The sequence below is a fragment of the Delphinapterus leucas genome, chromosome 2 (assembly GCF_059928025.1).
Source record: "Delphinapterus leucas isolate spDelLeu-1000000601 "Yukka" chromosome 2, BTC_Dleu_Yukka2, whole genome shotgun sequence".
NCBI lineage: Eukaryota > Metazoa > Chordata > Mammalia > Artiodactyla > Monodontidae > Delphinapterus > Delphinapterus leucas.
The window spans coordinates 143,671,071-143,943,137 of NC_143130.1; the positions used below are offsets into that span (position 1 = coordinate 143,671,071).

The 272,067-nt window shown below is 38.9% G+C and overlaps 2 protein-coding genes across 8 annotated transcripts; both read right to left on the reverse strand.

The window, feature by feature from the left end:
- Positions 1 to 27,670: 27,670 nt before the first annotated feature.
- PPP2R5E (protein phosphatase 2 regulatory subunit B'epsilon) lies at positions 27,671 to 180,719 on the reverse strand. Of its 4 annotated transcripts, none has more exons than XM_089907791.1 (14): positions 180,381 to 180,719; positions 177,804 to 177,964; positions 103,928 to 104,124; positions 70,801 to 70,902; positions 64,419 to 64,511; positions 49,089 to 49,219; positions 48,868 to 48,927; positions 47,778 to 47,886; positions 46,089 to 46,142; positions 45,936 to 45,986; positions 44,087 to 44,206; positions 39,497 to 39,624; positions 37,282 to 37,383; positions 27,671 to 32,382 (listed from the first exon to the last, which is right to left on the reverse strand). In XM_089907791.1, exons 2-14 carry the CDS (start codon positions 177,958 to 177,960, stop codon positions 32,283 to 32,285), a joined length of 1,404 nt encoding a protein of 467 aa, XP_089763917.1. In that variant the 5' UTR covers positions 177,961 to 177,964; positions 180,381 to 180,719; the 3' UTR covers positions 27,671 to 32,282. The 4 variants fall into 4 exon arrangements, with proteins under 4 accessions (XP_089763917.1, XP_089763918.1, XP_022426127.1 ...); XM_089907792.1 differs by having other exon boundaries at positions 37,297 to 37,383; positions 177,804 to 177,967; XM_022570419.3 differs by having other exon boundaries at positions 177,804 to 177,967.
- A 23,295-nt stretch (positions 180,720 to 204,014) lies between these two features.
- On the reverse strand, positions 204,015 to 243,696 carry WDR89 (WD repeat domain 89). Of its 4 annotated transcripts, none has more exons than XM_022570412.2 (3): positions 242,879 to 243,696; positions 231,179 to 231,241; positions 204,015 to 209,912 (listed from the first exon to the last, which is right to left on the reverse strand). In XM_022570412.2, exon 3 carries the CDS (start codon positions 209,880 to 209,882, stop codon positions 208,722 to 208,724), a length of 1,161 nt encoding a protein of 386 aa, XP_022426120.1. In that variant the 5' UTR covers positions 209,883 to 209,912; positions 231,179 to 231,241; positions 242,879 to 243,696; the 3' UTR covers positions 204,015 to 208,721. The 4 variants fall into 4 exon arrangements, with proteins under 4 accessions (XP_022426120.1, XP_022426117.1, XP_022426121.1 ...); XM_022570409.2 differs by having other exon boundaries at positions 231,113 to 231,241; XM_022570413.3 differs by having other exon boundaries at positions 241,014 to 243,696.
- Positions 243,697 to 272,067: the final 28,371 nt, after the last annotated feature.

The window sequence follows — 272,067 nt, forward strand, 5'->3', positions numbered from 1 at the left end:
ACGGGACCTGCACCAGTGGGAGGGAGCTGTGAAGGAGGAAAGGTTTGCACACACTAGGAAGCCCCTTCGCGGGCGGAGACTGCGGGTGGCGGAGGGGGGAAGCTTCGGGGTCACGGAGGAGAGCGCCGCAACGGGTGCGGAGGGCAAAGCGGAGAGATTCCCGCACAGAGGATCAGTGCCGACCAGTACTCACCAGCCCGAGAGGCTTGTCTGCTCACCCACCGGGGCGGGTGGGGCTGCGAGCTGAGGCTCGGGCTTCGGTCTGAGGAAGGGAGAGGACTGGGTTTGGCGGCGTGAACACAGCCTGCAGGGGGTTAGTGCGCCACAGCCAGCCGTGAGGGAGTCCGGGAAAAGTCTGGAGCTGCCGAAGAGGCAAGAGACTTTTTCTTGCCTCTTTGTTTCCTGGTGCGCGAGGTGAGAGGATTCAGAGTGCTGCTTAAAGGAGCTCCAGAGACAGGCGCGAGCCGCGGCTAAAAGCGCGGACCCCAGAGACGGGCATGAGACTCTAAGGCTGCTGCTGCTGCCACCAAGAAGCCTGTGTGCGAGCACAGGTCACTCTCCACACCTCCCTTCCGGGGAGCCTGTGCAGCCCGCCACTGCCAGGGTCCCGTGATCCACGGACAACTTACCCGGGAGAACACACAGTGCACCTCAGACTATTGCAACGTCACGCCGTTCTCTGCCGCCGCAGGCTCGCCCAGCATCCGTACCCCTCCCTCCCCCCAGCCTGAGTGAGCCAGAGCCCCCGAAGCAGCGGCTCCTTTAACCCCGTCCTGTCTGAGTTAAGAACAGACGCCATCAGGCAACCTACACGCAGAGGTGGGGCCAAATCAAAAGCTGAACGCCGGGAGCTGTGCGAACAAAGAAGAGAAAGGGAAATCTCTCCCAGCAGCCTCAGGAGCAGCGGATTAAATCTCCACAATCAACTTGATATACCCTGCATCTGTGGAATACCTGAATAGACAACGAATCATCCCAAATTGAGGAGGTGGACTTTGGGAGCAAGGATATATTTTTTTCCCCCCTTTTTCTCTTTTCTTGAGTGTGTATGTGTATGCTTCTGTGTGTGATTTTGTCTGTAGAGCTTTGCTTTTACCATTTGTCCTAGGGGTCTGTCTGTCTGCTTTTTTTTTTTTTACTTAAAAATTTTTTTTCTTAATAATTATTTTTTATTTTAATAACTTTATTTTATTTTATCTTCTTCTTTCTTTCTTTCTTTCTTTTTCTCAGTTTTATTCTGAGCCGTGTGGAGGACAGGCTCTTGGTGCTCCAGCCGGGTGTTAGGGCTGTGCCACTGAGGTGGGAGGGCCAAGTTCAGGACACTCGTCCACAAGAGACCTCTCAGCTCCACGTAATATCAAACGGCGAAAATCTCCAAGAGATCTCCACCTCAACACCAAGACCCAGCTTCACTCAACGACCAGCAAGCTACAGTGCAGGACACCCTATGCCAAACAACTAGCAAGACAGGAACACAACTCCATCCATTAGCAGAGAGGCTGCCTAAAATCATAATAAAGCCACAGACACCCCAACACACACCACCAGACTTGGACCTGCCCACCAGAAAGACAAGATCCAGCCTCATCCACCAGAACACAGGCACTACTCCCCTCCACCAGGAAGTCTACACACCCCACTGAACAAACCTTAGCCACTATGGACAGACACCAAAAACAACAGAAACTATGAACCTGCAGCCTGTGAAAACGAGACCCCAAACACAGTAAGTTAAGCAAAATGAGAAGACTGAGAAACACACAGCAGCTGAAGGAGCAAGGCAAAAACCCACCACACCTAACAAATGAAGAGGAAATAGGCAGTCTACCTGAAAATAATTCAGAATAATGATAGTAAAGGTGACACAAAATCTTGAAAATAGAATGGAGAAAATAGAAGAAATTTTAATAAGGACCTAGAAGAACTAAAGAGCAAACAAACAATGATGAACAACACACTAAATGAAATTTAAAATTCTCTAGAAGGGATCAATAGCAGAATAACTGAGGCAGAAGAATGGATAAGTGACCGGGAAGATAAAATAGTGGAAATAACTACTGCAGAGCAGAATAAAGAAAAAAGAATGAAAAGAATTGAGGACAGTCTCAGAGACCTCTGGGACAACATTACATGCACCAACATTCAAATTATAGGGGTTCCAGAAGAAGAAGAGAAAAAGAAAGGGACTGAGAAAATATTTGAAGAGATTATAGTGGAAAACTTCCCTAATATGGGAAAGGAAATAGTTAATCAAGTCCAGGAAGCACAGAGAGTCCCATACAGGATAAATCCAAGGAGAAACATGCCAAGACACATATTAATCAAACTATCAAAAATTAAATACAAAGAACACATATTAAAAGCAGCAAGGGGAAAAACAACAAATAACACATAAGGGAATCCCCATAAGGTTAACAGCTGAACTTTCAGCAGAAACTCTGTAAGCCACAAGGAAGTGGCAGGACATATTTAAAGTGACAAAGGAGAAAAAACTACAACCAAGATTACTCTACCCAGCAAGGATCTCATTCAGATTTGATGGAGAAATTAAAAGCATAACAGACAAGCAAAAGCTAAGAGAATTCAGCACCACCAAACCAGCTTTACAACAAATGCTAAAGGAACTTCTCTAGGCAGGAAACACAAGAGGAGGAAAAAACCTACAATAATAAACCCAAAACAATTAAGAAAATCATAATAGGTATATACATATCGATAATCACCTTAAATGTAAATGGATTAATTGCTCCCACAAAAAGACACAGACTGGCTGAATGGGTACAAAAACAAGACCCATATATATGCTGTCTACAAGAGAACCACTTCAGTCCTAGGGACACATACAGACTGAAAGTGAGGGGATGGAAAAAGATATTCCATGCAAATGGAAATCAAAAGAAAGCTGGAGTAGTAATTCTCATATCAGACAAAATAGACTTTAAAACAAAGACTATTACAAGAGACAAAGAAGGACACTACATAATGGTCAAGGGGTCAATCCAAGAAGAAGATATAACAATTGTAAATATTTATGCACCCAACATAGGAGCACCTCAATACATAAGGAAAATACTAACAGTCATAAAAGGGGAAATCGACAGTGACACAATCAGAGTAGGGGACTTTAACCCCCCACTTTCACCAATGGACAGATCATCCAAAATGAAAATAAATAAGGAAACACAAGCTTTAAATGATACATTAAACAAGATGGACTTAATTGATATTTATAGGACATTCCATCCAAAAACAACAGAGTACACATTCTTCTCAAGTGCTCATGGAACATTCTCCAGGATAGATCATATCTTGGGTCACAAATCAGCCATCGTAAATTTAAGAAAATTGAAATTGTATCAAGGATCTTTTCCGACCACAATGCTATGAGACTAGATATCAATTACAGGAAAAAATCTGTAAGAAATACAAACACATGGAGTCTAAACAACACACTACTTAATAACCAAGAGATCACTGAAGAAATCAAAGAGGAAATCAAAAAATACCTAGAAACAAATGACAATGAAAACACAATGACCCAAAACCTATGGGATGCAGCAAAAGCAGTTCTAAGAGGGAAGTTTATAGCAATACAATCCTACCTTAAGAAACAGGACACATCTCAAATAAACAACCTAACTTTATACCTAAAGCAATTAGAAAAAGAAGAACAAAAAAACCCCAAAGTTAGCAGAAGGAAAGAAATCATAAAGATCAGATCAGAAATAAATGAAAAAGAAATGAAGGAAATGATAGCAAAGATCAATAAAACTAAAACCTGGTTCTTTGAGAAGACAAACAAAATTGATAAACCATTAGCCAGATGCATCGAGAAAAAAGGGAGAAGACTCAAATCACAGAATTAGAAATGAAAAAGGAGAAGTAACAACTGACACTGCAAAATACAAAGGATCATGAGAGATTACTACAAGCAACTATATGCCAGTAAAATGGACAACCTGGAAGAAATGGAAAAATTCTTAGAAATGCACAACCTTCCGAGACTGAACCAGGAAAAAATAGAAAATATGAACAGACCAATCACAAGCACTGAAATTGACACTGTGATTTAAATCTCCCAACAAACAAAACTCCAGGACCAGATGGCTTCACAGGCAAATTCTAACAAACATTTAGAGAAGAGCTAACACCTATCCTTCTCAAACTCTTCTAAAATAGAGCAGAGGGAGGAACACTCCCAAACTCATTCTACGAGGCCACCATCACCCTGATACCAAAACCAGACAAAGATGTCATAAAAAAAGAAAACTACAGGCCAATATCTCTGATGAACATAGACGCAAAAATCCTCAACAAAATACTAGGAAATAAAATTCAACAGCACATTAAAAGGATCATACACCATGATCAAGTGGGGTTTATCCCAGCAATGCAAGGATTCTTCAATATATGCAAATTAATCGATGTGATACATGTATTAGCAAATTGAAGGACAAAAACCATATGATCATCTCAAAAGATGCAGAGAAAGCTTTTGACAAAATTCAACACCCATTTATGTTAAAAACCCTCCAGAAAGTAGGCATAGAGGGAACTTTCCTCAACATAATAAAGGCCATATATGACAAACCCACAGCCAACATCATCCTCAATGGTGAGAAACTGAAAGCATTTTCACTAAGACCAGGAACAAGACAAGCTTGTCCTCTCTCACCACTACTATTCAACATAGTTTTCAAAGTTTTAGCCACAGCGATTAGAGAAGAAAAAGAAATAAAAGGAATCCAAATCAGAAAAGAAGAAGTAAAGCTGTCACTGTTTGCAGATGACATGATACTATACATAGAGAATCCTAAAGATGCTACCAGAAAACTACTAGAGCTAATCAATGAATTTGGTAAAGTAGCAGGATACAAAATTAATGCACAGAAATCTCTTGCATTCCTATACACCAATGATGAAAAATCTGAAAGTGAAATTAAGAAAACACTCCCATTCACCATTGCAACAAAAAGAATAAAGTATCTAGGAATAAACCTACCTAAGGAGACAAAAGACCTGAATGCAGAAAATTGTAAGACACTGATGAAAGAAATTAAAGATGATACAAATAGATGAAGAGATATACCATGTTCTTGGATTAGAAGAATCAACATTGTGAAAATGACTCTACTACCCAAAGCAATCTACAGATTCAATGCAATCCCTATCAAACTACCACTGGCATTTTTCACAAAACTAGAACAAATAATTTCACAAGTTGTGTGGAAATACAAAAGACCCCGAATAGCCGAAGCAATCTTGAGAAAGAAAAAATGGAGCTCGAGGAATCAGGTTCCTGGACTTCAGACTATACTACAAAGCTACAGTAATCAAGACAGTATGGTACTGGCACAAAAACAGAAATATAGATCAATGGAACAGGATAGAAAGCCCAGCGATAAACCTACGAACATATGGACAACTCATCTTTGCTAAAGGAGGCAAGAATATACAGTGGAGAAAAGACAGCCTCTTCAATAAGTGGTGCTGGGAAAACTGGAAAGCTACATGTAAAAGAATGAAATTAGAATGCTCTCTAACAGCGTACACAACAATAAATTCAAAATGGTTTAAAGACCTAAATGTAAGGCCAGACACCATCAAACTCTTAGAAGAAAACATAGGCAGAACACTCTATGAAATAAATAACAGCAAGATCGTTTTTGACCCACCTCCTAGAGAAATGGAAATAAAAACAAAAATAAGCAAATGGGACCTAATGAAACTTAAAAGCTTTTGCACAGCATAGGAAACCATAAACAGGACGAAAAGACAACCCTCAGAATGGAAGAAAATATTTGCAAATGAAGCAACTGACAAAGGATTAATCTCTAAAACATACAAACAACTCATGAAGCTCAATATCAAAAGAACAAACAACCCAATCCAAAAATGGGCAGAAGACCTAAATAGACATTTCTCCAAAGAAGGTATACAGATTGCCAACAAACACGTGAAAGAATGCTCAACATCATTAATCATTAGAGAAATGCAAATCAAAACTACAGTGTGATATCATCTCATACTGATCAGAATGGCCATCATCAAAAAATCTAGGGCTTACCGTATGGCGCAATGGTTGAGAGTCCGCCTGCTGATGCAGGGGAGACGGGTTCATGCCCTGGTCTGGGAAGATCCCACTTGCTGCGGAGCGGCTAGGCCCATGAGCCATGGCCGCTGAGCCTGCGCGTCCGGAGCCTGTGCTCCACAATGCGAGAGGCCACAACAGTGAGAGGCCCGCGTACTGCAAAAAAAAAGAAAAAAATATCTACAAACAATAAATGGTGGAGGGGGTGTGGAGAAAAGAGAACCCTCTTGCACTGTTGGTGGGAATGTAAATTGATACAGCCACTATGGAGAACAGTATGGAGGTTCCTCAAAAAACTAAAAATAGAACTACCATATGACCCAGCAATCCCACTACTGGGCATATACCCTGAGAAAACCATAATTCAAAGACAGTCATGTACTGCAATGTTCATTGAAGCTCTATTTACAATAGCCAGGACATGGAAGCAACCTAAGTGTCCATCAACAGATGAATGGATAAAGAAGATGTGGCACGTATATACAATGGAATATTACTCAGCCATAAAAAGGAACGAAACTGAGTTATTTGTAGTGAGGTGGATGGACCTAGAGACTGTCATACAGAGTGAAGTAAGTCAGAAAGTGAAAAACAAATACTGTATGCTAACAGATATATATATGGAATGTAAAAAGAAAAAAAAATTGTCAGAAATACCAGGGTTAAGACGGGAATAAAGATGCAGACCTACAAGAGAATGGACTTGAGGATATGGGGAGGGGGAAGGGTAAGCTGTGACAAAGTGAGAGAGTGGCATGGACATATATACACTACCAAACGTAAAATAGATAGCTAGTGGGAAGCAGCCGCATAGCACAGGGAGATCAGCTCGGTGCTTTGTGACCGCCTGGAGGGGTGGGATATGGAGGGTGGGAGGGAGAGAGATGCAAGAGGAAAGAGATATGGGAACATATGTATATGTATAACTGATTCACTTTGTTATAAAGCAGAAACTAACACACTATTGTAAAGCAATTATACTCTAATAAATATGTTAAATAAATAAATAACCACAGTTTGTCTGTCATTCTTTCAAGTACAAATTGTGCCCCATGAAAAACAATCAGCTAATTCAGCTCCCATCCCAGCCACACAAGTGCTTTTCCTCAGAATAACCATCATATTTTAATATACAGCAGAAGTGCTTTATGCACACTTTCCATATCATCATCACAGAAACATTAAAATCATTCAAGGACTGAGATTTAGTAAAATTAATAACTTTTACTGCTTTATTAAGGACATTCTTAATTGAAACTAGCATTTTTTTAAGTGAGAATGTGTGGTAATGAAATTTTCAATTACTATTATTATGGTTTGGTGTCCAGTACCTTAATTCAGCACTTTTATCTTTCATTGATTTTACACTGCCAGTGGAAATGTCTACACAGTGAAAAGAGCAAATGACATCTTAATATTATTCTGAAAATAGTTTTTACCTTGCAGATTCCTAAAAGGGTCTCAGTGTCCAAAGGCCACACTTTGAGACGCACCACACTACGTAAAGATAGACTAAACTTAGACTAGAAAGCTGGGGTGAGGGAGAAAGAGAGAGAGAAACTTGATTTTTGGTTAATTCTTTCTAGAAATCACTTTCATTTTTTACCTAAACTTATTCATAGTAGAACTAAAATAAATCTCAATACATTTTCAATGAGGTGATCACCAACTTTCGTTAATGTTTATGAAATCAGTAACATACTGACTGGCGCCAATTACCAAGATTTCTTCCTGAATCTCAAAATCAAATTCCTATAGTTTTTAAGCAAAGCTGTTTTAACTGAAAGAATTGTCTCTATGTTCGATGGTTAATCTGTTAATGGCACTGGATTTTATTTAAGTTTCAAAAGTCTTTTTCCTGCAATATGGTGAATTCACAATGATTTGTGAGATGGTATTGGGAGTTGCAAAGAACTTCAATTTACTCTATCAGTGAAATGGCCAAAAAATTGAGCAGCCAAGGTGATACATAGAAATTGTATTCAGCACTACCAAATGTAAAATAGATACCTAGTGGGAAGCAGCTGCATAGCACAGGGAGATCAGCTCGGTGCTTTGTGACCACCTAGAGGGGTGGGATAGGGAGGGTGGGAGGGAGACGCAAGAGGGAGAGGATATGGGGATATATATATACGTATAGCCGATTCACTTTGTGATACAGCAGAAACTAACACACCATTGTAAAGCAATTATACTCCAATAAAGATGTTTAAAAAAAAGAGAAATTGTATTCAGTCCTTCCCTGTCTTAAACCCCTTCAGTAGCTTTGGATAGCTTTGGGGATAAAATTCGAATGCTTTAATACAACTTGCAAAGCTGTGTGTGATCTAGCCCTCACCTCCCTCACCAGCCTTGCTCCTTGCTCTCTCTTCACTCTGGACACCCATCTTCTCAAGGCCTTTACTCTAAGTAAAAGACTAAATTGTCAGGATGAATTTTAAAATTCTGGATGGATAAATGATAGGCTATATATATGTGTATATATATACATTTATATAGTTTTATATATAATATATTATCATATGTTATTATATATCATAGATTTTATATGTTATATTTGAAGAAAGAGAACCTAAATCTTATTAATCCTTTCCTTTTCTTGAGAAGGTAACATATTTACATTATTTTAAAAGCAAATCAATATTAGAAGTCTAACTCCCACCCTGTCCCCATCCACCCAGTTCTGCCCTCACCCCCTATAGGTAATCATTTATATTAATGTCTTATTTATCCTCCTATTTCATTAGGCAAATACAGAGAAATAACCCCGAAATATTATTCCCGCCCCCCATTTTTTTTAAGGATACAAGTTGTTCTTTTTTTTTTATTTTTAATAAATTTATTTATTTATTTATTTTTGGCTGCGTTAGGATTTCGTTGCTGCACGCAGGCTTTCTCTAGTTGCAGCGAACGGGGGCTACTCTTTGTTGCCGTGCACGGATTTCTCATTGCGGTGGCTTCTCTTGTTGCCAAGCATGGGCTCTAGGCACGCAGGCTTCAGTAGTTGTGGCTCACGAGTTCTAGAGCACAGGCTCAGTAGTTGTGGCTCACGGGCTTAGTTGCTCCATGGCATGTGGGATCTTCCTGGACCAGGGCTTGAACTTGTGTCCCCTGAATTAGCAGGCGGATTCTTAACCACTGCGCCACCAGGGAATCCCTCCCCTCTTTTTTAAAACGTGTAAGCATACTGTATAAACTCTTCTCAATACTGCTTTTTTCACCCAATGGTATATCCTGGAGATCTCACCTTATCAGTTCATAGAGATCTCCCTCATCCTTTATTACTAGCTGCATGGTATGCCATAGTATAGTCCTTCAGTCCCCTATTGCTTCATTGTCTCCAATCTTCTGCTACCACAAACCATGCTCTAATGAATAACTGAGCACATATATGACTGCTTTTTTTTTTAAGGTTTTCACGTGTGGTTTATTTCACTTGTATTTCAACAGTGTGGTTAGCGTTTAAATTTTGCTTTTAGTACTTATTTACATTCACGTGCACTGAACCTAAGAATACCATCTTTTTGTGTTATGTGTGATTTCTTTTTTTTTTAATTAATTTTCATTGGAGTATAGTTGCTTTACAATGTTATGTTAGTTTCTGCTGTACAGCAAAGTGAATCAGCCATACATATACATATATTCCCTTTTTTTGGATTTCCTTCCCATTTAGGTCACCACAGATCACTGAGTAGAGTTTCCCATGCTATACGGTATGTTCTCATTAGTTATCTATTTTATACATAGTAGGGCATATATGTCAATCCCAATCTCCCAGTTCGCCCCCCATTTCCCCCCTTGGTAACCATAAATTTATTCTCTACATCTGTGACTCTATTTCTGCTTTGCAAATAAGTTCATCTGTACCATTTTTTCTAGATTCCACATATAAGTGATATTATATGATATTTGTTTTTCTTCTTCTGACTTACTTCACTCTGTGTGACAATCTCTAGGTCCATCCACATCTCTGCAAATGGCACTATTTCTTTCCATTTTATGGCTGAGTAATATTCCATCGTATATATGTACCACATCTTCTTTACCCATTCCTCTCTTGATGGACAATAGTTTCCATGTCCTGGCTATTGTAAATAGTGCTGCAATAAACATCGTGGTGCATGCATCCGTTCGAATTATGGTTTTCTCCAGATATATGCCTAGGAGTGGGATCGCTGGGTCATATGGTAGCTCTATTTTTAGTTTTTTAAGGAACCTCCATACTGTTCTCTATAGTGGTTGCTTCTTAAACCTAGCTTTTCACCTCCTGATCAGGAGGAAAGCATAAGCATACTTGTATTCTAACCCCATGGCCAACAACCTGATCCCTTTAGCTTCCAATCTTTCATCCTAGAACTCCAAGGAGGTTAATTTCTGTCTCTATCTCCCTTTGCCTTTCTCTTCTAAGGGCACCTGACATTTGTTTCAGAACCCACCCTAAATCCAGGATGGTCTCACTCAAGATCCTTAACTTAATTACCTCTGCGAAGATCCATTCCATGTAGTCACATTCACAGGTTCTGGTTGGACATATCTTTGAGTGGGGGCATAATACAACTCACTACATGCTAGGAAAAGAGAAGCGAGAAGAGCTAACTTCTCTTGAAGGGAGGCGGGCAGGGATGAAGAAATGGTACACTTTCCTCTGCTTAAAACAGCTTATCCTTTGCCTCTGGACAAGTGACACTCCAGGCTTGATGATCAAAAATAATGTGATATAACTTGACCTGAATAGGAACTTACTCCAACAGAGCTAATAAAACAAAAAGTACCTTTGTCTTTTTTTTTTTTTAAAGAATTGGCATTTTCTACTTAGCAAGAGACTCTAAGACTGCCTGTTTCCCACATCAGCTGAAACTATTGTTAACAAACAACCCTGTCCCTGGGAACCCTGCCTCCCATCCACCCAGAAAAGTAAAACAGACAATGAGTTTTAATTAGAGTTTATCAGAAAGTTTGACAAAGGCTCTTAGGAATAATTACAAGGCAGGGCCACCCATGATTGGGGGCACTTTCCTAATAGAGAAGGAGTAAAAATGAATCTTTCAAAAGAGAAAGAATATATTTACACGACAGCAGAGAATAGGATCCTGGCTGGAACTGAGGAATATGTTGACCTAGATGAAATGGAAACATGTGTAAGGATGGATGCTGCACATGCAGTAGCAATTTTCCATGCAAAAGAATGAGTCACTCAGTCAACTGAAATCTTAAGACACTATGATATAAGGCATGCCCATGGCATTCATGAGATCATGCTGAATTAAGCTCATGTGATACGTAACAAGTTAGACAGGCATGATCCTTAAGGCACTCAAATTTCTATATATTTGTCATCCTGGTATTTGCTATAGAGAAACATTCCAGATTAGTAGGGACCAAGCATGAATGCCAAGCAACACTCTTGAGCTGTGGGAGACCTCCAGCTGGGATCCCAAGGCTCATCTTCAGGGTGTATCCCCAGAAGTGGACAAAGTCATGGAGTCCCACTGCCAGCTTGGCTTGTTGGCAGCAGAACAGGGTTGCCAGTAGGGTCTTCTAGCCTGAAGCATCTTTATCATGTGTCAGGATGCTTGGGTACCCTGGCTGCCACCCCTGAGGACAGCCATTATAAGAAGTGTTCATCCTCTCAAAGGTCAGACTGCTGGAGGAAACATGCAGGCAGGGGCCCAATAGCCTGCTGGGGAATCCATGTTTTCAAATGGGTTGAAGATCACAAAGCACAAACCCATCACCAAATGGTCCATCCCTAATACCCCTCTAAGCCACTCTCACCTAGTTGTGTCCTCCTTGCTGCTAATATTTCCTGGAAACCCCAAGCCCATATCTACACCCAGTGGTTTGGCTTCAATTTGCTCTACTCACTCAGCAGAGAGACAGACTGAACCCCACAGGCATATAAACGTGCAGAGAAAAGAAATCTATCCACGATGATGGAATAACAGAGTCAGGACAACAGGATCAACCTTGCCCAAAAAGGTAACTGCCACCAAGTAGTTTTTCTTGCACCTAACATGCTGCTGGGAGTATGGTAGGTTTTACTCAGCTCTTGGGGAATCAAAGTGAGTCAACTGTCATCTTCCCTTAACTCAGGTTGGTGAGAGTCATACACAAAATTTATTAATATAGATTTTGGTCTTTGGAAATGGGGTGCTGCTGTGACAAATACCTGAGAATATGAGCATGGCTTTGGAGCTGTGTGGAGCCTGGAAGAATTCTGAGGCACGTGAGAGAGAAAACCTAAATTGACTTGGCTTTTATTCCATACCACGTTTTCCTGATAGTGCAAGGAAAACATTTCTTAATTTTAGCATCTTTTGACATATAAGAAGTCTAATAATCTTCAAAATCATTAAGTCTTGTTTCTTGGTTTAACAGTTTCCACCCAATTCACCTGTCTCCTCATACATTTTACTATAGTAGTAAAAAAAAGAAGGATCATTCCGAGGATAAAAGCAAGAACCCAAAGGACAGAACCAATGACGATTATTCCTAGCACTACTTTCTACCTCCCGTTTCCCTTTTTTGAACAGGAATATCTGTAGCTATTATTCTATGCCTATATTCCACCGTTGTAGGGTGTAGGGGCAAGAGGTGGATAAAGTTATCTCTCTCGTTTTCTTAATTAATTTGTATTGGGTATAGTTGATTTACAATGTTGCGTTAGTTTCTGCTGTACAGCAAAGTGAATCAGTTACATGTATACATGTATCCACTCTTTTTTAGATTCTATTCCCATATTGTCTCTTAGTTTTAAAAATTGATAAATGTAGAGGAATTTTACCCAGAGTGCAGTTTCTGATTTGGATAATGAGATGCTGGACTTTGAACAGATGCTGTAATGGGTGAGACTCGTGGCTCTTCTTGGAAGGAGGTGAATGTATTTTGTGTGGGGGAGGGATGCGCGGGAGGGTGTGAACCGTTGGGAGCCAGAAGTTGGACAGTGACAAGCAGATTCTAAGATGGCCCAGGGATCCCTGCTTCCTGGCATTCACATTCTGGGTCATCTCCTCCCCTAGCATGCAGCCTGGACCTGTGACTTGCTTTAGACTAGAATATGGCAACAGAAGCGAGCTGTCATTTCTGCAATTACATGAGGTAAGATCGTAATGTCCATCTCGTAGCAGACTCTCTCCCTCACTGTCTTCGCTGTAGCGAGCAGCCAGGTTGGGGAGGCCCTCATAACAAGGAACCGAGGAGAGTCTCTGGCCAACAACCAACTAGAAACTGAGGACAGCACCAGCCGATGGCCAGCCAGAAACTGAGGTCCTCAGCCTTACAATTGCAAGGAACTGAATTCTGCCAACAGCCACGTGAGCCTGGAAGCAGTTCCTTTCCCAGTCAGTCCTTGAGAACACAACACAACCCAGGCCCACACCCTGATTGCAGCCTGATGAGAAATCCCGAGCAGCAGACCCAGTTAAGCCATGCCCAGACCCCTAATCCAAAGGAATTATAGGAGCTAATAAATGTGATTCAAGTTTCTAAAGTTTCTAAGTTTGTGGTAAATTGTTACACAGCAATAGATAACTAATACAGAGTTTAGTAACCTAGCCTGGGCTTTCCAGAATTCTACATGTAGGGCACAGCACTCAGACCTCTATGCTCAGCACCCCAGGGGGGGCTTCCAAAGATAAGAAGAGCATTGGCTCATTCCTTGCAAATACCTTAGCCTAATAGATATGTTTATTATGCATATTGTTCACTATTCATTTACTCATTCACTCAATACAGGCTTAGCACCAGCTATGTGCCAGGCACTGTTATTCTAGGGGCTACTTTATAGCCGTTGGTGAAGCAGATAAACAAATAAATAAAAGGTAGTTTCAAGCTGTGGTAAGCTATTCATTAAATAAAGAGGATGATGAGATAGGAGTGATTCGGAAGAAGGGACTCTTTCATTTATGTAGATCAGTCAGGGGAGTCCACTGATGAGGTAACATCTAAGCAAGAACTAAAAAGTGAGAAGCAGCCAACAACACAAAGTTCCTAGGGCAGAGGAAACAGCAAGTACAAAGGCCCTGAGGCAGAACCAAGGAAAAGGGTGGCAACCAGTGGAGTTAGGATCAGTGAGTAAAGATGGGGAGTAGCAGGTGAGAAGGTCAGAGAGTTGGGTAGTGTCAGATAACTTGGCACCTTGTAGACCACTCTTGGGAGTCTAGATTTTATTCCTAATGTATCAAGCAGTCATGGAAAGGCTTTTTGGAAGGGGATCGACATGATCTGATATTCAGAGCAACCCTCACTGCCTTTTCTTCCACTGCCTTTTCTTTCACTTACCTGAATCAGTGATGTGTCACGGGATGGAAACAAACCATGAGGCTCCTGGAAAAACCATAGCAGGGACTTTGTATTTATTCCCTTAATCGCTCATAGTCCTATTTCTTTTATAGCCTATACATGAAGACTTACTGTCTTCCCAGGTGTTGCTGGGTGCAGCCATGAAGCTGGCAGGACTACCGTTGCTGTGGGCATCCTCACAGGGGGTCATGCCTGAGGCAATCCTGATTGGTCCTTAGAGGAGTGGAGACAATTCCAGGGAGATGCAGCCACACCTGGCCATCAGGTATACATCAGAGCATCAAGCCACTTGTCCCTAGATGGGGACAGCAGAATATAGTCTCTCCCAACCTGTCTTCTACTTCTCACTTTGGTTTCTTGTTTTTATCTCTAAAAAGAAATCAGTAAAAATGCAGTGAGTCGTTCATGTGTGACATGTACACTTTTCTGCAAGGATAGTATACCTCAATAAATAGTAAAAATGAAAGGGTACATATAATTTCATAATGAAAATAAAGCCTGCAAAATTGATATGCTTTTCATTTGTGAGCTTTTAAAATGATTCTCCCCAGCACTTCCCTTCCCTCTCCCACTGCTGTAATTTAGCTAAACTGTTCATGTGGTGTTTTATGGATTTTCAGATGTTTCTCCCTGTGATGATTCCCCATCAAATTACCAATAAGAAGAGTACAGGATTCCACTCCCACAAGGATGCCTCATGACCTTTGCACCCTCAGATTTTCAGAGTCTGCAGAAGCAATAATGAAAGTTCTTCTCCCTCTCCTGACTGCCCCCTCACAGGCCCCTCCAGGTGTCCCCCTCCTGGATTGCTGGAGCTTCTGGAACCAGAAATAGGCTTTCTAAAGTGACAGTGTTCTAACAAGGAAATGAACCTGCCTTTGAGATTCCACAAGCCCAATTTTTTCAATCATAATCACTTACCATTTCAGATTGCTTGTTATGTGAATTCACTATTGTCTGAGACAATCCAGGTGCTGAAGTGCAAGGAGGAATAGCGATAATATCCTTTTTGTGTCAGTGAAATAGCCTGTAAACGCCTAACTAATTAACACCATCTGATGTTCACATTTCCTCATTCAAGCAAACTAGAAGTCTATCTGTGCCAGTTTTTTTTCTAATCTGGGATAGAGTAAACAGTGGCAGAGGTCAATTCCTGACCCCTGCATTCTCAAAAGCTCAGAAAAATAATTATGTGTCTTGGGGGATATCAGCTCGGCCTGTTACTTCTTAATGCTTGACCTGGACCTGCTTTATCTATACATATGTAATTACCCTGGCCTGAAGAAAGCCCTTTTATACCAACAGGCATGTCTCAATCTGCTGGGGAGGTTTTCTAAGGTCTGCTCCTCTAAGCTTTTGAAAGAAGAATGCACACTATTTATTTGACCTATTTCTCAGGCATTGAGACTCTGGTAAAAGACAGTTATGCCTCTTCTTCATGATGTCTCTTCTTTCTCTCCCCTTGACTACTTTTAGCCAGTTTTACCTCTGTAAGCTATCAGTAAAATAGGTTCCACATTTCCAACTGCTTATGCTGCTATTTCTTGATTTGGAAATTCTATAGACATTGTCAAGGATTTAGCTCAGTGCACAACCTGTGTCTCCCCTCTCCCATCCTCCCAATATATCACTATTTTAATCAATAAACAATAATTAATCAATCAATAATCAGGGACTGCATTAATATGAGTATGTAAATATTCCCTATAGTCTAATAATAAACAGTGACATCATGTACTCCCTGATATCATGCACTGAGGGAGAAGCATCATCTCTGAATCATCCTATCAATATCCTGAAATAATGCATATAACTTCAACCTTGCCATAAGAAAACATCAGAAAACCCAAATTGAGGGACATTCTAAGAAACAACTGACCAGTGCTGTTCAAAACTGTCAGTAATGAGAGATCAGGAAAGACTGGGGAAGTGTCACAGAGTCGAAGAGACTAAGGAGACGTAACAACTAAATATAATATGGAGTCCTGGATTGGATGCTAGAAAAGGGACATTAATGGGAAAACTGGTGAAATCTGAATAAATTCTGTATTTTAGTTGATAGTGTTATACCTAGGATACTTGTACCAAGGATAAATGTTCTATGGTTATAGAAGATGTTAACATAAGGGGAAGCTGCGAGAAGGGTATTCAGGAATTCACGGTAATATTTTTCAACTCTTGTATACAAGTCTACAGTTATCTCAAAAATAAAAAGTTTAAAAAGCAAGTAAATAAATAAAATTGAATGAAAATATGATTCATTTAAAAATAGCTAACAAATCACAAGGGTAGGGAGTTCCCTGGTGGCCTAGTGGTTAGGATGCCAGGCTTTCACTGCCATGGCCCAGGTTCAATCCCTGGTCAGGGAGCTGAGATCCCACAAGCCACACAGCGTGGTAAAAAAAAAAAAAAAGATTGCAAGTGTAATGTTACAAGTGGCAAAATTCATGACAGTGATATATAAATCACTGACGTGTGAGAAATGTTAATCTTGACTTAGTACAATGCCTGATATGCAGAATATGTTGGGGTGGGGGAGGAAGGGAATCATGTGTCCCCATATGATAGCCCTTGAGTGAAGATCTGCTTTAAGAATATATGATTAAAATTCTGCTAGACCTCCTCATGCAGATTAAAATGGGAAAATGTAGCCAAAGTACAGAGAGAGTGAGAGCAAGAGGAAAACAATTTGAAAGCACTAAATGTCATATTCTGGAGGAAAGTCAACACTTGGGGAAAAAAGATGACACTGGGTAAATCTTCCTTTTAATGTGTTTTAGCCTGAGAGTCAATACTAGGTGAAGCAGGAGAACACAAATAAAAAAAACTGCTTTTCTTCCCTGAAGAACCAGAGGACAGAGTTCAGGGCAACCACAGCCATTGGAAAGTGAGGGTAATATCACAGAAAGGAGAGCACTAGACAGTAGGAGCCCAAATCTTGTGTATAACTCAACCTAAATCTATGACTAATGCCTGACCATCATATGCATGGGACAAACTCCAGAGAAGGAAAAAAGAATTGAACTAAGATTTGAGCTACTGCCCAAGAGTTGGAGTTTGTAGTTTGAGTCCTTTCAAATTAGTCTTTGCTAAAACAAAATAATTAATACTCTTCAGAGAAATATTACATAATCCAGAGTTCCCATAACATAATATTCAAAATATCCAGGACAAAAATTCAAATTTACTCAATATATGAGGAATCAGAAAAAAGTGACAGATTCTCAAGAAAAAGACCATTAAAAGAGACAGGTCCTGAGATGGCCCAGATATTAGAATTTGCAAACAAGAATTTTATGATGGCTACTATAATTATGCTCAATGATATTAAGAAAAACATACTCATTGGGACTTCCCTGGTGGCTCAGTGGTTAAGAATCCATCTGCTAATGCAGGGGACATGGGTTTGATCCCTGGTTCAGAAAGATCCCACATGCCACTAAGCAACAAAGCCCATGAGCCACAACTACTGAGCCCACATGCCACAACTACTGAAGCCTGTGCACCTAGAGCCTGTGCTCCACAACAAGAGAAGCCACCACAATGAGAAGCCTGTGCACTGCAATGAAGAGTAGCCCCTGCTCACCACAACTAGAGAAAGCCTGTGCACAGCAATGAAGACCCAACACAGCCATAAATAAATAAATAAATAAATTTTTTAAAAAAAGAAAAACATATTCACAATGAATGAAAAGATAGAAATCTCAACAGAGGAATAGAATCTAATAGAAAAATGAACTAAGAGAAAATTCTAAAACTAAAAAAATACAGTATCTAAAAGAAAAATATTTGTTATAGGAGCATAACATTTAATAGAGATGACAAAGGAAAAAGCCAGTGAACATGAAGTAGATCAATAAGTTATTCAATTTAAAGAAAATTGAAAAAAGATATTTTTAAGAGATGAACAGACCATCCACTAGGGTCACTATAATAAAGAATAATAACAGAAAATAACTAGCATTAGCAAGGATGTGGAGAAATCAGAACCCCCCCATACATTGCTGGCAGGAATGTAAAACAGTGCAGCTGCTGTGGAAAACAGCTTGACCGTTCCTCAAAAAGTTAAACATAGTATTACCATATGACCCAGCAATTCCACTCCTACCTACTTACCAAAAGAATTGAAAACACATATTTAAACAAAACTCATAATGTTCATCACAGCACTATACCCAATAGCCATAAGGTGGAAACAACCTAAATGTCCATCAACTGATGATGGATAAACAAAATGTGGTATATCATACAATGAAACACTATTCAGCAATAAAAAGGAATGAAGTACTGATACATGTAACAACATGAACTTCAAAAAGAATATGCTAAGTGAAAGAAGCCAGACACAAAGTTTACATATTATATAATTCCATTTATATGAAATATCTAGAATAGGTAAATACATAAATACAGAAAGCTAATTTGTGGTTGTGGGATTGGGAGGGAGGAATGGGAAAGTGGTTGCTTAATGAGTACAGAGTTTCCTTTTGGGGTGGTGAAACAATTTGGAACGAAATAGAAATGAAGGTTGTACAGTATTTTTAATGTACAAAATGTCAGTAAAATGTATACTTTAAAATGGTTAATTTTATGTGAATTCTATCTTAATAAAATATAATTTAAAAACTGAACAGTAGTGCCACTGTGACTTATAATAACAAAGATTTAAGTACATATTAATTAGCGTCACAGAGGAAAAAAAATAGAGAGGATGGGACAGAAAACATATCTGGAAAATAACGACCAAAATAGTTACCAAATCTGGTGACAGATATAAATGTAGAGATTTAAGCAACTCAGTGATCTCCAAGCATGATAATTATGAAGTAAACCATTAGGCACATCAGAAGCAAATAGAAAACAAAAGATAAAGGAAATCCTGAAAATATCTAGAAGAAATGACACATTATATTTAGAGAAATATCAAGTTGAATAAACACTGCATTGTCATCAGAATTAACATGTATACATATAACTACAGTCATCCCTCAGTATCTGCAGGGGATTGGTTCCAGGACCCACCATGGATAACCAAATCCACTAGTCCTGTAGTCAGCCCTCCATATCTGCAGATCATATAGTATTGTATTTTTTACTGAAAAAAAGATCTGTTTATAAGTGGACCTGTGCAGTTCAAACCCAGGTTGTTCAAGGGTCAACTATATAGATGTATAAACTATATATATCTTTAATCCCAGAAATGCAACGCAATTCACCATGTTAATAGAATAAAGGAAAAAATTATAGGATCATTTCAATAGATGCAGGAAAATCATACAACAAATTTCAGCACTCATTCATGATAAAAACTCTCAGTAATGTAGAAATAGAAGAGAACTTTCTCAATCTGATAAAGGGCATCTACAAAAAACCTACAGTGAACATTATATTTAATGGAGAAATAATGAACACTTTCCCTCTAAGATCAGGCAAGGATGCTCAGTCTCAATGCTTCTATTCAATATTATACTAGAAGTCTGAACCATTGCAACAAGGCAAGAAAAAGGAAATAAAACAAATAGAAATTTAGTGACCATTAATAAAGAAGTAAAACTTGCTATTTGCAGATAACATGATTGCTTACATAGAGATTCTAAACAATCTATAAAAACTAATTGAACTAATAACTGCTTTTAGCAAAGTTTAATGATAGCAGTTAATCTAAAAAAACCAACTGTGTTTTTATATACCAACAGCAAACAATTGAAAAATGAAATTTAAAAAACAATTCAATTCATAACAGCTTCAAAAAACATAAAATACTTAGTAATAAATTTAACAAAAGATGTACAGGATATCTATGCTGAAAATAATTTAAAAAGTGCTGAGAGAAATTAAAGATTAAATAAATGAAGAATAATACCATGTTCCTGGATTATAATACTCAATATTATGAAGATGTCAATTCTTCCCAAAATTATCTAGAGATACAATGCAACTTTAATCATAATCCCACAAGGTATTTTTTTTTTTGTAGAAATTGACATGTTTCTTCTAAATTTTATGTTAAAATACAAAGGATCTATAATAAGCAATCTTGAAAAAGAAATAAAAAATTGAAATGCTTAGACAACTTGATTCAAGACTATTTTAAAGCTACAGTAATCATGACTGTGGTACTGGTGTAAAAATCAATGTCAACCATTGAAATAGAATAGAGAACCTAAATTTAGATCCACACTTTTATGGTAGCCTTTTTTTTTTTTTTTTACAAAGGCACCAAAGCAATTATTTGGGGAGAATTTTCAATAATTGATGCTGCAATAATATGCTATCCATGCAGAAAAAAAGAATCTAGATTTTTATATTAAAACCTATGCACAAAAAAACTTCAAGGTGAATCATGAACCTACACATAAAAGTAAAAACTATAAAGCTCTTAAAAGGAATACATAAGAGAGTATAATTTGGTCTGGCAGGTAGGGAGGAAAGGAAGCAGGGGAAGAGAAAGATTTCATACGTCACAAAAAACAATAATCATAAAAAGAAAAAAATGTTAAGTTAGGTCTCATAAAATTTAAACCTTTTGCTCATCAGGTAGGGAGAAAATTTCACAAAACATTGTGATATATTCACAAAACATCTATCTGAAAATAACTATTATCCAGGCTATATAAAGATCCCCTACAATTCAATAATAAAAAGATGAACAACACAATAAAGCAAAATGAGCAAGATTTGAGCAGACACTTCACAAAAGAAGATACACAAATTGCCAGAAAACACATGAAAAAAAAGTGTTCAATATAATTAGTCATTAGAATACAAATTAGAACCACAGTAAGGCATCTCTATATGCATACACCAGAATGTCTAAAATAATAAAAAGTGACACCACCAAATGTTGGCAAGAACGTGAAGCAACTGGAATTCACATACATTGTTGGTGACGGTGTGAAATATCATGTCCACTGTAGAAAATGGTTTGGTAGTATTTTTTTAATTATTGAAGTAAAGCACACATAAAATTAAGTTACCATTTTGACCATTTTTAAGTGTACAGGTCATTTGTATTAAATACATTCACATTGTTGGGCAACCATCACCACCATCTATCCTCATAACTCTTTTCATCTTATAATACTGAAACTCTATACCTATTAAAATATAACTCCCCATTCTCTCTGACTCTCAGCCCCTGGCAACCACCATTACACTTTCTGTAATTTTTGACTTAAGTACCTCATGTAAGTGGAATCAAACAGTATTTGTTCTTTTAAGACTGGCTTATTTCATTTAGCATAAAGTCCTCAAGGTCCATCCATGTTGTAGCATATCTCAGAATTTCCTTCCTTTTTGAGGCTGAATAATATTCCATTTTATGTGTATACCACATTTTGCTCATCCATTCATCTGTTGATGGACACTTGGGTTTCTTCCACATTTTCACTATTGTGAATAATGATGCTATGAACATGAGTGTACAAATATCTCATTGAGACCCTGATTTCTCTTCTTTTGGGTGTATACTCAGAAGTGCAATTGCCCGATCATATGGTATTTCTATTTTTAATCTTTTGAGGAACTGCCATACTGTTTTCCACAGCAGCTGCATCATTTTACATTCCTACCAACAGTGCATAAAAGTTCCAATTTCTCCACATCCTTGCCAACTCTTGTTGTTTTCTGATTTTTGATAGTAGCCATCCTAATGGGTGTGAGGAGTTTTCTCACTGAAGTTTTGATTTGCATTTTCCTAATGATTAGTGATGTTGAGCATTTTTTCATGTGCTTGTTGGTCATTCATTTATCTTCTTTGGAGGAATATCTATTTAAATCCTTCTCCATTTTTGAATTGGGTTGTTTGGTATTTATATCGTTGAGTTTTTGAAAATTCTCTATATATTCTCGATATTAACACTTTATCAGATATATAATGTACAAATATTGTCTGCCTTTCTGTGTGTTGCTTTTTTACTGTGGATAGTGTCCTAGGATGCACTTTTTTTTTAAAATTTTCATGAAGTCTAATTTGTCTATTTTGTTTCTTCTGTTACCTGTGTTTTTGATGTTATATCCAAGAAGTCATTGCCAAATACAATGTTGTGAAGCTTTTGTCCTATGTTTCTAAGAGTTTTATTGTTTTAGGTCATACATTTAGGTCCTTTATTATTTGGTGTTAATTTTTGTATATGGTGTTAGATAAGGGTCCAACATCATTCTTTGGCATGTGGATATCCAGTTTCCACAGCACTATTTTTTGAAAATGCTATCCTTTTCAAAATATCTTGGAAACTTATTAAAAATCTTTTGACCATATATATGAGTTTCTTTCTGGACTCTCTATTTTATTCCGTTGGTCTATATATCTATCTTTATGCCAAAACCATCACACTGTTTTGATTAATGTAGCTTTATAGTAAATTTTGAAATCAAGAAGTGTGTATCCTCCAGTTTTGTTCTTTTTCAAGATTGTTTTGGCTATTCAGGCTCCCTTGAGATTCCATATGAATTTTAGAATGGATTTTTTTAAATTCCTGCAAAAAAAACTTCATGGGGATTTTGATAGTAATTGCATTCTATCTGTAGATCATGTTGGGTAGTACTGACATTTTAACAATAATAAGTATTCCAGTCCATAAACATGGAATATATTCCCATTTATTTATGTCTTAATTTCTTTCAGCAATGTTTTATAGTTTTCATTGTACAAGTCTTTTACCTCTTTGGTTAATTCCTAAGGAGTTTATTCTTTTTGATGCTACTGGTATGTGAAATTGTTTTTGTAATTTCCTTTTCAAATTATTCATTGTGTATAGAGATGAAACTGATTTTTTTCTTTAAATATTGCTGAATTTTATTTGCAAATATTTTATTAAGCATTTTTGTATTAACATTTATGAGAGTTAACGGTTTGTAGTATTCTGTACTATTAGTGTTCTAATACATTTGACTAGTTTTAGTATCAGGGTAATGCTACCTTCATCAAATAAGTTGGGAATAAATTTTTTTTAATCTATTTTCTGAAAAAAGCTTGGTTAAGATTCCAAACATTTTTTTGAGATGAAACTGATTCTTGTGTGTTGACTACTTTGCTGAATTCATTTATTCTACTACTTTGCTGAATTCATTTATTAGTTCTAACTACTTTTTGTGGAGTCTTTAGGATTTTCTATACCATCATACCATCTGCAAACAAATAATTTTACTTCTTCCTTTCCAATCTGGATGATTTTTATTTCTTTTCCTTGTCTAATTGCTCAGGATAGAACTTCCAGCACTATGTCGAATACAAGTAGTTAAAGTGGGCATCCTCACCTTCTTCCTGATCTTAGAGGAAAAGCTTTCAGTCTTTCACCATTGAATATGATGTTTGTTGTGGATTTTTCACACATGGCTTTTATTGGGTGGGCCAAAAATTGCCTTCAGTTTTTTAAGTAAAAATAAAAGACACATTTTTCATTTTCACCAAGAATTTTATTGAACAACATATTCACCCTTTTGTTCCACTACCTTCTGCCATTTTTCAGGCAACTTCATAATTCCATCTTCCCAAAACCTTTTATCTTTTTGAGCAAAGAACTGTTCCAGGTGCCTTTTACAGTCTTCCAGGGAGTTAAGATTTTTTCCATTAAGAAAATTTTGTAAAGACCTAAATAAATGGAAATCCTAAGGTGCAATGTCTGGTGAATACAGCGGATGAATCAGAACTTCCCAGCCAAGCTGTAACAGTTTTTGTCTGGTCATCAAAGAAATATGTGGTCTTGTGTTACCCTGATGGAAGATTATGTTTTCTGTTGACAAACCCTGTATGCTTTTCGTCGAGTGCCACTTTCAGTTGGTCTAATTGAGAGCAGTACTTGTTGGAATTAATAATTTGGTTTTCAGAAGGAGCTCACAATAGAGGACTCCCTTCCAATTCCACCATATACACAACATCACCTTCTTTGGATGAAGACCAGCCTTTGGTGTGGTTGGTGGTGGTTCATTTCGCTTGCCCCACAATCTCTTCCATTCCACATTGTTGTACAGTATCCACTTTTCATCTCCCATCACAATTTGTTTTAAAAACGCAACGCTTTCCTTTCGTTTCAGTAGAGAACCGCATGTGGAAATATGGTCAAGAAGGTTTTTTTCGCTTAATGTGAAACACAAACATCAAAGTGATTCACATAACCAAGATGGTGCAAATGATTTTCAACACTTGATTTGGATATTTTGAGTATGTCAGCTATCTCCCACATGGTATAAAGCTGATTGTTGTCAGTTAATGTCTCAATTTGATCGCTATCAACTTCAAGGGGTCTACCTAGCCACGGAGCATCGTCCAGCGAGAAAACTCCAGCACGAAATTTCACAAACCACTTTTGACATGTTTGATCAATCACAGCACCTTCTCTGTACACTGCACAAATCTTTTTGTATGTTTCAGTTGCATTTTTACCTTTCTTGAAATAATAAAGCATAATATGTCGAAAATGTTTTCTTCCATCTTCAATATTAAGATGGCTACACAAAAACTCACCAATATTTATGTCTTTTTTAAAATGCACACGGATATTATAGCTGTCACACACAATCTAACAAATTGTTTTGAATGAAGCTAAAGACCACTAAGTGCTACTGGAGCCATCTTACGGGAAAAAAAACACAGAACGAACCTTTTGGCCCACTCAATATTATGTTGAGGTAGTTTCCTTCTATTCCTATTTTGTGGAGTGTTTTTATCATGAAAAGGTGTTGAATTTTCTCAAATGCTTTTGCTGCATAAATTGAGATGGTTGTGTGGTGTTTTTTTCCCCCTTCGTTTTGTTGATGTGGTGTATTACATTAATTGATTTTTGTATGTTGAACCACCCTTGCATTCCAGGAATAAATCCCAGTTGGTCATGGTGTATAATCCTTTTAAATATGCTGCTGAATTCTGTTTGCTAGTAATTTGCTGAAGGTTTTTGCATCGATGTTTATAAGGTATATTGGCATTTAGTTTTCTTGTAGTATCTTTGTCTATTTTTGGTGTCAGGGTTATGCTTATCTGACAGAATGAGTTAGGAAGTGTCCTCCTGTTCAATTTTTTGGAAACATTTGAGAGGGATTGGTATTAATTCTTTTTTAAATGTTTGGTAGAATTTACCAGTGAAGCTGTCAGGACCAGGACTTTTCTTTATTGGGAGATTTTTTATTACTGACTCAATCCCCTTACTACCTACATGTCTATTCAGATTTTCTATTTCACTGTGATTTAATCATTTCATCTAGGCTATCCAATTTTTTTTTGCATACAATCATTCATAGTACTCTCCTATACTCTTTTTTATTTCTGTAGAATCAGCAGTGATACCTCCACTTTCATTTCTGAGTTTAGTAACTTGAGTCATCTTTTACTTAGTCCATCTAACTAAAGGCTTGTTCATTTTGCTGATCTTTTCAAAGTACCAACTTTTGGTTTCATTGATTTCTATTCTCTATTCTGTTTATCTCTGCTCTAATCTTTATTACTTCTATCCTTTTGTTAACTTTGGGTTTAACTTTTGGGTTTAATAAAATAAGCATTTATTAAAGGTAATAATATTTTTTCAGGTTACCATGTGCCAAGCTTTATGCTAACTACTTTACATATATTACCTAATGGAATATAACAACACTATAAGCACCATTCTACCTGCATTTTACAAAGGAAACTGAGGCTTAGATCAAGCGATTTCCCCAAAGTCACACAGCTGATAAATGTCAGAAGCCAAATGATTCCAAGAGTCTCTGATTTCCAAGTCCACGGCCGTCACCTTGGGTGACTCTAGACAGAGACATCTCGCCTGAAGAGCTTTGGGGAGGACAAAGGGAGCCGTGGCTGATATCCATCCTGGTTCTGAGGCCTCATATCATCTGGTAGCAGCAAAATGTGACTCAAATTGTACAATTAATTCAGACTTTGATTGCAAGAGGTGAAATAAATTAAATGAGACATGAAAGAGGCAGGAAATCTGCACATCAGAGAATGGGCAAGACTATGGACAGAGGTAATCAATAAACACTGCTCCAATCAATCAATGAATGCACATGACTTGCAGTGGACTTTTAGGTATGGGGCACAGCATGTAGTTATTAAACTTGTTCTTTAAAATCTTCCTTTTCAAGAATAAATTATACATTGAACATGTATCATAATCAGAAAAAAATCTAATTTTAATTCCCCTTATCCTATAGATAGTCTTGGTTAACTATCCCATAGTTAGTCTCTGTTAAAAAAAAAAAAATCGAATGTGAATTTGATCTAAGAGAAACCACCAGGACACAATATTATATAAAACTCCAGGAAATAGGAATTGGACTGTACATTAACTTTGCCTCCATTATAATATAGTGTTTACAGGCAGGAGGCAATGTTATAGAAAGGATTAGATATTTCATGAAAATCAGCTCTTAAATTTCTTTGAACCCTGAATTTCTTTTAACCCTTCTTTGTTACAAGTTTCTTGTTAAATAACTTACGACCTTCAGATGTTAAAATGGTCATGCTTTGAAATACAAAACTGCTAAATTTACAAAGATTTTTCCCTCCCCAAGTCAGAGTTTAACTGAACATGAAACAGTAATTGGTTAACTCTACATGGTTCCAAATCTGATATGATTTAATTAGCCAAGAGAGGAAAGCACACCTAAATCAAATGCTTTACAAAGAAAGCATATCCCATGGTTGGCTACAGATGACACTCATCTCAACACATCATGATGAGGCCTATGTCCCCTCCACTTGTATCTGAGCAGACCTTGTCATTGTTTGACCAAGAAAATATTACAGAAGTGATGCCATGACAGTTTCTGGGCCCAGGCCTTAAAGTATTGGCAGTGTCCACTTCCTGTCTCTTAAAACACTCATTCCTAGTTGTCATGCTGTGAGGAAGCCCAAGAAGGCATCCCCATAAGGAGGCCCATGTCAAGAAGAACTGAGGCCTCTGGCTGAACCCCAAGCCAACAGCCAGCACCAACTTGCCAACAGCCATATGAGTGAGCCATGTTGGAAAGGAATTCTCCTATCCCACTTGATAAACCCAAGTTGATACTTGAATAGCAGAGACAAGACATTATTGCCAAGTCCTGCCCACACCATACATTTGTGAACAAATGTTCTGTCACCAAGTTTTGGGGTAGTTTGTTATCCAGCAATAGACATTGGACCGCTCCCTAATCACAAACTGATTTTCTCAAGTTGAAAGCCTGAACATACCAACCCCACTGCCTCACAGCTACATTGATCACATCTACCATGAGTATGGTTCAAAAAGGCCATGGACATCAGAAACAGACAAACAAACAAATACACACAGCCAGGCACCTGAAAACTCTTCACTGCTTCTTTATTAGGATGCACCCACAGTACAGAACCTCTCACACACCTGTGAAAGGGGAAGGTTACATTTCCCTTTGGGAGCACCTTCATTTTTGTTTCTGTTACCACTTTGAAGAAAGTAAATCATTTTCAAAGAAAGACATTTTAAAACTCCAAATGTTTTAAGACTCGGCTTGCATTTTGTTGTGTTTGAAAAGGAAGTAGCATATTTTAGCCAGCGCTGGAAGATTGCTTTGTGGCATTTTAACTTTAATGTGGATCAGAAGTCTTCACTGTCTGGTTGAACCAGTCTATAACTTTCATATGCAACTTTTCATATCAAAAATGTTTCATTTTTACCTCTACCCACAAACAGATGCTGTTTAAAAAAAACACACACACAACTAAATTTAAAACCAATCATGAACCACAGCATTTCTAACAGGGAAAATGAACTTTTGCTGCCCTCTCCTGCTAAAACAATGAAATACTAAAATACCAAAAGATTTATGAAGCTAAAGCGAAATCCTCAAACCAAAAGCAATGGACATGTCATTCTCATTATACCTCAATCAAAAATCAGACAACAACCAGAAAATGTATTGGTAATATTTATATTTGAAAGTTCCCCATTGATACATGAGGTCTGGATTACAACTTATATACAATAAGTGATTTCCAAAAAAGTAAAGAAAGAGAAGGGAAGGAAGGAAGGAAAGAAAGGAGGGAGGGAGGGAGGGAGGGAAGGAAGGAGGGAGGAAGGGAGGGTAGAAAAGGAAACCTATATTCATAGACATCATAATATGGGATGTTTATTTCCAAGAGAGATACTACTGCTGCTATCGTGCACAAGAAGCAGCACAAATTAACACTAGATTAAAATTTGCCCAACTTTCTCTCAAGATGCACAATCCTTTTAGAGTTTCAAAATTAAATACTGAGAAATATAAAATGCATTGCCAATATAGCTACTACAAAAATCCTTTGTGGCTCATTCCTTAACTCCACTCAGAGAAGCAGCTGAGCCAGAATATAAAAATAAAAATATTGATGTGCAAATAAAATATCACTGATCATGTCTGGTGCCACCTTTTTGCTACAGGTGACTGTCACTTTGTTGTAACATTGGTAATAGCATCAAAAGAGAGAATCTCTTCATTTCTTGGGCCAGGTCAGTGCATCCAATTAAAGGGAAGAAAAAACAAAACAGAAGAAACAAAACAAAACAAAACAAAAACCTCTGAACATTTAAAAATGCCAATAACATCCATACATCTTCCCTTTCCCACCCCCCGATCCCCACAAAAAAATAAAAAAGCTTTTAAAGCTCTAAATATACTTTTTTTTTTCTTTCCATAGTGTGATTGAGCCTAGGGCTATACATTTAAGTATAGCAGGTGCAATTATAAGCAATTCCTAGCTCTGCACCCTGGACTGTCCCACGCATAGAAGGAGGTACAAAATAAATTAAACCCTTCCATTTAGGCAAGCAAGCCCAAGATGAAGGAGCATAACCCTGCTTGTGAGTATCCAGAGGCATTGAGGGTATTATCTATGTCTTACTTTTTTTATTTTTTATTTTATAAAAAACAGATGTCAGGGAGAGCAAAATATAATAAAATTTAAAAGGACGAAAACACTGAAGGAAAACAACTAGAGACACCTGCACAATGAGAAAAGGAATGCATGCTTGATTCAAAGTATGAGATGGGTCAATTCACTCACATGGTTGTTCTAGGCCCACAGCCTAAGGCCTCAGCATCCTTCTAAACCACAGGGTTCTGTTTTTGTTTTTTGTTTTTTCTTCCAAAGACACTCTTAATCCTACCCCTGAAACCAATATGGTAGGGATACGGTTGGAGTGATCATCACTCACTAACTACAATATTTGCTATTTAAAAAATATATTTATATATAGTTCTGGAAATTAGGAAGCAAACAAAATATAACACAAAGATGCATTTGTCACAATTAACTCAAGTTGCAGCAACAGCAGAAATGTGGGAAAGGACAAAGAGAGGGCTGCTGCAAATGCAGCAAGTACGTCCTTAAATATGTCACATAGTGCAACAGTCAGATTACCTCAGTTACTGTGCATCACTGGACACAACATGACAAATGCCACATTGTCACTTTCAGTTAAAAAAGAAAAGACAGTGTTTCTTCTCAGAAGTTGCCCTATGAATTTTAGACATATATCTATAATAACTTTAAATATGTCTAAAATTTGGCTTTATTCGTCTCAGTTTGGAATGATCAACATATGAAATTGACGTCAAGGATATCGGTGTAGCTCTCACCTTAACTCTGAGGACAGGGTAAGGTGCAAAAAAAGGATCCTGGTCTTTCTCATCTCAAATGACTGCATTTCATTCTAATGGGCAGAGATATTTCATAAACCTGTGATTGTAATGTCCTCAATCTAAAACGATGAATTAATGGCAAACAAAAGTTTATATTATCAAAATTAAATGTAAAGCAGAGTTAAAACTAACAGGCTAAAATCAAAGGGCTAAAGGAGATGATTTGTTACAAATTTATTTTTATCTTTAGCATTTGAACTTGCACCTTTGCTCCAGTACTTTTAAAGTAAGTTGTTTTCATCTTTGGCAGCCTCTGCCAGCTTTACATTGAATTCCCATTAATGTTCCTTAAAAAAAAAAAAAAAAATCTATTAATTCCATTAAACCATGTTGTGTTTGGTATTGCATATGACTCTTTTACTGCTGTTTCTTTTTCAGAATTAACAATGCCAAATTTTGTTTTTGTTTTACAAAGTTATTGAGATGACAATATCCATAATCAGCTGACTTTTACGCACAAACTGTGACCTGATAATCCTGAAACGCTTAGTAGGGGAGAAAGGTCAGTGGCTTCTTTTTTTCCTTTTTTCTTGTAAAGAATAAAACTGCATATTCTACCTTATATTTTAAATGGAAGGAAGAAAATATACAAGCCCATATTGATACCATATTTCTATTAAGAGCAACAACAGTTCATATGTTCCTGTTTGCTACTATCACAATTCAACACATGAACGCAGAATCAGCTCTATACCACGAATACTGCTGGAAGGGATTGTTTAGGATTATCAACTCACTGCTGCCAAGTCCATAACAAGCAAAAGCATCCTGGAAATAAATCCCAAAACACATATCTTTCAGTACATAATAATGCAACTGCTTTAGGTAAGTACATAATGTACACAAGTTTTATCAGCATTTTAACTCCCCAAGATGTAAGCTTCCTCTTTTAAATACAAAGCAGAGAGCCAATAAGATAGATCTATAATACAGCCTTAGATTTTTTTTGTTTTTCTTAAACAATTTGGTCACAATGCACCTTTGATATAAAAGCATTTTTAAACTTTATTATTAATACTCAGGACATTAGGAATTTCCAGATTTTTTCAGTAGCATTTGTAGAACCACTTTTGGTAACAAATACAGTAGTTAGGAATACGCATTCAATTCAGAATGCATAATAATGTTTATCCTGAATCCTTTCTGGCTAAAAACAGGGCTGGCGCTGTGATGGGATATAGAATGAGAATCTACAAAAAACACTGTAATATGTTTCTTTTTTTCCCAGAGGCTTCATCCTCTTTTGCTGGAATACTTTATAAATACATATTAAAAAGTAAGGCAACAACTCCAAACAGTCCAAGCTGTTTGCTCAACTCTATTCCCAATTAGATTCGCAATCCTGGTGATCAATTTCATGGTTGTACTGTTTAGTGTTTGTCTTTCTTATTTCAAAATGGTCCAAAAGGATGTCTTCTGACATTTCTAAAACATCTCTGGTTTGTGTGTTCAATGACGTACATAACTAATACTGGTCAGGTACTGAACCCTATGATGTCCCAGTGCCTGTTTTCAAAGGATTCAAGACATTGATTTGGAGTCACCATAAACTGATGCGTGAATCCAAAATTCCCTTCCCTACTATGTTTATCACCTGCTCTCTTTTACTCCTAATTTTAAAACTAAAGGAGTACCAGGACTACCTGCTTACTGGAAAGATGTTCACTCCAGTGAACAAAACTTTTATCAGGGACCTTTATAATTCACGGCCCCATTCCACGTGGACATTCAACTCATGAAGATGTGCAAAAGGAAAAGATGTCAAATTACAGTCAAGTTACCCAGAGGAGGATGTTATACAAACTTATAAGGAAATGACAGTCTTTTTTTTTCCCCTTCCTTTACTATAAATACACTTAACAGCTTAGCAGAAAGACAAGCTAAATTTAAGATTGTTCACATTTGAAAATTGTTTCATACTCTCTGCTAATGATAAATAAGGAACTCCCAATAATGGAATTTTAATATACAAATTTCATTGACAGATCTTTGAAGACTGCTTTTTTTTTCTTTTAAAAGAGGGTTAGAACAATGATTATGTTTGCCAAGTTCTGAGAAGTCCATCTACTGTCCAAACTTTGGACTGAAGTCCTTATTTTTTTTTCCTTTACTTAGAGACAGGTATATACAGTGCTGTTGTAATAATGAAACAAATGTGAAATCTACTGTAAAGTTGCACAATACAGAAAACTGCTGTTCCATCTTCTACTACATAAATGTGTGACTCCACAGGTTAGTAAGGTTGTTGTCATTATTTTTGTTAAGTTGGAATTATCCCATCACGTCTAAGACCTCTCTTTAACTCCAGATCCTCCAGTTTTTTCCACAATTCTTCACGCTCCTTTTCTTTCTTTTTCTCACTGGGGAAAAAATAGAATACAAGGTAAATAACTGAGAAAGTTTAAAGAGATTATCCAACAATAACTGCCCCTTTGACATACTTTTCCCCACACTTTTTAAAAGGTCTCTGAAAAGTTTGGCATTTTTGGTTTTTCTCTCTCTCGCTTTTTATTTTTTCTTGACACTTATATAGACATAAACTAGAGTAGGAGATGACAAGAATATTTTAATATTTTACATTAATATTCCTTTATATTTAGCTTAATAAAGAAAATGAACTTCAAAATTACCAAGAAAGAAAAATGATGATCATTTTTATGTATCTGTTATCCTAAAACCAATGGTACATTATTCATTTTTACTTTGGGTCTAGTTCAAATCTGATTTTCTTTTTGTCTCCAAATAGTTTCTCAAAAGGGTTGATAGAGATGACACTGATACAAAGAATGTAGCAGGTCAAGAAAATATACTTCCTCTTTATTATTACTCATTTTTCTTACATTATGTATATGTAAACTCTTTAGCAGAATCTTGTTCTTACAAGTATTAAACCACAAAATCCACATTACTAACTTATTTTATACCTATATATATGGACAAATTAAACATTCTTCTGTGATTTCAGTTTTAATTCTGGACAGAACTTTGTTGATATTATTGGGTATTAAATCTGTAACGTTCCAAGCCTTCAAATTTGGCTCAATATCAATTTGACTAATGACTTCCAGAATTTTCAGATTTCACTGTTTGGTAAAATTTACCAAAAAACTAGATGTTCAAAATAGGGTAGGGACTCCCCTGGTGGAGGAGTGGTTAAGAATCCGCCTGCCAGTGCAGGGGACACAGGTTCGAGCCCTGGTCTGGGAAGATCCCACATGCTGTGGAGCAACTAAGCCCGAGCGCCACAACTACTGAGCCTGCTAGATCTAGAGCCTGCGAGCCACAACTGCTGAAGTCCGTGTGCCTAGAGCCCGTGCTCTGCAACAAGAGAAGTCACCACAATGAGAAGCCTGCGCACCTCAACGAAGAGTAGCTCCCACTCACCGCAACTAGAGAAAGCTGTGCACAGCAACGAAGACCCAACACAGCCAAAAATAAACAGATAGATAGATAGACAGACAGATAGATAGATAAACAAATTTTATTTTGCCAAGGACATTTTTAGATTACCATATTTTTATAAAATAAAGAACTTTAACATCAATGAAGTAGTAAGTACACAAATCAGGAACACATGGCTATACTATACATTAAATAATTTCATATTTATTAAAAATAATTCACTACACTGTCCCTAGTTTCTTCATGTTGTGATGAACCAGTAAACAGCAGACCCAGATAACATTTGTGAATCCATAAATTCAGATAAATCCTGAAAACAGGGGCTCTGCCACCCCAGGCATGGCAGATTATGGTCCTTATGCAACTTCGCTTGGTAAGAATTTAACTTCACTTAGTAAGAATTTCGTACTTCACTACAGTACAATATGTACTCAGGGAAGGAAATCCACATAGGTTAAGTGAAATGTGTATATAATTCCATTGCCTCATATTTTTTATTGTCACCAATTTTTTAAAAGTTATATTGATATCTAGAGCAACAGAAATTAATCTTCATCCCCCCACCAAAATGTCTCTAGAAATATCTAAGGAATTTTATAACCTCATTCCACTAGAGTATTGAGGGAACATTTAATTATATAATATGGTAATTAATATTATCATTTTATAATTATTATTTCAGTGATTTAAGCCTTGTTTACTACAACTAGTTCCAACCAGCTCAAATGCAATCTGCACAATATGAATTTCAGTGAGTGTAATAGTTTTTCAAACAGTTACCTATTTGGTAATTTTGATCCTGAAAATTTTTATTTATAGGGTAACAAGGGCAAGATTAGATGACTCTCCAACCATTATGGATATTAGATTCTTAACTGTAAAGCAAGCTGTTTGGTAAATTATCACTTTTGGTTTCTCAGTACAGTCTGGGGATAAGATTGGGTCTAAATAAATGTTATCACAGAACACTGATCTAAAAGTAAATTCTACAGATCCTGCTGAGTTTCAATGCATATTGATCTTCCTATCTGGAGGAGGAAGAAGATGGTAAGCAAGGGCTTAGAGACCTTATCCAACTAAAAAACAGCTTAAACATATGTTAGGTTCTTACTGCCCTAATCTGCAGTTTAAATTAAGTGCTGACATGATTAAAACACTCATCTTGTTACTGAAGCATTTCACGAGTCTTTGATCAAGAGTTGCATGGCAATCATCGCGGTCTATCCTGTGGGGCTTTTCTTCCAGATGAACTTCTTGCTGAGTTATCATACATCCTTTACACTGATAACTTTATCTTCAAAAATCCTAAATATTTCTGAGATAGCTTCTGTCACCCCCATACTTTCCCACTTTTCTCTCTCCCTGTAGGTGGCAATTTAAAACTCCACCAAGTTGTCATACTAGAGATAATGTCAAACTCTCTTCCAATTTCAATTTCACAGAGCACTAATGTTGGCATATGTATCAATATCTATGAGTGTTACTTACTACACCCACCTGTTTTCAGATTTGTAATACTTAAAAAATTTTGATCTGAACTGAAACAGTTAGTTACTTCTTGCCTTCCGGAAGTGAAATCCTCCTTTCATTTCTTGTCTAACAATACCAAATAAATCTCTTTAGTCTCTTTTTCTCTTCCCACATCCATGGAAAAACCAGTATTTCCAACTATTCAGTACAACTTTCTATTGCTCACTTGACAAAATATTATCCTGGCTTTAAAAAAACCCTTCTGTTATTAAGAAAGTCCACTCACTATAAGTCGCTTTAATATACCAGATTATCAGAATCAGCTTCATAGTGTCTATTCCTGGTCCCCTTGGTTCATTCTTATCTTTTTCAAGAGTTTGGCCTATTTAGTTTAAATGATAAATGATCAGAAAACAGTTCTGAAATTCAACAGAAATGAATGAATTTAATTCAATCGATTTGAATATTTTAGAAATAAGGTCTTTAATAGTCTTAATGGAATTCTACAGATTTAATCCTTATTCAACTAGGATAATAAAAATGGGTTTTTACTTACCATAAAAGAAAGGATATTATGTACAATGCACTCCTTAATTGTATGTCACAGTATAAAAATGTGTCCTGTATCTCCTTTACTTAAATAACATTTTTTGTTTGGAACATGGAGGGTTACTATAAATTTAATGATTTGCAGCAACTATAAATACTGTATAGTAAATTAAAAGTTCTTTAGGTATGGTACAACATATCCAATAACTGGTATTTATTTCAATGTGGCATAAAAAATCTCAATCTCCTCTCTCTACCATTAAACACTTGCCATATTCCATAATTAAGTCACTTTTCTATACTGCATCCTGGTAATTAAAAAAAAAAATTGGTTTCCCTGGTGGCGCAGTGGCTGAGAGTCCACCTGCCGATGCAGGGGACATGGGTTTGTGCCCCGGTCCGGGAAGATCCCACATGCCGCGGAGCGGCTGGGCCCGTGAGCCATGGCCGCTGAGCCAGCGCATCTGGAGCCTGTGCTCTGCAACAGGAGAGGCCCCAACAGTGAGAGGCCCGCGTACCGCAAAAAAAAAAAAAAAAAAAAAAAAAAAAAATCACTGTGAAGGTCCTTTGTCCCTGCCACCAAACCTTTCCTTTCATTGTTCTTTTTATCTAAAATCCAAGTAACACATTAAAAATTGGGCAAAGATGCAAGGGAACCACAGATAGTTTTGCTCAGGAGGTTCCGCCAGGTCTTGAGTATGAAAACTCTGGGATCCTTGAAGGTCTGTGGTTTTATGATATACACAAAGCTGACATTTCCTTCTGGATGAGAAAAGCCAACCCGGAGGCTCAACTACTAACAAGCTCTCCTCAATCTCTCCAAGTGTATCAAGCCAGGGTCTGAATATCTGTGTGCCCCCAAAATTCATATGCTGAAATCCTAGCCCACAGAGGTGACGGTATTAGTAGGTGGGGCTTTGGGGAAGTGATTAGGTCATGAGGGTGGAGCCCTCATGGATGGGATTAGTGCTCTTATAAAAGAGACCCCACAGAGATCCCTTGTCCCTTCCACCATGTGAAGACATAGTGAGACCAGATATGAACCAGAAAGAGGTCCCTCATCCAACCATGCCGGTGCCTCGCTCTTGGACTTCTAGACTCCACAACTGTGAGCAATACATTTTTGTTCTTTATAAGCTACCCATAAAATACCCATGTGGTCTTTTGTCATAGCAGCCCAAACGGAGTAAGACAACATCTTTTGGAAAGTGAACACATTGAACAAGAAATATCAAAATTGAAGAATCATGTAAATGAACTCAAGAAAGGCCTACTAAACCAGAGCATTTACGATAAAGAGTTCAACTGGTTTCGGCTCTCCTTTGATCTTAAACATTTCAAGATCTGTATAATACACTTTACCTCCTTGTTCTTTTCACTGCTCTCTGAATCATAAGGAATTTGTTGGGTTTTAGTATAGAAAGTAAGTTCTGGGCCAAAGTGCTAAACAAAAACGGTGCCTCATCTCTCCTGCTGCTGGAGTGAAGTACAAATCAGTTCAGAAATCTAGTTCAGAATGGGAGTGACTCCAGATGGCAAACTACCTGATGGTCCCCTTAAGTGGACCTGAAATACCAGTTATGTGCCAGGCTCTTAACCCTGAGGCAGAAGAGAAACACTATGGAAGGGAAGAAGGAAAGCAGCCTTTTTCAAAATGACACTTTGTTACCCAGTGGCAGACTAATAAAGTCACAGCTAATGATCATGTGAAAACGAATATGGAAATAAATAAAATTTGCTGCTTAGGATTTCAGGTACAATTAGGCAACTTCAGCAAAGAGCAAAAAAAGAACTCAATAGTATTATGCACAGCTGACAAAAAAGCTTTAAAAAGTTACCGCTGACGATCTGACTTGTATGTGGCTGTCAGCTCATCAAACATGGTGCTGTTCATTTCCATAAACGCCTTCAACACGTTGTACACTAATGCCACGATAGCCCTGGAAGCACAGAGAGAAGGGAACGTATTGGTTAGTCCTACATAATGGGATGCTGAATGAAGAGAGTGGATGTACAGCCTTTATCTGAATGAGCTCCTCATACTGCACAGTCTCCCTCCCTTTTTAGTTGGAACAACTAGAAATGACCTACAATTCACTTCCACATCAAGAGAGCTACATTCTTTAGGTAAGATATCTTTCTGAGGGGTTGGCAGGATTAGAAAAACAAAATCTAATTTTGCCCTCCTAATTATGGGTACCCAGAATAGACTTGCCTGTGGGCACTTGTTAATTTAATTTAATAAAAAGGCAAGTATAAAAATAAAGCAACTTCACCCTAAGAATGAGCACCTGTGGTAGGACCAAGCTTCGAGACCTGAATTTGCATAGAATTTTATTTTTAAAGTGATAATATACATAATTCATCAAAATCAAAGGCTGTTCCCATGGTAACAAATTTTATATATCTATAGTTCATATTCAAAGATGATACCAAGCCTCTGTAAGCTGGGCAGTTTAATACGAGTTACGTCTCTAGTTGGGAGTTGCATCAGTCCATCCACTCCTCAGTCCCCTTGCTGACCCAATACACAGGCTGGTAAGGTAGCTGGCAAGCTGGTGATGGCTGCTACTAGCTGTGGAATACTAAACAGCTAAAGAGCCAAACGGCTGCCTATGCTTATCAAGTGGAAGAATAAGCTCTTGGCAATGTGAGGACTCAGCCGTGACGGGCTTGGTATATTCAGACTAGAGTCTAAATAACACTGCCCTTTGCAAAACTACATGACATTACTTCCCTTTAGTGTGTTTTGAATACCATTGAAAAAGGCATTGGTAAAAGTTAGGCCATATAATAAACCCTGGGTTTGATGTTTCTAAAACATTTATAAGAACGTGGACTTGCTGTGTTGCTTCTGCACTGTGTCCATTAAAAGGGAAACTTATGGGGAACGACCTTCTCAAATAGGATGGGCAGTGATGGAGAAGAGCCAAATACAAGCTACTGAGCAGTTACAGACACTTGCTAGAACTACTCTCTAGGTTCTCAAGAGGCTATCTACATAATGAGATTTGTTTGCTAGCTCTTTATTCTTATAAGTTTTAGTCATAAAATTTGACAAATGTGAAAAGTAAGAAATATGGTATTTTATAGTTGTATGTAAAACTTTTAGACAAACATACTACGAATATACTAAATTATCTCTAATTTTTAATGCCACATTAAATTTTCTTTCTATTCCACAGAGAAATATGTAAAGCTCTTCAAATACAGAATGCTTTAACTTTCATAAGACTAGATGATAAACTCCTCCTTGAACATTTTAAAATGTTTTTCCCCCTAGAGAACCCATATAGTGACTGAACTGGTTTTTAAGAAATGGATCTTGTTAAAATGCAAATCAGTTCAGAGCACTTCCCTTCTTACAACTCTTTAGTGTTTCCTTATCATCCACTGGGTGAAGTCTCACGTGGGCACCACTCCACTTTCTAACCCTACCTTCCAGCAACCTCCCCAAATGACCTTGTGCTTCAGCCCTCCCAAATTCACAGGTCTCAGAACATGACAGGTGCTTCTTACCTTTTTGTGCCTTTTTTATGTGATGGGTAGACCGACTATCTGAATGGACTTCTCCATCCCATCCACCTGCCAAATTCTTTTAAGATTCAGTTTGAGCATCACCACCCTAGCAATATCCACAAACTTCTCCTCTTGATCCAGAGCATCCCCAAAATACCTCAGCTACATTCACAGACAGGTCAAGAAGCCCTCAAGTAAACAGATATCTGAATATAACAGCACTTAAAACACTGTTTTATAAAATGTCTGTTTATTTGTGGGTCTCCCCAACCAGTCAGTGAATTTCTAAAATGTAGGGATTTTATCTTTTCACATATCTATCTTCAGCATCAAGCACAACATCTGACGCATAGCATACATGCGAGACATTTTATTAAGCAAAAGAGAAGGAGGGAGGAAGAGAGGCCAAAGGAGCGGGGAGAGAGAGAAGGAGGGAAGGAGGGATGGAGGGAGGGGGGAGGGAAGAAGGAAGGAAGCAAGGAAGGAAGGAAGGGGAGGAGGGAGGGACGGAGGGGGAAAACTGTGAAAACCTACGGATTCCAATGTTCTTTTGAAATCCTATAAAGACTGGAAAACATGATGGGAAGGATGACATTAGAGTTTTCTTCTATCAAACTCATGATGTATTCATTATTCCAATAATAGAGTGCCCTTTCTGCCACCTTTGAGAAAAGAAAAATAAAATGTTAAGAGAGAAAGATAAAACAAAATTATAATCTCTTCAAACAAAAGTATTTTAAGATGATCTTAATATCATTCAATCAGGTATAAAATTAAATATTAATCACACTTTACATTTTTGTGGGTTTAAAATCTTTCAGAAAGTTCCTAAGTGGTTCATCAATTCGGGGATGAAAAAGAAGTTTTCCTACCTACTTATTTATATTCTCCTTTAACAATGCCCATTTCATCTGATTCCACATTTTCCCTACACAGCTCGCAAACTCCAGACACCCTCACCCTACTTCTATACGCTACACTGTTTTCCCCATCACTTTAATCCCCTTCCTGGCTCACCTCTTTCATCCCGCACACTGTAGATCAACCACAAGGTGCAGTGCGTGGCTGGCCTTTAGTTAGTAGCTGCTGAAGAAAACCCAGCTGCCCATCCCTGCAGAGTAGGCGCATTTGCTAAGCACCTCCTATGGCCAGGCACTGTGCCCACCCTGCAGGCAGAATGTGTCATCCTTACCACCATCCAAGGAGTGGCAATCACTGTACAGAAGAGGGCACTGAGGTTCAGAGAGATTGGGAACCTGGCCACAGTCACACTGCTAGTCAATGATAAACTGGGATGTGAGTCTAGTGCCCAGACTCTTTCCAGAGTTCATTTCTGGTCCCTTCCTTTGAACTGGGTAAGCCAGGAGGAAGTCACTCAGTTTAGGACTCAGGGATACTGGCTGTACGTACATTCGCTTGCTATCTCAGACCCCTTTTTTCTGACTGCCACATTTATCAACTGACTCTCTGAATTCAGAGGAAGCCCTCAAAAAAAAAATCCAAAAAGTAATCTAAAATAACAATAATAATTCCAATAAACCAAAGTCTCAAAAAAATAAAAAATCTAAAAACCTCTAAAAAGAGTAGTTATATGGGGAAAGGGAAAAAAGAGCAGCTTCTTTTATTCATACAGATTAAGAAATTATGTTTTAATTAAATAAATTTAAATTTAACTTAAATGTAATCGTTTAATTTAATAAAATGGTACAACCTGTGCCCACCAATAGACTCTGGGAAATTAGAACCTTTCCATTTACATTATTCAATTTGGTTCACAAAAAAATCCTGGGTCTCATAAGGCACTAGACACTCAAGAGTACAAAGAAAATAATTCACTATTATTGAATGTTTACTATATGCCAGGCACTGTGGTAAGTGTTTCACTTACATATTTTCTCATTTAATCCTCACAACCAACACACAGAGTAGGTACCATTATTTCTATTTTGCAAATGAGGAAACTGAGGCTCAGAGGAGATAAGCCATAGCCTCAAGGTCACATGGCTAGCAAGTGACAGACTCCTAAGTCCCTGCTTAACCTCTTCACTCTATTATCTCTATGGAGCTCATGTGCTGGTAGGGAAAGGGGGTTCCACGATCCCCAATCCAACATGAACTGTGATAGATGCTGTATCAGATCTAGAAATAAAGAGCCAGAGGAAAGAGCAGAAAGAACAATCCAGATGACTCGGGGGAGAGGAAGAGTGGCAGAAATGTACCACAGGCCATAGCATCTAAGCTGGGCTTTGAAGGATGAAGGAAAGAAGCCAAAGGAATTACAGGAAAGGGGGGCAGAGGCACCAACATGGACCATGTGTCTGGAAACATGAAGCATACATGTGGCTGAGGCAGGTAGAGCACAAGGCAAGGAAAGGGCAGGGTGAAGAGGAGGAATAGGCATGAGGCTGTTCTGAAAACAACCCATAGGAGACATTTTTAAAGAGACCACAAGAGGATGCTAGTAAAGGCAGAGAGACCTAGGCTTTTCCTATATCCAACTATGAGCCTGATATTTACCTGCTACTTAATGCTAATAAGTATCCTAAGCTCTATGTATCTATTTATCAATATGTAAAATCACTTACAGAAAGAAAGTCAGTATCCAGCAAAGCCCTTTAAAGAGGAAAGGCACTGCTTATGCAAAGTGAAAACTAGCATGTCTGACAGCAGGACAGAACCACTACTTTCCTGGGACCCACTGTCTTCCCGCACACACACAGTGCAGTGTCTCTAGCTCAGAGCCTTCTAACCCCAATGCCTCACCTGGGCAAGTAGTGAGCGGCATCTGACTACACAGAGTGACACTCGATAAATGTTTGTTGGATGAACCAATGAACACTCAATTAATGAACAAAGAACTTCTTTACTCTCCTTCTTTCTTTTGTTCTCAGTTTTACTTCTGTCAAGGAATTTAAAATTTTTTTCCTTCTGCTATGGACTGAATTGTGTCCCCGCTCCCCCACCTCCATCCCCGTCTCCCCCTCCTGCAGGAAATCCAAATGCTGAAGCCCTAACCCCTAGCGTGAGTGCATTTGGAGATAGGAGTTAATTAAGGTTAAATGAGGTCATATGGGTGGGGCCCATATGGTGGGGCTTGGTGGCCTTATACGGAGAGGAAGAGAGAGATTTCCTTCTCTTTCCTCAAGCATGCAGGAGGGAAAGGCCATGTGAGGACACAGTGAGATGTGCCAGCCAGAAAGAGCCCTCAGAGAAGCATACCACGCTGGCACTCGGATCTCAGACTTCCAGTCTACAGAACTATGAGAAATCAATTCCTGTTGTTTAAGCCACACAATGTGGGGTGTTTTGTTATGGAAGCCTGCTGCAGTCTAAATGTTTGTGTCCCCCCAAAACTCCTACGTTGAGATCCTAACCTCCAAAGACGATGGGATTGGTGCCTTTTAAGAGACGGCTCCCAAGAGCTCCCTAGCCCCTTCCACCATGTGAGGATACAGCAAGAAGTCTGCGACCCAGAAGAGAGCCCTCACCCAATGGTGCTGCCACTCTGATCTCAGACTGCCAGCCTCCAGGACTGTGAGAAAAAATTTCTGTTGTTTATAAGCCACCAGAGTCTGTGGTATTTTGTTAGAGTAGCCCTAAGACACAGCCCTAGCTAATTATGACAGTCTGTCTCCTTTCTAAGCTTCTGAGCTTCATTTAAGGCTCCCTGGTGGTACTCATTTGAAAAGAGAGTCCCACTCTTTGCCCTCCATTACCACAAACACATGATAAAAACTGAAAAATAAGGTAAACAATCCAGATATTTGAGCACCACAGGCCATGTGTAATATGTAAAACATGTACATAGTGTCCCGCATTAAAAAAAAAAATCTAGACATGTCATATTATCTGAAGGTAATGGTTCATGTAATGGTTTCTACTCTTTTTTTGTTTTTTTGGCTTTGTGGTACAATTGCAAAGTTGTCATAAGATCACTGACTTGACATACTAAGATGTCTTTAGGTCAAAAATTAAAACAACAACTACAGCCAGTGTCTCTAACTATGCAGGATAATGACAGCTCAGAGAAAAGTCCACCATCAAGTCCCCCATGTTAGCAATGGGGTTCTGTGCTGCCAAATACAATCTGAACAGTCTCTTCAAATCAACAGGCAGTATATAAAGAATCAATTCTCTAGGTCTGTGACTTGGACCTTTGGTGAGACAGCCAAAGTATAAAACCTAACGTGTTTCACCCAAGATCACCTTCTCTCCAGTGTGGGTCCCACAGCACTGCTAAAATGTCCCCAGTTGAGAAAAGGGTTGCCCAGGCTCACCCTCCCTGTGTTCTCCCAGAGCGGCCACAAGGAGGCAGAGTGGTGCCACAGGAAGGGCACGGGCTTTCACCAGAAGCGACGCCTATGTGACTCCCCACTCCCTATTAACTGGGGAACTTGAGCAAATCATTCTCTGAGCCTCATTTTTCTCATCTAGAAAGTGGGGGTGAAGCCTCAGAGGATAATTTGAAGTTTAGGAGTAATGTATGTAAAACATCTAGCACAGTATAGAATATCAGCATTCTCTTTTTCTTTTAAGCTTTATTCAGCATTCTCTCTTACACACTATAGGAGCCCTACCAGTCCACCTCTTATTCAGCCCTTTTACTTGAGACATGTTATTTTACCACTTTGAGAGTCAGTGTTTACGTCTGTAAAAGTCATAATGCCCTCCTTGCAGAGTGGTCATGAGAATTCAAGTTACTGGACAGAAAGCACCCATCACAGCGGCTGTCATGTAACAAGTGTTCAAGATGAAGGTGGTGATTACCAAAAGTATTGTTATCGTGTGAAAAATCAGCCAGTAAAAACAACAGGTAGGGCTTCCCTGGTGGCGCAGTGGTTGAGAGTCCGCCTGCCGATGCAGGGGACACGGGTTCGTGCCCCGGTCCGGGAAGGTCCCACATGCCGTGGAGCGGCTGGGCCCGTGAGCCATGGCCGCTGAGCCTGCGCGTCCGGAGCCTGTGCTCCGCAACGGGAGAGGCCACAACAGTGAAAGGCCCGCGTACCACAAAAAAAAACAACAACAACAACAGGCAGTTAGTGTCCATTACATTTCTTTCAATACCGATGAAACTTTACCAAAAGTTGTATAAGCCACTCTGGCTCATGCCCTCTTATTACTAACCTGAAAATGGGGGCTAGAGACACACTTGGCAATTTGTTTAAACAAAGGTTCTTGGATTTTAACAAACTGTGAAGGTTCAATCACATCCAATATTTCTTCCAGCTCCCCAAGGAACATAACCTGGAAGTACAGGCAAAACACAAAGTGTTAGGCGCTTGATTAAAAAATCCATATGGACAAAGAGGAATAATGAGGGTTTTGCACAGTTTTAATATAATGAAAATTTATACATAAAACCAAACATGAACAAAACAAATCAGGGTTTAACTTATGTTAGATGTTCATTTCACAAGGAATTCATCAGAGAGTACTTGTTAAGAACAAATTCCCTACGGCATTGAAAATGTGATTCTATTTACTCTGGAAAAAATACTCTGTGCTACATCTATTATACAGAATGAGGAGTACTTACACACTGCAGCAGGGCCCTGGGAAACGGGACTATCCCTTTGGGGCTCTCCTCCCCTCCTCCATATTTTTAAAACAGTGGGCGAGTGGCCCTCCGGCAGGATGGACAAAGCTCACGGCGGCCGCACATGCAGGTATTTGCCAAACATTTACAGCCCCTGCTATGTGCTAGGCGCTCCTCTAAGAGACACCAGTTCGCAGAACACACGAAGTCAGAGAGACAAATGAGGAGGTTCAGCCACACACACACGCCACTTTAAACCCCTCAGCACACACGGACACAATCTCCACACTTACACACATATACATATGAACACACTCACTCGCTACAGAGCACAATGAATCTTGTGACCTCAGTACCATGTGCCTCCAGAACCAGAGCTTTTAGATCACAAAATGGAATCAAATCAATAGTAGGGTCACTCGTTTCCAATATAATGGAAAACTGACAGAGAAGTTAAAACCACTTTCCTATTTAGGCATGAAGAAATTACTGCCTAGAAAAAAAATTAAGCCTGCAATTAAAGTACAAAACATGATGTTTTCATATCTTGAGATGCATCTGGGTAGCAATGCATAGTTTAATCTTACCTAACAGGTATTAAGAAATTAGATGATTTTCTGAAAATGTGTAAAGTAGGGTTTTGGAGAATTGTAGCTGATTTGAGAAGGAGGGTGTTTCTGTTAAAAGCGAAATATAGTCGAGCCTTGCCATTTGTTGAGAAACATTCTGAAGTTCTTCCAAAATACTCTCCAAATGAAAAACTAACAGCTGACCTTTGTTTGTGGGCCATTTTCCATATGGTTTCTAACCTTTCAGAAAAGTGGGTGCAGATCTGGTGCCCAGCTAGGCTCACCGCGAGGCTAAGAGCTTCACTTCCTCCACGGAAACCTCACACAGCACATGCTCACTTAGGTCTTGGCAAAAGTACAAATGATTGTAGATCAGAGATTTCCAGGGCCACCTGTGAATAGCTGAAACTAAAGGTCTGTAATATAGTTTAAGATTGTGCATAGTAAGATCCCACCTACATGAGGCTTTAAAGTAGGTATTGGGGCAGCTTGCTGTAGCATCTATCAACAGTGACAGCAAAACCTTCATATTTTGTAGGTGGTCACTAGGAAGGGGACATCAGTAGAGCTAGGCAGTTGGACACATGACTGGGGTCTGCCTTGGGCTTACCCAGGGCTGAGCAGCCCAGGGTAAAAGCCCAGGGTTCAGGAATCAGGGAGGCAGGTTGTGGCCTAATCACCTGTACTTAGCATACCCAGGTAGGCTACTTAACCTCTAAATAGCAGTTTCATAACTAGTAAAATGAGAATATTTACAGTCCTGCCTTGCTGAGTTACAATAAGGATTAGAGGAGATAATGCATTTTTACACATGCTTATTATCTCAGTGCTCTAGTAAGCTATTAACACACTGACATTGAGCACTTACCTCTTTTTGACTACATGTTTTGGGCCAAAATTTCATTAATCCCCTAATAACCTAAAATGAAAAGGAGAAAAACAAATTGCAGTTAATTTTCTTCTATACACCATGAAAAGTGGTCTTTCTGAAGTTTTTTGAAATTATGGAAAAAATACTTACTGGTTCTGTGAGTGAAGGATCTTTCTCCAGAAACTGTACTATGCAATATGCCAGCTGGAGAAACAAACAGACAAAAGACAAAATTGGAAATTCTATATACTCAGGGCTCAAAGATGTATTATTAAAAAGCCCTAAAAAGTTTCCAGAGTCTGGTTTTAATAACTGCACATTCAATTCATTTTTAAAATAAAATATATATAAAGCAAAATACGAAGCTACTTTTTCAAGCCAAAGATTGACACTAACAAGGCTCCAGGGAAATTTTTTTAAAAAGAATATTGGGACATGAAATATTCAGCTAATGAAAAGCAGAGGTGAAACAGCACATCCAGTATATTCTGAAAGTATCTCATCTACATATAGTTTGAGCTACATCTCATGGGCTTCTTTTCTCTTTGCTGGAACATCAACAGTACTGGGGTTTACTGTGGTTCCAGAAGAGTCCTATATGAGAAGCAGGCACTTATTAAAAACATTGCTGGTGGGAGACGCAAGAGGGAAGACATATGGGAACATATGTATATGTATAACTGATTCACTTTGTTATAAAGCAGAAACTAACACACCATTGTAAAGCAATTACACCCCAATAAAGATGTTTAAAAAAAATAAAAAATAAAAAAAAATAAATAAATAAAAAATAAAAATAAAAACAAAAAACATTGCTGGTGGCATGAAATGGCACGCGCAAACTGAAGCAGCTTCATGGAAAGATAAAAGGTTGTACCTGCCACAGGTAGAGCCCTGGACAAACACGAAGAGTTCTACATCTGATGCTAACTCATCGAGGTAAGAATTTGTAAATGATCATGAAGTGTGATATCCTATTTCAAAAACTAGAGACAAGATCTGCAAAAGGGCTCGTAAAGATTCTTGGACAAGAAATCCACCCTTGCGAAACAACATTTTGATGGTGTTCTAAATTAGAAGCATATGGACTAATTTTTCCTCGAAACACAGCATTTCACATTTAAAGAGGAACACCACTCTGAAAAATGTGTTACATTTTTATGCAAACTCAAAACATTCCCATTGCAAGGAGGAGGGCGTCAGAGGTTTGAACTGGTAAAATTAAAATGCCACTAGATCATTTATCTACCTCCTAGTGACATGCTTACCATGCAAGGCAGTTTTAGCAGGGAAATTAGAATGGGGACTAGACAGGGTGTGCTTTTTAAAGTAATGGAGGCTAAAAATAAAAGTAAGTGAAAATACTGATTGATTTGTTTACTTGTGAGAGTGTTATTTGTATATAGAAAGTGAGAAAGAAATGGTGGATGAACTAGAAGAGGGGGCAAAGGGCAAGGATAGACTAATGCAAAATAAGGATGAGCTAAAAGATTCAAGAACATCCCAAAATGATTACACATGTCCAAAGGTACAAATCTGAAAAGCCCATTACATTTTATTATATGCAACCTGTTCAGTATATAATTGTGTGAACTTGGGCAAGTATCTAAGTTCTCTCTGTAAAATGATATGATTAAACAAATGCTTCTCCCACTTGAAAAATATCCCCATGACACTCCTATACATAGGAAAATATATACACATTTTTATTTGCCTTGGGGAATATTTTAAACTTTAACAAGCGTTTTGTTTGTGTAAATTAAGTAAATAACAATATCAATGAAACACTGGGTTTACAAACTTTATTTTGCTTCCAAAAGTAGTTGTACAAAATTCTACCTGGGCATGGAAGAGTGATAAGCTCCTCACAGTGTGTAAAGGGATCAACACTTTCACCAGAAACTGTTTGTGTTCTGCCTTAAGAGGTAAAGCAAAGCCATTGATAATACTAGGAAAAAGAAAAGAGACATGAATTAGCAATGTTACCACAACAAGCTAAATTGAGACACTGTTCTTGTGAGATTAGGTTAAATCTTAATCAGTTTATGTTTAGTCCAGAACAACCCAAAACCCACCCCAGTGGCATTCAAGACTTCTTAGTTGCTTTAAAGAATATCTTTAAGTAGGAAGGAAATTTAGAAGAAGGAAATTTGCTTCTGATCTCCCAGCAAAGGCTCCTGAGAGCTCACACCTAGTTGGATAGTTCCCAAAAGCTTTTGTATCAACAACTCTTTATTTTTCCTTCCCTCTTTTCCTTCCCCAAATAATCGCCTGCCTTGCTCACTCATGACCCTTTCCATTTCCAGACATCATTCCTTCCCGTTCCTGAAATTGGCCCAGGCCAAGATTACCCCTGGGTAAAGAGCCCAACTATGGGAAGTCCCAGAGAGAACCGTGTGACTCCACCTTCCCTCTCTCCTCATATTAGGAGGAGAGACTAAGTAATCACATCGCCCAGTTACATTAGCTCTCTTGTGTGTAGAAACCCACACAACAGCTGTCTCTTTCCAATTCATTCCACTACTCCAGGCAGCAGCTGTTCAAGAACTTGACTTGGGTACACGGGCTCTTTGAAAATGTCAATCTTTCTAACTTATTATAAACTTACTTTCAAAAATTATGGCAGAGGAGAGGTAGCCTAGAAACGAAACTGACAAGAATAAGATGTAACTGGCCTGACTGCAATTAGATGAATAATGAATAAACTGTTAGCTCTTTCAGTCATTCCAAAAAAATAGCAATTCATAATTATAGAACAAGGGAAACACAAAACTGTGTCTTGTAGAGTCAGCTGGGAAACATGCTATAAGCACAGATGAGACCCGATGTACATACAAGCAAGGGATTTGGGGTAGCATTTCCCTGTGTCACCTGAACCTGTCACAACGACATTCACCTGAGATTAGCAATGAGATAAAAATGTGCTTACCTTCCTAATATTTCCAGCAGTTCAGCTACACCATTGAAGTGTTCTGTTTCATAAACAAACCTAAAAAGAGACAGAAAAGAAGAGGGGAGGGGAGGGGAGGAGAGGAGATAAAAGAAAAAAGAGAAAAAGTCAGTACACTATGGTCAAATATTTGAGGTTTACTTAATACTTCTATAAAACCACCAACTTTGCTTCTCCTTCTCCCCCCACCCTCCACTTACCTTAGAAAAATATTGTTAATCTGTTTTCGGATAAATGCTCTAAGACCAAGAAACTTGCCATAAATTCTGTGTAAGACTGTTTTTAAGTAGTCCCGTTCCCGTGGGTCTTCGCTGTCAAACAGCTCCAAAAGCTGTTGTAAATAAAAGACAGTGTCGCTGTCAAAAGCAGTTTCAGAAAAGGATTTGGGAATTCTGCCACTCACTTAAAATTCCTTCCTTCCTTCCTTCCTCCCTCCCTCCCTCTCTTCCTTCCTTCCTTCCTTTCTCCCTCCCTCCCTCCCTTCCTTCCTCAAAAAATTATTGAAAATCTATTATGTGCCAGGCACAGCGCTAGTCTTTGGGAATACAGTGATAAATAAGTCAGACAAGGGTAGCTTATACTCTAGAGAAGATATACACAATAATAACAATAATCATAATAATAGGTAACACATATACAGCACTTAGTATGATCATCAGGCAATTTTCTAAGCAATCTACTTATATTAATACTCCTTATGAGGTAGTCTTACTCCCATTTTTCAGAAGAGGAAATTGGGGCAGAGAGATGCTAAGTAACTTGCGCATGGTCTCAAGCAGTAGAGCTGGGATTTGAACCCAAGCAGTTGAGACCCTAGAGTCCATTACCTCAATCACCGCAATTCTATACAATAAGCCATCTACTGAGCTTATGTTCCAAATATATAGTTAAGCTTTCAGCTCTGCCAGAGCATTCAAGTAAATTTAGATAACCCACACCAAAGCAAGCATCAAAGTTCCCAACAATACTGGCAATGTTCTCTTTCTAAATCCTGAGGTTACCACTGAGGTAAACACTTACGATTTCCATATGTATGTTATACATGAATAACATTATTTTTAAGTTCCCAATCATTTGTAATCTAAAGGCAATAACTGAATCCTGATAAGATCACACCTTATCAGAATTGAAAACATATGTCAACACAAAAACTTGTACATGAATGTTCACTGCAGCATGATTCATAATAGCCCCAAAGTGGAAAAATAACCCAAACGCCCATCAACTGCTGCAAAGTGTGCTTGCAGTGGAATAGTATGCAGCTGTAAAAAGGAATGAAGTACAAAAATATGTTACCACGTGGATGAACCTCTCAAACATCATGCCAAGTGTAAGAAGCCAGACACAAAAAGGCCACATATTGTATGATTCCATTTATATGAAATGTCCAGAATAGGCAAATCCATAGAGACAGAGAGCAGAATGAGGAGTGACTGCTAAGGAGTATGCTGTGTCTTTGGGAAATGATAAAAAGTGCTCTGCACTTACATAACAGGGATGGTTACACAACTCTGTGGAATATATTAAAAAACATCAAATTGTAAACTTTAAAAGGCTGAATTCTATGGTATATGAATTATATCTCAATAAGGCTTCTATTTTTTTTTTTTAAACAATAGTGGGCAGGTTTCTCTAGCTGAAGAACAAACTTGGAGACTGGTTTGAATTTTACTGAGTTCTTCATACCTTCATTATCATTGCAATAAAACAAAACTCATAGTTCTAATGTTGACTTCATAGCAAAACATTTCAAGAGCATATAGAGAGCATACAAATGAAGAGACTACCCTAATTACCAAAAAAAGCTATCAGGACAGACTAAAGCATGATTTCAGGTGATTAAGGCTGAGGCTGAGACCGACAGCAGAAGAACGCAGTGGGCAGTAATCAAATAAATCATCTACTTTGGTGCTTTTCTTTGAACAAAAGACAGAGTTACAGACAAAAAAAAAAATCCCTTTACATAATGGCAGAAAGCACAAACTGAAGAATAGTCTTCAAAACTGGGCAGTGAGACAGACAAAATTTTTGACTGTACAATGTCATGCATCCATTCAAACAATGAATGTTTCAAATGAGTATGTCACCAGTCACTGGGCAAGGTGTCAGGGATACAATGATGAGCAACACTGCTTTTACAGAGCCTAACGCAATGAGGGACACAGGGAAATAAGCAGCATGGCAAGTGGCTCGGGATACTATATAAATACATAGCAGACACATCTACTCTATTTGGGAGAACTGGAGTGATCAGGGAAGGCTGCTATAGGAAGTGACATCCATGAAGAAATTAGGAGTTAGAGGTGAAGGAAGTGTTCACGGCAGATTCAATAACACATACCTTCACCAGCAGCCTATCTAAACAGAAGATGTGGTTAAAATACCTGCCATCTCTCTGCATACTTTGTCATGCAATCAATCAACCAGTCAATCAGTCAATCTCTGCACGCACCAGGGATTGTCCTCTTTGCTGTGCGCATGCACGCGTGCACACACACACGAACAAACTTGGAGTCCACAGGAAAGCAATGAGCAAGTCAACTACACATTTCCACAAGAAACGGTCTAAGAAAGAAAGATGTGAACGCTATGGGCAAAAAAGGCCCCACCGGCTCAGTATCTCTTACCTAATGCCTGCATAAAATGACAGAAGATTGCTAACCTACTCATTCCATTCCTTGTTAATAGAAATAATTATCCTTTGAGTTCTATTTTTTTAGTTGGTTTCTATTTTCAAGTGTTGTAAAAGGGCTTAATGAGTAATTTGCAACTAACGTAGGAAAAGGTTTGAGGGGGTGTACTTTTAGCAAAACTTGAATCAACCATGCTTATGTACTGTTAATCTTTTTTTTGCGGTATGCGGGCCTCTCACTGTTGTGGCCTCTCCCATTGAGCACAGGCTCCGGACGCGCAGGCTCAGCGGCCATGGCTCACGGGCCCAGCCGCTCCGCGGCATGTGGGATCCTCCCGGACCGGGGCACGAACCCGTGTCCCCTGCATCGGCAGGCGGACTCTCAACCACTGCGCCACCAGGGAAGCCCTGTACTGTTAATCTTTAAGAGTTTAATGAACACATAATAATTAAACAAAAATTATTTAACTAATGTTTCCATTAGGTCCTCAAAGAAAATGTATTACCAGGCACCTAACCTGAGTGAGTTTTAAAGCCACAAATATTATATATTCTATGTTCTTTGAGAAAGATGAATTGCAGTATATAAACTAATTTTCTGCTGCTCTACAGAACACACTCTTGATTTCACGATGTTATGAGACAAAAGAAAAGGTAGAACAGTGCACAGGCCCAAACAGAGGAGAGAGTGGGATGAGCTCTAATTTCCAAAACAAAGTAATATTTGTGTGCTTAGTTATATATACACTTCAAACACTCCCCACAAAAAAAAAAAAGCAATGAAAAACATAATCCAGTATTTGTAAATGCCTAGGTAGACTATGCTCCCTACAATGTAACAGGCAACTTGTTGTCAAAGAAGCGAAGCTAGAGTTTCCAGGGTGATTACAGAGCAAAGACAGACCTGTCAACATGCTGTCTCCTAGTTTACAAAATCAGCCTTCCTGAAACTAACAGACAGAGATGAACTGCCTAGTGATTTAGCCAAAGAACCTCCCCTGAACCTCATAATAAATCTACAGTGAAATTAAAAGGGCAAAATGAAAAAGGTAGTTAGGGTCTTTCAGTTAGACTTGGGAGATTGAAACTCTCTCCTCTTGAACACTCCCTGAAGTGAGAGAAAAAAGAATAAAAATGGAAGAAATCCATGGGGCAGAAAGGATTGGAGAGCAGATTAGACAAATTTGCACATCTCTCAAAGATGGAAAGTAGATGGCAAGGGGTAACTATCTTAGGTTTCCTCTTTCTCCACTCTGCTAAATGTTTTTCCATTCTGCCAGCAGGGAGGGACGCCAACAAGAAGCAAGCCAATTCACACCAGGGAACCCTTAAAAGGCATAAGAATTGAAGGCACCAGATATATTTGATGTCAAGGGTGTGAGAAGCTAGAAACAGCAGAACTGATTGAAAGCCTGGAGAAAGAGTAACAAGACCTCCCAGATCCTCTGTCCCATGCAGTGTACTGAAGATTGAAAATCAAGGTCTGGAGGGAATAAATGAGTAAGTCTCTAGTCTTGGGGATATCAGATATAGCTAAAGTAAAACAGTTATTGAAAATAATGGGATTTAATAAAATTCTGCATGCTGAAGAACATGACCTTTGCCAGGCCCTTCCCTGACTAAGCTCTCAATTCTGACTGAGGCAGGAGATTAGACAGTCCCCTTTTGGGGAAATTGACAGCCTCAAGAGGAAAACACCTGCAGATATACTAATATTTGAAGGTTTCTCAATGAAATGGCAAGGCCTCTGCCTAATGTGCCAAGTGTCTCCCACTTACGCGTGCGTACACACACACACACAACACACACACACAACACACACACACACACTCACACTCACAGACACAGGTTCTAGGAGGCTTTTTTTTTTTGTGGTATGCGGGCCTCTCACTGTTGTGGCCTCTCCCGTTGCGGAGCACAGGCTCCGGACGCGCAGGCTTAGCGGCCATGGCTCACGGGCCCAGCCGCTCCACGGTACGTGGGATCTTCCCGGACCGGGGCACGAACCTGTGTCCCCTGCATAGGCAGGCGGACTCTCAACCACTGCACCACCAGGGAAGCCCTCTAGGAGGCTTTTTTTGGACTAATGTATAACTATGAATATTGTCAAAGATCACCAAACACTCTAACATAAAAGATAGAGAATGAATATTGTCAAAGATCACCAAACACTCTAACATAAAAGATAGAGACCAAAACAAACCATCATAAAGAACTCAGAGGAAATAGCCATACTGCAAGGAGCAGAAAAAAACTGCAAAAAATGAACCTATAACATCCCCAGAAATAAACAAATCTACTAGATACTTGAAACAAAATCAGAATGCTATTACAGATGAATATTCAGAAAATAAAACAGAGCTTTTGGAAATTCAAGATGTAACAGAAATAAAAGTTTCAGAAGGACTGGCGCATTAAAATGAGCAAATCTATGCTGAAAGTATAACCGAACGATGAAGATTGTAACAGAAGAAAGAAGATAAGAAAACTAAAGGATCAATCCAAGAGGTCCAACACATGACTAACAGACATTTTAAATGGGTACAGAGACAGAGAAACAGAGAAAATAAAGAGAAGGAAATTATCTGAGAAATAATTCAATGTAATTTTCTAGGAAAAAAGGACATGAGTACATGAGTTTCAATACAGATGAGGGCCATTATGTCCTCTGCACAATAAATGAACAAAGCACAACACTTTGAAGTTTCCGGACATTGTGGACAAAGAGTAGATCACAAAAGCTTACAGAGAAAACAGGTCACTATAAAGGATAAGGAATTCAGCTGGCACAGGCCTTCTCAACACCAACACTGAAAGCTAGAAGACAATAGAGCAATTCCTTAAAACCGCTGAGGGAGGATGGGCTCCAACCTAGAAATCCAAACCTAGCCAAAACATCAACCAAGTATGTGGGTAGAATAAAGCCATTTTCAGAGAAGCAGGGCTCAAAAAATTTACATCCCATTCATGCTTTCTTAGGAAGCATTTAGAGTATGTATCCCACCAAAATGAAAGAGAGGAAACCAAGGAAATAAAGACATAGTCCAGAAAAGCTAAGTCCCAGGATGGCCACTGCAGATACAGCCTAGAGAAAGCAGCCAGTGCCAACTAGAGCAGGATGACTGGAGCTCCAGAAAAAAGGCCTCCAAGAGAGAAAAAAAAAAAAAAAAGACTAGTTATCAGCGTGGGCCAGACTGGGAAGAGTTGCATGGTGCTCTCAGAGAACTAAGGGATGAACTAATGACGACTACATAAGAAAGCAAGCAAGTGAAAAATAAGGCATCTACTAATTCTAGGGGTTAAAAAAAAAAAAGCCCTACAGGAAAAGAAATGTAATTATAGCATAATGTGTGCCTTGGCTCTGAACAACATATACACAGTCATACTAATGCAAATACTACAATTTGATTGAATTAAACTTTGTGACATAACTGCATTGGAAAGACATAGAGGGAGACATGTAGTGGCTTATAGTAGGAACAGATGAAAAAAATCAACAAACGGCAGTAAGAGTGCTCTTTAGAAGTATGGAGATACATATGAGGAAACAGCTAGAAGACTTGAATGTGGTTACCTATAGGGAATGAGACTGTGGGTTGGGGAAGGATCAGGCAGGGCTTGCTATTTTTCTTTATAAACCATATGAACAAAAGACTTGAAACAAAAAGCCCATTACCCTCTTCTACATAAAGAAGCAACTGCCCAGGGCTATTTCATGTAAAAAAAAGAGTAAATAATCAATGAAATTAGTATTCTCGATGTTTTAAACCAAACTAAAATCAGATCTCTACATGTCTGGCTTTGTTTTTCACTTAAGGTACTCTGCTAGGTGAAAAAAAAATTATCTTCCTAATACCTTCACCTCGATCAAGTAATAAAGCACCTGGAGAAAACAGCCCAGAACCAAGAAAGAAGAGCCAGCGGCAGCCTGACTCCCATGAATCATAACAACTCAAGGGGACCAACATATGAAATGAACTGACCTATGGGCAACCACTGAGCGAGCACAGCGTGGACAAGGAATCAAAAGGTTGCACATTATAAGCTTCCAGCAGTTCTGACTTCAGGACCCCTTATAACTCAGTATAAACATTTCAAAGGTGTCAGTCATACAAACATGAACAACTCTGCCAAGTCACAGGCTTTTATTTCTCTCCTAATTTCAGCATTTTTCCTACAAAGTAGAAAAGTCCATTCTATTCTCCCTCAAGCACTTATTCCAACTGATTCAAGAAAACCCTGCGATTTAAATTTTTAATTCGGTCAGCATTTCAAGAAAGAGTTGCTATGGTACATAATAATGCACTTAGTGGGATACAGGCAGGGACTAGCTACATAATTTGTGGGCCCAGCACAAAATGAAAACGTACTGCTCCTTGTTCAAAAAGTACTAAGAATTTCAAGACAGCAACAGCAAAGCGTTAAACCATGGAAAAGGTCCTTCTAAGCACAGGGCCCGCTGCCCCTGCATGAGTTGCTTGCCTACCAAGCTGGCTCTGGATGCAGAAGTCAGAGCAGTACAGCCCTTTTTTTAAGGTTTTTGAGTTATAGGTTGGACAGGATGGGATGGGGCAATTTATTGTTAACTGGTTATGTCTATCTGATAAAATTCCTGGTAGAAATAAACTCTCTAAAGTTTTATTTGCTATAGACTCTGAGAGAGAAATGTAAGCATTTTGACATATTCAAGGAACTTGTTTGGAAAATAGTTCTTTGTTTTAGAGCTGAGATTCAAGGTCTCGTGAATTTTATTTCAGTTAAGAACCTAACATTTTTTCATGGGTTGGTTTTGTATCATGTCCAATTTGTCTTCGGTTTTTAAAACACAATAACAAAAGGTCACTTTTAAGGACAGGCTGGATGATTTGCATAATTTGCATGATAATTACAGTACCTTTCAGCTAAATATAACCACAAATGTGAAGTACAAATTACTAAGGAGCCATCTCCAGCAGTACATATGTTTATGGAGATACTTGAATAGTACATCTCTTAGCAACCACTGACTACTTTTCAGACTTGCAGAGTGGTTGAACGCAGTCTTTAGAGATATGCTACTAAACTCTTACCACGACAATTCACCCAGTGACATAATTCAAGGTTTGGCAATTCATTTTTGGTCTTGGGGGAGGGCAGTGTCATAAAGAAACCATTTTCCCAACCACCCTAATGCAGATGAAAATTATCTTTACTGGGAATAGACAGGGTTGTTTCCAAAGCCTAGGCAAGCCAACACACTTATAGCTAAGTTACCCAAGTCTAAAATCAACAACATTACCATGGACACAAGGGCACTATTTAATCAATCGACTAGCTTTGATAAGTCTCTGACAGCTTCCTTATGTAAAGACTTAGATTAAGTACATAAGAAATGCTAAAGGTTATGTAAATCTAGATTTAACAAAAATTACTACGAAATTTAAACAAAGTAGTCCATTCTGAAGTAAAGAAGAGCAAACCCTTCAAAGGTACAAGTCACTGACGATTTTGACTGGCCCATACAAAAATCTAGGTTTCCAGGTTCTCTTAAAAAATCAGAAGAATCTAGCAACACTTGGCCCACTTAGCAATCAGCCAACAGTTAACAGGAACAGATTGGCAGCAGGGTCCGAGCTCTCTAGGTCACCACTGTTTCCATCAACTCCTTTCTGTTACATCCAGACTACTTCATTATGTATCACTTGTCTGGCCTCTGTAAAGATTTGAATGCGCTTTCCCTGGTTCTTACACACTAAAAAGTACATGCTCCTGGCACTAATTAAACATTTACTTCTAACACTGATTGGCAGAAGTCAGTTGGTGAAGTGGAACTGATGAGAATTCAAGGACAAGAGACCATATTTAACATCTTTAAAAATCCCAACAGCCCACGAAGAACCATATAAGCAGAGTCCAAAGGGTTTTTTGATTTTTTAGAATGGTAAAAGTTAGATTTCAAAAAATGGATAACATGCTAGGTAAGACATGACAGACTAACATCATGTAACTTCCTGGATTGAGGCTGTTCTAGAAAATAATGGTAAAGAAAGTCTTAAAAACAAGAACTGATCCTAATAAAGATAGTAGTGACAGCAGCAGTGTAACATTTACTGAACAGTTACTATTATCAGGAATTGTTCTTAGTGCTTACATACATATACACTTATTAAATCTGCACAAGAACCTTACAACATAATTACTATCATATAATGGATATTTTGCATCTACTTTCCAGATGAGGAAACTGAGTCATACAGCAGTTATATAACTTGCCCAAGGTCGTGCACTAAAAAATGGTAGAGTCTGAATCCAAACCAGTCTATACACTTAACCACTAATCTATATTGCTTCCTGCTGAGGAATTAAAAGGAGAGGTATTGAAAGAGGCCCTTGAGGCAACACAGGAAGCTTGCCACTGAGCTTCAGACCTTAAAAGGACATGCACAAATGATAAAAGGAAGGAAATACAAAAAAATGTTAAGTATAAAAGAATGGCATAGTCTTATAAAACATAGTCTTGGGAAGATTAATGAACAGAATCAGCTGAGTTTTACAAAAATGCAAGGCAACAAAATGAGAATGTAGCTGTAATTGAAATATTTTGACTATTCTTATTGATTATAACATACATGTTCACTATTTAAATGCAAAAACTAGAAATTAGAAAGTAAAGATCATCACACATAATCTTACACCCCACCAGACAATTAATAAAAACGTGGTGTATCTCCTTCCAAAATTTTTAGTGCAGAGACAAACATTCCTTTTCCCTAAAATAACAGACTCAGGTTCAAAATATCATACTGTCCCATAATGTGCATGCTTCACTTAAAAACAGATCATGTGTAGCTCTATCTCATTCTCTTTATAGACTAATGAATATTTCCTTAAATGAATGTCCACAGTTTATTCAACCAACCCCTACTGAAGACCTTTTAAATTGTTTCCAATTTTCTAATAATCATTAACAATGATACATTCAATATCCTTGTACATATTGCTTGGTATACACATCTACTTCTCATGGAATTGCTCAGTCACAATCTAAGTCAATAGAATTCTATCAGATCTCCTCTTCAGAGCATTATACCAATTTAATATATATGTATGTAGGCAGGTATCTATCTTATCTATTTATTCATATATTTTTATGAGTTTTATAGCATACTAAAAAGGGTCTTTTCCACCCAAGCCTCTACTATGTTCCAGTCTCCTGTACCCATACCATGCTGTTTTAATTAATGTACCTTTACAGTATGTTTTAATGTCTAATAAAGTATCACTAGTTTTCTTTTTCAAAAACTGTTTTATTTCATGAACTCTGAAATTTTCAAATAGAAAAACTTCTGAAATTTTAATTAGAATTGCACTAAATGTACAGATTAATTTGGAGAGTCTATGGGCATTTTTATGATGGCAAGTCTTCCCACCTAGGATTACGTTACATTTCTGCATTTATTCAAGCCTTCTTTGCAAAATTTTTATTGTAAGTTTCACATAAATTTTAAAATTTTGTTTCAAAAGGTGGAAGTTTTAAAACTAATATTGGAATCAAGAAAAATAAGACATCCTACCAATGTGGACAGGTAATATAATATAAGGATGTGAAAAGAGGAATTGTTATTTAATGAGCAACTATTAGGCCCCATATATGCTACCAGCAGACATTTATACAAGTCATATTATTTTATGATCATAACAGCCTATTTTTTTGTAACTTGTAAGAAAGACGACTGTTATTGTCATTTTATAGAAGAAAACACTGAGGCTCAGAATAGTCAATTATCTGCCCAAGTTTTCAGTACCTGTTTAAGACTGAAGGTAGGGAGCCTGTGTTTGTATCCATAGTGCCAATTCAATTAAGAAGATTTAACAGTTGTCAGTTTGGGGGTATATCTTATTTTACTGAACAGTATCTCACTTATTCTGTTATCCCCATGTCATGAATGAGGAAACTCGTGCTTGGTAGCAAGTGTATTAACTTGCTGAAAGTCACATTGCAAGTAAGCAGAAAAGCCAGGGTTTGAATGCAGTTTCTTCTTATCCCACAGCTCATATTCTTAGCTCCTAAAATATACTTAGAGTACATAAGGGAGTAAGGATTCCAATCCAGAGCCTTCTAAGTTTCTCTTCACTACATCCTGTTAAAATAGCCCAATTCTTTTTTTTTTTTTGGATACACGGGCCTCTCACAGTTGTGGCCTCTCCTGTTGCGGAGCACAGGCTCCGGACGCGCAGGCTCAGCGGCCATGGCTCACGGGCCCAGCCGCTCCGCGGCACGTGGGATCTTCCTGGACCGGGGCACGAACCCGTGTCCCCTGCATCGGCAGGCAGACTCTCAACCACTGCACCACCAGGGAAGCCCAAAATAGCCCAATTCTTATTTTGCTTTTGGGGATGCAGGAATCAGAGTCAGAACAGACTGTAAAGAATACAGCTAGCTGCTACAGAAAGTAAGTGTAAATCTTGTGGCTAGAATAAATTATGTCTTACTAAATAAAAGAGTTCTGAGTTGAAAACTCTTTTTGAGATCTTTGAGAATCCACAGAGGATAAGATATCTGCTCAAAGAAAAGGAATAAGGTGAATGTCATCCTGATTTGCAATAGGGAAAAGTATGAGGGTTCCCATGGCACAAGAAAACCAGGCTAGGACCAGGTAGCACCTTGGGAGTCCATGCGGTAGAGAAAAAAGAGGGAAAACTGAGGGTATGCAAAATGAATGAGCTGACTAGACGGTACAGACATACGAAGGACCTGCCAGCTCAAGGACAGTTAAGGCATGGTGGTCAGAGGAAGAGGACGGTAGGGTGGGATGGGGGATAACAGGATAGAATCTCAGCAGTAATGCTCAAGCTCCAAAAGGCTCACCCATTGCCATCAGGTCTCAAGTCGGGACCAAAACTCTTGAGGAAGGAAGCTTAGGAGAAGCAGGCAGGGGATTGAGTCCCCACTCCTAGAAGGTGTTGGGGCAAACTTAGGGAAGGAAAAGGAATAAGAGGCCAACTTTACAGGTTACGAACATGAATGAACAGGGTAATTTGGAAGATGGCAGCTGATAGGCAACCAGAGCTTATCCCCATCATGAAAATTAGTACACTGGTTACTCACGTGATTACATTCAAGTACCACTCAGTGGTGACGTTAATTCCTCCAATACCCTGCCTGACCCTTTCATAACTGATGCAGGCACTGAGGTGAGCCCTGGTCTAAAGGCTGAGTTCATCAACAGATCCAGCAGAGGGAAGATAAAGAAGGCAAAAAAGTTGAAAAAAAGAGGCAGGGACTGAAAATATAAAGCATAAGTAGATGAGCGTCACTATTTATACTTTATTACTTGTCTCTCACAAAACTTGGGGACAGATGACCAATGCCATGATTTGCAAGTACTTAGGGCAACATTACCAGTAAACCAATAGGAGCCCCCAGAAGTTCACTAATGCCCCGTGGCAGACGAATGGCGTTCCTTTTTATTTCTTTTTCTTTTTATTTATTATTATTATTCTTTTCGGCTGTGCCCGCAGCTTGAGGGATCTTAGTTCTCTGACCAGGGATCGAACCCAGGCCCTTGGCAGTGACAGTGCAGAGTCCTAACCACTGGAGAGCCAGGGAATTCTGGCATTCCTTTTATGATAATGTTCCAAGGCCCATGGAGGAGGGGAATGCTGTAAACATGAAGTCCTGGCTTCTACCATCACATCTGATGAAGTCTCTACACTCTCCTTATAAACAAAAATCTTAAATGCGAAGATGAGGACATCCTAGGGTAAATTTCTTTTTCTTTTTTTTTTTAAAGATACTTTTTTTAAAAAAAATATTTATTTATTTATTTTATTTTTGGCTGTGTTGGGTCTTCGTTGCTGTGCACAGGCTTTCTCTAGTTGCTGTGAGCGGGGGCGGGGGGGGGCTACTCTTCATTGTGCTGCACGGGCTTCTCATTGCGGTGGCTTCTCTTGTTGCAGAGCACAGGCTCTAGGTGCGCGGGCTTCAGTAGTTGTGGCACGTGGGCTCAGCAGTTGTGGCTCGTGGGCTCCAGAGTGCAGGCTCAGTAGTTGTGGTGCATGGGCTTAGTTGCTCCGTAGCATGTGAGATCCTCCTGGACCAGGGCTCGAACCCGTGTCCCCTGCATTGGCAGGCGGATTCTTAACCACAGTGCCACCAGGGAAGCCCCCAACCTAGGGTAAATTTCTAACCAGCTCAGGGAGGGAATCCAAACACTGTTATTAGTGAATCTGTGCTAAAATAAAGGGAAGTTGCTAAAGGCATGCCACAGGCCTCTATCCTGAGTCCTGGCTAGTTTAACAATTTTAATCAATGGCTTCAATGAGACCAATTGCTAGTAATCACAGACGTGATTGGAAGGCACAGTGAATAAGGTGGATGACAGAATCAAGATCCAGAAAGACTTCAGAAGGCTGAGGAGATAAGATATTCCATAGGAATACATGTCAGATCCTACACCTAGATAAAAAAGCAAACTGTAAAATGAACAAGGGAAAACGAAAACGGGTTTATGACAACATGTGTAAAACTAAATTAGAAGTCAGTTAAGACCACAAGCTTATTAACCTAAATTAGCAGTGTCATGGAACAGCAAGAAGAGCTAATGAGACTTCCCCTTTAAGAAGCCTAGCATCCAGACAAGGGAATGGAGACCCCCAACTCTAAGCTGCATTGGATTGACCAGGCTCAGGGCACTGTGTTCAGACATAGATGTCATCCTTGAAGACAAATGGACACATGTTGAAGACCAAAAACTGACAAATGAGACAGGGTTGACAGAACTAAGGACTCAGTCTAGAGCAGAGAACACACACTGACAGCTGGTAGGCTAGATCCAGAAGGCAGATGGTTTTAATTCATTCTGAACAGGATTTTAAAACTATCAGAAAATTTCACAAAAAAACTGAATTTGGGAGAAAAAAATTTCTCTTGGAAAAAAAAAAAAAAAAGTCTGGCAATACTGAAAAAAGAGGTATAGTCAAAGCTCCCTTCAGTAGGAGCTGGTCTGCCTCCTATTGTCTGACATCTGGCCACCAGACTATTATAAGTGAGCCTATAGGCATTTGAGTTGTAACTGCTGTTTTAGAGAAAAAGAGGCAAGAGGTAAATATAAAAGCTGTGTTCTAAGACCTGAAAGGTTATGCCTGGGCTGGTGATATACTAAGGAACTCTTCTGAAGAAATAAGGCCAAAAGGTATCAGGTATAAGGAGATTCAACATAAAAAATAACTTTCTAACAAAAATGGAACAATCTACCTGAGTATGTGGCCCTTTCTCACTGAAAAAGGGCAAGGAGAGGTCACCCCTCATCAGGGTCTCAAAGAAAACTGATTCACGGTGTAAAGAACTAGAAGAGACAACCCAAAATGTCCCTTCCAAGTATGGGTTTCTCTGTTGTTTTAATTTTAGGAGCTTTATCAGTACCCATCAACCACGGAGAGCACACTGACTGGGCCCTTTGCAGGATTTACTGTTTCCATGTCAACTAAACACAGTGTCTACTGTTGAATCATTATCCGATCCTCTCGGGCACTTTAATTTACAATAAATGTAAGAGAACCTTGTTTTTCATCAGTGTTGAGAGACGGGGGCTACTCCTGCGTTGAAGTCATTCCAAGTTATGGTAAAAGGAATCACAAGGAGGCATCATGGTTTAATGGACAGAAAACCAGAATAGGAAATGTGCTGGGGAAACCTGGATAACTTTTCTAGACATCAGATTTATTCATCTATAAAATGGGCACAAAACTTAGCCATGTCTCCTCTAGATCGCTGTATAAATCAAATTAAATAATGCATGTAAAGGTGGTCTGACAACTATACAGTGCTACAGAAATTTAAGGACTTTCCAATACAAACACAGACCTGTTATGTCTTGCTTTTGTTTTGCCTGAAATGCATTTTACCTACTTGGGATAAGGGTCTGGATCCATCTATTTCCCAGTGATCCATGAATCTACCTATTTACTACCTCTCTGGCTATATATCAAATCGCACTTTTCCAAGGCTTCTCAACCTAGTATGTCCAGAATTCTAAATGTATTAATTTAAGGAATGAGGTCATCACTGAAGTTATCAACCTTTATCCAAGTAAGGCATAGGAGATCAGTTTTCTCCAAAGTAATGCTTTAAATTTGAAGTTTTGCATATTGGCTCACTAGGAGATATTTATTCTTTTCCACATAAGGCATCTCATTAATCACTTAGAAAGGAGTTACAACAATCCATACATCAGTTGGCTCAAGAATGAATTTTTTATAGATGAATGTTAACAAGAGCAAGGAGATACTACCTAAATATTCAGGGCCATGAAAGTACCCAATTCCGGGGTAAAAATATATGATTTACAGTTATAAAACGTAAAATGACAAATCAAGAAAAGTACGTAGGTATCCTGAAAAGTTCCAAACAGATAGGTGAGAGTTAATCTCTTCAAGGGAATCTTAAGGTGTTAAGCTGTGCTACTTCCTAGTTGTGGAAGCTCACCAGTACCCTGACTTTGATTATTTATTAAAGCTTACCTATGCTCTAGACCATGCCTACTCAGTTTTAACAGATGAATGAAATAGTTTAAAGCCCTTATGCAAATAAAAGTCTTCAAGCTTACATAAGGATTCACACAAACTAGGGTTATACAAATGAAATTCCTTTATAATTAAACTTTAAGAAAGAAAACTGCAGGGATTTAGGCATTAGCATTCCTTGTTGTTTAAAATGTAATTAATTTCCAGCACAATAAATTAAAGAGGTACCTATTCCTTTTAATGGGCAATAATGAAAAATAACTTATGTGTATATATTTGTTTACAGGGTGATATAACTGTCACTGTAAGATTTTGTTAACAAACATCAAGAGAAAATGAGATAAAGTGTTATCAACTGAAAAACGAATACATGCAACCACAACAATGTGCTTACCTGTAATACAAATTTCTGATCTATGTATTTTTTGGCAATGCTGGGTTGGAATTCTTGGCTTTCCAAAAATCGTATGAAAAACTCATATACAAGCTGCAACAAATAGGTTATCGTTAATTTCAAAATATAATTCACTGAGAATAGTATCAAAAACCTTAAAAAGCTCTAATACTAAAACTGACAAGGGGTTTAGTAGGTTTTAATATCATTCAACTAGCAGTGCCAGCCTTTCTTGTAGCTCACAGCTGATGTTGTGATTTTTAACTATTTAAATGTAAAATCTGGAAACACAGCCAAAGAGAGCAAATAAAAATCTCCCATAATCTCACCATTAAGAGTTAACCACTGTTAACACTTTAATGTATAAAACTCCCAATTTTTCTCTATACTTCTACAATATACCAATGTACTATAAATATATATATATATAATATAGTTTTAAAACTACTTTTACCATCTAAACAATATATTGTGGACAATTTATGCCAACAATATCTAAGCCATCATTCTCAAGCTACAAGCAGTCCATTATACATATTTATAATGAATAATTCCAATACTCATAATTAATTTAACCAATATCCTATGCTTAGACACTTAAGTAGTTTTTAAATTACTTCTCTATTAAATTATGCCAGAATGTACATTATATAACATGCATCAGTGTGCACGTGTTCAATTATTTCATGAGGAAATATTTCTAAAAGTAGAATTGTTAGATCAAAAGATATCCAAACACGTCAGGATTTTCAACATTCATTACCAATTTCCTTTTAGAGAGTTTATGGCAATTTACACTCCTCTGAGCAATATATGATGGTGTATCAGGATATTCTCACCTGCAAAGAGTAAGAATACTCTCATCTGCAGAGTCAACCTCAAATAACCGTTTTAATAAACCGTGGGGGATCACTGTTTACGCTCTTTGCAAAATAAATCTATGTTAAAGTATACATTAAATCCTGGTGTAGTATACAACAGTATATCAAAACCAGGACTTTCAAGAGACAGGTAGACACTGGGTTGAAAGCCTAGCTCTACCCCTTACTAACTGTGTGACCCTAGGCAAGTTAATTTCTCTAAAAGTCTTTTGCTTCAACTGTATAATGGGGATGATAATCCCTGAGATGAATGTGATTTTTTATAGATATATTGCCCTCTGCACAGTGATTAACACATATCACCACTGTCATTACTGTCATTATTGCCTAAAGCAGCATTCTCAAACTTTTTAGTCTCACTCCTTTACACTGAAAAATTATTGAAGACTCAAAAAAGCTTTCTGTTTATATGAGATATATATATATGAAAGTAGAAATAAAAATTGAGAAAATTTAATATATTTATTATTTTAGAACAATAAAATATATCACGTTAACATAACTAACATTTTTGTGAAAAACAAATTTATTTTCCAAAAAAGTTACTAGGAAGAGAAGCATCTTTTTATTTTTGTAAATCTCTTTAACAGCATATGAAAAGACAGAATCTTGGGCTTCCCTGGGGGCGCAGTGGTTGAGAGTCCGCCTGCCTATGCAGGGGACACGGTTTCGTGCGCCGGTCCGGGAGGATCCCACATGCCGCGGAGCGGCTGGGCCCGTGAGCCATGGCCGCTGACCTGCGCGTCTGGAGCCTGTGCTCCGCAACGGGAGAGGCCGCAAGAGTGAGAGGCCCGCCTACCGCAAAAAAAAAAAGAAAAGACAGAATCTTATCTGTCTCCATATTCAAGCTGTCGTAATATACTGTTTTGGTTAAAGTATATAAAGAAAATCAAGCTTCACACAAATCTACTAGTATGAAAAAGGGAGAGTATGTTCATAGTTTCTTCACATAATTGTGGATACTTTTCTTTGATACCACACCAGAACTTGATAGTCATTTCTTGAAGACAAGTTGCAGTTGTAGAATCTGAAACTGTATCAATGAATTTTTCATACCATTAAACTAAATTCCAATCATCTCTCTTGCACTTTGGATGATCTTTACCCATGCATGACTGCCTAACATCATTCATTGGCCAACTGGAAAATATTGGTTCACTGAGTTATGGAGATTTTTCAAATGTTGACACATTTCATTACATACATACATAGTATCAATAAAAGTCACATTCCTTAATATCTCTAACTTCATTTTAAAAAAAAGGCTTTAAGCTTTGGGGAGCTGTAAAGCTCAAGGTAACAGATAAAGGAAAGATACAGCTTTTCAAAATTCTAATTCTAAATTTTTCTTCAATGCTTTAATTTTATCAGTAGTAAAACAATTGTTTGTTTGTTTTAGAGAAAACATCCACCAGATACCCAAGTCAGAACAACCATAGTTTGTCAGGTATTCTTTCAAGTAAAAACGACAGTTCATGAAAAAACAGCTAGTTTAGCTTGCAGCTCAAACAATCACACAAATGTTTTAGCACAAGACAACATGCAGTATGCAGCAGATGTGCTTTATGCATACTTCCCATTTCATCATGAAGAATATTATCTTTAATGTGTACTCAAAGGTCAAGATTTAATAAAATTAATAATTTTTGCTGCTTCTTCAAGGACATTCTTGATTGAAATTGGCTTTTTTTTTTTTTTTTTAATTGTAAGTGCATGGCAGTGAAGGATACGACTACTAGACCAGTTGGGCACAACTGCCTCATTTGTGCTAACACAACAGCAATTTCAACCACCACTGCTTTTACAAATATTAGTGCAAATGTCAACACAGTGAAAGGAGCAAATAATACAGTATTATTATAAAACTACTTTTGACCTTGCAGGCCACTGACAATTAGGTCTCAGGTCCCCCCTAAGGGTTTACAGATACCACTAACCTAAATGTGTCACACAGTGACCTTGTGACTTCAGACTCTAACACTTAATATTAGGTATTCACATTAGGATTTTACTTCTTTATAAAACTATGTTTTTCTCTCTGAATTCAGAAGAAACTTCTTTCCCAGTGATCTGAACATTGCCAAGTTGTACTTCTAGTCATAATAATGCCTGAGTTCAAACACCCCCTAGAAGGATTGTTCTTTTTCCAATAAACTAATCTTTCAACTCTTGGTTTTACAAACAGAACATCAGCCTTGTTCAAATAACCCATAAACAGGGGTTTCATCTCTCTTTTGATTCCTACAAAGTGGAGAGATTCTCATCTTCCAGGCCTGACTTGTGGGCAAGCAGGGCTTTCCAGTGGGATTGGCAAAATGTCCTCTCCCCTCTGGTCCCTTGAAAGCAGTTATGGTTTTAAAAATTTGATGGAAACACTTCAGACATATTAATTAATAAGCATAAATGTTCTCTACTTTAAGAGACAGATTTTACCTCAGAATCAAAAATCTCCCTTGAGTTTCTAAAGCGAAAGACTAGGGACTGCAGAGGATAAATTACTTTTCAAGGTCACATAAGTGAATTCTTCAAGGAACACGAGTAAAAAGACTTTAGTATTCTGGTTTTTCAGTCTCCAGTGTAAAGCATTAAAAACAATCCCTTAATTGTAAATGGAAGTCCTACAAAATCATATTCTACTAGAAAAACAGACCCAATTTCAAAAAATACGCAAAAAATAACCATGGTAACCATGGGATACCAGTTTAAAAGATACCAACGCAGATAATAGAAAAGATCAAATGACACACATACAGTAGATCTTTTGACATATGTGAACTAAAAATTTGTAGATTTAATACTTTTTCTTATTTTTAAATATCCTCAAAGATCCATGATTTGTTGTAATGAGTAATTCTATACGAGCCACAATTAAAATCAGAGTGTGCAGGAGCAGACAGTGAGGCAAGGAGCCTAGCCAACAACCATAATGTGATTTTGTTGTTCTCTACTATTGTCAGAGATTTGGTAATAAACACCGTGCTTCCTTGCAAAATGTGGGCCAGAATCAGCAGCACACTGCTAATGCTGGAGTTAAGAAAAAGTGAAAAGGCTGAAGAAAGTGCTGTTTGGGTCTGGAAAAATCGATTGTTGGATCAATCATAAAGTAAAATGTTGAATTTAGTGATGGGTCACCACGACATGAACGACCTATCACGAACAGAAAAGAAGTTTTCTTAAACATTCAACGAGGGCTCTTGCCAGTACTAAAACCACTTATTAGTGAAAATGGAAAGGTGACTGATTTGTGGAGTCAGAATATACAAAGAAAACACAGAATTCGTGAGACAAGTCAGGAGCCAGTACAAATACTTCCATAAAGCAAAAGATAGTGCCTTCTGACTTGGCCTTTGCTATGAATGAAGGTTCATTTGTGAATTTTAAGAGTAGATTTCTTTTTTTTTTAATTAATTTTAATTTTATTGGAGTATAGTTGATTTATAATGTTATGTTAGTTTCAGGTGTACAGCAAAGTGATTGTTATACATATACATATATTCATTCTTTTCTCTTACAGGCTTCTTTACCTGATCCAGCCTATGTCATGTGTCCCCCTGAGCTAAAGAAGGGGAGAGAGGGCTACAGGCTGAAACAAGATGTCAACACAGATGAAACCAGCCCGTTTTGGAACACAGTTTGTGACTTCAGATCCATTAAGGGTACAGGTCTCAGCATCACTCCTCACTGTTGCTTTGGTTATAAGCATTGCAGATGAACTAATGGTTAATGTTCCTGTAGTAAAGACACAGTGTAAGCTCAAGATTTTTGGTGGCAGAATTCTGCTTAATAAGCTTTAGAAATTAATTTAGACCCATATTTTATAGAGTCATTAAGCTTAGCAAGGATTAACTGAAATACTGAGTTAAATATTGAGTATGATAAAGTTTATCATACTTTAGGGGAAATTTATATCTATGGCGATCATGATTTAGAGTATTCAAAAAGCTCCTGCAAATGGCAAGACTGGTCTACTCTCTCTTCTTCAGGATGTAGACAAGACAACAAGTTGAAGCTTTGAAGACATCTCCTTCCCTGTCTTTTCAACCACAAGATGCAGGACTTTTCTGAGAAAAGTATCTTTTTTGTTTGCTTTGTTTTTTAAATTTCCTCCAGACTATACTGCACTTCTGTGAACTGGTGCCAAGCATCAAGAATAAGACATGACAAAAAGTCCATCCATTCAAAACAGTAATTCCATTTTTTGTTTTCTTTTTGGATCTTTTGTCATAATCTGGGATACACCATGAAAAGCACAAGTAGTTTTGCAAATTTCTTAGATTACAGATAGTATGTCTGGCACCTTATTAAAAAAATCAAGCATCTAAGATAGTAAATCAACTACAATGTTTTAACTAATTTACTCTGTATTTTGGCATTGGTAGCAGGAATACATATGTATTACATGCCTAGGTAAGAGTTGAGAAAACACAGCCCCTGAAAGCTCTCCACATAACTAGGGGAAAGAGCATTACATGTATATCTGCAGCAACCTTGAGCTTCCAAAGCAGGACAGGGAAAGCTGCAAATTTATGTCAATAATTCTGAAGTGGGGGAAAAAATAAACCCTTAGAATATCTCTAGGCCTTATCTCCCTGCTGCATAGTTTTCTGCCCTTCAGAAAGTCAACTAGTAACTGTGAGCACACTTCTACAAAGATGCAGTGACTTCTGCCTTAGGGTGAAAATGGACAAGGTCATATTCCTTCTCTACCATCCCTTCCCTCCTCACTAGCTGTCACCCAGCCTCTGAGGACATTCTAACTGAATGGAAAAATGGCTTTGAGGTTCATTACACTCACATTTCCTTGTTCTACTCATTTGAGAAATGCTGGCCTTGAAAGAAGGCAGCCAGGAAAGGAGGATGGAAGAGGTCTGGTATGGATAAGTAAAGACGATACATGGGCCTGGTGCTGGGAAAGGAGATGCAGGGGTGGGTCCTAATCTGTCCTGGCACATGAGGATGACTGGAAAACATGGCCTTCTCAGTGCAAGAGTGCAAAATCGGCCTTTGCACAAGATTTTTCTCAGCTATTGCTCTTCCTTACAACACTGTGAAATAGCTATTGCAATTTGATTTTGCCCTTCCAGGCTAAAGAAACACATTCGTGGTTATCTTGAAGACAGGCATGCAAAGTCCCCCGGGTACCTAACTGCTGAAAATGAGGTACGTACTCTGTGACCTAATCACATCTAACTAATATTAATGTGAAAATAGCTGTTCTTGTTTGAGCCTCCAGCAGGAAGGATCACATAGAAGCTCTAATAAAAACAGCTGGCTGAGCATGCAACCCAGGAGGGCCCACCCTAAAGCATTATAATGCTTATTATTTTATTCTTTTGGCATCCTAATTATCAACAGTAAGAAACATAAAAAGCATTCTCTAGCTTTCCAGTAATGTACTCTAATTTGATTTCTTGGTGAATAAGGCCTTCAAGGAATTCCCATGCTAATCAGCTAATGAGTTAATGGATCTTTCTTTTATAACAAATAGTAGTTCAAAGTACCTGTAAATGTGGCCACGATGCCTCAAGGGTAGGTTCATCTTCTTCTGGATCAAATTCATTGCTGTCACTAGGAGGGAGAGTTCTGAATATATTGCAAGACACCTAAAAATAAACAAGCAGCAGAGTTAGCTGGAATGGAATCACCTCCTCAGCAGCCTTACACAAGGTCTTTGCAGCCAGCAGAAGGGAACCCAGACGACAGATGACAGGAACACCACCAGACTGGAAGGAGAACTCTTTCTATAGGCTTTGAGGCCAGAACCACCTCCAGGAAAAGATGGAAAATAGCAGAGCAGCACCCTCTTGACCAGTGCTTGGAGTCCTTATAAGGCCTCCCCCACCCAGGTCCCTGTGATCTTATGCCTCCTGTCAAAGCTTGTGCTTCGTTACTTATCAGTCAAGCATGCTCCTAATTAATCAGTTTACACTAAAATATAAATAACTGTTAATGGGCTTCATGTATTTCCCTTCTCAGGCTTATCCATGATTTGCAAATTTACAGTTACACTAATAGTAAAATTTCAGGCAACTACAAAAAGCAAATCAGAAAAGATATTTCAGAAACTGAAGTTCTTAAAATCATACCTAATCTGTTCTCAGTTGGTTTACAAAATAGTAACAATGCCCAGGGTAAGATACATCTGTAATACAAATTTCTACAGACCAGGTATTTCTTTACCATGGGAAATTTCCAGATTAAATCCTGGATGCTCAAAGAATGGCTATGAGTTGATAACTGTTGAAACTGGGCTATGAAGAGACGAGGATTCATTACACTATTCTACTATTTCTGCATATATTCCAAGATTTCTATAGTAAAATGCTTATTTTTAAAATGCTGTTGCTGCTATTTTGCAGTAACCTACCCAGGGTTCCTTCCAATTTCTATTCTGTTTCTTGTTCTATTACTTATCTGTCCTCTCCTAATGACCCAAATGTATCCTCAGATCTAAAAAATAAAACAGGGGTGGGGAGAGAATTCCCTGGTGGTCCAGTGGTTAGGACTCTGAGCTTTCACTGAGGAGGGCCCGGGTTCAATCCCTGGTTGGGGAACTAAGATCCTGCAAGCCGCTGCTGTGGGCCAGGAAAAAAAAAGGAGGCGCGGGGGGGAGAGATTGCACCAGAAGCCTTTGCTGGACTTTCTGTGTATAAAGTAGAAAATACGAAGCTATGATATGTTGCTCTGAAAGAGGGAAAAAGAAAGGCTTCTGGAGGCCCATATAATCTGAATGTGTTTACTCATTCAACAAAAAATTATTAAGTGCCCATTATGTGCACACACTGTTCTGGGCACTGGGACAATAGCAATGAACAAAGCAGAGAAAAATCTGTGCCTTCCAGGAGTTCATATTCTAGGTAAAGTCATGATTATCCCTATTTTCTAGATATGGAAATTAAACCCAGATGTGTAAGCTCTGGAAAGAAGATTTGATTTTATTCTAAGCTCAATGGGAAGACACCAGTGGATCTAAACAGGGAAGTGACATGGTTTGATTTTTACTTTAAAAAAAAAAAATCACTCTGGCAGCTATGTATAGAACAGACAGGAAGGGGACAAGTTAGAAGTCTGTGGAAGTGGCAAGACATGATGATGGCTAGCAGAGAAGACAGAAATAGAATGATTCAAAATATATTCTGGAGGTAGTATTTGCTGCTGGCTTGGATGTATGGGGTGAACGAAAGGAAAGATTCAAGGATGAGTCACAGATATAAGGTCATTTACCAAAGATGGAGATGACTGGGAAAGGGAAGTTTTCTTTGTTTCCTTGCCTTGGTGGGGAGATCCAGAGATCCAGTTAGAAATATGTTAAAGGAGCAATATCCAGGAGCCAATCAGACACATGAATCTGTACCTCAGAGCTGGACAGGTCAGGACTGGAGACATACAGGGACTCAGCAGCATGCAGACGATATTTAAAGCCATGGGACTAAGGGATCTCCTTGGAAAGGAATGAATAGAAAGAAGGGAAAGGATCCTGAGGTATCCAACATTTAGAAACCAGACAGGAAAAAAAAAAAAAAAAGGCCAAAACAGGCAAATGAAAAGGAGTAGGAGGTAGGAGAAGAAAACAGTAGAGTAGGGGGGTCTTAGGAGCTAGGAGAGAAGAGTGTCTTAAGAAGGAAAAAGAGGACAACAGCAGCAAATGTTGTTCTGAGGTGGACTAAGATGAGCACAGAGCAGCACTGAAGTGGGTACTGTCATTCCCCAATTTACCGCTGAGGAACTAGAAGCATGGATGTGGAGATCTGAGGTTACCATTAGTAACCAGCATCTATGACTGAACCCAGGCTGTCAGGCTCCACTATAGTGTTCTAGAAAAGTGGGCAGACTACCTCTCCTTTAGCTTAGATGACTGAAAAAAAAAATTATCATATTAGAACATTTTTGCTATGGCTAATTACAGCATGCACATTTATATTATTTTACTTTGGTTCCTTCCAATGATTATTAAAAATTATGTTTACAAAGAAACTGATGACTTTTCAAATAATCATCAACCAATGACTTCTCTTCAACCAGCCAGTCATACTGTAATCAAAAGAGCAAAAATCGTGCCCTGGTCCGGGAAGATCCCACATGCCGCGGAGCGGCTGGGCCCGTGAGCCATGGCCGCTGAGCCTGCGCGTCCGGAGCCTGTGCTCCGCAACGGGAGAGGCCACAGCAGTGAGAGGCCCGCGTATAAGAGCAAAACTCTTTTAATTACTTGTTTCTGAATCTTCATTAAACTACATGTGTATTTCAGAAACTGAGTTGAGTTTTCATCCCAAGTGCATCATTTATATTTACTGTACTCTGTAACAAGTTTTATTTTCCTCTCCCAAGATGTGAAAGTAAACCAAGGAAGGAAGGGAGGCAGGGAGGGAGGGAGGAAGGACAACTATACTTCAATAAAAATTAATAAAAAAAAAAAAAAGAGAGAGAGAGAGAGAAAAAGAAGAGAGGGAGAGGGTGAGGGGATGGGAGGGGAGGGGAGGGGAAAGGAGAGGAGAGGGGAGGGGAGGGGAGAGGGGAGGGGAGGGGGGGGGGGGGGGGGGGGGGGGGGGGGAGGGGAGGGGAGGGGAGGGGAGAGGGGAGGGGAGGGGAGGGGAGAGGGGAGGGGAGGGGAGGGGGGGGAGGGGAGGGGAGGGGAGAGGGGAGGGGAGGGGAGAGGGGAGGGGAGGGGAGGGGAGGGGAGGAGAAGAATGTCTTCTGTAATTAAAAATCTGGGTAGGGATTCCCTGGTGGTGCAGTGGTTGAGAGTCCGCCTACCGATGTGGGGGACATGGGTTCGTGCCCTGGTCCGGGAAGATCCCACATGCCGCGGAGCGGCTGGGCCCGTGAGCCATGGCCGCTGAGCTTGGGCGTCCGGAGCCTGTGCTCCGCAACGGGAGAGGCCACAACAGTGAGAGGCCCGCGTCCCGGAAAAAAAAAAAAAAAAAATCTGGGTAAAAGGACACAAACTTCTGTTCCTCTGAACTCTCTGACACATTAACACTCTTATGGTGCCCATCATGGGCTGCAGCAAGTATTTGTTTACATATATGTCTCTTCCCACTAATTAGGAATATGCAATGTCATATTCACATTTGCTTTCTTGGCACATATGGGGCATCCAATAAATGTTCACAAAATAAAGGTTTGGATATATAATAAAACTGTTATGTTTTGGTTTTCCTTTAACCAAATTTAAATTTTTGAGTGATTTAGTGATTATCTAACCTAAGATGTTTAACTCTGCACAGTGTTCTAAACCTCTCTTGGTCAAAGCTTCATCTCTCAAGTATCATCACATCAAAAGAATGTTGAATTGTGTAAATAATCCAAACAGCAAATAGTTCTAAAGGCATGTACATCTCACTTAGCCACACACTGCCATATCTTCAGATCTGCCTTCCTTACAACGCTTTACTTCTAAACATTTAGTGTGCTGCTAAACATTCACCATGAGTAACGAGGAAGCAAGGATCTATTAGGCTGGACAATTAATAGTCACCTCAACTGGTTAAGTAGTTCTCTACCACAAATGGAAAGAATGTCAAAGCAAATCAAGTGTCATGGAAAAGGCCAAGCCTTTGACCCTGCCTAGCACATAACAGGTACTTAATAAAAATGTCATGAATGAATGAACCATTGCTCTCATCCTTGAGAATCTATCCTAAGAAACTAATCTAAGACAAGACTGAAAAAACTACTTAAAGCAGTCATTTGCAACATTCTCCAAAGAGTGTAAAACTGGAAATAACCTTTATGACCAACATTAGAGATGTTCATCTATTTAGTAGAACACTGTGTAGCACTGAAGATGATTGCTATATTGAAGCACAAAGAAATGTTAGAAATAAAGATTTAGGGGGAAAGATGATGTGACTATAACGGTGTGACTAATTACAAAGATAAGAATGAAAATGGATAACTAAAGGGAAATTAAGAAAAGCTGTATTAAAGCAAGAGAAATATGGATAAAACTCAGTAGTTGCTGTTTATCCTCTTGGGACACACCAAATTAGTCCTAAATCCATAAAAAGCATAAGGTATCGACATGCAGTATGTGAGTTATGCTTTTAATTTCAAGATGAAAATGCGCTCTTGAATTTGAACAAGATTATTACCGTCAGGAGAGTTAAAAATTAGTGCCACTCACAATGCCTAGAGTCTAGCTCATGAATGAATGGTTGAAGGACTGAATGACTGGACCACTTTAAGTATACATTTGAACTCCAAAATCATGAGTTTAAAATTGGGTCATCCTTGAATGGGCTGGGGGAAAGGGGTGGGGGAGAGGGGAATCCTCTAAATCTCCTGAATTTTCTGCAACACTTTGTATGTGTGAGCCCAATTGGGGAAAAGATCCAGTTGACTTCACAAGATTTTCAAAAGACTTCCAAGATCTAAAAATGGTTAAAAACCATGGTACAAAATAATAAATTTGCATCCATTAAATCTTCCTTTATGATGGCAGCCACTTCTGATTTATAGCCCAGGTTTTAAATGGATTATTAAGTAGCTAACATTATTAAATAGGTAATGCTAGTTACGTGCTATGAAAATGTATCATGGCTACAAGTAACCACCAGCATCACTCCTCACCACAGAGCAGTATTGTAAAGAGTCTTTATAGCTAGAAGAAAATGCATCCAGGTATTTATAAAGTCACAAACTATCTCTATTAATATATTTAAATATATGAGGCTCTAGCCCTAAGCCTTCTATTTTATTCCTTCAAACATAAATTATCAAAAATAAATAAAAGAAACAACCCAATCGAAAAAGGGCAGAAGACCTAAATAGACATTTCTCCAAAGAAGATATACAGATTGCCAACAAACACATGAAAAGATGCTCAACATCACTAATCATTAGAGAAATGCAAATCAAACCTACAATGAGATATCATCTCACAACACTCAGAATGGCCACCATCAAAAAATCTATTAACGATAAATGCTGGAGAGGGTGTGGTGAAAAGGGAACCCTCCTACACTGTTGGTGGCAATGTAAATTGGTATAGCCACTATGTACAACAGTATGGAGATTTCTTAAGAAACTAAAAATAGGGCTTCCCTGGTGGTGCAGTGGTTGAGAATCTGCCTGCCAATGCAGGGGACACGGGTTCGAGCCCTGGTCTGGAAGGATCGCACATGCCACAGAGCAGCTGGGCCCGTGAGCCACAACTACTGAGCCTGCGCGTCTGGAGCCTGTGCTCCACAACAAGAGAAGCCGCGATAGTGAGCGGCCCGCACACCGCAATGAAGAGTGGCCCCCCGCTTGCCCCAACTAGAGAAAGCCCTTGCACAGAAACGAAGACCCAACACAGCCAAAAATAAATAAATAAATAAATTAATTAATTTTAAAAAACTAAAAATAGAACTACCATATGACCCAGCAATCCCACTACTGGGCATATACCCAGAGAAAACCTAATTCAGAAAGAAACATGTGAGGGAGACCTTCAAGATGGCGGATGAGTAAGACGTGGAGATCACCTTCTTCCCCACAAATACATCAGAAATACATCTACATGTGGAATAACTCCTACAGAACACCTATTGAACGCTGGAAGAAGACCTCAGACCTCCCAAAAGGCAAGAAAGTCCCCACGTACCTGGGTAGGGCAAAAGAAAAAAGAAAAGACACAGACAAGAGAATAGGGACGGGACCTGCACCAGTGGGAGGGAGTTGTGAAAGAGGAAAAGTTTTCACACACTATGAAGCCCCTTCACTGGCAGAGACGGAGGGGGAAGCTTCGGAGCCACGGAGGAAAGCGCAGCAACAGGGGTGCAGAGGGCAAAGTGGAGAGATTCCCGCACAGAGGATCGGTGCCGATCGGCACTCACCAGCCCGAGAGGCTTGTCTGCTCACCCGCCGGGGAGGGTGGGGGTTGGCTGCGTGAACAAGCCTGAAGAGGGCTAGTGCGCCACAGCCAGCAGGGAGGGAGTCCGGGAAAAGTCTGGACCTGCCTAAGAGGCAAGAGACCACTGTTTCAGGGTGCGCGAGGAGAGGGGATTAAGAGTGCTGCTTAAAGGAACTCCAGAGACGGGTGAGAGCCGCGGCTGTCAGCACGGACCCCAGAGCCGGGCATGAGACGGTAAGGCTGCTGCTGCTACCACCAAGAAGCCCGTGTGGAAGCACAGGTCACTATCCACACCTCCCCTCCTGCGAGCCTGTGCAGCCCGCCACTGCCAGGGTCCCGTGATCCAGGGACACCTTCCCTGGGAGAACACATGGCGCACCTCAGGCTGTTGCAACGTCATGCCATCCTCTGCCACCGCAGGCTCACCTGGCATCCGTACCCCTCCTTCCCCCAGGCCTGAGAGAGCCAGAGCCCCCAAATCAGCTGTCCTTTAACCTCGTCCTGTCTGAGGGAAGAACAGATGCCCTCAGGTGACCTACACGCAGAGGCGGGGCCAAATCCAAAGCTGAGCCCCTGGGAGCTGTGAGAACAAAGAAGAGAAAGGGAAATCTCTCCCAGAAGCCTCAGGAGCAGCGGATTAAATCTCCACAATCAACTTGATGTTCCCTGCATCTGTGGAATACCTGAATAGACAACGAATCATCCCAAATTGAGGAGGTGGACTTTGGGAGCAATGATCTATATATATATTTTTTATCCCTTTTTCTGTTTTTTGTGAGTGTGTATGTGTATGCTTCTTTGTGTGATTTTGTCTGTATAGCTTTGCTTTTAACATTTGTCCTAGGGTTCTGTCTGTCCATTTTTTTTGTTTTTGTTTTTAGTACAGTTTTTAGTGCTTCTTATCATTGGTGGATTTGTTTTTTGGTTTGGCTCCTCTCTTCTTTCTTTTTTTTTCTTTTTTTATTACTTTAAATTTTTTTTATTTTTAATAATTATTTTTTATTTTAATAACTTTATTTTATTTTATTTTTTTCTTGCTTTCTCTCTCCCTTTATTTCTGAGCCGTGTGCTGACAGGGCCTTGGTGCTCCGGCTGGGTGTCAGGCCTGTGCCTCTGAGGTGGGAGAGGCGAACCCAGGACATTGGTCCGCCAGAGACATCCCGGCTCCATGTAATATCAAACGGTGAAAACTCCCCAGAGATTTCCATCTCAACGCTACGATCCAGCTCCACTCATTGACCAGCAAGCTACAGTGCTGGACACCCTATGCCAAACAACTAGCAAGACAGGAACAAAACCCCAACCATAAGCAGAGAGGCTGCCTAAAATCATAATAAGGTCACAGACACCCCCAAAACACACCACCGGAGGCGGTCCTGCCCAGCAGAAAGACAAGATCTAGCCTGATCCACCAGAACACAGGCACTAGTCACCTCCACCAGGAAGCCTACACAAGCCACTGGGGGCAGACACCAAAAACAACGGGAACTATGAACCTGCAGCCTGTGAAAAGGAGACACCAAACACAGTAAGTTAAGCAAAATGACAAGACAGAGAAACACACAGCAGATGAAGGAGCAAGGCAAAAACCCACCAGACCAAACAAATGAAGAGGAAACAGGCAGTCTACCTGAAAAACAATTCAGAGTAACGATAGTACAGATGACTCAAACTCTTGGAAATAGAATGGAGAAAATACAAGAAACATTTAACAAGGACCTAGAAGAAGTAAAGAGCAAACAAACAATGATGAACAACACAATAAATTAAATTAAAAATTCTCGAGAAGGAATCAATAGCAGAATAACTGAGGCAGAAGAACGGATAGGTGACCTGGAAGATAAAGTAGTGGAATAAACTGCTGCAGAGCAGAATAAAGAAAAAAGAATGAAAAGAACTGAGGACAGTCTCAGAGACTTGTGGAACAACATTAAACACACCAACATTCGAAATATAGGAGTCCTAGAAGAAGAGGAGAAAAAGAAAGGGACGGAGAAAATACTTCAAGAGATTATAGTTGAAAACTTCCCTAATATGGGAAAAGAAATAGTGAATCAAGTCCAGGAAGCACAGAGAATCCCATACAGGATAAATCCAAGGAGAAACACACAAAGACACATATTAATCAAACTATCAAAAATTAAATACAAAGAACAAATATTAAAAGCAGCAAGGGAAAAACAGCAAATAACATACAAGGGAATCCCCGTAAGGTTAACAGTTGACCTTTCAGCAGAAACTCTGCAAGCCAGAAGGGAGTGGCAGGACATATTTAAAGTTATGAAAGGGAAAAACCTACAACCAAGATTACTCTACCTAGCAAAGATCTCATTCAGATTCAACGGAGAAATTAAAAGCTTTACAGACAAGCAAAAGCTAAGAAAATTCAGCACCACCACACCAGCGTTACAACAAGTGCTAAAGGAACTTCTCTAGGCAGGAAACACAAGAGAAGGAAAAGACCTACAATAACAAACCAAAAATAATTAAGAAAATGGCAATAGGAACATACATATCAATAACTACTTTGAATGTAAATGGATAAATGCTCCAACCAAAAGACACAGACTGGCTGAATGGATACAAAAACAAGACCCATATATATGCTGTCTACAAGAGACCCTTCAGACCTAGGGACACATACAGACTGAAAGTGAGGGGATGGAAAAAGATATTCCATGCAAATGGAAATCAAAAGAAAACTGGAGTAGTAATTCTCATATCCAACAAAATAGACTTTAAAATAAAGACTATTACAAGAGACAAAGAAGGACACTACATAATGATAAAGGAATCGATACAAGAAGAAGATATAACAACTGTAAATATTTATGCACCCAGCATAGGAGCACCTCAATACATAAGGCAAATGCTAACAGCCACAAAAGGGGAAATCGACAGTAACACAAACATAGTAGGGGACTTTAACACCCCACTTTCAACAATGGACAGATCATCCAAAATGAAAATAAATAAGGAAACACAAGCTTTAAATGATACATTAAACAAGATGGACTTAATTGATATTTATAGGACATTCCATCCAAAAACAACAGAATACACTTTCTTCTCAAGTGTTCATGGAACATTCTGCAGGATAGATCATATCTTGGGTCACAAATCAAGCCTTGGTAAATTTAAGAAAATTGAAATCGTATCAAGTATCTTTTCTGACCACAATGCTATGAGACAAGGTATCAATTACAGGAAAAAATCTGTAAGAAATACAAACACATGGAGGCTAAACAACACACTACTTAATAACCAAGAGATCACTGAAGAAATCAAAGAGGAAATCAAAAAACACCTAGAAACAAATGACAATGAAAACACAACGACCCAAAACCTATGGGATGCAGCAAAAGCAGTTCTAAGAGGGAAGTTTATAGCAATACAATCCTACCTTAAGAAACAGGACACATCTCAAATAAACAACCTAACCTTACACCTGAAGCAATTAGAGAAAGAAGAACAAAAAAACCCCAAAGTTAGAAGAAGGAAAGAAATCATAAAGGTCAGATCAGAAATAAATGAAAAAGAAATGAAGGAAACAATGGCAAGGTTCAGTAAAACTAAAAGCTGGTTCTTTGAGAAGATAAACAAAATTGATAAACCATTAGCCAGACTCATCAAGAAAAAAAGAGAGAAGTCTCAAATCAATAGAATGAGAAATGAAAAAGGAGAAGTAACAACTGACACTGCAGAAATACAAAGGATCATGAGAGATTACTACAAGCAACTCTATGCCAGTAAAATGGACAACCTGGAAGAAATGGACAAATCCTTAAAAAAGCACAACATTCCAAGACTGAACCAGGAAGAAATAGAAAATATAAACAGACCAATCACAAGCACTGAAATTGACACTGTGATTAAAAATCTTCCAACAAACAAAAGCCCAGGACCAGACGGCTTCACAGGCAAATTCTACCAAACATTTAGAGAAGAGCTAACACCTATCCTTCCAAACTCTTCCAAAATATAGCAGAGGGAGGAACACTCCCAAACTCATTCTATGAGGCCACTATCACCCTGACACCAAAACCAGACAAACATGTCACAGAAAAAGAAAACTACAGGCCAATATCACTGATGAACATAGATGCAAAAATCCTCAACAAGATACTAGCAAACAGAATCCAACAGCACATTAAAAGGATCATACACCATGGTCAAGTGGGGTTTATCGCAGGAATGCAAGGATTCTTCAATATATGCAAGTCAATCAATGTGATAAACCATATTAACAAATTGAAGGAGAAAAACCATATGATCATCTCAGTAGATGCAGAGAAAGCTTTCGACAAAATTCAACACCCATTTATGATGAAAACCCTCCAGAAAGTAGGCACAGAAGGAACTTACCTCAACATAATAAAGGCCATATATGACAAACCTGCAGCCAACATCATTCTCAATGGTGAAAAACCGAAACCATTTCCTCTAAAATCAGGAACAAGACAAGGGTGCCCACTCTCACCACTATTATTCAACATAGTTTTGGAAGTTTTAGCCACAGCAATCAGAGAAGAAAAAGAAATAAAAGGAACCCAAATCGGAAAAGAAGAAGCAAAGCTGCCACTGTTTGCAGATGACATGATACTATACATAGAGCATCCTATAGATTCTACCAGAAAACTACTAGAGCTAATCAATGAATTTGGTAAAGTGGCAGGATACAAAATTAATGAACAGAAATCTCTTGCATTCCTATACACTAATGATGAAAAATCTGAAAGAGAAATTAAGGAAACACTCCCATTTACCACTGCAACAAAATGAATAAAATGCCTAGGAATAAACCTACCCAAAGAGACAAAAGACTTGTATGCAGAAAACTATAAGACACTGATGAAAGAAATTAAAGAGGATACAAACAGATGGAGAGCTATACCTTGTTCTTGAATTGGAAGAATCAACATTGTTAAAATGACTATACTACCTAAAGCAATCTACAGATTCAATGCAACCCTTATCAAACCACCAATGGCATTTTTCACAGAAGTAGAACAAAAAATTTCACAATTTCTATGGAAACACAAAAGACCCCGAATAGCCAAAGCAATCTTGAGAAAGAAAAACGGAGCTGGAGGAATCAGGCTTCTGGACTTCAGACTGTACTACAAGGGTACAATACTCAAGACAGTATGGTACTGGCACGAGAACAGAAATATAGGTCAATGGAACAGGATAGAAAGCCCAGAGATAAACCTACGCACATATGGTCACCTTATTTTTGATAAAGGAGGCAAGAATATACAATGGAGAAAAGACAGCCTCTTCAATAAGTGGTGCTGGGAAAACTGGATAGCTATATGTAAAAGAATGAAATCAGAACACTCCCCAACACCATACACAAAAATAAACTCAAAATGGATTACAAACCTAACTGTAAGACCAGACACTATTAAACTCTTAGAGGAAAACATAGGCAGAACACTCCATGAAATAAATAACAGCAAGATCCTTTTAGACCCACCCTCTAGAGAAATGGAAATAAGAACAAAAATAAACAAATGGGACCTAATGAAACTTAAGAGCTTTTGCACAGCAAAGGAAAACATAAACAAGACGAAAAGACAACCCTCAGAATGGGAGAAAATATTTCCAAATGAAGCAACTGATAAAGGATTAATCTCCAATATTTACAAGCAGCTCATGTAGCTCAATATCAAAAAAAACAAAAAACCCAATCCAAAAATGGGCAGAAGACCTAAACAGACATTTCTCCAAAGAAGATATACAGATTGCCAACAAACACATGAAAGGATGCTCAACATCACTAATCATTAGAGAAGTGCAAATCAAAACTACAATGAGGTATCACCTCACACCAGTCAGAACGGCCATCATCAAAAAATCTACAAACAATAAATGCTGGAGAGGGTGTGGAGAAAAGGGAACCCTCTTGCACTGTTGGTGGGAATGTAAATTGATACAAGCACTATGGAGAACAGTATGGAGGTTCCTTAAAAAACTAAAAATAGAACTACCATTCGACCCAGCAATCCCACTACTGGGCATATACCCTGAGAAAACCATAATTCAAAGAGAGTCATGTACTGCAATGTTCATTGCAGCTCTATTTACAATAGCCAGGACATGGAAGCAACCTAAGTGTCCATCGACAGATGAATGGATAAAGAAAATGTGGCACATATATACAATGGAATATTATTCAGCCATAAAAAGAAACGAAATTGAGTTATTTGTAGTGAGGTGGATGTACCTAGAGTCTGTCATACAGAGTGAAGTAAGTCAGAAAGAGAAAAACAAATACCATATGCTAACACAGATATATGGAAACTAAAAAAAAAAAAAAAGTTATGAAGAACCTAGGGGCAGGACAGGAATAAAGACGCAGAAGTAGAGAATGGACTTGAGGACACACGGAGGGGGAAGGGTAAGCTGAGACGAAGTGAGAGAGTGTCATGGACTTAAATATACTACCAAATGTGAAATAGATAGCTAGTGGGAACAGCCGCATAGCACAGGGAGATCAGCTCGGTGCTTTGTGACTACCTAGAGGGGTGGGATAGGGAGGGTGGGAGGGAGACGCAAGAAGGATGAGATATGGGGACAAATGTATATGTATAGCTGATTCACTTTGTTATAAAGCAGAAACTAACACCCCATTGGAGAGCAATTATACTCCAATAAAGATGTTTAAAAAAAAAAAGACATATGCACCCCAATGTTCACCGCAGCACTATTTACAATAGCCAGGACATGGAAGCAACCTAAATGTCCATCAACAGAGGAATGGATAAAGATGTGGTACATATATACAATGGAATATTACTCAGCCATTAAAAGGAACGAAATTGGGTCATTTGCAGAGATGTGGTTGGACACAGAGACGATCATACAGAGTGAAGTAAGTCATAAAGAGAAAAACAAGTACCGTATACTAACACGTGTATGTGGAATCTAAAAAAATGGTATAGATGATTTTATTTCCAAAGCAGACACAGACGAAGAGAACAAATGTATGGATACAAAGGGGGAAGGGGGGGGGTGGGATGAATTGGGAGATGGGGATTGACATATAAACACTATTGATATAATATGTATAAAATAGATAACTAATGAGAACCTACTGTATAGCGCAGGGAACTCTACTCAGTGCTCTGCAGTGACCTAAATGGGAAGGAAATCCAACCAGGAGGGGATATATGTATACTATAGCTGACTCACTTGGCTGTACAGTAGAAAGTAAAAACATAACACTGTAAAGCAACTATATTCCAATTTTTTTTAAATGAACAAAATAAGTTTTTAAAGTATGTTAGAAGAATTTATTTTTCAACTATTTTATTTTAATCTACACTGGGGTTAATGCAAAGAAAAATAAAATTAAGAAATAAGTGTCCCTTCCCCGTGGTTTCCAGTTCATACATATGGGCATATAGTTCACAGTGTAAAATGATATATTGGTCTTCCAAATGATTACTTAAGAACCATCCATTTAAACTTGAACCGTTTAAATTTTTTTCCTTCTCATTTAACAACAATAAAAAGTAATAAAAATCTTTCTGTGATGCCAGAAGAAACAAAAAAGAAAGAAAGAAGTGTCCTCGAGGTAGTCTAATTCATTTTCATTTCAACGATATTCCAATAAACACTGAATGTTGGAATCAAACTAAAGGCTTGAAGGCACTGGCCTGTCCTCCAGAAAGTGACGATAAGGACTGAAAGCAAAGCTGAGGGAATGGGAGGAATGGGTATTAAAATCTGGAATGTTAAAAGCCCTCCTCGGGCTTCCCTGGTGGCGCAGTGGTTGAGAGTCCGCCTGCGGATGCAGGGGACACGGGTTCGTGCCCCGGTCCGGGAAGATCCCACATGCTGCGGAGCAACTGGGCCTGTGAGCCATGGCCGCTGAGCCTGCGCGTCCGGAGCCTGTGCTCCGCAACAGGAGAGGCCACAACAGTGAGAGGCCCGTGTACCGGAAAAAAAAAAAAAAGCCCTCCTCAAAGACAGCAAACCTAGGATTAAGGATTCCACTGAGTTGCTTCTAGAATCAGATCATGTTAGAGACTACCTAACCCAGCTCCATTTGTATGAAATAAGAAAAGTGACGTCCAAAGAGCTTGTTTTTCAAGGTAACACAGCGCCGTGATCTGCACAGAGAGTTCTGGGGGTTCTTTCCTTGACACATCACCTCCACCCCAACCCCTGAAGACCATGTATGGACCCGACTTCTTTATATCTCTCTCTCTTTTTTCTCTGATTCCCCCCATCATTTCTTTTTATCATTTTTATTACTCTCTCATTTTCCCATCCCTCCTTTCCCATCACCCCCTTCTTAGGTTTTCAATGGCATCCATAGGCATTGTTTACCTGAGAGCATTCAGGCCTAAGCTGATGGGTGACCCTGCCCGGCACTAACAGAGAAATAAAACACGCTGTGCACGCCTGCTGTCTGGTTCAGCTCCGCATCATCAGACACCTAGATGACGGCAGTGGTTTCCTCTCTGGTGTTCCTGCTCCTCACATCCCTTCTTCTCACCTGCGCAATTGGATTTTGAGCCCCTCGGGGGCTCTTTACTAATTTCTGAATGCCTAGAGCCTGATATACAATGAATGGAAATAAATAGGTTTCCAGATAAAATACAGTGTACCAGTTGAGTCTAAGTTTCACATAAACAAATAGTTTTTCGCTCAAGTATGTCCCACATACTGCAAGGGGACTGAAAAATAAATTATTCATTGTTTATCTGAAATTCAAATTTAACTAGGCGCCCTATATTTTTATTTCGTAAATCTGACAACCCTAAAATAACACCAATATTAATTAAGAACCTCTACTGGTTACAAGTCAGTTGTGACTCAGGACTGGCTCTGTAACATACGAGGGAAGAGGAGGAGACGGGGATACTGTTGCCGGCAAGGCCTAGGACCTAACAGGGGCTTGCTCTGAAGGACTGGCTGCTCTCTTACTTTTCAGTTCTTTAGTTTCCTGCTGATTACTGTTAACTATGGCAAAAATAAATAAATTTCGAAGTCTTGGCCAAACGTGAAAGAGAAGACTAAAAGGTTCCTAAGTGCGTGGCCCGATAAGCAAAAGAGGAATAAGTGTTTAGGCATACTTTCATCAGTTTTTGATTAAACAACTTATTACTTTTTAACTTGCGATATTAAAATACAACTACTAATATTTTAGTTACTTAAAACACTGCAGAAAAATAAACAAATAAAAACTCACTGTCCTCAATCCCTTCCTCTCCAAAGAAACTACTAACTTTACACCATGATTTTGGTCGACATCTTGCTGTTGTTAGTGTTTAAGGAAAATAACTAGCACGTTATAAAAGAACAGAATGTGTTATAGCACCTAGTAGCCAGTCACTAAATATCTGCCAGGATTAATAAAGAACAAAACAGAAGGTAAGGACAGCAGAGTGCGTATTACTTTAAAAAAAACACAACTATTTAACTTAAAGGACTACTAAAAAGTGTTTTTAAAAGGTATTAAAGGAATACTTTTTATTTCCTTTAGTTATATATTTGTTAGCACTATTAATACTTAAGGCTTGGGAAAACCAGGCATGTAATGTAATCAGGGACCACTTTCACCACAGCATAACAAGGCAACTTAAATCATCTTCCCTGTGCTTTAAAATATTTTCTAGATGATTAAGTACCATCTTTCTTTGATAAAAGCAGGTGAACTTGTTGATATCAAAAAGATTTCTCCCTCTTTCATCTGTGAAACTGTAATTTCATACACTTATGCAATGCTGCAAGTATACCAACTGTAAATATAAAAATGACATCATAGCTATAAAATACATTTTCTTGGGATTATCTAAGAAGCAAATTTTCTAACAAAAAAGAACTATATGAAGAATGTTAAATAGAGAACCTTCAAGCAAAATTCGAAGTGCCATTATTCCTCTAGCACTACTTGTATTAAGACCTCATGCAAGTAACAATTTCAATGATATCCCTGAGGTTTTCATCCAGTTCTTCATTCATTCATTCCATAATCCATCCACTATTGAAAAGAAACAAATGATTTAATCCAGCATTTATAATCAGAGGGAGGACCCAGTAAATGCAATGTTGAAGCTAGGTCATCGTGCATTATTTTCATAGTATTTTGTGTTAGCCCAATAGATGCATCTAAATAGATATAGTAAAACTAAATCTTGAAAGAAAATAGGAAAATCTCATAAGTAGTTCATCAACATTTACCATGGATGCAATGTTCAAAAATAATTACATCTAAAACAAAAGTGTGAACATAAACAAAACTTACTTTAAATCTCTAAATCAGATGTTTGAACAGAGAAGACTATTTCCAAACATACTAGGATTTGTATTAAATATTCAAACTCTAAGAATAAGAACTAAAATTCCAATAAAATTTGCCTAGATACCCTGCTATGCTATGTATGTCTTATAACGTCAAAGTAATAAATAGTTTATACACATAATGTCAAGTTACTTTTGGCAGCACCAAATTTAAGAATTCTTAACGGTCCCAATGATAAAGAACCTTTCAAACCTGACTCTCAGCCCCTTTTAAATAATTATAGATAAATAATTACTCATAAATAAAAACAAGGGGAAAAATCCCAAAGCACATGTAATTACACTCAAGGAATTTAGAGCAGATAAATACCTTTTAAGCTGCTGCTCTGATTAGGAAACAAATGGCAACATTTTCAAACTTCCAATTAGCACTTAATTTAATTCACTGGCAATTTGTTCAATCAATAATTTGTTTCTAAAGCCAAACTATGTCTTTTAATTACCGCAATAAATCTACCATAGTCTTCAGACTAGGTATAAATTCTCTTTTTAAACCTCACTGTCTACGTGAATGGATGAAGCTGTTTAAAAGTTGTGAAACCATTAAAATCCCTAATTCTAGCATAAAGACAAGTCCTTAGCACTAACTCTAAAGAGCAGAAATTTAACTAAATCCGTATGACAACTTCCTAGATTATGAGCCATCCACTGTAGGTGTCACTTTATTCTCTAATATATTAAACATGTAACTGTCGTTGCTATGTAATATTATCAATACAATCAAAATGTTCAGACAAGCGTTTCCACAAGTTATTATTCAAACATGCTCACTTGAGTTAAATATGATTCCTTGAACCAAAACCACCTCGGCAATGCTGGTGTGTGCCACAAGCACAGGTCCTAGCGACACAATAAGGACTAAAATATTGTGATACATAGGTGTGTCAAGCTACTGCAGCAAGGGTGTTCACGTTTTTATCATAAAACCACCTTTGTGTACAAAGCTCTATACCTTTCAGAAAATATTCACCGAACCAGAACCAAAGACAGAGAGCACTGTTTCCACATGACTAAGAAACACGTACTTGTGACAGTTGTGAGATTTGTTTTACAACACTCGGAAATCTAAACGAGGATTTAAAAGATTTCTAAAGTCAATGATTACAACCTAATAATTGTTACCCATTCACTTTCATACCTTAAGTCTGTATTAACAGGGCTTTCTAGGACATAGCAGCCATTCTATTAAACCTGATTTCTGAAATGAGGCAGAAAGAACATCTTAAAATGATGAAAAGCTTAGCAGTCAGTTGAAGAAAGAGAGTAACAAACAACAAAAAAGGAAGTTTAAAAATTTATGTTGCCCAATTAGAATTTTTAAATACGTAGATAAAGACAAGATTAAATTAATAGAAATTTTGGTCATGTACTATTTTCCTAACTCACAATGATACCATCATTTTTACTTATATTTCCTTCATTAAGTATTTCTTTCAAAAAGAAAAAAACCTGTTTTCATTGATGCTATTACTGCTGCTGTTGGTGGTGGCAGTATTTAGTTGATAACTGTTATGATCAATTGGTGTAACTGGATTTTTCTGAAAATAATTTGATCCCTTTAGACAATCAGTTTCTAGAAGGATCAGAGCACTGACAACTGCATGGGAAGAAAGGGATCTGTCCACGAGAGATTAAGACCAGAGAATCAATAGAATTTGAATACAGATCAAACGTAAATACTAGGTACAGTTTTGAGGAATAACATCAACATTTAGTTACAAGGAGACAAAAGGGAGAAAGCGCGTGAACGAGAGGTCTCTGTCTTTTGTTCCATTCTCTCTGACCTACCACATGCCCATCAGAAGACAGCAATGCGCCAATAGCAGGAAAAGAGATCGGGAGGGTAGGGGGATGCAAGGGAAAGAGGAGGATATCTGAGCAGAGCCCCCTCCATGTGCACTTATATAAAATTCAAAATCTCACAAAACTAATCATTAATGCCAGTACAGAGCAAGGAGAGAGGACTCAAACCCACAAAATCTGTGCTCTTATTCACAGTGCCACATCCGGGCATATTAAAATGGGAGCCCTGTATGAGAGGGTGGCATTGAGACCGGCTGGGCCATTTCCTTACCACAACCCCCCTTTCGTCCTCCCAGGAACTCTCCTTTTATTGGTGCCTTTGGGTCTTTTCTCTTGGGCTTGTCTGATTCTCCAGAAAAGAAACATCCATCTCCAGAGTAGCGGCAAAAGGGATCTGGGAGCTGGGATGGGGAAGAGGGTTAAGGATCCTTCCACTCAGCATGATTCCCTGCTTTCAGAAAGGTACCATTGCTCTGAACTGGGCCTAATATCCCTGAGTCTAGATTCCCTCCAGTTTAGCCTCTCCAGAGAGTAGCCCTTCAGTCTTCTGCTGGGAGTTGGGAGGCGCAGTCATCTGGCTGCCTGGTTTGGGGGGAGTGAGTAGGATCAGGAGTTCCAACTACTTCTTACACAGACCTTCCACCAAGTCTCCTATTTTTGCCCCCATGCACCCTTACTTTGAAAAGTACCTTTCTGCACCTTCCAGGGGTTAATACGGTATGAGTTGGCTACTTCTGAACTGTCCTTGCTGTTGCTTAGGGTTCAACTGTCTCTAATCAGCCAAGGTAGTGACCACAGGTTCATTTGCTTTCTGGCTTCCAAAATGTTGAGTCTGAGATGTCCTCTCTGTTTTGCTTTGTTCCTGTGGGCTTTATTTCCTTTCAGTAATTTTTGTGTGGGTTCAGAGATAAAGCAAGTAAACATAACGCATGTATGTGTTCAATTCGCACTATTTACTCAAAAGTTAGCAATTGTTTCCTATTAAATTATTTCTTCCATTCTCCAGTAACTTCTGCTAATTCAGGCAATTTAATTTTCTTATGCAAAAATGTCAATCCCCCATTAGTGGGAAAGAATCCAGCAGAACGACAAGAAAACTAAATGGCAGCTGCTCTAACCTCAGCCAAGGTAAAGTGAGAGATGCCACATCAAGTTTTCTTTCTCAGACTTAGCACCAACCACAGTAAAAGATCTTAGTGTGGATCAAAATAGAAAGCAAAGCACGTTCTGGATCTTGGAATACTGAATAAAGAAGTCAAATGAATGCCTCAAAGTCATCAATTTCACCCAATGAACAAGTACACAAATCTCAAAAGAAAAATCAGCACTACAACTCAAGGTCGAGCAAAGCTGAACCCTTGGCATGATGCTCTTGTCTCAATACTCAGTTCTCTGTCATCTCTTCTACTATGAATTCTGTTTCCAGGGCACTAGGATGTCCTTAACTCCATTATTTCCAGTTATGTACAGAGCAATTCTGACATCTCATTAGATCTCAAATTCATTCTAGTCAAAACCAATCACATCCTCTATTTCCCCCTGAAAGAGATTTCTCTTCTCACCTTTCTCATCTGTCTAACCCTTTGGAATTTTCTTTAACTCTTCCTCTCCGCTATCTGCTTTATGCAACTTATGAACAAGTCATTTTATTTATTCCTTCACAACGTCTCTTGGGGCTAATGGTGGTGTTACTTTTCTATTTTTTTAAATATTTTTTGATGTGGACCATTTTTAAAGTCTTTACTGAATTTCTTACAATATTGCTTCTGTTTTATGTTTTGGTTTTTCGGCCACGAGGCATGTGGGATCTTAGCTCCCAGACCAGGGATGGAACCCGCACCCCTTGCATTGGAAGGCGAAGTCTTAACCACTGGACTATCAGGGAAGTCCCAGTGTTACTTTTAATAGTGGAATTTGAGAACAGTTTAAATGTCCCCAGATGGGAAAAGCGTTAAGTAAACAATGGTATATCCACATGATGGAGTATGAGGCAGACATTAGAACGATGTTTTTAAAATATATTTAATCACATGAAAGCATGTTTACGTCATAATTCTAAAGAAATTTTTAATGCAAAATTAAATACATAGTAAGATTAGAAAAAAAATTTTAACAAGGGAAAACAGGAAAGGGAACAAGGAAATTTTCTTAAGTGACGGCAATGTTCTAGATCTGGCGTTATCGTTACATGAGTGTATAGAACTGTTAAATTCATTAAACATTCACTGTCTAAGCCCTGTTCTTAAAATTGTATTCCATGTAAGCATATCTAAAAATTTTTTATTTAAGGGAAAAATCTCATTTTAAAACAGTGACTAGGAGGAAACTGGCCAAAATGTGGACAATGATTGAATTTAAATAATGAAACTATGGATCATTTTTTTCTCTGGTTTCCAAACTTTCTTTTATGAGCACAGGAAAAAAAGAGAGAAGATGGGGAGTCCTTTTACATATTATTTTCCAATTCCTCTTCCTTTGCTGCCATCTGACAAGATTAGGACAACAGCCTTCTGCCACCAGCCATCCTGGGTTAAATCTGCCAGCCAAAAATCTCTGTAAAGGAGCTGGCAGGAAGCTTTTTTTGTGGGGCAGGAGAAAGAAAAATAAGAATATCATTTACATTTCACCTCCTATTCAAAAACCTTAGCAACTCTCTGCTTGCTGTCCATAAGATTAAGTCTAACCTCTTCTACTTAGCTTGCCAAGACCTCTGTAATCTAGACCCATCCCTGCCACTCCATCTTATTACCCACAAATTCCAACCACGAACCCTCCAGTCCCATTAGGCTTCTATTTCAAGACTACTGTGCTCAAAGTAAGAGGCAACTTTTTACCTGCTGAAATGCTGACAGTAATGTTAAATTAATTCTCTCTAGAGTCTATTATCCCCACACGAACCATCACCAGGAAATATTTCCCACAGAGAGACAACTATATTGCACTGCCTCCAAAATTGGAAATGTAGCAGTGAATCCAAAAGTGAAGATTGTTGATATTAAATCTTGGAATCCAAAAATAGAGGTGTAAACACTGCAATAGTCATAGTGCTTACTGTGTATAAATACGGAGCAGGCCATCTTGCTGCTGGCAGTCAAGCACTCACGTCCCACACACAGGCTAGCCCTGTGATACCAGGTTTTTGCTACATACAATTATGCATGGACTACGGATCCTACATCCCAGAAAGGTACTAAAACTGGTAAATTAAGTCATTTTGGTAAGAGCCAAAGTGCACAAGTCGATAAAACAATAACAACACGGGGCTGTTTTGAGAACACGTATAGTCCTTTAACATCTGCTTTGAACACTTTACGGTTCAAAATCAGCTAATGCTAAAAGAAAATTTAAACCTCTTGAATTTTGAATTTAAAAAACGCACACAACACTTGAGGCTCCTGAGGCAGAGTTTCTAGCTATTGAGTATGTGTTCTTATATGAAATCACTGAAAATAAACAGGGAACTGTCAAAACTGTCACTGCCCCTTATTCTGTGTCTGTGTGTAAGTCTCTGTCTCTGTGACCCTTCATTAGTAAAATAAAGCCCTGAGCTAAAGGGTGAGCAGTGAAAACAAAACACACCTGACCTACATTTGACCAGAGATTAACATCACCCTGTACCAGATACTACTGCTTCATAATAAATTGAGTAAGAAGCCCCTCCAGACAGACAGCTCTCCCTCACCAGCCTCACTGAGGCACGCTGGCCTCATCTTGGAGGGGGAGACAGGAGCGTGGGTGTCAGTTCCTAGGAAAGGAACCAAGACAAGGTTCTAGGGGCAGGTACTGCCCACCAACCCTTTTAGCTTCCTTTTTCTAGGGGGGGGGGCCACACCGCGAGGCATGCGGGATCTTAGTTCCCCATTCCCTCTGCAGTGGAAGTGCAGAGTCTTAACCACTGGACCACCAGGGAAGTCCCTAGCTTCCATTTTCAATGTGCTTTTAAAGACCATTGCCTTCCAATTATTTCACCCTTCAAATAACTACACTTACTTTCCAGAATAGGGCATGACAAACTCCCCACTTTGTACCTGATGGCAGCACAAATACAAAACTCAACTTTCTAGCACCTTATCTACTGTCTAAGCTTAACACATTTTTCTAACTTCTAAGAGAAAAAGCCAAACGTCCCGCAAAAGGAAGAGGCCTGCATTATTCCAGAATGTTCTACTCTATTCTACTCTATTCTCATAAATACCTTAACTTCTTCAGGAAGGGAAATTCCATGGTATTTCAAGGTAGCCCATGGAGCACCTGCCCAGCCCCCGCTCTCTGTTTGTAACCCACCTTTCTGTAGGGCCAGGAAACATTATACTCTCCAGAATACCTTGCTTATCCATTTTATTAAAAAATAAACTCACTCTCCAACTTACCAAATAGTTATAATAGGTCCTATTTTTATTCAGAAACATCCTCTCTTCTGTATGTCACCCTCTGCCCTCCTGGCACTGCTCCTCCCACGGAGCAGCATGTGGGATTTTCCCAGACCGGGCCACGAACCCGTGTCCCCTGCATCGGCAGGCGGACTCTCAACCACTGCGCCACCAGGGAAGCCCAAGTTTGGCTTTTAATATTTGTCAGAAGCCACCTACCTCCTGGAAATGACCTGCGTTGTTTTCTTGCCAAATTCTTGCCTCAAGCATTACTGTCTCTGAGAATGCCACATGGAGGACACTCATTTTCTCCGTTTCTTCCTGCTAATAATGCACCACTGTGGCGTAACCGGCTTTCCCCTTAGAGAATCAACCAATAAATACCTCTCTCTCATTTCTGTCTCTCCTCAGTAAAGAGAAGACTGAGCCATATAAACTAACATCAATTCCTATGCTAGAGGTTAAGACCCACTTATATATACCACAGGCAGTATTTCCCAATCATTATATCATCCATTTTCTTGGCAGATTTTTCCAGAAGTATTGCTTACACCGCTAACCATATTTTCAGTTTCAAGGTTAAATTAAAAGGTGGGATAAAAGAGGAATCAAAACTTGAATGCAATACTGTAACTTATCCTGCAAAACTCTGCTGCCAGCTTGGGGGCGTGGGGGAAGGAGAAAGAGGGGAATATTCTCATCTCAGCGAAATGATAGTATTGGATAGATCAGTGCTAGACAAGGCACAGCTGTCAAACCATTTTAGGTATATTGAAAACTCTGAACAATCTGTAAAGCAGTTAAGCCACAGGGACTACAGCTTGTAAATGAAGCAAACAGCAATCATGAGTAGCTCATTGCTTCCTGAGTAAAAATCTGCTCCTTAAAATGTTTAAATTAAAACTAAACCCATTAAAATCCCTGTCTGATATTTTAAGAGAGAATGTTTGCAGGAGAGAAGTGGCAAATTATTAATACCGTGTGGACATGACTATGCAAGTAATATCAGGAAAAATTTTATGTAGGGCAGCACATATACACATGTGTATATATATAGTTATACACACACGGGCACCTACAGATTAACAGGGCTCTCCCCACACCCTCAAAAAAAGACTTGAAAATAAAATTTCCCAGAGAGAATTTCAACAGTCAAAGGTGTGGAAAGTCATCTTAAAGAGACAAAAAAGCTTTCAGGCTAGCAAGGCTTCACTGTAACCAGAAAAACTGACTAATCCATCCAAACAAAAAAGGTTAAGTCTAGCAGAGGTGGCAAAGTTGGTACTATGAATAACGATAACAGTAACAACATCATAACAACCTTTATAAAGTTACAGTGGGTAACAACTTTAAGAGGATTAAGACTCATCTAAGATCACACGGCTAGGTAAGTGGCCCAGGTCATTCCGTCTACATCACAGACCCAGGGAGGACCACAAAAAGGAAAAGCAGGCTATACAAATGTTAAGTGCTTCCAAGGATTAGAGGCCAACATAGAGATGGAGGGGCCTTTTGTTGTTGTTGTTGTTGGTACGCGGGCCTCTCACCGCTGCGGCCTCTCGTGCCGCGAAGCACAGGCTCCGGACGCGCAGGCCCAGCGGCCATGGCTCATGGGCCCAGCCGCTCCGCGGAAAAGGGGCCCCTCCGGACCGGGGCACGAACCCGTGTCCCCCGCATCGGCAAGCGGACTCCCAACCACTGCGCCACCAGGGAAGCCCAAGAGATGGAGGGACATTTAAGTCATCTAACTCCCTTGCTCCAATCCAAGCTAACCAAACAATTTAGGGATCCCTTGGCTGCTGACATAGCTTGCCTGCTTCTAACGGTGGGGCAGAGAGAGAAGTAGCATGGCGGGAGCACACGAACTTAAGGGATACGACCATCTCGAGGATGGAACAGAGGAGAGTTTTGAACTACACAGCTTTCCTCCTGAGGTCCTCCTCACCCCCAATCACCATGTACTCCTGCCTACTGGGGAGGAGTGGTAGGGCAGAGAAAAAGTGTTAATTTGAGAATAACACAAAGGCAATGTAGTTATTATATATAGGGTAGTGAGGTGGTGCGGGGAGACGGAGTGAAAGGGAAGCTGTTTCTTAAGCAAAAACAAACATTTAACCCCAGAGCCTATTATTTGATAAAATAACAAGCAAGGAAAAGGTAGAGGGAAAAGCATCAAGGCCTTATGACCTATTCAGAGGGGCTCAGAAAGAGAACATAGTACTGAGGCAACAGTCCAAATTTAGAGATTTTAGTCTTCATTCCTATTAGAAAGACTGATCCCAGGAGAGCATTATGGCACAGCAGTTAAGAGGATGGGCCCTGTAGCCAGACAGACTGGGTTCAAACCTCAGTTCTGCCAGTTACCCAGGTGAGTACCTTTGGGCAAGTTTCTTAACCTCTCTCTACTTCCTTTACATCATCTATAAAATAATATATAATAATACTATAACAAAATATAATATAAAATACTATAATTATATAATATAATATACAAAACAAGGCTGTTGTCAAGTAGCTGCTGCAGACTATTATGCGGCTGACGGTGGAAGGCGTGCGGGTGCTGGTGGCCTTCTTTGGTTAGTGCACACCTTTCTGAAGAACCTCTAAAGATTAAGTATTCAACCACAATTCTAAACTGTATAACCATTATAAAAACCTACAAAAATTGACACAAGGTAAGACAAAAAATCTGAATAGTCAGACATGTATTTTAGAAATTGAGGGGGTCTGGGAGGGATGGATTGGGAGCTTGGGATTGGCAGATGCAAACTATTATATATAGAATGGATAAACAACAAGGTCCTACTGTATAGCACAGGGCCTGTGATAAACCGTAATGGAGAAGAGTATGGAAAAGAATGTATATATGTATATATAGAGAGATAGATAGATAGATGTATAACTGAATCACTTTGCTGCACAGCAGAAATTAACACAACATTGTAAATCAACTATAGTTCAATAAAATAAATTAAAAAAAAAAAAAAAAAGAATTCACTGCCAGAAACCTTCCCATAAAGAAAACTCCAGGCCCAGATGGTTTCATTGGTGAAATCATTCTTACAACTTCATTTTTCATCTTTAGTTACTGCCATAAATGGGAAGACCCTGCTCCTTTCCAATCTCATCCTACATTTTCCAACAGAGCAGCATCAAGCAGAGCACTGCATATGTAAAAATCGAGCTTAAACCATTTTGGAGTCAGATCATATCTTTGAAAATTTAATCAAAAGCTACAGATCTTCTCCCACAAAAAGAGGCAAAACACAAAATTTTGCACTCAACATCAGGAGGTCCACTGACCCCCATGAAACCAACTGATGGACACCCAAAGATGCTAAATGAATATCGTTAAACGAGCATTAACTGAAGTAGCACAGAGTGACAGTTTAAGGAAAGGACAGAGCGCCTGCCAGTTTCTCTACCCTCTGATAAATTACAAATGGTAACAATCTGTTCCTAACCTTGAGCAGCAATTCTTCCTGACCTCATTCTAAAAGTATCTTTTGGTAATCTTCATCATCATAACCTTAAATTCTTTTCAAAGTACCAAGGAATTCTTTTTCTAATTTAATTCTTAGGTCCTATCTTTTAGACTTATCCTATCCATAAAAATTCCCCAATAAGTTCATCACTTCCTAAATGACTTTCCCAGATGTCACTCAATTCTTTCCCATTATTTGTATTTCCAATCTTGTAACCAGCCCACCTTCCCCCATCCCACATCCAGTGGCTCACACCAAAAGATCTTATCTCCTTTGGGCCTAAAGAATCACCTCCAAGGCAAATTCTGGCCAGGATGTATAGTTATATTCCTTATCAGATGCAGGAGGATGAAAAATGGAAATTTCATATTCCCCCTGGTAGTTATCATTCCCAAGGCTACCTTTAGATAGCTGTTATTTTATGAAAAGAAATCCTCCATCCTTTAGCCAAGAGAGGATGCAATGAAGTTAACAAAGCATTCCTAAGAGTCTGTGTAGGCACACTCTGAGACCTTTAATTGCGACTTCATATTTTTCTACAAAACCATATTATCCTACTAGGAGGCTAACCAGAGCTGTGATTTCCAGTTAAGTCACAGAAAGTATAAAAGATAAAGCACTTAGATAACCAAGTGACAGGATATAATTTGAGAGTGGGAAAAAACGAAGCTAATGTGTGGCCAAGAAACAATATAAAGGACTCAAGGAAAGATTTCAATAGAAAAAAGAAGAAAAAGTTGTACAACATATTTTATCTTAAAACTACATTCGCTTTGGAAAATCATATATTCTACAGTTTGAGATATACAGAGATTTAACCACAGATGAGGTAGGAATAGGGCAGACTGAAATCAAGAAAAGCCAAGATATAAAGAGAAAATATGAAAATAATAACAGCAAACGACCAGTGCAACAAGATATACTTTGTGCAGGAAAGAAGTGATAGGGTTTTACTCTAATGAGGACAGTACACCCAAGATTCCACCACTGTACGTGCAATCATTATCTACAGCCGTCATTTCAACTTCCTCATGTTTCGCATACTACCTCCCCCGAACCTACTGCACTGAAGCACAAGGATTCTCTGCATCACCTGGGGTCCCAGTATTGTTCTCTTTCTCCCCTGCTCTACTCTCATGCTAATAATTACCAATCTCAATCTCCAACTTTCCCATCCAGGACTCCTGTAACCTCAAAGTTAACACATCAAAAATCAACCCAGCTTCCACCCAAAAAACCTGCTCCCCTTCCTGCTGTACCTTTCTCAAATAGGAGCTCCATGACTACCAAATTCCCAAAGCTATCCTAGACTGCTTCCTCTCTCTCTCACTCCAAACATCAATGCAAATGCTACGTGCCTTCAATTTTACCTCCTAGTGAGCCTTAAATGCCATCCTTTCCTCATCTTCTCTACTTTCACCCCGTGCTTGGTTTAGGCCCTCTTAACAACTTCTCTGATACAACAGGCCCCTAATCAATTCCTCTCTGCCTTCAAGTTCAGCCCCCTCCAATCTACCTGACTCACTGCCATACAGTACAAATCTGACTGTGTCACTCCCCTGCTTACAACTTTTCAATGATTATCCACTGTCTGTGAGGTTCTTTCAGGATCTTCTGGTCCACATCTGCATCTTCAACTGCCATCGTTCACCTCCTCTCACTCCCCAACCCACACACGCGCACTTAATGGTGTAACAACACAACACTGCTTGTGTTCCTCTGAATATATCATGCGGCTTGGGAATTCCTTTGCATCATGTAATTCTCTTTTTCATTTCAACACGATTTCAGCCCCTGGAAAACATGTTTTCACCTTTTAATACTCGGGCTTTCCTCACTTTGTAAAGCCTTCCTTGACCACCCCTATCCTCCTCGGATTAACCCCCCTTTTGCTCTACTCCTTCCCTGCCTTCTACATACTTTTATTAATGCACGTATGACATATTTTATTATTTGTTCACATAAGTGCCCTCTCTACCAGACTGTGAGTTTGTTGACAGAGCAGGGTCCTCCTGTCTTTTTTTAATCATCAAAATGTAAAAACATGGCTCTAAATCACTCAATAAACATTACTTGGAATTAATTAAATGACGTCTTCACCCGTTAAGATTTCCTCTCACATTTGAACTATCCCCAAAAGAGATGGTTTTGAAAAGGAAGATGTGTGAATATAAAGAGTATAAAATACAGTTTAAGTTTGAGTAAAAAAAAAAAAAATTAACCCAAGATTACTTGGAGAGCTAGAAATTCTAAGAAATCTTTTAAATGGATGCATGGCAACAGAACCAGAAACAAAACATGAGCATAATGTGGTAAAAATACTGCCTCAAAGACAGAAGCCTGACACTTGAGATGATGCACGGCAAAATGTGCCAAAGCCTAAGGAACTAACAGCCCTGGTTCTCATTTTTCCATCAGATGTGACCCCATGAGAAAGAAACACATGGAAGAAACCACTTACAGAGCAGAAGCAACTACTCTGGACAGTGCTCTGTAAACTTTAAGAATGGCAGAATCCAGGGACTTCCCTGGTGGTCCAGTGGTTAAGACACCATGCTTCCACTGCAGGGGGCACGGGTTCGATCCCTGGTCAGGGAACTAAGATCCTGCATGCCATGCAGCGCGGCCAAAAATAATAATAATAATAGAAAAGAAAAAAAAAGAATGGCAGAATTCATTCTAAATTTCTTACACTGTGTTGACGAAAGAGCTGGTATTTTTCAGAGCTGGAAGGATGTGAGAGACCACCACCAACTCCCACCATTTACAAGCGGAGACTTGGGGCTTAGAAAGGAACCCAAGTCTCACCACTAGTTAAGTGGAAGATGAGAAATGAGGACAGTGGCTTCTACTTTCTCTATCTGGGGCTCTTTCCACTACCCCACACTACCCTTCTGCAGGTGAGTTAGGTGCTATATTGTTTTTTTTATTTTGTTTACACATAAAGAGTTATTTGTCTTTCTTAATTCTAAGAGTCTGTAGGTGGTGTCTAGACTTTATATAAATGCTAAAAATGGTTTCCACACTCATAGATTACTTTCATCTTCTACTCTTTTCTTACCCTAACAGGCATAGCAACTCTCAAAGTACAGTCCCATCAGGTTTTGGTAATAAAAATACTGACATCAGAACATGCCATCTTAAGTCATCACTCATCCTGGTTTGTAAAACCTAGCTATCGTTTCATGGATATTTCATTAAAAGCACTACCACTTCCCTCACTAATCCTAGTGAAGCAGTTTCATTTTACAGTAATAAGAAAGAGGAATAGGTGGGAACAGTAACTATTCAACAGGCAGGATTGGAATTACAGAATTTGAGGACCACTGAGGCAATGGGATACAGCATATCGAGCTAACAGAGCATTTTAAGTCCACAAACAGGAACTCTGGGTTCCCCCAATGATTATAAAGTCAAGTGTCTAATAATGAAATCACAAAATATAGTAACAGTATCATTGATTAAACGCTTGCCATGTGTTAGCGACTGTTCTAAGAGCTTTACATACATCATCAACAATCCTCACAAAATACCCAAAAGGTAGGTACGTTACAGATGAGGAAAGTGAGCAGTAATAGTGCCAGGATTTCTACACACAAGGGGCTCACACGTGGCAAAACAGAAGGGAGTAGAGGGCAAGTAGGGACTTGGTTCCAACCCTTCTTAAAGAGACATAAATCCCTGTTTACTAGGTTGTATGTGTGTCTGAGGTGGTGAGAACCTTGATGTACAAACAAAGCACGATTTTCCTCAGGTGGACTATTCATGGAGCAGGGCAGGAGGGGCTGTGGCTGCCCTTCCCCCAATGCCACACACCTCTTAGCACCTCACAAAAACTGAGGACTCCAAAGATGGAGGGCTCTGTCCGCAGTGATGAAGCAAGTAAGTGTGGCCGGAGTTGGCATTTGAACCCAGGTTTGTGTGGTTTCAAAGCCCTTTCTCTTTCTACACTGCCATGCTACTTCCTTCTCTATAAATGTCATTTTGTCTAGGAACCATGCAAAATTAGTAGGTAGCAATTTCACAAATCACAAAATATGAAAAATAAATCACACCTCTGAGAACCCTAAACTATCACCCAGAAAGTCAATTATCTAATGCCCTAGAATAGCATGCATGCTACAGATTCAATACTTCCTAAAGTAGGGCTTAAGTACATTTTAAAGTACACATTCCCAGACGAATGACAGGAGTCTTTTTTTTTTTTGCAGTACGCGGGCCTCTCACTGTTGTGGCCTCTCCCGTTGCGGAGCACAGGCTCCGGATGCGCAGGCTCAGCGGCCATGGCTCACGGGCCCAGCCGCCCCGCGGCATGTGGGATCCTCCCCAACCGGGGCACGAACCCACGTCCCCTGCATCGGCAGGTGGACTCCCAACCACTGCGCCACCAGGGAAGCCCAGGAGTCTTTTTTTTAAAGTTTTTTTGTTGGGGTAGAGGGTCATGGGAGGAGGTGGTAAGAAGAGAAAATGGTCTCCTCTGAGAGCCCCAAGCTGGTTTAGGACCAAGTTGGTTCACAGGAATGAATGGGTTTTTGGATTATGCCAGCTACTAGGTTTAAAGCTGAATATAATCCAATGACATCCAATATCTTCATCCTAATTTGAGAGCCTAAAATGCCCCTATTTTAAGGGGGAATTCATCTATTCATTCAACAATCTTCAGGTAGGCCTGGGCTAGGAGGTATTACAGAGGCCACAGAGATGTGCAGGACAACTCCGAATAGTTTCTGCTTGGGAGTACTTACAGCCTAATTAGAAAAATCAGATAAACGTGTGAAAGGATTAAATGGCAGCAAATGAACAAATTCTAAAAGGGTGAGTTGCCAAGAAGTGGTAGAAGTGAAGGAAGGAGAAAACTCTGGGCTTCTCAGGAACCAGCGGTAGCACTGTAAGCGAGATCTTGAAAGGAAGGGGGGAATCAGAGTTAAAGGCAGGAGGGCAGGGAATTCACAAAGGCCCAGGAACAGGGAAAAGGGCTGTTACAAAACAAATCCACAGATATCCAGATGTTCTCGCAGAAGGGCAAACGGAGGTGTGTACAAGGACATTCATGGGGTCGTGGTTAAATAAATCATGGCACATCCACACAATGAAATGCAGCTATAAAAATGAATGAGGCAGCTTTATATGTACTGGTGTACATTATATACTGCTAAGTAAAAAAAGCAAGGTACAGAGACTGTGTATACTATGCTACCATTTGTGTGTTTACAAAAAACAATATTTATACATATATGCTTGTATATGCTTCAATATTCACGGACTATCCATGGAAAGATATAGAAGAAATTTATAAACGGTGAATACCTCTGTTAGCTGAGGACATGGGTAGGTTAAAACCAAGGGACTGTGCTCTGCAGAAGGCAGGTGGGCTAGAGAAGATCCTAAGTGTCAGGGTAAGAGGTTTAGAGAACATGCAAACTCTAGAGCATGGTTTCTCAGCAGTGGCATCATTGACATTTGGGGCCAGATAATTCTTTGTTGTAGAATTATCTACAATTCTTTGTTGTAGAACAATCTACAAAATTGTTGTACAATGCTGTCCTGTGCATTGTAAGATGTTTAACAGCATTCCTGGCCTCTACCCACTAGATGCTGGTAGCACCCCACCTCCCACCCCTGGTTGTGACTCCCAAAAATGTCTCCAGACAATGCCAAGGTGCCCTGGCAGGGAAAATCACCCCTGGTTGAGAGCCACTGCTCAAGAACCACAATATAAACAGTTAACATACAAAACCCTGTTTTACGTTCCTATAAATTAACAAATGCAATATACACTCCAATATGGATCTGAGGAATATATTGGACATTGTTTTGAAATGACCTTCATATATCTGTCATAGTTTCTCAAGTTGTGATAATTCAGGTCCCTTCCCAAATGTGAACTATTCATTTTTAACCATAACTACCCCATCACAGATGTCTCTTTTCTGCATTTGTTGAATACAAGTGATAATAGCGAAAAAGAAAGGCTAAGTACATTTTCAGCAGTACACAGAGGGTGGGCGAGATTTCCCAGTGGGCTTCCCATGATGCAATGACCCCCTTGGATCTCTTCAGCATAACTTCTCGAGTTAGTAGACCAGCCCCACTTCCTCCAGATATCATGTGCTCTCTAGATCCAAGATCTTTTAGGATGCCAAGGAAGGCAACCCTCCCACAGAAATCTAACTGAAAACTATATTTTGGCTCAGCTTCTGAAAAACTAATATAATTATTGACACAATAAGAACATAATTACTCGTATTATGCTAATTTTCTTCTCATAACCCTTAACGACCACACAAATTACAAGACGCTGTTCAAAAATAATGAAAGACATCACTCCTGTTTCTAAGATTATAAAGAGAATGATTAACTTATAAAGCCAAGAGAGGCTTTACCTAGATTCTACATATCACGATTTCATTAAGCTTAAAGTTATTTCTAATATACCACAGTGAAAAGGGAGAAAAAAAAAAATCAAGACATCCAACAGGCTTGAATATTTTTCAAACACAGATCTAAAACTTTTGTTGATTCTCCTGTGTCTTTTCTTTTCCCAATGCCAGAAATCCAGTAACACCCTGGCAATCTTTGCTTCGTATTTTGAAGTCACTGATTCCTCCAATACTGTTGTAGGTGAAAAGTTCTGGATTTCATTCTCATGAAATCATGCTCTTCAAATTTTAGTATTGTGCCGACTACTTGTGCTTAGCTCTCAGAAGGTTGGCTCTCATTTGTGGAGATGACCTCCAGTGACCTGACCCTGCAGTAAATACACCTGTGAGTCCCTAAGGAAGGTGCTTAAATGTGTCCGCGGCGAAAAAAAGAAACTCACCATTCTAACTACTTCAGGGTAAGTCTGCTCTGTCAAACAGCCTCTGCTTATTGTAATGTAGTCCACCAGTTCATTAAGAGTGGAGCGCTTGTATTCTTTCATTTTAAGATCAGATAGCGTGTCCATGAAGTCAAAAATGACACAGCACTGCTGAAGTTTCTTTAGGAACAGTTCAGGCTGCTCTGAGGATGGAACGTCTAAGAAAAAAAAAGGAAATGGTGTAAGTCTGTCATCAATTTCTAGGTAACAGGAATTCTCTGTGAAAGTTAACTTCAAAAGCAAGCTCAAAAAAATAAGAATTCACATGACAACAGTGTTCTTTTAAACAGTTACACATGGGCAGGAGGGGATACCATATCCACTACTTCAGAGACCTTGTCTTTGGAAACTACATGGTACCAACACAATTGACAGCATTTGCTATTCAGCCACCAAAGATTGACCAAAATCCCAAGAGCTGTTAGAGAGTTGAAGCAAATTTTAACCAAAAACACCCCAATGTCAACACCCTTAAGCCAAAAACACTGAAAAAGGTCAAACTTTCCATTATAAGGTAGACACAGAAGTTTTCACTGTTGGTTTAAATTAATTTTACTAAAAAAATTTCAAAGCAGAAATGTCAGTTGATTCATTTTAATTTCATGCTGACATCCTTGGTATTTAAAGCTACTGTTGGGTGTGTGAGTTTATATTTCTTGTTTTGTTTTGGCTTGATATCTATGACGCTTCTTTGTCAAAGAAACTCGAAAAATCAACAAAATCAAGCAATACCAACTCTCTCAAAAAGGGCACATCAGTAATGGAACAATGCGAGCGAACTCTACTAAAATCTAGGCTCTCCCTTTTGACCCATCTTCTTCCTTTACGGTGGGAGAAAACCACTAACATTTTTATTAATATGTTCTCAGAATAAACATCTGTTCTTTTCCTACAGGCAGCAGGTCAGACATTTGGTTTGGTGTCGTTTCTAAAACATATGTAGAAAGTTTACACTAAAATTCTCCAGCGAGAATGGAAACCTGACCTACAGTTAGACTTGAAAGACACCAACTAAGTTGTCGATAGCTCTTTCCACTCCTATCTTCTTTCCACTACTTTATTCCACCAAACTGGAGCTTCTCTGGAAAGGTGATGAAATTATAACAAGAGAACCTCTGCTGCCTTCATCCAAGGCGATTAACTCATTAATCCTCAGAACACTCTCTGAGGTAAGCAGGTGGCATCATTTTATTATTCTCTATTTTTCACAGAGAAAATTAGAGACAATCATGGAGGTCCCACAGTGAATGAGTTATGAAGCTGGGCTCAGCACCTGGGTCTCTAACCACACTCCCACATTCCTTCTGTACGACTCAAGAAGGACTTGAACAATGTTTGACCTGTCACTTGCTACCATCCTCAGTTGCCAGCCTCCCAGTAAATGCTTTACAGTGGCCTCACAGCGTGGGCCACCTGCTCCCTGGAGGTAAGTGCAACGGCTAACAGCACCCGTCTTACAGCCACCAGCAACAGGGAGAGAGGGCTAGATTCCTAGTCACAGGATCCGCATGACTCCTCTCCACAACCCCCTTGCCTCCCCACAGCCCACAACCCAAGCGCCAGCCCATGTACCCAGGACCTCATGGATAATTCCCCCCAAACACCACCTACTGACATCAACTTTGGGGTAAGCCTAGATGAGGTGCAATGGGCATCTGAAAGTATAGCATTTCCCTACCAGATATATAAGGGAACAAGAAGTAGTCGATGTTTTTAAAGGTATATAGCACCACTGCTACTCTCAGCAAAAACAAGTTACATATTTAGAAATTATTCTCAACCAATGAGTTGCCGCTTCCATCACCACCCCATAAATCCCCAAAGGCCTAATGTATCTCATAGTCAAAGAATTGGGGATTTGAGTTCAGCCATGACATATGTCTTATTCTATGACCCTAGACTTCATCACTTCCGAAACAGTTAAGCTTTATAAGAACTAAATTTAGACAAACCAAGCTTTCCCTTTAATTGCCATTTGCTTCAGGTATTTACATAAACAAACAAAAACTAAACAAGGCTGCTCATCAACATGACTGTATATCGTTAACCAATGGCTAATTATATGTACACGACCATCATGGTTAATTACTGAAGTCTTCTAAGTTCTAAATCAGATTCCATACCTCAAATCTGAAGGGGAGTTTTGACACTGCACAGGGAACAAGAAAAGGCTTATTAATGTTACATTAAAGTCTTCAGGACAAATTTTAATTAATCCTATTTTTGATACAGTAACTTTAATAATGCTTAAAAAGTCAGACCATGTACATGGAGAACTCCTTAACTCAGCATATATAAAAGCATCTATAAATGATAGCTTTTCCTCCAAAAAGCAAACCATCATTTAAGCAGTGACAACAATGATTACTCTTTGTGGTCACTGCAATGATACTCAAGAGATTCACATTTTTCTACTTAAAAAAATTCAGGCAGTTAACATTTAGTTCCTTTTCTTAATGTTAGACAGTTGAAATTTATTCTTTCTTTATCCAAATTGATATAATGTCATAGACAAATGTGAGGCAGGCTATCTACCTAACCAATGGAATAATGATAATAGCTTACATTTATTGAGCACTGGGTACTATTCTAAGCACTTTACATATACTATATCTTATTTAGTCCCGAGAACAACCCTATGCAGTAGGTACTATTCAATTTAACAGATGAGAAAACCAAGACACAGAGAGAGTCAGTAACCAGCGCAGAGTCTTAGAACTAATAAGCAGTGGAGACAGGATTCCCACTCAGGCAAACTGGCTCCAGAGCCTGAACTCTTCACCACTGTGCAACAATCAAACTCAGTGAAACACAAGAGTAATACCATATTCCATAAAAGAGGGTATGTACAAAGAGAAAAGAGGAAGAACACAGAAAGAAATCAGCCAATTAATTTCCAACATGCCCTCATTATAAAGTATCATGCTGAACCCCTCTAGCCCATTCCCCAGAAATTAACACATACAGCAACAAGCTATGCTTTATCCTTTATCACAGATTAAATTCCTCTAAAATAACTTGCTTCACCTAAATTAAAGAATTTAAGTAATCAAGACTGACCAAAAGAAAAAAGGGGAATGGTGTCCTGAAAGAGCCAATTCCATTATAACAACTTCTTTAAATTGTGTTTTCATTCGTGCTGAAAGATGACCTAATTCACAACAGTCCAAGCATAGGGCTCTTCCTATAATGTTTGGCCCTCAGACTGCCCCACATAGCTGTGCTGCTCCCACCCTCCTTGCCCTCATTTCCCTAGACCCAGTGGGATATAAAAAAAGTAGAATGTGAAAAGGTAGGACCAGCCAGGATCAGAGAAGGAACACTCTGAGTAGTGCAGAAGGTTCCAGTGATACAAGTTTAATGTCTATGGAACCAGTCCCAGTAGCAATACAAATATTCTTTTTAAAGAAACATTTGTGTGTAGCTGATTCACTCTGTTATAAAGCAGAAACTAACACACCATTGTAAAGCAATCATACTCCAATAAAGATGTTAAAAAAAAAAAAAAGAAACATTTGTAAAATGTATCAGGTACTAGGCCATAAAGAAAATCTCATAAATGACAAAAAGAAGAAATCAGACAAGCAGTACATTTTGACCACATGCAGTAACACTAGATTTTAACAACTCAAAGATACCCACCTCCCAAATCCAAGCCACCTGAAAATCTAAATGTTTAGTAACTTAGATGAAGGAAAAAAATATATAGACATTCAAAATAAATGTAAACTAGAAAAATTAAGGGTCATCGCAGAATCCCAAAGCAAACCAGGCAATGGATGCTTGTGTCATCTATCTTCCAATGGAAACCTCTGTCCTGCACAGGCCGTCCCTAACAGCAGGAGAGGGATCCCACAGAATCATAACCATAAATAATGAGGAATCAGTAAGTGGTTATATAATACCCTGCAGGTCATTAGCACAACAACCCACCCATCCAATGTTAGTATTCATTTAATGGGGAGAGTAACTGATCTAATGATCACAGCTTGATAAGATTCCATAAGGTCAGATTCCACTGCTCTGGAAAAACTCTTAGAATTAATTTAATTTCCAGAATATGTTTCTCACCCAAGGAAATAATGTACTGACCAGCTAAATGGTCGATGCTCTTGGCAGTTGCATTTCTTACTGTATTGTTCTTCTCTTTCCTTTTCAGCATTAGTCATTTTCTCACACGTGCTTTTCTATCACCATCTCTCAACAGCCTCCTATCAATTTTCAGTAAGTTGGGGAAATGATTACTCTCACCTCCAAGGTGTTCATACCCAAATAATTTTAAAATTTACAAGTGCAAAAGGTAATGGAAAAATGGGCACAGAATTCAACAGTAAAGGGAGGATGCAAGTACAGATTAAGGGACAAAGATTCTCCTGTGTCTAAAGAACAGTCAACAGGTATTATACACATTTAGTTACACAAGCACACGTGTGCACGCGTGCACACACACACACACACACACACACACACCCGTCCCCTCACCCTCATTATGATTTTAAGGGCTGGTTGTTTATTGATTATTTATTTGTTTATAACTGGCAGAAGCTCCTTCCTGCCTAATCAAGAGCTTTCATTGTTCCATCCCATCTAAAGTTTGGGGCGTACAGTCATGGATCCAATATCAGCCCATCTTCCCTTGGGGCCTGACTCAGTCAAAACTTTGCAAAGCAGAAAGTAGCAAAGGTACAAGAAATAAAACATGAGCCCAATGTCCTTTGGGTTTGGTGCTCTGGGACTCCAATCAAATGAAATTGTTGAAAATCATTGCAACCTGCCAATGTGCCAACTGAGGAAATAAAGAAGGCCCACAACATTAAATTGATTAGACACAATATCACAGGAAGAAAGCAGATTGGTTTAAAAAAAAGAAAATGTGGGCTGATAAGTTATTTACACATAAGCTGTTTAAATGTATATAGATAAATTTTCCATAAAATGGTCATGTTTGCATTGGAAGCTAAGCAGTAACATTGTTTGAGCTCCTGATGAACAATATTTATAGCTGGTTATTCCCATTCAAAGGAAATGGAAAAAATATTCTTCTAAATTAACAATGCTTTTCACCTGAAAATGCCCTACAATATTACACACTTAGCCCTTCTACATCCATTTCCCCTATTCTCACAAAAAATAAAGGTACCTGCAGAGATTGAGCATGTAAATGTGGTCTTTGATCCCTTCCACCTCATCCTTTAGAACTTTCCTTAAGGTGAACACATCCCCATCCAAGTATGCGATCAGTCCCTCACAAACGACCCTCCAAAACTTCAACAAAGTCAATGAAAATTGTACCTGCATATGCATATGAGAATATATTTACAGAAAATTAGTCTCACAGCACTGAGAAGAGCTTAGCACTAAAATATTAAGTTGACTTAGCCTTGAAGGACTAAAGTGTGGTATGTTAGCACATGTGGTAAAATGCCTAATAGCCTGTCCATGTGGTCTGTCTAAACCCATGCCACCAACTTTACTTCTAAACATAGATACAACAGGTAGCATTCCCTTTTTGTCGTACGTATTTCAAAAATCCTAAAAAGAATCCTATTTTATTTGTGGAACTATGCTTCCGTTACGAATTGCTTTTGACACTTGAGAAAAAAAATCACGGACATAGCCAACAATATTTCATTAAAACAAGAAGACCACTATCAATCCTTACAATGAATCAGATAAGAAAATTAGGCTTCATGTACTATGAACTGAACCCAAGTATACCATGTTGGTTACACAACATAGTTCCATGTTAATAAGCAAATAAGAAACTGACATGTGAGCTAAAATAAGTATTAAATACCTGACCATTCCAATTACTTTATTACTGTGTTCAAAATAGGGGTTCCAAAAAAGTTTGTTGTTGATGATAGTGGTGGTAGTGGTGGTGTGTTTCCACTACAAGGTATTTGTATTTTATAGAAGCAGCTCATGTGATTTCAATGTGTGACCACAGCTGAAAACCACTGTTTTTAAAGTAATAACTTTTCAAATCCTTCTTTCATCTCCTTCACCTCTGAAATTCTCTTTCTCAGTTTATTTAAAGCTAACAGTGAAAATTTCTGGTTTTCAAGCAAAGGCAGGTCCCTGGCAACACCTACAACAGTGAAAGCATTCCTTCTTTGCCTTGGCTATAAATATGTGAATGTAGAATTGGCTGCTTTTAGAACTCTTCGCAGTCTATTAGGAAGATCGGAAAACACTTTGCTGATTATTAGCATACACCTTTTTTTTTTTTAGGGTCAAAACATGTCTCATAGAACTACTACACCAATAAAAAAAAGTATCAAAAGAAGGAAACCAAGGTGTATTAATTAAACAACAAACCGTAAAGCAGGTAAGGCCAGTACTGATATTTCAAGGTAAAAAAGAATGATGACAATGTTAACGAACATTTACTATTGCAAAGCATTGTGCTAAGCTCCTGACACACATTATCCCTTTTAATCCTCAGAAGACCTTATGAGTGGCCACTATGAATATCCCAGTTTTTCAGATGAAAAAAAAAGAGGCCCAGACGGCTAAGTCGCTTACCCAACATCACCCACTACTAAGGACCGCAGCTAGAATCTGAACCCAGGTAGTCTCACTCCAGTGCCCTCACCAGTAACAATGATGATGATGACTGTGATAAATAGCAGCAGCTAACAACCACCACCACCACTGGGGCAATGGGTAAATTGTCATGGCTGGTTATTCGTTTAAGAAAAGATGCAATCTGAAACTAAAGGAAAATTTGGTTGACTTTTCTGCCAAGTATTTACACGTTTTAAAACTTAAACAGCACAAAATTAGCCTTAAATGAGTGAACAACGGTAGGTGGGTAAATTAAAGTTTTAAATAATAATCATACATTAATGATTCCTCCCAGCTTGGACAATCAACATGTATTATTATTCTTTCATGGATCTCTCCAGTTATCCTTTCCCAAAAGGTGACAAACATACACACTCCAGTTTATAAGCAAAACCCAAAGGTGACCACTAACGCAGAACAGTGGCCTTAGCGTCAAAATCACAGGATTCAGAGCTTTCACATTGTTTTGACACTATGTTCTAATCAGAATAAATAGGAAACACACACATGCACACACACATACCCATTTCTAATAAATATTTCTGTTTCTAACCTTTCATAATTCTCCCTCATGCTTTACCTTCTAATGCCAAGGTGGTCATTGAAACTTGTCAGGACAAGAAAAATAAAACATTTAAAAATTGATCAATGCCTAGGGGCTTCCCTGGCGGCGCAGTGATTAAGAATCTGCCTGCCAATGCAGTGGACACGGGTTCGAGCCCTGGCCCGGGAAGATCCCACATGCCATGGAGCAACTAAGCCTGTGCGCCACAACTACTGAGTCTGAGCTCTAGAGCCCACGAGCAACAACTACTGAGCCCACATGCCACAACTACTGAAGACTGCGCACCTAGAGCCCATGCTCCGCAACAAGAGAAGCCACGGCAATGAGAAGCCCGTGCACCGCAACGAAGAGTAGCTCCCGCTCACCGTGACTAGAGAAAGCCCACGCACAGCAACGAAGACCCAACACAGCCAAAAATTCTTTATAAAATAAATAAATTTATTTTTAAAAATTGATCAATTCCTAATTATAGGTATGGATTACTTTCCTGCCACCAAACTTATCAACAGGATAGAAGCCACCACAGCTTCTGACTAACACAGTCAATCTCTCTTCTATCAATTCATTACCTACGGGCTTCTTTGCAGAGATGAGACACCAGGAGGATAGGGACCAGGGCCTTTTGAATATAAGGAATTCCTGAAGCATGCCGGGCTATACCAAAAATAAATAAATAAATAAGTGCTGCAAGAATTAATTATACAGTGTTCTAAAGTATCCCTGACAGTGGCTCCCTCTGAGGATTTTACCAGTAAAATTATTAAAAAGAGCAGGTTGACTTTTTGTTTCAGGAAAAGGAATTAAAATAATAACTAGCCACCACCTATTTCCACTATAATTTCATAAAACAAAAGGACCTTTAGGATAGTAAAAGAAGGGAAAGGACAAACCTAGAAATCCTTACTTAAAAAGGAGGGTGGCAATCCTCCACACATAGGTACACACGCGTGTGCACCTGCACACATGCGAGCACATACACACACAGAGATGTGTCTTCTCTCGATCTTGCTTCCCTTCTACTTCTTTTTCACTTTGCCCAGTACCAGTAACAACTTTTCCACTAGTCTGTATTTGGGAATCTCCGAGCCACATCACTCCTTTGTTCCAACATTTCTAGCATGTATAACAGACGTCCAGCTGTAATGACAGTACTAATTTCCATTGTATTTAGACGACTGTAAAAGCTGAGAAGATAATCATATACCCTGCATTAGTATAGAAGTACCTCACTCTATGGCAGCCATGGAGCCCTTAGAAATCCTGTAACATAAAAATCCTCATAAAACTTTATACATAACTCCATTCAAGGATTTGCCACATTACATTGGGACCTTTTTTTTTTAACTGATGAATCACGTGTCTTGTTCTTCTTTTAATACCCAGCCCCTAAAAGAAGTTTCTAGAATATGGTAGGCACATAATAAATGCAGGTTGAGTCAATAAATTCTACATATTGAATCTTATTTCCCCATATTTTTAACTGTAAATTAGAACTTTATTCCTCTAGAAATAAAATTATACTGAAGAATAGAGGAAAAGGTTTAATATAACATATTTAATAGAATGAATTATTTCCTAATATTTTAATAATACCAAGTCATGAAATGCAAATTTTAAAACTAAGATGGACTAAGTATAAGTCAGACAGAGAAAGATAGATATTGTAGGATACCGCTTATATGTGAAATCTAAAAAAGTCAAACTCTTAGAAACAGAGACTAGAATGGTGGTTACCAGGGGTGGAAGGGTAGAGGGAATGGAGAGATGTTGGTCAAAGAGTATTAACTTCTAGTTATAAGATGAATAGGTTTGGGAGATCTGATGAAAGCATGGTGATTATAGTTAATAGGGCTATATTATATACTTGAAAGTTGCTAAAAGAGTAGATCTCAGATGTTCTCACCACAAAAAAGAAATCATAATTATGTGACTAGATGGAGGTGTTACCTAACACCATGGTGGTAATCATTTGGCAATATATGAGTGTATCAAATCAACATACTGTATACCTTAAACTTACACAATGTTATATGCCAATTATATCTCAAAAAAAACTAGAAATAAATAAATAAAATTTTAAAACAGGATGGTTTTTAATGATACATTTATGAAAGAAAAAAAAAAAGTCCAGCTGACTTGACAAAAACCTAACTAACAAACGCATGATTCCTTAGTTTTTTGAACTATCTACCCCTATTAATATCCAAAAAGATAATGTCTTACTTTCTAACACTTTCTAAAAAAAAAAATCTGGCTGACTTTTAAAAACAAACAGAGTGGTTTATATTCACGGATGAGAGAAAAATGCAACAGAAAAAAATATTCAGAATGAAGGTGAATGCACAAAACTAATGAAGTAGTATTACTTGGAATACCCTTCATAGCAAAAATATACTAATAATTTTGTCAAGTGTATCATTAATAAATGAAAAGTGGGAGATCTGGTGCAGAGCATAGGCTTTGCATTCATTCACCAAATATTCACTGAACACTCACTGAGGTCTAAGCACTGCAGGGATATCACAACGAAGAAAAGAGACAAAAACCCCTTCTCCCACAGAGCTTTACATTCCAGCAGCAATAAATAACTGCAACTAAAAATAATAAATACATTGTATGGTATATGCTCTGGGGGAAAACATACAGGGCAAGGGGGATGAGGCATGTTGGGTTGGAGGGTATGATTTTAAGTGGAATATTAACCTGAAAGATGGCATTTGAGCAAATACTTGAAGGAGGTGAGGTAGTCAGCCAAGAGCGTATCTGGGGGGAGAGTGCCTGAGCAGAGGGATAGTAAACACAAAGGTACCCTGGCAGCAGGGAGTGTGCAGGTCAATCTGAGGATCAGCAAAGAAGCGAACATGGCTGGAGCCTGAGTGGAAAGTAGGGAGATGGGTCAGAAGAGTAAGGGACGAGGAGTGTAGGAGATCATGTTGGGCCTTGGGAAACACTGTAAGGACTTTGTCCTTGACTCCAGTTCTTAAATGGAATCACACCTTTATGGTTTACTAGGAGATACTGGACAAACCACTTACTTCTCTGAGCACTAGTTTCCTTATCTGTAAAACTGAGAAAATGTACTGCACAGGGTTGAGTGAGAAGTAAATGAATAAGTGTTTTGTAGGCTGTAGAGTGCTTTCCAAAAGTACTTTCAAAAAGTTATCCTTTATTTGACAAACATCTATCAAATATCTACAACATACAGTATGGAATCAATTCCCTACTTTACAACTCCTATTAAAACTATTTTCTGTTATAGAAAGACTTACATTTACTTTTTTGGCACATCTTCAAAATTACTTTAAAAGCATTTACAAAATAAATTCTAAAATAAAGTTTTTGAAATATTAATTTTTGAAATTTTATCGAATAATACCAAAGTTCAATTAAACAAAGGCCATCTATTTAAAACCCTCAGATAGGGACTTCCCTGGTGGCGCAGTGGTTAAGAATCCGCCTGCCAATGCAGTGGACACGGGTTCAATCCCTGATCCGGGAAGATCCCACACGCCGAGGAGCAACTAAGCCCATGTGCCACGACTACTGAGCCTGCGCTCTAGAGCCCGCGAGCCACAACTACTGAGCCCACGCACCACAACTACTGAAGCCCGCGTGCCTAGAGCCCGTGCTCCGCAACAAGAGAAGCCACCGCAATGAGAAGGCTGCACACTGCAACAAAGAGCAGCCCCCGCTCACCGCAACTAGAGAAAGCCCGCACAGAGCAACAAAGACACAACGCAGCCAAAAATAAATAAAATAAAAAATAAAGTTCTTTAAAATGCTGTGAATTCAGAACACAATGATAAAAAAAATTTATTAAAACAAAAACCCTCAGATAACCACAATTTGTCTTCTCTCCCACATCTGGCTTTTAAGATAAGGAGTAAATCATAAAATCATAATCTGATTAAAAAGTAATTAATAGAAAAAACTTCTGGGATGTGCCCAAGAGTCAGCACTGTTAAAGCCCAATTTTCAGCCAGGTTCAAAAGTATGAGCAACAAAAATCTTCAAAAAGACTACCTTCACTTGTGCCATGATTACAAGGTAAGAAATAAATTAATGGGGTTATAGAATTTTCAGCAAGCACTTATCCTTCAGTTGACCCTCCCCCACCAAAAAAAAGAAAAAACTGCAATAAAAGAACACATTATTTTCAAGTATTCAGCTAATTGACTCGCCCCCACCCAAACCCCTTCCCAAGGGATTACTTCTGCAAGGGATAAAAATGGCCTATCTACTTTCCATTTGTTTTGAGGATTAACATCAGGGGGAATCAGTTCAAAATGAGATGAACCTCAGCTATTTTAACAGTATGATATGAGGTTTAAAAACAAGCCCATGTCTGGTATTTCACAACTTATAGCTGACACCAAAGATATCACTAAACTTTTTTTTTAAAAAGATTTAAAGTACAGAAAAGAGTCAATGCAATGTTGCAATGCCAGCTTAGAGATGCTATTTCTGAACCTCAGCTGAGAGTTTTAAACATGAGACCTTAAGCTCCCGAGAGTGACAGAGGACTGCGTGAGTACAGTGGAATGGCCTCTAATCCCAAGAGTAATAAAGAGTGTATATGTACAATTAAAGTCATAATCTGGGCAATAAAATCCAGTGATGGCATGTAGTATACCGCACTAATTATGGAATGTGCCTATGATTCATACAAACTAACAGAAATTAAATATAAATGTAAAGCCCATATATAAGGTTTGAGGAAATCCAAAATTCAGATTTGAAATACCATACTAAGAAAAATGAAATCCATTTTGAAACCTTATTTCTTATCATGCATAAAAACAGTACTGTCAAGTATAAAACAACAGAGAGACAGGAACTTACATGTACGTACTCATGTATTATGTACATATGTATGCATAATAGTGAGTGCATGACTCCAAAATGGAAACTTAGAGAAAAGTAGTACAGAACTTTTGTAAAAGACAAAGAATGTATCTGGAAAGCTTAACACCTCCAGAGCAGAGAAGCATTTTAAAACACTAAATAGTAAGATGTGATAGGAGTTAGAACCAGAATATTTATGACATAAGTCCCTTCTTTGCTACTGACTTCCTGGCCACAAATATCTGTCACCAAAGGTAGGAAGAGTCATTGAAACCTGAAGATAAGCATGCTAATGAGGCAATTCTAAGCACAAGCCTCTTTACTGAATCTAGATATAATTCAGCAGTCTATACCCAATGTGGTACCCCAGGGCTTAGCTAAACATGCCACTGGGTAGTACAAACATTTTCTCTTCAGTTATGCTAAAAATGACTTTTAGGAAACATATTCTACAACTGTATCTTCCACTTAAGGAGCCAGACCAAATATGAAAAATAAGATCTGGCGTTAATAAGAGTAATAAAATTAACACTAAGCAGGGCACCTAAGTCTACTATCTCAAAAGTCTGTCAGTTGTAATTCTGGAGGAACATCACAGAAATGTTTACAATGCCAAATTAAGTTGATTTCTTTCAGCACAATTTCTTTCACAATTAAAAACTGGAAACTTGAAAAAAATATAAACTCATTCTCCATTCTTCCAAATGGCTGAGATTATTCTTCAGGTCCCACACTTTGAAGTCAGGGGCCTGGGTTCTAACCAGGCTCCACGGTGTACCAGCTTGGCAATTTGGGGAGTAGGATGGCAGTTAAGACAATGGGCTACAAAATCAGACTGCCAGAATGCTGGATTCCAAGCCTGGCTTTGCCACTTCCTAGGTGGAAAACCAGAGGTGAGACTGAGTGCATTCGTTTCCTCAGGTAAATGAGGGCATAAGGGTAGTACCTACCTCATATGATTGACTTAAGGATTAAGTGATTGAATAAAAATAAAAACACATAGAACAATGTCTGGAACACTTTAGGTGCTTAATAAACTTTAGCTGCTACTTTGTTGTTGTTAAAAAGCACTGCTGGGCTTCCCTGGTGGCGCAGTGGTTGAGAGTCCGCCTGCCGATGCAGGGGACACGCGTTCGTGCCCCGGTCCGGGAGGATCCCACATGCCGCGGAGCGGCTGGGCCCGTGAGCCACGGCCGCTGGGCCTGCACGTCCGGAGCCTGTGCTCCGCAACGGGAGAGGCCACAACAGTGAGAGGCCCGCGTACCACAAAAAAAAAAAAAGAAAAAAGAGAAAAAAAGCACTGCTGAGACTATCCTTTGCAAAATCAATCTAAGAAGAGTAGCTCTGTCACAGTGACAGCTCAAACATTTCATAATACATAAAATGTTTCACACAATGCCTGGCACATGGAAAATGTTCCATATATGTCAGCTTTCTAAAAAATACCTAACAAATGAACAACATAAATTGATGACACACGTAGGGTTTCTTTCCTCCCCTTTTGTGTGTGTGTCCAATTGTGTAAGCCATATTTGAAGAAAATAATATTGAGCTTTTGACCTACTAATATCCAGTGAGATTACTTCGAAATAAAATTGTAATTTGATTAGAGGAAAGGTGAAGATGCTGACTCAATTCAATACATGAAATGATTCCGCCGTCAGGACATGCATCAGCAATGTGTCAAAATCCTGAAGGGTGAAGAGAGTCAGCATTTGGATGAATGAATGATGGCCTAACAGAGCACTGGGAACTGAAAAGCAAGAATTTATGAGAAGTACAACAAACTGGAGGAGCACTGCCAAGACCAGGACACACCAGGTTCTCACACATTCTCAAAGATCCCTTCAGATACAATCAGGTTTATGCAAAGTTCGCAAAGGAAAGAAAAATAAACAGTGTTTCACAGCTTTGTCCTTCAAGCCTAAATTTTAAAATAATATTAGTATTCACAGATGTTAATACTTATAAATTTTAGCTAAAAGTAACAACAGTAATTTACACTTAAAGCGTTCTTTACAATAACATATTTATAACAAACATTACTGACCTCCCACTAAAATAACATCAAGTACTGAACCACTTCAAAGTATTTTGTAAACCTTTTTTCTTTTCCACACACTCTGTTATTTAAAGATCTAAGGTGTTAGTTAAAATTCTGCAAACTTTTCATAGCCTCCTACAAGGCTTCAGGCTAAGTCTGGAAGGAATATGATAGGTAGTTTCAGCCTTCCCAGAACAAGTATTCACTTAGAATCTACTATGTTTAACTTAATAATCAATCATTCATTCATTCATTCCACAAATATTTACAGAACACTTTTTACATGCCAGGCACTAGTTTAGGCCTTAAGTACACATTTCTGAGCAAGATCAAACAAGATTCTAGCCTTCACGAAGCTTACAGACTGAAAAGGAAGAAAACCTAATTAAATGGTCATATACATAAATATAAAACAGGCTGCACTATGAAGAAAAGGTACAAGGTACTATAAGAGCATATACTGCAGAGAATAAAAAAAGAAGTGGTGCTTATCCTCAAAAAAATTCAGTCTGGTGGGAAGCAAGATTAACATATATAAATAACAGCAAAAAATATACAAAAAATGCAATGAAGTACCTAAATTTCATGGACTAAAAGACAGGAAAGTAAAAGCATTTAGCGAGGACCTAAAATATTCCAGCCAGGGTCCTTCCACATATTCTCTCATTGAGGCCTTGCAAAAATCCTGAAAGGTAGGCATTAATATTCCAATTTTACAGGTAAGAAAACTGAGGCTGCAAGATATTCAGTTTTATTAGTATGGGCCAATAACCGTGGTGTAGAAGCAGTTTCATTATACAGAACCGGAAGGTATGATAACTTTACATCAAAATGGAATCCTTCTTTGACATTAATTTGGACAGATAAATGTGGCAACAGGAATGTGAAGACCAGAGCAATGAATCTGTCCTCCTCATCCTCTACTTCCTTTTTTACAGGCCACCTCCAACCCTCCAAGGCACACGGTATTTTCACCATCACACCCTGCGCTCATGACCTTTCCACACTTACAAATATCTGCCTTGCCCTCTGAAAATATGGTTGATTACCCTGAATGCTAAAGGGCTAATGGGTTTACCCCCACAAAGAAACGTATTTATACTATTGCAAAGACTTCATAAACAATAACAAAATGGCTTCATCCAATGGTCTAATTTGAATAATGGAAATTTCAAACAAAATGGGCAAGTTACTTGGAGCCCCTCCAGCGACATCTGTATTACTTTCACGTCATCATAAGGCAAGCCTTATCAACAGATCTTGGGCAGGAACAAAAGAACACATCTTGATAAAAAGAGAAAATATCTTTCTTTTCTTCCAGTTTTATTGAGATATAATTGACACATAGCACTGTACATGTCTAAGGTGTGCAGCATAATGATTTGATTTACACACATCATGAAGTGATCATCATAATAAGTTTAGTGAACATCCATCATCTAATATAGATACAAAGTTAAAGAAATAGAAAAAAAATTTATTTGCTTGTGATGAGAACTCTTAGGATTTACTATCTTAACAACTTTCACATATAACACACAGCAGGGCTAATTATATTTATCATGTCGTACATGACATCCCTAGTACTTATTTATCTTATAACTGGAAGTTTGTAACTTTCGGCTGCCTTCACCCAATTCCCCCTTCCCTCACCCTCACTCACCTCAGCCTTAAAAAGATGAAATATCTATTCTGAAGTTTAAAAAATTTACATTGGGGCTTCCCTGGTGGCGCAGTGGTTGAGAGTCCACCTGCCGATGCAGGGGACACGGGTTCCTGCCCCAGTCCGGGAAGATCCCACATGCCACGGAGCGGCTGGGCCCGTGAGCCATGGCCGCTAAGCCTGCACGTCCGGAGCCTATGCTCCGCAACAGAGAGGCTGCAACAGTGAGAGACCCGCGTACCGCAAAAAAAAAAAAAAAAATTTTACATTGTTCGTTCATACCATTAGTGCACACTGAGTTCACAAAGTTAACCAAGCAATAGCTTCTGAGCCATTGCCCTTCCCTGAAGTCCAAAGTCTTGAGAGTTACCAAGCACTGCATGCAAACGACAATGCCTCTTTGAAAGGGTAAAGTGCAGCAAGCTCAGCAGAGCTTGAATGACATTGAATGACATTCATCCAGAGCTCGGAAATTCTCATACTACCTAAATGGGAAAAAAAAAAATTTTTGCACCAGATTCTCTGTGGGAATAGAAAGCACATGCTAAAATGTGTATGTTTCCAACTTCCAATAAAACCAGATGCTTTATCTATATAGATTGTTCATGGATCCAGATGGGCCAGGAGAACCTCATTCACACAACTCTCATTAGAGTATTTTTCAAAATCCATCCTCTGTTGAAAATACCATGATCTCCTACAGACAATCTCCCCTTTTAGGATCTGCAACACTATAAACAATGTCAAAATATATTGGTTCATGAATGAATAAATCAAAATAAACAAGAGCCACCAAGGACAGATCAGGTATGAAAAAAAAGAAACACATTTTCAAGAGCCATTTCCTATTTCACAATAAATAGCTCTTTCTGAAAATCTTGAATGAGTCACCCTTTCCCAGCCATATCATGTATACATAATAATAGTAAGAACTTAGTAAGCACTTACTCTGAGACAGTCACTATTTAAGCAGTTTACATGTATTAACTCATGTAATCCTTTCTACAATATTGTGCAGGAGGCATTATTATCCTTATTTTACATACAGGAAATGTGAGTCCCAGAGAGATTTAGTAACTTGCTCTTGGTCACACAGCTGGAAAGGAGCCCTGCTGAGCCTCAGACTCAGGCAATCTGGCACCTGTACACTGTATCACCTCTGCTAGAGAGTAACATGAGTTGGCTTATCAATAATCACTTTTGTTTTTTCATCTCATACCTACAACATACACTAGAGGGACTATCTGAAAAGGTAAATCCTCTTAATAGATTCTTTAATATAGACTGAGGCAGGCATGAGCTCAGTGATCTATCTCCACTTTGACCAAACAAAATGCAAGTACCAGGGGTTATACAGATTCTCTAGCTGGCTTGTTATTTCTGTTAATATTTAAAGGACCTCTTTATGTTGGTGTTAAGTCTCTCAAATGATGATTACAAGTCTTCTCTGGCCTTCCAACATTCTCCTTTGCACCTAAGCTGCCTTACCTTAAAGAGTTCAACATTCTTTCTGTTTGGCTTTAATTTACTTTTCAGGGAAATGTAATGACACAGAGGGGTTTAGCTGTGGCATTTTGTTCTGGAACACTTGACATTTGTTGATCCTTCATATGTTTTGATAACATGAGTCAAACTGAGTGTTCAACCCTTTGTTATCACTGGCAGGGCCTAAGGTCAAGAAGACATCCAGCAGGTAGATGGCAATGCGACTTAAGGGAAGCACGAATAGGACAAGGAATAAACAAAGGAAAGGTAAGAAGACATTTTAGGCAAGAAGAACATGGAGGTTAAGAGTGAGCACACCGGGGCTTCCCTGGTGGCACAGTGGTTAAGAATCTGCCTGCCAATGCAGGGGACACGGGTTCGAGCCCTGGTCCAGGAAGATCCCACATGCCTCAGAGCAACTAAGCCCGTGCACCACAACTACTGAGCCTGCGCTCTAGAGCCCATGAGCCAGAGCTACTGAGCCCACATCCCACAACTTCTGAAGCCCGCGTGCCTAGAGCCCGTGCTCTGCAACAAGAGAAGCCACTGCAATGAAAAGCCCGCGCACCGCAAGGAAGAGTAGCCCCCACTCGCTGCAACTAGAGAAAGCCAGCGTGCAGCAGCAAAGACCCAACACAGCCAAAATAAATTTTTTTTTTAAGAGAAGAGTGAGCACATTATATGGGAAATATGAGAAGATATGCAAGACTGACTGGATAGAGAGGATAGTTGATTGGGAAGAGTAGGAAACCAGAGTGAAGAATTAGAACAGACCTGGCCTCAAAGGATAATAATCTACACGATAATCTGGGTTTCATGCAGCTGACAACAGAGATCTGTTGGGCAGGAGCAAACACAATAAGTGTTTTAGAGAGGTTTGGACAGAGGCAATTAAATTAGCTAAAACTCTGTCACCAAAACCAAGCACGAAGAGTTATGACAGCCTACACTACACTGATGGCAATGGAGGAATGGAAGAAAAGGAAGTCTGAGATACGTTTAAAAGACAGGAACAAAGGGATTTTTTTTTTTTTTTTTGGTCATACTAGATATAATGAAAAGGAAAGACAGTCAAAGATTACTAATGTTTCCAGGTTGAGAGAATGATGATATGCTGATAAAAATGGAATCATCAGAGAGGGTTTATAAAGGAAGCTCATGTATTTCAGTGTTGGGGAAAATGGAGTGTGAGGTTAACTCCAGGGCATGCAAGGGACGAGAAATTCATGACAGCATTGGAAACATGGGGCTAAACTAGAGAATAGAGATTCCAGAATTTTCCCATAAAGGTGAAAGTTAGAGAAACAGATAAGCCCAATGACAAAGCAAATGGAGAACTAAGAACAGAAGGTTAAAAACAGAAACATAAAGTGGCTAGAAACAAGATAAAGAAAACTCAACAACGAGGCAGAAGGCTCAGTGTGGCATGGGACAGAGAACCAAGAAGATGAAGTGTCAACCAAAAACAGTAAGTAGAGCTTCTAATCCACATCCAATGCTAACAGTGTATGACAGACATACAAGTGGAAAAAACTTCCTCTGTAGTCTTAAAGAAATTCTCCTGATGCTAATGAAACAAACAAAACAAGTTCCCAAAGAGGTCTGAGAGATACCCAATGAAATCAAAGACTTGGGAGACTGGGACAGGGCTAGCTGTTTGGCTTTGGCTTTGATGTGGTTTTTATCAAATTAAGAGAAGAAACAAGAGGGAAACGAGACAAGATGAAAGAGGAAAAAAATCAAGTCCATTCAAGCTCTTAGACACTCAGGAGTTTTAACCTACATGCTTTTGATTTCAATATTAAATTTTAATTAGTAATGTCAAAAAAAATTGCATGAAAAAAGCCAAGGTGAAGAGAGAAGAGCAAAAGGTAAAGGTAAGGACCTTGGATTTAATTCCAGATGCAGTGAAAACCCATGGCAATGTTAAAGCCTGAGGGAGAGACATAGCATACGATTTCTACTTTTAAAAAGATTACTCTGGTCACTATGAGTTGAATGAATGGAAAAGGGGCAAGAGAAGAAGTAGGAAAACCAATTAGACCACTGGTATATAAAAGGCTACCACTATGAGTCGCTATAATGGCTGGAGACAAAGTGGACAAATTAGAGATATATATTGGACATGGCATCAAAAGTACTTGCTGATAGTAACCGTTCTGGGGGGAGGGTATGAAGGTGACTTGAAAGTGAGAAACAGAGGAATCAAAGATGACTATTGGTTGTCTGCTTGGAATAGCTGGGTGAACAGAGGAGTCATTAAGTAAAAAAGAAATAGTTTGGTGGGGGAAATCAAGTGTTCCACTGAGACTGCATTATCTTAGAGATGTTTAGGAGACACATACCTGAAGATGTCCAGTCAGTAACTCTATATATACAAGACCAAAGTTTGAAGTAAAGTCAGAGCTGGAGATAGAAATGTGGAAGCCAACAGTACATAAATGGTCTTAAAGCCAATGGCATAGATGATATCACCTATCGTGAGAGTGCAGAAAGTGAAGTACAAGGAGCCCTGAAAAATATAACACATACAAGTGGAGTAGAGAAGGAAGAACCAGCAAAGAAAATGAGAAAAAACAGAGAGAGGTAGGAAGAAAATGTGAGGAGTGTCACAGAAGCCAAAGAAGAGTATGTTTCCCCAAGGAGAATGTGGACAAGTATCAGGTGTTGTGGATAGACATGTGCTCATCAGGATTTGGAGGTGGCCTTGACAAGAAATTTCAATAAAGCAACAATAAAGGCAGAACCACACAACAGCAAGAATTTATGGAATCCTACCCTATGGCCCCACTGTAAACATAACTGTTTTTTCTTGTGTTTTCAGCTTCTATTCCTGCCTTCAACTGCTCTGTGCCAAGTTCAAACTTAGGGGTTCTGATTGGTACAACACGTCACTCTCATCTGTTGGGTAGAGACTTTGGGTAGGATTACAGCCTGGGTCAAAGGCCTGCCTATCCATTGGATGGTCTTGGGTCAGGTGGCCACTGATCCAATCATCTGAGACCAGACCACAAGGTTCTACACGACATTCTTTAGAAGAAGGTCTGTGGATATAATGGGTATTCTAAGTCTTGGCCTGTCTCTAATATACTTTACTCAAATTTAAAACAAAGATAAGGAATATTTTTAGTGATGAAGGTCTAAGAAAGTTTATATATTATAAGCAGTCTACTTTTTCTTAACTTGGGATAAGCATCCAGGTGTTCAAGATATCATTGTTTTTAGATCTTATCATAAGTTTATAAAAACGATTTACATTCTTTTACCTTGGATAATACATTGAAGACAGTGATCATTTTAAATGGAAAAACTACGACAGCAAAGAAAAACTATTTATGAATATGGAGTGAAATTATCTAATACATTTTTAATCATTAAAGAAAAAATATGTACACGTGTTTTTAAAACTTTTACGATAAAATGTTATAAAGTGCAAGAAAAAGTTTTTTAATAGCATGCATTCATTCCTTATTTTAAAAAGGAAAAATAAAAAGTTTCCAAGCAAAAACATTTGGGCCCTATAATTTCATCCCACAGGAAAGCTAAGCTAAAATGAAGGAAAAAAAGAAAAAAAAAACATCTAAAGGGAAGTTTACAGTGGAAACTCTGACAAATGCTTAACTATAGTGTCATGAACAGCACTGCTATCATGTACTTATGTCTGTCTATATAGCCAGACACAAATGCATACATCCTTCATTTCAATTAGTGGTCAAAAAAATAGAGGATCATGATACTTGAGGCTTACACTTCTTCTCACTGATGAACCTAAAAAAATTAAAACCATAAACACAAGCTGGAGCCAGAACACTCTTCAAACAATGCCTTTGCATTTGAAAGTAGAGCTGACATTAATTTACATTTGTAGAGTACTCAAAAGATTTTCAAGGCATCCTTAAAATATATTACTTCATTTAGTGATCCTAACAAATCTATGAGTTAGACTGGCTAGGTTTGATACTAATTTTGCAATTGAGGAACCTGAGTTGCACCAAAGATGCACAATTTGCTCAAAATTATACATATAGGAGGTAACAGGGACCACATTCAAATCTATGTCTTATAGGCGTCAAGAGGTCCACTTCTCCCTATACCAAAGTTTACATTAATATAGCCTTTAATTAAAGGGTTTCAAATCCCTGCTGGAATTGGTTCAAATATCACATAAAATACTGTGACTTCTAAAACAGACTCAACTATTCACCCAAGTAATAATATTAACCAGGCTTTGATTACCAGTTCTGAGGCATTAGATGCCCTCCTATACTGGTATATTACCAGAAAGCCAATTTTGACAGTTCATTCATTATGCTATTATTTTTCCTAATGAACTCATTATAAGACTGCTGGTGGTCACTGTGTTTCCATCCTTTCTTAGAAGTTCCACTGATTTCAAACCCATTAACAATCAGTAGTCATAAAGTAATCTATAAATTACTCATTCATGACATTCAGGCATAAGATCATATCAATATATTTAACACAAACTTAACTAAGAGACCAATAATAGCTGAAAATTAAAGAATGAGGTGAATCATTTAGATTATAAAGTATTAGAGGGTCTGTTTTGTGACTTATACATACACCAAAAAAAAAAAAAAATCAAATAGATCTCTACTTTTTAAAAAGCTTATTTACAAGTATCAAGTCTTTTTTTAAAATTTTAATAGGACATTTTATTTAACCGAATATACCTAAATATTATCATTCACCATGTAATCAATATAAAAATATTAATGAGATATTTTGCATTCTTTTTTCATATTAAGTCTTCAAAATCCAGTGTGCATTTTATACTTCCCAGCACATCTCAATTTGTATTAGCCTCATTTCAAGTACTCAATAGTACCATGCATGCAGTGGCTACCATAATAGACAGAGCATATCTAAAGGAATCAAGGAAGGCTCCAGGCAAAATTAGCAGGTGCCAGAACTTTGTCCTTAATGCTCCTCTTCTCCCTTTCTCCACTGAGACACCTTCCTGCTTCCCCTTTCAGGACCCCAGTGTTTTGCTATTCACACTCTGGCTCTAGGAAAATAAGAGAGCACAGGGCATGGAAATACATTATGATTCAAACAGCCCTAGATTTGCAACCTGAAATGCCATTTTACCAGTATCAAATCTTCTCCCTACTTCTCATTTAATTGAATGGCTGTTCTCAGGAGTATCCTTTATGAAGTCCACAATATCTACTAAATATGTATGGATCGTAGCCATGATCCAGCATCTGCATCATTTCCTAAGAAACAAAAAATCTCATTTAGAAATTAAGACAGCATATAAAACTACTAGTACTTCACATCTGCCTCAGCCAAACTCGATACACCACCTAAAAGCAAATATGCAATGCAATAATATTAAATAATATGAATAACTACTATTTACTGAGCACTTGATACATTCCAGGAACTGTCAATCTGCTTTAACAATAACAAAAAAATAATAGCAGCTAACATTTACTGAGCCTTTAAAGAGAGCCAAGCAATGTTCTCTGTGGTTTACAGAAATGACCTCCTTACACCACACTTTACAAACGGAGAAACTAAGATCCCCAGAGACTAAGCATTTTGCCCAAGGTCACACTGGCAGTCAGGGAGAAACCCATCACCAGAGCCTCTGTTCCTTCTTCATCGTGTGCAGGTGAAATGGGCTAATTTAAGTAAAGTGCTCAGAGCAATGTCTGGCACATGATAAACACTCCATAAATGCTAATAATTGTTACCAATATTACTCAATCTTCATAACAATCAAGTAAAATAAAAACAGTAGAAGAAAAGAATAAGGAAACTGGGAAGAGAGAAGGAAATAGATCCATAGATAACACCTCCAGAAGAAACAAGTCAAAGCCTTCAGAAAGAATGGCCAAGTTCAGTGATGACTGTCCAAAGGTTTATCTCTTTGTAATAAAATGTGTTTTTCTTTCATTTTACTGATTTATTTATGTAAAAAAAAAAAGAATGCAGTGATAGAAAAAGGAAATGGAAAGGGGAGAAGAAGGAATAAGGAAAATGAGGGAAAGAGAAGTTAGGTACATTATCTGTAAAAATTAACTGCCAAATAAATGCAAATCCTCATTTTAAGGCAGGCGCTTTCAAAGAAAGTATAAGTATAGAATAGCTATAAGTTTAAGTCTCTAATCTATCCACTACTGGATCCTACAGAAAAAGTACCTAATTAATGTGTATAATAGAGTTAAAAACCCAAAAATCTACATGAGAGAAACAATGAATTCCAACTGGTACTGCTCTTAAGCAAAACATGGGCAAATGAATCAATCTGATTTAGCTTTGAGATCCTTCCAATACTCACTTGAGGCTGCTTTCCCGCCTCAAATGTGGAAATTATAACAAAAAAAAAGACATAGCTCAATTTCATTTAATACGTGGTTCATTTAATACTTGGTCATCTGTTGAAACAATAATAAGGAAACCAAAGAAGGGAAAATCAAATAAAGATTTTTATGATGTGGACACCTACCCTGTATAATTGAACACTGAGACTACTGTTTTCAACTGCTAAACATCAAATGACAACTTCTGGTCTTCAGCAACCTAATATCCAACATCCAACCCTTTTTTTAAAAAAAAAAAAAGTATAAGGAAATTGAAACCCAGAGCGGTTAAGTCTCACAAAAAAGCCAAACAGTCCAGTGGAAAGCAAGTGCATACTGGAATAAGACATACTTGGAGTAGAATCCTGGTTCCCTCACTGACTAACTATCCAACGGGAGAATTATACCACTCTCCCAGCAAGCTGTGATGAGAAATAAAGAAAACAGAATGTACAACATTTAGCAAGTAATAGGCACTCATAAGTGGTAGCTATTGGTTTTAATGTTACTCCAATCTCCTTGCAGGTGGCTCAGATGACAGTTATCATTGTTATCATTATGAATACAACCTTCTAGGGGGAGAGGACTGTATCTGCCTTAGACAGTTGGTATTGTACAGGGCCTGGCATAGAGTAGCCATTAAATACTGGAGGCAGGAAGAAAAGAAAGAAAGATTACACAAATAATGAACAGAAGAATTGATATTCAATACAGTTTTTCAAAATTCCTTCTAGAAGGCACTTATACCATATGTACAGTAACAATATGTACCATTTCATTGTTTTTTTCAAAATCAACTTAGGGAATTGCAACACCATGTATTTTTAAATGAAGTAGAACAGAAACAACATAATAAACAAGTGCATCTAACATAGTAAGTATAAGTTCTACTTCATTTAACTTTTATATTGGTTACATGTACACTGTTGCATTAATTGGGGGGGATGTGCATATATTGCGGTCAAACTGTAAAATGAATTCTTTACTGCAGGTAGCACAAAATCAGAAAAACACCATCTTAGATTTTCTAGGATAGTTCCACTTTTATGTGATCTTGTATTTTTCAGTAAAGGTGAAATGAAGTATATTGACTAAACAGGATCTGAGTTTTATACATATGTGTATCAAAAATCATGAAGAAAAATTAAATCTTTGCCAGACCCTAAGCTCCAACTATTGGTTTTGAAAATACAAACATGGTACCTACATGAAACCTAGAACTTGAAACATACATCCAAAACTACACCAAGGAAGTCACCCTACAAAACTCAGCTGACACTAAAATCATATGGCTTAGCAGTTCTAAACCACAGTAACTTTTCTGTCCCATCCAAAACACAAAAAGCACTTTACTATAAACTCAAGATAATTTCTGAGCATTATTATTCTTTTGTGAGATACCGCAAAATCATCATATGATATGCCTGAGATTCTCTATAGTGAGGCTAAAGTATCAAAGCAAATTGTACTGTGGGCAAAGCTCTCTACTGAGCTTTCTAAAAAGAAAACTCAGGGAACTTCCCTGGTGGTCCAGTGGTTAAGACTCTGTGCTTCCAATGCAGGGTGTTTGGGTTTGATCCCTGGTTGGGGAACTAGGATCCCACATGCCGTGTGGTGTGACCAAAAAGAAAAAAACAAAGAAAAGAAAATTCAGAGTCTAAATCTATATATCACAAAAGCCAGAGTTTTGTTGTAACTTGTGCCATATGATACCTAACTAGGCAAAAAAAAAAATGCATTAAATGCTTAAATATTAAATGCTTAATATTTATCCTCTATTAAGTTAAAAAGCATAAAAGTAACACATTTAACTAGAGAGCCAGGAAACTCTTGGGTGACAACGACCAAGCTGGCTAACGCAGCATACTCTGAGTACAACTAGTCTAGGGTACGGAGCATACAACACTGTGAATCCATGAGAAGCTGACTCTATCCCTGATTTACCATGATAGCACACTAAATCACTTACCTTCTCTAGATCCCAATCTCCTTCTGGCTAAAGAAAACATTAAGAACAGTATCTATCTCCAGTCTGTTATTCCCATACTTCACAACAAAGACAAAAACACAGAGACACACACTCTGAGCTCTTTAGGAGATTAATTTCTCTCTAAAGTCAACTTGTCAGGTACTATTCAGGTGACAGCTCCATCTGTCTGGCCCCGAACATTCTCTTCTGTTCACTTAACACCTCACTAAATGAACTGACCCATTTGTTTGCCCACACTTAGGAATAAAGACCTGAACAAAACGTAACTTAAGTATTTGGTACGTAGAGGTAAGACAAGGCTACATGTTTAACTCAAGCTATATAGCACCTAACACCATACTGACAACAAATTAAGAATCTTTTTCACAAATTTTAACTAAAAAAATTGTCTATAAGGATTAAAGACCCTGAAAAAAAACTCTCCCTGAGCCATCAAGCTCTGTTCCAAATAGTGAAATGAAAGTGGTATGGAGGGAACAATACATGCGACCAAATATTGTTATGTTGAATTATATAAAACTATCATTTTTATAAGTCAAAAGTGGTCCTAGGCCTATATGAAACATAGGCAATTTCATTTGGTTCAACCTAAGAGAATGCCTTACTTTGTTAACAGCACTAAGGCTAATGGTATTAGTAGCATCAAAGGACAGTGGTCTCACACCAGAATACACATGCTTTGTCTAGTTTTACTTTTTGTTTTGTATTAAAATATACTCAAAAGGAAAAACAATATAATAAACCCCCATGTACCCATCATCCAACTTCTCTTTCTGACATTCTCTAAATGTCAATATTTATAATATCCTGGAAATTACACACTATGTAATTATCTAAACATACAAGATAAACGTCAGAATCAATTCAAAAATTCAATGTTCTACAAAATTCTATCAGGTTTATATAACTAAAAATGTTTGAAAACTGTTGCCATGGGGTATGTGTGATTTTGGACTCTATATAGAGGGTATTCTGAAAGCATGAGTTTTGGTGAAATATTTTCTTAGTTGTTGAGTTTTGGCTTATATAAGAAACGGGGGTAAATATAAATTGGCACGAAACACATCTCACCAGCTAGGACATCTGAAACTAATAGAGAGTAAGCCAGCTTTTTACAAAACAGCAAATTTACTTGAATGCATAAAAATCCTAAAAAGTATTTAATTATAGTTACTTCTACATACCAGACAAGGGCACAGGCATACACCTCCTGACAAGTATAACAGAATAAACTATTCATCAACAGTTTAACGTATCCAATGCCTGTTGTGAGCTGGGCCCCGACATATTTCCTTCAACACATATTTCTTGAGTATTTTCTGTGTATCAGACACTGCTCTATGCACTGATGATACGGCAGTGAACAAAAGAGATGAAGAGCCCCGCCCTGGTGGGGTTTATGTTCTAGCAGCGGGCACAGATACTATTATAAATAAGAACATTAGCTAGTATGTTAAAAGGGGATAAGTGCAATAAGAAAAAGAAAAAGAAAGCAAGGAAAGAGGAATGGGGAGGGCGGCGTGGTTATAGTTTTAAGTAGGGTGAGCTCACAGACTTGTGGCCAAGACAGACATTTACCTAATTATGACATCAGTGTGATAGATACTACATGAGATTTGATCAAGGCTCAGAGGGAAGGAGGAGGAGGCACTGAATTCTGCCTCCCAGAGGAGGAACATCTGAGCCAATTTTTTTTTTTTTTTTTTTTGCGGTCCGCGGGCCTCTCACTGTTGTGGCCTCTCCCGTTGCGGAGCACAGGCTCCGGACGCGCAGGCTCAGCGGCCACGGCTCACGGGCCCAGCCGCTCTGCGCGGCATGTGGGATCTTCCCGGACCAGGGCACGAACCCGCGTCCCCTGCATCGGCAGGCGGACTCCCAACCACTGCACCACCAGGGAAGCCCCTGAGCCAGTTTTTGAGAGAGCAAGAGAAGGTGGCCAGAAGCACAAGAGGACAACAGGCTCCCCTTACCCAGAGAACAGCACGTGCCACGGCCCAGAGAGAAGCAACAGCCCAGAACGCTGGGAGCAGGCGGCCTCCCGGGACGAAGCCTAGTGTACACGATGGCGAAGAGGCAGCCCAGAGAGGCAAGCAGGGGTCAGAGCAGGGGAGTTCCATCTTCTGGGGCAGGGGGGCTTTCTACCACCGAGCTGTGCTACAGAAAGCTCATAGAGGCAGCTCTGAAACGTAGCTTCACATGGGACCAGGCAAGAAATGAAAGAGCAGAGGCAGGATGGGGAAAGGAGAGGACAGGACAGACTCAAACATCTACTGAGCAGCTAGAAGTAGAAGCGTCGGAGCCCAAATAGATGCAGTGAGGCCCACAATGGAGATGAAGGTGCCACTTCCTAAAATGGGGAAACTCAGAAGAGACCCTAGAGAGATTTGGGGCATGCTCAATGTGAGGTACCCGTGAAAGGGACCACAGAGTAGCTAGAAATGCAGATCTGGATGAGGGAAAATTCTAGCCTGGGAGGGGCAGCTGAAGGCATCGGAATGGATCTCTCTCTCTCTCTTTCTCCGCCCCCCTCCCTCTCCCCCTCCCTCCCTTCCTTTCCCTCCCTCTCTCCCTCCCCCTCCCCCTCCCTCTCTCTCACACATACACACACACACACACACACACACACACGATTATATCAATTATAAAGACAGCACCAACGACTTCTAATCATTTCCTTTTTTAGAAAGAAGTAGCCTGCAACAACACTACTCTTAACATTTTTTTCATTTGTCCTAAGCACATACTGTCTCAAACACCCACAATTACCCCAAAGCAAAAAGCAACTTCTTAAGAATGAGGCATACTCAAAAGATCAGGAAAGCCAGACACAACAAGGTTCTAAATCTAGGCCAAGTATATTTGCTGAGTCCTTCAGAGTATTCTCAGGCTAGTCAAAGACACAAGAAGTTTAAAAACACTACCAGGGCACAGTGAAGTTCAACTTTTATGGCCTAATACTTCAATAATTTACAATGAAAACAGATAAGCCAACAAATTCTTTTAAATTTGCAGGAGACCAAGGAAGCAAAGCAGAGCTGCCCGCAGCAAACTGGGCAGCTTTGCTCATCTCTCCTCAGAGGGAGCACTCCTGACAACACTCCTGTAGGAAGGGACAATGGAACCCCACCTCTTATTTTAAAAACTACTTTTCAGCGCTTCAAGAGAAGGGGGGAAAAATCTTTCTCTTAAAGCCATTATTATATCCAAACTCAACCATTCACGTCTTTAAATAGCCTTTTCACATGCTTTGTTTTCACAAAAGTAAATGTTCTGTCCAAAAGAAGCATCAATTCCTTTTGTAGGGTTTTGGCCTGCTATCTCTCTGACTCACAGAAGAGCTGGTACTGCTACGGTATTCAAGTAAAAACATACTTCTTAGGACTTCCCTGGTGGCGCAGTGGTTGGGAGTCTGCTTGCCGATGCAGCCGATGCAGCGGATGCGGGTTCGTGCCCCGGTCCGGGAGGATCCCCTATGCTGCGGAGCGGCTGGGCCCGTGGGCCGGGGCTGCTGGGCCTGCGTGTCCAGAGCCTGTGCTCCGCAAAGGGAGAGGCCACAGCGGTGAGGGGCCCGCGTACCGCAAAAAAAAAAAAAAAAAACATACTTTTTACACACATAGTTCAGAAAGAGGAACTATGAAATGTGAATGCTCTCTTCCATGTTTCTCTTACCTTTTTTTATTTTTTTAAGGTAGGAAAAAAAAGGCTACAGTTGTTTCCATTTTTAGTAACATATAACTTGTAATTAATTTGCAATCTGTGTGTATACTGACAAACTTTTGTGGTGGAGAATCCTCCCAAAGGCATTTCCTCTAAAAAAATGTGTCATCTTGGGCTTCCCTGGTGGCTCAGTGGTTGAGAGTCCGCCTGCCGATGCAAAGAACACGGGTTCGTGCCCCGGTCCGGGAGGGTCCCGCGGCTGGGCCCCTGGGCCGTGGCCGCTGGGCCTGCGCAACGGGAGAGGCTGCAGTGGTGAGAGGCCCGCGTACCGCAAGGAAAGAAAAAAATAAAAAAAAATGTGTCCACTTTACATTTAGTACTAGCTACGCTCCGCACCCGCTCTTTTTACTTCTCTCCTCTCCTCCTCACCTTTCTCCCCCTCATCCTCTCCTAACTTCCGACTCCTCCAATCTCTTTCTCACACACACACACATTCTTTGACATTTTCACCATGAAGCAATTTTTTTTCATGATGCTTGTAAGTGGAAACATTTGCACAAATGAGAGGCTCTCTAACAAATCCAAAAGACACACTTTTCCACGTTTCCCTCTCTCCTCTCTCTCTCTCAAACAGAAAGATCTATTATGTATATATGCCAGTATTTTACATTTTGCCAACATTATTTTGAGATGTACATACTAAGTTACACACTGTAAATTCTCATCACAAACTGTTTACCAACACCATCATTTGGGATATAACAGTATAAAACTGGAAAAATCATGAGATCCACCATGCTCCACCATTTCCTTCCCCTCCCATTTTCTTTCCTATCCCTCCTCTGCTTTCCCGCCTCCTCCTTCCCCATCATCCCATATAAACTCCAAGCCCCATTCAAACTGTTACCTGTGTTTCAGTTAAAAGACCCCCAGCAAGTCTTCACTCTCCCTGTTCTGGCCCCTTCCCCCTCCAGGCTCTATCTCCATGCATCCGCAAATGTCACTTTCACAATGTTCTGTCATGAAGCCATTCCTGGTGATTCCCTCAACCTGATGTGATCTTTCCCCTCCTTTGAACTTCAGGGCCCCCTTGCTTGTACCTCTCTTACTGCACTCTACTAGATTACAGGACAAAATAATATCTGCCCTCTTGGAATTATATTTAATTATATTTGTACCCTGTAGCCCCTATGAGACTAACACATAACATGAATAGAGCTAAGCTGTCTGAAACCCACGTGTTTCTGTAGCAAATAATTTATTTTAGATACAGCTACCCATAAAGCTGCACGGGTACCCCGGCTCTTTGAGAAGCAAGTTATTCATTCAGAAAAGTAATACAAAACCAGTATCCTAAGTATTATAACACATTGCCTCAGTTTCCATAATGCAACCAGCTAAATATATAACTTGAAAGTGAAAATAAATATTAGCTCAAGTTGTTACGAAATTTTAAAATAAGAGAAAAGTGATATATTCCACAAGGAAATCAGACTTGGAATTAAAATAATTAAACAATTAAAACCATTTATCCTGCCTCTCTCAAATGTTTGGTCTTTCTCCAGAGCAACAGATGATTTTCTTTTTCAGCTTAGTCATTTGAAGAAGAAAAGGGGCTTGAAAATGGTTAAAAATCAGAAGGGGGACTTCCCTTGTGGCGCAGTGGTAAAGAATCCACCTACCAATGCAGGGGACACGGGTTCAAGCCCTGGTCCGGAAAGATCCCACAGGCCACAGAGCAACTAAGCCCGTGCGCCACAACTACTGAGCCTGAGCTCTAGAGCCCACGAGCCACAACTACTGAGCCCGTGTGCCACAACTACTGAAGCCCACGCACCTAAGAGCCCGTGTTCCACAACGAGAAACCACCGTAATGAGAAGCCCACACACCGCAACCAAGAGTAGCCCCTGCTCGCCACAACTAGAGAAAGCCAGCTCACAGCAACGAAGACCCAACACAGCCATAAATAAATAAACAAACTTTAAAAAATTAATTAATTAATTTGAAAAAAATAGCAGAAGGGAAGCACAGTGGTTAAATGTGGATAAGTGGACAGGGTCGGTGCCAAGGATATAGGCATTTAGAAATCAATCGAGTGGTTTCTGAAAAGCATTTCAGAGACTACTATATGAATCTGGGAGGAATATGTTTTGAGGGTCTTAACAAATTTGTAATTTTAATCCTTTCTACTTCACCAGTTGGTCATTCAGCTTTCAAAACTCTTTAAACTCAGTAATAAACTCAACTGTATACTCTCTCTATATTTACTATCCCAAAGAACCCTTCCTGTTATTTCTAAAACTCAACAACACTTAATTTCAGGGTTCCATCCTCACACTTGTCAGCTCAACACAATCATTTTTTCTTAATTCTTCTCTCAGATTCAGTCAAAATATTCTTTTCTCAGATTATTCCAAATACTGCTTTATTATAGTACTCAAGGTTTTCTTAATAATTTCCTCTTCTTTATTTACCTTTTACACGGTCCCAACTACTTCCGTATATTCTCCCATGTCTCCAAAACATTAAATGGTGTTAAATGAGATACTAAACAAAAAAGTACTTTTAAATTTATACAATACTATGTACATACTCACTTTTTTTCTATTATTTGTCCTCATTTTTGTCCTTCATTCCTCCTTTCTACCCCCATCTCAACCATCACCACTACTACTTAGGACAATGTTTTCCAAATTCTTCAGAGCTAAAGGACACTGCATGGCACTTAGGAGGCACTTAATAAACATTCATTCAGTGTATGACTTCAGAAGGAGTTCTCAAGACTCTCTTCAGGCTACATATTCCTTCTAAAGAAACTAATCAACTTAATTTCTGGTTTTACAGGTGAAGAAATAAAGACTCAAAGACGTTAACTGACTTGCCCCAAATGATATAGATGATTAACAACAAAACCAGGATTAGAACCAGGTCTTCAAACCTCCTCACTTTTGTGTACTACTGGTGGTTTTGGTTTTTTGTTTTTGTGCTTCTTTTCCCTTCTAGGTTTTTTTCCCCTTTTTGGGGGGTGTGTGTGTTTCTGATTATAAAAATAGAACAAGCTCACTGTAGAATATTCGGAAAGTAAAAGATGAGCATAAAATATTGTTGATTCACTTTTAAAGGGCCACTGCCTTTCACATACCCTTATCCAGGACAAATTATATGTCTCAAAACTCAGAGTTCATTTACAGAAGTGTAAGTTTAAGTCCAACTGAGTCCTATCTTCAATTTGTAAAGTCTTAATAAAGGCAGAATCCATTTTCTTCTTTATGGATTTGTACTACAGTACCACACTCAATGCTGGTTACCAAATACCAAAATTCTTAATTTTAATTATCAAAAAGTTCCTGAGGACACTGAGGTTTAGAATGTTTCTATCACAGTACATTAAAATTTAATTCAAGTAGAAGTCATTTTTTCCTTAGATGACGCTTTTCTCAGCTTTACAACTGGTTTTAAAGACTACCCGTCACAGGAAAACTGCACAGCTGCAAACACAGTGAAATCCAGGCCAATTTATGCCATCAACTACAATGCTGAAACATGACAGACACATTTGGAGTATCCTAAACAAGAGTGGTTACGTTTTTTTTTTTCTTAAATTATATGTGTTAGTATATGACTGCCTTTGTCTGAATGCCCTGTAACTAATAAGTAATAAAAATTCTTACAGAGTTGAAACAGATCAACTAAAACTGTGCTGTCCGGGGAGTGGAAAAAATGGCGAGATGTTGGTCAAAGAGAACAAAGTTCCAGCTATAAGATGAATAAGTTCCTGGAGGCCTAATATATGTAATATAGTGACTACAGTTAATAATAATGTATGCCTGAAATTTTCTAAAAGAATAGATCTCAAGTGTTCTCATCTCTCTCTCTCTCTCTCTCTCTCTCACACACACACACAAAACCAGTAACTATGTGAGGTGATGAATATGTTAATTAGCCTGACTGGTAATTTCACAATGCACACATGTATCGAAATAGCACATTGTACACTTTAATTATGCATATAACTTTTATTTGTCAATCATACTTCAGTTTTAAAAAAAAACTGTTCAGTCCAATACGGTAGCCCACATGTAGCTATTGAGCATTTGAAATATGACTAGTCCTAAGTGAGGTGTGCTATAAATATAAAATACACATGAGATTTCAAAGACTGAGTATGAAGAAAGAAATAACTCATTTTTATAACAGCTACATATTAAAATGATAATATTTTAGATAACGAGTTAAAGAAAACATTATTAAAATTGATTTCACCTGTTTCTTTTTCCTTTTTTAAAATCTGGCTACTAGAAAATTTTAAATTATGTATGTGGCTCACTTTGAGGTTTGCATCCTATTTTGAAGGGGGAAGCACTTAACTAACCGCAGCAAAAGAAAAAGAGACAAATTGATACAACAAAAAACAAAGGGGAAAACATTCCCCATTCCCTTGGACCTGGAATAGCCCAGAACCTGTCTACTCTGTGGTCACAAAAGAAACCCAACCATTCTCTGTTCTTCAGTAACCTGACTTACAGCTTACTACCTCTGAACAAGAATTGCAGGCAAACCTTAAATAAACAGCGCACTAAATTTTTACAGCTTGATAGACACTTCATACACTTAGCCTAAACCTAAACTGTCAGGGAAAAGGAAGAAAGAAGAATATACCTTATTTCCCAATGGGAGAGCTTCCTTCTTATTCAAAAGGAAATGTACTTCATGAGAATCTCTACCCTAAGCAACTGTTCTTTCCTGTTAAGGACCCCAAAATTCCTATCTGTTTTTCTCTTACGTGATGGTTAATAATGTAAGAAATGTGGCCAAATATAAAGGTGCCCTTTAGAAAGACTTCCACTAAACAAGCAGTATTCCATGTTGTTACGACTCTGAGGCCTCTTGTGAAGATTTTTTAATGGGTCACAACAGGTTTAAATTAACCCCACAGAAAGAATCTGGCATTTTAAAACGATCTGATGACTCAAAACATTCTTTTGGACTCTCCCAGCCTCTTCACTGGAAATGTCCTCAGGACAGTCATACCAGTTAGTTTTCTTTTATGCTAGTCCAAGTCAAGTACAAACTTGAAATGTGAGATAAAGATAATTACTTTAGGCTCTCCTTGTTCACCAGGTGTTTTGTTTTTGTTTGTTGGGAGTTTTTTGTTTGGTTGGGTTTTTGTTCTTTTGTTGGGGGAGGGGGAGTATTTGTTTTACTTCTCCATTTGAGTGGAAAATAATAGCAAAATAATAATAGCCAATTCCAAGGCAGAAATTACCAGAGTCCTCACTAGAACTCAGAAGTCGACTCTTTATACCAGGCTTTATTTTGTCAAGCTCTACTTAACTCTGCCTGTCTCTACGTCTGAGCAAAACAGGAAGAAGCTAGAAATTCTAACAAAGTCCCCAAAGGTAGCTAAGGGTAGCCATAGAGTCACCCGCCAGCCAGTCACTCTAAGTAAGGAATCCTGACATATTAAAGATAGACCTGGCATGAAGCTGCAAGAAATGGGGGTACAGTTTAAGAAAAGGAATCAAATAGTTGTTAAGGCTAAACATCCTAACTTCTTTGTGTAGAGCTGGGTTTCTCAATCTCACACTATTGGTATTTGGGGCCAGAAAATTCTTTATTGAGGGCGATGTTCTGTGAATTGTAGGATACTTAGCAGCATCCATGGCCTCTCTCCCCACTAGATACCAGTAGTAATCTCCTTCCCACACACCCCCACCACGAGTTGTGACAACCAAATAGGTCTCCAGACATTGTCAAATGTCCCCTGGGATACAAAAAATGCCCCTGGCCAAGAATCACTGGTAGAGAGCAAAAGCACCTGGAAAAAGCTGCAGTAGCCGCCATATCAAAGGCAGCTTTCTCTGTACATAGGGTTTAAAGTTGTACTCAAACAGCTGGTCTTGTGTACCTCGTAAGAAATACTTCTGACGAAGTTTCAGATATGACCAAACATGAAGGATAACAATTTAATGAAGTACTCTAGGGATCGGAACCAGCCGAGCTTCACATGACACAAGGTTCTTCAACTACAGTGTAAGTGAAGCTTCCTGCCTCAGTAACTAATTTAGTTTGTAAACATTTTTCTTTATTAGATTAACCAACAATAATTATTCAGAAGACATGATGTTCCAACACCTAAACTCAGATTGTTATTTTTTTTACTATAGTTTTAACTAAAAATAAGGTACCATGGACTTCCCTGGTGGTGCTGTGGTTAAGAATCTGCCTGTGGGGCTTCCCTGGTGGCGCAGTGGTTGAGAGTCCGCCTGACGATGCAGGGGACACGGGTTCCTGCCCCAGTCCAGGAAGATCCCACCTGCCGCGGAGCGGCTGGGCCCGTGAGCCATGGCCGCTGAGCCTGCGCGTCCGGAGCCTGTGCTCCGCAACGGGAGAGGCCACAACAGTGAGAGGCCCGCGTACCTCAAAAAAAAGAATCTGCCTGTGGCTTTGAGCCCTGGTCTGGGAAGATCCCACATGCCACGGAGCAACTAAGCCCATGTGCCACAACTACTGAGCCTGCACTCTAGAGCCCGTGAGCCACAGCTACTGAACCCACGTGCCACAACTACTGAAGCCCGCACGCCTAGAGCCCATGCTCCGCAACAAGAGAAGCCACTGCAATGAGAAGCCCACGCACTGCAACAAAGAGTAGCCTCCGCTCGCCACAACTAGAGAAAGCCCGTGCACAGTAATGAAGACCCAAAGCAGCCAAAAATAAATAAATAAATAGATAGATAGATAAATAGATAAATAAAAGAAATGAGGGAGGGCTTCCCTGATGGCGCAGTGGTTAAGAATATGCCTGCCGATGCAGGGGACACGGGTTCAAGCCCTGGTCCGGGAAGATCCCACATGCCGTGGAGCAACTAAGCCTGTGCACCACAGCTACTGAGCCTGCGCTCTAGAGCCTGCGAGCCACAACTACTGAGCCCGCATGCCACAACTACTGAAGCCTGTATGCCTAGAGCCTGTGCTCCATAACAACAGAAGCCACCACAATGAGAAGCCCGCGTGCCACAACGAAGAGCAGCCCCCACTCGCCACAACTAGAGAAAGCCTGTGCACAGCAATGAAGACCCAAAGCAGCCAAAAATAAATTAATTAATTAAATTTTTAAAAAAAGAAATAAGAGGGAAAAAAAGTCTCCAAGTATTTTTAAAAATAAATAAATAAGGTACCACTCTGTGACCCATACAATTACCAAAAAATTAACAGGACTGAGAACATCCAGGAACTGTAGGAAAACAGGTATTCTCAGATACCCTTCTAGGAATGTAAATTGCTACTTACAAAGCAATTTGGCAGCATCTACCAAACTTTTTTACTCAAAATTCCACTTCTAGGAATCTATCCTACAGGTGTGCTCACCTCTGCACGAGGAGAGGTATGCATTAAGCAGTTCCCATAGCACTGTTTACAACAGCAACAAATTAGAAATACTTCAAATGTCAATCAGAAAATAGTTTTAAGTAAATTACTGTATATTCACACCTTGGAAGACTGTACACCTATTTTTCTTTAAAAAAGCAACAATAAGACAAACTGTTAAGTGGAAAATAAATGTACAAAGAAATATATATATATAGAGAGAGAGAAAGAGTATGGTCTCATGTTTGTAAAAATAAACATGTATATATTTGTGTAGATGCAGACAAAGAAAAAAATCTGAAAGAATATACACCAACTTGTTTTCATTTTTTCGACAAGTGTGTGCTTTTTTAAGCCATTAACAGTAATTTTCAAGACACAGACTTAAAATTAGACTTGGGCTATCTTCATTTTTCAAATTTAAGGCCTAAAAACTGTTTTTTTCTGTGTGTCACTTCTTTGATAAATCAAGCTTTGTGGATAATTCTATATCACACACTGGGATGTACTGGTGTCCACTGTTTGTTCACCAACATTATGCTGACATTGTTATGCCTTCAAAGCAAGTCACATAGGCTTAATTCAATTTGCCAAACCAGCTTCAAAGAGGTAAGAAACCTCACCAAGCTGCCCTCCTGAACCATAACCAGTTGACAACTAAGAACATATCCAGAAAGAAGTAGTTTAATTTAGCAGAATTTTTTTTAATTTTTATGAAATGTTTAATAAATGTTTTATTGTTTAATTTAGCAGACTCTGATCTTAGGCAGTCAAATTTAAATTTGATTCTAATTGTCTTTTTCAATTTATTGATCTAAATGATCAATACTTAATGATGTGGCTTTTCCTTTCCTACTTAAATCTCCAATGAATAACCAAAGTCAAACGTGTGAAGGACTGACAGACCTGATGATTAATAAAAATTAAAACCTCAATTCTAGACTTAAATAACAAACTATTGTATCTGGGTGCACAGTAGAAAATTTCTGGTTCTACAATAAACGAGAAGACACAGTTCAAAACAAAATGTCAGGCACTCACCGTAATAGCTATGGCCTTTAAACCATCCTAGCACCCCTCCCTCTACCTCAGTTCTAACCAGTTTAACTGCTTTTAAATGGAACATTCTAAATTATAAAAATAAACTGTATTTCCTCCTGCTTAAGCTTTCCCATTTTTCCAAGACATTTTAACCTTTATTCGGGCATTTATCACAAATATACTACATCCATACGATACCATTTCTAAATATTTTACACAGAGATGCATAAATATGAGTGTGATACTATTTCCTTTCCATTTAAAGAACAATATGACAAAAGAACCTTGAAGGTCTTTATTCAATTAGAACCCTGGATCTGAAGACTGGCTCCATGGGATTTCATAAAACTTGAGTCCACATCAAAAGGTCACAATCATTTTCTTTCTTGACAAGCACCATCTCTAGATAAACCATAGCCCTTCACTCTCCAAAGGTAACTAACAGAGTACAGGGTAAGTAACTGGGTAGAAACACATGAGGCTGCTCAAAGTTTACCCAGAAACTGGAAAGTAACTCAATGCTTGCTGCAAGCTGTCATAGAACACTGCTCCTTTCGTGGCCAGAAACACACTCATTTTAGTGGCAACACCTGGTATCACATCTCTATTGTTCATATTTCTTTTGTCACAAATATCAATAAATCTCCTTTCCTTATTCACCTAGGAGAAGATAATACATTTAGTGAACCTTTGGCAATAATTGAATTCAGTTTCTATAGCTAATGTCTTATTTTAAGCATGATACCAATTCAGTCAACAAAATAATCATCTTAGAAATGAAGTTAATATCTTTCCCTTTTAAGTTAGATAGCTTTTTTTAGTTAGGATCAACCAAGTCTTGAGGGGCTATTTGAATGTTTGTCTTTTTGTCTTGAGACCAAATGCCCTAAATCCATTAAAGAGACAAATAATGTGGGTTTTATTAAGTGAAAAGGCAAAAGCTTGCTTAAATTAAGTTTTACTTAAAACAGAAACTACTTAATATATACATGTTTCTCAACAAATCTATATCAGGTGGTTTCAGCTGACCATTTCACTACCTTCTTGACATGGTTTTAGAGAAGAATGTTTTTCAAGCTTCAAGTACATGAACCTTTGGAAGGGTTTTAAGTGTGTGGATCTTTACATGCTAGTAATTGTATCATTAATATCATTAAAGAAAATACAAGGACAAAAGATTTTTCTGAATTCAGTACATGTTTTTTAAAAAAATTGTGCTTTATTAATCATAAGCACCTATATACATCTGAAAAACACTAGTACGTTTATGCCCAAGGCCTATTTATTTAGTCAGCAGCTTAGGGGTTTGCACAGATGACTGAACCCCTTACAATAACTACATATCGCTCATCTTTTAAAGCCCACAGTTGGGAACCACTGGCAGGGAATATGAAATAGAAAAGTGCCTAGTTACAAACAGTATAGATCTCTAGAGTAAGTATTTGGAATCTGAAGTGACAATTTATTGTGTTAGGTATGAATATGCTTTTTCCCTCTAAAACTACAATTCCAAATTTAAAATCAAAATTAGTCACAAAAATCATTTACATACAAGCATTTACTTCATAGGCAATTTTTAAGAAATGCAATTACTCATAAAAAGGCTTCAGGACACCCTGGAACACAGGACAAGGCAGCTTCCATTTCTACCACCACCGAGGGAAGGTTGATTTTAGTCCTGAGCTACACTGCCCCGCCAGACCATCTGTAACTATAATCTTAATAAGATTTTGAAGGTATCACAAGTCAGAGCTGCTTGTGAATGAGACAAATACACATGGCAGAAATGCATAAATACAAATTATAAAACAGCCACCTCACCATGAAACTAGAACAGCTGTGGTAGTAATGATAAGAATGGGGAAAAGAGCAATAAAAACACAGATACAGTGACTTCTCTGCCCTATCCTTCCCTTACTAATGCACAGAGAATTGATCGATGTCTGGTAGTATCTTGTTTATTGCAAATGAGAAATAAACCAAAGAATTTTTGCTCTGGATGAGTCCCAAGAGACCATCTATCCTGGACCCACTGTCTCATTTTACAGATGAGAAAACTCAAGTACATAAGTGGCATGCTCCAGGTTGCTCAGTTGACAACTGATAGCAAGTCGTAGTCCCAGAACTTCTGGTTCCTAGTGCAGCATCTCTAGTGTCTTATCTGGTATTTCACAATCCCTCTCACATGTCCTAATCTAGATCTGATTCGCATTTATATTGAAAATTATCTTGACAACGATAACTACTTTAAACAGACTTTCTCACACTTCATTTTACTATCCTTCAGATCATTTAAATTGAGCCTCAGAGTTTACCCATCTATGGAAGTGGTGGTGGTGGATATGTTTTTTGGGCACTGGGAGTTTTTCTTATAAGAACATATGAAAAACAAATGTGTCCAAAAAACCAGTTTCAAATGCAACTTTTCAAGAAACAAATTTACTTTAACGAAGTCCAATTTGGTTTTCAGAAACCAATGACCTAGATTTACTTTACTTTAACTAAATCAGATGGGTGCATCATCTCCCATTCAAATAAACACATCAAGGTGCCAAATGAAGATGCATAATTATACTGCCAAACGCTGCAGGCTTTTTTTTTTTTTTTAAACCAACTAAGTCTCTGTGACAGGAAACAGTTTACAATGGCTAAATTCTAAACTCTGGAGTTAGGACACAATACTAAAACTGACCTGAATAATTTTTATAAACTTTAAGGTTAGCTGTTAACAACACAGAAACAATAAATACTAATAAAGAAACTTCAAAATGAATTAATCAGAAATATGAGAGGTCGTAGCACAATAATAACAGCTAAAATTTACAGAGTACTTATTGGGGACAGATACAATTTTAAGTGCCTTCCACATGTTAACTCATTTAATTTTTAAAACCCCACATGTCAGGGGGACTTCTCTGGTGGCACAGTGGTTAAGACTCCGTGCTCCCAACACAGGCAGCCCAGGTTCGATGCCTGGTCAGGGAACTAGATCCCACATGCATGCCGCAACTAAGAGTTCACATGCCACAACTAAGGAGCCCACCTGCCGCAACTAAGGAGCTGGCAAGATGCAACAAAGAGCCCGCCTGCCACAACTAAGACCTGGCACAACCAAATAAATAAATAAATATCAAAAAACCCCATACGTAGGTACTATCATTATCTTATACTTTACAAACTAAAAAAACAAGGCAGAGACAAATTAAATGATGAGCTCACGGTCAGATGCTAGTAAGGGATTTAAACTCAGAAAGTGTAGCTCTAGAGTCTGTTTAGGAAATACTAACAAGACACAAAGATGGTGGAAAATTTACATGAAATGCCCAGAATATCTAGACAAATCTAGAGAGACAGAAAGTAGATTAGTGGTTGCCTGGGGCTGGGGGAAGGGGTAGAGAAAGGAATGGACAGTGACTGCTAATGGGTACAGGGTTATTTTTTGAGGTGATAAAAATGTTCTAGGGACTTCCCTGGTGTCACAGTGGTTAAGAATCCGCCTGCCAATGCAGGGACACGGGTTCGAGCCCTGGTCCAGGAAGATCCCACATGCCGCGGAGCAACTAAGCCCATGAGCCGCAGCTACTGAGCCTGCGCTCTTGAGCCCATGTGCCACAACTACTGAAGCCTGCGTGCCTAGTGCCCGTGCTCCACCACAAGAGAAGCCACCACAATGAGAAGCCTGTGCATCGCAACGAAGAGTAGCCCCCGCTAACCGCAACTAGAGAAAGCCCGCGCTCAGCAACAAAGACCCAACACAGCCCAAAATAAATAAATAAGTAAATTTTTTTTAAAAATGTTCTAAAATTATTCTGTGGTGATAGTTACACAAATCTGTGAATATACTAAATAACTAGTGAACTGTATACTTTAAACGGGTAAACTGTGTGGTATGCATATAATACTCATCCCACAGTATCCTCAGGGAATTGGTTTTAGGACACATACCCCACGCACATACCAAAATCCTAAGGTGCTTAAGTCCCTTATGTAAAATGGCATAGTATTTGCATATATGGCATAGTATTTGCATATATGGCATAGTATTTGCATATATGGCATAGTATTTGCATATAACCTATGCACATTGTCCCTTATAACTTCAAATCATTTCTAGATTACTTATAATACGTAATGTAAATGGCTATGTAAATAGTTGTAAATACAATGTAAATGCTATGTAAATAGTTGCTAGCATGAAGTAAATTCAAGTTGTGCATTTTGGAGCATTCTGAAATTTTTGTTTCCTGAATATTTTCAATCCACGGTTGGTTGAATCCGCAGATTTGGAACCTGAGGATAGGGAGGGCCAACTGTTTATCTCAATAAAGTTGTTTAAAAAAGAAAAGATGGTGGTGAAATATATTCAAAACTGAACCATATTCAGTAGAAAAAAATGGAGATGACAGTTATGTAAATTGCTACTATTAGGGAAGCAATTTGAATTCTCTGTTTTTGCAACTTTAAATCTAAAATTATTTTAAGTTCTGGGTTTTTTGTTGTTGTTGTCTTTAATGGAAGCATCAACACAGCATAAAGTAGAAGGTACCAGAGCTAGAGGCATGAGGTGCTGGGCCTGCCTCCTACCACCTGCAATTTCCCTTATCTAAATAATGAGGATGATAACACCCATCCTCCTCACTCCCTCACCTGCCATGAGAACCAAATGAAACGTAAGGTGAGGAAAGACAGCCAGGATAACAGCAGAGATGACCACTGGAGCAAAGACTCTAATGGATGAGTTAACTATGACTCAAAAGGGTTAAGTTCTTGCCAAGGGTCATACACAGGTAGAAAGCAGCAAATCACCAAGGCCTGTTCTCTTCCACTCCCCCATACTCCCTCTATGAATACAAGAAATCTTTGTATTGGCATTAGTCAGTAGTTATCTGGATTCCTTCTGCCAGGAAGACGGAAGGGTGAGAAGGGAACTGGAGAAATGTACACGTTATGTCATAAATCATCATTCTCCAAAATGCAGAGAAGCTGAGCATGAGTACTCTCCTTCCTCAAACTACAAGCAAAAATGTTCTGGCTCAGTTTCCAATATTAAATAAAAGTCAGTGGTTCCCAAAATGGGTAGTCGAATGAAGCAGAGGACATATGACCTAATATTCTAGTAGCACTGCTTTATGTTCTTTATATTTCAGTCTTGTTGCTCAACAAGCACTGATCTAACCAAGAGATATACTACTATTTAGCTAAGTCAATTACTTGATGTAACTTGATAAAAAAGGCAAATTAATATAAATTACTCACAGTCGTGGATAAGATAGAATTAGCCCTTCCCAAAAAAATGTAGGGTTAATTTAAAAATAAATTCAGGGGCTTCCCTGGTGGCACAGTGGTTAAGAATCCGCCTGCCAATGCAGGGGACACGGGTTCGAGCCTTGGTTCGGGAAGATCCCACATGCCGTGGAGCAACAAAGCCACAACTACTGAGCCTGCGCTCTACAGCCCGTGAGCCACAACTACTGAGCCCACGTGCCACAACTACTGAAGCTCACGCACCTAGATCCCGTGCTCCGCAACAGGAGAAGCCACCGCAATGAGAAGCCCGCGCGCACTGCAACAAAGAGTAGCCCCCGCTCGTCACAACTAGAGAAAGCCTGTGCACAGTAACAAAGACCCAACGCAGCCAAAAATAAATAAGTAAAAATAAATAAATTTTAAAATAAGTAAATAAATAAATTCAGAATTATTTTCAAGACCATGAGCCCATACACAGAGTCACCCCCTCCCCTCCAAAAAGCCTGAAGAACATACAACAAAATGTTTGAAATGGTAATCATCTCTGGAGCTGAGAATAGGTGATTATTTTTATGTCCTTCTATAATGTTCATCTGTATTTTCTATAATGATATATGCATGACTTTTATAACTTTGAAAAAGTTTCCTTTTTTCTTTTTCAGAAGAAGACCAAAAAACACATTCAACTATTCACAGAGGAACAATCTGTACATTTGGAGGGTGGTGCGGGGAGGTTCAGAAAAACTTAGCTGAAGGCTTCTAACTGGAATTGTTATGTCAAAATCTCCTTTAGCAACTGTATATTCCAAAAGACAATATTCAATCAATAGTACTTTAATTTTAATGGTTATTAAAACATTACTCATCACATACTAAATTATAATGGAAATGAAGCACTGGTGGCAAAAGAACTCTAAAAATTAAAAAAGAACTTTCATCAAATTTAAGACTCTGTGACTAATCTTAAATCATTTCTGTTAGTACAGTTCTTTCCTAAATAAAAGATAAACTAGTACCACCATATTTTTGTTATATGAAATTGATAAAAATATTAGAAGAAATAAGCTGAATATAAACAATTAACTGGGTGCTATGGAGAACATAAAAATCTAAGATTATTCCTACTTCCAAGGAACTGAAAATCTTAACGAGAGAATGGACAATTTTTTATATTAAAAGGTTGTACATTATGCAGTGAGTGTAAAATCTGCAAAGCTGTACGTGGGAGCCCTGAAAGGTACGCTAGTAAGGCAGCCCAATATATGGGAATGGTCCAATAAGCAGCACACCCCATACATCAAGAATTACATACTCAAGGAGCTTGGGCAAGATGGCAGAGCAGGAAGATCCTGAGCTCACCTCCTCCCACAAGTACACCAAAATGGCAGCTACTTACAGAGCAACTATTGATAAGAAAGACCAGAATCTAGCAGAAAAGATCTTCTACAGCTGAAGATACAAAGAAAGAACCACAATGAGATGGGTAGGAGGGGCAGGGTTGCGGTATAGTCAGAACCCATATAGTCCGAACCCATACCCTTGAGTGGGCAATTCACAAGCAGGAGGATAATTACAATTGCAGAGGTTCTGCACAAGCAGCAACAGGTCTGAGCCCCACATCGGGCTCCCCAACTCCAGGGATCCTGCAGCAGACAAGCCCCCTTCTGGGTCCGGCTTTGAATACCAGTGGGACTGACTTTCACAAGACCCAAAGGGCTGTGGGAAATAAGAGACTCCACTCTTAAAAAGCACATACAAAATCTCACATGCTCTGGGACCCAGGGCAGAGGCAGTCATTTGAAAGGAGCCTGGGTCAAACCCACCTGCTGATCTTGGAGAATCTCCCAGAGACGCAGGAGGCAACTGGAGCTCCCCCTGGGGACATCAAACACTGGCAGCAACCATTATTGGGAGCTTGTTCAACCATGTGGACACTGGTGTCGGCAAGCGACATTTTGGAATCCTCCCTCTAGCTTATTAGCACTGGGGATCTGGATCCGCCTATCAGACTGTCAGCACCAGTACTGGGAAGTCTCAGGCCAAGCAACTAGATGCGCAGGGACACAGCCCCACCCGCCAGCAGGCAGGCTGCCTTAAAACCCCCTGAAACTACAGCTACCCCAGGACAGGGCCCTGTTCACCAGAGGGCCCAGGACGCAGCTCCACTCACCAGTGAGCAGGCATCAGCCCCAGGAACCCCTGGGCCTGGCCCCACCCACCAGTGGGCAGGTACCAACCCCAAGACTCACTGGGCCTCAGCCCCGCCCACCAGCAACACACCAATTCCGGGACCCCCAGGCTTATAGTCAGAGACTCTGGGACCTGGCTCCACCTACTAGAAGGTCAGCACTAGACCGGGACCAACCTCACGTACCAGTGGGCAGGCACCAGCCCCAGGACCACCGCAGCCCCACAGACTGACATATCAGGACCCATGCAACATGGCAGCAGGCTGGCAAAAGCCCTAGGATCCCCAGGGCCCTGGTCCTGTCCACCAGCAGACCAACACCAGCTCTGGGACACCTTGGGCCCATCAGCCAGCAGCCACACCCACTAGTGGGCTGATACCAGCTTCAGAACCCCCAAGGCCCTGCAGCCAGAGACCCCAGAACCTAGCCCCACCCACCAGCAGGTAAACACCAGCTCTGAAATACCTTAAACTCCTCAGCCAGTCACCCCAGGATCCAGCCCCACTCACCAGCAGGCCAGCACCAGCTTTGGAACACCCCAAAACCCACAAGCAGCCATGACAAGAACTGGCCCCACCCACCAGCAGGCCTACACTAGATCCAGGAACACTGGTCCTGTAACCACGCACTCCAGAACCCTGTTCTGCCTACCAGTGAGCCAGCATTAGCTGTGGGACCCCCCCTGGGGTTCCGCAGACAGCTACCTCATGACCTGGCCTTGCCAACCAGTGGCCAGCAGCCTCCACACAAGGCAAGGTCTGGCAACCAACTGGGCTGGGGGCCAGCCACACCTACCAGACTGCCCATATCAGTCAGCCCGCCACAACAGAAGGACCCATGCAGCCTACATAGGGGGCACTCCTAGAGCATATAGCCCTGGTGACCAGAGGGAAGTGGGGTGCTGGCACGCATAGGACGTCTCCTACAAAAGACCACTTCTCTAAGGTCAAGAAACATAATCAAAAAAAAAAAAAAAAAGAAACATAATCAACCTACCAGACACATAGAAATAAAAACAGCAAATTGGGCAAAATGAGGTGACAGAGGAATATGCTGCAAATGAAGGAACAAGATAAAACCCCAAAAGAAGAGCTAATTGAAGTGGAGATAGGCAACCTACCCAGTAAAGAGTTCAAGGTAATGATGGTAAAGATAATCAAAGAACTTGGGAGAAGAATGGATGAGCAGAGTGAGAAGTTAGAAGTTTTTTAAAAAGAGTTAGAAAATATAAAGAAGAACCAGAGATGAAGAATACAGTAACTGAAAATTTTTTTAAAAACTAGAAGGAATCAACAGTAGATTAAATGATACAGAGGAATGAATCAGCAAGCTGGAAGACAGAGCAGTGGAAATCACTGAAGCTGAACAGAAAAAAGAAAAAAGAATAAAAAGAAACGAGGACAGTTTAAGAGACCTCTGAGATAACATCAAGTGTACTAACACTCGCATTACAGGGGTCCCAGAAGGAGAAGAGAGAGAGAAAGAGGCAGAGAACATATTTGAAGACACAATAGCTGAAAACTTCCCTAACCTGGAAACAGACATTCAGGCTCAGGAAGCACAGAGATTCACAAAAAACGGATCAATCCAAAGAGGACCACACCAAGACACACTGTAATTAAAATGGCAAAAATTAAAGATAAAGAGAATATTAAAAGCAGCAAGGGAAAAGCAACAAGTTACGTACAAGGGAACTTCCAGAAGGCTATCAGCTGACTTTTCAGCAGAAACTCTGCAGGCCAGAAGGGAGTGGCATGATATATGTAAAATGATGAAAGGTAAAAATTTACAACCAAAAAATTTCATTCAGATTTGATGGAGAGATCAAAAGTTTTACATACAAGAAAAAGCTGAAAGAGTTCAGCACCACCAAACCAGCTTTATAAGAAATGTTAAAGGGATTTCTCTAAGCAAAAAAGAAAAGGCCACAACTAGAACATGAAGATTACAAAAGGAAAAAGCTCACTGGTAAAGGCAAAAACACAGTAAAGGTAGTAAATCAATCACATACAAAGCTAGTAGTAAGGTGAAAATATGAAAGTAGTATGGAAACACAAAAGAGCCCAAATAGCCAAAGCAATCTTGAGAAAGAGCAGAGCTGAAGGTATCACACTCCTTAACTTCAGACTATACTACAAAGCTACAGTAATCAAAACATTATGGTACTGGCACAAAAACAGACACATAGATCAAGGGAACAGAACACAGCACCCAGAGATAAACCCAGACATTTGTGGTCAATCTATGAGAAAGGAGGCAAGAATATACAATGGGGAAAAGACAGTCTCTTCAATAACCAGTGCTGGGAAAACTGAACAGCTACATGTAAAAAAATTAAATTAGAATATTTTCTTATACCATATACAAAAATAAACTCAAAATAGATTAAACACCTAAATGTAAGATTGGAATTCATAAAACTCCTAGAAGAAAACATAGGCAGAACCCTCTTTAACATAAAACATAGCAATATTTCTTTGGATCTGTCTCCTAAGGCAAAGGAAACAAAAGCCAAAATAAACAAATGGGACCTAATTAAACTTAAGAGATTTTGCAAAGCAAAGGAAACCATCAACAAATCCAAAGGACAACCTACGGAATAGGAGAAAATATTTGCAAATGATATGACAATCATAAATAGTCTATCTCCTCTTAGGTATAAAGAAACTGTGAGAATTGTATGAGGGCCTTGAAAGCCCTTATTAATAGCAGATTGCAAGGGAAAACATTTGGAAAAACCCCAATCAACTCAAACAAAAAAAAAATTCTGCTTTACTAGGAAGGGCATCACCCTGTTTTTAAAAACAAAACAAAACAGAAAAACTCTTTGAAGTTCTGATTTAGCATGCAGCACCAAAATCACATGCCAGGGTCCTGAGTCCCAAATTTGAAAACATAAGTTCATTACTCAGAAATGAAATCTGGGTAAACAGCCAGGGAGTATGAGCTACTTCCAATTTTTTTTTCTTCCAAATGAAAAATCAGCTACAGGTATGGATTATTCCTATCACACTACCTGGGTAGCCACTTGGGAGACCCATACACACTGTATACATTATAAACTTCAAAGTTCTGATTTCACCAAACAGCCCTCGTTGTTTTCTTGGCAAGAACCATGGCCACTGAGCCTGCACGTCCGGAGCCTGTGCTCCGCAACGGGAGAGGCCACAACAGTGAGAGGTCCGCGTACCGCAAAAAAAAGAAGAAGAAGAAGACAGAGATCATTGAGGACTAAAGTAATCAAGAAATATTTCATGGGTAAGACAAAGTCTTGAACCACGAAATCTTAGAGCTGGAAAAGATCTTATTATAGCATTAGCGGGATCACGTAATCTGGTTACTCCCAAGGAACTTTCCAAAGATGCCAAAAACAGCTTTACATCCCTAAGGTTAAAAAGATAATTAAACTCAGTAGTAACTACTTTAAAATTGAGGAAATCCACATAAACAGTGGGGACTATGCAACCGTAATAATAACCACCTCCTCACACACTCTTTCCATTCACTCTCCCCCCCAAATCCTTCCCCACTCTCAAAAGACCAGGCAAGGGAGGCTGTGTCCGTGGTGTCAGCCTGTCTCCAAACAGTCTCTGTCAAAGTTTGAAGGAATATCTTTTGCTGAGGATTTAACTCCTCACATCCTTTTACATCCGCTTTATAATCTTTCTCGAACCTGGTTTCTGAAAGCTGAGAATCAACAATCTATATCCCCTCTTTAATTTACAGAGTTCCCCAGAGAAACTCATCCATTCACAGGCAACATCTACTGATCACCTTATACTATCCTGCTGCACATGCCAGAAACTTAGCTGGGAACATAATGGACATATCACCTGCTTCCTAAGGTATCACTGGGTGGAAGAGAAAAATACTACAAACAAATTACAAAACTGTGTGGGAGTATTATCACAGACATAAAAAAGCATATACTCTAGAAATCCAAAATAGGAACTAACAATTTTGTATAAAAAGCCTGGCAAGGCTTTCAAGAAAATATAGTGGTTCATTCATTCAACAATTACTTATTAAGCATGTACTATGTACCAGGCACCGCATGGGCACAACAATGAATATTTGCCCTAGATGTTGAAAGACTAAGTAGGGAGTTTACTACATAAAGAGGGACAGGAGATGGGGAAAGATTTCTTAGTCAAGAAAAAAAGCACAAGCAGAGTCATGAAGTAGGAAAAGAGTATGACATAGGTGAGATATTCAGCATAGGTTCAAACATTGGTGAGATACTCAGCATGTCTAGAAAGGATGTGCTAAAGAAATAGAGGGCCAGCTTTAAATGTCAAACTTAAGTATTTAGATTTTATCCTTTATGGACAATAAGAAACAGATAGACATTTCTGAAGAGCGAAGTGACATGGTCAGCATGGAGTTTTTAGGAAAAGATCTCTTTTGTGGAGCACAGACTGGTGTAAGCAGGGCAAACAGACAGTGACTTGCGCACTGTCAATCAGTTCATTAGTGGTAAAAGTGACTAAAACCCAGGTTCTCTTGTTCCTATCCCAACATTCCACAGAATAGCTTGGGACTATAAAGCAGGAAGAGGGACTTCCCTGGTGGCACAGTGGTTAAGACTCCGCGCTCTCATTGCAGGCGGCCCGGGTTCTGTCCCCGGTCAGGGAACTAGATCCCACATGCATGCCATAACTAAGAGTTCGCATGCCACAACTAAGAGTTTGCATGCCACAACTAAGGAGTCCACCTGCCGCAACTAAGACCCAATGCAACCAAATAAATTTTTTTTAAATATTTTTTTAAAAGAAGAGGAAATTAAAAAAAAGGAAGAAAAGCACAATTCAATAAAAGAAAAAATGAGATAAATGGGACTTCATCAAGATGAAAAACTGTTCTGCTTCAAAAGACACTATCAAAAAAGTGAAAGACAACCCACAGTATGGGAGAAAATATTTACAAATCATGTATCTGATAAGAAACTTGTGCTCAGAATATTAAAGGAACTCTCGCAACTCAATAACAAAAAGACAAACCAAAAATGGGCAAATGATTTGAACAAAAATTTCTCCAAAGGATATGCACAAATGACCAATAAGCACATGAAAAGATGCTAAACATCATGAGCCATCAGGAAAATACAAATCACACCCAATAGGACGGCGCTAATCAAAAAGACAAAAGAATAACAAGTGTTGCCAAGGATGTAGAAAAATCAGATCCCTTATACATTGCTAATGGAAATGCAAAATGGCACACCACTGTGTGAAAAACAGTTTGGCAACTCCTCAAAAAGTTAAACACAGAATTACAATATGACCCAGTAATTCTATGCCTAAAGTATTTATCCAAGAAAACTGAGAACATGTCCACACAAAAACACAGCGTTACTCGTAATAGCCACAAAATGGAAACAATCCAAATGTTCATCAACTGACAAATGGATAAGTAAAATGTGTTACGATGGAATATGATCAACCATAGAAAGGAATGAAGCAGATACATGTCACAACATTAGGAACCTTGGAAACATGCTAAATGAAAGAAGTCAGTCACAAAGGACCACATAACATACGATTCCATTTATGTGAATAGAATAGGCAAACCTATACACAGAAAGTAGATTATGGTTGCCAAGGACTAGGGGTGGCAGGGGTGGGGGCAGGAAAATGAGGAATAACTGATAATGGATACAGTTTCTTTTAGGAGGAACAAAAATGTTCCAACATTAGACAGCAGCAATGGTTGCACAACTCTGTGAACACACTAAACACTGAATTGAACACTTTAAAGGGGAGAACTGTACAGTATGTAAGTTATATCTCAATAAAATTTCTTGAAAAAAGCAGTAAGAAAAAGGCTGGGTATTTTAGGCCATGGGAAGAGAAGAAAAAAAAAAGGTGGGGAAGTAGTAAGCACTAAAGCACTGTTAGTGGGCTTTCAAAAACTCTCTAGATGCCTTACAGAAAGGATTTGGGGCCTACAAGGCCTGGAAGAATAATGAGGGACCCCTCCTGCCTGCCTGCAGGCTGTTGAGTGTGAAGCCCTCCTAAACAAACGCCCTTGGCCCTCGCATTCCAAATACCCTACTTACTAATTATCTTGCTCCTGGACTGATCCAAGGAGGGCAGTGCGAGTGTCTTCCAGAAGCCATAGGATAAACATGGCACATCTCCCTGGAGCCATAAACTTTACAAAAAACACCAATTTTTAGAATGAAAAGAAGCTAATATATTATGGAATGCAAAAATCTCTGAAATTGTAAAGTAAAAAAAAAGACTTCAAAGAAATTGCAGGATTGTGGCAAGGGCAATTCTCTTATGCCTAGAGGCACCTCAGTGGATAAATTTGAGCATTACCCTACTGATCTGTCTTATACCAACAGGAGAGCCTTAGTTTGTATCATCCCTCCTTGTAGAGGCCTAGCTTGAATGGCTCCTAAATGCCTTTGCCATCAAATGTAATTGCCAGATTGAAGCCTGCAAGTCCTTACTCCACTCCCTGCCCTCCCACCCGGTCCCCAGCACACTCCTATACACACCAGTGCTCTCCTCCTGCCCCGGTAGCTCTCTGCCCCCACTACCACACATATGCTTTTCTCTCCTCACACAACCTCACACTCCTCTCTATGGAGCCACTTTGCACACGTCAAAGTCCCTGCCCATTCCTTTCTAAACCTGGCTACCCACCCCAGCTGCAGGCCTTGTGAATGCTATGACAACCCCTTCCCTCTCCCTGTCACCGCTCGCTCTGTCCCTCTCACAAACTAACTGTACATATTCAATATTTTCATAGGGGCCAAAACGTCACAGAAGACTGTGCCCTCGTGCCCATTTTTAAGCCCTTCTGGTACCATCATTTTTCTGAATTCTTGAAAAAGTATGCCTTCTGTATATATTAGCTAACATTTCCTGAGTATATATTATGTGCCTTTTCTAGTACTAAGCCTTTTGCATACATTAACTTCACTTATTCCTTACAAAAAAAATCTAAAATATAGGTTCTATCAGCACTCCCGTTATGACAAAGGAAACTGAGATGTAGAGAGGTTCAATAATTTAAGATCACTCAAACAGTAAATGGCAAAATCTGAACTAAAACCTTAGCCTGTCTCCAAAGTGCATGTTCTTAACCCTGCCCATACCATCATAAGAAGCCAGAGACCATGGGCTTCCCTGGTGGCGCAGTGGTTGAGAGTCCGCCTGCCGATGCAAGGGACACGGGTTCATGCCCCGGTCTGGGAAGATCCCACATGCCGCGGAGCGTCTGGGCCCGTGAGCCATGGCCGCTGAGCCTGCGCGTCCGGAGCCTGTGCTCCGCAACGGTAGAGGCCGCGGCGGTGAGAGGCCCGCGTACCGCCAAAAAAAAAAAAAAAAAAAAAAAAAAAAAGAAGCCAGAGACCAGAACAGTTCCCCAATCCCTGCTGCCATTTATGAGCACTCTCTTTCCACTAAATTATTTTAAAATTCCTCTTGTTTTGCTTTCCAACTTCCTAACTCAACCACCTTTGGGGCAACAGAATTTAATACGTATCCACCCACTTCCTAGGATGGGAGAAGATGTTTCCACAGAGGATTACCTGAACTTCCAAGGAAGGAAGGTGAGGCAGTGAGACCTCCTGTCACAGCTCCTCCTCTTCCAAATTTCCACTTTAAACTTGAAGAATGTGATTATGATCAAGTACAAGTCCATCTGTACCTGCATACTTTCAGGTCTTCACTAACTGAGAACTCTCTATACAAAAACCAGTAATTTTTTCAAATCAAAGCTTTCAGGAAATTTATGATTCTTCAGGTTCTTTGGATTAGCCTTCAAATTCTGAGTCAAATAACCCTCACAAAGACTTTGCTGCTTACCATTCTTAGCTTATTCTGTAGGCCTGTTGTGAATTGTGAATATTTCCATACTGCTGCTCGCACAGCTCATTATGTCTCAGTTACATATTAGTCTATAATATACATTATAATTTAAAAATCATATAATTGTCTGTATTCTGTGATTTGGAGGCTTCACTAAGCCAGACTGCCCTTCCTCCTACTCATTCCCGTCCCATCTCATTATTCCAAATTAGAGGTTTGACTCTATGTTACAAACACATACCTGCAGATGGTAAACTCCTGTGGACTAACAATTCAGATTCAAGGCCTGAGAGGCAGCTACAGCAAAGCCATTTGAGAGACAAATTACACTTGAAGGACAGCAACCCTATGCCTGGGTGAGCTAAAGCTCAAGGGAAGCCTAGCCCAGTAGGACCTGAATTTGGTACACAGGCCTAAGAAAAAGGGGCTTGGGGACTGAAGGAATTTCAAGAGTACAAGAAGAAGGTATTAACACCACAACAACTGAGCTTCCACGTCTAGCCCAGAGAGTTTGCTGTGTGCCACCCTCTGCAAAAAAACATAAATAAGTATTTATGTATTTACCTAAGCCATCAGGATAAAATAGAATAATTACATTTCTGAGTCCAGGAAGATAGACATTTATAAAGAAAAATGATCCAAAAACCAGTAAATCTAAATTGTTTAAAAATTTCTAAGGGAAATAGGATAAAAACTTCATTAAATATCATTACACCAGTCCAGCTGAGCACTGGGCAAGGGGAGGAGAGACGCTGCCTCTAGCCCAGCAACGATAGGACACAGGTATCACCAGCTCTAGGGAAGAGCCACCACTGAGACCAGGTGATGAATTTCACTTAATAGTCATTCCACTGAGGCTCAGGGAGCATATACCCTGCACCAGGCACTGTTCTAGTCACTGTGGATAAACACTCAGTTGCAGCCCTCAAGGAGCTTACGCTCTAACTGGAGGAGAGAGAAAACAAACACGTCAGGTGGTGGTAAGTGCTAGGGAGTAAAATAAAGCCAGCCAGAGATTGGTAGGAAAGACTGTTATTTTACGTAGGGATATCAGTGAAGGCCTCTCTGAGAAGGTGACACATAAAAGAAACCTAAAAGTGAAGGAGGGAGCCATGCAGGATATCTGGCAGAGGAAACAGCAAACGCAAAGCCTTGAGACGGGAGCACGTTTAGTGTATCTGAGAAACAGCCAGAAGGGAAGTGTAGCTGGATAGGATAGGATGAGTGAGGAGAAGAGTGATGTAAGATGAGGTCAGAGAAAGAGCTGTATCGTGTAGTATTGCAGCCTTAGTAAGGAATTTAAATTTTATTCTGAAAGAGATAGGAGGCGAATGGAAGGTTTTGAACATGATCTGACTTTTATTCGAAAAGTTTGCTCTGGCTGCTGTGTAGAGCACAGGGGGCAAGGGTGGAAGCAAGGCACCTGTAAGGAGGCAAAAGGTGATCATGGACTGAACTAAGAGGTAGCACCAGAAGTGAAAAGTGGCGGTAGATTCTACGTGTATTTCAAAAGGGAGACAATATCCACTGAACCAAGATATGAAGTCCTCAAAATATCTGTGGCAGACTGCAAAAATGGCCACAAATTCTTTTCCTCCTTGTATTCATGACATCGCAGTATAATTTTACAGCTCCTCCCACAAAGGGGTGGAGTTTTTCTCCACCCTTGGGAGTTCAGCTCTCTTGTAACTTGCTGTGGCCAGTGGGATAACAGCAAACATAACGCAAGAGATCTGAAAAGTACTTAAGCCTTAAAGCTTGCCCTCCCTCACTGCTTCACAGAACCCCGCAACTTACCACGTAAAGAAAACCAGGCTAACCTGCCAAATGTTGAGACTCACACAGCCCAGACACCCCTGTAGCCAGAGCCAATCAACGGTCAGCCAACCATCAGATATGTGAATGATTCCATTATGCGCCAGCTGACTGCAGGTGCAAGAGTGAGCCCAGCAGAGGCCAGGACCATCACGTCGCGGAACCCAGCCCCAGCGGCCAAACCACAGAATGGTGAGCTAAATAACGGGCTGTGTTTTGAGCCACCAAGTTTTGGAATGGTTTATTAAACAGCAAAAGCTGATTCAGTATCTTTTTACCCCCCGCAAATCGAAAACAAACCACTAAGCTCTCTTGGTTTCTCTAATGGCATTACACAAAAAGAAAATTTCAATTCTAAAGTAAATTGATACAGAATGGGTATGATGGGGGCTTCCCTGGTGGCGCAGTGGTTGAGAGTCCGCCTGCCGATGCAGGGGACGCAGCAGGTTCGTGCCCCGGTCTGGGAAGATCCCACATGCCGCGGAGCGGCTGGGCCCGTGAGCCATGGCCACTGAGCCTGCGAGTCCGGAGCCTGTGCTCCGCAACGGGAGAGGCCACAGCAGTGAGAGGCCCGCGTACCACAAAAAAAAAAAAAAAAAAAAAAGAGGAGTTGACAAACAGCGCCAGGCTGGTAACAGAATGGGCATGATGTTGATCAGCTGATAAGCTGATTAGAAAAGGAGAGAGCGCAAGTCACAAATTACTGTATAGCTCATTAAAGTATGGTGTATGACAGCCAGGGAGCTGAGTTCTTTGTGAAATAAAATCACCAAGATAAGAATCTCAGAAAACTGTGAGAATAAAGGATTTCACACCGATAGAATTTACCTTTTGAATGTCCTACACACCATTTCTGAAAATTACCAAGTACTTTACCCTCCTTCTAAACGTTAAAAATAATGCTTTTTCAAGGTTATCCAGATAGATGAGCAATTAAAGCTCTTTCCTGATAGAAAAGAAACCAATTATATTAAAGAGATCACAAGTTGAGGTCACAGTTCCTTGACTGATACAGACAGATGGGTAGATGGATGATGGGTGGATGGAGGATGGAAGGATGGAAGGACAGACATACATACATCAATTAATACTTTCGATTATTAATTACCTTCAGTATAAACATTTATGCTGTATGGAAAGACTCCTGAATATATTTTCTCACATTACAATTGAGGCTTAATCTAATGATCACCAATGTTAAATGGATCATTTTATTCCCACTAGTTTGCTTACTTTCACTAGTTTGGAAAACAGACACAGGACTACTGTTCTGGTTTTGTTTTGTTTTGTTTTGTTTTTTGCGTGTACGCGGGCTTCGCACTAATGTGGCCTCTCCCGTTGCGGAGCACAGGCTCCGGACGCGCAGGCTCAGGGGCCATGGCTCACGGGCCCAGCCGCTCCGCGACATGTGGGATCTTCCCGGACCAGGGCACGAACCTGTGTCCCCTGCATCGGCAGGCAGACTCTCAACCACTGCGCCACCAGGGAAGCCCTGTTCTGTTTTTTAATTTTTTTAAATGTCACGGTAGAAAGTGAAAACCTCCATTCCTATTTCCCCAAAGATAATCACTGTTAACAGTCCACTCTCCCTCACAAAATATTTTCTTAAAAATTTGAAACCTGGGCTTCCCTGGTGGCGCAGTGGTTGAGAGTCCGCCTGACGATGCAGGGGACACGGGTTCGTGCCCTGATCTGGGAAGATCCCACATGCCGCGGACCGGCTGGTCCCGTGAGCCATGGCTGCTGAGCCTGCGCGTCCGGAGCCTGTGCTCCACAACGGGAGAGGCCACAACAGTGAGAGGCCCGCGTACCGCAAAAAAAAAAAAAAAAACATTGAAACCTAATTATTTAATGGGTGAGGGCAAATCAGCTTTTTTGGAACTGAAACAGAAACTGTTTAGATGGTTATATGAGAGAGCTTGCCAGAGTTTAGGGGCTTAGTTTATGTTTGACGTTTGGAAATGGGGCTTTGGGAAGAAAGGAAATTCTGGGTGACAGATCCTGATTACCTCCGTTTCTGAAGCTATGCTCACCAAAGAAAGGCCTCCCAGGGTCACAGACTGGTCTATTCAGAATATACACTGCATCTCCTTTCAAGTACAAAGGACAAGGACAGATAGATAGAGTCTTATCAAAGTATGCATAGCAAAATAAAGAGCCCAGAAAATGAGGTTTCTAGTAAAAGAAAATCTTCCCAAATACTGTACGGATTTCCAAAAATATGAACCATGAAGTGTGCTTCTCATTTTACTTAAAACTTTAGCAAGCCACATCAAATCCTTGCACCTCTTAATTATACTCACTAATGAAGGGATAGAAACATGAGTAACCTAAAATTCACTTCTTCCTGAGTATTAAAAAAACATATAGGGGGTGGGAGGCAGGGGGTAGAAGCAGGGAGGGCTTCCTGCAACAGCCAACAGAAACTTTTCCTTTTTAATTATGTTTGCTTAAGGCTAGAATTAAAATAAGTCTTTTTAGATTTCCTGAACACACACCAAACAAAAGTAAAGACAGACTGGGTGAAGAAAAAAGTCCACCTAAGAGGAAAGAGAAACTACACAGAGCACCAGGGTAGTAACTTTTACAGCACTTCTCTCTCATTAATCATGGTGAGCCAGAACCGGTGTGTCTGAGCTGACATAAATCCCTACAAGGCAAGAGGGGCCAAAGTGAGAGAAAAGACTAGAACATCCACATTCTCTCCCGCAGCTCACTCTCTCACTCAAACATCCCCCATCCAGAGGAGACTATACAAACGTGATGCTTTTCAGGTCCTAGGTTCTAGCTCAGGGGAAACTTCTCTATGGTGTATTTTAAGGAGAGCAGCAAAGTGCCAGGTTAGTGTCAGCAGCAATTACTGTGAACCAGCAAATCTGTTTGGTCCAAACCCGAGATGTGACAGGAAACTGAGTTGGTTTTACTGTCAAGGAGGTACTAAAATTCATTTAATGTTTGCATACTATTTCTGCTTTTCAAAGCTGATCAAATAAAAATCACCCAGTGAAGACCCCACGAAATTTTGATATCTTAACGACCACCATATTCATTCATTCTATAAACACTCACTCCATGTCACAGCCAGCTCTCAATCACAGTTGCAGAGACTAAAGATAAAACCAGAAGAGGAAGCCTTTCAAAGCACTTGGCAACATTTTTTTTTAATATAAATTTATTTATTTATTTACGGCTGTGTTGGGTCTTCATTGCTGCGTGTGGGCTTTCTCTAGTTGCAGCGAGAAGGGGCTACTCTTCGTTGTGGTGCGCGGGCTTCTCATTGCGGTGGCTTCTCCTGTTGCGGAGCACGGGCTCTAAGCACGCGGGCTTCAGTAGCTGTGGCACACGGGCTCCAGAGCGCAGGCTCAGTAGTTGTGGCGCACGGGCTTAGTTGCTCCGCGGCATGTGGTATCTTCCCGGACCAGGGCTCGAACCTGTGTCCACTGCATTGGCAGGTGGATTCTTAACCACTGCGCCACCAGGGAAGTCCAGCACTTAGCGACTTTTGATAATCCTTTCAGAGACTGTGCTCTGTCCAAAGCAGCACCTTTTCAGCTAACCAGAGTGGGCCATAATCATAAACATTTGTCTTTTTTGTTTGTTTTTTTTATTGTGGTAAAAGTCACATAATATAAAACATACGATTTTAAACCCTATTTAACTGTACAGTTCAGTGGCACTAAGTACATTCACATTGTTGTGCAACTCTCACCATCATCCATCTCCCAAATTTTCTACCTTCCTAAACTGAAACTCTGTCCCGACTAAACACTAACTCCCCATTCCCTCTCCCTACCCCCTCACCCCCACCCCTGCCTCTGGCATCTACCAATGTACTTTCTGACTCTGTGAATTTGACTACTCTAGGTACCTCGTATAAGCGGAATCAAACAGGGTTTGTTTGCACCTAATGTATTAAGGTTAACTTATGTAAACATTTGTCTTTAAAGCTATGCTCAGTTTATTAGACAACTACATTACACATTAAAATACATACTGATATATACATTTGTTAAAAGAATATTTAAGATACGAATCAGAAAACAAAAAGGAATGAGTCAGCACTGCTTTACATACATAAAGAATTCCTTTCCTACCTGAAGGATGGCTTCACTCAACAGGTACTCAATGAGCAGGGAAGATGTGGGGGGGGCACTATCCTAGACAATGGGAATACAATCATAAATGGACATGGGCCCTGACCCCAAGGATGGAAATATCATGACGAGTGTCAATTACCAAGTGTCTACCATGTATGAGGTACTGGTCTAGACATATCACAGACATGGCCTCTCAAACTAATCCCGCAAGGCAGATATTATCACTTTACAGATGAGTAGACTGAGGCTCTGAGAAGGTCATCTGTCCAAAGTCACCCAGTTTGCAAAGAAAACTGACTGGAATTCCAAGACTTTTGGCTGCTGGCTCACAAATCTATCCTCCTTCCGTTAACTCTACCTTGCTAGACATACAACATCTTTGTGTCTTAATCATCGGTCTCCCTAGCTTCCCGTGCTACCTCTGTACTTCTGACCTGGTCACAGCTCAATATGGCCTGAAGTAAACCCACCTGAAGAAAAACACTAAGCAAGAGAAACAGAGAACAAAAACCAAATGTTGAAATTTTGTTTTAAAAAATTTTCTAAACAGATGGGGAAAAAAAGTCTGGGAAGTGTCTCAAGCTTCAATAAAGCTGAAGCCCAGCAGAGTATGGGACACACATAAGGTGCCTTGCCTTGACTGAAGCTTTCTTTTCTTCAGTCTTTGAGTCTTTATTTTAAATCTTTAAGATAAAAAGTAAAAATTCAAAGTAGAACAGAAACAGCAGCATCTACCAGCTCAAGGAGATAGGTAACTTGGAAGAGAGTTCTTTTCTGACTAACATTCCAATTCAACTTTGAACTGCCCGTGATTTCTTGGAGCCTTGGTTTCCCTCATTATATACCTACTTCAAATGTATGTACACTCTGCTTTTATGAATATTTTCAATTCACGGTCACTTATTTTATTTGAATTCATTATTTCTCAACAGAAACTGAAGACATATCAATGAGAATACTTATTATCTTGAGTTAAGTTTGAGAAAAGAGTGCTTTGGACATGGTAATAACCTCAACTTCCCATGGGGGAAAAAGAAAACTTTCTAGGTCTAGGCCTGAATAAAGACTAAATACAGGTTTCACTGCTAATCAAAATTACACATGCACAACAAATCCATAATCTCAGTTCATAAAAATAGCTTTAGGTAAAAACTCACAGGTGAAGAAAAGCTTCTAATACACATGAAACTCATATTCTAAGCCACTTGTTCCAAAGATACTTTTGCAAAACTCCTAGCAAACTCTTTAGATTGGGATGGGCGGCGGCGGGGGGATTGGTGTTTTGTTTTGTTTTACAATTTTTCAGTGTTCCCACTAAATGAAAGGTGTTAGGTTGATAGCTATTTCCTATCTGTCCAGGTAGCATCCAACAACATCTTAACTCCATTTAGCAACCACCTACGGTCCCTCCCAATGTTTCACAGTGACAGTGTTCATTCAGTGTCATCACACACATGCAACTCCCCAACCCACTCTCCCCGCAAAGCACCAGCTGGGGAAGACAGGTGAACACAATGCTCTAGGCGAACATAACGCAATGCAGCTCACTCTTGGCTAGACTAGCCCTTGGGTTCAGTAATTTTTTTTTTGACAGCTTCCAAATGTTACTTCACTCAAAAATTCATTTTAAATGTTCTCTCAAGTCCATTAGCAAATGTAATACATAGTGCTATACTGTTTTACTTAAACAATTTTGTCTATGTGTAGACTAAATAGATTTTAAAAAACAAAACACCCACTTCCCAAACATAGTATACAAAAATAGATCATCTTTACAAGATCCACTTGAAACCCAAGCCTTAAGATACAAACAATTAAGTAGTATTTATAAATAAATGATAATAACAGTAACAACAGTGACAAAGATAGCTAACATTTATATAATACTTGCCATGATCTGGGCCCTGCTCTGAGCATTAGCTATATTAACTCATTCAATCCTCAAAACCACCCTGTGGAGAAGTTCTTGATCTCTCATCATTTCCAAATGAGTCAAGCAAAACATCACAACTTTCTCACCAAGAAAGAGGCAAATAACTACTTAATTATCCTTGCATTTATGGAGAAATGAGTATAAATCATTAACTATGATGCTATGATGTAAAGTTATTCTCTTAAAAGACAGTACAAAATAAAAAAAGGATATCTTTCTAGCCAGGAAATGTATGTGGGTATAGTGTCCTACCTACTTTAACACAGAAAATAAAATATTCCATTAAGTAAAACTGTAAAAAAATATAATTTTACCAAGAGTATATTAATATTAAATATAGATTTGCATTTAGAGGTGTGTACATTTATTCTAAAATCATTTTGAAATTCATTAACCACTAAGGTACAAGAGTGGTTCTTTAAGCCCTGACTGTCAAAAACTCCAGACTCTACAGTTCTTTTACTTATTTTGCTGGATTTCCCCACAAGTCACAGTGAGATAATCACAGGTGATGCTTTTTCCTTATGTAAACCATCACAAATTCAGTTCTGTTTCAAGCACTGGTACTGAAAAGCACTCACTCGGCTCAATTTTCACCACCTACAGAATGCAGCACAGATAACACTCAATAATTTAAATCATAATAGCTCAGGAAAATTTTAAATTAGCAAATGACAAGTAGGTGGATTCGATTTTTAACTTCATTCAATTTGTCAAATTTAAAATACTTTCAATTATTTATTTTTCTCAATCTTTGCAGTAAGCATAACACTTACTAATGTTAATTGCTTTGCCTAACTGGTCTTACTGTTGCCTGCATTCTCATTTAATGAACTTTAAGTGGTGCTGACAATAATGCTAGCTCTGATCTTTCTAAACCTTTCTTCTGTTAATGAATTAAATCTAATCTATTATGTTCCCCACTATTCCAAGCAGCAGTTCATAAAACAGTGAATGAAAACACATGAAAACTTAAGATCATGCACTTTAATAACACAGTGCCATCTACAGAGTATGTAGCTGGACCTACAGATGGATTTTATTTAGTTTTTAAAGGACTTGATATCTTTTTTTTACAGTTTGTACATTTCACGTTTATAGTGTGAAAGTACATTGGTAATAATTTTCAAAAAGCAAGCAATGATTAAGCAATTTGTTTTCAAAGAAACCCCAGTATCATAAGATGACAAGCATGATGCTACCACAACAAGAAAAAAGAACTTTTTAAAGTTCCAACTCCAATAATAAGACTATCTCAAAGCAATTAAAATGGTATTAATCATTACACATAACAAAATTTTTTTAAAGCATAACACAAGAATATATAAATATGAGGGAAAAATACTCATGACTAGGTAGGAGGTTTGTGGGTGATTTATATACTCTGTCGTTGTATATTTACGGCTATGTACAAATGCCCTCAGGGTCAAGGACAAATTTTAACCCAGCCTGGATGATTTGGCCCAATGACCTAAATAGCTCCATCAGTCTCTGACCTCCAGCTACAATGGCCTTTTCAGAAGAAGTACCTCATCAATCTTCTTGTTTTGCTCATCACTGTGTTCCCAGGACAGTGCCTAGTACATCACACCACACAGTAGAAATCTGATGAATGAATGAATGAACTGAATTACAGAGCCCACAGAAAAATTTCAAAAATGAGAATTTAAGGCCTTTGGATGTGACTGATTTAGCCAGGTCATATGCAGACTCCTTTCATAGCTATTTGCTTCATATATACTTTGAAAAATACTTGCACACCATTTATTTCATTCGAGTCTCACCATAATTCAAGAGTAGGAGTATAGGGTCTACCACTCCTAAGCCCAAGGGTATTTTAAAGTATATACCATTTCTAGAACATACCACTAAACCAGAAATGCCTAAACAAATTCCATTAGTTGAAATGTCTTTTACAATGTCAAAATGTAAATCTAAACACAATAAAATATAGCTCTATCCAAAATCTTTAGGAAATAACTAACTCTAGATAGTAAAGCACAAGGTTTTCTCAGCAGCCAAAGGTTACATCAAGGTTCCTCATAGCTAAAAACTTATAAGCCTCCAAGAACCAGCCACATCCCAAGTTGAAGGAACTAAGTTTTAGAACTTCATCTTAACTGTTATTGATTAAAATATCTTTAAGCTTTCTTAAAGTGAAATGAACTTTATTTATTTCTAAATGATTAGGTATCATTAAAAACACCAGTTAGTTATACCACTTGTAGATGTAGTTGAAGAGGCAAACACAGATGAATGCGTGGAAGACAAGGCAGAACAGAGAGTACTGAAACATCCTTTTACTTTTTAGAAAGTCCCTTGTATCAAACTGCTTTCAAGTCATTTTGACTTTTGCTCACAAATTAGGGAAAAACACCAATTCTTCTGATTCATCACTATATCTTTCTGAAAAATTAACTTGATGAGTCAGAGGTTGAAATAGCCTTCTGACCCGCAAAAGAAGCTTCATTTTTGCTACAAATGTCCTTGAATTCAAAATACTCATTCAGAAAGAAAAGTGGTACATGCCTATAATGTGGAAGGTACAATGCAGCTGTGATTTCCAAACTGCTAATGTAAGAATGTATGAGAGGTCCTCTGGAGCCTGAAACCGCTCTGAACTCTCACTGTATATCCTTATTAGGTATGGCAAAGGCGCAACCCCTCCATTCCCAGATATTGTCTTCTGGGCTTGCTTTGGTGAAAGGCTAATTCCAAAGCCTTCATCTTCCTTGTTAGAAGACAGTACTTTTCCTGAAATGGTGGCAAGTCCCAATTTTCTCCACGTTCTTTTTAATGTTTTAACGTTTGACTCTGAACAGTGTTCCAGGCACTAGCAACGGCAGGTTAATTACATAAAATGTAACCTCACCTTAAGATGAAAGTCCTTCATGGTGCCTACATAAATGGAGGAACTTTTGCCAGACCCCTTCCCTCACAACACTGTGTATTCTGAAACACGATGCAGGCCCACAGGAGTGACTCAAAGAAAGGTCAATGGCAAACAGACAGATAAGGGAAGGAATATTTATTAGGCCACCGACCACACATTAGCAGTTTACCCACATTATCTCATTCCTCACAACCACCTTGGGATGTATGAGTCCCATTTTGCAAAAGTGGAAACTGAAGCTCCAAAGAGGTTAAATACCTGTTCTCAAATCACAGACGTAGAATTATCACCCAGGCTTGAACCCATATCCTTTCCTACAATATGCTAGTTCCCAAAGATGGGAAGATGATGGTAAAAAATACCACTGCCAGAATGCTACCTGTTTACCAAACTCTAACTCTCCCGCCTTTATGGTGACAGCATTTGTGTCCCACAGGGGTCCAGAGAGGCATCTCCCCCTCCCTGCCAACGTGAGGTGCTGGCTATCCTTCCTGTCTGCCTCTTGGTGGCACTGCCTTGGCCTTTCCAAGGAGCTGAGTCTGTGAGGCCTGCTGCTCTTCCTCAACTCTTCCCTGTCACCATCCACCACCCACAGTGCCACTGCCAGCCTGGCTGCTCCCCCCGCTTCTATTCTCCACTTCTCTTTCTCATCACCTCAGTCTCCTCACAATTTTCAGAGTTCTTACAAGAGGTAGTAAGATGATTCACGTAATAAATCATCCCAGCACAGCATGAACAAGAAGGCTGTTAGCTCCAGTGCTCACCTGTGTTCATCCACCACAAATGCACATAATGGAAAAGGCCCTGGCTTTGGAACCAGATGGAACTGGGGTCCCAACTCAGGCTCTCTCCACCCACAGTCAACAGCAAACATCCCTTGTTCTTGGTGTTGTTGGGAAGCTTCAATGTGACACCATGTGGTACCTCACCTGGCACATAGCAGGATCAAGAGATACTGCTTCTCTTCTCCTTCACTGGTAACTAACTTATTTCTTCACCAGCAAAGAGAACCTGAGTTTCTCCTCCCGACTTCTTCCAGGTCCACAGCTGTTCCAGAGAAAACGCTATTTTACAGGCACTCTCAATTTTACCAGCGGTAGTTCTATTCAAGCAGCTTAATTTTTCAAATGACACTGATCAAAAATTTCCAAACAACCACACTGGGGTCATGTAGTAACTTCTACCCTCAAATACCTTTTAAAGTTCTGTTTGGTATCAAAAAGAATTAAAAATCAAAAAAAAAGAATTAAAAATCAGAAAACACATGCAGGAGAAACCTCTTGACATGAGATCTCCCTTCTACAGAAAGGAATTATATTACAAATTCTCTCTCTCTGCTCTGAGTGAGGAAACTGACACCTACCACCCAAGGCAATGGTTGCTAGCCTTTAGGGAAACTCCTCTGAGAATCTGATGAAAGCTCTAAACCCTCTGCCCAAAAAAAATGTCAATCTGCACAGAGACACAAAAACTGCCTGGAATTTCAAGAGGGTTAAGGACACTCTGAAACCCACCCATCAACAGCAAAATAAGAGCCCTCGACAAAGAACCTTCTATGATACTCCTTAAACTGGCAAAATCCTCAATTCAGATTTTGTTTCTTTAAGGTGCAATAAGTTCAAAAGCCTAGACAAAAACCTCAATAAGATAAAGAAAGAAGTTTTCTCATTCACTCTCCACATCTGGCTCCAATGTCAACTCTTTCTGGCTCAAAACAGAATGCTACAAAATTAACGAGGCTCAAAACCTGAAGAGAAGGTTCTCTCTATGAAGCAAAATGTCAAAACAAAGATGTGTTAGGGTTAGTGAATGTGCTGGGAGGGTGGGCAAGGGAAAAGGAGGTAAAAAAATTAAGTATTAAGAACATCTACGCATTTTATTTTCCAGTATCATCCTTTTTAACTTTCTATGTCTGTGTATATTCTTAACATGCATTATATATTCGTATAATAGCACATGTGTACAACATATAAACAGAAATATACATTATTTTTACTGATAGGAGTAAGCAATCACAACAAGTTTGCAGATCCTGTCCTACTAGACAACTTTCAAAATGAGTTTACCTAACAATGATTTCTCCTGGTTAACTCTCCACAAATGGAATTTCCCTTGAAAATAATCACATTAGCCACCTTAAGTTCTTATTCCTGAAATGAGAAGTTAGTTTCAAACTAATGTTGACTAAACAGTAATGCTGAGATTGTTCCACAAGAACCAGTTCTCCTTTTTGCTTTAAGAGTCTAATTCTCACAGGTCCACATACTCCATATTTTTCTTCCTTAAGTGTAAATAATTCATGTAATGTATTAAAGAAATAATCAACTGAAAAACACTGGTATACATTTTACACTACACAGTTCTTCCTATAATTATAATAGTTAATATTCTCCAACTCCTACAACATCGTCAGCACTGAGCTAAATGTTTTACCTGCTTGATGGCACTTAATCTGACCTTACGAAGTGGGTTCCTCTCCCAATTTTGGAGATAAAAAAACCAATGCTTGGAAGTCACATGGCTGTGAGTGGACCTAGAATTCGAACCTACGTGTGTGTTACCCCAGAGCCTCCATTCTTACCTCAGAGAGGCCACCTGCCTCCCTCAGGTAATATGTTACATATATTAGGTATATACTGTTATATATTAGGTAATAATATAATAATATTATACTGTTTAATTAATAAGTTCCTTTATGCATAATTCTACTATAATATAAAAATAAGATCCCTGTTTTGTGTTTATGAAATCTTACAATACAAAAGGTAGAAAAATATTTTTAAGTGGTAAAAGAGAATGTCATTACTGGCAAACAAACCAAAGAACTACTTTAGTTAGCCGTTTTGTAATATCTAGAAACTTTACTGTTTTTTTCAAGCACTACAAAATCTAGTTAATATTAAGAGCTTACATTATTATAAAAGTTTTAAAGACAAGAGAAAATTTGACCATGAAACACTGCTCTGAAAGTCCATTATAATATCAGATATGCTATTCTCTCTTAAACTATACAAAGAAAGAAAGCCTGGTGATCTGATCAGCCTGTAATTCAGTCCCCAAACACCAGCAGAAAAAAGAAATTTCACTATACTTAATATCTTAACTTCTACAAAATGAAAGTGATGAATCTCCTAAGTAAAAGGAATGTCTGTCATACATAAAATCCGCTCCATCCTCTCTCCACAAGATGTCACTTCTGTTTTTAACCTGAAACATGCAGAATTACCAAAGAAGAAAACCACTCTCAGCTTTTTAAGTGAACACTCAGCAATTTGATCCTTTAACAATAAAAAGTCTTCATTAAACAAGTTTATAATTTTGCATAGGGCTTCCCTGGTGGCGCAGTGGTTGAGAGTCCGCCTGCTGATGCAGGGGACACGGGTTCGTGCCCCGGTCCGGGAAGATCCCACATGCCGCAGAGTGGCTAGGCCCGTGAGCCATGGCTGCTGAGCCTGCGCGTCTGGAGCCTGTGCTCCGCAACAGGAGAGGCTACAACAGTGAGAGGCCCGCGTACCGCAAAAAAAAAAAAAAAAAATTTGTGTAAATTACTAGTTAAAATAAAATCTGCATGGCCTGGGTTTGGGGGGCAAAATTTAATATTTAGAAAGGAAAAATAAATGTCTATAGTGCTATTACTAATAACCTCGATGCTTTCAACTAACAATGTTCATTCATTTACTAACAAATACTTATTGAATACCAACTATGTATGAGGCACTGATCTAGCCCCTAGAGATAAGAGAAACAAGGTTTCTACACCAAAGATTATATTCTCATGGGGGAGGAAAAACAGATAACATACAAGTGAACAAAGATAAAATAATTTCAGATTATAAATATGATGCAAAAAACAACAGAGTGATAGAAACGTCAAAGGAGACTATTTTTAAAAGTGATGAAGGATGGTCCCTAAGAAGGTCCCATTTGTGCTGAAACTTGAAGAATGATACAAAGTCAAGAGAAGAAAGTTCTAAGTAGAAAAGGACCACCTCACCTTAGGAGAGGTTTCATTTGGCACCTTAACATTTTTATGCCCTGGATGGGTTATATCCTGGAGAGACCCATTTTATGATGAATTCTGTTTAAAGCTTACAATATTTATTGGTAAGTATCCAATGCATCTGCACACACATAAAGCTAACATGATACTCAGGAAAAACAATAATAATAATAATTCCCAATCTTTTGGTCTAAGCCAAAAGCTCTTAACTCTGGGGAAAGAGCAGGAATGGTAGAGCTAAATCTTTGAGAAGTCGATGAAAGCAATGAACTCTCTCCTCCAAAAAAAAAAAACCAAATGCACCTACACAGAAACTTTACATATAATTTTTGGAGGTTCTTAGAAACTTGAAGCCCATCCACGATGCACACACCCTATCCCCAACGAGAAATCCATGAACCCTAAGTTAAGAACTAAGCAGTAATTATCACACTCAGATGGGACGGATATGAATGCAAGCTGCCTACCCTACTTTTAAATGATTCACGAATCAGGAACGCTTACTCTCAATTTATTTTGGCTCACATGAGACTTTGTATGGGAATTTTCTCTATGCTACAGAAACAAACTATTAGGAGACATAGATATAGACATATAAAATTCTCACCTAAAAGTGAATGAAATGCCTCTTCACTACAACTAGTATAATCTTTCGCACATGATAACAGTGTCATTTGATACTGGTTTTGCGCAAGATCTTATAATTTCTTCCCCCAAAGAAATATATTACCACATTGCTTCAAAGGCTGCAAAGCTGTATGTTAACACCTATTAACTTACAGGTGTTCTTCTGGTTCAAAAGCAAAGCTTACGATTATTTTTTTAAAACCATTCACACATACGCACACACTCACACTACAATTTAGTTGCCTAAGGAATATACATCAATTACAAATGAACTTATTTACAGAACAGAGACAGACTCACAGACATAAAAGGCAAACTTATGGTTACCAAAGAGGAAGATGGGTGGGGGGAGAGGGGATAAAGCAGGAGTTGGGGATTAGCAGAACGCAAACTACTGTATATAAAATAGATAAAAGACAACAAGGTCCTACAAAGAATTATATTCAATATCTTGTAATAAACTATAATGGGAAAGAAAAAAAAAGAACATACATCGTTAATCTAAGGTACAAACTAGATCAGTGGTTCTTAACTTTTTTGATTCAGACACCCCTTTGAGAATTTGAAAAATGCTATGGAATTATCCCACTTAAAAAATGGACAAATTCATACAAAATGTGCATATAATTTCAGCCTGCTCAATGCATTTCAAATTCATTCAAGGGTTTAAGAATGCCTATGCCTACAATACAAGTATATTATGACTGGCTGTTTCTGGGAAGGGGAGCTAATTAGGAAAACCGACTTGGGAGGAAGATTTTTCATTATACATCCTTTTGTATCTTTCGGAATTTGAACCATATAACTGTATTATCTATTCAAAAAACGAATAAGTCAAAAAGCACTACACTAAAAAATGTGGCAGGATACCAATGCAGAAAGTGAAAAACCGCCACGTAAAGATGCTTAAAATAACTAGTCTACTAAATTCAACACATTTGCACACTGTTTCTTCGTATTTGGGGGTTGAAAAGGTTCATGACCTCAAAACTATGCTCTTGTTTCATAAGTTTCAGAGAAATCTCCAGTTTCAACTTTTTTGCTAGGAAAATACAAAAAGTCAAATAATAATTTCACATTATTCATATTGTAACTTCTGAAATCCCAGTTAAATGACAACAGTTAGTAATATATTGAATGTGGTACTGCCGTGTCTCTTGATTTTTATTATCATCCCCATTTGACAGACAAGAAAACCAAGCTTTCCAAAGCTAACTCGCTTGCCCCAGGCAACACAGCTAGTGGGCTAGCCAGGACTCTTGCAGGCAACAAAGCCCGTGTACTTCCTCCCATGCGACACCGCGGCATAACCTATAAGGAAGACAGTGAACACCAAAATCGAGGACATTATTTCTTAGGAGATCATTCGCATTATAAATACAGTTTACAGCACTAGTCCATTAGAAAACTGGGAATTCTATCTGTATGCTCCTTTACACTACACAAAGCAGATAAAGATGAAAGAGACGAATTATCCCATCCAATAATTTTAAAAGCACACAAACTAGTTTTAACTTGGAATTTTTCAAGTCCTTACAAACTGTCACCCTATAAAATTAAAATGTAAGCTGAATCGTAAGTGTAGAGTTAAAAAAACATCAGAGAATTAGTGTTACAGAAATACGTTACCAATCTAAAGGTTTCAACACCAAGGGGCAAAGAGTTTCTGCTGAACAGCACCTCCAGCCATCAAAGTTTTTGGAATGTTTGATACTGACTGTCCAAACTATGAGCAAAATGCTTTAGAAACATATGATGAATTGTGAGGCTAGCAACAATGATGCCACTTTCATTATAATCCCATTTTCAAAGAGGTGGTAGCTTTCAAAAACATCTCACTCAAATCTAAACTTATATAATTGTTTAAAGTTAAAACGACAAGGAAATACGGCGTAGGTAGAAAACATAAACCACCTAACCAGATACGACTACCCCTAGTAGTTATTATTATTATTGCTATTGTTACTAATGTGTGTGTGTCTATTTGCCTAAGTGTTTATTTTGTCCTTATTCAGCGGCTTACCTAGGTAACTGTCCAAGCTTGCTTTATGTCCTGCTGTGCAGGCACCCAGAAAGCATCCAAGTCTTTACTTTCTTATCAAGCACATAAGGCACTCAACCTCTACTGAATTCCCCTTATCAGGAAAATGAGTAAAAGTCCTTCAAGCTCAAAAACTTTAGGACCTTCTGAAAATATTTTCAGAAGTACTTTATGGAGAAAACTCAAATGTCTACATGTCAAGGTCTATCCTGCAATTTCACAATTGCAGGAAAAGCCAGGTCACTCTGATATATTTACACAAAACTACATGCTGGTGTTGCTGTCTACAGAAAAATAACATCATTGATACAAATTTCAAAAACCCACCTATTAGGAAAAGAGCAAAGGAGATGAAACTTTCCTTTCACTTTGTTACAGTGCTGCAAGTGAAGAGACTTTTAAAATGCTAAGAAATAATGGCAGTGTTACTTATAAGTCAGTCAAGTATTACCATGCATATAATAAGCATTCTTAGAAGGCAAACACACAAAACAAGTGATTAATGAATACCTAATTTTTGAGCTTTCAAAAATTACATATTAAAAAGATGAGCTACATAATTACTATGTTTACACAATTTCCGTTTTCAAACTCCCCTAAAATTAAAGACCTTAAGGACATGTTTTTTCTTTACTCTTTAAAGCAACCCCCAAAATTCAACTACAGTTTATATTGCACCCCCAAATAAAATTATCTTAAACCTTCCAATTCAGTCAAAACAATTCTATAGAAAATTAAATCAATAACTACCCTTTGGCATGCATATATAATTTACACTGGTTTTTCCTAAGGAAATGGTAAAAAACAAATTCCTTTTATGTTTTCCTTATATTTCATAAACCACCTCCTAAAGTTGTGAGAAGGCACACAAATAAAAGTCAATCCATTGTAAGGAAAACAAATGTTATTCAACAAACTCTTTACATTCACTATAATAATCAAGAACAAATACACATTTCTAAAGTCTATACATGATTGTACTTCTTTGTTATTCTACAGATATGGAAATCTAATTTATGGAATGCTTCCCGGAATATTTTCCCAGAACGTGCTTATTACACAAGAATCACTTTTAGTCTGTCTGGAATTTAAGCTTGTGGATGTATCTAGTATTATATGATCTTGTTGCTCTCCAATGCTCCTATGCTGGCAAAACATACAAGTTCACAAAAATCATATTCTTGGAGAGCAGAATTCTTGGAAATTTTACAATACTATCAGACTCCACTTAAAATATGAGAAAGGGATATACAAATGGCCAAAAAGCACATGAAAAGATACTCAATGTCACTAATCGCTAGGGAAATGAAAATAAAAATCACAATGAAATACTACTTCATACACATTATGATGGCTATTATCGAAAAGAAAAAAAAGGAAAAGAAAATAACAAGTGTCTGTGAGAATGTGGAGAAATTGGAAGAAGCCTTGGGCACTGCTGGTAGGGATGTAAAATGGTACAGCTGCTGTGGAAAACAGTATGGCAATTCCTCAAAAAATTAAACATATGCTCCAGCAATTCTTCTGGGTATATACCCAAGTGAAAGCAGGGACTCAAAACAATATTTGTACACCCATGTTCTCATAGCAGCGCTATTCACAATCACTGAAAGGTGGAAGGAACTCATGTATCCATTGACAGATGGATAAACAATACATGGCATATATATACATACACACACACACGCACACACGATGGAATATTATTCAGCCTTAAAAAGGAAAGAAATTCTGACACATGCTACAACATGGATGAATCTTGAGGACATTATGCTAAGTGAAATAAGCCAACCACAAAAGAGACAAACATTGTAGGATTCCCCCTATAGGAGATACCTAGAGTAGTCAAATTCACAGAGACAGTAGTGGTTGCAAAGAGGTTAGGGGGAGGGGTAATGGGGAGTTAGTGTTTAATGGATACAGAGTTTCAGCTGGGAAAGATGAAAAGTCTTGGAGATGAGTGGTGGTGATGGACATACAACAATGTGAATGTACCTAATGCCATGCTTAATGCACACTTAAAAATAGGTAAAATGGTCAATTTTATGTTATAGATATATTACAATTTTTTTAAATGAGATAAGAAACAACAAAATATTAAAACATGTGCCAAATTCTTCTCACGCATGCTTCTTTCACTACCCACAAAACCAACACCATGGCTCTGAGTGGTCAGTTAAGTTCTAATTTAAATGTTTACCATGGGCCCCAAGAAATTAATATAACAAAGTTTAAATTTGTTCTAACCCTAAGAAAGTTTAAACTGCTTCCTCAGAATAAAGTCCGTTGCCAGATATAGATGCTAATAGCTATTACATGTCTATTTCAGATTAAATAAACTACTAAAGAATCCAATATACCTCCCAACTTTGTATTTCAAGTACAGTTACTTTTATCCCTAGCGAGTTTTTCCTTCATTTTTCTTCCAAAGCCTCATAAAGACTATTTTCATTTTTACCAGCAAAAACTTTAGTCAAAATTTTCTCCCCCCAAACTCATACGAGCTCATCTTCATTAACTGTAGATATATCATCTTTACAGTAATAGTATTCATTTCATGTTTACCAATTTCAAGTATAAACATGGAAATCTCATTTATGAATCTTCCTCCCTTAAAAAAAAAATGTTCATACGGGAAAAACAGAAGTTTGAAATATCCTAGGCTACATTTTGAGGATCTTTTCTAGTCACACTCCAGTTTTTCTTTTAATACCTTCTGATTTCACAAATTGTTACAGACATAAATGTTCACTAACTAACTAGCAACCAAGTTTTTTGATTTCCTCTGAGCCAGTAAAGTGTATTGTATTGTTCACGTCCCCTTTCTCCTCACTCTTAAGTGTTCAGCAGACAAAAATCTACCTTCAACGGTAGATTCTAATAGCTCCATGCTACAAATGCTATGTTCGGATTTCAAACAATGCTTGTTCATAAACATAAAGCAAATGCTTGTTCATAAACATAAAGCAAATAGATAAAAATTAAAAGGAACAAAAAGTACCCACATACTCAAACAAAAGGTAAAAGGTTTAATTTAGAAAAAAAAGTTCTCATATTAATTCCCTAAACAATATGATCATCAAATACTTTTTCTATTTGTACTATCTGAAAACAAAAATGCATGTAATCAATTACTGACCATTTTTTCTCAATTTTAAAAAATGAATTATTTCAAACATTATTTTCTATATGTAAGTTAATGGCACCATCTCCTCTACTAGGTCTACCTCCTGTGATTAAATCTGTACAATTTGTAGTTGTCACTGCATACGATGTATACATCTAAATGTCAACAGAAGACAATAAGAAAAACACAGACCCAGACCTCATAAAGTTTCTGTGGCATTCAGTTTTTCTACTTATCAATGTGAGAGATTCTCTGATAATAAGTTTATTTTCATTTGTCCATGGCTATTTATATTAAATTGAACCCTTTAAAAGGGGGAGTGGGTGTATCACACACCAATAACTTCAACATGTCGGAAACCTCCCATCTCTTCAATTTGCAACACGGAATTTTAACAAATATGGAACTCTACAAAAAAGAAAATTATATACAGATACAAAAAGATCAATTGAAAAGGAATCCATCACCTGGTCATGAGCCTTACCTTTTAGCAGCGGCAGAGGTGTTAACTCAATAGGCTTGCCTTGAGACCTAAACTGTGAGGAACTTTGCGACCTCTTCTGTCTGGCTTTTCTGACGGACTTCCGAGAAAATCCGTCTACTTTATCCACTGATGGAGGAGTAGTTGGTGCTGAGGACATATCCCTACTGAAAAGAAAGAAGTATCATCAACACATTCCCGAGGTAGAAGCATACATGTGAGTTACTCAAATTCTAAAATTCCCATACACTATTTTTGAAAATGGGAATATGTTTAAAAGAAAGCAAATAAAATCAATTAAGAGCAGTCACGTGTTCAATGGGAAAACAGAAAAACTTGGTGGAAAATAGAATATAAGTACTATATAAGCAATACTGTAATGCTAATGCATTGTGCTACTCCCACTACGATATGCATTAAAGATGTTCATTTAGGGCTTCCCTGGTGGCGCAGTGGCTGAGAGTCCACTTGCCAATGCAGGGGACACGGGTTCGTGCCCCGGTCCGGGAAGATCCCACATGCCGTGAAGCGGCTAGGCCCGTGAGCCATGGCCACTGAGCCTGCGCGTCTGGAGCCTGTGCTCCGCAACGGGAGAGGCCACAACAGTGAGAGGCCCGCGTACCGCAAAACAAACAAACAAAAAAAAAGATGTTCATTTATACTTGAACATGTACTCATTTTCTAACTGCACAGCTCTTCTCATCTTGAGATCCAGAAGTAATTGAGGAACTATTCTGCAGCTACAAAATTTCCATCCAAACATTTTCCCAAGATAGTTAATATTATGAATGGGCTCTAGAGTTGAAACTCTTATGGTACTTCAAGAATCTACACCACTGTATCACAGCCAGGTGAAATTTACAATTTCTCAACTACCAAGACATGACTTTTAATGCAATGTGCTGTGTTAGCTATGATAAACTACACCACACCACAAAGGAGGACAAGCTAGGTTACTTTAAACAGAACATATAAAAGGCATAATTAAAATCATTTCAAAGAAGTCTTCTTTTTGAATGAAGCCATCTGAAGTTACTAAAGCTTAATAAACAAAACTATGATGAAATGGTACACCAAAGTTGAAATAAAAACAAATTCACAGCCTACTTAGACAACCAAGTTGAGTTCCCTTGAAGTTCATCATCAAATATTAATTTTCATTCTATCAAACTAATGGAACTGAACAGTTATTTGGGATTTTTTTTAACATTCTCAAATCATTAAAATGAAGGCTATTTCCTAAAAGTAACAAGGATTAAGCTCAGTTTCATTCACCAATTTAAACAGATGCCATCATTTCTATGGCACTGAGGCTCCATGCTCCATGGAAGATTAATGGCAGACTTGAATAGAAATAACGCACATGGGGGAAATGCTGAAATGCAATTACTCACCTGTCATTCCAATACATAACATAAGTGTTTTTTAACCTCTAAAAGAGTTAAGGAGTTTTTTCCTGAACGTGTGAGAATAAAAAGTTACCTGGATTAGCTGGATTCTGACAAAGTAAAAATAATAAAAACATAAACAAAAAACAAACAAAACCATATGATGTTGAGGTTTGGAATTTTGAAGTCCTGTTTGGTACTCTTTTTTAAAAAAGTTTTTACCAATCTAATTTAGCCTTAAATAAAATGTGATAGATAAAAAGGAATTGCAAACCATGAATGATTATAGAAGAAGTAAGATGACTTAAAAATTCATAATAACTGCATCTGCAAGAAGCTCCACATCACATTTGTATGTTGTAAATTTAGGGGCTGCTTTTCCAATCTGGTATGTGAATTATTTAGACTACATTTAACCCTCACAACACAAGATTTCCATAAATCCTGTTCCTCCTCCACTCTTTTTGTCTCTCCTTTATTCTTTATCTCCCATCTCTAAAGATGATTTACTGGTAGCAAAAAAAAAAATTTTGTTTTAATCATTTGCCCGCGGCCCAGGATAAACGTCAAGGATCTCAACCCTAAAGCGCTGCAGAATTGAACGTGCAGTAGCAGCGGGTCCGTACAAAGCCCGGGGAAACAGGTTTCGCCGTGGGCTAGGACGCCCGAAGCTTTATCATCCTCTAAGCATTGGGCACGGGGCATTTCCAAGGCACAGGATAAGCCAAAGGGGGTACTGGGGTGGAGGAGAAAGACAGAGAAAAGGTTGGTCTGTAGGGATGCTCACATATTCCGTTTGCTCCCACCCACCCCACCCCACCCCGTGCCACCCCAAGCCCTGGAGAAGATAAGCTGCTACAGAATCCTTCTCACTACACCAATCCCCCTTTCCTCCCCCCCGCCCCCGTCAGTGGATAAAGGGGGACAAGAATACGCCTCCAATGCCGGAAGGTGGAGAAAAAGGGGGGTGGAGGGCAGAGTGAATGAAAGGCATCATCAGAAGCATTTGCTGGTAAATCAGACAAGTGGGACCGGCGCTCCCTCTCCCGCACCTCACCCCATCGCACCCCTCGCCGGCCCAGGCCAGGCCTTCCCCAGGCCGGTGCCCCGCAGGTTCCCCAGGAGGTCGGGTAGAAGGCAGGAAAGGAGGAAAGGAAGCAGACGAGCCGCGGTGCTGGAGGGACGAAGTTACCTTGAAGCTTCTGGAGAAGAATCCGAAGATGATCTGTGGTTTCGGAGGGGCGGGAGACGGGAGAGAGGGCCGCAGCGGGGGCGGGTGGCGGGACCGGGGCGTGCGGGGGGAGGTCCGGACAGCGGCAGGGAGTCCGGGGCGACGGCTGTCCGGCGCGGCGTCCCTCCGGTTCCGCGGCAGCGGCGCCTCTAGGCCTCACGGCCGGACCTGAACCTCAGCGCTCCGGCGGCGGCGGCGGCCTCACGATCCTCCCCCGCGGGCCCGTCCCATCAAATCGGCACCGACCCCGCTGCGGCTCCGCCGGTGGCTCCTCGCTCACATTCCCGGCGGGCGGCGCCTCTGCTCGTTGCCCCGGACCCGGCGGCTGCAGCGACGACGAGGGGAGGGGGGAAGGGAGGGAGGAAGACTGGATCCGCAGAGGCAGCAGGAGGAGAAGGAAGGAGAAGAAGGAGCCGCTGGGGCTGGAGCCGCCGCTGCCAGAGCCGCCGTTCGGTGCCCGCGGTGAGTCCCCGTCAATGCCCCTTTCTCTCTCCTATTGTCAATATCACCGGGCAGCTGAGTCCATGGCACACTCGCAACCGAACCTTCTGGCCAGCAGCGCCCGCCTCCAGCGCCCACTCACTGGAGGCTTCAAACGGGAAGCGAGGCTTCATTGGCCGGCGTCCGCCTTCACTCCCTTGTCAGCATGTTGGGCTGAGACCCGATCGGGGATTGGCGGCGGGGGGGCGGAGAAACAGGAGGGTGGGAAGAGAGGAGGCTGAGGATTGGGCTGAGGCGAGAGGGACCCGGATGCAACCGCGATCTCCGGCCGCGCTGCCGCCGCTTCCGCCAGGCGGTGGGGTAGGCTGAAGTGGGGATGTGCCGTCGCCGCCGCCGCCAGGCCTGAGAGGAGCTCCTTAAACCCGGAGGGGTGCGCGTGACATCAGTGCGATGGGTTTCCGCGCTGTGCGGATCCTCTGGGCGGCGGTCGTCTGCAACCTGAGGATTCCAAGGGCAAGGGTCGGCTAAGGGTGGGGGCGTCCCTGGCCCTTGATTCCGCCCCTTTCAGCGGCGAGGCTAGCCCTTCTGGACTCGAGGAATCCCATTCGGACGGGAACCAGCGCCGCATAGAAAGAAAGAAAGGCAGCCTGTGCGCCGCTGCCTTTGTAGATGGGCCCCTCGCAGCCCGGGGCTGTAAAGCCCCCAGCAGTCGCTCTCCGCTCCACCTTGTGGGAGGCCTGGCACGGAAATCTGAACCCCTGGGGCCCGGCCAAGGGTTGGGTATCGCTTCGAATTCTCTCTCGCCTAGTCTCCTTTTCCCTAAACCTCTGTTTTGAATATCAGCTCCCTGGAGCTCCTGCAAGCCTGGTTGGGGCCAGTTCAGTGTAACTTGTGCAGGTGGGAACGCGGTCTCCACGCTCTGTGATCATTTATTGAGATAACCTCTTGGGCCCACCCGCTGTACAGAGCGCAGGGAAACCCAGCTTCAAACTGCGGGAGCTTGGGAGCTCTTCACTGGCAAGTTGGATCCGAAAGAGTTTATGGAGAAGGCTTCACTTAACTCTAGCTAGAACAAGTGATAAAATATTTAGAGATATGTTTGCATCCTTAGTGAGTCCTAGGCCAAGTGGTGCATTTCCAGAGAATATTCTTGGACTCTTGCTCTATTTGAGTGGATTCTACGTATGTCTTTTGAGAGGGTTAAAAAAAAAAAAGAAAAAAGAAAGGAAGGAAGAAAGAAATTCTTAATGCTTAGTACAAAAAATAACGTTTATAATCCTTCAACCCAGAGATAACCACTGTTAGCATTTTGGTGTACTTCTGTCCAGTATTTTTTTTCTTTAAAATTGTGTATTCCGTTCTGTAGTTTTTCCCCTTCGCATTATATCATGTTTTCTATACAGTTAGGAAACAGAACTATATATAAATAAAACTGTAACATATATACAACTGACAATAACAAAAATATGCATTGTTACTTCTCTTGTTTGTGTTATTTAGCACTCAAGTGTTGCAAATTTCTATGCACATCCCCAGAAATGGGTCTTGAATGGGTCTTTTTTTGTGCCATTAAAATTTTTTTTAATTCCTGTTTTGAACTGAAATGGGAAACAGGAAAAGATGGTGTTCTTATATGGAAGCAGGCTTCCTCTACTGACTCCAGGTGATTGGTCACTGTATAGATAGCGTCTGTGTTTGCTCTGAAAAGTTCACCTCCCCTAGGCCTTACAAAACTGAGTAGAATACCAGTCTCCTTCCCACCTTCAAGAAACTTACATTTCCACATCTCAGTTTCCCATACCAGTCTTCATGAAAAGTTCAGTGCCCCAGCCATGCAGAACTTGTTTGCTCAATTTCTGATTAAGGGTAAATGCAGAATTCAAACCAAGGAAGATTTTAAAGCCAACTCAATTTCCCTTGGCAACAATTGAATTGTCCAAGAGTAGTGCACGTTTGAAATGCTCACAGCTGTTGCTTAGAACATTTCACATTTTGTAGAGTGGGGATTTTGCTTGCAAATTATGAATCTGTAAAGATGATTCATTTCAAAACTCTTTCACTTTCTGTAAAATGGCTGAGTAACTGAAATGAGTAGGTCTTTTTAAATGGAAACATCCTTGCCTATGTGAGAGATTTTTCCTTGGACCAATAGTTTCTAAAGGAGGTCCATGCAATGCATCCCAGGGGTATGTACATTCCAGGAAGAATGCAAGTCAGTCCATTTGGGATGCAGGAGAAGAAAATATGAGGACATCTATTTATGCTTAGTTCTAATCGAAAAAGAAAAATATTTTATATAATATTTTATATACATAATGAGGGACCCAGCCCATGGAATGGTCTCTTGGCCCATAACATCGTAGGAGATGTCCTCAAGGAAAAGTGGGAGTTACCCATTTCCAGGGGTTGGCAGTGGTGGTCCCACCCAGTCAGTCCTTGTCAACATGTAATGACTTATTGTGGTTTGCTAGGTTAAGTGGACTTACTGATTATCTAGGTTTAATTAAACTAACCCATAGAAAATGGGCAAGTTAGTTTACCAGAGTCCTTTGCAAAGAAACCACAGGAAAATAAGCAAATGGTGGAACTGACACTTCTCCCAGTATCAGGTTTTTTGACAGCACATTTCAAAATTAACGATCCAATAAATCCAACCAAATTTTGGCTTAAAAAATATCAAATTCATCAAGATTATTTGAATGTGGATTTATATCCACTGTTATTACCAATGAACTTCAGGGCTTCCCCGGTGGCGCAGTGGTTGAGAGTCCGCCTGCCGATGCAGGGGACACGGGTTCGTGCCCCGGTCTGGGAAGATCCCACATGCCGCGTAGCGGCTGGGCCCGTGAGCCGTGGCCGCTGAGCCTGCGCGTCCGGAGCCTGTGCTCCGCAACGGGAGAGGCCACAACAGTGAGAGGCCCGCGTACCGCAAAACAAACAAACAAACAAACAAAAAAAACAATGAACTTCATCCTGAGCATATATTATAATTGAGTTATAAGCTAATGATGATATATACTTTACAAATAAATATACATATATTTGGTTAAGAATTGCTCCCAAAAAATACACTGATCGGAATGAATGATCAAAAAAGTTTGCAGACTGCTACTCTAGATAATACAAAAAGAAATACATTATAGCCATCTGGGAAGCCATTATCAAGTGACAAAACACTGTCCATTGCTATCAGATGAAAGCATTCACTTCCCAGACATCAAGGCTGAGCTTATCATGAACCTACTGGCAGACTGGCCATGTGATGAGATTGGAAGACATAGTAGACTATCAAATGGTAGCTGACTGGTGAACTAAAGAAGGGATAAGATAATAAGCAGCAGTATCATCAAAACAATTATCAACCAGTATAGGAGGAAAAGACCTATGCTGATAAGACGACATCATCAGAGGTAGACTAGCCCAATTTGTGAGTGCGGGTGGAGGGTACATTAAACTGGTTGTGAGCTGAGAGGGAAGAATAATGAAAAAGCCTGAGACAAGAGCTGCTCTCTTAGGAAAAGCAATGAAAGATTACATACACAGCTAGTGTAGACAAGGGACTTTGGTGTTATATTTCTTCGAGCCACATTTATCTACACAGGTAACACCCTCAGCAGTGACATTTTCTTGGGTCACAATTTAAAGAGTACCGTTGCATTTTCAGATGTGCCTCAAAAGTCATAGGTCATGCATGGCTTTCCATGTGATTAATGTGTATAATTATAGCTTGAGATTTAAAATGTTTAGGCGCTCCAGTTCCATTCCTAGCAGTGAGAGATCCTCGGTCACTAGTGGATCAAGGCAGGAACAGGGACCCTATGTCACTGATGGGGAAGGAAAATGGACCAAAAAAAAAAGGGGGGGGGGGAAGGAGAAAGCCAGCTTCAAGTGCACTTTATTTCACATAGGATAAAACACAAAATAATGCACCACAAGCAATAATTTTCCTGGTAAAATAGTCAACGTATACAATTAAATGAATTAAAGTTATAACTAATTATAAGCATAATGATGAGAACACAGACTCTGGAGTTAGACATACCCAAGGTGGAATCCCAGCTCTGAGAGCCAGGACCTGGGGCACATTTTTCATTCCTCACAGCGTGGGATTCCTGGCCTCTAAATGAGCAGAATAACACTTCCTAACTCATAGGATGGTCATCAGACTTAAATGAGGTTATGCACTTACTGTAGTGCCTGGCACATGTTAACTGCTAAGTAAATACTAGTTATTACCATAATCATCTACTTTCTTCACATTTTAATACTTTTTATCCACTTAGAAATTTTCCTTGAAGTTTTGTCTTTTTTTTTCCCCTCAAAATTATATTCCGGAATACCCCTCTGTGACAGGAAGAAAACAAGGAGCAAGGAAATGAGAGGCATGCCTTTCAATCCACTTCCGCACTAAATGATCGAGTGCGTGTAGGAGCGTTCATAAGCAATAACAGGGATTTGCATTTTACAATATCCATATACTTTTGAAAGTAAAAGAAAAAAAATTGTCATTTGACTTAACATCACTTCAAAGCTTTATATTCATTTCTAATTTATACACCTTTAAGAGAGGCTTAAACTATTTTGCTCTAAGCTTACCTATTTCTCTTTCTCACTGCAACCTTCAGAACGGCACTAGGACTGAGTCCTAGCCCCACCTTAATAATGCCCTAGCCTTGGTGTGGTGGATATCTGCTTCCCACGCATCCCCACTTTCCCTTTGAGGACCACACTCCTCACTTCATGTGATCCTGGTGGGACTGTTAACCAAGAGTGATGGGTTATCTCTCTTGGATCCAAGGGGATCACTTTGATCTTCCACAAAATTTGCTCTGTGAAAGCTGGGAGAGAGATGCCTCTCTTCCTTTTGGATAATAAACCATAGAAATGATGTAAGCTGGAGCTACTTATGATCATCTCCCTCCCTCTCCTCCATCCCGGAGGAAGCCAATACTGTGGGAAAAACGTTGGCAAATGCTGAGTTTTAAGAACATGATTGGAGCTGCTGGATTCAGCTATGTTGGAAGCTAGTTTCTGTTGTGTGACCCAGTGAATTCTGTTTTTTGTTTAAGCCACTTTGGAGTCGAATGTCTATAACCTACACCAAAAAATATCCTGACTAATGGCCAAGTCACTAAACCTCCCCAAACCTCAGTTTACTCTTAGGCCCTGAATCTGGGGTTTTCTACTGGTTGAACTAAATGAAATCTTTAGGTGAAATCTAATCCTAAGCATGAAAGAAAACCATTTAAAGTGATCCTGCTAAAAATTCTTTCCTAACGTAATGTATCAAGGCGAATTTATTTGTTGGGTTTTATTTTAAGACTCAAGGCAGATATTCTTAAGAATTGCACCTACAGAGTTAAGTTCCCCTAGAATACACTTACATGAGGAGAGACGGTGAAGTGACCTACCAAACACGAAAATAAGCTTTATTCTTAGCAAACTGCTGCTTTTCACTAGGTCATTTTTACTGTGTCACTTAAAACACCAAGGCCATATTTTAGAAAGTGCAGCCTATGACTGAATATTGCACCTAAGGTTCTTATCTATCTATCATAAAGAGCAAACATTGCTTTTAACATATCAATAAAATTGGGTAAAACCTATGAACATAAGGTAAATCACTGCTAAAATTGTTCTCAAGGGGCAAGACAACCAAAAGAGGGTGAGAACTTAAATTTGAATACACTGTTATTAAAACAAGCAAGAAAGCAACAACAACAACAACAAAAAAAACCAATAAGGACAATATATCCAATCTTGTATGGTGCTGGTAATAATAACTGCAAACATGTGCATAGCAATTTAGCTCACTTGCCTATGCAATACTTAATTTGAACCTTAATTCTGTAGATACATATTATTTCCATTTTATTTATTTTCTTATTTATATAAGAAAAGTGAGTATCAGGGAAGTTTTCCAGTGCCACACAGCTAGTAACTAGTAGAACCACAATTTGTTCTTCCAAGGGCCAGTCCTCTTCACACTGTACCAAGTTACCTCTATTTTTAAATCCTTGTTTGCTAATGATATGGCCAAGTAATTGAATATGAGGCTGCTCTTTTCTCCATCTTACAGAAGGAAAGACTAATAAGATACAGAGGTTAAATGTCCTATACAATGTCATAAAGAAAAAAAACATCATAAACGATGGGCCAGGTCTTCCATCATCATCAACATGAACTCCCACTCTATAAGCCAGGAACAATGGCAGACATTTTACATGTATTCTCTTAATTCTTAAAACAACCTGTTAATGTAAGTAATTTTATCCCATTTTACAGGTGCAGAAACTAAGATACAGAAAGCTTATTTTCTTTTCAAAGGTCATACAGCTAGTAAGTGGCAGAATTTGGGCAGGAGTTAAGACTAGAAGACAGGCACTGAAATTCAAAACTGTTTTACTGCCTGTCCCCCCTGGGAAATGGTCTATACAATCTGGTTTGTATATAGTGCTGTGTAGAATATGTAGAAAACATGAAACCTTTCTAGCTCATTTCCCTTGATATTTAAGCCTTTTTCCAAAATAACAAAGAAGCCCCATTATGTCTTTGGTGAGAAGCACACTTTGCTGGTGGAGTTAGGTTGCAGTGTGGACCCAAATCAACCTTCTTGTTATTGAAGAGATTTGTTTTGGAAAACTTAGTCTTAAAGAGCTTTGAAACAGGGATAATGGCAGCAGTCACCTGTAGTATTTGAAAATGTTCTGTCTGGTGGGTTTCAAAGTCAATAAAGCTTATATTCTTGGGACTTCCCTGGAGGTTCAGTGGTTAAGACTCTATGCTTCCACTGCAGGGAGCGCAGGTTTGATCCCTGGTTGGGGAACTAGGATCCTGCATGCCATGCGGTGCGGCCAAAAAAACCAAACCAAAACAAAACAAACTTCTATTCTCAGATTTGGATGGTTAGTGACCCGGTTAACAAACCAGTTGGCAACTGAAACAAACTATTTATGAAAAAGTATTTTTGAAGAACAAGCGTTGGAAGAGACTCATTCAAAGTATAAAATTCCAGCTCTCTTGACCTTTAAAGGAAAAAAGTTATAATTAACTAAAAGTCACTGGCTTCAAAGGCAAACGGGAGCAAGTGCTCAGCTTCAAGAGAAATCATCATGATCATCATGGTGAGTACATTTCAATAAGCCTTTCAAACACTTAATATCAGAGAACTTTCCTAACCAAATTTTCATTATTTCACTTAATCATTCCCTCATGCATTCATTCCAAACATTTAAGTAACTACTCTGTGCTCTGGGAAAATTCAAATATGAATAAGACATAATAAGTGCTATCACTCCAGTGTATTACAAGATGTTATGATCAAGAGCTAATTATTATGGGAGCCCAGAGCCCAGTGTAATACCTTGTGACCAGGAGGGGGAAATGGAAAAAAAAAATTTAAAGGAAAAAGAGGGCATGATATATAAGCTGAACCTTGTGACACTCAGAGCTCTCATTCCCTCCTGGCTTGACATCTTATTTGTTCATTTGTTTATTCTTTACTATAGGCCAGGAACTATCCAAATGAGTCACATAGATTATTTTCATTTTATTAATAAGTGCTCAACCGGGGTTGAATTCTTCCTTCCATTCCTTCACATCTTCCCTAGGCCACCTTCAGATTTAAGAATTAGGATACTCATTACCCTTCACTCTGTGTGCTGGGATATTGAGGGATAGGGCAGAATCTAGGGGTCTGTCTCTTGAGTCACAGCAACAGGAGCCTTACCAGGGACTTAGCTGGTGTAAGCAAAGGGGAGGAATTGTTAGAATTCTGGGCAGGGACACACAGCCTCAGCAAGCAGGGACTAGCAGCAGGACAGGAAAGCCCTGAGGTCTTTTTTTGTCTCTGTCCCTTACTGTGATTGTACTCTATTTTTTTCTCTCATTAAAGAGGGGTTTTCTCTGAGGACAAGGCTACATGGTGCAAAACGACAGATCAAGCTCTCACATTTTCATTGGCTCCTTTTAAGAGAGCATCCAGAAGTTGGGCTAGAATCCCTGGATAGGGGGCTTTGGTCCAGCCTAGGTCAGGTACCCATGTCTGGTCCAATCAACTATGGTCAGGACATCAGAGGCGTGTTGCACAAAATGAGTGACTGGGGCTCTCTGCTGTTTCAATGTGTGCTGGGAAAGAAAAAGAAGAAAAGGAGCCATTGCCCCAGAACACATGCAATGATTGTCTACTTACGACATCTTTGATTTTTTTCCTCAAATTAAATTTATAATAGTGGAATTAATGGTCTAGGGATAAGAATATTCCTTAAGTCCTTGATTAAGTTCCGCCACATTGCCAACACTATCACTCCCTTTCTCATCTTGTCTAAGTTGATAGGCCCCAAATTTGAAACTAATCATCACTTTCATCTCTTTAGTTACAGAGCTAAAATAGTTAAAATATTTTCCACATATTTAGTAGTCATTTATATTTCTTTTCCTGCAAATTGTCTATTAGCGTTCATAGCTTATTTTTCTATTACAGTTTTAATGCTTTTGTGATTTATTTACATGAGCTTTCTACACATTGATTTTTACATACAGGAGTATACCAGATTTCCTTTGGGATTTCTTTCATTGCTAAGCATAAATTCTTAGAAAGTCTTTGCCTTAAAAATTCCTCCCCCTGGAAATATTTCAAACAAAAATACTCCTAAGGTTTACCAGCGATATTCACTGAAGAATTTTAATAACAAAAAATATAAACAACTTAAATATGTATCAGTTGAGGGATAGTAAAATAAATTATGGTACATTCATACTATGGAATATTATGTAGCCGTTAAATATATAGGAGATGTATATGTACTCATATGGAAAGGTATCTATGACATTAAGTGAAAAAAGCAAGAATTACAAAATTTTAGGTTAAGTAGTACTCTATATTAGGAGAAACCTGATGTATAGTTAAATATATAGATATCTAGAAAAGGTAAATATCTAGAAAAAGTCTGGAAGAATATACTTGGAACTGTTAATAACTGTTAACAGTGAATATTTTGGGGCATGGGTCAGAGGTAAGTAGTAAAGATTAAATTATTACTGAGATACTGTTTCAATTTGTATAAGGAATATGCATCTCCTAAATCTTATTTAACAAAACATTTTAAACTTACAAAGAGCCATAATGAGTAATATAACAATAGTATAACCACACGACTCTAGAAATAAATACCAACGTGGTGGAAGTCTCCTATGTAACAGTCCCCCGTCACATCCCTTCTATCTCAGAGGTTACCATGACCCTGAATCTGGAGCTTATTCTTCCCATGATGTCATACTTTTACTAAATAAGTACATTTTCCTAAACAGCATGTAGTACTTTTTTCATATTTTATGATTGCATACAATTGGTGTTATACGGTACATTATCTTCTGTAACATAATTATTCACTCAATATGATGTGTTTTTAACTTAACCATGTTGATAGAGGTACTTTGGATCATTCACTGTCCCTGCTATATAGCATTCTACTTACAAATGTTCTGCAGTTTATTCATCCTCTTATTTTGTGATGTTTGGGTTGTTTCCAGCATTTTACTATCTTGAACAGTGGTGCTGTGAACATCTCCTTGTGTACTGTAGTTTCTCCAGTGTCTGTATGGCATCAGGTCATAGGGTATGAGCTCTTCAACTTCACAAGATAGGGGCATATTGCTTTCCTAAATGTTTGTACAAATTTACAATCTCACCAGCAGTATATAGGAGATTCTGATGTCCAAAAAAATCCTTCCTCATCCAGAATGTGGACATTTATCTACATTATCTTCTAATTTTTTTTGATTTTTTCTCTTACACTATACCATTTAATTGAGCTTGAATTAATTTTGGTATATGGTGTAAAATGAGAACCTAAGTTGATTTTTTATAAATAATCAAATTTCCCACCATCATTTATTGTTACAACAAGTCCTTCTTCATTACACTTTTAAGTCTTTTTCTTCCTTATTCTCACCTGATGACTCGTGTAGTTGAATTTTGGTATCATGTTGTAGAGCTCTCCTAAGTATTATAATTCACTGAGATTTGATTGCAATTGCATTAGGCCCAAGAATTATTTTAGCCTAAAATCCACACTGGACAGATCATTCTTCCACTGTCAAACTGAAATGACTAAACTCCTCACTGCACAAAATCCAGTATCCTCAGCCACTACTGAAGTCTCCCCAATATCTGTATCCTCTTCTCAACTTTCAGGCTCATCATTTCAAGCAGGCCTGTGTCCTCTTTGTCCCCTAAGCTTTCGTCATCTATTTTTATCTCCAAACTTTGCTCATGAGGTTCCCTCCTGCCAGAAATGCTAACCCTTCCTTCCATTCCCTTATTTTGTTTATTCAAGACTTTTCCTTCCTTCAAAGAAGAAGGAAGGGGTCCTAGCTACTCTAAGAGTCCTAGTCAGGAGTTATCCCACTATCTTGCATTGCAATTCAATTTTCTCATGTGTTTGTATTTAATCTCCCCAATTCTATGATTGTGTTAACTCAAATAAGAAAAGGGAGGCAAGTAGAACTTGCCTGGAGAGAAGTTGGTAAGAACAGTTGCTGGTAAGAGGATCAGCAACCAGGTTAGGCATTCCACTTTTAAAATCTGTAATCTGGAGGTGGAGAAAATAGCAGGACAAATGGGAGACAGAAGCTCAACATCTCTCATGGTGCTTCAACATCCCACCATGCCTGGATATGGCCAGATGCAACAGTGGGGAAGCCAGATAATAGAGAAATCCACATCATCTCCATAAAACAGTGCTTTAGGGTCTGCCAACTTGCACACACATCATCTCATTTAGCCCTGAAAAACTCTTTGAAGTAGTGACATGATCTCCATTTTACCAGGAAGGACACTGAGATTTAGAGGTTAAATGCAATTCCAAGGTCACAGTCAAACAGCTTGGAATTGGCAGTGCTAGGTCTACAACTCCAGCCTTCTAACTGAAACCTACTCACCACTCTTTTTTTTTTTTTTTTTTGCACTATGCGGGCCTCTCACTGTTGTGGCCTCTCCCGTTGCGGAGCACAGGCTCCAGACGCGCAGGCTCAGCGGCCATGGCTCACGGGCCCAGCCGCTCCGTGGCATGTGGGATCCTCCCGGACCGGGGCACGAACCCGCGTCCCCTAGCATCGGCAGACGGACTCTCAACCACTGCGCCACGAGGGAAGCCCTCTCACCACTCATTTTATCACACCCACGGTTGTTTCCATGATAACTGTGTTAACTTTTTAAAGTGTCTTTATTTATTTACTTGCCAAGCCCCGAGGCATGCAGGATCTTAGTTCCCCAACCAGGGATCGAACCCATGCTCCCTGCAGTGAAAGCATGGAACCTTAACCACTGGACCGCCAGGGAATTACCCTAAAATTATTTTTTAAAAATTTTAATTGTGGCAAAAACCCCACATAATATAAAATTTTCCCTCTTTTTTTTTTTTTTGCGGTACGCGGGCCTCTTACTGTTGTGGCCTCTCCCATTGCGGAGCACAGGCTCCGGACGAGCAAGGCTCAGCGGCCATGGCTCACGGGCCCAGCCGCTCCACGGCATATGGGATCTTCCCACACCGGGGCACGAACCCGTGTCCTCCGCATCGGCAGGCGGACTCTCAACCACTGCGCCACCAGGGAAGCCCTTCCCTCTATTTTTAAGTGTATAGTTCAATCGTGTTAACTATATTCACTTTGTTCTGTAATAGATGTCTAGAATTTTTTCATCTTGCAAAACTGAAACTCTTTAGCCATCAAACAACTCCCCATTCCTCCCTGCCCTCAGCTCCTGGCAACCACCATTCTACTTTCTGTTTCCATGATTTTTGACTGCTTAGATATCTCATATAAGAGGAATCATACAGTATTTGTCCTTTTGTGACTGGCTTATTTCACTCAATATAATGTCCTCAAAGTTCATCCATGTTGTAGCATATGATGGGATTTTCTTCTTTTTTAAGGCTGAATAATATTCCAGTGTGTGTTTATACCACACTTTCTTTATGCATTCATCTGTCCATGGACACTTGTGCTGCTTCCACCTCTTGGCAATAGTGTAATGCTGCAATGAACATAGAGGTGCAAATATCTCTTCAAAATCCTGCTTTCAATTCTTTTGGAATATACACCCAAAAGTGGATCACATGGTAATTCTATATTTAGTTTTTTAAGGAACCAGTTATCTTTTAAACAAATAGCCCCATTCTCACGGACTCTCCTGCAACATGTTAAGAGGCGGCATATTGCCTTTCCTCTAATTAAATTGAAAATAGCAATCATGCTCATACACAACCATTACAATATGTTTAAACTTCTTACTTAAGATGCATCAATTACAATGTTGGCAACTGTAGACACTTCCATTTCCTCCCATTCTCAGTTGACAAGCCGCTCTTCACTTTTAATACCCACTCCCAATTATCAGGGTCACTAGATCAGAAGATACATGATGGAAGGACCTATCTGTTTTGTCCAATACTGTGCCTGAAGTAACTAATCCAGTCTCTGAAATAGAATAAGCACTCAAAAAAATGGATAAATGGGACTTCCCTGGTGGTGCAGTGGTTAAGAATCCGCCTGCCAATGCAGGGGACACGGGTTCGAGCCCTGGTCTGGGAAGATCCCACATGCCGCGGAGCAACTAAGCCCGTGCACCACAACTAGTGAGCCTACGCTCTAGAGCCCACGAGCCACAGCTACTGAGCCCACGTGCTGCAACTACTGAAGCCCACACGCCTAGAGCCCATGCTCTGCAACAAGAGAAGCCACCTCAATAAGAAGCCCGCGCACCACAACGAAGTGTAGCCCCCGCTCGCATGCAGCAATGAAGACCCAACGCAGCCAAAAATCAATCAATCAATAAATAAAATTTTTAAAAAAACAAAAATGGAATGTTATTAAAAAATGGATAAATGAATAAGTACATGAACAAAAGACCATGTTTCTGGGTATAGTTTGAAAATTGAACTTAACCCCAGAAGTGGGTGTTGTCATTGATGAGAGAGAATAGTTTAGCACTTCTTGTTCCAGCAAGCAGGAAGTAGAACACAGATGGCAAAGAAACACTCAATGACATGAATTTTGCCAGAATGGTAACATCCCCAGGATGAATTCAGACTAAATCTCTGCTGATAATGTAGGATCATACTAACCACAAGGATTTGGGGAGCTCAGAGGATTTGGGGAGCTCAGAGAACCCTTGGAATTCTAAGGTCTGCCAGATTGATGGGACAGTGCTCTAGGTAGGAAAAGCCAAGAGAGGGCGCTAATAGTGCAGGATTGTATTTCCCTTCTCTTCTCTTCTGCCAGACAGCATGAGCCCTGGGTAGAGAGCATCAGAAGCAAAAGCACTGTCACCCCAAGTGGAAGATTCTCTGTTGGCCAGCTTGCTGTGCATTAGGCTGACTGATGCCCTCTATTGGGGACAGGGGTGTAGAAGCAAAGAGAGGATTAAACACACTGAGGGTAGTTATTGTCTCAATGAGAAAGCAAGCTCTCCTGTTAAAGGCTGCTGTCCATACATCTTTGGACTTAATATATAATCTTATGAAAGGAGAAATGGGATTACGCTGTATCAATGAAAATTAAATCTAGACTTAAAAAATTACATGAATTTATAAAGGATATAGGCACCAGAACAAACTGCTCAGTGGAATCTGTGCTCTGTACATATCTGAAGAATGAATGAATTGTAGCTCTCTTCCATTTTAATGAGGAGATGGAATTCAACAGAAAAGTATCTTCTAATAGGCATGTCTTTCCAAAGGGAGGAAAGACAAGTTTAAGTTGTTCGGTGATTTTGTGAAATTTTTTCCCATTCTCTTAGTTAAGAATTTAAATTCACACTAGCAAATCAATACAGTAAATAGTGGGACCTTTTATACACTGCTCTATAGCGGGGTCAGCATGGTTTAATGGAAAATCTGCTAAACTTGGGTCAAAAAGACTTGAGTTCTGATATTGGTATTGATTTGACCACTTTAGCCTTTCAGAGAATTATCAGTTCCCCTTGTCTACACTGCCAACAGAATGATACAAATCTCATCATTGTCACTCCCCAACATAAAATTCTTTATGGGCTCCCATCACCTATAGGGCAAATTCTGAACACCTCTGTCTAGTACGTCCCTTCATTATCTGACTCCTGCTTACCTAACCCGCGTTAACTTACATCATTTGCCCCTCACTTCATGACAGGCAACACTGAATGGTCCGTAGTTTCCTCAAGATACACCATAGTCGTTCAAGCTTCCTCTGCTTGAATACCTTCCTCTCTTCATTTACCTGGCAAACTTCTCAACATTCCTGTCCCAGCTTAAATGCCACTTTCCTCTGACTTTCCTCCTGGAATTCCTGTGTGTCCACTGATCCTTATCTGTACCTCCACAATGACAACTGTATTATAGTTAGTAATTTGCATCCCTGCCTCACCATTAGACTCTTCCCTTGCACCACACCTTTTACTTTTCTGACTGTAAAATTAGTATACTTTTATCATATAAATTCAAACAAAGTGTAGAAAATAAAATGGCCTCTCAAAACCCACTCCCAAAGATAGCTCTTGATAACCAAAGAGCAGGAACCATACGTTTCCATCTTTGAATTTTCAGAACATAACAGTGCCTGGCACATAAGAGGCCTCTCTAAGTAGTGTTGAATGAATCCATAAAATGAGGATGGCATAACTGGCTATACCAGCCAATAGAGTGATGGAATCAGGCGGGATAATAAATGTGAAAGGTCTTCGAAGACTGTAAAACATTGTGCAAGCACAAATTTTTGTGATCAGTGACTAATGGTCGTGGGCCTCATTTTATCTGACTTCTGCTACCTGACAAACTCGGTTCCAGTGATGACGATGATGATGATGTTGACGGCTAACACTTATCGAGGACTTTTCTTGTCCCAAGTACTATGCTAAGTGCTTCACCCATATTAATTCACTTAATTCTTATAACAACCCAAAAGGTAAAGGCTATTAATTCCTCCATTTTTTTCAGATGAGGAAGCCCAGGCACAGAGAGGTTATGTAACTTGCCCCCCAAATCCACAGAAGCAATAATTAACATAGCCAGGACTTAAACGCAGGCAATCTGACATCTGAGTCCACACTCTTTTTTTTTTGTGGTTCGCGGGGCTCTCACTGTTGTGGCCTCTCCCGCGTCGGAGCACAGGCTCCGGACGCGCAGGCTCAGCGGCCATGGCTCACGGGCCCAACCGCTCTGCGGTATGTGGGATCTTCCCGCACCAGGGCACGAACCCGCGTCCCCTGCATCGGCAGGCGGACTCTCAACCGGTGCGCCACCAGGGAAGCCGAGTCCACACTCTTAACCACACAGATCACATTACTGCCTCCTACAGACAACCGTGAGGATGTCACCCGTTTTCAGAACAGAAGCCACTTCGTAAATACAGTCTAGTTTAATCAATGAGGAGGCTACTGGAACCAAAAAACAAATAAACAAGAAGACTGAAGCTAAATGAATGCAGCATTGCCCCTAGGCTAGGGACTAAAGACAGAGGGTAGAAAACTAACAAACCTGGCGTTAACTAGAAACGAAAAGCTAAAAACTAACCAGTAAGTTTTTACAAAGCAATCTTGCAAATGTTCTGAATGTCAGAGATGAGCATAAGCCTTTAGAAGGAAGAGCTTCTGAATGTGCACAATTGCAGGATGAGTCAACGGCGAGGCCCTGAACTGGCACACTGAGCAACACTTCTCCAGAAGAGTAATATTAACAACTTCACTTATTATCTAGTGGTATTGACGCTAGGAAACAGGCTCAGGGAAACACAGTCCTCAGAATTAAAACAGTGAAAAATCAAGACATAAGAGATGCGATGAGCCATCTGCGGAGGTAACTCACCCTAAGAAATGTTTTGTGAATGTGTTTGCAGAGAAACTCAGGAAGACCTGAGTCCGATGCTCGTGACTAAAATTAACCACGTATTTTATTTCTTTCAAAATACAGTCCAGGCATCATCTATTCTTAACCTGTGCCTGAAAACAGAATGAATCATATTCCCATCCCTCCTACTTGTGCACTCTGTACATCGTATTATTATTATTAGAGACTCTATCTCATCTAGCACATTGCAGGCTCTGTAAGGACAGAGACCAAATCTCTTTCTCCAGCATCATCTACTACAGTGTCTGGTCCAATAGATATTTATCCTAACTGATCAACTGAATCGGCCAGGAGAAGGAAGAAGTGTTATGTCTCCTCTAAGGGTGGTGCATCAGGATCTTTTGGTGGGGGTCTGGGGGCGGGGAGTGAGGAGGGGTTTGCAGGATTGGCATATTAATATTGTAAAATATTAAATAGGTTTAGGGGCAGTATCAGAATCCATTAGTATCAGTATCTAAACCTATTAAATAGGTTTAGGGGCAGTATCTATCAGTATCTAAACCTATTAAATAGGTTTAGGGGCAGTATCAGAATCTACATGAGCCATGAGATTTTTATGTTTATTGAGAGAGAATTCCAGTTGTTTTTGTTTGTTTTGTTTTGAATGAGAAAGAGTGGTTTAATAGGGAGACAAATGTGTAAACTGAAATATCAAGTTGCTATAAAAGTATACACAAGATTAAGAACCAGTATAAAGCAAAGGAAGGATTAACTCCCCAGGTGGGGATCAGAAAAAGTTTCAGAGAGAAGGAAATGATTAATCTGGGGCTTAAGGACAAATACAAGTTTGCCAAATAAACCTCTAGGCAGAGAGAACAACCTTACCAAAGCATGGAAATAGTATAACATTATAAATATTACTTTGCACTCACTCTAAAAGCTGATAATACTCTAAGAGCTTTGACATATATCAATTCACGTAATGTTTTGAACAATCTTAAAAACTTTATACAATGTTATCAGTTAGGTTCCACTGTTTACAACAGAAACCTAAAATAACAGTGGCTTAAGCAGTAGTTTAATAGCTCCTTTCTCCACAAAACCTCAGGGTCCCAGGCTCCTTTTAGCCAACTACTCTAGAAGCTAGTTGTGGCCATCATCCTCCTGGTCCAAGATGTTGGCTAGAGCTCCAGCCATCACATCCACATTCCAGATGGCAGGAGGGAGCACAGGGAACTCAACCGTCATTTTATGGAGGTTCTACATACATCTCATTAACCCAAAAGTCTTTTTTTTTTTTGGCCATACCATGTGGTTTGTGGGATCTCAGTTCCCCAACCAGGGATTGAACCCAGGCCATGGCAGTGAAAGCCCAGAATTCTAACTACTAGGCTACCAGGGAACTCCCAACCCCACATAGTCTTATAACCACAAACAGTTGCAGAAGACTCTGGAGAATATAATCTTTATTCCGGATATTACATCCCCACCTGAAATGTGGGGTTTCCATAAGTATGGAAAGGGAGAACAGATAATGGGAGACAATTAGCAGGTTCTGTCACATACTCATCTTTCTTTTTCAGATAACAAAACTGACGCAAAGTGTGGTTGCATTATTTTCATGGGGTATTCAGGGATTTCAAGTAATTTCTTTTGGTTTATGCATAAGGTGTAAGAGTGGGAAGAATGGAGGGTGATAAGGCTGCAAAGTCGTATGGTTTTAATTCTGACACTTCACGTGATCAAAAAGATAATGGGCAGTGAAAAGCACAAAACCCAGGCAGCACTAAAGTACAGAAGACATAATGTGTGAGTAATCTCAAAGCCAGACAATTGAGAGTTGGTTTGTGGATCCGAGAGATGGATTTACTAATGAGACAGTCAGTAATTGAATAATAAATTAATTCAATATGATATTACTGATTGCACTGGCAAAAGATTACATAAACTTTGCGAAAAAGACAACAAAAATCATCTGGCACATTTTTCAATTTTTCTTTTAATTTTTTTTTTTGAAGTATAGTTGATTTACAATGTGTCAATTTCTGGTGTACATCAAAGTGATTCAGTTATACATATATATTCTTTTTCATATTCTTTTCCATTATAGTTTATTACAGAGTATTGGAGTTCCCTGTGCTATACAGTTGGACTTTATTTTATTTTTTTACTTTAATATTTTTTAAATATTTACTTTATTTATTTTTAGCTGCGGCATGCAGGATCTTTGTTGAAGCACATGGGATCTTTCCTTGCGGCATGCAGGCTCTTCATTGTGGTGCGCAGGCTTCTCTCTAGCTGTGGCGTGTGGGTTTTCTCTTCTCTAGTTGTGGTGTGCAGGCTCCAGAGCGCGTGGGCTCTGTAGTTTGCGGAATGCGGGCTCTAGTTGAGGCACAGGAGCTCAGTAGTTGTGGCACGCAGACTTAGTTGCCCTGCGGCATGTAGGATCTTAGTTCCCTGACCAGGGATCAAACTCCCATCCCCTGCATTGCAAGGCGGATTCTTTACCACTGGACCACCAGGGAAGTCCCTGTTTATCTATTTTATATATAGTAGTTTTCCTTTCAATTTTTTAAATGTCTACCTCTCTTCTAAACAATAGTCCAATAAAGATATAATAGATATAATAGTTTGCATTTAATGCATGTTGATCACTACAACAGTGCAAGTTAATCATCTCACAAATTTTTTTTAACATCTTTACTGGAGTATAATTGCTTTACAATGGTGTGTTACTTTCTGCTTTATAATAAAGTGAATCACGTATACATATATCCCCATATCTCCTCCCTCTTGCGTCTCCCTCCCACCCTCCCTATCCCACCCCTCTAGGTGGTCACAAAGCACGGAGCTGATCTCCCCGTGCTATGCGGCTGCTTCCCACTAGCTATCTATTTTACATCTGGTGGTGTATATATGTCCTTGCCACTCTCTCACTTCATCCCAGTTTACCCTTCCTCCTCCCCGTGTCCTCAAGTCCATTCTCTACATCTGTGTCTTTATTCCTGTCCTGCCCCTAGGTTCTTCAGAACCATTTTTTCCCCCTCACAAATATCTTACATTTATTTATTTGATTCAATGATAAAGTGAAAAGTATTTTGAAGTAACACATACACATAACTGAAGTAGTTAGTACCTGTAGAAGAACTATTCATCAACCCCAACCTACTTTTCCATACCCTTCTCTGAACCCATGTGCTTCAGAGGAGCATATGTTATCTCCAAAACCATAGGCAGTGAATCATGATTGGGCCAGTTGGTGGTGATTGTATTTCTCTGGCTAGTGACTATTTTTGGCTTGGGCACATAATGAAATTTCCACCAATGACATTTGCTGCACAGCTTCTCAGAAAGTGTGTGTAATCGTTAATAAAAAGAATCACAAGCAAATGTCTCCATTAAACATTGTTGAGGGGACTTCCCTGGTGGCACACTGGTTAAGAATCCACCTGCCAATGCAGAGGACACGGGTTCGAGCCCTGGTCCCGGAAGATCCCACATACCGTGGAGCAACTAAGCCCATGAGCCACAACTACTGAACCTGCGCTCTAGAGCCCATGAGCCACAACTACTGAAGCCTGCACGTCTAGAGCCCGTGCTCAGCTACAAGAGAAGCCACTGCAATGAGAAGCCCGCATACTGCAACAAAGAGTAGCCCCTGCTCACCGCAACTAGAGAAAGCCCACGCGCAGCAACGAAGATCCAACGCAGCCAAAAATAAATAAATAAATTTATATATTTAAAAAAACATTTGTTGAGTATGGATGTGCTCATTGGCTGATTGTAGTCATCTTGTGAACTTGAACCTGACAAGATGAAAACTGGCAGAGCAGAAAAATGGAAAGAATTTGCATTCTTGCTAACAACCAGTCCTGGGAATGCTTCACTTCTGAACTTATGCAAAGTAATATGTTCCTTTTTTGGTTAATTTGAGTTGAGCTGTTATTTGCAGCCAAAAGTATCCTGATATTCTACCAGAAGGTATGCATATAACAAAAATCAAAGAACAACAAAAACAGCAGTCTCCTATCCTTTCTTTTCTGCCTTTCTTCTCCAGAGGGAACCACTTTCAACTCTTCTGTTTTGACAGGTGATTTACTTACACACTTCTAAAAAATATGCTTATATGGCTATTTTCTTGACTTATCCATAGAAAGAATGCTGACTTTTTACTATGGAAAAGGAAAGCTAAGCATTTGCACACCCCTTTCACTTTCCTTCCTTGCTCTCAATATAGTTTTACAACTTTTGATTAAATCAATATTGTCCTTACACTATGACTACATAAATATTATTCACCACGGGGTCAAGCAGTATACTACAATTCCATTTCTTTTCTCATACAATTTTTCCCCCCTTGGAGTTAAAAATTATCCCCCGACTCTTCATTTGTATGGTTTTCCATATGCCTATGATTAGTTCTCAAACTCTCCAGTGGGGTTGTACTATCCCTTCAAAGAGATTTTCTTTTCTTTCCTATTAAAATTATTGTCTTATCTCTCTCTCCTTCCTCTCTCATTCTCCCTTCCTCTTTTATTTCTAAACCCACTTCCATTCCCTTCTCTCCCCATACGAGGCAACCACCCTAACGTGATTAACATGTATAATTGTCTATATATTCTTGCAAAATGTGAATTGCTTTTTGTATATTTTAAACGTATATAAATGGTTTTCCCCACACATGTATTCAATTTCTTACTATTTTCATTTGGTACTATATTTTTATGATCAAGCCATATGGCTAAAGTACATCTAGTCTGTGGTTTGTACGTATTGCAGAGTACTTCACTGTGTACATCCACCACATTTTTACCTGTCTCCCAGGGATGGATATCCAGGTTGTCTCCAACTCCATGACATCACAAATAATGACCGACAATGGACCTGTATGGAAATATCTTTGGAATATCACACCAAGCAGTGTTATTCCTAGGTCAGAGGGTAGATGAACACATATGTTTTTGCTCTCCAGAATAGCTGTATCTGTGTGTCTACACTCCCATCAGCAGTGCATGAGGGTTCCTATATGCCCACATGTCTCCAATATCTTGGTATCATTTAATTTCCTAACTTTTGTAATTCTAAAAGATACAAGGTGATTATTTTGTTTTCATTTTTCTAATTACTAAGGAGTTGGATGATTTCTTTGGTTTCGTCTGAAATTGCCTTTTCATATTCATTGCTCATATTTCCATTGGTATTGTTTTCCCTTATTGATTTGCAGAATTCCTTCTGTAGTCTACATTTAATCACTCATTGATTTCAAGTATCTTTTCTCCCATTCTGTCATTTATCTATAGATGTTCTGTGACCAGAAATGCTTAATTTTGATATAATCAAATTCCTTTTGTTTTTGTCTTATACTTCATACTTTTTTTTTTTTGCGGTACGCGGGCCTCTCACTGTTGTGGCCTCTCCCGTTGTGGAGCACAGGCTCCGGATGCGCAGGCTCAGCGGCCATGGCTCACGGGCCCAGCCGCTCCGCGGCATGTGGGATCCTCCCGGACCGGGGCCCGAACCCGTGTCCCCTGCATCGGCAGGCGGATTCTCAACAACTGCGCCACCAGGGAAGCCCTATACTTCATACTTTTGAAGTTTAAGAAGCCAGTTGCCACCCTCTAGGTTAGAGATATTCTCCCATGCTTCCTTGTAAATTTATAGTTATAACCTTTTATCATTTAAGGAATCTAGTTTTATTTTTCTCTGTATAGTGAGCTAGTATCCTCAAAACCACTTAATAAAAAACTCTCCTTTTCTATTATGTCACCTTTACAAATATTAAGTTGCCATATATCCATGCTGTCTCTGAGCTCTATTCGTTTGCATTGTTCTATGGCCATATCAGTTCTTACTGCTATGAGTTTGTGGAATATCTTAATATCTGATAGAGAAAATCCCCCTTTCTAAAGTTTACTTAGTTATTTGTGGACCTCATTCTTCCATACAAATTTTAAAGTAAGTTTGGATTCCTCAAAAAATTCAACTAGAATTTGGTTGGGATTAAAGATTAAATTTAGAATGTTCACTTTTTAAATATTGTCATCTCACTGGAAGCATGGAATGTTTCTTAGATCATTTCCTATGTCTTTATTGGAATTTTAGAGTTTTCTGCAAATAGATCTCTTATATTCTTGGTTAATTCCTTGATAGTTTTTAACTTTTGCTATTGTGAAATGATGTTTGGATTTTTATAGGCTGACTTTCTTCTGGCAACTTTGCTGAACCTCTTTATAGTTCAAATAATTTGTTGATTGTTGGATTTTTTCAGGTATTTATCTTTTGCAAAGGAGAGTTTTTTCTCTTCTCTTACAATCCTTACATATTATAGTTTTTTTTTAATCTTTCCTTATGATATTAGACAGAATCCATACTATTATAGGCTTATCCACTGCCTTGGTCTTGAATGAAATGCATTTAATCTAATAACATTTCTCCACTAAGAATAACATTTAGTTTAGATTTTTTATATATAAACCTTAACCAAGTTAAAAAATTATTCCATTGCTGGCTTGATGCTGTATTTTTCATAAATAGGTGTGAAACCTTACCATATAGAGTTCATATTCATTTGTCCATAGATACAAAGAGTAAAATAGTTTAATCTCTTAGGGAGAAGATGAAAACCTCTGGCTTATGCTTTAACACATTAATATGCAAGTGAATCATATTTGAAATATAACTTCCAAGGCTACATAGTTAATTATCAATTAAGATAATCACACTTTTTTCCCCCTTTTTTGTCCATTATTCTGATAGATTTTCTGATGTGGAGTCATCCTGGTATTCCTGAGATAAATCCTATTTGGTCACGTATTTTAAAATACACCATCGGATTTGGTAGCTAGTATTTTTAACTGTGAATATATATTCATAAACAAAATGGGCCTTTTTTCTTCATTTTCATCTGGTTTTGAAATCAACATTAGCCTTAAATTCTATTTTGTCAATAGTTAAGATTGCAATCTGGGCTTTTGGGTTCATATTTGTCTGGCATATACTTTTTTCTTTTTTTGGCAAGAGCTTTATTCAGATATGGTTCACATACCATACAATTCATCTATTTAAAGTGTACTATTCAATGGTTTTTAACATGCTCAGAGTTGTGCAACCATAACCACAATCAATTTTAGAATATTTTCATCACCCCCAAAAGAAATCCTATACCCTTTAGCTATCATTCACACCCTCTCATTCCCCCCCGCACCTCCCAGCCCTAGGCAACCACTATATATATATATATGTTCTCTTTATAGATTTCACTATTCTGAACATTTGATGTAGATGGACTCATACAACATGTGGTCTTTCGTGGCTTTTTTTTTTTTTTTTTTTTTTTGCGGTACGCGGGCCTCCCACTGCTGTGGCTTCTCCCTTTGCGGAGCACAGGCTCCGGACACGCAGGCTCAGCGGCCACGGCTCACGGGCCCAGCCGCTCCGCGGCATGTGGGATCTTCCCGGACCGGGGCACGAACCCGTGTCCCCTGCATCGGCAGGCGGACTCTCAACCACTGTGCCACCAGGGAAGCCCTTGTGGCTATTTTTAGTTAGCATGTTTTCAAGATTCATCTAAGCTGCAGCTTGTATTAGTATTTCATGCCTTTTTATGGATGAATAATATTCCATTGTACGTATATACTTTTACCCATTCATCAGTTGACAGGACATTTGGATTTCCACCTTTCGGTTATTATGAATACTGTTATGAACATTCATGTACAAGTTTCTGTGCGGACTGTTTTCAACACTCGTCAGCGTATGCCTAGGAGTGGAACTGCTGTATCAAATAGCAACTGTTTAATCATTTGAGGAACTGCCAGACTGCAACTATACCATTTTGCATTCCTAACAGCAGTATATGAAGCTTTCTATTTCTCTACACCCTCACCAATATTTTTTTATTATACTCACCCTAGTGGGTGTGAAATGGTATCTCATTGTGGTTTCAATTTGCACTTCCCTAATGACTAATGACGTTAAACATCTTTTTTTGTGTTTACTGACCGTTTGTATATCTTCTTTGGAGAGATGGCTATTCAGATCCTTTGACCAGTCAAAAAATTGGTGTCTTATTATATTTTTAATAGATTTGTTTTTTCTTTTTTTTCTGGCGGCGCCACATGTGGGATCTTAGTTCCCTGACCAGGGACTGAACTTGCACACCCCGCAGTGAAAGCATGGAGTCCCAACCACTGGACCGCCAGGGAAGTCACTGGGTGGTCTTATTACTGAGGGGCAAGTTTTTTTGATTTTTTTAAAATAAGTTGATACAAGTTCTTATCTATTATTTGCAAATATTTTCTACCATTCTGTGGGTTGGTCTACCTTTCCTCATCCTTTTATGTTTTAATTTATGCCTTTAAGTGAATCTTATTTATTGCTTTTATTTTTTAATCTTTTAAAAACTTTTATTTTTAAAGGTTTTCACTTAAAATTTTTCAATATAGGATCTCCTGTAATTGGTGAGTTTAATCCGCTTATACCATTTTCCCCATGGTCAAATGCATTGGGTAACCTGTCAGTTCATTTTTCTCCCTGGACATCTCCCTCCCCATAGCTCATCCTCCTCCAATCTGGACTGAATACTGTGGGCCTGCTGCAAATGTTATCCTGCCACTATACTGGGTTGGGGCACTGATTTCTGGTATCTGTTGCCTCCCTTGATTTACTCCCTTATTTTTTGTGGACTACATCCTCCAGTAGACTTTTATTTATTTTTTCCTAGATGAGCCTTTTTTTGCCATAATTAACAATTTATTTATTTTGCAAGTGTTCATATTTAAGTTTTGGTTTTTTCTACTTCTTTTAACATCTTTATTGGATTATAATTGCTTTATAATGGTGTGTTTCTGCTTTATAACAAAGTGAATCAGCTATACATATACATATATCCCCATATCTCCTCTCTCTTGCAACTCTCTCCCACCCTCCCTATCCCACCCCTCTAGGTGGTCACAAAGCACAGAGCTGATCTCCCTGTGCTATGCGGCTGCTTCCCACTAGCTAGCTATTTTACATTTGGTAGTGTATATATCTACATGCCACTCTCTCACTTTGTCCCAGCTTACCCTTCCCCCTCCCCATGTCCTCAAGTCCATTCTCTAGTAGGTCTGCGTCTTTATTCCCAATTTTTTTTTAAGATTCCATATATATGTGTCAGCATATGGTATTTGTTTTTCTCTTTCTGACTTACTTCACTCTGTATGACAGACTCTAGGTCCATCCACCTCACTACAAATAACTCAATTTCGTTTCTTCTTATGGCTGAGTAATATTCCATTGTATATATGTGCCACATCTTCTTTATCCATTCATCTGTCGATGGACACTTAGGTTGCTTCCATGTCCTGGCTATTGTAAATAGAGCTGCATTGAACGTTGTGGTACATGACTCTTTTCGAATTATGGATTTCTCAGGGTATATGCCCAGTAGTGGGATTGCTGGGTTGTATGGTAGTTCTATTTTTAGTTTTTTAAGGAACCTCCATACTGTTCTCCATAGTGGCTGTATCAATTTACATTCCCACCAACAGTGCAAGAGGATTCCCTCTTCTCCACACCCTCTCCAGCATTTATTGTTTGTAGATTTTTTGATGATGGCCATTCTGACTGGTGTGAGGTGATACCTCATTGTAGTTTTGATTTGCATTTCTCTAATGATTAATGATGTTGAGCATTCTTTCATGTGTTTGTTGGCAATCTGTATATCTTCTTTGGAGAAATGCTGCATAGAAACTAAAGTTTAAAATGTTGTATGTCTTAAATGTTTTAAACTTCTCTTCATGTTTTAAACTTGAAGTATAAAACATGAGGGTAGTTTGGTCACAGAATTATAGGATGGAAAAGCAAGTATCTCCTGAAATCTAAATCTCTTTTATTTCCTAGGTTCAGCCATTGAGTTTGGTTAGCAACGAATACTGTTAGCTAAATAAATTTGGTTCCTGAGTTTCAGAGAGCAAGAAGGAAGTGTTCACTCAGCAAGGGATGTGTCAAAAAAATTTATTGTAATCCGAGTTTAGATTGAATAGTTTGAATCTACTGTAATCTTCATGAATTTGGAGAGCCTAAGTTCAGATAGCAGGAATATGTCCTCAGAACTTTGAAGGCATTGATCTACCATTTTTTGTCATCCAGATTTGCTGAGTCTAATGCAGATGTATTCTTGTTCCTAAGTGATTGTTTTTTACCCTCTCTTTGAAAACTTTTAAGATTTTCTCTTTATTCTTAGAGTTCTAAAACTTCACAGTGCTATGCCTTGGTGTGGGTCTTTTTCATTCATTACACTTGACACCCTTGTTGGGCCTTTCAACCTAAAGAATGAAGTTCTGGGATAGGCTCTTATGTTATTTCATTTTAATAATCCCTTCCTACCCCTTAAAAAGTTTTTTTTTTTTTCACTTTCTAACACCATCAGTCTGATATTAGACCCCTCCTGCAGCCTTTATCTTTTCTCTCACTTTCTGTCTCTTTCAGAGGTATTTCCTCACTTGCATCTTACAGCTCTAATAATTACTTCTGAATTTTAAATATTTTTAAGAGCTCTGCTGTTTTATAACTCCTGTTGCATTTCCTGTTATTGCATAAAGGCAGTGTCTCTGAAAGTCTTTTTTACCAACTTTTCCCACTTACAACATAGTCAGCATTGTCTCATATCCTAAATATCTTGAAAACATGGTTTTTCATTTTAAACAGTCCTCTATCAAAAGATCAAAATGTATCAAAGATTTTAAGCAGCATGAGGCATTGTCAAATCTGTGTTTTCGATGTTCAGTCTAGTAGTAGGGAGAATGAACTGGAGCAGATAAGAGTCTGTAATCTAGGAGAGAAATGATGAAAGTCTTATCTAAGGCAGTAGTGCCGGGGTGGGGTAAAGTCAAAAGAACAGGCTGACAGATTTCAGGAGGTGGAATGGCACAGGACTTGGCGATTGACTGGTTAAGGGAAAAAGGAAAAGTACTATATTACCCTCAGGTTTATGGTTTGGACAATACCAAGAATAGCTGAATCTCTCCAAATAAGAAACGTGTATTTTTAATATATTTAATATAACAACAACTTACCTGTTGTTCAGTCTCATTTGAGTTAAGCTAAATCATATCTAAATATAAGTTACAAATGTTCTATAGAAAAATAAAAATTTCCCCCAGTGCTACAGTCTCAGAGATAAGATACCAAACCTTTAGAGGGATCAACTTTTTAATTAAGATTCTTTAGAGAAATATTTAAAAGGAAGGATGGAAAAATTAGCAGTAAACAAAAATTCAAGTTTAAAATTATGGATGGATGAAACACTATAGAAGAAAATTTTACCACAAAATATTGTAATATTTTGAAATAAAAAGTCATTCTACTATTATAAATACTTTTGTTTTTGTATATTCACTTTGAGTCTCAAAAAGCATTTTGCAAGGTAATTTCCTTTTCATCAGTGAAACACCTGGTTACTGTTTAACCAACAATATTAAAGTGTGGATGCAAATATTTACTAAATATACTTTTCTCAAATAAATGCAAATCACTATTTCTGAAAAGGTTTAATTCTACTTAAATTCATTAGAATATTTATATTTAAATATGCCAATGTAATCTATATGTATTAAGCAAGTAGGAGCTTCTCGAATGAAGAAACAGTCTGATTTGGTTTTATAAATAATGAAGATGATTTAAAATGTAAAAAATTGAGCTTAAAAAACACAGCCCAAACCACCTGTTTTATAAAGTCACACCAGCCATCTACTTCTAAAAAGCCTTTATCAAAGCTATTTCTTCAAACTCAACATTTACTAATTCAACAGATGGGTTTTTAAAATGAGGAATGTAATTTTACTTTCAACTCACTGATTACATACTCAAATGACGGCTTAAAAAAAATAATTTTGGAATACACAAAGACCTGAATTAAACCATTCTCAACATTTTTTCAGGACTGTTTGCTAACTGGCTTGTTTTTATTTACATATGAGCTTTAAACACGTCTACAACAGGTAGTACACAGAAATAATTATTTGCAACTATAAAACCTGTCAAGTAAACTCCCAATGTATCACTGCTTTTTCCTTTTCTTATAAGAATCATTACTATGAACTCGAACTCGCTGGTACACAGAGGATGCTATTTTCATGCTGTCTTTCTTTGTAAGCGTCTTCTCTACTGCTCCAGGTTTCCAAAGTAACAACTGTGCATCTTCTCCTCCAGTTAGCAAAGAATCATCCTGCATATTCCAACAGAAAGAACGGACTGTAGCAGCATGCCCTCCCTGAAGCCTCGTCACATGGACCAATCCTGATGTAGTACAGCTCATTATGTGAATAATTCCTGTGTTTGTTCCTCCAACTACAAACAATTTGTCTGTCTTTTCATGATATAGGCCGCCAATCAAATAGTCCAAAATCCCTTCTTTCATATTAATTACTTCTCTGACATCCGGGATGTTCAAACATGTAATTGGTTCATTGGTATCCAGATGATTAAGATCCCACCAGCAAAATCCTTCATCATGTGTCATGCAGTAAATCTGTTTATAATCTTTCCCAGACCAACCAATATAGCTTACTGATGAAACTGAGTTACAGGTTGTAACCAGTGCATCTTCTTCATTATCAACAGTAATATCAAATACATTTACCAGGCCGTCAGTTGAACCTGAGACTACCATGTTGGGATTGCTGGGATGGAAACATACTTGAGTGATATCATCACTATGTGTCTCTGAATATGCACCAAGTGGGTCTTTAGTAGTAGACAAATCCTGAGAATTAATTCTTGCATCCCAAAATACCAACAATGCATCATCATCAACTTTTTCTGTACCAGCACAAATGACATGATCATTACAGCTGATATCAAAACTGATAAAAATATTGGAAGGGTAACCCTTGAACAGCTGGACAGGTTTTTCACTGGCTAATCGAGCATCCCAACATTTTACAGTGCCATCAGTGCATGAGGAATACACGCTGTCACAGGAATTTGCAAACTTGACTCCATTAAGTCCAGGATATCCTCTAAATTCTCGTAGTACATTTAATCTTTCTTTATCATATATTCTGATTGATCCATTAGAACATAAAACAGCAACCAAGCTTCCTTTTTCTGCTTGTACAGTCTTTGATGTGTCTATGCCAAGCAGATAAGTAGGCTCTTTAGTTTCTGAGGAACGTTTAACAATGTTCAAATTAGCAAATTGTTCCTCAATCTTCTCCATATCAGGAGTGCATCCAAGGGTAGTAAAAATCTGTAATAAAAACAAAAATTAAAATTAAACCCAAAGCGTCTCTATATTGTGATTAAATCAAGAACATTTCCCTCTGAGAGCTGGCACAAAACAACAGAACTAAAATCTAATAGTTTAATCATTTCCCTACCATGATGTAACTAAAACTCAGTTGCCTACTTCTAATTCAATCACCTTTTATATACTGAATCTACTGACAGTAAGAGAATTTTAAAACATGTACATACCTTGCTTAGTAATTCCTTTCAGCTCAAACCTAATAATTGGTCCTACGCACAGTCCTCCACATTAGCCAGGATCTCCACTTTGAGATCATCTTCACCTGGTCCCAGCTGCCTTAACAACTATAGAATCTAAACATAGATGTGTTAGCAGAAAAATGGTCCCTCAAAGATGTTCATGCCATGGGGCTTCCCTGGTGGCGCAGTGGTTGAGAATCCGCCTGCCAATGCAGGGGATACAGGTTTGATCCCTGGTCTGGGAAGATCCCACGTGCCGTGGAGCAACTAAGCCTGTGCACCACAATTACTGAGCCTGTGCTCTAGAGCCTGTGAGCCACAATTACTGAGCCCGCGTGCCGCAACTACTGAAGCCCATGCACCTAGAGCCCGTGCTCCACAACAAGAGAAGACACCGCAATGAGAAGCACTGCAACGAAGAGTAGCCCCCGCTCGCCGCAACCAGAGAAAGCCCGCGCGCAGCAACGAAGACCCAACACAACCAGAAGTAAATAAATTCATTAAAAAAAAAAATGTTCATGCCTTAATCCCAGGAACCTATGAATATGTTAGGTCACGTGGCAAAGAGGAATTGAGGTTGTAAATGGAATTAAGGTTGCTAATCAGTTGACCTTAAAATAGGGAGATTATTCTAGATTATCTGGGTGGGCCCAAAGTAATCACCAGTGCCCTTAAAAGTACTGGTAGAAGAAGCAGGCAGAATATGAGAGTCAGAGGGAGATGTTACTATGGAAGAAAGGTTCAGAGAGACACACTGCTGATTTGGGTAAAGGAGGCCAATAATTGGGTGGCCTCTAGAAAGCTGAAAAGGCAAGGAAACAGCCTCCTTTAGAGCTTCCATGTGAAAGCGCAGCCTTGCTAACACCCTGATTTTAGCCCATTGAGACCCATTTTGGACTTCTGACCTCCAGAGTTATAATAAATTTATGTTGTTTTGAGCCACCAAGTTTGCAGTAATTTGTTACAGCAGCAATAAAAAAACTAATAGAGGTACCCAGTAGGAATTCTGGAGATGTGCTTCTCAGGCAGTAGCAGCTTGTAAATGTTGGAGATGCAATTTGAACTTAGGCATTCTGGCTTCAGGGACTCTGCTCTTAACCACCACGCTAGATTGCCTCTCAATGGTAGGTTGTATACAGAACAAGTTCAAGGCCAGAAAAATATGCATGCCTAGTGACTTTATCACAAACTTTTCTATCTTGCTTTCACCAATGAATATTCTAGCCTGCCTCACAAATTCACATTTTCATTCTTAAGATGAAATGCTTTTTTTTCTGTTGCTTTAGTGATAGCGTTTTAACCGTCTGTCTTTTCGTCTTTACAAGGAGAAATGAACACTAATTCAAGAGTTGTTAGAAGGATTAACTGAAATAACGTGTCTGGCATATCATGATACACATTCAACAAATGTTACATAAAAATGACCAGTATTACCATTATCAATACCACTAACACCACATGGGGAAGAATTTGGATCTATCAGAGTGGCTCCAAACAAAACAATTAAACCAAAAGGCAAAAAATATTTAAAAGTTGCATTGGGGTTCAAAAAAAGAATAAGCATCCTCCCAAACTTTAAATTTCGACTATTTAAAAACTTACAAAAGTTGAAAGAGTAGTACAACGAACACACACACACATAGCCTTTCACCTCCGAGGTTCAACAACTTGCTTTCTTCTATCTCTATAAGCACACACACACACATTTTTTGATGAACTATTTGAAAGTTAACTGCAGACAAAATATCGCTTCATTTCTAAATACTTTAACACAGAGCACCTCCCTAATCTTTTGTTTTCTTAACACTGAATTTTTTTTAAAGTCCAGGCCAGTTGTCTGATAATATGCCCCATATTCTGGATTTTTCTAATTGTTTCCTCCTCATGATTAGATTCCAGTTTAATACTGTTATCAGGGATAAAATTTAGGTGATGCTGGGTACTTTTTTTTTTGGCTGCATTGCGTCTTCGTTGCTGTGTGCGGGCTTTCTCTAGTTGCAGCAAGCGGGGGCTACTCTTCGTTGCGGTGCGCAGGCTTCTCATTGTGGTGGGTTCTCTTGTTGCAGTGCACAGGCTCTAGGCACGTGGGCTTCAGTAGTTGTAGCACACAGGCTCAGTAGTTGTGGCACGCGGGCTTCAGTAGTTGTGGCACGTGAGCTCAGTAGTTGTGGCTCATGGGTTCTAGAGCGCAGGCTCAAATTGTGGTGCATGGGCTTAGTTGCTCCGCAGCATGTGGGATCTTCCTGGGCCAGGGATTGAACCCATGGCCTCTGCATTGGCAGGCAGATTCTTAACCACTGCGCCACCAGGGAAGCCCTGGGTACTTCCTATTGCATCACATCATAGAGACTCACAATAACAAGTTTGATCACTTACTTAAATTCTTCTTGGTGCCCAAACTGTCCCCAACTTGACCACTGAGAAACTCCTCAGGCAGCCAGCTTCTGTGTGCTTTTGATATGTCATTATCACAATTAGTATGTAAGCCCTAAATGGAACAACTCTGTATAAGAATAAGTCTGAAAATGGTGAGCATGCTTCAAGTATTCTGAGACTAAATGACCATTTATCTCTACAGCATAACTGTTGGTTTTACAACCAGATAGGCTAAAATGGCCTTCTCTCCTTAAACATGTCATGCTTGCTTCTGTCTCAGGACTGCAGCAATAGCTGCTTCTCTGCCTGGAATACTTTCTGTACCTTTTGTGTAACTCCTTCCTGTTATTCAGGTCTCAATATGTTATCTCCCCAGAGAGAGCTTCCCTGATCAACCAACCTAAAGTAGCCTGTCACCCCCCTATCATACTGCCCATTTTATTAATTAAAAAATTAAAAACGCTTAATTATGAAATATTTCAAATATACAAAGAAGTGTAGAAAAAAGGAAACAGACACCCAAGTATTGTACATATTACCCAGATTTAACATTTTGCCATATTTGCCTCAGTTTTTTATTTAAAGAAATGAAACTTTATAGACACAACTCCTATGGTTAAGAAATTTTTTAAGTGGCATCACAATTATATGTATCTTTGTTGCAATTTGCTCTTTTCACTCAATATTTTTTAAAAACCTGATTTTACTGGTGAGGTGAACTTATTACCTGACTCTTTCTTGCTTTTTTGTTATCAATATGATTGTTGAATAAATGACTGAATAATTGATTCAACTTTCATGCATTAAGAGCTGAAGAGTTCTTCCAGGAGAAACAGAATAAATCTAAAATGATATTGCATCTGTCTGTGTGTTTGCAGGGGGAGCTGTGCTTATGGAAATTAGTAAAATAATGGCATTCTTTTTTTTTTTTTTTTTTTTTTTTTTTTGCGGTACGCGGGCCTCTCACTGTTGTGGCCTCTCCCGTCACGGAGCACAGGCTCCGGACGCACAGGCCCAGCCGCTCCGCGGCATGTGGGATCTTCCCGGACCGGGGCACAAACCCGCGTCCCCTGCATCGGCAGGCGGACTCTCAACCACTGTGCCACCAGGGAAACCCTGGCATTCTTTAGCAGTACTTTAAATAAAGTACAAAAAGGAAATATAGACAAAGAATTTGTATCTGTGAAAAAAAACTTATTTAACTTAATTTTTTTTTACTACAAGCTCTTCAAATACATCCTAAAATGTGTGTTCACTTAAGAGTGTACTGCCTATACACTTCAAGGAAAAATCCTTTTTAATTCCAGATAGAAACAACTGCCCATTCTTGAAATACTAGTCAAAGTATTAATGAGATTACAAAAGAAACAATTCTTTGCTACTGCTTCATATTGATCTCTGCATATTAAATATCAGATTTTAAACAATAAGAAAGTTTAATGTGACTTTTAAGCTAATAGTAAGTTATAGGACTATGACTATGCACTGCTACCCCCAAGCAGGATAGTAGTGCAGTACTCCTTCCCTCCACAGTGCTGCCTGGAGAGTCTGTTTCACACTGGAACAGTCCCCTGCAAGGATTCTGGGGATTGATGAGGCAGGCAGAGTGGGCCCAGATGGAACGCTACAACAAACACTTTTAAGACAGTAGTAATGGTAACAATCTCAATGGTTCTCCACCTGACACACTGTTTAAATGCAGCATAGTACTTCAAAAAAAAAGATAGATGTTAGAAGGTAGGTAGCTCCTACAACACTCTCATGCTATAGAGTTCATATTCATTTGTTCATAGATACAAAGAGTAAAATAGTTTAATCTCTTAGGGAAAAGATGAAAACCTCTGGCTTATGCTTTAACACATTAATATGCAAGTGAATCATATTTGAAATATAACTTCCAAGGCTACATAGTTAATTTTAATTTAATATACTAATGGATCATTCTAAAATGATGAATAAACCCTTTTACTTCTATGTATGCCCTTCTCTGTGTTTTCTTTGTATGACCCACTTCCCAGTCCTCAAGATAAGCCGTAGGCTCTCTTTTCTTATCACCTGACATTCTCACAAGGCAACCTCATTGACATTCATGTTTTCAAGTGCCACCTAAGTGCCAATGAGCTCATCTATTTACAAGTCCATATTTCCAAGTGTCTACTAGCCATTTCTCCTCGAACATGTCCCACTACACCTCAAAGTAAAACTGATTATTTATGCCCCCACCAACCTTCTCCTTAAAAACAAAGTCAGAATATGCTTCTCAATGTTCTCCATGTTGGTCAATGGTATTGGCACCATGACAACACTCTGATCCACCCAGTTCTCTAAGCCAGAACCTCTGGGGAATATCCAACTCTCCTACTCAGGGCTCTCTTCCAATCCATTTCTTTTTTCTTTTTCTTTTTTGTTATTAACATCTTTATTGGAGTATAACTGCTTTACAATGGTGTGTTAGTTTCTGCTTTATAACAAAGTGAATCAGCTATACATATACATATATCCCCATATCTCCTCCCTCTTGCGTTTCCCTCCCACCCTCCCTATCGCCCCCCCTCTCGGTGGTCACAAAGCACCGAGCTGATCTCCCTTCCAAGCCATTTCTAAATCTCACTTCTGCTGAAGGCTACTAAGAGTATATTGAACTATAAGGTTCAATCTATTTCTGTAGATCAAAACAATACTGACAACTTCATATAGTTCAACCTAACAAAAAACATATAAAGAAAACAAATAAGATTATCCATAATTTTAATCTTTTCTCTATTTATTTCTGTTAGATGCATAAAAGGAAGCTTAGTTAGCATTCTAGATCTCAACAGGCTAGTGAGAGCTGAGGATGTAGAGTGAGCCTTTCTTATATTAATACACACACACACACACACACACACACACACACAAATGAAAGAGGGGACAAAAAGAGAGGGACGGAAAAGAGTACTAAAGCAAAGCGTAGGGAGGAGAAAAGAAGAGAAATGAAGATAAGCCAAAAGAGAACAGCAGAGAAAAGAGAAAGTAATGGATGGAGTTACCGCCACTACCTGTTGGATCATATTACAGTTCTTACTTTCCCAACACTGACATGAGACAAGGATAAGAGGTCCAGGTAAAAGAAGTTTAGTAGAGTCTAAAGCTATGTTGGTTCACTTGGCTAAAGAGTTTTCATTAAAAAAAATTCCTTGTCCTTGAGTTAGTAGATGTAGCGAGCAACCATAACCCAATTTAAATATTGGCCTAACTGTTCTGAAAAAATTACTAATATCTCATCTTGACCCACCTGGTACAGATCAGGAAATAGCAGACTCCCAGCAGTGTCCTGGCATTGAGCCGCCACCACTGCTGTTGTGGTCTTTACTGGGATACAGAATTCTCATGTCTGAATATAATGCAGTAGCTGGAAGACGTTTAGAAAGACACCCTAAAACAAACACCTTGGGCTAAGCTTCAAGGGGGTGAAAATATTAACTTCTTGGTGAACTTGAAACACATTAGAAGGGAAATGCTGACTAATCTCTAATCTGAAGAACTGTCCTTAGGTAATAAAGAGTTAGTTACTTGATAACAAAATCCCTAAACATAAGTATTTCTTTTGTGGCTTTTGCCTTAGTAAAATTTAAGTTATCTTTATCAATCAAAATATTCTTTCATTTTACTTCCTATTAAAATAAACCCAATAAAATGTTATTTCTATATATAAAGTACATCCTAAATACATCTAGCTGCAACTAGGTGTTGCTCCTATTCCTGAATTGGCCAAGTTTGAATATGAAATCTGAAGGACAGCCTAGGTAGCTTAAATCATTCCATGATGGAAGAGGAAGTAGCTTTCTTTCTCATTTAAACAAGAGGAAAAAATGCATTAAACGAAAACACACATTTTATACCTATTTAGAAACTACTGATTACAAAAGGCACTATACTAAAAGTCTTTGGCATATTACTTTGTAGGAAGTCAGAAATGAGCAGTATCCTTAGAAACAGATATATTTCTGTCTTTCAGGTATGGATAAATGTTCATTATACTTGAAAGATCTGACAGCATAAGCAACAAATACTATTACATTTTTACTACTAAAGAATAAGAGTTGTATTTGAACTGTACATTGGATAAAGGACTAGTTTTCTTTTGAAACAATTTAACAGACTTGGGTCAGAAAAACTAATTCCCCACAGCTAATTTAATACTGCCCACTGACCGCAAGGAACTAGCTCTGATGATTGCACAATGCAGAGATTCGGCTAATATCCCCAATGCAGGGAGAAGCTAAATGGGAAAAGTCATTCAGGAATGGGCTCTAATAACTTCACAATCCACACTTATAATTTAACTACAATAATGCTAACATATCTATCAAATTGGGCTAGGATGATTGAGTCTCACAGAGAAGAAAATAATCATAATTGGAGTTCAACAAATGCTAGGCGGTGTGCTAGAAACCTACTGATACATCTAATTTTTTTACCCTAATCATTTAACCCTATGAGACAGGTATTATTATCACCATTTTTCAGAGGAAATTGAAGTTCAGAGAAACTAACTTGCCAATGCTCTCATAGGTAATAACAGGGGGAGTTTGATTTGAAACCCAAATTGTAACTTTAAAACCTGTGAACCTGTGTTCATTTCAATTCTATGCTATTCCTTTTCCATGTAAGTACTAAAATATTAGTGTCAACTTTAATTAAGGAATATGCCTATTAGGCTTTGAGAGGAAGAATTACATATTAATTCTACATATAAGCAGAGGAGAAAGAAAGGGAGCAGGATGGGGGCTTCCCTGGTGGAGCAAGGTTAAGAATCCGCCTGCTAATGCAGGGGACACAGGTTCGAGCCCTGGTCCAGGAAGATCCCACATGCTGCCGAGCAACTAAGCCCGTGTGCCACAACTACTGAGCCTGCACCCTAGAGCCCACGCGCCTAGAGCTCATGCTCCTCAACAAGAGAAGCCACCACAATGAGAAGACTGCGCACCGCAACGAACAGTAGCCCCCGTTCACCACAACTAGAGAAAGCCTGCACACAGCAACGAAGACCCAATGCAGCCAAAAATAAATAAATAAATAAATTTATTTTAAAAAAAGGGAGCAGGATGATTGAAAAAACACATAAACACAGAAAAAGGTTACAGTAAGCAGCCATCGCTTTTAATTCTTTTGTGTCCCGTTTTTTATTATGGAATTTGTATGGAATAAAGAATAGTAAAAGAAACCCCTATGCAACCCATTATCCACCACGAACAATTACATTCCTCAAAACTTATTATTAGTAGTGGAGGCATCAAACATACGTATTTTATTTGAAGGGCAATTAAGAAACTGTGGAGGACATCTAGTATGATGGAACCCCTCCAACTCACCCCTCTTCCCCCTCCATGTGGCATCAACATTGTTTCAGTTGCCTGTAGCACCAGGGATGGATCCTGATTAACCTAACCATAGTAATGCCATCCTTTTAAACCAGTAATTGTTCAGAAAACTTACATTTTTGCCAGTCCACGCATGTATTCCCCTCCTAACTACAATCTGTTCACATGTGGAATGCTAATTCTAAAGGGCACCCAATCCAACTGATGGAAAGAACTTTAATTCCATGTGTATAAGACTCAACATTTTCTGACTATTTAAGTCAATTTGCAGTGGAGTTTTTGTTAATGCAGCCAGGACCAGCCTAACTAATTAGAGATAATCAAATAAAGTCTTGGGTGTTATCACCAAGTACTGACTTAATGTTAAGAGGCTCCTACAAATAAAGATTTAGGGAACATACTTTAAAAAGTCAAATGTCATTCATATTAAAGATGGGGACTTTGATCTTTTGTTCCCTTTAGAACATTCTATCCTCTCCCCTTTCCCACCTATTCCAAAAAATATGATACACAAAGGAATTGTCAGAAGACTATAAAAACCTATGCTCAGTAATAATGGTAGGATCCCTCATTCTAAAGACACCAACAAAACAAAACAAAAAAACAAACCTCTGAAATGCTACAATATTTTAAAACTTAATATAAAACTCTATCTGGTAAGTTTCTGTGTATTTTTAAAATTTATCTATATTTTTGAATTTCTAAAATAGTCCCATGGCTCAAAATTCAAAAGGTTCCAAAACTAATATCTTAGAACATTTCTGTCCTCAAGCCCCTTTCTTCTCCCAGGAGTCGTCAAATGTTACCAGTTTCTTATGAATGTTTTCAGAGATTGTCAATTTGGAAATAATGCAGTGAAGTAATTTTCAGCTTGTCAATAATCTGTCAGTGTGGTACAATAAAAAAGCAATACGTTTAAGAAAAAAACATACTAATTTCAAGCCCTTGTTCTACCACAAACTAGCAAAGTCATCATTGTACAAATTAACCCAACCTCAGTTTCTTCATCTTTAAAATGGGGATAGAAATGGACATACTTGATATTGAGCACCTTTTATAGCTAAGTACAGTGCTAAATGCTGGAGATTCAGATGAGAAACATACTTGCTGTCTTCAAGAAGTTAGGAGAAAGACCAGTAAACAATTACACTATAGGGTGATGGTACAAGGACAGAGATAATCAGAGGATGACACAGGAACACAACGCAGAAGGATGTAGTGGGCATAATTCTTGGCATGAAGAAAATAAGCAAATATTGATTTCCTTTCTTTCTAATAACTTCATTTGATTTGCCTTATTTCATTTCACATTCACATTTTAAAAAATACCATTCTACAGCTTTTAAAAATGAAAGCATTCTGTTACTTTTATATTAAAACTATTTTTAAAAAATGAAACAATATGCAAAATTTCATGAACATGAATGTCAAATCAGCAACTCTCAATTCTGAATAAACCACTGACATATCAAATTGAGTGGGTGCTTTTTTTTTTTTTTTTTTTTTGCGGTACGCGGGCCTCTCACTGTTCTGGCCTCTCCCATTGCGGAGCACAGGCTCCGGACGCGCAGGCTCAGCGGCCATGGCTCAAGGGCCCAGCCGCTCCGCGGGATGTGGGATCTTCCCGGACCGGGGCACGAACCCGTGTCCCCTGCATCGGCAGGCGGACTCTCAACCACTGCGCCACGAGGGAAGCCCGAGTGGGTGCTTTTTAAGATTTCATTTTTAATTTTTTAATGAAAAATACATTTCTAAAGAGCAAATGAACTTCAGTATGTTTTAGAAGATGATATAGTTTCACTGAAGTGAAAGAAGTTCTCAGTGAACTCCAAAATTCTTATCTTTTAGTTAGGTACCAATCAGAAAGGCTTAAGATCTACCCTATTAAAAATACCCTTGAATCTAAAAATATGTATATGTATAACGGATTCACTTTGCTGTATACCTGAAACTAACACAACATTGTAAATCAACTATACCCCCCCAAAAATTAAAACTACCCTTTGACCTCCTTGGACAAATGGCCTGAAATTGGGTCTGGACAGGGAAAATACAAGATGAGCCTACAGCATCAAATAGTGCCTGAAAGTAAAGTGCTTAAAAAAAAAAAAAAAAAAGACGCAAGAGCCAAGATCTCCCACTGGTCACTCTAGACCAGTTTGAGCAAAAAAGCAGCCAAACAATAAAATAAACACCCATGAATCCATACTGATAAAAATAAATGACTGAGTAAGTAAATAAATGAGGGAGAAGGGACATATCTTCCTTACAGAAAAATTCCCACTAATACAAGCAGATACAACCTCTTCCAGGAGGTGGAGCTCAGTTCTGCTCTTCTGGAGTATAGGCTGGACTTAATTACTTGCTTCCAAAGAACAGAGTATTGAAAGAGTAAAAGATAGTAAATTCAACTAGAGAAAATCAGAAGACACCACCTTAACCAACTGATCAAGGTCAGCATCTTTGGTAGTAAGTCATGTTGATTTCACTCGCCCTCTGATGTGATGTGATGAGAAAGATAGCTTACTTCTGTGGCATTCATCTCAAAAATTCATAACCCCAGCCTAATCTTGAGAAAACGTCAAACAAACTCAACTGAGGGACAATCTACAAATACCTGGCTAGTACTCTTCAAGTTTCAATGTCGTGTTGGCAGAGCATTTGGAAGCAGTAGCTGCTAATGTCTAATGTCATGTGCTAGTGGCAAAGTCAGTGGCAAATGGGAAAAATCTAATGTTAGCTACAAAAGTTCTATACTGGACATTAAAGAACAGTCCTTCATATGCACTACCAGTATGCCCTAGAGAAATCAATACCTTGGGATAAAAAGCATGCATTGGTTTTAACTTCTGCAGAACATTTCTAAGAAAACATTTATATCAAAAATTTAGAGGGCTTCCCTGGTGGCACAGTAGTTAAGAGTCCGCCTGCCGATGCAGGGGACACGGGTTCGTGCCCCAGTCCAGGAAGATCCCACATGCTGCAGAGCAGCTGGGCCCGTGAGCCATGGCTGCTGAGCCTGCGCGTCCGGAGCCTGTGCTCCGCAATGGGAGAGGCCACAGCAATGAGAGGCCCGCGTACCGCAAAAAAAAAAAAAAAAAAAAAATTTAGAGAAATTTGTGTGTATGTTTTAAACTGACACATAATTGGCCTTAAAACAATCTATCAAAGAACCATTTGTTTTAAATTGGGCAGAAGTGCTGCATATTTAGTGGAAGGTATGCTAAACTGACATCTGCTACAATTTCAATGTAATTTTAAATATCATATTCATTAATGACTGAGACAATGTCTTTGTAAATTAATCCTGGTTAGCAAGCCTGAATATACTATTCTTGTTCACACGAATGTTCAAGATACTGGTTGCAGCAACATATGGCACTTCATGCATTAAATACACTAACATTCTTAGGGAGAGCACAGTTTTTAAAGTGCAGGAATTTGTTACCAAGGAAAAGAGGGAGGGGGTGGGAAGGAATGACACACACACTCTCATGCAGTATGAGATTATCCTTCAGGTTCCAGATATAACATTCAAAGTATCTTTAAAAAACAAAGACATTTTCCTCAATAACATCTTGAGATATCCAGTTTCTCAAGTAAATCTTTCACCCAAAAGTCACTCTTTATAGTAAGTCTATGAATACCCAGCTTCTTTCAACAAGAACAATGAACTGCCTTTGCCTTTCCAAAACAACCAGCTGGTTAACCAAACAGAGAATAAACCAAACTTCTTCAGTCACCAGATGTCTTAATTTGGAACAGATAGTAGCAATGTGGAATAATCCAATTCTTGAATTGGTACTCTATGTTTACTACTTCTTTTTCTAATTCTCAATAGATGCTTTTAAAAATTAAGCAAATGCTCTCTGTAATAACTGCAAAAAAAAAGGGAAGGGGGAGGGGGAATAAAAAGAGTAATGACCTATAACAGAATGATGTTAACATTATCAAAGAACAATCCACTTGAATATTATGTTATAGTTAAAAACTGATAAGCAATATCATTAAATCCCTAGGACTTCCCTGGTGGTCCAGTGGCTAAGACTCCATGCTCCCAATGCAGGGGGCCCAGGTTTGATCCCCGGTCAGGGAACTAGATCCCACATGGAGCAACTAAAGATCCCGCATGCCACAACTAACACCTGGCGCAGCCAAATAAATAAATATTTTTTAAAAATCATTAAATCCCTATTCAATAATTCAGAAACGATTCTCAAATGGCCAACATGACAGGCCTAAAACACAGTGGATTTAGCAAAGTCCCTCCTCTCAACAAAGAGCAGTGGGGAGACAGACAGATAAATAGACAAATAACTAATTATAATAATGAAAATAGTGATAAGTATTATAAAAAATAATATTGGGTAAGGCAAGAAATGGGGCAGGAATAGCCTTTTAGATTTGGTCATTAAAGGCAAGCCTCTCTCATGAGGTGAGATTTGAGCCGATACCAGAATAAAATGAGGGAGCAAAGTATTGGACCGTGTGAACCAAGAGAAAAATAATGAAACGAAAATAAAACCAAAAATAAACAAATGGGACCTAATTAAACTTAAAAGCTTTTGCACAGCAAAAGAAACCATAAACAAAACGAAAATTCAACCCTTGAAATGGGAGAAAATATTTGCAATCGAAGCAACCGACAAGGGATTAATCTCAAAAATATGTAAATGGCTCATGCAGTTCAATATCAAAAAAACAAACAACCCAATCCAAAAATGGGCAGAAGATAATTTTCTCTCCTGGGCAGAGAAAAATAGCAAGTGGGCCAGTGTGGCTAACACTGAGTCAGAGAAAGAAAGTGGTGTAGGAAATAAGGTTGAAGAGGTAGCTGCAGTCAGATAAGAGCTTTGCAGGCCACGGTAAGGACTTCAGATTTTATTCTCAAGAGAGAAAGCAAGCCACTGCAGGTTGACAGCAGGTGAGAAACGTCTGTGAAGAGATTCCTCCAGCTGCTGACTGGAAAACAGACCCAGGGCAAGAATGAAAGTAGTAAAGAGGCTTGTGCACAATTTTGGGCAAGAGATACGAAAGTAGGGAGAAGTGGCTGGATTCAGGCCACAATTATGAAAGAGGAATAAACAGCATTTTCTCATTAGACTTCAAGAGGGGTATGAGAACAATTGTCAAAGATGATTCTTAGGTTTCTGGCCTCAGCCACAAAGTGAAGAGACCACTGGCATGTTACTTTTAGGATAATTACAAGCTTTCAGGATAATTACAAGATGATTAATTAGATAATTAGACAATTATCCAATTGTTTAAACAGTCTTTATAAACCACGGTATAGTAATACAATAAAATTATACACAGCAAAAGACAAAACAAAAACCCACACACCACTGATACATGCAACAAGGTGGACGAATCTCAGAACTGTTTAGTGACAGAAGCCCGACACAAAAGGTTGCTACAGGATTTCACTTATACAAAGTTTAAGAACAGGTAAAACAAATCTACAATGGTGGCAATCGGAATACTGGTTATCTTTTGGGGGAATCCGGACTGGGGAAGAAAGCAAGAGAACTCTTTGAGTCGTGATTATACACAGATGTATACATTTGAAAAAACAAACAAATCATCACGGAGGAGAATGACCCTCTGCCTCCATCACGATTCTCACACTGAGTAAAAACCATCAACAGTCTACTGCTGGAGGAGAAACAGCATGGTGAGAAATCCCCTATCTGGCACATGCCAGCAGTGCCTGCTAAAAGTTGTGAGTGGAGAAGAACAATGAGGAAAGCCCTCCAGCATCCCAGGCCCAACACTGCAGTGGCTTATTAACATCAAACAAAGGAGAGGTCTGAACAAGCACTATTAATTCACTCAAAATTGTCATAGAACTAAATGTGAGGGCAAGAACTACAAAACATCTAGGAAAGAAGCAGTGAAGTTATGACCCTGGGTTAGGTGAAGACTTCTTAGAATCCAAAAGCACAAACCAGCAAAGAAAAACTTGAATTAATTAAAATTTTAAACTTCTCTGCTTTTTGAAAATCAGTTAGGAAAATAAAATGTCAATATCTGATCAGTTAGGAAAATAAAATGTCAATCTCTGGGACTTCCCCGGCAGTCCAGTGGCTAAGACTCTGTGGTTCCAATGCAGAGGGCACGGGTTCAATCCCTGGTCGGGGAACTAAGATCCCACATGCCGCTGCAGTGCAGCCAAAAAAAAAAAAAAGTCAATCTAAAAGAAAAGAGGTGGGCTTCCCTGGTGGCGCAGTGGTTGAGAGTCCGCCTGCCAAAGCAGGGGACACGGGTTCGTGCCCCGGTCCGGGAAGATCTCACATCCCGCGGAGCGGCTGGGCCCGTGAGCCATGGCCATTGAGCCTGCGCGTCCAGAGCCTGTGCTCCGCAACGGGAGAGGCCACAACAGTGAGAGGCCCACATACTGCAAAAAAAAAAAAAAAGAGAGGTGAAGCTCAAGGTACCAGAAATCAAGTTTATTTGGGAACAGCAGAGGCATTCCAATTCGCGACAGCCAAGCTGCAACGAGTTACAGGCAAGTCTGTTGAAGGTTTAGGATGGGTTGCTTTTATGGGCAAGCAGTGCAAAAAAGCAGAGTCCAGTTGGGGGCCATGCAGCAAGTCACTGGTTCGAAGATAGGAAGAGATTCTTGGCGGATGCTCATTACTCACAGGTTAAGTTTCGATAAATCTGTAAATTTGATAATTCTCTAAATCGGGTATTCATGGGAAATCAGTCTCTCAGTTTTTAAGTTTTGTTTTTCTGAGGGCACATGAATGGGTCTACATTTCATATCTTTTGGTTCCATTTTAGATTAAAATCCTTTCACTCTTCCCTCGCTTGAGCAGGATCTTTCACAGACAGTATCGCTGATCAACCTTATTGCGTGGGTATTTGTTTAGTCAGAGATGTTGTTAGATGTTGGGCTGTGTGTCCCTTGGAGCTGCAGAGGACCATTCTAAGATGTTCTGTTCCACCGAAGAGGGAAATGGCAAGTGGATTTTTGGCTTCATTTGAACAACATGGGGAATCTCAGTCATAGTCCTCTAAGGTGGTCAGGTTGATTTCCATGGTCAATTGAGCCTCATGATAAGCCTTAGGAACTTTATTTTGTACATACGTCTGAGGGAAAGACATTTGCCTACTGAAATAAGACAGCAGAAATTTCATTAGGAGGATGACACCCAGGGTCAGAAGTCTGGTTATGGTTACTGACTGGAACAAACTTCTCAACCAGTTTCCCCAGCTACCTAATATTTAATAGGTTGAGAATGTCCCAAGTCCTGGAGCTTGGCCTATCTCAGTTAACAGATTGATACTGTCCATCATTTTTATTTCTTGCATTATTTTCCCCCATTTGTTAACATAAAAACAGCCTTCTTCCCCAAGCAGGACACAGGTTCCTCCCTAATGTGCAGTGAGGAGGTGTAGCGCTCTGTGGTTTTGTAAGACTACTTCCGCTAGGCTGTCTGTTTGGGTTTGTTGATTTTCAAAGGCTCTAAGAGAAGCATTAAAGGTAGTTGCCATGACTACGGAGAGGTTTCAAATTGCTTTTTCAAGTCCGTTACTCCAACCCAAGGGGAAAAAGACTCAGGCAAAGGCACGCCCAAACCCCTTTCTATCTACTATGGGGTTATTTGTGGGCATCCATCCAAAATTATATCCATCCCAGCTTTGATGTGCTCTTTTAAGTTGTTAGGAGAAAGAAACCAGGCTGGGTACATAGGCAGCGGAAGGGCAACAACTCCACAACGTCCCTTCCATTTAAGGAGGAGTGTTTCTGCACAGAAAGAAATAACCAGTGTTTTCTAAAGACAGGGTGTTAAGTGGGCCCCCTTTTTTTCCTGGTATAAAAGAAGAGCTCTCAGGATCAAAAACATGGTCATTTACACATAGCACATGACAGTCAGCATGGTGGGAATGGCTATAAGAACATTTTAAATTTCTATACATTTGGAATAATAGATGAGTTTGATTATTGCGGGTGAGTTTCTCATGGAGGTCTGGGGAATCTCTAGGGAGAAGGTAAGTTGAATTAAGTTCCCACCATTCACCAGATTTTTGATCAATTCCCTATTAAGTACCATTGAAAGGAAGCACATCCGCTTCCCATTCCCTGGTACCATTATAATTTTCATTGTCCCACCACAGAGATACATTAATGGAGGAGACATTTAGTCTTCTTGATTCCAGCAGGGAGTGAATTCATGATCATCTGAGTCATATAGAATTGTACAGTTACAAGCGTTTAGTGGGAGGGAGGCCAGAGTTTTGCCAGTACCATAAATGTTTTCAAAACACAAAGAAAGATTTTGGGTAAGAGTCCAGACTTGATTAAGGGGTATTCCTTTATGGGCAGGGGGCACCCAATGGAATGCTGTAATGTCTGGTGCCAATTTGCTGCAAGGAAGAACACGCAACTCTTCAAAGGTACCAAAGGAAAAGCCTACATCTCTGCCAGACAGATTTCTCCATCCTTCTAAGGTTAATGGCCAGGTTACCAGTTCAGGTTCATCGTGAATGTTATTAGCTCTGGCACAAATCAAACAATCAGTAAGGCTGGCAGAATCAGGGAGTTTTGGTAAGGTGCGCCAAGGGATGCGCTAAAGCTAAAGAGAGCAGCAAGGAAGCCAAAGAAAGGGCAATTAGAACTTTAAGCAGCATGACGCAGGCCTGTCCGGATATCTTGGGAAAGCTGTCTACTTCTGATGTCATCTGGTTCAGTAGAAAATTTTAGCTTTGAATCACCAGTTAGGTTGCAGATCCACTCAAGTTTGGGGGCCTTTTTACAGAAGAGATGCATGAATCCAGGAGTCCATCCCTTGGAGCTTAGCGACACAGGGGTTAGTCAGCAACAGCTGGTAGGGGCCCTTGCAACAAGGTTGGAGGGAAACTTTATGGATATGTCTTCTCCAGCAGACGAAGTCACCAGGCTGCAAAGGGTGGTGTTTGACATCTTTGTCTTCTGGGAGCATGCTGTGGAAAGATTATTCCTCCAAAGCATTATTATTGTCAATGGATTTAATTAGACCTTTGCAAAGCTGAAATATATCCCCTTTTATTATTTGTAGGTCAAAGGAAGCAGGGACTAAATGCGTTGGCTGTCCTATAATTATTTCAAAGGGTGAGAGCTTATGAATCCTGAATGGAACGGGTCCAAGATTTAGAAGAACCAGCAGAAACATTTTTGGTTGCGGTATCTGGAGATTTTTAACTAATTTAGCCAATGGATCTTGATAATTCCATTTGTATGTTCAACCAGTCCTGAAGAGTGAGGACGACAAGCAAAATGAAAATGTTGTACAACTGGCCAGATGGCACAGATTTGTGAAATTACTTGTCCAGTAAAGTGGGTTCTCCAGTCACTATGGAGTTCCAGGGAGGTTCCTCAAATGGAAGTAATCTTTTCTAAAAGGACTTTAGCTACAGAAGAGGCAGCTGCCTTTCTACATGGAAATGCTTCAGTCCATGTGAAAACATGCACACCATTACTAGTCTAATATATTTATATCCATGAGACAGGGACAACTGTATGAAATCCATCTGCCAGACCTCAAATGGTCTATTGGGTAAATCAAAATGTCCCCAGGCAGTGTAGATAGTCTCCTCTGGGTTGAATTTAGGACAAGATATGTGTTTTTTGTGGCCTTGCCGACGTTTCTCCACCAATATTGATTCATGAATGTTACCATTTTCTCACTGGACCAATGGTTTAATTCATATATGGCAGTTAAAAAGGGAAATTTTAGATTTTTTTTGGCAGGACCAATTTATTACTGGGTCCAAACCAGAGTCCCTTTACTTCACAGTACCAACAGCCTTTGATTTTCCAATTCTGTTTTTCTCTTTCAGAGGCCAACTGTTGTACTTCCCTGGCTAGTTCCCTTAGGTCCTCGCCAGGGGGAGTAGCCTTCTGGACTATAACAGAGGTTTGGTTTATAGATCTCAGAAGGGTGGCATTTTTTGCAGGATTCCTGGTGAGGTGGTTTCCTTTGGCTTCCAGAAAACCAGACCTGGAATGCCCAGGGGCTTTAATGACAGCTAGAGCTGCTGGCAGCAGTACGGCATCCAACAAATTTTGGACATAAGGGCCATTCTTAATTTTAACTCCACTAGAAGTAAGGAAACCCCACTGTTTCCATAACATTCCAAAGTCATGGGCTATCCCAAAGGCATGTCAACTATCTGTACAGACATTTGCCGTCTTGCCTTTGGCTAAAACACATGTTTGAGTGAGAGCATGTAACTCCGCTTGTTGGGCTGAAGTGGTTGAAGGCAAGGGTGCAGCCTCAATGACCTTGCATACCTGGCACAGAATTTGCCATTCTCACTTTTTAGGCAGGAACCATCAATTAACCAGATCAGCATTCACCAAAGGGGTTTCTTGTAAGTCATCATGAGGGGTCAAGAGGTGATCCATCAAAGTCAAAGAGACATGGGGAACTTCATCAGTGCAAGAGGGAAGAGGGATAGCAGGGTTAAGACTGTTATAATGAATAAGAGTCATATGAGGGGAGGTTAGTAAGAGGATTTCATAGGTGGTAAGACATCTCGCTGAAAGGTGTTGAGTGTGGTGCAAAATTTAAGAAAGGCTCAACAGGCTAAGGTACAAAGATGATCAAGGAGGATCCTATAACAGTCTCTTCAGTAGCCTTTACTAAAAGAGTGGAAGCAGGCATCGCTCTAAGGGGTGGGGGTGGAGTATTCTCAGGCCACTGGATCTCACTGTTGGCTGTAGAAACCTAAAGGTCGGTGATAGTCCCCATGTTTTTGGGTAAGTAATCTGAGGGCATTCACTTCCTTTTCATATACAAAAAGGAAAAAGGGTAGCTGATAATTTAGGTGTCCAAAGGCAGGTGGATCTATTAGGCTTTCCTTCAAGATCTGAAAGGCCAAGCTATCTTGATCATCCAAACAATGGGGTCAGGTTGGTGTTCTTTAGTAAGGCATATAGGGGCTGAACCACTAAGGAGAAATTTGGGATCCAATTATGACAATGACCAGCTAGTCCCAGAAAGCCTCCAGAGAATTTTATGTCATTTAAATCCGTCTTTCAAACTTGTGAGAAGTCAGAAGGCCTCAGTAAAGCCTTGAGGCATGACTGTCCAGATGTACTGTTGTCCTTCAGGTAAAGGCAAAGAGACACCGACTACCCCTTTCAACAGGGATACTAAAAACCCACTGTATAAGTTGACTAGAATGTAAAAGTTGCTTCCAGTATGGATGGATACCAACAGCATGTGGGGATTAGAAAAGACAGGACGGCAGAGAATTACAATGTTATTTATTGCCCTACGGTCTTGGACAAATCTCCATCCTCATCCTGTTTTTTTTTTTTTTTGGCGGTACGCGGGTCTCTCACTGCTGTGGCCTCTCCCGCTGCGGAGCACAGGCTCCGGACGCACAGGCTCAGCGGCCATGGCTCACGGGCTCAGCTGCTCCGCGGCACGTGGGATCTTCCCAGACCGGGGCACGAACCCGTGTCCCCTGCATTGGCAGGCGGACTCTCAACCACTGCGCCACCAGGGAAGCCCCATCCTGTTTTTTTAACAGGCAAAATAAGGGTATTACAAGGACTAGCACAAAGGATAATAAGTCCTTGGGCCTTATGGTCCTCTATAATGGGCCTTATGCCCTGTAAACCTTCTTTATTCACAGGATATTTGTTTATTCTTAGGAGAGGTTTTGTGTGGTCAATCTGGATCATAATGGGAGGGGCACCATGAATTGTGCCTTTTTCTGTTAAGAATTTTGTCCAAATATTAGGGAATACCAGGTTTAATAGGACAGATGAGTACAAAGTTTGGACTGTCTTGGTTTGTAGAGTGCCAATAATGGCAAAAGGGGTTAAATTTTCCTAAATGTAGAATTCAAACTCAAGGGATATTGCTGCCTTTTGAGAGGAAAAAAAAAAAAGGCAGCATTGTATTTCTCCAGAAAATCTCATCCCAGTAAACGTTTGGGAGCAGGCATTTGTCTTGCAAAGGTCCAGACAAAAAAATATGGGCTGAGAAATAAGGACACATTGCAGTTTTTTTGAGACTCCCACTATTTGAACATACATATTACTCCAAGAAAGGGACTGTTTAATTGTAGTGGGGTTGAGCACTTATAAGAGTAGCTCCTGTGTCAATTAATACTGTAAGGTGGGACTTTCCTGGTGGCGCAGTGGTTAAGAATCCGCCTGCCAATGCAGGGGATATGGGTTCAAGCTCTGGTCCGGGAAGATTCTTCATGCCACAGAGCATCTAAGCCTGTGCGTCACAACTACTGAAGCCTGTGTGCCTAGAGCCCACGGTCCACAACAACAGAAGCCACCGCAATGAGAAGCCCACGCACGGCAACAGAGAGCAGCCCCGGCTTGCCACAACTAGAGAAAGCCCGCGCAGCAATGAAGACCCAACACAGCAATAAATAAACAAATAAATAAATGTATTAAAAAAAAAAACACTGTAAGGAATTTGTCCCTGATCTGGAGAGTAGTTTCCTCCAGTCTATATAACAGCAGAACAAGGAACAGTCCCTGTGTGTCCTTGGAGTCCCATCATTGGTGGTGGGTTTGGCCATGGGTTCTTAGAAGGTTGTGACTATTTGGATTTCAATTTGTAGCAATCCTTTTACCAAGGTCAGGTTTTTTACAATAATGTCATAGTCCTGTAGGATGGATTTGCTTTGGAGTTTCTATCCGTTGGTGTTGTAGATTCAAAATCTTAGTTGTCTTTTTTCTAGAGTCACCTTCTATGGTGTGAGCCAATTTATTAGCCAGATTGACAAGGTCAGGGGTGAACACTGTCTCCCATTCCATACAGGTTCTTTTGACCAACAAGGATAAGTCCTTGTGCAGGCAATTTATACACATGGAATTAAAAGCCACCTGAGTGGGGACTTCTCTGGTGGCGCAGTGGTTAAGAATCCGCCTGCCGATGCAGGGGACACGGGTTCGTGCCCCGGTCCGGGAAGATCCCACATGCCGCGGAGCGGCTAGGCCCGTGAGCCATGGCCGCTGAGCCTGCGCGTCCGGAGCTTGTGCTCCGCAACGCGAGAGGCCGCAACAGTAAGACGCCCGCGTACCGCACTGGCTAGGAGTCCCCAAGGGGGAGGCCACCTTTAGTACATTCAGATGACTAGATAAAATTACCAGAAACAAAAGAGTACTTACCAGAAAGACAATCTGTCTCTATCTAGATTTTGAATAAAGTAAGACAGCTCAACCAAAAGGAGGTAGCTTGAGATCTGAGAGGAGACTTACCAAACTGAAAGTTACAGCGACTCACAGAAGCAAACAGTGCAAAGGACTCAAGTGCAGGAACCTCACCTGATCCCGGAAGTTCAAGTGGTTGGCGCCTTCAGATCACTTATGACACCATGCAATGTCAACCTAAAAGAAAAGAGGTAAGCTGAGTTACCGAAAATCGAGTTTATCCTGGAGTAGCAGAGATATTGCAGTTCAGGACATGCATGCTGCAGTAAGCTACAGGTGAGTCCACTGAAGGTTTAGGCTGGGTTGCATTTATGGGCAAGGAGTGCAAAAGGGGAGGGTCCAATTAGGGGCCATGCAGAGTTCACTGGCTCAAAGATGGGGAGAGATTCATTGGTCAGAGGTTAAGTTTCACTCTTTTGTAAATCAGGCATTTATGGGAAACCAGTCTCTCAGTCTTTAAGTTTCATTGTTCTGAGAGCACAAGTGTGAGATTCTCCATTCCATATCTTTCAATTCCATTTTAGATTAAAATCCTTTTACAGTTTTATCCACATCAGGCTGGAGGGACATATGGGGGTAGCCAAGGGAGGATGTAAAATAGACATTTGGATACATCAGTTTACAGCTCAGGAGGAAAGTATAAAACTGGGTCATCAGACTATAGGAAATAGGCAGTAGTTAAAAACTAGGGACTTGGATGAAACTCCCGAAGGGGAATTATACAGAATGATATAAAACAACAGGTCAGGGCTTCCCTGGTGGCACAGTGGTTAAGAGTCCGCCTGCCGATGCAGGGGACACAGGTTCGTGCCCTGGTCCGGGAAGATCCCACATGCCGCGGAGCGGCTGTGCCCGAGTGCCATGGCCGCTGAGCCCGTGCGTCGGGAGCCTGTGCTCCGCAACGGGAGAGGCCGCAACAGTGAGAGTCCCGCGTACCGCAAAAAAAAACAAAAACAAAAACAAAAGAAAACAGGTCAAGAATGGAATCCTGAGGGCTTCCCTGGTGGCGCAGTGGTTAAGAATCCGCCTGCCAATGCAGGAGACACGGGTTCGGGCCCTGGTCCAGGAAGTTCGCGGCATGTGGGATCTAACTAAGCCCGTGCGCCACAACTACTGAGCCTGCACTCTAGACCCCGCGAGCCACAACTACTGAAGCCTGCACGCCCTAGAACCCATGCTCCACAACAAGAGAGGCCACCGCAATGAGAAGCCCATGCATCGCAGCGAAGAGTAGTCCCCACTCGCCACAACTAGAGAAAGCACACGCGGAGAAACGAAGCCCCAATGCCACCATACATACATACACACATACATACATACATACATACATACATACATAAATATAAATTAGGAAAAAAAAAAAAGAATGGAACCCTGAAACACCAGTTAAAGGAATGGGCAGAGGAAAAATAAAAACTATAAAGGAGACAAAGAAAGAACCAGAAGAACCTCAGAAAAGTGTCCAAACAATAGACAGCTCGTATTAACTGATTAATAACTAGGTTCCTGTATCAGTCTCTTCACATGTATTGCTTCATTTAACCCTACCAATAACCCTAAAAGATAATCTTTTTATTGCTGCTTTTTAGGTGAGGAAACTGAGGCTTAGAGAAATAGGTATTGCACAGTAGTTAAGAGAATGGGTATACCGCCAGACTGTCAGGGTTCAAATTCTGGCTTCACCAGCTGCATAGCACAGGGAGATCAGCTCCGTGCTTTGTGACCACCTAGAGGGGTGGGATAGGGAGGATGGGAGGGAGACGCAAGAGGGAGGGGATATGGGGATATATGTATATGTATAGCTGATTCACTTTGTTATAAAGCAGAAACTAACACACCATTGTAAAGCAATTATACTCCAATAAAGATGTTAAAAAAAGAAAATTCTGGCTTCACCAGTTATGTGTTTCAGCTTCCTATTCTTTAAACAGAGGTTAACAGTTCCAACCTAACAGGGTTGTTATAAGATATAAACTAATTACTACATGTTAAGTGCTCAGAATGATGCCTGGCCCAAAAGACCAGGAAGTGCCAGCACAGAGAATTTCAAAGAAATGCAAGTGTCAAACGATAAACTTGCAGAATAACCTATTAGATGTTACATATATATATATATATATATATATATACACATATCCCCCATGCTGTTAACCATGATAACTGACATCACACTGAATATATACACTGGGGGCAGTGGGGGCAGGGAGACAAGCAGACTAGATACTTCTACAGTGAATTCACAGTATGAAATGTTCTCCCCAAAAGTCACCAAACAGAAAGATGCTTTAACACTTTAACATACTAATAATTCTTTTAATTTCCACTGTTAACCAGTGCCTGAAATAAGGTTAAGCCAGAATGAGGCTTCCTAATACTGGAGAGCTTATAATCATGTCCACATATCTCTCATACAAAAGGCAACAGTTTATAAATATTTATAAATTGATAGTTAAAGATATCTTCTTTTACATTTTGAAGTATAGATTCACTATTTACAACTCCAAATTAGATGAGTATCCAAAAGGGATCTATTGAAATAGAAATCAAAACAGTGGTAAAAACCCTTAAACATAAATATTTATAGCTTTATATTCGTGTAAAGATTCAATAGGACAGACCAGTTCTCTTAACCACTTTGTGCTATATCACGGGAAGATCAGAATCTAGTTAAGTTCTAAACTCATTTCCTTTCCTCTGAACACAGTGAAAGATCCTGATATCAGAGAAATAACCAACAAAAGGCATAATTCTTGAACCATGCTACAAAAGCCGGATATTAAGAGGAAAAAAAAAATTCCACACTTACTGTATAGATCTGATGTGAAGGATAAAAAGGACTGGAAATAATGTACTGTCAAGTTTAACTTTACTAAACATGAAGACTTAAGCTACCAAATTCTTTTTTAATACTTGCCTTCTTTGCTCATGGCACTGATGGCTACTGCCATCAAGCAACAGGTGCAAAAATTAGAGCATGACAAAAAACATCATTCAGGACTTAATTACAAAGTCTCTAAACAGAATAAATTTCCACGGTTACCCAGGATAACTGAGATTTTCTTAAGTTGTTTTTTCCTCTTCACCTAGCAATATAAATTCCTACCTCTACGTGAACTCCTAGATTTTATCCTCAACCCTGATCTCTCTTCCAATCCCATATTTCTAATGTCTGCCTAGACCTCTACCCTCGAACGTGCTGCCAAAACTTCAAATTAAATATACTCAAAATGTAACTCAAACATATATTCTTCATCTCTGTTAACTGCACAATCTTCTCAGTCACCAAGGCTCAAAATCTCAGAATTACCTTTGATTAAAAGGAGGCAAACGACAAGATTCTCCTCACTAATAAAGCCTACCTTGAAAATCACCCATTACATCCATCTCCTCACTGTTTGTCCTGCCACTATCCTCCTGTTTTCCATTACCTCTCGTCTGCAACTGCAATAACCTCCTCTGTGCCTGATACAGAGCATGACAAGAAACACTTGACTTAACATCTGATTCCTGGCCAAAGATGTCAAGAACGGGAAAATTTCTTACTTCCCACACGAGAAATATCATGTGAGAGTTTTATTCTTAGAAGCCAACTTCATGTTGTAAAAAATATTGACACTCAGTATATCAGAAACAAAAGCAAATATAGGTTTCACAAACATTTCTTAAGTACATAAACTAAACACTTAATTTTTATAAAGTACGACATACATTCTTTGGTTGTTTCTGCATGAACTGCAGATGTTTGAACATGTGAATTACACACTATATTTTATAGCAAGCCCAGACTCATCAATACTTTAATAGGCTAGGCAAAATATTTTCCCCACAATACAACTGCAAAAGAGTTGCTACTCTCTCCAAGAACCCTACATCATTTTCTTGAGTTATCTAGATAATACCCATGCTTCAAGATATAGCTCAAATTCTACCAGTACTACAAAATCCTTCTTAACTCAGCCTAAAGTGAGTTTCTACTTCCTCTGAATGCCAAAAGATCAACTGTTACTCATTTAGCAATCATATACCAAATATACTAAAGTGTTATTTATCTCTAGTTATATGTTTTATATATTTATATTTGCTTCTTTCTCAGTGTAAAGTATAAACTTCTTAAGGACAGGAACCGTATTTTCCAATTCTCTAATATCAATCCTCCACCAGCCTGAGACTAACTCCACAGCTTACCTCACGAAATGCTACTTCCCGTAAGAGGAGTATAAAAATATAAACACACACAAAACACACTCAATAGAGGCAGGCAGGAGGCAAAGATAAGGAACTACACATAGATGTAAAACAATGACAGTCAAAGATAGGAAACACACACACACACACACACACACACACAGAGACCAAGCTTTAGAAGCAGCTATCTCTTCTGTGGAGAAATTAAATAGTAGTAATATTATGAATATTGATAAAACATCCATAACCACAGCTTAGAGGTAAATTCACTCAACCTCCTAACATCATGGAAAGCACCAGGAAGGCATAACTGAGGAAGCTAAGGAAAGGGCTAGGATTTGGGAACATCACCTTACCATCTTACACAGTACCCTACAGGCAGAAAGTATTCAACAAGCACCTGATGGTTTGAATGCAATTTAATAACTAGATCTGCAAACCCAAATTATAGACCAGTATGTTCAAAATGCAACTCTTCTTTCACAAAATACTTTACGGGATCAAACTAACTCAAAATTCCAGTATAATGCACTAAATACTATGTGCTTTGCTTATATGATACAAACATGCTTTTGATGCCAAAAAGATACATCCACATTATAATCTTTAAAGATTTTAAAAAATAACCCAGTGATTCATAAAATTGTATTCTTCCTATTTTTAAAATGGCTCAGGGTATTTGTGTGATTTTCAGGCTCCCTTCTTAGTTCCTAAGAAATAACTTCAATTTGACTTTACAACCTCAAGGCGGGGTGGGGACAGGGGAAGGGAAAGTTTGGAAAGAATAAAATAGCTCTGCAAAAATAATTCAGTGCTACATTAAATACAAATTAATGATAGGCTAATGAAATCACAGTGGCGCAGTGGTTAAGAATCCACCTGCCAATGTAGGGGACACAGGTTCCAGCCCTGGTCCAGGAAGATTCCACATGCCGCGGAGCAACTAAGCCCGTGCGCCATGACTACTGAGCCTGCGCTCTAGAGCACGCGAGCCACAACTACTGAGCCCACGTGCCACAACTACCTTAGCCCACGTGCCTAGAGCCGGTGCTCCGCAACAAGAGAAGCCACCACAATGAGAAGCCCGCGCACTGACTGCAACGAAGAGTAGCCCCCGCTCACTGCAACTAGAGAAAGCCCGCTCACAGCAACGAAGACCCAACACAGCCAAAATTTAAATAATTAATTAATTAAAAACAACAACAACAAACACTAACCACTATGAAAAATTTAGCTTCAGTATCTATTCTTTCTTCCTTTCTTGAAAATAGATGCCTGTCATGCATGCTAACAACTTTAGGTCTGAGTAATACAGGGCTGAAGGATTCATGAAAAAACGGAAGCAGTCTGACAGAATTAGAACCAAGATAAAAATACTCTAACAAGCAGCCAAGAATTGGAAACACAATGGAAAACGAAGGAACGTGCCTCTGAGATGGACCTAGTCAATATGAGTGAGCTGAAAGGTGTTAAAGGTGGAAATGAAGGCAGTGTTTTTATGGGAAAAGATCTGCACTAGAAGTAAGGAGGCTTACTTTCTTTTTTTTGCCTGTGACCTTCAGTAAATCACAGATCCAATCTGAATCTTGGTTGCCTCACATTTCCACTTGTTCTGTTTACTGATACTTTTGTATGCATCAGTGACATTAACAGTAACTAAGACATAATGAACTCTTGTTATAATCCAGGCACTGTTCTAAATGCCTTATATACATTATATCTCATTTAACCTTCCAGACAGCCCTACAAAGTAGGTACACTTACTTCTCCCATTTTATATAATTAGGAAGTAAAGCTTAGAAAAGGTAGGTGATATGCCAGAGGTCACTTTGCTCACAAATGCATAGCAGGGACTGGAACTCAAAACTGGTTTCAGAGCCCACTCTTAAATACTTTCTTATACTGCCTCTCAAATGATATAAAGGAAATATTTTACAAAGCATTCTTAAATGGCCATTCAAATGTAAAGTCCTTTTATAATTCTTATTTGCACTAATCAAAATGACTTCATACAACCAAGCAACATAAAGTTAAAATATTTAAAGCATAAATATGTGGAAGGCCTTAACAAAGTTTTTTAAGACAGTGGTAATATCAATGATGTGAAATCCAGTGCAAATTTTAGTTGAATGCATGTGTAAATTTCCAAGTATTTATAGGCTTAGAGACTTAAAGTATCAGCTACAAGATATAATTTAAAATATAAGCCATCCCCTAGAGCTTTTTCTCTTTTAGCTACTATTTCACATTAATACTTGATGAATGATATTGAATAAAATCATTAAGGAAGGAATTTATTTAATAGTGTTTGTCAGGCACTGTTTTAAGCACTTCACAAATATTTACTCATTTAATCCTAACAGCCTACAAAGTGGTTATAATTGGAGCCAGTATTCAACTCAGGTCGTCAGGTTTAAGGACCTGTGCTCTTAACCACTAGCTCCATTGCAATTCAAGAAATGGTGAAATTCTTTTTTTTTTTAGGCCAATAAAAAGTACTAATGATCAGGATGAATGTCCACAAAGAGAATGGAGCCATCACTTACCTCAGCATACATACTAATACAAAGGAACATGTAAAAGAAATATATTAACTCATATGGTAAACTAATCTACACTATCAGGAAAAGTTATTAGTCTTTGGAAGAAGAGGTTTCTTTTAATTTTCCTATGAAATTGTACTATTAGCAAACCAAAGGAATGAAATTGGGAAAATAATATTAATTAACACTAATATTAATTTAAAAGAGTTGATAGACAGGATTTTTATCATTTTTTGGTCCAGTCATCTTACGAAGCAGCAAAAAACTTAAAAAAAAAAAAATCACATGAACTAGTGGATTTCACAATAAAATTCATGCTAAATTTGAACCCTTTTAAGGTATAACAGATACTTAATACAACCTTATATTTTGTTTATGAAAGAATTACATTTTTCAAAGGACTACAGTATTTCTTATTTCATCTGTTTCTCACAACTCCGAGAGTTAAGTAGGAGAAGTACTATTATTCTTATTTTACAAATACGAAACTTAAGCTCAGAAAAGTTAAATATTTTGCATGGTCTAGATATACCTTCTAACTCCAGGTGCTTCTTCTATTACATCATGCTGCCACAATTTTAAGCTTTATACTTTTCAAGTTGTTTCACAGCCAAGAAAATTTGGAAAATATACAGCAGAAAACATAATGAAGTTTTATGGTCGTTAAAATGTAAAGAGATTTTCTAAAAATCTCATTATTATATGATGTACAAGTTATCTAGCTGAAATGATGAACACGTTAATTCAGCCAAAATGAACTTGGAACCCAAGAAAAATCTGCATTTAAAGCTAAGTGATAGGGAGACACACACACACACACACACAAACAAGGTAACTGAATCCAATTTTAAATGCATAAACGTGAAATAACGTAACTCTACAATAATACTATTTTTCAGGAAGTAAAAAAAAATCACTTCTAACTACCATTCATCTCAATCACTTAAATGCTAGCTTCCCAGACATTATCCGTTTCAAAGATAGTTTTTAAAAATGTTCATTCCGGGGCTTCCCTGGTGGCGCAGTGGTTGGGAGTCCGCCTGCCGATGTAGGGAACGCGGGCTTGCGCCGCGGTCCGGGAGGATCCCACATGCCGCTGAGCGGCTGGGCCCGTGAGCCATGGCCGCTGAGCCTGCGCGTCCAGAGCCTGTCCTCCGCGGCGGAAGAGGCCCACAACAGTGAGAGGCCCGCGTACCGCAAAAAAAAAAAAAAAAAGTTCATTCTGGCACATACCTGGTGGCGCAGTGGTTAGGAATCCGCCTGCCAATGCAGGGGACGTGGGTTCCAGCCCTCGTCCGGGAAGATCCCACATGCCGCAGAGCAACTAAGCTCATACGCCACAACTACTGAGCCTGCGCTCTAGAGCCCGCGAGCCAAAACTACTGAAGCCCCTGCGCCTAGAGCCCGTGCTCCGCAACAAGAGAAGCCATCGCAATGAGAAGCCTGCGCACCACAAGGAAGAGTAGCCCCCACTCACCGCAACTAGAGGAAGCCTGCACGCAGCAATGAAGACCCAACACAGCCAAAAATAAATAAATTTATTTAAAAAAATTTTTTTAATGTTCATTCCTCTATATCTATTTCACCTGAATTACTACCCAGCCAAGGAACAGAGAAGGCTGGTGAACCAAATAGGAACATTTAACGAATAAGTGAAATAGCTTAGGTTTGGATTATCAGTTATATAATTATCGAGAAAACACCCAATAAACTGTACCTTAAGTGCACAAAAATAAAAATGTTGTAGCTATAAACTGTGTACTATACCCTCACAGCCCTAAGTTAGGTGGTGGACCACCCACATTGGACTTGCAAAGAAGACGGCCTAAAACTAGTCTTGTAATCATTAGCTTGACACCACTTTAAGGGAATAAAAGCACTAAAGAAGCTGATAAAGAATTTTTTTGGAATAAGTTATTTGTGGAAAAATATTACAGAAGTTTTTCCTCGGGCCCACTTTACCATGCATGAGAGTGGTTCAAACTCAGATGTTTTTTTAAAATTTCTTTTTAAAAATTATTATTTTTTATTGGAGTAGAGTTGATTTACAATGTTGTGTTACTTTATGCTTTACAGCAAAGTGAATCTGTTATACAAATACATATATCCACTCTTTTTTAGATTCTTTTCTCATATAGGCCATTACAGTCAAACTCAGACCTTGATCTGGTACCCTGTAGACTGCTGATACAAGAGCCATGCCTGGAAAAGTCCAAGAGACTGTGGCTGGATACCTGCTCAAACAGAACAAGGACAAATGGGTGCATCGCACTGCATTGTTATTTATTGAGCAAAGGATGTCAGACTTTTTCTTGTGGACCTGATGATGGCAAAGGTATGGAGCCAGCAAAAAAAGAACTTTGTGTAATAGGTTTGTCTAGAGGCATTTGGACACCAACAGAGTTCACAGGGTGAAGAAACTAAAGGCTGGAAACTAAGGGCTGAGGACAAGTCTTAAGAAGTTGGCTACAGGTATTGCCCATTGTAGCAGACTGCTAACTCATCAGCAGGTCACTAGGGTAGGCACACAACTAGACTGGTTATGTGTGGCTATGTGACAGTCTTAGCCAAAAGAACCTGACAAAAAGCAATGTATGTCACTTCTAGGGCTGGCCCACAGAAATGTCCCGCATGTGCTTCTCCTTGCCCTTTACCCTTCCATCTCCACGCAAAAAGCACAGAGGCTGTTACAGAGTAGTTCTTATATACTGAATGCCTACTTGAAGCTGGGTTCTTTCGTATTTTATCTTATTCCAACATATTCACACTGGGTGGGATGGTAACAAACCCAACTCATCAGATTCTGTCTTCTGAGAATTATTAATTCCAGCCAGACATGAGAGGAACAGAATATTACCTCCTTCTGAAGATAAAACAAAACACTGAAGTCATCAGAGCTACTATCTCCTTGCTGGGGGGACTAGAGAATGTCAATCATGAGGGACTATCAGTCCAGTTCTCCAAGAAGCCTAGTGCATATTCTAGCCTTAGGAGCAATGAGACTCAGCGTATTTAGTTGCATAGATGGCTTCCTTATAATAAATCCCCATCATCTGAGGTCATGCTTCTTAAACTAGGGGACTCACCTATGACTATAGTAAACTGGCTATTATAAGAAGCCACAAAATAAACTGTCTATCTCCGTAGAACAGCAATGTTATGATGTGGCAATAGTTCAAAACAGTATCAAATACAAATATGAAATTAAATGCAATACTCACATGAATTTTTAAGGCAGAAGATTAGAATATAAAGAAATTTCACTCCTCTGAGGGGTTAATTCAGGCTTTGTATCCACATTATCACAGGAATATTCATTTACCTCTTCTGTTTTCCAGGGGGAAAGCTGAAGTACCAACCTATGGTAACTTAGAAGGGTCTTTTCACAGCAATCCAGAAGTCATTTTTTTTTCTCTTAAGCATATCCTACTAGACTTTAAGCTGCACTAGGATAGGATATGTTTTACCCTTCTTTATACCCTTTGTGGCAAGCTAAAAATAATGCACCCCCAAAACATCCAAGCTCTAATTCCTGGAACCTATGAATGTTTCCTTATACATCAAAAGAGATTTTATAATTAAGCTAAGGATTTTGAGATGGAGAGATTATTCTGGATTATCTAGATGGGACCTAAGTATAAACACAAGTGCCCCCACTAAGACGAAAGCAGACGGATTCGACTACGGCAGAGAAGGTGATATGATTACGGAAGCAGAGATTGAAGTGATGTGCTTTTAAAATGAAGGAGCCACAAGCCAAGGAATATAAAAGGCTACCAGAAGCTGAAAAAGGCAAGGAAATGGGACCTCCCTTCAGAGTCTCCAAAAGTAATCAGAACTCAGAAAAGCAGTTAAATGAGCTGATCTACTTTTGCTTTACGCTATCTACAGCAGTCTGAGGAAAGAATACAAACCAGACAAGTACCACTTCTGCATTCACAGGGAATACTATCCTGAACCCTGGATAAGCAGATAAGTGTGCCACATACGCTTAAGAGGTATTTCACACTCAAGTGGTACTAGGCTGCATGTTATCCACTGTATGTGTGTATATACAGAATAATTATAATATATATTGCATATTAATGATAGTCTAGCTTCCACAAGAAAGAATTTGAAAAGCAAAAAACTGTCATATGTAGTTAACATCAGTAATTTATACATATTATATCATTTGATCCTCACGACTCCAGGAAGTAGACAAGTCTGGAACTGATTTCAATTCTGCAGTGGAGGAAGCGGTGGCTGAGAAGGTGACTTGCCCAAAGGTTAGTAAATGGCTCCTACTCTAGATGTCTTTCTACTAGATCATTTTACCTCGATAACATCAATTGATTTACTTCTAGGTATGTTGTATTAACTTCTAAAATAACTTCAAGTTAGGAAAGAAAACAAGACCAACATTTTACTAGCAATACCATATTTAAATTTTACGTGCGTTGAAGCCGAATGTCACACTCAATTAAGTGGTCAGAGAAAAGCTGAAGAGAACACGCGGACGAGTAACTTAACATATCTGTTTCTTCGCATGAAAATGAGAACCGTAACAGTACCTAACCCTTTAGATGTTGCTGTGTGGATTAAATGAGATAATACACGTAAAGTGCCTATCATAGTAGCTAGTCTCAGAGTTCGTACTATATACTCCAGCACGTCTCTTCCGAAAGGAAAATCTGCTTTCTGACCCCGAAAATTAACCAACCCAGGAGGTGGGTAATTTAAGAATGCGAGGGAAAGGAATGAGGGTAGGGGAAAAATAGGTCCTGGCTACCTCTCCTTGAACACTTGACGAATAGAAGCTTTGTTTTTACTGAAGAATAACCCAGAGGAGTCCTGGGGGTGGCTTCGGCGACACCAACCTAACCCTTGGAAGGCCCGCGGGGCAGGGCATGACCCAGGGGCTCCGACAACTGCACCAGAAACCCCAACACGTGGTTCTCTCCTCCCAGCTCCTCCCCATTTCCCTCTGCTCCTCGTGCTACAGGCTCAGCGGCTTCGGCTTTCTACAGTCAACCGGCACTGTCGCTGCCCGTCTAGAGACCTGCCCATCCCAGGAACCTGCCCAACGCAAGTCTGGGAAATATACCTCATCAGAGCCCACACCTGCTGCAGGACAGAACTCGGAGCACAGCCTCTGCGCGGACCGGTCGACCGGAACTCCACCCTCCACCTCTCTGATTGGATAAACGCACAAAGGAGGATGCAGAGTATTGGTCAGCAGCAGAGAGGCAGGCCATAGCCCAGGGAAAGGGAAAGAGGTTGGGCGGGGTGAGCGAAGAAGCGCCAGGGAGTGGCCTCTCTCCGGATTGGACGAATGCAAGATATCTGCGCCAGCGTAGACCCAGCTTCCGTATAGCGCAGCACAGCACAGCCCTTTACGTTACGTTAGCGGAAGTTTTAACGACTTATCGTTTGTGCTGAAAGCTTAAGTCTCCTTGCTGCGTGGCCAATAAACAGCAAGAATAAAACGAGTTCCGCCTCTTCCTCGGACGAATGGGTCCTTCCGTTGACATAGGGCGACGTGAGTTCCTTTCAGCGTTTAGACGCTAGAACTCCCACAGAGCCACACTCGGGTAGAGAATTGCTATGTTGACCAGACAGTAACTGCGGGTGAGAAATATTTAGTAGTTCGAATCGGGCCCTGAAACACCCACATACGCTCAGAACTCGTATGATTTCAGCGTTGTAATGTGGGAGAATTAGGCCTTCTCGCGGTCCTTTGCTTGGCTGTGTCATTGGCTGAAAAAGCTGTCAATTTGAATGTAACTCCGCCTCCACCCCCAGGGAACCTTGGGATTTGAAGTATCGGGCGCAAAGATCCTATGGCTTTAAATGTGGTCGTCGCTGAGCTCTTCGTTGCTAACAACCGCTGACCTTTATTGTGGTTTTCATGTTTTCCGTTGTGCTTTTTTAATCCTTTCACTTATCAGCACCATTAAAGCCAAAGGACACTTAGGAAAACTGGAAAGACTTAATGTATGTTTGTAAAGATAAATACTAGTGTTTCAAACATTCCACTACTGTGCCTGGCTCTCTGCTAGATGTTCGTAATTAACGTACTAAGCGGATACTAAGTCTTAGCTTTTTGCCTTTACAACAAAGTGGTCTTTGATTTGCATATTAGTGTCCATTCGAGGATATTTGAAAAGCGCCCTAAACTTAACAGCTATCTATACTGTTTTGTCGCTGCTTACATAAATCAAGTGTTGATACGACATGAAGCAGAACTGGCTGCTGTCTTGACAGAAAAATAGTGCTGTAATTAAAATGTCAAACGTGACCAGTTTCAGGAGGCACGCACATTGTATATTATTCGAGCTTGTATTATCACGTGTATTTTCAGTCTTATTGGAAACATGTTAGTTTAAGGCAGAATTTCCCTGCCTTTATTGAATCATGAACTCCTTTCACTTCTGTGAGCACATTTAGTAATGTTTCATCACTTTGTGTTTAGCAAAAGTAAAAATCAATGTATAAATACCAAAACTTTTTGAGTGGAATTTTTCCTTCCAACAAATTTTTTTCTATTTAATATGTAATACAAATTTTCATATATGTAAGAAAAGGGCTTGTTGCTGGACTAAAAATTAAGTACACTTTTAGAGGACTTAAGCCAAGCAGAAACCGCTTTTTTGACTGATGGTTGGAATAATTGCTTTTATGTTTAAAAAAAATCAAATTATTTTAATAATTTTTTGTGTCTTTGTAGATGATGAGAGAAGGTTTCAGGTTTTATTTGCAAATGAAACATGAGAAACATAACTTTTTTATAATTCTCAATAAATAACCAAAATGGGTGTAATCACCACTATATTTCTCCTTTAAATATTTGATATGATGTACTAAGTGCCATATATGGATACGAAAATCACCCTGAGACAAAAATGCAGATTTATTAGTTTTAATGCTTTCCATTAACTAACATTTTGAAAGAATTTTCCTTTTGACTCCTATTTTAAATCAGTGGTCCATTTGGGATTTTAATCAAATTCGTTTGACTAAGAATAAAAACCATTAAAAACTGCAAGTATCAAGACTGCTACTGTCATTAGCAGGGTTCAGCAGAGTGATAAATCAACTGAGTGACTGACTCCTAGACACATTTGGCTGATCTTTATTAACTGTCATAAGTGCTCACTCTTTCGGAGTCTTTTGGACGCTCTCAAAGTGTTCCATTTTAAAGAGAAAAAACTTTAGTAGTTATTTTTTGTTTAACTGAGAATTTAAAAGTAGAAATTGTAACAGGCACCATTACTGCTTTTTAAGATGTGAACCCAGGAATCACCTTGGTACACCATCTGTTGGGAAATAGTTTAAGGAATGACCTCAAGGTGAGATAAATGCAAGATGACTTTTGAGATACAGGAAGAGGTACAATCCCTGTTTGTAATATTTACTTTTTAATATCAACATTTTTCTTTTTATATCTGTATTTTTAAAAATAGTGAACATGATATAACAGTATAAACTTTGAAATCTAACCATATATATGTATATATGTTTATTTATATATGAATGGTTAAAAAATTATTGAGAAATATGTGATCAAGAAAGGTGTGGAGGTGTTAAAGAAAAGATTATTCATGACACTTTTTAAGATGGTAAGGCAGACTTTATTCAACGGGGGCTACTGTGGTAGGGTTTTGTAATAGGGGAGAGAGATTGGACTCAACTCTGAATGCAACAGGAAAAGTGGGAATTTATAGCCAAGGAGTAGGGGATAGGGGGTCAGTGGATGGAAAATTACTATGAAGAAACATCAGGCATAGGGGGGACTATTGCTACATCACTCAACAGTATTCTTACCGAAAGTAGGTGGGTGTAATCAGACATCAACTGGGGGATAATGAAGGATGAGGCGCTCAATCAGATATTGAGGGAGGGTGATTCTGGTTAAGGTGCCTTAGCAGAATTCTTGCTACAGGATTCTTAAACCCTACAAGGAAGGACATGGGAGCTGGAGGTCAAGCCTACTCAAAAGAGCACACATATATACAGCCCACACATACTCTTACTCCTATATATACATAAAAATATTTGTATTTGCTATTGTTAGAATATGAAGTCTGAATTACACATAATAACTGCTTGAAAATACTCAGGCTCAATCACTATACCAGGGCTCAACCAGAGAAACAGAATCAGTAGGAGACATATATTAAGGAATTTTTTGCGAGGAATTGACTTACACAGTTGTGGGGGCTGGCTAGGGGATAAGTCTGAAATCTGTAGAGCAGGGTGTCAGGAGAGGCAGGCTGGAACTCTCAGGCATGAGCTGAAGTTGCAATCCACAGGCAGAATTTCTTCTGAGTACCTCAGTTCTGCTCTTAAGGCCCTTCCACTGATTGAATCAGCCTACCCAGGTTATCCAGGATAATCTTTATTTATTTTTTTTGTTTGTTTTTTGTTTTGTTTTGTTTTGTGCGGTACGCGGGCCTCTCACTGTTGTGGCCTCTCCGGTTGCGGAGCACAGGCTCCGGACGCGCAGGCTTAGCAGCCATGGCTCACGGGCCCAGACGCTCTGCGACATGTGGGATCTTCCCGGACCAGGGCACGAACCCGTGTCCCCTGCATCGGCAGGTGGACTCTCAACCACTGCGCCACCAGGGAAGCCCAGGATAATCTTTATTTAAAGTCTACTGATTATGAATGTTAATTACATCTACAAAATACCTTCACAGCAACACATAGATGAAGAATTTCAGATCATTTGTTTGAGAGTCCGGTTTCAGGCTTGGAACTCATTCCAAAGAACCATGTTTGACACTGTGTCTTGTATTTGGGGGAGTGGGTTAGTATAAGCATATAGGATGTACAAACCAATTCCATTTTCCACTCTCTGGTAAAATACATCTAAAAGGAACAGCTCTACCTTCAAATTCCATTCCAGCCTACCTCTCTAACTCCCTACCTCTTTTGGCCGGCTAGTCCTTGAGATCTTGGCCTGACAGCTACATTTGAAGTCTTTGGCTCCATTCTTTAGCACCAGGAATACTTTGCCCAACTCTTCAATCACAGAGGTTTCCCAGTAAATAAGGCCCACTCGTAGGCAAGCCGGCCCCTACTATATGAGGAGTACTTCCTGGTAAGCTGCCAGCTCTAAAGCTTTTGAAAATGTCAGCAACACTGCCCTTGAAGCCAGAAGGTGGAGTGGTGGCTAAAACATCCTGTAACAGGTGCCAGCTGGTTTATACCAGTCACCATGCCCAAATTTTTTCAAGATAGTGGTGGTATTTTAACTACTTCAGTTTTAAGATGGACTTTCCTATTACCCCTTTTAATTTAGACAGCTGAAAGTTGAGGAAGAGGCAGAGCTAGTACTGAAACTGATAATTATGTTGATCGAAAACACTACCTACCTCCAGAAAACCTCTCCATAGGGCTGCTCAAAAGTGGTGAATCAACTGCTTTAAGCTGTTTGTTCTCTTCCTGCCACTTTGCAGTTAAAAAGAATGAACAGACAGTAAAATAGCACACTAAATGGAGTCAAGAGGAGAAGACAGACCAGACTGTCTGACAAACTGGTCTTTGGGTCTTCTGTTTAATTAAGAATTAGGACCATAGTTTATTTAAAGAGAGAGGTGTGGTTAGGATCAATAGAAACAGCTTAGGATCTTAATAATTGCTATGAATATTCATTTTTTTCCTGTTTTTCTTTTTCGGCCGTGCTGCGTGGCTTGTGGGATCTTAGTTGCCCGACCAGGGATTGAACCCGGGCCCCGGCAGTGAAAGCGCCTAGTCCTAACCACTGGACCACCAGGGAATTCCCATCGCTTTTTTATTAGATAAGTTAAGAAAGTGCCCATTTATCCAGGCATGTGAAATTGATCCAGGGTCCTTCCTCAAGATCAGCTCTAAAAGGATATAGCTGAAAGAGTTATTGAATTGCTAAGATGAACGCTACTACACATTTACACTTTCTTTTTTATCGTGATTCTACTTTCCAGTTTACTTTTAAAATCTGTTCAGTGTGGAAAAGTTCCATTGTATACAAAAGTAGAAAAAAATATCATGAACCCTTATGTATATGAGCCTATCACCCAACTTTAACTGATGGCTAAACTTACTTATATCTATGCTGTCACCCACATTCCCACCACATCTCCTATCTGATTATTTATGAGAAAATCCCAGCATCATTTCACTTGTAAATAGTACTCTTTGGAACTCTAAATAATGACTTTCCCCCCCAAATGTAACTACAATAGGCAGATATTTTAATAATATCTATTACTCAAAACTAGGTGTGTGATTTTGAGCAAGTTGTTTAATCTCTCTAAACCTCAAATTACTCATCAGGTGACCATATATTCCTTTCAATGGGGTTATGAAGATTAACACAGTGTAAATAAAGTGCCCAGCACAGTGCATGCCACAGTGCAGACGTTCAGGAACTATTGGTTCAAATTCCAACATTTGGTCTACTTTCACCACTTGCTCTGAGAGATTATAGGAAGGATGACCAAAAACAAGATGTTTGCTAAGCCCTTTAGTTGTTGAAAATTATCCTTGAAAAAAGAAAAAAACTTTAATGATAGCACTAGGAGTGTACAACAGCCAGGAAGTGGAATCTAAGAAGTTTAAATGAAGTAGATCAAAGTTATAGGCAAAGTAGAGTAGAGCCCACTAATAAGATAATTGATATGAACTTATGTGAAATATGCTTGTTGACTAATCTCATATCCTTAGGGTTTTTCTTTTTTTCCTGTGATGTCCAGTTGATCTATATGATGGTATAATACAAAACTATTCATCTGAGCTGTAAAAGAAATATGAAACCTTTGTTTTCTTTTGTAGGATTTCTGGAACTTTTAGCCCCCAGACTCAAATACCACTGGTATCCCCACTTATTGTCTACATCTTTTTGGATTTACATATTGTGTGATTCTCTCTCACCTCTATTCTAGAAACAATATTTAGTAGGAGGTTGGCTTTAATTTTCTAAGCATTATATTAAATAAATTTCCTTGCCAGATGGCACAATGTCCTAAGTCGTGCCGAGCATTATAAAGATGAATCTGATCATGCTTGCCAGCATCTCGACATCTGAGCAATAATAATATCACATTGCAACAAAACCGTGTTTTCTTTCATTTAGAGAAATATGTTGTGTATAGAAAAACATATAAATAAAAGGAAATTTTAAAAAATATGTTGTGATGATGGAGATAAAATATAGGGTCACAGTGAGAGTCAGCAGCTTGAATAAGTTTGCAGTCAGATGATTATAAATGATTACAGATGATTGCCCTTAGGCTGATGAAGTGAAAGGTTCGAAGAGGAAAGGAACATTAAATAGATTGTCTCAGTCATGAATATATTAATCTAATTAATTAGCATTTTCTCACGCTTAAATTCCCAAATGGAAAATCTAAACATGGTAGTTCTTGGTTGTACTATAAAACTGACTACTTTTGATAATCATTTCCCACTTAAACTTGTAGCATGTAATAATTTTTCCTATAAAACTTCCACACTAAGAAAATGTCTATTTCAAAAAAAAAAAAAAGACATATTTGAGTACTAGTTAGAGCAGCATGAGCAGTGAAGGAAAGAGAACTGTTTCAAAGAGCAAAGTCATAAATACCAAGTCTAAGTGAGCTAAATTGTAACCTTTGTCCCCCACCCTTGAGAGAATGCTCTGTGCAGGAGAAAACAAATCTCCCTCTTTTCCCTTTTAGATGCCTTGACTACCTATTTGGTGGGCTAAGATAAGGGAAAGTAAGGACTTCAGAGTTTTGCCAGGTCTTTGAGTAGATAGATGGTGGAACCACAGGTAGATGACTGTAACATGAAATGGTTACCATGTGGTCATTTCTTATGTACAAGAAGGCCTCTGGGCATGATTAGGAAGCTGGAGAATAAAAAATGAGAAATGGAAACCACTCTGCAAAAATAATATAAAGTACTACATGTATTATGGCCAGGAATTTACATAAAATGTGCTTTATTTAGAAAATGTTTCTCCTTAATATGAGTTGATTCATTCATTCAACAAATATTATCTATCACCTGTTATGTACTCAGTATATTTTACATCCTGGAATTACAATGTTAAACAAAACAAAGTTCCTGCCTTCATGCAGCTTACTTTCTAGTGGGAAGACACTAGAAATATAAATATAATGTATATTTTTTAAGTATATAATATAATTTCAGCTAATGACAAGTACTATGCAGGGTGGAATATTCAAATATTTAACATTGGTATGGCCAGCTTTGTGATATTTGGTATGGGTTCATATTCCCTTGTACTCCTCTGTATTTGCTCCCTTCCCTGCCTCACTTCCCTTTCCTGCTCACTCCAACTTCCTTGACATTGAACTTCCCAATAACATGTTAGTATATAAGCTTTCGCTTGTAACTATGTTCCTACATACCCCTTCCTACTCCCACCCTAACCCCTCAGAACATGGGCCGGCCTTAGACTAGTTGTGACTGGTGTTATGCCTTTAGTTGCCAGATCATGGGAAAGTCTGGGAGATGCTAGGATAGCAAGAACAGGGGATGCACTCAGGATGTGGGGCAGCAGCTATCTGCTTGCCAGCATAGAAGTAGAGTATCTCAATATTATAACAATTGATGTAGCCTTGCTAAAGTAAATCGGCTGAAAATCAGCCCTGCTTCTCTGAAGAAAAATAAAGCAAGCTAAGAGGGTGGAGAGTTATAAAATAGCTGTGTATTAACTCTGTATTCTTCCTGAGAAGTATAGAGTCTTTGGGAGGTGTGGGGGGGGGGATATTTTATACAACAGTTATCTGTTGGATGACCAGAGAGCATGGGAGATCTGTTTACCACACACTGATGGGGAGACTTCAGTGGGAACAAAACTAGGAGTGCCAAAGACAACCTTAGACTCTTCTGATAGTGCCTCCTTTGTGTTGTCCTGGACTGAATAATTCATATTTGGGGATATATATTACAACGACAAATTGTTTCCTATAGACTGAACTGGTATGATAGAGGCATCCGAGTACAAGACAATTTTGTAGGCGGGTGTATTCTGTGTGTGTTTTAAGGGGAGCAGAGGTTGCAAGAAGGAAATACTAGGAACCTCAGGGGTGCCCTTCTTTCTGAGGCAATTAATCACATGTCCTCTGAGGCCTTGAATCATCAATTGTGTCCTCACTTTATTTTCAACCTTTTCCTCAGTTCTACCCTACTTCTTCCTACACATATGTAAGTCTGTTCCATTCTATAAAAACCTTTCCTGTGACCCTGAGAACCCATTGATTTATTCCATTTTCTATATCTTATATGCTGCCTCTATTTCATCATCTCACCCTCATTCTTCGATCAGGTAGAATATAGCGTTCATCTCTAGGCTTCCATGAAAACTTCTCTCAGAGGTCACAAATCAACTCTTAATTGCCAAATCCAAGGGTTTTCTCTACTTTGTCTGACAGGACCTACCTACATTTGAAAATGTTGACCCCTGCATCTTGTGAAATACCATTGGCTTCTGGTTTCCCTTCATCCTAATCCTCTTTCAGTCCCTCTGCCTCCTCCTAAATGTAATGTCCCCAAAGTCCCACAAAAAATTGTCTGCACCTTTGCTGTTGCCCCTCTCAGTGGCTTCCTTATCCTAGCCAACCACATACACAAAAGCCCTTTACATAATTTTTGACCCTCAACTTAACCCTTTTCATTCAGTCACACACTGATAGCATCTGGAGGAAGAAAAAAACATTCTCCTGTACCCCTGCTTTCCCCACTGCTACCTTCCTAACTCAGACCCTCTTTACTGTTTACTTGGACTTTGCAATAGCTTTAAACCAGCTTTGCCTCTACTTACTCCCTCCTTCAGCCTCTTCTCCATAAAGTCACCAGTGCTTTACCTTGTAGAGAGAGCAAATCCTTGACTCTCCTGCTTAAACCTTCCGTGGATTTTTGGTTTTAAAAGGTAGAGTAACATAACAGTTTCTCTCTACTTCCTCCTATTTTCTAAAATTATCATAAAGGAATGAAAAAAAGTTAATAATCCAGAAGGACCAAGCAAACAAGAGGGAAGAAAAGAGACTTTAATGGATTTTTAGAAGATGGAAATTGAGTAGAAGGTGGTAATTGATTTAGCAGGGTGGAAGAAGTAACCATTTAAGGAACAAAACATATAAATGTTGGGCTTCCCTGGTGGCGCAGTGGCTGAGAGACCGCCTGCCGATGCAGGGGACACGGGTTCATGCCCCGGTCCGGGAGGATCCCACGTGCCGCGGAGCGGCTGGGCACGTGAGCCATGGCCGCTGAGCCTGCACGTCCGGAACGTGTGCTCCGCAACCGGAGAGGCCACAACAGTTAGAGGCCCGCGTACCGCAAATAAAAAAAAAAAAAAGTAAATGTTGATGAAAAGGCAGGTAATTAGCTCTATTCTCTTCCTGTTCATTTGGATGAACGTGTGTTTCTCATCTGTTTCAGCTTATGGTATTTGTTAAATTCTGAGTTAAGAATTAAGTACAGGAAGAACTATTTTTCTTGAACCATTAAAAGAAAGATATCCCAGAGAGGTTATGTTTTCAGTAATAAATGACTTTGCTAATAAAAACAATTTTGCATGGGAAAGCAAAACTGATTTTTTTTAGTGGAGCAACTGGTTTCACTAGAATAAATAAATTCTCTGGAACATGGTTACAGTGCTAATAACACGTGAAATCAAATCACTGGATTCTTCATTGGTAAGTTACAATGACAGGAAAGTTGGAGCCAGACTGTATGAAATTCTACAGAATATCATCTATTTTAATAGAAACAAGACTTTAAAATTTTAGTGTAGACTCTTTACAATACTTTTTAATTAGCCGTAGAATGGGCATGAAATTTTTTTATACAACAGAGAGAGGTTTACTGATATTTTGTGGCAGAGTACTTAAAAGAGCTGCCAAAATGAAGATGAGTTTCACATTTTCCCTTTACAAAAAAGAAAGTGTTTCAAATTTCCTGTGCTGACAAGTGGCTCTCTGCAAATGCAATGTTGGCAGATATTTTGGGGAACAGAAAAAAGGAACACTTTATCTGTTCCTTCAAGGTAATAGCGACCTTTTCACAATGAATGGAAAAGTAATTGCTTATCAAAAGCAAGTACAGGGACTTCCCTGTTGGTCCAGTGGTAAAGAATCTGCCTTCCAACGCAGGAGACTTGGGTTTGATCCCTAGTCGGGGAACTAAGATCCCACATGACACGGGGCAACTAAGCCCGCACGCCACAACTACTGAGTTCGGGTAACTTAAAGAGAGAGAGTCTGTGTGCCAAAAAATACAGAGCCCACACACCCTGGAGCCTGCACACCACAACTAGAGAGAGAAAACCCGCACACCACAACTAGAGAGAAGCCCACACGCCACATGTAAGAGCCCACGTGCTGCAACTAAGACCCGACGCAGCCAAATAAATAAACTAAATAAATAAAAATTTTATTAAAAAAAAGGTGATTCACTGAGTAGCCATCATATTTTTTTTAAAAAATGCAAGTACAATTTGAAAACACGTTTGGAAATGTTTCTATCATTCTGTGATTTTATTGCTGAAAATGATGTTTTGTCATCTATAAAAAATCAAGTCTGCTGAAATTGGGAAACAGAATTGTCAAACTTGTTTGAAAGTTTTCCAATGAAGACTTACAGTAGATATTTAATCCATATGTTAGATATACACCACCTGATTGACATTAGGGAAGATTTCTAGTGGAATTTCAACAAAAACTCCTACTTTTCTAGTGGAATTTTCAACAGAAATTTCCATAATTAGAATATAGATAATAAAAAATGAGTATCCTGATTTTGCACCACTTCCCTTTGAACCTTAGTACCTTTTTGAAGTATGTTTTTCATACATTATAGACATTAAAACCAAGAAGTGAAATAAATTGAATGTAGAATCAGACTTTCAAGAAGCTTTATATCCAAATTGTTAAACCAAGATTTTAAAACATAATGAAATTATAATAATTATTATTATTGCTGAGAGCAAGACATTTGAGAATGATTAATAAGTAAAAATTATTTTAGAAATCTCATCCTTTAACAATTTTGATTCCATGTATATTTTATAATACAAAGAACATTATTATAGTACATGTGGGTAATTTATTAAGTAAAGTTTAGGGATAGATGATTAAAAATTTTTTATGATGAATGTGCAATCAACAAAGTTTGGTGACCACTGGTCTAGTGAATAGTAAGTACTTCATTGACAGAATGCTCTTTAATCAAACTCTCCAAGCTGATACAATTAAATATTTTAATTTCATTCTGAAATAGGTAAAAATCCAAGATATAAGAATAAAAATATAATTTCCAATTTTTTCTTGGCCAAACAATTTTACATGAAGTAACGTAGTGTGTGGAACTCAAGCATCCTTCCTATAACAGGAGAGCTATGTCAAGAGAGCAAACATGTGAACCAGCCTGCTGCAGAGTGGATTGGGGTCTGCCTTACTTGTTGACTATCAAGAGCTAAGAGAGATGGGCCACCTTTCACACATTAATTCTACTCAACACAGATGTCATAGTCTCACCATTTCACCAAATAGATAAATCCCTCTTGCATTCACAGAGGTGGAGAAAGCAGCATCTCCCTAAAAATTCCCAAAGAATGCAAGTTTTGGCAGACATTCCTGTCTTAATGGCTGAGGGAAAATGTACAAGAATAAGAGAATGAGTTCCCTCAAAAACAGTTAAAAAATCCTAAAGGCAGCTGTTTAAAAATTTAATACAAAGTTCAATCACTTTGTATAAAGTGATAAAGAGAAAAGACCCAGTTAGAAAATAAAATGAATAAAAGATCCCATATACTATTTCAAAGATTATATACTCAGGGAAAAACCTAAGAAATGTTCTGGGCCTGTATGAAGCCAATTGGAGGATACTGAAGACGATTTGAGTATATTTGAGTATAATTTGAGTGAGCTTGGTTGTCACTTCTTCAGGGAAGACTGCCCAGACCCCCAAGGTTAGATCAAATCACTTAATATAGGCCCAGCATGTATCTCTCCCTTCACAATTTTATGTTTATATGTACAATTGTTTGCTTAATCTCTATTTCCCCTACTGGATTTCATAAAATCTATGATAACAGATACACTACTTTAGTTACACTTATATCTCCAGTGCCTAGCAAGAGTTCTTGGTATAATAGGCACTCAACAGATGTTTCTTAAGTTAGTGATGAATGAATGAGATGGAAAGACATATATTGTGCTTGGTTAGAAACAACAATGTAAAAGTGTTATTGCTATGTAAATCTCTACACTGAATATAATAATCAGAATATCAACAGCATTATGTTTCGGAACTTGACAAAGTGTTACTAGAATTCATCTAGATTCTGGGGATGAATGGTGGTGACAGTCGCACAACAGTGTGAAAGTGCACAACTGTACACTTAAAAATGGTTAAAATGCTGAATTTTATGTGTACTTTACCACAATAAAACAATCTGACTGGCCAAAAAAATTCTTCTAGAAATATGAGAATAGATGGAAAAAAAACTTTTTTAAAAAAAAGAGCATTTATGGAGGATTAACTAGTCTTATAAGAATTTTAAACTTATATAGCTACAGTACTTGAAACTCTTTGCAACCAGATAAACAAATCAACGAAGCTGAATAAAGAATCCAGAAAAAGACTAATATTTATATGGGAATTTAGTATATGATAAAGATGATATTTCAGAATAATGAGTAAAAGATGGCTGATTCAACAATAGTTTTGGAAAAATAGGATAGCCATGAAAGAAAAAGACTGACTTTAAATTATCTCACCGCTTTAGAAAAATTATGAACTTTGAAAAGGTGATTTGCATTCTTGATAAAACAAAAAACCTTGAAACAGCACAAAAGTGTATACACTAAAAAGTGAATAGGGAAGCACGTACTTTCATATACTATTAGTGGTGCTATAAATTGATATAACCTATCTGGAGGGCAATTTGACATCTATCAACAATGAAATCCACAAAAATTTTGACTTGTCAGTTACTTTGCATAAATGCATTAAAATGTATATACAAGGATAGACTCTGTATCACTGTAATTTTTAAAACCTAGCAATATCTTAAATTTATAAATAGAATACTGGTTAAACTATGCTACAAGAATACAGTAATATGCAGCCATTAAAATTAGGTAGATCCTTCATACAGTTTTTAAATGAAGAAACTACAGAACCATATATATAGCTCATTTTTATTTAACTTTCAAAGGGATTTTTATGCTAGTGTATACATTTTTTAAAAGTCTACAGGGTCAACAGTGGTTACTTCTGAGGAGTAAAAGGAAGACTTTTATTCTCCCCTTTGTATCTCAGTTATATTTTAATTTTTTATGTAACTATGAGCAAGTTTTATTAACTTGTGATAAACTTTAAAAAATATCAATGCACCAAAATGGCCACATAAAATAGCTACATTAAAATGTCATGTACCGGCCTTCCCTGGTGGCGCAGTGGTTAAGAATCTGCCTGCCAATGCAGGGGACATAGGTTCGAGCCCTGGTCCGGGAAGATCCCACATGCCGCGGGGCAGCTAAGCCTGTGTGCCACAGCTACTGAGCCTGCACTCTAGAGCCCGCGAGCCACAACTACTGAAGCCTATGCGCCTAGAGCCCATGCTCCGCAACGAGAGAAGCCATGCAATGAGAAGCCCGCACACGGCAACGAAGAGTAGCCCCCGCTCACCGCAACTAGAGAAAGACCGCGCATAGCAACGAAGACCAAATGCAGCCAATAAGTAAATAAATTTATAAAAAATAAAATAAAATGTCATGTATCCATTCAGAAATCTTTGCTGCAATCCCCCTTCTAGAAAAAAGCAGCCTCTAAGCTCCAAGAACAGGGTCTCTATACAGACTGGAATAGCACATGAAAATTTGTTCTTCCAGATATTGACTGTAGGAGAAAATTAGACTCTCCATTGTTAAAGGAGAATTAAATTGTAGTTACAAAGTTATGGAAGTAATTTATTTGTAAATTTTCAAAGACTTTCATTAAAAAGGGCTTTCATTTAAACACAACTAATTTTTTAAAAATTAAATAGTTCGTCGCAAAGCATTCAGGTCAATTTCTTTTTAACTGACGTTTAGCTATAAAACAATACACTTTATCACTTTTTCTCTATCAAAGACAGCGAAAGTAAGTTGTTAATGTTACTTCCTGATTTTGCAAAACTCTGATATATGCTTTGAATGGCTACAAGAAATAGAGTTCTTTCTCTTGAAAACACAACTACTGTTCCACTCTTCTGTGGTTATACATATTACTAAATTTTGAAATATAAATGTTGATTCTCGAGGGAGCACTCTCTTCATAAGATAAAAATATTGTGAATACTATTCTTGAAATACCACTTACAGAAATAGAACTTTTTTAAGAAATGCCAACCTATATCACCAGAATTTGTATTGAACACTTATTTGAAACATTTATATATTGAGAACCTTGAAAAATGTAGCATATGTAGGTTAAGGTCCCACCAATATTATTAATGATACATTAGTAGGTATATAATATTGGAAATCACCATCTTGGTCTCCTTTGAACATAGTGGAGAGGAAGAGATGTGTAAGTCTGGCAACAAAGACTAATTTCCAATCTGGTAATAATACATATTCGCCTTTTATAGTTTGAACTGGTAGTTAAATTATTAACAATTAGGAGGTCTTCATTCTTTGTCATCTGTTAAGGACTCCAATAGCATGAGAGGTATGGGTTTCTTGCAGTTGTTTTACACTTTTATAATTATTATGGTACTAACTTATGGGGTTTTTTTTCCCCTTGCAATAGAAATGTCTTTAAGTGCAGTATTTCAAATCTGGGATTTTAAGGAAAGTTTGCATAGCAGAAAATAAAATGCTGATATGATAATCTGGATAAATTTAGGGCAATAGTCAGAAATTTCAGTTCAACTTACTCTAGAAGAAACCGAGTTCATTAAATACACATTATTGAATATACTAGATGTATTTTTATAGGAACTTTCATAAACGTTCTTCCTCTTTTCTTTCAAACCAAACCATGATTTATAAGGATTATTATTTTTGAGGCAGGAGAAATTATTTTTATATTGACAGTTTTTCATCAAAATACTGTCAATTTAAATGTTGATAAATGTTTAGAAGGTATTTGAAACATGGTAGTTTATGCTATTGCATGATTATTAATAAACATTAGTGATATATGATTTTCCATTGCACTAATTGAAATGTGGATTTAATAAATACAGGAAAATAATGCACCTGCATTTGATTGGTAGCAATGAATTCAAAACAATTTGGAAAAATTTTTTAATGAATTGTAAATATGTTGAATACATGAATTTAAAACAATCATAATCACTATCAATCATTTCAAGGTTACATGATAATTCTGAAGCACAGATTGTCTAGACATTCACATAGTTACAAGATAAATTAAGGACAAAGTTCAGAAGGAGAAACAAAGATGTCACCCTTAAGGTTATTGTTAAAAAATGCTTTGAATCTGATGATGTAGATATCCATTAAACCCATGCTATAACTTTCACTATAAATAAAATGTTGATTAGTAAAGGGCATTTTCAATTTTTATTTAAAAAAAACACTGAAAATAAATGTTCTCAGTTTTACAAATATGAATCACACAATTATTGATCTCAATGGTGGGGTTCTGTCTTAGACCTTCCCTGGCATACACAGCATTGGCAAATGTGAGGATGCCACTTCAAGCCTTGTGCCCATAGCACAGATTGACCAACGGAGGTAACTAGGACCAAACCAGAGTCAGAGAAAGTAAGAGAGGGCCTTGGGTAGTGAGCACAGGTTCAGCAGAGTCAACACTATGCCTGTAAATACTGGCTAGATCATCTATTTTCTGACACTGGGTTGATATTATACAAAGAAGCGAGCTTTTAATTTCTTTATGTAAAGACCTTCAATAATTGCGAGGCTGAAAGGAGAACTCAGTAGGAGAAGCACACTTTCTAGATGAAGGGATCTTTTTTTTTTTTTTTTTTTGCGGTACGCGGGCCTCTCACTGTTGTGGCCTCTCCCGTTGCGGAGCACAGGCTCCGCGGCCATGGCTCACGGGCCCAGCCGCTCCGCGGCATGTGGGATCTTCCCGGACCAGGGCACGAACCCGTGTCCCCTGCATCGGCAGGCGGACTCTCAATCACTGCGCCACCAGGGAAGCCCGTGAAGGGATCTTTTTAAAGGATCTGATCATTTTGAAATGCAGTATAATATATTATTATGTAATATTATATGTAATACAGCAATGTAATAGATGTACAAATAAACTTGTAAAAAAAGGGGGGGGAGAATTTTTGCAAGGCATATGTTACAAATGGGTAGTGAGGCAAAAATTCAACAAATAGTTCTGTTCTTCACAGACAAATATGTCAAAAATGACTGTACGTAGTTTTGATGTGTCAGGAATTGGCTCTGGGTACCTGAGACTTCTGAGTTCAAGGCCCAGGGACTTAAGGAGAGGAGCTTCTCTCACTTGTGGGATCGCTGGTGCCCAATGTGAGTAATCATTTTTCCTCCAGCTCTGAGGTTTCTTAATATATCACAACTGGCCAATAGACCACAATACCCTTAAAAGACTTTCAGTTGGCTCTGAGGCCTTGAAAGGGTTTGGCAGTATAGCATCTAGGCCAAGCCCACCAAGTAGATTAGTAACTTAATAACTATGTGGCTTATTTAATAAGAAAGTACCATTATAATATGTTACAATATAATAACTCAAGTGTACACCCAAATTACCTGTTGGGCTTGTTAAAAAAATTGCTGGTTCCAGGCTCCAAATCTTTTTTGATTCAGTAAGTCCTAGATGGGGCCTGGGAATATGCATTTCTAACAAGTTCCCAGGTGATGCTGATGCTGCCGGTCAGGGAAATGCACACTGAGAATCACTGCTCCAGGTAGTTTAGCTGATCCCCTAGACGTGGTTCCCTGATGTTTTCTCTTTGTTTGACAAATGTGAGATAAAAGCTAGATTAATGGTACTGAAATTTATTGCTTAAGCTCAGGTGCTACAAAGTCATTTGATGGATAGTCTTAGCCTTAGGTTTTACATTCTTTCCGATTCATATGCAGTCTAATCTTAGATTTAATGTAGATTTAAAAAACTGTATATAATAAAATTAGTTCTAGCGTGTAGTACCTACTAATTTCACAAATTTATAAACTTCAGAAATATACTTACTGCCTCATTCCCCAATTCTTTTGTTCCCCCTCTAACTCATTATACTCTGACTACTAATCCTACCACATATATTATTGAATTTGCTCTCTTTAAAGTTAAACAAGAAACCCATGGCTTTTCTCTACCCTTATCCTGAATCCTTCCACTAGCATTTGACACTATTGATCTCTTTGTTCTTCTGGGAACTCTTTCCTCCCTTTCAGTCTGGATTTTAGAGACCTTTTCATTGACTTCTTATCTTCCACCCCCTTTCTCTTGCCCTTGGCAGATATCATTAATTGCTTGTAGCACTCCTATCAACAGAATTTGAATAATTCTTCACAACACAGCCCTTTAACACTCTTAGTTGATCGGTTTTTGTCCTTGAGGTGAAACATGTGTTGTAAAGACTCCCTCCAGAAGCAGATTTTAAGTACTAATTTTCTTAAAATAAATTATACATTTTTGATATACTTCAGTATACCAACAGCTATTAAATATAAAGGGAATACAAATAGCAATAAATATCCATTAAAAATGATAGTTACAAAATGTCCGGTACTGGACTTTTAAACATTCTAGTATAACTTGCTGAAGACGTGTACAGGCAGGGAGCCAACAGAGATGAATAAGATGACGATGATGAAAGATCAAACTTAAAATTATTTGTAGAGGTAATTTTAAGGGTCTTCTATCTTCTTACAATCCCATGGTGATTTCTGAGACATAAGAGAATTTCAGATCTAACTAGACTGGGACAGAGAATACATTCTTGATGATAAAGCAAAAACTTTCTCTTTGGATCTAGCTATTAAAAGAAACAAACTTGCTTTATGTTTCAAAATTACTTTGGGTACGAGGGCTCTTTAAATCTCTGTGGAAAAAGGAAATAGAAATGCTGTTAGGAAAGAGGACAGGATATAGTCTTATTTATTCACCTCTGTTGGCTCCCTGCCTATTTGCAGTCACATGCAATTACAAAATAATAATAATAAATAAAGACACATAGAAGAATCTTTAGAGTAGCATTGTTACAGCAAAAAATTAGCAGCAATCTGAAAGTCCATGAATATAGTAAGCATTAAGTAAACTCTGGTAGATTTATGTAATTATACCATGCAGCACTGTAAAATAATAAGGTAGATCTATTCAGTCATTCATAGGATCTATTCAGTCATTTATTGAGTTGGTGCTGGGAATAATGCAGAGAACATGATAGATATGGTTCCTGCCCTCATGGAGCTTCCAGGCTAGTGGGAAAGAATATAACAAGCAAACAATTAAACAACATAATTTCAGTGCTATGAAAAAAATACAACAGGATAATGTGATAAAGAAAAACATGTAGGAGATGGGGGCCCATTAGATAAGATGACCAAGGAAAGCTTCATTGAGGAGGTGCTATTTAAGCTGAGATCTGAATGATGAGGGGAAGCCATGCAAATGAAGACGTAGGGAGAGATGGCAATGGCAAAGACTGTGATGCTTGAGTTAGAGAAAAAGGCCATTGTGACTGGGATGAAGTTTAAGTCAAAGAAGTAGGTAGTAAAATCCAGATGGAGTAACTATATACAGATGGGAGTGGGGGACACAAATTCTATAAATACTAGAAGAAAACATGGGGAAATATCCTCTGGCTACAAGGTAGAGAAAGCTTTCATAAATAAAACTTAAAAAGCATAAGCCAGGAATTCCCTGGCGGTCCAATGGTTAGGACTCGGCACTTTCACTGCCGAGCGCCCGGGTTCAATCCCTGGTTGGGGAACTAAGATCCCAGAAGCCACTCAGCGTAGCCAAAAAAAAAAAAGAAAAAGCATAAGCCATAAAGCAAAAGGTTAATAAGTTTACTATCTTAAACTAGAAAAAAACTCCATACTGCAAAAGATATAACAAACAAGGCTCAATAAGTGACGTAGATAAAGATTAGAGAATTCCTACAGGGGCTTCCCTGGTGGCGCAGTGGTTGAGAGTCTGCCTGCCGATGCAGGGGACACGGGTTCGTGCCCTGGTCCGGGAAGATCCCACATGCCGCGGAGCGGCTGGGCCCGTGAGCCATGGCCGCTGAGCCTGCGCGTCCGGAGCCTGTGCTCCGCAACGGGAGAGGCCACAACAGTGAGAGGCCCGACCGCAAAAAAAAAAAGAATTCCTACAAATCAATTTTTTAAAGACAATCCAGTAGAAAAATGGGTAAAACACTAGAGTAGGCAAACCACAAAAGGAAACTCGAATGGTCATAGAGGGAAAAGCATTCAATTGCACTGAGGAGTAGAGATGCAAATAAAAGCAACAAGATACCATTTCATACTCATATATTAGCAAAAACTAAAAAGCATAAAAATAGGATATGTTGGCAATGATGTGAAGCAAAAAAGTACTGTTATTGGGATTGTAGTTGGTACTATTGCTTTGGAGAGCAATTTGTTTGTAGCTACTAAAATTATAAATGTGCATAATTCACAACCCAATACTTCCACTTTGGATATGTACCCAAGAGAAACTCTTGCATAATTCCACAAGGAAATTGTCACAAAGGTTTTTATAGAACTTTTTATTTTTCATTTTAGTTTTAAAAAAGTGTACAATTCAGTGATTTTTAGTATACTCTCAAAATTGTGCAATGATCACCAATAACTAATTAGAAGATTTTCATCATTTCAGAAAGAAACCCCATATCCATTAGCAGTTATTCCCCAATCACTCCTCCCCCACCTCCCCCTGTCCCTGGCATCTACTTTCTGTCCGTCCATATTTGCCTATTCTGAACATTCCATGTAACAGATTCACCAAATATGTAGTCTTTTATATCTGGCTTCTTTCACTTAACACAATTTCAAAGTTTCATCCATTTTGTAGCATATATCAATACTTTTTATGGTCAAATAATACTCCATTGCATGGACATCCCACATTTTGTTTATCCATTCATCAACTGATGGGCGTTTGGATTGATTCCACTTTTTGGCTATTATGAATAATGCTACTATGAGTATTTGTGTTTAAGTTTTCGTGTGGATGTAAGTTTTTTTTTATTGAAGCATAGTTGATTTATAATACTGTGTTTCAGATGTACAGCATAGTGATTTTTTTTGCAAATTATATACCATATAGGTTATTACAAGATATTGAATATAATTTAACCCTGTGCTATACAGTAGATCCTTGTTGCTTATCTATTTTATGTATAGTAGTTTGTTAAACCCACATTCCTAATTTGTCCCTCCCTTCCTCCCTATCCAATTTGGTAACCATAAGTTTGTTTTCTGTACTGAAACAAACTCACAGATATGGACATATGTTTTTAATTCTCTTGGGTAAATACCTAAGAGTGAAATTGCAGGGTCATATAATTACTCTGCTTATATTTTGAGGAAGTGCCAAACTGTTTTCCAAAGACACTGCACTATTTTACATTCCCATTAGCAATGTTTGAGAATTCCAATTTCTCCATATCCTCACCAACACTTGTCATTGTCCGTCTTTTTTTTTTTTTTTTTTTGGCGGTACGCAGGCCTCTCACTGTTGTGGCCTCTCCCGTTGCGGAGCACAGGCTCCGGACGCGCAGGCTCAGCGGCCATGGCTCATGGGCCCATACGCTCCAGCGGCATGTGGGATCCTCCCAGACCTGGGCGCGAACCCTTGTCCCCTGCATCGGCAGGCGGACTCTCAACCACTGCGCCACCAGGGAAGCCCTGTCCGTCTTTTTTATCAGTCATCCTAGTGTGTGAAGTGATATCTCATTGTGGTTTTGATTTGCAGTTCTCTAATTGACAAATGATGTCATCTTTTCATGTGCTTCTTGGTCACTTGTATATCTTTTTTGGAGAAATGTCATTCAAATCCTTTGCCTATTTTAAAAATTGGGTTATTAATCTTTTGTTATTAAGGTGTGAGAGATCTCTATATATTCTAGATACTAGACCCTTATCAGATATTTTCCTCCCATTCTGTGGATTGTCTGTTTCCTTTTTTGATGGTATCCTTTGAGGCACAAAAGTTTTTGATTTTGATGGTCCATTTTATCTATTTTTTCTTTTGTTTGTGCTTTTGGTGTCATATATAAGAAATTATTGCCTAATCCAAAGTCACAAAGATTTATTCCTGTTTCCTTCTAAGAATTTTATAGTTTTAGCTCTTAGTTTATCCATTTTGAGTTAAGTTTTGTAAGTCTATTTTTTTTTTTTACCTTGAGATTTTTTTTTTGAGCAAGTTTAGGTTTACAGAAAAACTGGGGGAAAAATAGAGATATGCCCCCTAATCCCCTCCCCAACTCCCCCTATTAATTTTTGCATTAGTGTGATATTTATTACAATTGAGGAGCCAACATTGATACATTATTATTAACTAAAGTCCATAGTTTACATTAGGGCTCACTCTTTGTGTTGTACATCAAAGCATGTTATTTTAATATTATTATTTAATTTATTTATTTAATATTTAATATTATTTTAATATAAAATTGCATATTAATATGTGAAAGAAGCCAATCTGAAAAGGCTATTACTGTATGATTCCAACGATATGACATTCTGGAAAAGGCAAAACTATGGAGACAGTGAAAAGATCAGTGGTTGCCAGGGCCTTAGGGGGAAAGAGGGAGGCATAGGCAGAGCAAGGGGATTTTTAGGGCATTGAAATTATTTTGTATGATGCTATAATTGTGGATACACGTCATTATATATTTGTCAAGCCCATAGAGTATACAACACAAAGAGTGAACTCTAATGTAAACTATGGGTTTTGATTGATAATGATGCATCAGTGTTGGTTCAGCTATTGTAACAAATGTACTGCACAGGTGCAGGATGTTGATGGTGGTAGAGGCTATGTAAGGTTTGGGGAGAGGAGAGGTGGGGGAATGTGAGAACCCTCTATCCTTTTCCTCAATTTTACTGTGAAACTAAAACAGCTCTACAAAATTAAGTCTATTATATTTTTTAATGAAACATATTGATAATTTAATTGTCCCTTCTAGAGGAGTAAATTGTGGTATAATTATATAATGAAATACTATACATTAGATAACAAATGAATTAGATCTATAAATTATAAACAGGGATATATCTCAAAAACATAATGCTGAATCAAAGAAAAGCAATTGTTGAATGATACCATTGATGTATATTTAAAAGAACACATAAAATATTGTACACTGGTTATGGATATACAAATATGTGCATAAAGGTAAACAATGGACTGGAAGGACTCATAACAATTGCCTCTGCAAATCATGAGAGGAGATGGGAATATGGCAATGATTAAAAGAAGCTTAGGTTCATCTGTAATGTTTTACTTCTTTTTAAAAATAAACTAAATCACTAATCATCAGGGAAATGCAAATCAAAATCACAATGAGATATCACCTCACACCTGTTAGAACGGCTATTATCAAAAAGACAAATAAAGATATACAGAAAAGGGAATCCTGTACACTGTTGGTGGCAATGTAAATTGGTGTAGCCACTATAGAAAACAGTATGTTAGTTGCTCAAGAATTTTAAAAAGGACTACTGTATGATCCAGCAATTTTACTTCTGGGTATTTACCCGAAGAAGGCAAAAACACTAACTTGAAAAGGTATCTGCACCCCCATGTTCATTGTAGCATTACTGATAATAGTTAAGACATGAAGCAACCTAAAAGCCCATCAATGGATGAGTGGATAAAGAAAATAAATACACGTATGTACACACACAATGAAATGTTATTTAGCCATATAAAAGAATGAAATCTTGCATTTGCGACAACATGGATGGAGCTTAAAGGCATTATGCTAAGTGAAATAAGTCAGACAGAGAAAGATGAACACCATATGATCTCATTTATATGTGGAATATAAAAAACAAAAATACAAACCCATGGATACAGAGAATAGATTGGTGGTTGCCAGAGGTGGGGGGAGAAGAGTGGGCAAAATGGGTGAAGGTGGCCAAAAGGTACAAACTTCCAGTTATAAAATAAATGTCATGGGGATGTAACATACAGTATGGTGACTATGGTTAATAATACTGTATTATATACTTGAAAGTTGCTAAGACAGTAAATCTTAAAAGATATTATCATAAGAAAAGAATTGTAACTATGTGTAGTGACGGATGTTAACTAGGCATATTATGGTGATAATTTCATAATATATACATATATCAAATCATGTGTACACTCAAAACTAATATAATGTTATTTGTCAATTATATCTCAATTTTAAAAAGTAAAATACAATAGACTGGAAGCAAATATGACAAAATACCAAGGGTAGTTCATTCTAAGTAATGGGAATATAGATATTTATTATATTCTTTTAACTTTTCTGTAATTGTTATAAATTCTCAAATAAAACACGGAATGGGTGGTGAGGAAGTGAAGACAATACACAGACAATTCGCAAGAAGCTGAGAACAGAGACATGAGGCAGACCATGTTTGTGTGCTCTTGGCAGCAGTTTAGTAGATAGGGAAAAGTCCATGTTTCAGGATAAAAAAGATAACTCCAGGAGAGAAATTCTCTATGAACTCCAATATATATCATTAACTGGAAAAAAAAGAGGGGAGCAATTTGCAGAACAATATGTACAACATCCTGCTTTTGTTTAGAAAACCCAACATTTATAAAACACAATTATGTATTTCAACACGTGTGAATATATACATACAAAAGAAAAAAAAAAAACCCTCCAAATGGCAACACTGGTTACTTCTGGGAGGAGAATGCAATTGTTATAATGGTCAAATAGGACTTCTGCTTTTCTTGTATTTGAATTTTTTTACACCACCAAGGTATCCATATATATCTCATGTAATTTTTTGTGGCAAGTTAACTTCTCATTTCTGTGAAAAAATTTCACTGTAAGAAAACAGCTGACTGACATTCAATAACCTCATGTTTTCTAACAGAACTTTTGAAACATTTTTTAAATGCCTTACTGCAATGAGCACTGTTGAAATTTTAGAAATGTTCTCATGAACAAAGGTAGTGATTTTATGTTCTGCTTATTTTATTTTTAAAAAATATAACTTGATAATGTGCTCTGCAATTTTTAAATGTCTTGAATTTATTACAAGGGTCTTATTTTCTAAAATACAACATGAATCTTCAGTGTTCATACGAGATTTATGCTTGTAATGAGGTAGTTTTACATTCTTTATCAAGCATTCTCTTCTCTGTTTTTTCTTTTAGTTCTGATTGAGATTCCCAAAGGGAATTTTCTTTTCTCTTTTTCTCTCTCTTTTTCATTTACTGTTCATCTCCATAGCTAGCAAGATTTGTTGAATGAACTATAGAATTACTGAGGTCTTTGGCGTCTACCCTGTCCTTGCCCCCTTCCCTTTATTTTTTAAAGAACCATCTGTTTAGGGTGATTACAGTTCACAGCTATTTGGATAGTAGGCTGGATTAGGTAATGCCTAGTGGTCACTTTAAACCTTGTGATTCAAACAAGAATTATAACGGAGACTTATAACCTCTTATTATGACCCTTTTAAAGCTATTATCTCATTGTTTCTCTTTGGAGAAACTTGAAACTTTCTTAGACGGGTGTCTACAAACTTTTTACGGACAGGACAAGATAGGTTCCTTCGACTCTATTCCCTCAGTGAAAAGGGAGTAAAATTTTTTCCGTTAAATTTCAGTATCCTCATAAAACCAATAGAAATATTCCCTTTGTTTTTGCATGCTTCGTCTAATACAGTTTATTAAATTTTAGTGTTGAAAGGGATCTTAGAGAACATCAAGTCCAACGTCTTCATTTTATATGTGAGGACGTGGTGTTTCACGAAGACGGAGCTAGTGCCTAAAGGTATACAGCAAATTATAGTCAAAGGCAAAACAAAGTCAAAACCAAAATTCTGCTCTTCTGACATCATCTGTAACATACTGGCTTGAGTCTGTTTCTTTTATTCAACATACTTGTTTTGTTGTATTTACTGGAGAAAACAGACACAGAAGGGGAACACAAAAGTCAATACCAGTTTGGCACCAGCATCTTCATGCAGAATGGAATTCATACACAAAAATTTTCACAAGGATGAACAAGAGTTCTGTAAAAAATGAAGAGTTCTTTATCAGGGTCAGGATTTGAGAGAAACCACTGCTTGCGAGCTGGGAATCTGAAGTCAGCTTTATGATAGACTTGCAAGGGCAAGAATAAGAATGTAACATATTATGACATGGAACACCTTAAAGTCCCCCAAAACAAAATTCTATGATCTTTCTGTTCTACTTACAAAACCATCTCATGGAAAAGTCGCCAAATGGTTCTCTGAATGAGAGTTTCAAGTGAATGATATGGAATGGCTATACTTGCAGATCTGCACTGTCTAGTAACATGTTTGAGGGCTAACTGGAAGGTAAATATAAGACAATATAGTTATTATGTCCTTTTAAAATAGGTAATAGACACACATACACACTTCTAATGAGGAAGCTAAGAGCCCTCCTGAACAATAATGTTGAATCAGAAAAATCAGGTGCTCATGGGTGTATTGTGGATTATCTGACATATATAGAACATATTTATGGTGTCTCTGTGATTCTACTAGCAAACATCCTTCCTACACTCACCCCACAATCCATGTCTCAAGCAGTTGGGGTTGATCAGATGTGTGATAGGTTCTGACTTCAAACCAAAGAAGAAAGTTTAGTCTCAAGTATGGTGGGATAGGAGGTAAATTGAAGAACACCAACATTACTCCCAGAGCATGTCTAGAAATCCCAGTGCATCCCCTGGGAGGTAGTCCTTGTCGTGGAACACATGAAAGGCCTGCAAACTCTGCAGTCCTCATGCTGCATTCCTTAGGGTCGTTCACGGGGTTCTTGGTGTGCCATTATTTGCTTTACAACCCTCTAGTGAGGGTGGAAGGTTGGGGGCGTATAACTTCACATTCAAAGTTCTCCTAAGTCACTTGGGGCTCCTTTAAATAACTGCAACTGTAGCAGTCATGATCTCATGTCACCAAAGTTCAAGGCCTTGGGCTTCTTCATATAAAATCCAGGATTAATAATAAAAAATTGCCTTACTTCTCTTCTCAATAAGTAAACAAGACTTAAAGCTAAACACACAACTCTCTTCATCACAGATTAAAAATATATCCTTATTTATTGAACAAACAATAGTTTTGGTTACCTTCAAGTTGGGTGTAATTTCATCCACAAGCAATAAATAGTGCAGCTCTTCTACTGGTAAAGAAAGGCAACATCCACTATTACCGTTGTTTACTGAACAATTTAACAAACTTCTCAGCTTTACATTCTACCACTCCCTTCCAGGTACCTTGATGCTCCAGACAAACTGCAATCCATTTGTTTGCCAAACAGGTCTAATACATCCCATTTCCATGTTTTGGTTCATCCGATTACTTCTACCTAAAATGTATCCTCTGTCCCATCACACTGCTCTTAGCCCACTGAAATTTTATTTCACTTATTTCATTCGTTCATTTATTTCAACAATGCATCATAAAGTTACAATCTGCCTAAGTATTTAAGAAGACTGCACATGATATCTGCTAATAATATTATAGATTTATGCACTTGGTAAGAAATTGCCATATATGAGCTCTAAGATGCCAGATACATCTAAAGTATTTTGTAATTCTTACCATATGACCCAGCAATCCCACTCCTGGGCATATTATCCAGACAAAACTATGATTCAAAGAGATACATGCACCCCTATGTTCATAGCAGTACTATTCACAATAGCCAAGACATGGAAACCCCCTAAATGTCCATTGACAGATGAATGGATAAAGACGATGTGGTACATATATACAGTAGAATACTATTCAGACATAAAAGAGAGAACAAAATAATGCCATTTGCAGCAACATGGATGCAACTAGAGATTATCATACTAAGTGAAGTCAGAAAGACAAAGACAAATACCATATATCACTTATATGTGGAGTCCAAAATATGACACAAATGAACCTATCTATGAAACAGAAACAAAATCAGGGACATTTGAATAGACTGGTGGTTGCCAAGGGGGAGGGGGGTGGGAGAGGGTAGGAGTGGGAGTTTGGGATTAGCAGTGCAAATTGGTATATATAGAATGGATAAACAACAAGGTCCTACTGTATAGCACAGGGAACTATATTGAGTATCCTGTGATAAACCATAATGGAAAAGAATATGAAAAAGAATGTGTATGTATATATACATATATATATATATATATATATATATATATAAAAAACTGAGTCACTTTTCTGTACAGCAATTAACACAACATTGTAATTCAACTCTACTTCAATAAAAAATAGATTAAAAAAATAAAGTATTTTGTAAATCTACGATTAGCCTTAACATATATAACATAGTTGGAAAATGTAGACAACTTATTTTTAGAAAAGGAAGAAAAATATTTCAGATATAAATGTCATGTTTGGGTTACAATTAATTAATGATATTTATAAATTAAGTTATATGTTAATTTAAAAAATTTACAGCTTGTATCCATGAATAATTTAAATAAGATTTTGGGAATATACTGCCAAGAGAAAGAAATATTTTTAAAATATTTATTTTGTAAAGCTACTTGAAACGTTTTGCAGAGTGGAAATGTTGAGGGGCTATAACTTCTTTTTTTTCTTTTACTTTTTCAAGTTTGTCATCACAGCATTTCAATCAGAAATTAGCAAAAGTAACACCACCATTAAAATGAGTTTGGTGAATTTTATCCCTTAAGTCAGCCCAGATAAAAGCGGGGGGGGGGGACACTGGGGGAACTTTAAATATTAGGGGAATTAGAATCCACTTTATTGTCACCAACCCCAGTTGAGTCCCATAAGTCTGGGCCTGGAGACATTTGGAATCCAGGGGAGTCTTTGTGCTTAAGTAAAAAAATTGATATTTAAGCCCTGACTATATCTCATCTACGTTTTAATTACAAATATCACTTTAATTATAAAAATCACAGATTGTGAAGTAGTTGGTTATGTGAAAGATTAAAGATCAAACTGTACAAAGTAATATTCTCAAGAACATATTTATATAGCTTATTACTAGAAACTAAAGTTATATCCCCATATATGCAGAATATTTTCTTCTCAGATTTTATTTTAATTCCAAAGAAAATAACATCTTAAAACTTATTTGGATACAAATCACATTCTATACAATGGGGTATTATAGTAATTACATGTAAAACATTTCAAGAATCTAAATGATTATCCTTTAAATATTTGCATGAAAAGTGACAAAATTTTTACTAGATGAATTGGATGCATTTATTTACAATCTAAACCTTTAAAACAGCTAGAACAAGAAGTAAAATGTAGACTATTACATAATTTTAAACTTTTTTAGATCACCGATCTCTCTGAGAAGCTGATGAAAATTGTAGAATTTTTCACCCAGATAAATACACATACTGAAGCCTGTCTAGGGACTGGGTATTCATTCAATATATATTATTATGCGTGCTCTGTCCCAGGGATCCAGAAGTAAATAGAGGCACAAGCCACTTTTCCTCATAGAGCTTACATCATGGAGATGAAGATAGAAAATTTAAGAAAATAATACATAAATAATCACAGGTTGTGGTATGTGCTACAATGGATTTCAGTTATGAGAACCCCTAACTTAGGACAAGGGACAAACCTCAAACCTGAAGAGGTAATATTACCGTAGTAACTATTTTTTAAAAAGAGAATCCATTTTACATCTCATAAGAAAATGTCATTATGTAACAAAGGAAACTTTAAAAATATGTATTAAATCAAATATTGCAAACAGCATAATAGGTAAGTGTATGAACTTTTAAAACCTGAGATAATGGACTTTATGACATTTAAGGTTGAAATAAACCCAATGATGTTGTAGACATCATGATATAGTATACATCATAAAGCTATTTTAAAATTCACTTGGCTTTTAGAAAATGACAGGAAAATACCCTTTAAAAACACACTTTAGATTTCTGTCATATCCTGTCACTTACAGTACTAGGAGCTAGGCTTTTTAGACATCCATGGAAAGTGCACCAAGACTAAACATGATGAAAGGAAAAAAGGACAAATTAGCAGATACCAGATAGTTGAGGTTAAAAAGTTAGTGTTTATTTCTGTAAACATTTTTATTTAAAAAATATATTTCTTTTATTTTTCTTTGAATTTTCCCTCCTGTGTGTCT

Excerpts from the sequence above, each read along its gene's own strand:
- PPP2R5E (XM_089907791.1), bottom strand. The coding sequence starts at position 177,960 with ATGTCCTCAGCACCAACTACTCCTCCATCAGTGGATAAAGTAGACGGA. Across the intron at positions 46,143-47,777 it reads TATCACTCTTCCATGCCCAG|CTGGCATATTGCATAGTACA; the intron begins GTAGAATTTTGT and ends TTGTTTCTCCAG. Across the intron at positions 37,384-39,496 it reads TCAAAAGAACATTGGAATCC|GGCTATCGTGGCATTAGTGT; the intron begins GTAGGTTTTCAC and ends CTGTGCTTCCAG.
- WDR89 (XM_022570412.2), bottom strand. The coding sequence starts at position 209,882 with ATGGAGAAGATTGAGGAACAATTTGCTAATTTGAACATTGTTAAACGT.